We start from the raw sequence: 225,229 nt of genomic DNA, 5'->3' as shown, positions 1-225,229 counted from the left end.
TTTAAAAGAAGATAGAATAAACTCATGAAGCATAAGGCTATCCATGGCTATTGCCCATGATGGTTATGCTGCTTCCACGTTCGGAGGCAGTCAGAGGTGTAGCTAGGGGAGCAGGGCACACTGGGCGCCACACCGCAGGGGCGGCACTTACTGTGGGGCCTGCAGTGTGGGGCATGAGCCATGCAGTCTCCTGGGAAATGGCAGCTGAGAGGGAGGCAGTGGGCAGACTCCCTGCAAGCAACGCGGGCCTGGAGCGGCTCAGGCACTGGGATTCCACGCCCCCTGCCCCCCATGGGCGCCTTGTCCTGCCCGCCCAAGCGGCTAGCTACGCCACTGGATTCAGTAATGCTTCTGAATGCCAGTTGCTAGAAACCTCTGAAGGGAGATGGCTCTTGCGGGTTTCCTATAGGCATCTGGTTGACCACCGTGAGAACAGGATGCTGGACTAGATAAGACGACTGGCCTGATCCAGCAAGCTCTTACATTTTGGTAATTTACATCCCATTATTATTATTATTATTATTAGGACACAGGTGGCACTGTGGGTTAAACCACAGAGCCTAGGGCTTGCCGATCAGAAGGTCGGCGGTTCGAATCCCCGCAACGGGGTGAGCTCCCATTGCTTGTCCTTGCTCCTGCCAACCTAGCTGTTCGACAGCACGTCAAAGTTGAACGTAGATAAATAGGTACCGCTCCGGCGGGAAGGTAAACGGCATTTCCGTGTGCTGCTCTGCTTTGCCAGAAGCGGCTTAGTCATGCTAGCCACATGACCTGGAAGGTGTACGCCGGCTGCCTCGGCCACTAAAGCGAGATGAGCACCGCAACCCCAGAGTCGGGTCAGGGATCCCTTTACTACTACTACTACTACTATTATATTTTCACCAAGGCTGAGTCCTAGTATTTGTGTGAGCTTTGGGAAGCACATCCTTAATTTTTTTTTAAAAAAAACCACCAGAATTCTCTAGAATAGGTTTGCTACTTGTATATCTTGCCTTTGTCCCAATGTCATTACATTACTCTACAGGTCACATTGACACCATACATTTAAAGCCCTCTTATAATACTTTCAACTGTCATGGCTTTCCCACAAAGAATCACGGGAAGTAGGTTTTGTAACTCTGTGAGCAGTGCTTTAAACATATGGTGTGGATACAACCCCCACTCGTCTCCTGCCCCCTTTTGTCCTCACAACGACCATTTGAGGCTGGATTTTAAAACAAAATAGGAGAGAGAGAAGGGAAGATGTTGACGCCCTCCAGGCTGCAGTTAGCTGGAATGCAGGTGGCACATCCGGCAGACTTAATTAGATTAGACCCTGCTAGGAGCAAAACATACCAGGTTGCACACTAAGGGCTGCTTAGGGAGGAATAAACTAGAATAAATGGTCCTATTTTATATGAAAATGTGTGGGTGGTTGTTGCTCAAATCTATCCCCAGCTGTAAGCACAACACACTGTTCCCTCATAAGGCAGTGGCTAAACAAAAATGTTGCGCACTAGATTTTGGATAGATCACTCTGTCTTTATTTATATTTGGTCTCAACCAAGAAATGTCACACAAGTCTGCTACTGCCCCTCACATTTTGCCCTACTACCGGTATTAAGGGTGTTTAACAGAGAGAGAGAGAGAGAGAACATTGACAGCCACGGTTCAGTAATCCATTATCTAGAAGCCTCCAGGGTAGACGGCTGCAACATAAGAGTGTGGCAAAAGTGCAGTTAGTGCAGAACGTGGCTGCTAACTGGGTGGGACTGGGTGTTAACGACCCTATTATGCATGTGCTATGCCAGTTGCAGGGGATCCTAGTCAGCTTCCAATTCCCCTTCAAGTATGACCAGGGTGCTTGAAGACCTGGCTACCGGTATCTCCACATAATACCATCTGATACATCAAGATCTTCAGTGGAAGAACTCCTGCATGTGCCATACAAGATGACACTGTGGATATTGGAGAGGGAGACTTCTCAGTGGTAGTGCCTAGGGTTGCCATATTTCAAACAGTAAAAAGGAACACCCCCCCCCCTGCCCAATTGTCAAGCTTTTTCAAGGAAAACCCAAAAGTTGTTGCTTTTTTAGTCAAACCCCCCCTTTTTTTAGTAAAAGCTACAAGAATTTTTGAGTTTGGGAGCTTTTTAAGGCATTTTCCAGGACATTTGCCCAATTTCCGAAAAATAATCCAGGACGTCATTTTTGGAGGCAAATTCCAGGACATGTCCTGGAAAATCAGGATGTATGGCAGCCCTAGTAGTGCCAGAGCTGTGGAATGCTCCCCCCCCCCACTACCGTATAAAAGTCTGCCTTCTGTGTCATGGAAATGTATTTTTTATTTTATTTTCCTGAGCTTCATAGATGCATGTTTGATCCTGCTGACTGTTCTGTGCTGCTGGAACAAAAAAGAAGTTGTGGCTTTTATTTTATTTTTATTTTGCATTTACATCCTTTCTGTAAACCACCCTGTGAATGTGACACAAGGGCAGTATAAAAATTCATGTAAGAAATAAGCCTTGCATCTGAGGATGGGGGCTGTTGCTCACACACACAAAAAAGAAAAACATCTGCAAACAAAATAAAAATAAAAAAATTCCTTCAGTAGCACCTTAAAGACCAACTAAGTTTATATTTTGGTATGAGCTTTTGTGTGCATGCACACTTCTTCAGAAAGCTCATACCAAAATATAAACTTAGTTGGTCTTTAAGGTGCTACTGAAGGAATTTTTTTATTTTGCTTTGACTCAGACCAACACGGCTACCTACCTGTATCTGCAAACAAGATATCTTTCAGCAGGCCAGACACTAAGTTTGCAGGTGGTCCAAGCAAGGAGCCCTCGCCTATCCCCCCCCCAGGGCACTATGGCAGTCCCCCCCCCCCGACAAATTACCTGTGGGTAGGGAGCAGTGAGAGACTGCTACAGTCTCCCCACTCAGTGGTATAAAGAAAGTGGTTAGAGGTAAGTTTTTCTCCCTCGTAATGCTAGAACTTGTGGACGTCCAATGAAGCTGAATGTTGAAAGAAAGTACCATATTTTTCCATGTATAAGACTAGATCCCCCCCTTAAAAATAAAGTCAAAAATAGGGGGCATCTTATACATGGGGGCATCTTATAGACGGAAAAATATGGTACTTACTCAATGTGGGCTTCTCATGGGCATCTAGGTGGGCCTTTGGCCTGATCCAGCCAATTCTTCTGATTTCATTTCATTTTACTTTTAATTTGTATGCTGCCTTTCTATATTACTATTCACAAGGTGGTTTGCAAGCTGAAGAAACAACAAAATATACAACAAAGATCACATACCTTATAATAATCAGTCAGTAGTACGGCATGAGACTCAACTCAGGGTTGTGGGTTTGAGCCCCACACTGGGCAAAAGATTCCTGCATTGCAGAGGGTTGGACTAGATGACCCTCATGGTCCCTTCCAACTGCACAATTCTATGACTATTCTAATACAAAAAAGTCATAGTAAAACATAACTCTAAAATAAACAACTTATATCAAATAATGTTCAGTAATCTATTAGAATATTAATACACAACAAAATTAACTATCAGCAAATAATAATTAAACTGAAAGTCACTCTTAACAAATACACTAAATAATTACTAAACTGTGATCAATAAAAATAAAAGCAAGTTACAATGCATAAAATACCACAATACATACAAAACCATGTAACAGGATCAAACTGAGAAACAAAGGTGGAATCTAGACACATATAAAAAAACGCTATGAAAATGCTTTTTAAAAAAACACGTTTTGAAAAAAAAATATATCGAATTTTCCATAGCCCACCATCGCCATCTAGTGTCCCATTTGTATATTGCACTTCACAACACACTTTAAAAATGTTTTATTTGTAGTTATAGAATCATAGAGTTGGAAGGGACCCTGAGGATCATCTAGTCCAACTCCCTGCAATGTAGGAATATGCAGCTTTCCCTTTTGGGGATCAAACTTGCAACCGTGGCTTTATCAGCCTCATGCTCTAACCAGCTGAGCTGTCCATATGCAGTTGTATAGCTGAATACTTTGGACACACAATTTATAAAATTATATATATATATATATATATATATATATATATATATATATCCCTGAATCCTCTTTTCTCTTCCCAGCTCCTTTGCTGTTCTTAAAGTCGTGGTCTGGAAAAGGTTTCTAGGGCTGGAGGGTGGAGGTAGAGGCAGAGGTGGAAAAATCTATTGCCTGATGCCCTGCACAAAGTCTCTCTCCCTTTAGGTTCTTATGGGGAATGTTGTCAGATTAAATGGTTTCAAGGAAGATCTCTAACTGAGTTTTGTCCTGCCAGGCAGTTAGGAACGGCTCAGTCAGGTATTGTTGGGCAATAGGGGCGTGCCAGAAATTGTTTTACTACTATCTTTTTTTTGTTCATATTTAAACTACACTTTCATATAAATGACCAGAAGGGGGAATAAAGACTAAGAAACACAGTAGTACAGTGCCATTGTTAAATGCTGCCTTTAGGATTTAAGACTGGGTTTGATTTATTTAACAACTTTAACAGTGTGTGTGTTTGACTCCCAATATAGCACTGTTAATTGCCTTGAGGATTCATTACTGGCTGAGATGGGAGAGTAGAACGTTAATTAAATTAAACAAATAAAACTTCCAGGCATGATAAAACTCCTTGTTATAAGTTCAGCACTGGAAATGTGTTAAGTATGTGCATTCTGCCTTGTGCCCATAAAATACCTGGCTTACCTGTTTCTGTCAGAGGAGGGGTCAAGGCTTCATCACACCTTGACAAAGCACACACTAGCAAGGGAGGCTGGTAATTTTGCCAAATAGCAACCATCTCAGTGAGTTTGGTTCCCTTTGGAAGTCACTGGATGTTCATTGGTATTTTGTAACATTTGCATTCATTTACAAACGCAGGTGGCGCTGTGGGTTAAACCACTGAACCTAGGGCTTGCCGATCAGAAGGTCGGCGGTTTGAATCCCTGCGATCGGGTGAGCTCCCGTTGCTCGGTCCCAGCTCCTGCCAACCTAGCAGTTCGAAAGCACGTCAAACTTCAAATAGATAAATAGGTACCGCTTCAAGCGGGAAGGTAAATGGCGTTTCCGTGTGCTGCTCTGGTTCGCCAGAAGCGGATTTCTCATGCTGGCCACATGACCCGGAAGCTGTCTGCAGACAAACGCCGGCTCCCTCGGCCAATAATGCAAGATGAGCGCCGCAATCCCAGAGTCAGTCGAACTGGACCTAACTGTCAGGGGTCCCTTTATCTTTACCTTTTACAAATATACAGGTTGTGCTTAGGTGGAGGAACACAGCTTAATCGCTCTAACAGCTATTTCATATCAATCTCTAGGGCAAGGGTTGCTAACCTTTGGGGGCCTGTGATGCTTTTGGAATTTTGAGAAAGTGCTTTGGGGGGCATAACATAAGCACAACTAAAAGGGCAGGGGTGGGGAAAGGGAACTCATAGACCCAGTGTTTTTTTTCTGGGGGGATGCAGAGGTACACATACCCCTAAACATTTTGTGAATCTAAGTTTGGCCTCATTGAAGGGCAGTACGTATTTCAATATGAGTAGGAAAATGAGAGTACGCCTAAATATTTTTTAAAAGAAAAAAAAGCACTGCATAGACCCCAAATGTTCCGGGAAAAATGGGCCATCCCGTTTTCTCATGCAAGAGCACAGGGACCAGTGCTCCCCCCTAAAATAATTAGGGGTACCCTAATTTTCCTACTCATATTGAAATGCTGCCCCTCATTGAGGCCAAACTTAGATTCACAAAATGTTTAGGGGTATGCGTACCCCCAGGAAAAAAGCACTGACAAGGACTATTTTGGGTGATTTCACACAGCTTGCCAAAACACACATTTTGGGGTGCTGTGCAAGCATGACCCTGAAAAAGCACACCTTTGGGGTTCTGTGTTCTCACACAGGTCATGTGACTTGCATGAGTGGGATTTTGGGGTTTTGGGATTCAAGATGTTGGAGGGCAAAGGGAACTCAGTAGGGAAAATGGGGACAAAACTAAAATGAGTTGGCTCTGCCTCTCATTGAGCTCTGGCTGCACCTATTGTTGGCCTCTCTGCTTTCCTCCCGCCAGTGTCTATGACACCAGACAACCGCTGATGGGAAGCTAGGCAGGCCACCTGCTCACACAACTCAGCGCACAGCCGCAGCGACTTGTGAGGCAAGATCTTCACTTACCTTGAGATGCCCCAAAGCAGCATCTCACACAGGCCTGTCCAGGCTCCTGTGTGAAGCTGCACTGTTTCAGAAGGGCTGCCTCAGAAAATCCAAAAAAACATAGCTGCCCATGCTGCATTTCAGAGCTTCCACTACTTTCCAAAGCACCCTTGTGGAATAGCATCTGGCAGACGGAGAGGATGCTCACGTGTAACGAAGTCGATATTGTTTCTCTAGGCCACAACAACACTGGCCGCCTACGATTCTGTGCACTGGACTTTCCCAGCTGGTTTCATGGATGCCTGGGAACAAACAAAACATCACCAGCTGATTACCACTGCCGGCCATTTTGCAGCTGCCAGCAGCTGACCACGTCCAGATTGATTGTGAGGAGCAGCAGAGAAACAATCTCCATGCAGTGGGCGGTTTGTGTAGCAGTGATTTATACTCCCCCAACTCTCCTCTGTTTTCACCTCCCCTTATGCAGTTTTTTATGTGTTTTGGCCTCATCATTAGCTAAATATATCATCTCCCTGTTTACTTGGACAGCAGGTGCTTTGATTCTTTTCAAGCCGTCGCTTCTCTGTGAGCCTGCCTCTGCCTCTCTTTTTCCAGCTCCCCCTTTTCTCCTGTAGATGTTTGACAAAACTGGTCACTGGTCAGGAAGAATAGCAAGCGATGCCGCCTGCCACATCGATGGCACCCACCCAGAGCATCCAACAGCTCTTCGGGGCTCTTCTTGCTGCCAACTCACCTGTGACCTTTTAGCTCGCTTTAAGGTATGTGCCATGTACTTGATGCTTCAGAGCTTTCGTGTGGGTCTTTTCCACCCCCGCCTCCAGAGGATGAGCCTCAGCTGTGCTGTTTCTTCTCCTGCTGATACCCCCCCCCTGAAATGTACTGATGCTGCCACCATCAGTATTGTTTTTCATCCCCCCCTCCCTTGTATGGCACAAGTAGAAGGCTGCAGAAACAGATTTAATCCAAGCTCAGAAAATAACAACAGGTGAGCTCTAAGTAAAACTCCTCTGCTCTGCTTATTAAATGCAGGAGGCGGGGGAAGGTTTCCAGGGTAAGGGCCGCATTCCTTTCTGAACAACCTGCTGAGGGCCACATGCCAGGGGTGGGCAGCGCCAGAAGCAAAAGCTTTGGCTTGTTACCTTTGGACAATAGGCTGCTATCTATGCAGTCACACACCTCCCTCTATTCTCCATCCAGCCAAGCAGGCTGGCATTATTTGAGTTTAAGGATTATTCCAACCAGGAAAAAGCACCCCAGATGTGAAGCAGGACCAACGAAGGGCGTGGCCTGGGGAGAGTTCCAAGGGCCTCTGAAATTGCCCTGAAGAAGGGCCACCCTGAAACATTTCACTCTGAACTGCCTAACCTTCCAGATTTGGAAGAAATCCTGCTCCCTTGCCTTGTTGTGCCACATTGCTTTTGGGAGCATCCTTTCTCCCCTGGATGTTTACTTCTCTCCTGACCATATTGAATATGCCAGCTCAAGCGCTAATGGTGTGTGGGTGCAGCAGAACATATTTCTCCATCGTGTCATAGCAGTTTGAGGTTGGGAGACCGTGACAAAGACACGACAACAGGCCTGCAGAGAGCAGAAATCAATCAAGGCTGTCCCCCTCCAGCCTCTCCCCACGAGGACCGATTAGCATTTTAAAAAGCAACTATGTGAAGATATACAAGGGCTGGAGAAGGAGAATATTCTGAGCATATTAAGCTGGGAAGAGATGGTGCCCTATGATTTCTACATGTCGTGAGCCCTGCTGAGAGGGTGGTCAGATGAGGAGGAGGAGTGGGAGAAGTCTGACCCAGGGGAAGGTCCCAGCAGGTTGGGATTCGGGGATCAGGAACCCGAAGAGGAGTCTGATCCGGTGGTGGGCGGGCAGCAACCTGGGCAGTGGAGACATGGATCCCAGGAAAGGGCTGAGCAGGTTGCCAAGGAAACTGCCCACCTCTGTGTAATCAGATATGCCAAATGTTATGTCACTGTCAGATGCGGTGGCTCATGTGCCTCCCCTTGCCGATGAGGAGCCAACCTTATTGGGAGAGGTGCATGACAGTGAACTGGCCCCCACCGACTCTGACTCCAAGGGCACAGGTGCAACTGTGCCGACACACACAGGCTTTGCACACTCAGCCTACACAGAGGAGTGCCTGCTTGCTTGCCCGGGTCTGCGGCTTGGAATGTGTACCACTCAAATACTTTCAAAAGGAGAGCACAGGTGGCATGCCAATGGTTGGAACAGCGCCTTAGCTCATCCTTAGGCATGTATCTTAGAGCTCTGTGCTGTGACTCATGACTTTGTAGCCTGGGTGGGACACCCAGCTGAATTCTTAAATAAAACCTTTAAATCTAACCACTCTGGGGACACTTCAGGTTCCAAGTTTGACAGTGGAAGCTGGGAATCTCCCAATTATCCTAGGATAGCACCACACATCCCCACACTCAGCCAAAACACAACCATGGTGGGCAGGGGAGCTTGCCCTCATTGTGCTCTGAAGCTGCCATGGCTGTTTATAGCTCTAAGGCAGGCATCCCCAAACTGCAGCCCTCCATATGTTTTGGCCTACAACTCCCATGATCCCTAGCTAACAGGACCAGTGGTTGGGGAAGATGGGAATTGTGGTCCAAAACATCTGGAGGGCCGAAGTTTGGGGATGCCTGCTCTAAGGAGAGAAGTGGGAAATCCAGCAACCAGCAAGTCTAGCCCACATTCCAATTGCATGGACGAACCAAATGGTAGAGCCAGCACTACCCTAGAGGAGGGATGGAGAACCTTTGACTTTCTGGATATTGCTGGACTTCCAAGTCCCATCGGTCCCAGGCATCATGCCCGGGGATTGACGATGATAGGAATTGCAGTCCAACAGCATTTGGAGGGCCACATCCCCTGCCCCAGAAGACATTTTTTTCCAAATTCACGCCATATATCTAAAGTGCATGGCTTCCACCAAAGAATCCTGGGAATGGTAGTTTGGTAAGGGTGCTAGGAATTGTAGCTCTAGAGGTATAAACTACAGTTCCCAGCATTCTTTTCAGGGAAGCCATGGACTTAAATGTATGGTGTGGATTTGACTGTAGTATCAGGACTCGGTGGTAAGCAACTGCCAAGCAAAAGCTGGAAATCATCAACCTGGGAACATTGCTATTGCCCTGGCGCACATTCTAAGCAAGCCAGCATGGCTCCAGCACTATGCACAACTAAGACTTTCCCACACCAGGTGAAGATCTGGTGCCTAGGAAATTTAGCATTCTAAGTTTGTTCATGTTGGAGTTTATTTGTGTCTGACTTAATTCCCATTTCTGCTACCTTGTATTACTTTTACATTGTTAAAATTTGTTTTGTAATGGTCTAAGGCAGGCATCCCCAAACTGTGGCCCTCCAGATGTTTTGGCCTACAACTCCCATGATCCCTAGCTAACGGGACCAGGGGTCGGGGAAGATGGGAATTGTAGTCCAAAACATCTGCAGGGCCGAAGTTTGGGCATGCCTGGTCTAAGGACTGAAAACAAAGAAAGGAATCTGAATCTATTATTGAAAAGCAGGAACACCAGCCTCACATGGTATAGTCAGCCCTGGACCAAATCTCTTTGTTTAAACCACCCTGTTTCCCATTTTGTACTCTGGCTAGCTCAGGTATCGCCACCCGCCTGATCTTAGTTCTCCTCAAAACAGCTCATGCACTTCTGTTATAAGCCTGAGTGTGTTTTTTTTTTAAAATAAAAACACACCACACACCTTGATTTATTATTTCGCCCCCGTCCATTTAATGGCCTGCTGTTGTGACCCAATATAAAATCCAACTTCATAATCCTTCCATATATACTGCTTGACTCAGCTGGGGTTGAGAAACGGGTGGAAGGTTATATTTGCTATCACTACATAACAGTTTACAATTGAATTTCTTACTTTGGTCTCAGCTTTTTATATATTTCTGCCCACTGGGGAGCCTTTGTCTGAGCGCAAGCGGGCTGCGATAACAGCAAGAGATAATCATAGGAGGAACTGGTGCTGATGCAATCAACGTCCATCAGTATGGAGAGGATCCAGGAGGGGGGCACCAAGGAGAGGCAGGCAGGATTAGGCCCAGTTCAATTACTGTGGTCTGAGTGCATCCCAGCCAGGACGGCAGGGAGAGAGGCCACAAGAGCAACTATTACAAGGGGTGCCTTGGGATATGCAATGACTACAAGCCTCAGAGTTCAATTTTCTCAGACGAAGCTAAGTGGGAAGCTAAGTCTCAGGGAAAGCCTTCAATGAAGACTCAATCACACACTCCTTTGCTCTATTGGCAGCCATCTTCCGCACCAGCCAGCTTTATAAACACCAGCCCCACTCAGAAAAGCACCGAGAAAAACACTGCCGTGGGCTGGCTAAATCTGGGCATTGCAGATGGAGGGTTTGCTGAGGACCCAGTGAAGGGCTCAAGGGGGATGTGGGGGCCTCTGCCAGGATTGGGCCGGTCTCCATGATGAGAGTCACGTGCTCCACCTCCCTCTCTACATCTGTTGGAGCCTCCCTCGGACACTTCCATGGCTTAGGTCTAGAAAGAGTGGAAAGCGAGGAACAGATGGTTCGGTCTACTACGCATACCGAGAGATTGTAGAAACACTTACTGCCCTAAGTTGTGCCCACCCCTTTCCTATATTTAGAATACCAAGGAGGTGTGACAGTGTTGGATCAACGTCTAAAACTTCAGCAGTTAGAGAGCCTGCCTTTATTGCAGCTGTAATTACCAGGGAAGTGACAACGATTGCAGGTGAGTCCCGCCTTCCCACCTACAAATTCACCAAGGTAGCTTGAAGTTACAGAAGTCTGATTTGCCTTTTCTTTTACTGAACATAACAAAGGTTTAACCATCCTTCATTCCTATTTTTTAAATTTCTTATTTCATGAGACCCCCAAAGAGTAAGGAACGCATTTGTCACGTTCAACAGCTGCTTGCTTTCTCCAGGATATTTCGCAAATGGATTCCAGGTAGCAGAGCTTCCAGATGACCCGTTTATTTCCTCTCATAATTTTTTTTATAATGCAACAAGAGGGGGGGACCTAAATCTATATAAAAACAAAAACTGAAAGAGAGAGGGAGAAGCATGTATAAGGGGGAAGGAAAAGGAAGGGAAAGGAAGAAAAAAGCAAGAAAGAGAAAAGAAAAAGAGCTTCCGATTCTATGGCTGTCAGTTACACAAAGAAGAATTATTCAAAACATTTGCTCCACGATTACATCCAATGATTCTACTTTTACAAACCAGTATTTTTTCACTCTTCAAACCTAAATATCATGTGTCAGTTTTCCTTTTCGCACAAGAAGTCCGAAAGTGGTTCCCAATTAATAATATTGATAAATGTCAGCAATAGTTTTTCTCCAATTAAATGTATCAACTTTGCCTCCAACAATTTCTGCAACCATCCATTCATATTAAATAATGGTAAGCCTTTCCCTCATTGCACAAATAGGAGTTTCTTTGCTGTGATCATATATTGAGATAATATTCCATAATCCCTTTATGATGATGTATGCAGCGGTCCACACTTAATTCTGTATCTTCAGTTTAGACTTCCTGTTGTATTTGCCATGTTTTTCCAGCCTTTTCCAGTATTGACTCTTCGATTTGCGTTTCTTCCATTCTTTTTCCAAAAAGAATGCCAGATATTTAATAGCTTCATCCCCTGGGATTACTCCAAATCGTAAGTAGAACTCTTTCTCTCTCAGTTCCATCAGTGTCTGATTATCCATATATCTCTCCATCTCTCCATTTATAACTTCATTTTTGTCTTCCAAAATCTCAGCTTTATCATTTAGTTGCTTCATATCTCCATATACTGTACTTGCATAGTAGGCTCTCCCATTTCATCAGTTGTTGCTTCTAGGTTTGCCATAGTTTCATCTCTACGTCCTGCCAGTTCTTTGTCACCTCGAACCTCTGTGTCATTTCTGATTCCATTTTCTATTTCATTCATCTCTGATTCAATTTCATTCCTTATTTCATTCATCTCTGATTTGAAAGATTTTGTTTGTTCAGCGAATATCTGCTGAAGAATGCCAGCAGCAAGCAGGGTGTCCAAAGTTGCCTTTCTGTTTGTTGCGCATTCATCCCAATTTATTTGCAGAAAGGTTGTGGGGAAGTTTATTGCTGTTTATTGGGCATTTATTCTGATTTGTTGGCAGGGAAGTTAGACCATGCTGGATCAAGCAAATATTATCCAGCACTTTCTAGTTCATGTTCCCATCATTTTCCTTATTGCGAAAATACCAGATAAACTTTAATTTGTGCAGCTTGAACTTGCCAGGATGTGATTGAATCCCAACCCAAAATAGTGACACAGTCTGGAAACACCCTCCTGCAAACATGCCAGCTGTATTCTTTATTTATTTCTCTAATAAAAATTTATGCACCACTTGATTGTAAAAAATCTTCAAAGTAATTTACAAAATTTTGATTTCTTTGTTTCTCATTCTTCCAACCTTAACTTCAGTTGCTCACATTTCCATGTCAGTTTGCGATAGTGAAAAAAGTCACAATGAAAATTCATCTCATAATGAAAATTCATCAACATGTTTGTACAAATGTCTCCTAATATACATATTTACGTATGCAATTTTGCCAAATATACACATAATTACAAAGCAAATTCCATTAACAGAATGCACGTTTGCATGCTATTTTCACTAATATACACATTTTTATGTACACTTTGCCTTAGTACATGCACTGTTGTATACATTACTTGGCTGGAGAACTGAGTTGCAAAATTCAGAGAAGCATGAATGTTGAAGGACAGCCTGGTTCTGGTTAGCATATTACTTTGGAAAGTGTGAATTAGGTAAGTTTGCTTGTATATACAAACTAAGTCAAATTTCTCCCCTGCTGCTAGTAAAAAAGAGAGAGAGAGAAACAGAAATTGGGGGGCGGGGAGATCTGCCTGTCCCTACAAATTTTGCACAACTGTCTTCTTTCACTCTTCCACCATGAAAAATAACTTACAGCCAGTGACACAGTTAGGTAATTCTAGAGTCTGGACTATTAGTCTAACCAGTGTGTGCATGTGTATATGTGGACAAACGCTGGCTCCCTTGGCCTGAAGTGAGATGAGCGCCGTACCCTACAATCACCTTTGACTGGACTTAACCAGGGGTCCTTTACCTTTAACCTTTACTCTTTAGATAGCAGCATGTTTTCCTTCACTGACTTCAAAATGTGGTCAACCACCCCTGTCACTCTGGGGCCCTCTCTACCCATCCTGCTGAGTGGGGTTCCTGGTTTCTGCCCCCATCTTGCACTGATGCCGGAACCTCTTGCACCTTCCTAGACCATCACCTCCAAATCATGAATGAGACTCCTTTTTTTGGTTGCCTGCCAGCTGTCTCTCCTATGCTTTATGCTCTCTAATCCTTTTCTGTGGCGCAAACAATCAGTTCGTTCCGCCAGAAGTCAGCGAGTCACTTCACATTAACATCAACCACAACCTCAGGTGGAAGCTGTGATCTACTTCAGCCTGCCCCAGCCTGGTGCCCTCCTGATCAAGAAGCAAGTGAGACATGGGAGAGTGAGGAGATAATGCTAGACTACATGGATAAACAGTCTCACCCAGTATAAGCCAGCCCCCCTATATTCCTATTCCCCCATACCATATTCCTGTCCAATGCCAGATCCCACAGAGCCAGCCACAAGGCTGCAAGCACCACAGACAGCTCCATGCAACCAACTTGCTCCAACAAGGGCTGGGCACAGACTGAGGCGTTTTATGCCTCTGTCAGCAGACTCCCTCCTCAAGGCTCCACCCCCTTATAGAGAACATCAGAACCTTAAAGGGCCAATGCTCTGGCCTTGAAGACGAGCACTCCCCCTCTGTTCCATAGCCTCCCTCCTGGTATGCTTCCTAAACTACTGGATCGATCATGTGCCCATCTGGCTCCTCAGGAGAAGGTGCCTGAGGAAGTCCCGCCTGTGGCCCTTTAGGCCTTGGGGTCTAGGAGGTTATTCTGGGTGCTCCTTTCTGACAGCCTTAGTTCCAGTCAGCTCAGAGCCTTGAAGTGGACCCGGCTTGTTATCTGGAGCCTTTGCAGCTTCTGACTCAGTGGGATGTATCCAATTCTAATTCTACCCAGAGTAGACCCATTGAAATGACTCATTAGAAGGGGGAAGGCTGGTGGCGAAGAGACTGAGGACCTAAGATATGGGTGGTCTTAGGCAAGCCACTCTCTCTCAGCCTCAGTCCCTACCCAACTACAGTATCTCAATCCCCCTTCTGGGTAGATTATATTGATGTGCCTGCCTTGCAGGGCTGTTGTAAGAATTTCAGCTAGATAATGCACATCTCTTTCAACACCTGAAAGCAGTATACTAGGGTTGCACAACCTTTGGGGGCCTGGGGGCACATTCGGAAATCTAAGGAACTGTTGTGGGCACCCCAAAATATCCATTTCTCAGAAGAAAAACTGGTGATGCTCACCCCACCCCCCAAAAAAACCCAGGCAAAACCCACTGGGGCTGGTAGGGTAGAAGGCAGGGCACCCAACAGGTGGCACCAGAGCCAATGATAGGCAAAGCAGGTGAGAGCAGACTACGGTTGGTGGCGCAGTGCCCAATTTGCCCTAGTGGACGGGTCTCCACTCCTGCTGGGTCTACTCATACACCTATGTTCCCATCCACCTCCCTCCCTGTCTGACTCTCCCCCTTTTCCTTTCTAGTCTTAGATACTGTCCCTCCCTCTATCCCTCTCTAAAAGGTTGGCTGAGGAGCATAAAGTCCTGGCCAGATGAGAGGTGCTTCAGCAAATGGAGCTGGTAATGGAAGCACTGATGGAATTAATTCCAAGAGGAGAACAAGCCTTCTAATATTAGCAGCACTATAGTTCAGTTTCTGCAAGCTCTTAAAATCACAGCCATTTCTCAGAGCGGCTGCCACAGAAGATCCTGCCAAGAGGTCCCCCCGTCTATGTCTGCGCAACAGCCTCCATTCTTCCCTGGGCTCCGTTGGATCAGAGACCTTCCTCTCACACTTGGGTTTAAATTGCACATGTGATTTGTATGACGTGAGCTTGTAATTTATACGCCAGAAGGTGAATCGCGCACACCCAACAAACTGTTCAGGAATGACGAAGCTAGATGCGTACACCCTGCAACACCGATGGCTATACGTATGTTTTTTATTTTTGCAGCCGTTGTACTGACTGCTCGATTTGTTCTTAAGAATAGTGTTAACATTAACGACAAACCTTCTCCGCCAACACCTCACATTCACACACTTGCCAGCCTGGCCTGACATACACACTAATGCTGCTGATACAGCCCTATGTTGAGAAAATTGTGTTGTTTTTATTTTAAAGTCCAGGTTGTAACAGAACATTAAATTTCATGTGCAGCTGGCCTGCTCTCAACCTTTGAGGCCGCATGGATGTAAAACAACAGATGGACGTCAGCCGGCTGTTCTAGCTGGGAAGACTTTGAAGCTAATAATAATTGTAAACATCCCTTTTCATCTTCTTTTAATCCTCATAATCTCCTTTACTCAGAAGCCCAGATTGTTGTTTGCTCTCTGTACCAGGTTCCCTCCTTCCAGAGTGGCCAAACCCACATTAGCTCAGGAGATCTGCTTTGCTTGCTGCTGCTGAGCCCTGAATGTGGCTGTGATTCTATTTGCATGATATTTTGGTCAGCGTCAGAGTGGCATAAAGATTAGATCTCTGACCATTAAAAAAAAAGCAAGCAAGTTCCCAGCTCTCATTGATGTGGAGGGATCTGTAGAAGAATGTGCAGGATCTGAAATGGGTTCCAAAGAATTAGCACCCTTGCATGGCTTACTTTCATTTCAATGGGGTTGGGTTGAGCTGCATGTTAAGTAGTGGGGATATGATACAATCATTTGGATTTTCCCCCTCGCAAGCATCATAAATATATTTGGAAGGTGGAGCATTCAAGATAAACTGGTGGGAGAATCTGTCAGGAGGTTCAAAGAGCAGCACAGGGCTGTTTACAAAAGGGCTTTTAAACAGCCCTGCACCACTGTCTGAACCCCTTATGCAATGAAACAATCAGAAGGTCACTTTCAGTTCCCAGCTGTTCCTTGGAAGCCCTTACCTGCCACATAGATAGATATAGCTATAGGTATAGATTCATTAAAAATACATTTTTAAAAGCTTTTTTGTATAGGTGAAACTCGGAAAATTAGAAAATCATTGCATGTGAAAAGGATCTAGGAGTCTTGGTAGACCACAAACTTGACATGACTCAACAGTGTGATGCAGCAGCTAAAAAAGCCCATGCAATTCTGGGCTGCATCAATAGGAGTATAGCATCTAGATCAAGGGAAGTAATAGTACCACTGAATTCCGCTCTGGTCAGACCTCACCTGGAATACTGTGTCCAGTTCTGGGCACCACAGTTCAAGAAGGATACTGACAAGCTGGAACGTGTCCAGAGGAGGGCAACCAAAATGGTCAAAGGCCTGGAAACAATGCCTTATGAGGAACGGCTTAGGGAGCTGGGTATGTTTAGCCTGGAGAAGAGAAGGTTAAGGGGTGATATGATAGCCATGTTCAAATATATAAAAGGATGTCATATAGAAGAGAGTGAAAGGTTGTTTTCTGTTGCTCCAGAGAAGCAGACACAGAGCAATGGATTCAAGCTACAAGAAAGAAGATTCCACCTAAACATTAGGAAGAACTTCCTGACAGTAAGAGCTGTTCGACAGTGGAACTTGCTGCCAAGGAGTGTGGTGGAGTCTCCTTCTTTGGAGGTCTTTAAGCGGAGGCTTGACAGCCACCTGTCAGGAATGCTTTGATGGTGTTTCTTGCTTGGCAGGGGGTTGGACTGGATGGCCCTTGTGGTCTCTTTCAACTCTATGATTCTATGAAAAGTGCATTTATTTCAGTAATGCAACTTAAAAGGTGAAACCAATATATGAGATAGATGCATGACATGCAAAGCAAGATGTGTCAAGCCTTTATTTGTTGTAATTGTAATTATTTGTCGTTAGGCGGGTCAATTATAAATGGAATGTAATTAATTAAATGTAATAGCGATGTTTATTTTTGTATTATTGTAACTATTTGTTTTATTACTGTGGAATTTCCAAAAGAAAGCATTTGCGAAAAATAAAAAATAATAAGTTGCATTACTGAAATAAATGCACTTTTCGACGATATTCTAATTTTCTGAGTTTCACCTGTACTTTTGTAAAACTTCAGGGCTCCCCTATGCCTTCCTCTCATTTCTCATTAGCCCTGTTTTGGTGGAGAAAGCCAGGAGAAGTCTGAGGAGAAGTAAAACTGCATGAAGGAATCACATAGTGTGCTGTGTCTATGGCTATAGGCCTCTCATTATCCTACACTATGCTTAGAAAGTTCCTCGTGTTTTCCACCAGCCTGGTATTGCTCAGGACAAATCAGTCTAACTCTTTGGAAATCTATCTGCTTTCGACCCTCCAAGGAGATGTAACAGACCCTTGGCAGTGAGGTGGTATTGATAGCTTTGTCAAGTCAAAGATAACTGCTTTGAACAAACATTTAGGATAGAAAGAGCCATTATTTCCTCAACTCAAGGGCAGCCGGCTAGATAGATGTTATGTACAGAATTCGATAGCTCAACGTTTGTGAGGGCAAAATGTATACATTACTTGGAATTTTACCGAGAAAGGGATGGCGGGATCTGGAACCAGAAATGAGCCGGTGGTGTAAGGGTTGAGTATCCTGTTGCTTTTCTGCTCCTACTCACCCCTCCAGAAACAGTTTTGGTTTTTTTTTAAAATATTTTAAAAGGAGCATGGGGTAATGCTACACATTATTTTTATGTAATTTCTTGTTTCGTCCTGAGAGATCTTTCGGTAAGTCTCTTCAGATCTATCACCAGGCCTGGGGAGAAAAATAGCAAAGCACAAACGGATCAACTTTAATCTAAGGAAGCTGATGTAGGTTAGCATGTTTCCAGGGGCACTTCCCAACTGTTATTTTGTGGGTGGGATTCAGCTGCAAGCTGGCAAATTCAGGTTACTCAGTTCAAGTGGATTTGGCACCCTTGCACAACAGACCCGCTCCCCTCCCCCACACAATTAAGAACCATAAGAACCACAAAAGTAATGGGTAAATGACCCTCAGGTCCCTTTCCAACTCTGCAGTTCTATGAAATGCACTGGGAAGTGTGAGATAACAATTGCTTGGTGTGATGTTGTATAACCTCACTAGGCATTCAGAATTCTCTGTCTGACAATTGCCTTCCTCTTGAGCAGTGACGGGTGATTCTGTCCTGTCTAGTACTGTATCCTGTTCTCACGGCAGCCAACCAAATGCCTCTGGGAAGGCCACAAGGAGGACCTGAGCTCACCAGCACTCTGCAGTTTCCAGCAACTGGTAATCAGAAGCACACTGCCTCCAAGAGTGGAGGTAGAGCATTGTCATCATGGTTAGTAGCCATAGACAGAAACAGAAGCTAAGAGAAACTGAAATGGACAGAATCACCTGTCATTGCTCAAGAGGAAGGCAATTGTCAGACAGAGAATTCTGAATGCCTTCTGCTAAGCCAGTGAACATTACTTGGCACATGTAGGGGCTCCATATATACACCAGAGCTCCTGCCCACATGAGCACCTACACTAGTGAGGCAACAGGTTTTTAAAAGTGGGAGTGTGAATTGGCTGACTACTGACAAACCTGGCCACACAGCCTTTATCTCTCCTTTCTCCAGCAAGTGGAAAGAGATTGTTTGAGAATACCAACTGTTTGGGGCCTGTCACGGATGTTTTGAGGGTCATCCATATTTATGACACTGCAGAAGTGAGTAATAATTACAATAATCCAATCTGGCTAAAACACACGGCCATCTCTAGCAGCAAATGTGTTTTTGATTTGTGGCTTTAATTTGGGATTGGCTGGCTCCGGTTGTGTGCTGTTCATACATGGCGCTTAGTAAATCCATCACACACACACACACACACACACACACACACACACACCATCTCCACTTCACACTGAATCCAAACCTCTGAAGAAGTCTTTTCTAAGAACAACCACCTGCCCATCAACTCATCCTTGCTGTGTTGTCTGAGAGCTCCTTAATCTGTTGAAAGCAGATTATTTCTCTCGCACTGTCTGTGGGAGCTGGTGGTGTATTTATTAAAAAGGGGGGGAAAGCCTTTATTACTGCTGCTGGTAGTTCTATTTCCCATTTCTCCCTCTCCCCCTCCTCTCCCCTCCACTTCCCTTGTCTGCACCTGCAATTAATGGAACAAAAGAAGGTTAATAAAGAAAAGGGCTCCTGCAAAGGGCAAGCTCCCAGAAGTGGGAGGTTTTAATTAATCAGATGTAAATTGGGATATGTCTTAATGAAAGAAGCCCAATCAACCCTGCTGCTGGAGACACGCTGGGAGGTGGATTCCTTTTACGACTGGGTTTTGTCAAGAGAAGGAAGGGAACAAGAATGTGAGTTGCCCCAAGACTGCACAATAAAAGTGGATTAAAGCAACCTGCTGCCTGAATGCAACAAATCCACTTTAAAGAAGAAACGGACCTTGTTGCGATTAGGAAAGTGACAGGGAAATGCATTCAAAAGTGTGGGATAATAAACAGGAAGATGTGTCAACATCCCACAGGCAAACCAGGATGAATGTTTATTGATGTATAATCTTCCTGCCAAGGGACCCAGGTGGCGCTGTGGTCTAAACCACAGTGCCTAGGGCTTGCCAATCAGAAGGTCGGCGGTTCGAATCCCTGCGATGGAGTGAGCTCCCATTGCTCGGTTCCAGCTCCTGCCCACCTAGCAGTTCGAAAGCATGTCAAAGTGCAAGTAGATAAATAGGTACCGCTCCAGCAGGAAGGTAAACGGCGTTTCCGTACGCTGCTCTGGTTCGCCAGAAGCGGCTTAATCATGCTGCGCGCATGACCCGGAAGCTGTCTGCGGACAAACGCCAGCTCCCTCGGCCTATAGAGCAAGATGAGCATGCAACCCCAGAGTCATCTGCGACTGGACCTAACGGTCAGGGGTACCTTTACCTTTAATCTTCCTGCTAACAAATCTGTCAGGAGCAGGCCAGCAGTAAGTCATACCATGCAAGTTGGAGCGGTGTCTTTATTAGCAAAATCATGTTCTGCACAAGAGTGTCGGGCCTAATGAACACAGCAACTCATGTCTGATAGGTCTTGCCCCCATGGGAGCAGTCCATGCAGGGAAGCAGAGCATCATGAAGCCACGTGCCTACAAGGACACATTCCAGCCAGGCAAAAAATAATAATCTCAGGGTGTGATGCATAGCCAGTGAGAGGGGGAGGCCTGGGAAGAATTTTGAGGGCCATTCAGAGAGGCCTAGAGGACCACATTTGACCCCTGGTCCTGAGGTTCCCCAGACAAAGTGTTGAGGCTGACCTTTAAAGCCCTAAACGGCTTTAGCTCTGCATACCTGAAGGAGCCTCTCTACACCCATTGTTCAGCCCAGACACTGAGGTCCAGCTCTGAGGGCCTTCTGGTGGTTCCCTCCCTGTGAAAAATGAGGTGACAGGGAACCAGGTGGAGGGCCTTCTCAGAAGTTGTGTCCACCGTGTGGAATGCCCTCCCATCAGATGTCAAGGAGATAAACAATTATACGACCTTCCATGGACATCTGAAGGAGCACTTTATCAAGAAGCTTTCAACATCTGATTTTTTATTGTTGCTGGATCCCGAAGCGAGGGTCACATCTACACTATAAATCTCAAGCACTCTTATAACACTTTTAACAGATTGCTAGCTCCTGGTTCAGAATCAAGGTCCATACATGGGACCCTGCTGCTCCAAGACTCCCCAGGACTTGAAGGGGGACTCTTTTTTTTCCCTGAATCTGTGCCCTGGCTGGCTGAAGTTGGCATGGCCTTGTGTCTGGACTGAGGCCACCACCCTTAGCAAACTACAGTTCTTTCAACGTGCTTTAAATGTATGGAGTGTTTGCAGGCTGAATCTTTAGCTTTCCTCTTTCCCCGCCCTCCATCAGAACTGCTGATCAGGCTCCGGAAGACAGATTTAGGGGTCTGAGACAACGGGTGGTTTCTAAGTGCCCTGCGAGGTGTGAAGCAGGATCGGATAAAGTGCTCGTGCTCACCCAGTGCATTAACCCCTCTCTTGGAGCTCTTTGCAGTGAACAATTCACAGGCATCAATTACCTAATTGGTACTCTGCATCTAACCTTCGTTAAGAGGACCACCTCTGCTGCCTCACTCCCGCTGCAAGCTGTTCTCAGTTACCAATTTCCCCAGCTAAGCAAGAAGGACCAGCTTCAGGTCTGAGTGGGGCCCAAGCAAAGTGCCTTCTATTCGCTGCCAGTGTTGTTGCTATCAGTGCCAGTGATAGGGTTGCCATACGTCTGGAATTTCACAGACATATCTGGAATACTGCAGAATGAAGCAGTGGCTGGTCAGAAATCACTAACATGTCCGGGAAAATCCGGACATATGGCAACCCACATTGGCAGTGCTGTTTTTGGCGATTTTTCTTAAGACAAAACTAAAAAAAACGTTGGCAGAAGAAGAGAAATCTCAACAACTGTTCGAAACCCTAGCTACTGAGGTCCATCTAGGTCACTGTTGCCCACACCGACAGGCAACAGGTCTCCAGGGTTTGAGCAGGTCTCTACCTGGAGATCCTGGGGGTGCATGTGTTCTATCACTCAGCCACAACAGGAAAATTGTTTTCTTAGGAACATGGCATGGTGAACTCCATGGGGATGTCATGAAGTGGATGGGCAGATCCTGCGGAGAATTGGGAGGAGATAAAGGAGGTGGAGCTGGACGACCTGAGGAAGGGTCCCAGCAGGATGGGGGACGTGAAAACAGGGGCCCAAGAAATGTCTGAGCCTGCTCTCAGGACAGTCTTAAGCCTATCTGGCACCATGGTGCAGGGATCCCTTGGGCGCCCCCCCCACCCTTCCCTCCCTCCCACACACTCCTTGGAGAGCGCAAACGGGGCCACCGCGCCGCTCCTCCTCCCACGGCTCCGCCCCCCCGAAGATCACTGAGCCGGAGGCGGCAATGGCGGCAGCGGCAGAAAGGGAGGCAGGGACGCTGCCACCTGTGCTCCGCCTCTGCCTGCTCGGCCGAAGCGGCTGCGCCAACGAGAGGCTTGCGGCCGGCTTCCCCGCAACAGCGCCCGCAGCCTGAGAAGAAGCGGGTGAGAGCGGCGCTGCCGGCAGGGCTTTAGAGCGGCTCCTCCCACAGGGAGGAGGCTCTGGGCACGGCACGGCATGGCGGAGGTGCCCTCCAGGCTGTGGCGCCCTGGCACCTTGCGCCAGTAGCCTCTATGGCTAAGACGCCTCTGCCTGCTCTCCTTTCTTATGGTTCTTTATGTTATTGATTGATTGATTGATTGATTGATTCCTAGGTCACATTGTTTAATGTATTTTTAATCTTTTTGGAAGCCACCCAGAGTGGCTGGGGAAACCTAGCCAGATGGGCGGGGTACAAATAATAAATTTATTATTATTATTATTATTATTATTATTATTATTATTCATTCAATTTCTATACCGCCCTATACCTGGAGGTCTCAGAGCAGTTCACATATAAAATAAAAATAAAACCAGCTCTTTATTCTAGCTCTGAGTCCAGACTGAACAGTAGCTTAGCCAACTGGCTTATATAGTACTCAGTAACTTGCAACAGTAACAGACTTCCCCTAGCTACCCAATCCGTGAACAGCACTCTCAATCCTTCATTTGCATGTTGTGGACCTGAGTGAGAACTGCAGCCACAGTGGGCAGGGTAAGAACTGCAGCCACGGTGGCCAGAGTGAGTACTGCAGTTAACTTAATACATAACACCCATGCCATGCATTTAAAGCACACAGCTTCCCTCAAAGAATTCTGGAAACTGTTGCCTGTGTGGGGTAAACTACAGTTCCCAGAATTCTTTGGGGTGGGGTGGGAACCGTGACTGTTAAAGTCATATGATGTGGCTATGACTAGAGTTAAGTCTGTAATATTTCTAGTCTCTCAGCAGGGCTTGTTTCCCAGCTCAAGGTTGTCCTCCCTGCCACCTCAACAGATTACTCCATCTGCTTTCTGCTATAATATTCACGTAGTCAGAAATTGCTGGTCTTTCACTATTTTAAAAGTGAAGAAGGTGTTTGTTCTTTAGGTTAAAGACATGCTAGGAAAAGCATAATTCTCCTGCAATCTGTTACCGGCAGTTTAAACAGCATCTTGCCAGCATGTGAAATTGAGGCACAGACAGATCAGCCTATTTTCCTTCTGGCACTTGCACACACATTCACCCCTGGAGTCTGTTCCAACCTATTTTCCACTGATATTTTTTAAAACCGCATCAAACTTCTGCATATAAATTGCATTTTTCCTAATTATACGCATTTTTGAATGCGTTTTTCCCTAAAATAGGCATTTTGCATACATTTCACCCCTCAAATGCATATTTGGGTATGCTTTCCTCTAAAATATACATTTTACTGTATATGCATTTCCTCATAAAACAGGAATTTCCCTATGCAGGAGAGAGAGAGAGAGAGGGAGGGAGGGGGGAGAGAGAGGAAGGGGAGAGAGGGAGAGAGAGAGAGAGAGAGAGAGGGAGGGAGAGAGAGAGAGAGAGAGAGAGCGCACCATAAAATTTGTAGTTATCAATCTGATTGATAACTGCACTGTGAGCCACATATAAATTCAGGAGCTGACCATCACTAAATAAACAACAACAACAATTACTCTTAAGGAAAGAGCTTTTAACAGTACTTGCTGTTTTTAATATCTGCATTTCAATGGATTTGTTTTTACATCATTTTCATTTTATTATATTTTAATTACTTTTAAACTACTCTTTTACCTTTTATGTTTTTAGGTACCTGTGGTTTTATCTATGCTTGTTTTATTTATTGTGAGTCCTCATGAGTTCTGGGAATAAAAGTGGGATATAAAATAAATAAACAAATTTATCACCAAACCCTTCTTATTTCAAGTACGCTAATATCAAAATGCCCCGTACCATTTATTACTGCTATTTATTTATTATTAATTGAATTTATATACCACCTTATACCCAGAGGTCTTAGGGCGGTTCACAGAATAAAATCAAAATATAAAACCACAAAATACATAATGAAAATAAAATCTACAGCCCAATAAAAAACAACAGCCACATTTTAAAAGGGCTTATTTTTAAAAAAGATATTTACACAAATTTATACTGTACAGTATTTCAGTTCTGAGCCTCTTGCATTAGCTCCTCACGTGTCCCCGCGTGACCACCACATCATGTTTCTGGCTATGGGCCTGAACTTGATAAATCTTTGGCTAGTGGCTGAATGACGGGCAGTCCTGCGAGTGGATTGATAAATGATGGATGCAGACCATTTGCAGGGAGGGGGAGCACATCATCCGGTCCCGCATGCCTGCTCTTCAGTCCTCCTTGAGTTTATAAGAAACCAACATTGTGTGGGGAATGATCTTAAGGCCTTCAGAAGAGGGAGGCCCGCTGAGAATGGAAGGCACATCAACACAGTTGTATCCCCACGGACATCTTAAGTGCCAGGAGGATAAACCAAGGGAGAGGGGAGGGCTGCTGCTACAAAGAGATCTCGACCAAGGGAGTCGGTTCTAACGGCCAAATGTTTGACAACACACAGCTAACTTCCTCCTCTCATCTTCCAAGCGCAGAGCCTCAGAACCGCCTCCAGTGCCTGGAAACATCCGCAAACCTCTCTTATCTGCAAACAAGCTGTGATGGGCACCCCCAGTTGAGCTGAGAGCACTTGTGGCTTTTTAGTTGAGCAACAAAACAAGTATCAGGAAATGTTAGAAATCCCAACAGGATGTGCGGGGCTGGGCTGTGGCGTTCTGGCACTGGAGGCAGACGGTCCAAATGGCATCCATAGCCGCATGCTAATTAACATGGGCCACAATCCACGGGGAAGGAGTCCTGCATGAGCCCCAATGAAATGAGCAGGAAAGGTAGAAGAGCAGGACACAGGAAGAGAACCTGTGGAATACTGTGGGACTTCAGTACCCATCAGTCCCCAGCCACAGGTTTAGTTTCAGATTTTAATGCGGACCTAATGAATTTGCACCATCTGAAACAATATGTGAAACACGGCTATTCTTGGAGATTTGCATGCCTCTGCATTTTTTTTAAAAAAATCTTTGTCTATTTTTTATCTTTGTCCAATGCAGTTGTCCAAAGAATGTGTGTGAAAATGCATGTATTGGGGAGAGGGAAGTGAGGAATAAAATGCATCTATTTCAAACAATAAATGCATTATGAGAAATTGCTTGCAAACGTGTATACAGTATTGTGTAAAACTGCATACAAGGTGCTGTTGAGAGGGAAGGTTTTATAGGTGCAGTACTAATGTAGCCACCGGTAGAGGGTGCTGGTTTGTAACCTGGTTCTTTTCCCAGCATGCACTTTTGGCTAAGTGGTGCGTTCTGGAACAGGGGTTTTTTGGGTTTTTTACCTGGCGGAGGTATGACATCTGTCTTAGCAAACTTTGCTATATCCTTTGGACATTCGCATGTGATGTTGTGTCAAAATTTCACCTTAATCGGTCAAGCGGTTTTGGTGAAAAGTGGAAACACACCCACATGTCCTTTTTACATTTTTATATATATAGATGATGCCCCAATGGAGAAATGTTGGAGGGTATGGTATCTATGCAATGTTGAGAGCCAGGTTCACACATGGCACTAAACCAGGAGTCAGCAAACTTTTTCAGCAGGGGGCTGGTCCACTGTCCCTTAGACCTTGTGGGGGGGCTGGACTATATTTTTTTGGGGGGGGGGGATGAATGAATTCCTATGCCCCACAAATAACCTAGAGATGCATTTTAAATAAAAGCACACATTCTACTCATGTAAAAGCACGCTGATTCCCAGACTGTCTGCAGGCCGGATTTAGAAGGCGATTGGGCTGGATCCGGCCCCCGGGCCTTAGTTTGCCTATCCATGTGCTAAGCCAGGCACCCCCAAACTTCGGCCCTCCAGATGTTTTGGACTACAATTCCCATCTTCCCAGACGACTGGTCCTGTTAGCTAGGGATCATGGGAGTTGTAGCCCAAAACATCTGGAGGGCCGCAGTTTGGGAATGCCTGTGCTAAGCCATGGTTCACATAGGAGCCCTTGAGGTCTTTCTCTGGAGCCCAGTAAGACTCTGAGACCTCCCTCTCACTGTCATGAGATGGAGACTGGCTACCTTTTTCTCCCTTCAACAGCATATAGTGCTGAAGAAGTTAGAAGAGTGACATGCTTTCCCACTTCCTCTTTCAGCTGGAAATGGAAGGGGCAACATTACATTTCAGCCACTGGCCGGTAGGTCAGGAAACATGCCGATAGGGGGGGGAAAGAAATCTTTTTTTTTTTTTTAAGGAAGCTGGTGTGAATCAGAGAGCTTTATTATACCAAGAACTCCTTGGCTTTTTATTTTTTTATTACAAACCTCATTATTTTTTAAAGAAAAAAAGATCCATCAAAAATGTACCAGGAAATCTGTATTGCCTGCTGTTCAGTTAAATGGTTCCCATCTTGTTGTTAGATGCTACGAGTCAATTTATCAGACAAACTATGTATCCGTGGAACAACTGCTTTCATGTCAGCTGCCCCCTGGGCTGCCAGGCAGAGAGGAGTGTGCTTTGTCAATTTGTGGCCATCTGTGCTCATTTTCTTTCTTTTTCTTTCATACTTTCTATTTTTTATTTATTTACTATTTTTATATCCTGCCTTTCTCCAAGCAGCATTCATAACTCCCCCCCCCCCGCCCACCTCCATTTTATCCTCACCACAACCCTGCAAAGTAGGCTAGGCTGAGGGATAGTGAGTGGCCCAAGGTCATCACCCACCAAGCTTTGTACACATTTGTACACCAGCCTTAGTCTAGCACTTGTCACAGTGTCCCGTTGCACCACATGCTGGCCACATAACCTGGAAAGCTGTCTGTGGACAAACGCCAGCTCCCTTGGCCTGAAAGCGAGAAGAACACTATACCTCACAGTCGGCTTTGACTGGGCTTAGCCATCCAGGAGTCCTTTATCTTTACCTTTTTACTTTAGTTTAAAAGTTGAGTAGATGTTTGTTAAAGATACACTAGAATATATATGTACTGTATATATTTGTTCCTCAATATGTTATCAACAGTTCAAAATAAATCTCATCTGCTGCAGCATATGGAACGGCCGGCTGTGCTCCAAATAAGGCCTTGTTGCTCATGTGGATGCATTTATACTGTATAGGCATGTGAATGACTGACAAGGTGCAGGTGCTTGTAATTCAGTGGTAAATTTCATTCAAAAGGTCCTCTGTTCTATCCCTGGCAACTCCAGCTAGTGCTGGTCAAGGTACTGAAACCTTGAAGCGCCCCTGACAGTCCGTGCAGATAAGAATTCCCCAACCTGGTGTCCTCCAGAAGCTGACAAGCTACAACTCCACGGCACCAAGCCATGATGCTTGGTCCACCAAACTCAGTGTTGTTTACAGGGTCTGGCAGCTGCTCCCCAGGATTTCAGACAGGGGCCTTCCCCAGGTGCATCAGGAAGTTGCTGGCGATTGAATCGGGGAACTTTCTCCATGCAGAGCACCTGTTCTGCACATGCATTATTATGTGACCTCCTTCCTTTCTAGGTTTTACACAGCTGAGACCCTGGGTCACTGGAGGCTTTGCCTGTTGTGAATGGAGAGAGAACATGAAATGATTTAAGACCAATCCCATTCCTTTCGCTGCTTCACAGCCTTGCAACTTAGCTGCCCTTAGGTGCCCAATATATCAGCGATTTCCAACCTGTGGGTTCATGACCCACAATGGGTCACGAGGCCTGTGCAAGTGGGTCACAGCTTATAAGTAAACACCAGATAATTGCTTTCAATCCTTAACAAGGAATACCACTTACAGCTTGCGATCGAATCTGTTACAAATTGCCACCAAACATCAGAAAGGCTCAAGTCTAACATTTGAACACTTGGGAGCTGCTCTCTGCTGGCTGATGGCAGGTGCAGTGATAGTTCATCACAAGGTGCTCATACAGGGAGTTGTTCTGAGTGACTATTACAGCTCCCCTCTGATACACAGGAATATCCTGCTGTCAGATGGCTGGTGTTGTTTCGTTCCCATAAATGAAACGGTGAATAGCTTCGTAAGTACTATAAATATTGCAACAAAATTCACATTAATCGGGGTGTTATGTAAATTTCGCTTAGATGCCTCAAGTAATGGTTATAAAATAGGCATTCTTTCAGTTAGAATGCATGAAACTGACAATTGTCGAAGACCCTAAGGTCCAACATTCATGTGACAAGAAATCGATGGGTTTCCAAAGAGGTTGGAAACTACTGCAATATATCACACAAGAGTATCATGCTTAATGCATTTTGTTTGCAGCAGTTTATAGCTATTGTTACCAGCATGCTATTATTCTTACAGGGGTTCTTGCTGTGTGTGCCCAAGGATTCCGTGAGAAATACATGGTGCTGCCTGTAAATGTGGCTGCTTGAGGCAAAACGGGAAGGAGCCCCCTGCCCAAAGCGACGCTTACCACTGGCATGCAATTGCTGCAAATCTTCCCAGAAGTTGCTGCAGCTGTGCAACCCTAGCAGCAGTAGTGACGGGCAGGGTGTCCCCTCCCACAGGATTGCACCACCCAAGATGGCTGCTTCAGTCTGCCTCATGGGCGGGCTGGCAAGCCCTGTTTGGAGAGATTTAGGCTCCCCATCCCTGTTGTATAAAATCAGATCTTTGGCTTAGTATTACCTCCTGACAGTGGCTCTTCAGGGTTATGCAACATCACATAACCTCCCCACAAACCAATCAGAATGAATGCTCCCTAAACAGTTGACGAAATAGAGCCAGTGTGGTGTAGTGGTTAAGAGAGGTAGACTCGTAATCTGGGGAACCGGGTTCGCATCTCTGCTCCTCCATATGCAGCTGCTGGGTGACCTTGGGCTAGTCACACTTCTTTGAAGTCTCTCAGCCCCACTCACTTCACAGAGTGTTTGTTGTGGGGGAGGAAGGGAAAGGAGAATGTTAGTCGCTTTGAGACTCCTTCGGGTAGTGATAAAGCGGGATATCAAATCCAAACTCTTCTTCTCTTCTTCTTCTTCATATAATAACCTCCCCAACAACTTTGTGCAAACAAATCAGGATGAAGGTGCAATAAACAGGCCATCTTAGCCCCCAAGTATAACAATATGATTTATATTACAACCTAGGATTGGTATTGTTATAGATTTTTTTTAAAGTGCTTTTGGTGCTGCGATTGTTTTTGCTTGTTTAATGTATAGGAAAACTGATCTGTACGTTTATAAAATATTTTAAAATGAGGAAGAAAAAATGACTGTCCGTAGAGTTCTTCCCTCCTCCTGTTTTTTGTTTTGGTGTTAGCCAATGTCAATCTGCCTCGTGTCTCTTTAAATTAGCACCCCATGCTGATCGCTCAGGAGGTGAGGATGCAAGACAGCGGGAGTGCAAAAGAGACGGATTGAGGTTAGCACCAGCTGCAGCAGCAAAAGAGATTGACGGCTGCTGTTAATAACTGCAAATGCTGTTCTTTGGGCTGATAGTTTAGCACTTAGAGTAAGATGGGGAGAGAATGATAATGAAGGAAAGAAAGTGCTTACTTTACCACTCTGGATTCAGGTGTAGAAAGGCTCCTCGCTCTTTACGCTGGCCCACATTCTGAGCCAATTTTTGTTTCCCTTTCAGGTTGGACAAATGGTGGCTTGCGCCCATTGGGGCTGGTAGGACAGAAGGCGAGGAGAAGGAGTCAGAGCCGGTAGCAGGGAAAGACAACTAATTCTAGGTTTGTTCCCATCCTTCTTCCCCCTGAGTTCTACTAGGACAGGCATCCCCAAACTGTGGCCCTCCAGATGTTTTGGCCTACAACTCCCATGATCCCTAGCTAATAAGACCAGTGGTCAGGGAAGATGGGAATTGTAGTCCAAAACATCTGGAGGGCCAAAGTTTGGGGATGCCTGTACTAGGACACTGACACTAAGAAAGAGGAGGAGGACAGGTTATAAGAAAGAAGGCAGGCAAGGGCAGGCTAGCTGAGGCTGGACTGAAGTTGGCGGGGCAGTGCCTCATTTGTTCTAAGGGACCATCCTCCCTAGTCCACCTAGAGTTCGGCTTGACCTCAAATAGATGAAAAAATTGTCTCAGTATCTCTGATAACCAGCAAAAGATGAGGTGCTGGTGGAGGACCTTCAGCAAATACCTGGCAAAGACTAGATGACCCTCTGGATCCCTTCCAATTCTACAATGTTATGATTCTTTGAAAATGTGGAAGAGCACTGGGTGTCCCGTCCCCTCCCCACAGGCCAACTTCACTGTTACGTGGTTCACTGTAACAGCCTCCACCTTCCTTGGTTCCTACCCTTTTGAGCTCCTTCCTTTGCTCCCTAGCTGATTAGGACTTTTTGTTAGCATATAATATCATTTATTATAAAGAGCGGTAATTTGTACTTGGAACATTTCAAGCATTTTTACAAATGAGGAGATATTGTCCCTGCCAGCGCTTCCATGGCAACCTCTGATTCCATTTGTTTCTGAGGGCTGCATCCTAATAATTAATATACAGGTTTCATTCATGCGATGTGTGCTCAGAACACATGTGGAGGCGGCCACTGCTGGGATTTACCTGGGTCGTATGAAATATTCATGGCTTAAGGAAGCTGGAAGCAAATTGTTCTCTCCCCTCTCCCCATCCCCCTCAGCTCAGGTAAGTTGTGGTAGATGTGCCAGAAAACATAGGAGTGAACCTATCAAGGCCTAATTTTATGAGCCGCTGCTACCCCTTTGGGTTCTTCAGATTGCTCCTTTCAGATGCAAATATGCTAGGGTTCCGTGTTACATTTTACAAAGGGAAAGTAATAAAGCAGGAACCAGGATATCAAGACTTAATGGTGGTCCATCATGAACTAAGTGATAAACTGCTTCTTGAAATGATGATTTGCTTGCACAAAGCTTACATGGAGAATATATAGGCATCAACCGTTTTAGGCCCATCCGATATGTGTGTGACTGTGACCACACGCATCGTGCTGAACCCAAAAAGTCACAAAAAAGGTGTGAGGCAGGGGCAGAACAGGATGTTTACAGGCTTTTAAAATGGTGTTTCAAATACAGTGGTACCTCGGTTTTCGAAAGTCTCGGAAATCATCCGTTTCGGTTTTTGAACGCCCCAAACCCGGAAGTAAGTGCTTTGGTTTTCGAACGCTTTTTGGAAGTAAAACGTGCCACACAGCTTCCATATTGAGTTTTCTGTAAGTAAATGCTTCGGTTTTCAAACGCTTCAGAACTCGAACAGTCTTCCAGAATGGATTACATTCAAAAACCGAGGTACCAGTGTATGCACAATTTCACTTAAATACGTGATGCCTTGGAACATAATCCCCATGGAAATGGGGAGTGGCCTGTACAATGTCTGGTCTTTATTGAGTCTTTGTTCTGATCTGTTTGTGGGGAGGTCATATGACAATTGGCATTCATCCTGATTTGCTTGCGCAGTGTTTACAGGCCTTCTCATACATACTTTTCGGTACATTTCCCCCATCAGCTTCCTAACCACAAATTGTTCTTTTAAAATAATAATAATAATAATAATAATAATAATAATAATAATAATAATAATTTGTTGCTTGGTGTTTAGAACACTTTAATTCACTTTAATCCACTTTTTGGGGGCAAACCTAAAGTTTCAGTATGTCTTTTGAATCCCTCACACAAAGTACTGAGAATCTGGAGGCAACCAAAATTAGCTGATGTCCAGGATAGAAACATCTGTATTATTATTATTGGTAGCAGTAGGCCAATCCAGTCCAGACTCTCTCAAGGCAAATCTAAAAAAATGTACTGTAGTATAAACACCAACAATTAGGAAACGCTGGCCTGTGAGTGCTCCAGTTGGAGAACAGACTTTACCAAAGGTGTCATGGACTTTGAAGATGCTCAAACTTAGGACGAAAGGGAGAAATAAGCTAAGAGGAAGGCATGTTTGGCAAACTCTCACCGTGATCAACTCCTGCCTGGAAACCTATGTCCCAACTGTGGAAGGATGTGTGGATCCAGAATTGGCCTCCACAGTCACCTACGGACACATGGAAGACAATCTTACTCGGCTACGAGTGATCACCAAGAAGAAGGTAGTAGTAGTAATAAATATTGGGGCCAGATTCAACTGAATTGGACTAGAGGGAGCCAGCACAATGTGTCCTGCTAGTGCAATGGTGCTTAACTCCTGCCCTCCTCCCCCCCACCCCCAGATCTGCTCTGGAGGGTCAGGAGAACCCCGAGAAACAGTGCATGGTGGGGGGCGAAATGCTTGTGCTGAAGGAACAATCATTTTAACATGACATTGAATTTCACCCATTTATTATTACAGTGGTGCCTTGCTAGACGAAATTAATTCGTTCCACGGGTCAATTCGTGTAACGAGTTTTTCGTCTAGCGAGTCCCAGTTTCCCATAGGAATGCATTGAAACTTAATCAATGCGTTCCCATGGGCTCTGGGCAACTGGTGGCGGCATGCGAAGGTCTCTGAAGCCCTGCCCGATGCCGGCTGTGTGCGAGGCTGCGGCGGGGAAGAGCTCTCTTCTCCCGGCCGCCGCCTCACCTGCCTTCCCCGGCATGGGGCGCAGCTTCGGAGACCTCCGAAGCTGCGCCCCATGCCGGCCGTGCACGGCGAGAGGCAGCGACAGGAGAAGAGCTTCTCCCGGCCGCCGCCTCCCGCCTGCCTTCCCCAGCATGGGGCGCAGCTTCGGAGGTCTCCGAAGCTGTGCCACATGCCGGCCATGCGCAGTGAGAGACGGCGGCGGGGGAAGCTCTTCTCCTCGCCGCCGCCTCCCACCTGGATCAGACAGGCGGCGGGGGAAGACCTTTGTCTTCTTCCCACGCTAGTGTTCCGCTGGTGTCTGCTGGTTGCCCCTCACTGCTTGCAGCAACCGGCAGAGACCAGTGGAACACAAAGGGGGACCAGCTGCAGGGAGGGAAGAAGGCAAAGGCCGTCAGCGCCTCTCAGCTGATCTTCCTTTGCCTTCTTCCCTTGCTACAGCTGGTTCCCCTTTCGCTAGACGAATGCCCCTTTCGCTAGGTTTTGTGATCGGAGGTTTTTATGGCCATGCTTTGCAAGACGAAGCGGTGGCCATAGAAAACCTCGTCGTCTTGCGAGGCAACCTCCGATCGCAAAACCTATTTGTTAAGCGAAAAAATTGTCTTACAGGGCATTCGTCTAGCGAGGCACCACTGTAATTTATATGCTGCTTATGTGCTAAAATGGCTTCTAAGCGCTTTACAAACATAGAATCAATCCATCATCAAAATGCACAGTACCATGAAAGCATCCTTAATTAAAATATACAATTAAACTATTAAAAAGAGATTTTAAAGAGTTTTTTATAAAAAAAAACCCCGGTGTTTTTTTTAAAAATAGTATTTTTTAAGAAGAGTTTGGTCTCCTGGCCTTCTGCCCTACCCGTCCCAACCACCACTGCTGTTAGCTGGGAGCCATCACTGTTAATTAAAGCAAACATCTTCCAGCTCTCAAAAGCCATTGACTAAGTCTCTTGAGCCATTGACTAAGTCTCTCAAAAGCCAATGACTAAGTCTCTTTTTGTTATAAAACCCCCCAGTAGCCTAACATCAGGTGCGATTAGTATGCAATCAAGCTTTACAAAAAGCAGCCATTGTTTCACTTGACACCAGAAGCTTCTACAGTGGTACCTCACAAGACAAATGCCCTGCAAGACGAATTTTTCACAAGATGAATGCGTCTTGCGATCTGATGGGGACTTGCAAGACGAATTCATTTTGTGAAAAATTCGTCTTGCGAATTGCGGTTTCTCATAGGAATGCATTGAAATTTAATTAATGCGTTCCTATGGGAAACCGCGATTTGCAAGATGAATTTTTCACAAAACGAATTGACTTGCAGAACGAATTAAATTCGTCTTGCGAGGCACCACTGTATTTCTGTTGCAGTATTTAGGTTTTCTTCGCCTCTCGTTTGGTTTAACCCAGTTGCTGCTGCTGCTGGTGCTGCTGCTGCTACAACCAGAAGCTGTAGATTTATTTGTAACAAACAACATCTGGAGAACGTGATGTTGCAGTTTCTGAGTCCCTTGACAGGCTTTGAAACAAACCTGAAGCAGTGGAATGTAGTTCATGTCTTTTAGCCTTTTGGCAAGACCTTAAATTAAAAAAAAACCATGAAGAAGCAAATAGTGCTTTGCGAACCATTAGGAAATTGGAGAAGAGCGGGAAGAAAAGGGTTTTGTCCAGGTATTACTGCAGAACATCTGTATTTTAGTGTGAATTTATCACAATATACACAGTTTTGTCTGCATTTTTACCTAATAGAGTGGCTTTCAACTGGATGGGACCCAGGACCCACCTCCAACTCGTAGGCTACAAAGTGGAACATACTTCACATTTTCACTTTTGATGTATACTTGATGCAGAAAATACACGTTGTTAATCCTAAAATGACAATCCACAGAGCAATATACACAGTGGTTACCTTAGCATGAATGCTAAATGACAACTGATCCTGTAATGTGGCAAGAGAAAGGCATGAGCATGTGGCTACCCAGAAATATGCATCGTATTAAAAAAACGACTCTGCAGCACTCTTGGAAACTGGTAATTCTAATCAGAGGAGCACTTCCTCATCCAGAAATGCCTCATCCTTTGGTCAGGTCAGCCTAAGCTGGAATCCAACCTGGTGGCACAGCTTTGCTGAGACCCACCTGGTATGGCCTTGTGACCCAGCTGTGGGTCCTGACCCACTGGTTGAAGATCTATGGCTAATATAACATATTTGCAACAAAATTGCCCCAAATATAATGCATTTTTCAGTGTTACCTTCACTAATACAGTATATGCATGTTAATGCACACACGACTATGCATTTTTGTATACATGACTTCGCTGGACAGCAAAATATGGAGAAGTGCAAATTTTGAAGGCTAGTTGTGTTGTGGTTCATATCTTGTTTCAGAAAGCGTGAATTGGTTGATAAGCTTTTAAATGCAAATGGAATTTAATATCTACCCCATTACTATGTTAGTGACTCAAGTTAACATCACAGAATCATAGACTTGTAGAACTGGAAGACATCCCAATGATAATCTATCTAGTCCAAGTCCCTGCAATGCAGGAATCTCAGCTAAAGCATCTCTGGCAGGTGGCTGTCTATCCTCTGCTTAAAAACCTATTGGGAAGGAGAGTCCACCACCTCCTGAGGGAGTCCATTGCACTATCGAACAGTTCTTTTTGTCAGAATGTTCTTCCTGACGTTGAGTCAAAATCTCCTTTCTTGTAACTTGAATCCATTGGTTTGGATCCTAGCCTCTGGAGCAGAATAAAACAAGCTTGCTCCATCTTCCATGTGGCAGTCCTTTAGATATTTGAAGATGGCTGGCATATCTCAGTCTCCTCTTTACCAGACTAAACACACCCAGCTCCTTCAACAGTTCCTCATGAGGCTTTAAGCAGCCTTGCAGTGGAGGACCTCCCTCTTTCTCAGAGTTTATTATGGAAAAGGGTGAATGAAAAAGCACCAAGCTGGAGATTGGAAAAGGGTCTCCTGCCTGCCTGCAATAATAAAAAAGGATATTTCTGCTTAAGCTTGCAAACGACCTTCTGCGTTTAAACATTAACTTTGCAGAAAAACAACCACCAGGGAGCATTTGCTGGGTTTTAATAATTGATGCTTTTATTAATCCACAGGCAACGTTTTGAATAACAAGTCTTTCAAAAATTAAATTCCACTGCCGTTTCAGGTCCATGGGGTGAAGCAATGAGCACTTGCCCCTGGAGGAGAGAGAAAGTGTGGATTTACGGCCCTGTGGCTTCTTGTCGAGGTAACGATCATCAACAGCTAGAGCCCAAAGCGTGTGACATTACTGGAAGCTTCAAATATATCTCCCCTTCTTTCTTTCTTTCTTTCTTTTTTAAAGGTGCACTGAGGGTTAGTAGCAGCGACATACTACAAATATCTACTGCAGAGGGTCCGCAATCTGCTTGTTTCTTTAGCAGCAAACGCAGCTAAGTTGGCCCATAAGAAAAGAAAAATCAAAACCAACATTAGGGCGATACTTTTATCAGACCAACCACAGGCTCACCAAATCATGTGCAAGCTTTCAAGTTTGCTAGAGCTCTTCATCAGACTAAAGTCGCCATGGAGATACCACAGGTCTTTCTGTCTGGCTCTTGGGACTCTTCCCCGGCCGGGTACTCCCTCTCCTGCCCTGCATTGCACACTCCTTGGGTGTTTTTGCCTTGCTGGAAGGTGTCCTTGAAATCTGATCATACCTTTTGCTCGCCTAGATCAGAGGTGGATCTGCTGCACTGGATGTCAAGCCTAATGGGTGCTGCAGGGCGTTGCAACTATGACGTACTGAATTAAGCAGAATGGAAGATGAGAGATTTGCTGGGGGGCAAATATTGCACATGGCGCCACTGAAATTTGAATGACTGGAGTCCACCGGGATGGAGGATATGCGGGGGGTGGGTGTAGAAACAAGCCTACTGTACATTTTCCATTCGTTTGCCTCTGGCAAATGCGGCCCCTGGAAAAATGCCCAGAACGCAATGCGGCCCTTGAGCTGCAAAGGATCTCCCACAACTGCGGTAAAGCAATGGGAGGAAGCATCTGCCCATTTTTTCCTCCCTCCTTTCCCTTCTCCTTGGCCAGGAGGTGAGGAAGATATAGATCACTGTGGCCAGATCTGCACACTCCAGGAAGGGGAGCAATTCGTGCACCAGCAGCTGAAGCTGGGCAAAAGCATGGCTGGCTGCAGAAGCCCACCTGGCATCCAAACACGCGGTTGGTTTCAGAAGCACTCCCAAATTGTGAACTGGATCTTTCAGATGGAGTGCAACCCTGTCCAGAACAGGCTGTACTCTCCATGCTGAATTCACCCATCGACTGGACAATGGTACCTCTGACTCGAGCCTCAGCCTGGTAACCCCCATCCATTCCTTCACCACATCCACCCAGGCAGTGATCCAGAATTTCCACAGCCTCCTTGGCATTAGTTGAAATGGAGATACCACTAAGGTTGCCTGAAGTCTCCAGGTTTGCGTTTGCCTGGCTCCCTCCAGGTGGCAGGTGGAGGGCTTGAATTTCCAGGTGAGGGAGAACGTCTTTAATTTTAAAAAAGAAGACTGTGCAGGCAGCTTGCAAGCTTCAGCCCAGCAGAAGTTGATTGCAAATTATAGCAATTTTGTGGGATTTGCCCTCCTCTGCTCTGCTGTCCCAATTAACCTCCATCTCCAGGGCCTGCCCTCATGACATCACCAGGGGCCACCCCTAGGTCTCAGGTTAGGCCTTGAAATCACAGGGCCTGGCACCCCTTGCTAGAGCTCTCAAGTACAGTATCTCATTGACATATATCAGTACTTTTTATCAACTGAAAAGGTAAGCCATCTCCACCTCCTTAACAAATTTGGAAGTCCTGTATGTCATATACCGTAATCTGTTCCAGCCAATGCGTGGTATTCAGGTAAGTTTTACTCAGAGTATATAAATTGGAACTAATGGGCCTATTTTTGTCAGGTTCCTTCATTTCAGTGGGTCTGCTGTGAGTAAAACTAACTGTGGGTCTACTGTGAGTAAAACCACACTGTGCCTAGAAAACATGAGTTCAAAAGGTTTTTCCCCTTGCTCCACTCTTTTCCCAGGGAAAACCCACTCTTTAGCTCTAAGTCAGAACACACAGCAAAACCCGATTGCCATTTGCTCCGACTGAGCACTAAAGAGCAGTTTTCCCCAGAGGAAAGCAGTGGGACAAGACAAGAGTAAGTATGGATATTTGGTAAGTTGAATATGACCCAGTATGAATAAAGTATTTACTTAAGAGAGAGATATTTCTGTTCTGGCTGGGCAATACCTGATCATGAGGACTATAACCTAGCCCCTTTGCAACTGAAAATTGCTGCAGAATTTTGGAGAACTAAATTTAAGTTTGGAAGAAGTAGAAATTGAGAGAACCAGAAAGGACAGGTCTGTCCATCCCTACTAGTGGTCCAGACCCGTCATGGCAGGTAGACTGCAACATGAACCTGCTAGTGGAATGTTCTGGCTTTGAGCAGGAAACATGACCAGGAACACATTCATTTACCAAAAGAAGAAAAGGAGCGGGGGCGGAGGAGAAGGGTCCTTCCCCAATGCGTAAGCTTTGCTTTTGTGTGAATGCTGCTTTGTGAAACGCTCAAAGTCCCACAGTGCGGCAGTGGAGAATCACAGCGTGAGAAGGAGGCTGGCTGCTGATGTCTTGCCACACGTTGTGGAGACGCATAGCAAAAAGACTGCCGAGGCTCCTTTTTCTAACCGCCTCCCTCATCAGTAGCTAATCTGGACTCCCGTTGCTCTCCTCCCATTTCTTTCCTTCCTCACACACGTCACTGGGACCACATAAACCCATCATTGTTCTAGCACAGCTCACAACAATATGATTCCGGGGGGGGGGGGAGAACAGTGTTGACACTAGTTCCATTAGGTAATTTTAGACAGGACTGAGGAACTTTCAAAGCACTATGGGTTTGGCAGGTGCCACCAGTGCAGCCCGCTTTAAGACCCAACCTCATCTTTACCTGTTCTACACCTGACATCATGTGGCATCAGACCACCATGACATTTGTGGCTGGCTGCTGTTCCAATACGATATAATAAGGTCCCACTGTCCTTCCTGGGAAATTGCCTCCACATTTCACATTTATTTGCTCCTATGAGGTGTGATGGCTTTTGACCAGATGTAAATTGAATTCCTTACAGTTGATGGAGCTGAAGGGACATTTTGGTGCTCGGTGGTTGGCTAGTTAGTCTTAGAATCATAGAATTATAGAATAGTAGAGTTGGAAGGGATGCAAAGGGGCATTGCAGTCATTGTCTAGTTAAATGCCTGAAGGGGGAGGACCTGGTAACTTTTTACTGGAATGCTAATTGTATTCAGACCTGAGGATCTAATGCCACTTGCCACTTGCCCATTATTGCTGGGATTAGAAATAACTCTCTAAGTAAATTTTTTTATTCATATTGACCAGCACAGACTGTTATATAACATATATAGGACTGCAAATCTTGTTAAATTGGCTTACAGGAAGCGGAAGTCACTTATGCTTTCAGATGGTAATAAATGTTGATGTATGTCAACAAGTTGCTGTAATGGTATACAGTGGTACCTCTGGTTACGAACTTAATTCATTCTGGAGGTCTGTTCTTAACCTGAAACCGTTCTTAACCTGAGGTACCACTTTAGCTAATGGGGCCTCCCGCTGCTAACACGCGATTTCTGTTCTCATCCTGAGGTAAAGTTCTTAACCTGAGGTACTACATCCGGGTTAGCGGAGTCTGTAACCCGAAGTGTTTGTAACCTGAGGTGTTTGTAACCCAAGGTACCACTGTAATTTTAATTCTCTTCTAGTATGGTTTAATGCTTCACAATTGTTTTTAGATGGGCTGCCTTCCCAGGTGGACAAGCCCCACCTGCCCCTCACTTCCCTCTGCTGCCATCTTGACCGTTGGACCCACTATTGGTTTCATTCGCATGGATGTCTTCGCATGCAGAAGAAGTCCCTAACTCCCCCAGAGTTAGAAACCCATTGGCTCCCCTCACCCAGAAGCTTGGGGGGGGGCTTTCTTGCTCCTTCTGTTGAGTGGGGCCCTGGACATTTGCCCCAAGGGGTCCTGCCTTGATGGCACCCCAGCATTACACCAGCCTTTCCAAAGTTGGGACCTTCCAAGCACACTTTTGGAGATCTACTTCTCAGACCATATATTTTTACATGAGGATAGGCCACTGGTCCACCAGCTGATGACCACGAGCGTGCTTCCCACAGCACGCAGGTAAAGCAGAGATATCATAAATTTGTATTCACACATCTTCCTTTGCTAGCCTTACCTCAATAAACTCTCCAAAATGCACAGGTGATGTCTAGATATTTAATGTTTGTTGTGGGAAATACTGGTAGGATAAAGCGATCAGGTTTGAAAACCAGGAATGCTGGATAGTAAAAGCCTGTTTTAGCTTACCATCACATTTATTTATTTGCTTTAGCAATAGCTGAAGATTCCAGGAAAACCTGCAGACCTGCATTCATTTGGAAAACGCTGGTGACAGAGGCAACTCTCCCTCTTTCTCTCCATTAAGCTACAGGCCTTATGCAGTTAAACTTGATGTGTGATTAAAACAAAAACAAAAACCAGAGAACCTAGGGGGACCGACACTCAATCACGTAGAAAATTATATAGGCTTAAGCTTGAACATTTATATATTTAGACATAGCCAATGTGTGTGCGTGTTTGTGAGTGTGCGCGTGCACACACACACACACACAATCATTATGGCTCTCACATGAGAATAAACCTGACCTAACTGCAGCAATTTTCAAAATTCATGTCACCTTTCCAAACACCCAGCACGCTTCCAAATACAGATTAAAACACACTTATCCAAGTATAGCTTACATTTCTTCTTGAGCCATCATTCATTGCCATCCCGCCTAAATTTAGAGGGGAAATAATTGCAATAATTATGCAAGAAGCTTCCTTTCAATCTGCAGAGGAGATGTCAAAAGCTGCTAAGTGGCGGAAAGGAAGATTTCCCCCCCCCCCTTCTGACAACACAGTCCTAAAACAATGCTTTGCTCAAACTGCCAGAGAGGAAATTTAGAAATAAAAAGAGGGAGTCAACTTCCCTTTCAACTTTATTGGATTAGTTTCTTTGGTCTCCCCCACTTTCTTATTAAAGATGATTTGCCGCAACGCTTCTGTGGCATTTATCAGGCAGCATATCAGAGAAAATGGGATTCAATTAAGGTACAAAGAATTTTCAGATTTGCTCTTTTTTTAAAAAAAAAAAGCAAACCCAATACTAATTAGTATTTTGAGCAAGCTATAACACTAGCTCAGCTGTCCCTTCAAAGAAAGGGAACCATCACAGCCTTTTTCTATTCATTCTGGTAAGGCTATTTATCTGCACTTTCTCTACTCTTTCTCCAAGGCATTCAAGGGTCTTCCTTCTCATTTTATCCTCACAACAACCCTGTAAGGTAGTCTTGGTGGTTGCTATTGCAATCATTATTATTTAGACTTATTAGTTGCTTGATACCTAAAAGGTCTCCAAGCAACGTACATTTAAAAACATAAACATGATTATACCACAGAAAAACACATTTTCATAGAACACCTGCAATTCATACACCCATTCGCACTACCCCCGAAGGAGCAGGTTTGCAGTTTGGGGGTTTGTCTGAATCCAGCTCTGTCACTGGAGGCCCAGAAATACCTTTTACCAACTGCACCTCAACTGCCACACCTCAACTGCCCTTCCTGCTGTCCATTCTCAGGTCTCTTTAGATTTTAGGAAGACTTTGACCAGGCCTGGACCATAATTCAAATAGGAGGATTGTGCTCTGAAAAGTAAGATATGTGGGGTTGTATCCCATACTAGTCTGACTCAGAGTGGACCCATTGAAATGGGCATGACTTAGGCCCATCAATTTCAATGGGTCTACCCTGCGCTTAGTTGGGTACAACTCAGAGACCCAATGGCCTGAGTGCAAGTGGATACCTACAGAACTTACTTCTCCCTCAGGAACCATTTTGGAGAGCCTGCTCTGGTTACCTTGCAGTTGAGGTATGGGGTGATGTGTGAATTATCCTTGAGAGGGCCTTCCCTACAATGGCACTGAGGCTGTGGGACCAGTTTCCAGCTCCTTCCACTCCTCTGCTTTTGACCTTCTGGTGACGAAAGCAACATGTTGTTGTTGTTGTTGTTGTTGTTGTTGTTGTTGTTGTTGTTGTTGTTGTTGTTGTTATTTTATAAAACAACAGCCATTACACCTATGAGCCACTATGGTGAATATTTCCTCTCCTGCTTCTTTCCTACTTTCCTATTTGATCTTCTGCTTTTGCTGCATTTCTGCATTTGTTTAAAAATGATGTTGGCTGCCTTGAAACATTTATATACATACTTTTTTTATTAAAAAAATACTTTTTTTCATAATTTAGATGCTTTCAGGCATGGACCTTTGGGTCAAGCAGGAAGAGCCTGGTGGCTTCTGACAACTTGCCCGGACTGAGGAACGAACCAGTACTAAAAGCTTTGTATCAGTGTTTCTCAACCTTTTTTGGACCACGGCACACTTGTTCTATGAAAAAAAATCCCGCGGCACACCAACTCTGTGCCGCCCTATATTTAGCAGCAGCCCTACCTTACAGGGTTGTTGTGAAGGTAAGTGGCGAAGGCATCCCCGCCCTCAAGACACTTGCAGCATGTCATGAGGGGAGAGGGGAGAGACTTCAAATGGAAAAGGTGTAAAGAGGGAAATACTCACCGCAGGAGGAGGCTGTGGAACCGAAGGAGCGACTCCTGCCTCCACCGGGAGCCCATCACCGGTTCTCCCGGGCCACTCCCGCACATGCGCAGCAGCTCCGGCCGCTTCCTATTGCTCAAGCGACAAACGAACTGCGCGCCAGAACTTCTTCCTTACAAATCGGCCTCGGACAGGGCTCGGGTAGGAATCCCTCCGCCGAAGTGAGGAGGTTTCCTCTCCGCCCGCCCCCCCAAATAATCCCTAGCATTTCTGAGGCGAACTCATGCAAAGAAAGGGAAGCGAAGACGCTCTTTCCTCAGTTAGTTTTCATCAAAGGAAGCAGCAGCGAGGAGATTTACGTCCAGGGAAGAAAAAAAAGAGGGCGCTGTGCACACGCGTCGAGAGTTGAATCTGCTGGAGGGGGTGGGGCTTCTCGTTTCTCTCCCTCTCCCAACCACCGCTCATTGGATTGAGTGACCTTAAGTCACGTTGGCTGGGAGACACGCCTTGCGTCGTGACCCGGCCGGCTTCCTTTCCGGCGGGTCAGCGACGTGACAATGCAAATCGCCCTTCTCGTCGCGGCACATCAGCCAGCGTCTCGCGGCACAGTAGTGTGCCGCGGAACACCGGTTGAGAAACGCTGCTTTATATAGCAGGCAGTGGCATGGGATTGGCTCCTTCATGTCACCAGATTTCCATCCCAGCCAAAGGGATTCCGGGCTGCCATGCAAGCGCCCGTTTAAATTGCTTCTGTGCAGTTCCTTTGTCCAATCAGTGCTTGGCATCCTGTGCCAGCAAGTTCATTGCTCAGGGTTGTTGTTTTTTACCGGATTCATTATAGGACTTCAGAAAAGGACTGGGAGGGGGAAATGTGCTTTTTTTTTTGCTTTTAAGTTGGATCTATGAATAGAACATTAATCCTTCAGAATTCACGGAAAAGGGGCTTAATTGAGATAAATCCATGGGTGCAAAATGAATGTGATAAGTAAAACTGATAGGGGCATTCTCTTCACGTGGATTCATTTCCAAGTAAGTCAATCATTTGGGGCGAACATTATACTTGCAAGCTCTTCTGTTAGAAGTCTATTATAAGCCAAATTTGTTATAATCCAACCTCCCTCCACCCCCTTTCTCTGCAGTCCTGGCTTCACAATTTGGCAAAACAGAAAATAAAAGTTGATGAGCCAATTGAAAGGATTTTCCTTTTCACTTCAAGCAGTTCATACAACGGTGTATCAAAGGCTGGCCAAGTGCAGTTCCCTCTGTCTGGAATGATTGCCTTCCATTCATTTCTCATTGCATATAAAAGATACACACGACACGCTTCACACAGTTTTCGCCTCTTCTAACTAATAATTTTAATTGGGACAATGTAATGTCTGTCCTAATCATCCAGGAAGGATAGCAGAGTTCACAAACTGCATTGCACTTCGATTTAAGAATGCTTTGAGCATTTGGCATGCTTTAGGAGGAAAGTAAAGGTGTTGGTAGGAAATAAATAAAAACAATGTCATTTTTCAGACCTTCGGTCCATTTCTTTTACCCCTCACAGATTTGGTTTAAGTAAACAGATACCCAGAGCTAATTTTGTCATGTGTTGAAGGAAAAATGTAGGGTTCAATGTCCATCAGGTAGCACTATAGAGTCTAGCTAAATTTGGTTTGGATTTGAAGCACTCTCCAGGCACATGGAAAAAATGTATTGGTTAACTATGGTTTGTTTTCCTTAACCAGAGATTCATGTTATTTCTAAGACTATTGTTAAGGATTAGGCACAGTCAGGGCACACCAGTTGTCTTCATGCAAACATTCTCCAGGAAAAGGGCTTAACTTGGCAACCTAATACATTCGGGATCTTAATGAGGTTAAAGCACCAACCTATGGTTAGTGTAAATCATGGTTAAGCGCTTGCATAGAGCAGAACCTACCTGATCAACTGGTGGCAAATTTCTAGGTAAGATCAGACACATCAGATTTTACAAGTCAGGCAACTATTCCCTTTGGCAGGCAGCTGCTCTTGCTAAGGTCAATCTGTAACATTGGCTCCAACCTCATAAAGATGACAAGAAAAAAAATGAGCGTTTTAGCTGGTGGGAAAGAGCATGTTGTGGGTGGTCACTTACTCACCATGTAATGTGTGAATCAACCTATTCTAACATAACCCCCCCTCTAAAAACCACCAGTGTGCACTTTTCTTGAAAATTGCTTTGCCTCATAACCAAATATGCAGATTCTACTGATCAACCAAAAATTGTAAGATTAACAAGATGATAGACCCAGGTCACTTCCATATGACCCATTAATAGAAAATCCATCCAGATTTGTTTGCACAACATTTTCAGGAAGGTAAGACAGTCAGCTATTTAATGGGCATTCATTCTAATTGGGTTGCCAGGGTGGATTTATGAAGTTGTGTCAAGCAAGTGTTAGCCCGCACTTTCCAGTGTATTTTCCCATCAAGTTTCAGTTTGGGGGGAGAGCAGGCTTGTAGCACTAGAGCACCAAATCTACTGATCTTCAGGTTACAAGCAGCTAACAACAACTAATAATAATAATAATAATAATAATAATAATAATAATAATAGCAACACCAACTATAATTGACCAACATAAATTTGTTGGTATGTTATTGAATCGTACACCAAAATAGTGAGATAGTTCTGTTTTAAAAGCAAAATATGTCTATGAATCCCAATAATCGGAGCCCCGTTTCTTCTTTTAAAAAAGTAGGAAACTACTTTATCTGCAAGAAAATGTTTATTTTTTGTAAACCCCACAGAAAAAAAAAGAATGCAGCCAAGACCGAGTATTTCAACAGAGGTTGTGCCCGAAGGGCAGCAAAAAAATAAAAATAAAAAAATAAAAAATGGGGGAACCTCAACACAAAAAAGTCAGTGACAATAGTCCATGTTTTGCACAAAGATGAAAACCTATGACATTTCTGAGTAACACTTTCATGGTGACAATTACACAAGATGATTCAAAAATGCAAAATGACAGCAACATGCACACCTGGCTAAAGCTAGAAGTTTTTTTTTATCTCAAAAGAATCTGATTTAAAATGATGGATTTTAATACTATTTTTATTGACTTGCTTCTCCTACTTAATTTTTTAAAAAACAAGGCATACTTGCCAATTCATATGAAACTTTAAAAATTGCTGTTGTTTTTAAAGAACTTTGTCATTCCAGAGTCCACTGCATGTTGGCAAAATCATAATGGTTTGATTTTTGATTTTATAATTTTGCTAGTTACTAATACGATTTTGTACCCCTCCCACAATGTCCCCTCCCACCCACACCCAAACCTTAAACACTTTGAAAGTCGCCAGTGCAACACACTTTCCTACCAATGCACAATATACATTTAAACTTAAATCTTTGTGCAATTTTATGAGTTTCTTTTTAAAAAAAATTACTTTTTTTAAAAAAGCTCCTTGGCACAACTGCTGAGATTTTGTCAGCCCCATTGAAATTAAATTGTCAAACACAAGATGATATAAAGCGTAATCACAGTTGGCTTTTTTAAAAAAGAAAACCCTGCAAACTGCCGTGTTCTTGAGCCAACCTGACAGTCTCTTGTATATAGTACATTGCACAATTCCGCCTTCACCAAAACGCTCCCTCTGCTGCTACTGAGCCCTCTACAGCATTTCCTAATCAAGTGAACACTGTTGGATTTTGTACCCAAAACAAACAAACAAAAATGAGATGTAAACTAGGATTGCAACGGGCACCTAAATTACCATGTACGATCTGCAGTAGACTCTGTAAAACGAGCTCGGCATTACAAGCTAAATGATAGCGAAAGGGGAGAAAATTGTTTAAATGAACGAGTTTCCTCTTGAAATATCTTTTTTTTTCCCAAGGCACTGTTGAACAAGACTGTTAGCAGTTCTCAAGTGACTAAGTACAACGATGGGAAACTAAACACTTTACACAACCACCAATGTTACATTATCGTCTACACCCTTTCTCCAATCCTTATGCCCTCCCTTAAAACTGATGCCCCCTTAAATATGGTTTGGTCCTTAGAGGGGTAAGCTAATAGTTTTCTTGCACATGCACTTCCCTGTCCCTCTGCCCCACAATCCACTAACATCATCAAAAGCTTCACTTGAGCACTTAAACCCTTTTGCCCTCAAAAAAAACAAAACCCTAAGGAACTTCCATCATTATTCCTTTGAACTCTTAATTTGTAATTTTGGCTTCATTATGTTTTGTTTTGTGTTTTAAATGGGAAGAAAGGGTTTGTATCAAGCAGAGCTCTGTGTTAATTTATCCTTTCAAGAGGAAACGTTGCAAGAGGTGTTCTTTTTTTGGGGAAAAAGAGAGGCAGAATTTGCTATGTGAAAACCAAGAGTCATGGGTTCTTTTTCCCTTAATGCATTGGCCAAGAAAGAAACTGTATAAAGTTCTGTGAGGTTTTCTAAAAATTTACAAGAAAAAACTGATGGGCAGTTCTAGCCAAACCTTGATGTTCAGGTTCTTTCCCCCCCACTTCCCTCTTTTTTATTTTTTTATTTTAAACAATAAATCAATACAGTCTCACACAATACAAATTTCATCTTGACTGCAAGATATTTTTCTGTGTGATGCCTTCCGTGTGACAAACTGGAAGCGGGCCTTTACTTCTTCAGGGGTTGATAAACTGAGGCATTGGGATCAAGTCCAGAAGGGCTGGTCTCCACAAATTTGGAAGAGTAATGTGGGGAAACAGGACTCAGTGTGCTGGTGGCCGCAGTGTATGTTATGCTGGGCATGACTGCCATGACTTCTGCTATCTTCTGTTTTAGGTCCTTGATCTCCTGATCCTTTTGAATTATTTGCCCTGCAATATTAAAGAGGAAGAAAAAGAACTGTCACCAAATGCAAGGTTTTTATAGCAGACAAAAACTGTGGACAAACATGTTATGGGGTGGAGTCTGAGGGGATCAGAAGTGGCATGATCAGGCGATGCAAGTCACTGCAAAATAGCAAACACCTAAAACAAGATGCACGGCTTTTTTTTTTTAAAGAACTGCAAAGCTAAATTAAAACCTGAGTGTTCCACAGTAATCAATAGGTTTAGCTCTGGCAGATAATTCTCACATTCCCACTACAGCCAAGTGAAGGGGAAGGAAGATCTTTACAAGACACAATTTATTTTAACCCGTTCACTCAGATTTCCTTAATGCTGGAAACTCTTGCTTTACCTATTTCCAAGTTTTTGGGTAGAAGTTATACATCTGCTTTCTTTCCTTCAGTACTTATCTTCCTTATTTGGTGATGGAGTGGGGTGGATGGGGGTGGAATAGGTTTGTACTGGTGGTGAGCATGATTTAGGCAAAGTTGACCTGATGGGACTCTATCTTGAATAGGATATTCCATCCAAAAAAAGAGGGAGACGCTGTTCTTTTGTTAACTTTGTGCGCCCTCTGCTGGCTGAAGTGGACATTTACAGCCCAAAGCAAATCACAAGAAGAGCTGGGAAGGAGCAGGAAGGGGCAGAGTTTGGAAAGTATTTTCACAGCAAAGAGGTCGCCCTTTCCAGCAATATATTCTGGAGAGACAAAATATTTGCCTTTGTCGTACCCCTGCTGCCAAGGCCAATGCTCTTCATGTTGCCCTGCAGTGATGAAACCATCACAGCACAGTGAGACAGGAACAGGACAGCTGGGAGTTCTCCTACCGCCCCCACTTTAAAATGAGGGCAAAGGATGGGCCACTTGATGAACAAAAAAGCCCGGACAAATAAAAAGCGGTGCCAAAGCAGGAGCACAGGAAGGAATGAGAAGCTGTGAATTGAATCACTGCAAACAGTAAAGAAAGGTATTGTTATCAAGGTTGTCTGGGGGCACATACATCTGCTGGATTGCCTCAAAACTTGGAGGTGAAAAATTGATATCTCCTTCTTCCTGGAAGAGAACTCTAATGGCATTTTTATAGAGGCCTGTGCAAGAAGGTTATTTCCCCAAGGTTAGAAAATAAAGTAACAGCTAAGGAGGGAGAAGTACAAATTAAACTATTTAAGCAAATTGCCATTTATTATTTGCTCTTCCCACTTCCCTCAGCATTTTGTTTTCCTGGACAGAGTATACAAAATGAAGAATTCCAGCTGTGCCTGGGCTATTAATTTCCTACCACATTACATTTCTGCAGCATCCGCACTTGGAGTTGCACTCAGAGATCCAATAAAAACTGTTTTCTAGCAGTTTGCTTCTGCTCTCAAGAGAAACTAAACACTGTTGCTTTTTTTGGTGTGGAGTTTGCTGCATTTGATTAGGATTGTCGGACCAAGTCACTGCTGTTCAGGTGGGCCAAAGCAATTACTCTCACATTTCCAAACCAGTCCTCTGCACTCTCTTCAACCTGTTTCCACGGAGACTTTCAGAATTACTGTTGGACATCCAAGCAGTAGTTAACCTGACCGAACAAATGCTGGTTAAGGTTTGAGCCCTACAGCAGCATGGAGGAGCTACTGAAATGTTGCCTAAAGCAAAATTCAGTGTGTCACTTAGGGTCCTCCTCAGGCGAAAAAAACATCTGAGGAATCTCAAGGAAAGCCAAAATAATGCCAAAAAGGCATAGAAGTTTGCTGGGGGCAGTTTACTAAGACAGGACAAATTTATTGGGGGAGGGGGGATTTCCTATTCTTCTTCTTCTTCTTTATTCTTAGCAGGAACAATTTCCAAAACGTAGTTTCAGCTGTCAGCGGCCAAAATCCAAAGGGCTATGAGCAGAACAGGAAGTGTGTATTGGGGCTTTTCTGACTAACCCTTCCTAATGCAGTCCTTCATAGTCCTGTTGGCACACTGGGGCTGTGGAGCAGGCTTTGAAGTACAGTCATACCTCGGGTTATGGCCGCTTCAGGTTGCGTGTTTTTGGGTTGCGCACCGCGGCGAACCCGGAAGTCCTGGAATGGGTTACTTCTGGGTTTCGGCGCTTTGCACATATACACTGAATTGCGACCCACGCGTGCGCAGATGCAGCGCTGCAGGTTGCGAATGTGCCTCCCGCACGGATCACATTCGCAACCCGAGCGTCCACTGTAGTTGAAGAAAATGCAGCAAGGCATAAAAACCAGCAAGCACCTACACAGTCCCCAGTGTATGCACAGAAGTGCTTTTCACAGGAACACTGGATTCTTCGGCTCCTAACCCATGGTATCTCACTGGACAGTAGAGGGCACTACCTCATTTTCTATCACTCTGCCCAGCAGCATGGAGAATCCCACTTACCTTGAGCTATCTCTAGCTGTCTTTTTGCATCTCCTAATGCAGAGAACAGGTCCAACTTGATCCTCGTCTCCGCACTCAAGCTATTCTCTAAGTGCTGTGTCTTATCCTGCATGGCTGAAAGTGCTGACATTAACACCTCTGTATCCTTTTCGTTCTCTTTGTACTTCCGCAGTTCCTTGAGAGTAATTAAAGCAGGACTGTTACAAACAGAAACTTTATACTGAGATAAAGGGGAAAGAACAAGACTGAGGGTTGTGGCTGGGGAAGGGGAAAAATTGGGGTCAAATCTGCAGTATGTTGGGTTTAGGGCAACTTGGTTATATCCTTTGACCTCAAGTGTAGTATGCAAAATATACGTGCTCATACACCATTAAGGCAATTTAGCTCTGCAGAAGCCGCAGCTTGGAAATTGACATGTTCAGCTGTAGTAATACAGTTTTCTTCACCCACCCTCCCCAAGGGCTCAGAACAGATTACAGTGTATTCTTTTGGCTCATTCAACATGAACAATGTACCAATTGCAGAACACAAAGCTGGCTTGATGTGGGGGCTCTTCCAATCTGCTGCTGATTAAGACACACAAATTTCCAGTCTTGAAAACCACATATAACTAGGAAGTCAATGTAAATTGGTGAGATTATGTCAGAGCAAGCTGTATGGATGTTCCACCCCCAGGAAGTCACTCCAAGAGATATGGACACTCTAATGCAGGCATGGCCAAACTTGGCCCTCTAGCTGTTTGGGGACCACAATTCCCATTATCCCTGACCACTGGTCCTGTTAGCCAGGGATGATGGGAGTCATAGTCCCAAAACAGCTGGAGGGCCAAGTTTGGCCATGCCTGCTCTAATATTTATGCCAGTACAGTCTCTTCCTGACCCCACAACCAGTTTTAACCAGTTTTCCTGGGGTGGAATGAGAGTGGTGATGACAGATTTTACCCATAGCCTCTGGATTTTACCCATACCCAAAGCAGGTTGAGCAAAGGCAGAATCTGATATAAGCTAGTGGCAGCCAACCTTCAAGTCAACCTGCATGCCCTGCACTAAATGCAGGAGGACTATACTCCAGGCTGGGAAAGAGACTGTTCCAGTTGAAACAGTGAGATTCTAATGGTGGTGGTGGTCACTTCTAGTTTTCTGAGCTGGGAAGCATGCAATAGCAGTAGAGTAATTGACAGCTGGAGAGGACCATAAGCAGCACTCCACACATAGCTAAGCCCATGGGCTCAAGTTTCCACCACCAGAAGTTGGCCAGCCATGGTGTAAGACAGAAGTGGGGAACCTTAGGTGTGGGGGCCAAATGTGACATTCCAAGCTTCTCTATCTGGACTCAGGACTCTCCCAAGGCCACAAACCCCATCTGGTCTTGATCTGCACCCTGCTTGAGCATTGTTGCCTGCCTGGTTGCATTCTATAGCTCTGATAATGTCTCTTGCTCCCCTTGATGCTGGATAGAGGTGTGTGTAGAAACTAGCACACAGCTACAGCATAAAGGTGAACATTTCATTCCTCCCAATTCTCCCTCTGGTCTTCCACAGTATTGGCATGTGGCCCATGGAAGACTCCCCAGAAGGGAATATGGCCCTCAGACTGAAAAAACATGCTCCACTGTTGGCCTAAATCTATTAGGCCCACTTGGACCTCATTCAGAGAAATATCAACACATGATACTGCCTTATACTTCATCTAGCCCAGGATGAATGGTAGTTGCTCTGAAGAGTCTCAGGCAGAGAATCTTTCTTAGCCCTGCTACCTGAATGCACACACTTTGCTCAATTGGAATACCACAGTTTGAACCTGGGACCTCCTCAATGAAAAATATATTCTTTTCCGCTGCACTGCGGACTCTCCCTACAATAGGGAGAATGCAAATCAGGACTGGAAAACAGGTGGGGCCCCACAGGCAAAGTGAGTACAATAATGAAGTGCTAGAGAAAAGCTCAATAAATTCCAACTTCCTGATAAATGGGGGAGAATGTTATATAACATTCCCTCTCTGTAAATTAAAATGTTTGCTTAAGGGGTTTTGACAAGTTACTCAACCTGTCCAGTCTTTATTTTAAGGGTGGGGTACTCAAACTATTTTAGCCTCCAGAGTTACATGTACTTGAGAACGCTAATAAAAAAAAAAGGTTTTACTTAATATACCCGTTGAAACCACAAAGTCAAACTGTTTTTCACTTTAAAACACAAATGAGAAGCTTTTGATTATTACAAAAATATTCCTTGTACATTTCACAGCTCCTGTGTAGCAAAGCAAGGGCTACGCTACTTTTCCCTAGCCAGTTTGATTATGTGGGCCTGCGGAAGAGGAAACATTTCACTGCAAATTTATGGGGGAAACCATGAACAGGTTCAGAAACAGGTGTAAAACTTGAACCCATGTTTTACACGGTTTTTAAAAATGCATGTTTCTATTTAAAACTGACACTTTTCCTAAAAACTTTAATCAAAGCTTGCTTTTCTAACAATGGAGCAAGAGTGTTATACAAACAAACATATATAGTCTGTTTTAGGTTGGGACTACACTTTTTGGAGGGCAAGTGATTAACCCTTTCTCTGTCCACTGATTATCCCCTGCAAATACCATTCCCTCACTATTTTAATATAATCACATAATCAAACTGGCTAGGGAAAAGTAGCACTCCAAGAGGGCTCCAAAACTACTTTAAATATGTAGTTTATTTAAAGTATTATATTTTAACCTCAAGGCACCTAACATTATAAATGTATTATGAGGATAAACAAGATGATTATCCTACTAAGGCAGAATATAAAAATCTATCAATTCCTACTTAATACTGAACAGTGCCAATCACTTTGAGAAGGAAAAAAAACAAGGCAATCTGCAAATAGATCAAAGTTTTCAGCATACCTGTAGAAACATCAAGATATGCAGAAGTATATGACAGATGAAACTTGGCCTCCAGAAGCGAGTCAAGTCATGAAACACTAGTTACTGATAACTGTGTGTGCATGTCAGGAGCTTCCTTGACTATTTGTGTTTTCTCAGCTCTAGGCTTGTACATCCTATGGGGCTGGCCATCCATGGCCCACCTTCAAACGTAATGTGTAAAAAAAAGCCTAAAGTGGTGTTTGGCAAAGCTCAAGTAGGCAAGTTTCCTTCAAGGAAAGAGGGAGGCATGGCAAACAAAAAGTAGCTTTTAGACCAAGTCAGGCCTATTTAGGATAACAGAAAGAAACACAACCCTGTGCAATCTTCTCTCACAGAAAACGTGGTAGGCATTCTGAAGGGTCAGGTTCAGGTTGTGAAGGAGGCATGCAATGTTGTGGTGCACTCTCATTACCTGCACTTTCATTTCTAGATCTCGTATCTGATCTTCTTTCAGCTTTATGTCAATCGTTAACTTCTTGCACTCTGTCTCCAGGTCTCTGATGCGATTTCGTAAAGTTTCAGTACATTCCCCTCTGCCAAACAAAACAAGAACCAAGGGGGTGGGGAGAGAGAGACTTTCAATGTGTGCCACTTTTTTTTTTTTTAGTGTTGTTACAATCAGGCAGTCACACTTCCATGTCTGCTTATCTTTGGCCAAGTGATGGTGTCACGCGCCTTCATACCTTTTGCTGTTTCTATAAAACAGCTTGGTGATCATCAAGCAAAAGAGAATGCAAAAATGTGGTCCCTCCCTGCAACATGAAACACTGTAAGACTATAATAAAAGCCTGCTGGATCAGGCCAGTGGCATCTTGTTCTAACAGTGTCCAATCAGATGCCTGTGGGAAACCAGCACACAGGATCCAAGCACTCTGCCCTCCTGTGGTTTCCAACAATTGGTACAGTTAAACCTCGGTTCTCGAATGGCTCCGTTTTCGAATGTTTCGGTTCCCAAACGCAGAAAACCCAGAAGTTTTGAACGTTTTGAACGTTTTTTGGAACCCAAATGTCCAACATGGCTTCTGCTTATTATTCTATCCTATTTGTAAAAGCCATCTGAAGGCAACCCTATTTGGGAAAGTTTTTAATATTTAATGCTGTATTGTTTTTAACACTCGATTGGGAGCCACCCAGAGTGGCTGAGGAAACTCAGCCAGATAAGCAGGGTATAAATAATAAATTATTATTATTATTGAGTACAAGAATCTCTTGCAACCAATCAGAAGCCGCACCTCGGTTGTCGAACATTTCAGAAGTTGAACAGTCTTCAGGAACAGATTATGTTCGACAACCAAGGTTTGACTGTATTCAAAAGCACTACTGCCTCCAACTGTGGTGATAGAGAATAACCATCATGGCGATTAGACATCAATGACCCTCTCCTCCATGAATTTGTCAAATCCTCTTTCAAAGCCATCCAAGTTAGTGGCCATGCACTGTGCGAAGTACTTTCTTTTCCTTTTTATGGTATAGACCAGCGTTTCTCAACCTAGTGTGCCGCGAGACGCTGGCTGGTGTGCCGCGACGTGCCGCGACGAGAAGGGCGATTTGCTGCCTTGTCACGTGCCTAGTCACTGCCGCGACGAGAAGGCGGCCGCCATTAGGGGGCGCTGACCCGCCGTAAAGGAAGCCGGCCGGGGGGACTTCCGGGTTGCCGCGGACCGCTCCAGACGCTCCCTGACGAAGCTCCGGGGAGCGCTACTCTTTGCGGGGTGAAAACGGGCGGTTTTGAGGCTTCAAACCCCCGTGTGAGGAACAGGGGGGACCCCCTGCCTAAAGAGGGGTTGCAGGGCATTGGAGGGGTTCCCACAACGGACTGCGAGGTCCAGAAGGGGATCACAGACGCCGGCTGCAGCTCTCTCCCTCCCGCACTGAGAAAGCCTGGCTGCTGAAGCGCACAAGCGGCAAAACCTCCGAAATAAGAAAGAACCGCGACCTGCATAAAAGGTTGGTGCAACTCTACCCTACTGCAACTCTTCAGAATTAAAGAGACTATGTATCTGTAGAAGTGCAAAGAGATAAAAAAAAAGAGATACTTGAAAGGCATTCAGAAAGATACTTTTAAGAGGCGCTTAAAAGAAACATTCCAAACAGACTGAGAGAGGGCAGAAGGGAGCCTTGCTTGCCTTGGAAAGAGATTGCAAACAGTGGAGGAGTTTTAAGAAATAAAAATAAAGAGGGGGTCAACTCTGATGTATTTAGATAACTGCAATATAGGCACAGAGTTAAATTTTTTAACTTTTTTAATGGTGGTGTGCCTCGTGATTTTTTTCATGGAACAAGTGTGCCTTTGCCCAAAAAAGGTTGAAAAACACTGGTATAGACCAGGACATTTATTTCTATTATCTGACTCTGTTTTTTCATATGGTATAGACCAGGACATTTATTTTTATTATGTGAATCTGTTTTTTCATATTATACACTTAAGAAAAAATAACAAGCATATAATAAATTGTACTTTCTTTTGTTTGTCCTGAATCTTCCAATGTTCAGCTTCATTGGATGTCACCAAATTCTAGCATTATGAGAGAGGGAGCCTAGTACCTGGTAGCAGCAGCAAACGCAACAGCCCGTGCAGCAGTTGCTTCTTCCAACTTCTTCCTTTTCTTTTCTTCCATCAACTGCTTTTCTACAAAGGTCCGTGCCTCTTGCTCTGCTTTGAGCTTTTTCTCCAATTGGCCAATGGTCTGCTTATCTTTTTGTTTCATTTGCACAGCATTATGTAGTCTGAAAGAGGGAAGAAAAGGAGCATGATCCCTGCTGCCTTCTTTAGCATGAGAAGAAAATAAAGTACTGTTCTAGAAGTGTAACTTCTGCCTAAGTCTGCTATTAGGGTTCCAGATATCCCATTGTTCAATAAATATTCTTTGAACATCCTCCATTCCTCCTGTATTTTTTGTCTGAACCTGGTATAAACAGCAAGAAATGAAGCAACAAGCAGATACAGTATTCATAAATGTGCGATAAAATAAGAACAACATAAATTACAGAGAATAATTGGAAGAGTTGTTTTTTATGGTTATTCTTTGTTGTTTACACTTTTTTCTTTTGTTTTGTACATTTTGTGTGAATTTTTATATTCTATGTATTTTCTGTATTTTTGTAATTTCTGTATGTATTTTTCTTTTTCTTTACCATGTTTTTGTATTTTAAAATATTAAAATAATAAAGAATTTATATCAAAAAGACTGCTCTCTAGATTTCAGCAGAAGAGGGTAACACATGGGTAGCATTCAATGCTAGTCCTACTCATTAAAATTCGTGAAACTAAGTCATGACCAATGGGTTTGCTTTGTGTAGGACTAGCCCTGGATACAACCCCCAATCACTACCGGTACAAGTCAAAGCAGAACTTCTCATCTTAAGAGGAATTTGTATATGGATGCCTAAATTCCAATGAATTACCAGTATGGGTAAGAGTTCAGTGGATAATATGAATGATTTGGGTAGGGGGACACTATGTGCATCACTTTTTATTAGATTAGAGTGGAAGGAAATCAGCACTATAGCAGAGCTAAGGTGTGAATAACTTTTCTGTTAAGCCTGACCTTTAGCTGGTTTAAATCATGTGTCTCTTTGAACAAGAGATAAATGTCATTCTCCATATGCTCATATAGCATTTTACAGATCAGTAGGAAAGAGTTATAAATTTCTGCAGCACTGTAAGTACTAAAGGAGTTTGGTACTATAGCAAACAGTTCAGAGAGCAAAATTTAGGTCATTATCCGGGCATAGTCAAGAACTTTTAAATCCTAAATCTCTTTCCACTGAAATGATGAATGGAGCTCAAGAGAGATAAAGTTTGCCTGGCTTGGGCTTTGAGATTTCAAAAATCTGTATTTGTTTTTTAAAAAATCAGATTACAAGTACAAAAATCAGCTGGGAGGAAAAGGCCCACTATATTGTGAAGTGAGAACCAAACTTACTTATTCTGAAGCAGCTCATTTTCTTGTCGGAGCTGTCCAATTTCAGACCGAATCCCTCGCTCTGTGCTGGTCAGAGAACCAATCTGACTGCGCAGCTCTTGTTCAATCTGTCTGCTTGCCTGCAGGTCGGCCTTTAACTTCTTAATATCTTGTTCCAGCCTAGAATAAAGAGCAGCAGTTCCTTTTTAATTTATGTATTTTTAAAGAGAACACAGATAACTTCATTTATCTATTGCAGGGCTGTCCAACAGGTCAATCACAATCTACTGGTCAATCGTGGGTCACCCCTGGTCGATTGCGTGATCCTGAGCGATCCCCCCCTCCAAAAAAAGAACTTTGGTCAATCCAATGGGTAGATCATTCCAGTTTTTTTTATAGTGGGAGTAAATTGCAGTCTTTTGGGAGTTGGACATGCCTGTTCTATTGAATGCTCAAAGTTTGCCCCTGAGCTTCTCCTTTAAGAAAAGGCCATCAAGGGCCTTTAAGCGTTTCAACTTTCTCCACCCAGCCTTTTATCTCATTGCACCCATTACTGTGCAATCTTTTGGGTCAAGCTATACATGATTGGCAGAACTAAGTTGCAAGCTGGTGAGATAAGGGAGGCAATTTGAATTGCAAAAGTGATGTGTAGGTAGGATGATGAGCCTCCTTCCTCACACACCTGACATTTCTGCACCAACCCCCTCCCACTGCCCACAGGTCCTTTAAATCTCTTATCCAGTTACTTTTATCCCAGCTAGGCTCACTTCTGGTATTGAAGCTTGGCTGGGGGAAAGCTGATCATGAAATGGAAAGGGTAGAAGCAACAGGCTGAGAAGGACAGTACAATTCAGAATCAGAAGCTCATATGACTATTTTATGTTCCAAAATCACATATGCACCAGTTTCCTCGAACCACATTTGAAAACACAGATTTGCCACAGTCATATGTAGTTTGGCCTTTACTTGCGATATAAATAGGGATCTGTCAGTTGTACATGCAAGTACATTTCCCAGGGTAGAAGGAAACCCCCTTTTTTATTGACATTAGCTGTGATAAAGAGAAGACAACACAGAAAAATTTAGCATTAGAAAGCTTTCTCTTCAATTTTGTGTACTCGAATCTTAATAGTACAATTTCATGGTTTACCTAGCAAATATATATAAGTGACAGAGGATTTTGGCAAGCTCCTATCACCCTGCATCCACCCCATCTTGCCTCAATATAGAAACTAAAAATAAAAGTAACTGAAAGTTAACAACTATGTCATACATTCAAGTAAATTGATATTTTACCTTTCCTGCCAAGGTGGCTCATTTAGCTAATACTACACCACTTAAAAGTCTTGATTTAAATGACAGTTTCTTCTCACTCTGACAAACAGTCTGAATATAATAGCATTATTTTTTAAAAAAATCCATAAACCACTTGCATGGCAAGGCTCCAGGCCCCGCAGTTTGTCCAGAAATAAGACACGCATATGTTGGGTTAATGGAATAAATAGGGCCACAACTTTATCAGTTACAGATGTGAGTGGTTTGGCTTAGGCAATTGGGTGAAGCAAGACTATATCCTGACTCCTGCCCATCTGCAGGAAGTCTCAAAGGGTCAACCACCGATAGGGGGAGCCCCATGATCTACATCAATTAAGAGCACTCCCAGGGTCACTGATGGGGTCATGACATGGCTCTAGCCCACACCCAGGCTTCAGACAGGAACCACACCCCTGGATCCCTTTAACAGGATATCTTTAACGTGGAGGGGCAGGCCGAAGGCAACAACTGCCTAACCTTACAAAGTTGTGACAATTGCTACTAGGTAGGCGAAAACCAAATGGCTGGTCAAATGGCTGGTGCCAATTTGCCAAGTGGAAAAATTCCTACCTGGCCCCAACAACCAGGCGACCAACATTAGTCACAGCAAGTCAAGCAACACAAGCAAAGATGGTGGGTGGGCTGGGAGATCTGACGAAAGGAGACGAATGGAGGCTGCCCCAAAGTCCCACCACTGTTTAAATGGCAGATAGCCACACACCCCAGCTAAGCTGGTTGGTCAGCCAGGAGGCGTGACGCGGCTGGGCGTCCTACTGATGTGGGCAGCATCCCTCCGCCCACTGCCAGGTAACTGGGAGATCCTGGAACCCCTCCTGCAATGCAGCCCCCTGGAAATCTGAATCAGGAAATCAAAGTATATGCAAAGTAGCTCAGTGAACAATCCAGGACATGGGTGAGAGAACCTGTGGCCTTCCAGATGGTGTTGGACTGCAACAGCCACCATGACCAATTGTCAGAGAGGATGGGAGATGTAGTCTAGCAACATTTTGGAGGGTCCTAAATACCAAGTCACATTCATTTACACTACTCCCAAATATGACTGTACACAGAACCTTGTGTGCCAATACACACACGATAACTGAAAATGAAGGAAGATCAGTTCTCCCACTAAATGAGTGTTGCCAGTGCCAACCATCTGCTCAGTTGGCACATGCATTCCACTGAGTGATCCATAGAAACCTTGCCTTCATTGCACACATCCCTTGCTCTAATGGGGTAGTTGAATGCTGTCAGTCACCTTGTCTGTGGCTAGAAGAATGCAAGCAGAACCGTACTGTTACCACCACACACACATTGTGATAAAAATGTTTTACATGGTAAACAGAGAAGTGTATTTTAGATCCAAGATACACCATTGTTTATATTTCTCTCTTTTTCACACAGGCTCAGAGAGCTACACTGCAGGAGAGAAAATGCACAGCCGTTTAGAAGGTTTAGTTTTAATCGTTCCTGACCAGAGACCATCTGCCGTACATCTTATTTAGAAATAAAATGTCAGTTTGCACAGAATCTTTTAGCCTGGCGCTAAAACATTTTAACACAATGTATAGCATCTAAATATGAATGAGGATAGGCATTTAAAGCCAATTAGTTGTCTTAGTTAACAAGAGTCTAACAGTGTTTTAATCAAATACTTAACTATCGTGCCCCACTACTATACGAACAACAAAGTGACTCATTTTTCTGTCCACACATCCTAGAAAGTCAGGCAGCAGTCACATAAAGATGTACATTCCAGAAAATGGACATGTTTACATAATGTAAATATGGCAGCCTTGCCGAATGCTATATTCACATTGACACCCCAGGCATCAGTATGTGGATTATTCAGAGCAGTGTTCATAATCTGGGTATAATGCAAATGTATGTATTTGAATCATGGACCTTGTCTATTCCTGTTGTACAAAGCCTCACAACCTGTCTTTCAGGTCAAATGTTTAGTTAGTGACCAATTATAATAAAGTGCATTTGGGGTAAGAAAGGGATAGACTTTTAGGCTACATATTTCAGAGATGAAATGGTGATACCTTTGAAGAAGGGATGTACCTCTTTTAAACTTAACACTGTGGAGGAGGAGTGGGAAACAATGGGCAAAAGGGGACAGAGACAAGGTGAATAGGAAATTTAAGGGTGGCAGAACTTCTTGCTGGACTGTTTGTCACACTGAACTGTGCCTCATATTATTAACAGAGGGCATCAGTCCTGGAAATGGGTGGCTTCTTATTCTCATGTCTTCGGTACAGGTTAAATAAATAAATCCTACAAAAGTTATTGCGGTCAGATAATGGCTATGGAGGCTGCTTACTGAAAACCCTTTAGCCAAGGGTACACAAAATGTTACCAGGTTGCCAAATGTCGCCATACCTTTTATCCCCGCAAATGCTGCTTCTGCATCACTTCAAAGCCTAGCACAACAGCATATGTGAAAACTCACACCTTCCTGTGTTAGGCAGGGGGCAGCAGTGGTGGAGACCACCAATTTAAATGGCAGACAAAATCTGTGGAACTTGGACCTCAGCTCAAGTTGATGTATATTGAGTAGGATCTGACTTAGCTTTGGTTAGAGGGCAAAATTCGCACCCAGGAGGTTACTAAAGCCCAGTACTGCAGTTGGATTTATGATTACGTAGATCATTAGCAGCACTGCTGCCCCTCTAACCCTATACTGCATAATTAACTTACAGAATTCACTGCCACAGGATGCAGGGGTGGTCCCAAGGTTAGATGGCTTTTATAAAGGGTTAAAGAAATTAATCAAGAATCTATCATTTGCTGCTCAGTATGACAGGTAGACAAAACTCCAGGTTCAGATACAGCATACCTCAATGCCAGAAGCTGGGAGAAGGCCAACACTGTTTTTCCTGGGGGTACTCAAGGGTAGATAGTACCGGCACCTATTTCCCCCCGAAGAAAATCACTGGTTTAAAGTGTGGCACTTACTATAACAACTTCATGGTGAATACCAACACCCTTTTTCCCCAGAAGAAAAGCATTAGAGAAGGCTATTGCCTTCATGTTCTGTTTGCAGGTTTCCTTGAAATATTTGGTTGGCCGCCAGTGTAATCAGAGTACTGGGCTGATTGGACCAAAGTCTGAACCAACTGCGCACCCAAAACGACCCTGCAGTCCCCCATCACAGAATCCTGCTATCCTTGTGCCACAGCTAGCCCTCTAGTTGTGGCAAATCAGCATCTCCTCCCATCCATGAGCCACCCGTCATCCCTTTTTCCACTGACCAAAGGCTGCCATCACTACCACCATGCCTTCCACCCCCTTCCTTCTCGGCGCCAAACTGCAAATTCCACACTCCTTATATTGCTAAATGGAACAGGGGAGGAGCTGATGCTGAGTCCGGAAGGCAGTAGTAGCCAATGATGGGCCAGCCCCTGGACCTACTTATGGCATAGTGCTCCAAAGGTGAATCAAGAATGTGTGTGGCTTCTAGGTTTTAGTACAGGCATAGGCAAACCCGACCCTTCAGATGTTTTGGGACTACAACTCCCAGCATCCCTAGCTAACAGGTCCAGTTGTCAGGGATGATGGGAGTTGCAGTCTCAAAACATCTGGAGGGCCAAGTTTGCCTATGCCTGTTTTAGTACTTGACCATGCTTTGGCAGGTTCTTGCCTTGAAGGTTCAACAGGTAGAGCTATTAGCACCCCACTCTAACCAACTGGCAGGAGTCTCCCTTCGCTTTTTGGAAGAGAGGGAAAACTGAGCATTTTCACCATGGCTCAGATTAAGCAAGCTATTTTTGCTTCTGTTTTGTTTATTCTGGTGCTGTATTTTAATTGTCCTCCTGCTGCTATGATTTGACTGGCTTTTTGCCTGTTGTTCTCTGGATTTATTTTTAGAGTTGAATAGACCTGAATAGTTTTAACAGTGAATTGCTTTGATCTGTTATTGTATGGCTGAAAAGTGGTCTATAAATACAGCAGAAAAAATAAAGATGCTCTTCCCCAGTTCAAAAGTGATAATATTATCAGCTTGACATGGTTTCCATATGGGTAGTTTATTTTTATCTAACTCTGCATGGAGTTTAGGATGGGGCACGTGATTCTCCTTTCCTCCATCATTTTATCTTTACAACAAGCCTGTGGTTGGGTGGCAATTCAAATTTAGCTATAGTCCCACAATCTAATCTCTACATCATAGCACTGACTCTCACTCGCTCTTAACTAAAGCAGCCTACGAAAGAGTGTATTGGGATCAACTGGACAAAGTCTCAAACCAGATTCCAAAGGGGAATTAGCCCAAAAAGTCTGTCTCTGGGACCTACCCCATGAAGTTACTTCATCACTCTTCAAGTTCCTAATTTCTATAGATTTACAACTGCTTATCCCAGGGGTTTAGGGAAGCAACAGCAAATTTTTCTTAATGACAAGCCTTTGTTTTCAAAGCTTCCTGGCCTGAACCAATGGAAAATAAGCTCAATTCTTTTTCACATATTCATTTTCTTGTCCCCGTTGTGAAAATTTCCCTCCTTGGACCCAATCTCTATCTTCCGGTGCACCCCCTACCTATTTTGGGCAGTTTAAAAAGTTCTCTTTCACCCCTGTATGTCCTCAGAGATGAAACATAAGGATATATAAGAAAGAAAAACTGTTTCTCCAATATGCTTTATCCCTTTGGAAAGCATCAGAAGGATTAAAGTAAAACTAAAACATGCAAATATCCTTTTGTTATGCAAGAACACAAAAGCTAGAACTGATTCTTAAACAGTTTGCTTACTTTCCTAATACTTCAATCTCATTACAGTATGGGAAAACCCCCCAAAACAAATTAGATTACATTGTTAAAACAGCATTAATTCAAATGACAGCAGATTCTACCTGCTCATTGTGCCAAGGTAATGAGACTACCAGCAACTCAATAACCCACGCCCACAAAATGCCTGTGATCTGTTAATCTGCTTGTGATAAATCCTGGCTCCTAATCTGGAAATCATGCCTTAGAGTTATAAATAATATTCCAAGTTTCTAGGCATAACTACTCATATATTTTTAGATTTTGGCATCCATCTGTCTTGAGAGACAATGGAAGAGAACGCCTTCAGGGTCCTTGAACCAGGACTTGCCAGCTCATTTGCTCTCAATAACCTGAGCTCAATTTGATATGAAGGGCCACTAATAATCTACAAGACAAGCAGATATGAAGTTTTCTAGTTTACATACTAACATTCATCCTCACTAGGTTTCCTCCCTTTTTAAATGAGTATCTGGAACCTTGCAGGAGAAAAGCTAGTTTGGGCTAGAAGAAGGTTTAAATGTTTGTGTATAATTCATGCATAGGTTTGTCCCCATTTGATTTCCTCCTCCTGAAAATACAAATAGTAAAAATTGTTCAAAGGGAAAAACTGTTTTTAAAAACCACTTTAAGCATGGTTAAGGGAACAACAATCAGTTTATAATTGCTTCCTAAGACTATACTGTAGTCAGTTGAGAAGTTTCCTGATCTTGCTGTATTCACTTCTGCTATGTTTACTGTGGCTGCTTAGCAGGCACAAGTGTCTAAAAATAAACACACAACACATTACTAGATAAAAGTACATTACACGGGCCCTGGTCCATTATCTGCTAATAAGTACATAAAGGGAAATGTTTTGGTCAATGAATGGAGAACAAATAAATGTGAAAGATATTGTAAATCCTCAAGACTAGTTTTGTGATTATGGATCTTCTCACACTGCCTGAATTAATCCAGAAAACAAAAGCTGCGTTACTATGCACTTGGAAGTAAGCCCTGCTGAACGTAGCTGGGCTTACCTCTGAATGTACATGGGTCAGGTTGCACATTTCCACCATGTGAGTGAGTGCCCACATCATTTGCACAGGAATTCTGTACTGAAACTTTTAAAATGCATACTGTAATTCAAACATTTTTGTTGGGCTTGGTAGCCTCCCATTTTTTGCAGTTGTGACTGACTTTACTCCTTTGAAGGCTGTGACATGCACAGATGGTTTGAGGGGGGGGGGTGATTTCATACCATGACTGGACACAACCAGGAGTAAGATGCTCTCCTACTCCTAAATATCTCCAAAGTCTTCTGTGAAGTGAGAGACTTCCCTCACATTTCTCCAGAAAAACTGAGAGAGACACTGAGGCTTATTTTTTCCAAACAGCAAGGACTGAGAGACCCTTTCCCATATCTACATTTTCAGAATGCTTGATAAGTTAGGGGAGGGGAGGCCACTGCATTTGGCGACCCCCTGGTGAAATGAATGCCATGAAGGATCAACAGACCCAGAGCATCTAGAAATGCATTGTTGTCAGTTGGTAGTCAGCATTTTTTTCCCCAAAGGACATTCAGTGACTGCTTGTAGATATTTTAACATATCACTCACTGGCTCTTGTAACATATTTAAGCAGTAAGACAGTCAGAAGGCAGCTTCATGCAACATGTAATCCATATCCTGACATCATTCTGTCATACATTTCCCTGATCCACACCAGGGCAGAGAATTACACAATATGAACTTGCCTAGTCACCAAATTCTTAATCAGAAACCCTTTTGCAGATATCAGAGATTAAATGTGCACCAACCAGAGACTGGCTTCTTTGGTGGCAGAGCCCTGTTTATGGAACACTCACATCAGAGAGGCTTGTCTGACTCTTCCTTTTAGGAATCACAGTAAGATCCATTTAGACAAGAATTAACGTCCAGTAAATGTTTGGGTGAACAGCACTGTTTTTAATGGTCAGCAAAAACACAGAAGACGTTTACCAAGGTAGAATAGAGCAGTACTATCACTTCCCTTGAACAGGACACCATACTTCTGTTGATGCAGCCTAGAAGAGCATTATGGTAGCCTTTTTTTTTTTTTGCTGCTGCTGCTACTGCTGCTGCTGCTGCTGCTGCTGCTGCTGCTGCTGCATCACACTGTTGACTCATGTGAAGCTTGTGGTCTATTAAGACCCCTAGATCCAAATCGCATTGGCAAGTTCTAACAGCCCACTAGTTAGTACAGATGGCAGAGCAGAGGCTAAGAGGGAGTGGAATGATAAATAACACTCATATGTACAGGCCTATTAGTGTATGAACATCTGGTGCTACCATACAATACAGCAGACCTTTAGTCCACCTAGCCCAGCACTCTCTACCCCAGGCTTAACTGGAGAAAACACAGTTCCCAATTTTGCCTGTAAGGCCATTTCCCTCAAACCATGCCAACCTGACCCTCATCTGACATAATATGTAACATGAGGTGTGGGGAAGGTATGGCCGTAGCTACAAAGAAGTGTATATTTAACCTGTGCTTGATATTGGAGCTACCTTGAAAAAAATATTTTTCCGGCCTTAGCAAGGTGCACCAAATTATAAAGCCCTGGGTTTGCTTTTTTAAAATATTTGGGGGAGAAAGAACTGTTGTGTGACAACAAAAGCTTACAAATGTCCATTCTTTTGCCAACATTACTTGGCTAGGTAGGCCAACAGAATTGATGGTACAGCTCACACATTTGGCTTGTTCACAGTGGTATTATGATTCTCTCATTCACCCACCATAAAACAAGCACATCTATTATCCTGTCAAACAGGAGAGCAGAGCTACACATGCAAATAAGAACAAAAACCCGTCTGCCAAAGCAGCTTTGGGAAGGGGCAGTGGTTGTGGAGAAGCAACTAGAAGAAGAAAAGAGGTGCTTATCCTGTTCCCTAACAGCTTTATCCTCTGTGGGCCTCCATATAATGTTTGCATTATATCTTTGCAAATATGCAGCTGATGGGAGAAAACAGCTGAGGGAACTGCAGTGGAAGAACAGCTGAACACCCGTCTCCACAGCCATTTACTCCAAAATGCCCACTTCTGAAGCTTTTCTCTAGAAGCAGTAGGTATTAGGGTACTGGTACACACAATAGAATGTAACGTGTAGTTACAGTATGAGACCATACTCAGGTGGAAGGAGCACTGCATATATAAACCACATTTATATGGGTAATGAAGGGATTGAACTCTGGACTCAAATCACATGCAAAATGTAATTTTTCCTTTTGCAGAATTACAATATTGCAGATTGTAATGAAAATAGGAAACTGCAAAAGAGAACATTAGGAGTGTTTTCTCAGAGCCTTTCAAGTTCCTATGGAGCTACAAATTTTATTGTAGACACAAGAACCTGGGTATTAAAAAGAGACTGCATATAAGAAACATGACAAATCAGATTAACAGCAGAAAAATCTGACATAAAAACAATCAACTAGAGAAGTAAACTCGTAAGCCAATAAACTACAATACAATACTAGGAACAACTTCCTTGTTAAATCATTTTGATAAAAGGATATTGTAAATCTTAACTTCAATTGTAGATTACTGCATAACTCAAATACCCTATATTTTAAGCTAATAGCAGATATCACTTGCTTCATTAGTTGTAACAATGAAAGTCCACTGTGGGAGTCATTACAAAACATAACCAATTTCAACGTTTTAGCTGATTACTCAAGAGATAAATAACCTGGATTGCACAGTTCCTGAGATGTGCATCTCTTATAAATATAACATGAAAACAACCAGCAGTATAAGAATCATCTACCAGAAAAAGAAGATTTCTTCCTTTGAAACCAATATTGGCCTATAGGGCACAAAATGTTTGTAACTGAACTTTATTTCATAATATGGATATTAAATATTCTACTAGATGAAGAAAATAGGAAGAAAAAAATCCATTTTCAATGCAATTTTAAAGTACGGATATTGCTATCATTCCGTATTCTAAAGATACCTTATGAAGAGATATATGATGTGTACAGCACCACTAATGCATTTTGGCCTTTAAAAAATAAATGAAAAGGTGATAGTTCTTTGACCCAAAAAGCTTGCAGCTCAACAGTGGGAGCGAAAGTGTTATGGAATGGTGTTCCAAGAAAAGGAGAATGGGCAGAATTATTTAAGACATGGATGAGGAACGTCAGGCCCAAAGGCTAAATGAGGCCCTCTGGACTCTCCCCAGGCCCTGCTCTGACCCACTACTGTTTTTGCCGGGTTGGAACGTGTCATTCAACTTTGATAATGCCTTTCTCTTCCTTGGAACAGAGAGGAGTGTGAGAGTCTCAGTATACAGTAGAAACTAACCTACTATAGAAAGGTAATTTGTTGCTCCAGCCACTTCTGCCTCTGGTCCTCTCACAAGGGGCATGCAGTACAAAGAAAGCTGCACAGAAGGGAATGTGGCCTTTGGATGGAAAAAGCTTCCTTACTCCTGATTTAAGAGATCTAGAGACCCTTAGGTGGTTGTGGGTGGAGTAGTCAACAAAAGAGGGTAAAGGGAAAGAATATATTGGCTTATACACATACGTACCACTATCTGAACACAATGAGTTCCTCAGAGCCGTCTTTCCTATTGGGGCCACTGCCGCATTGCACCAGGGCGCTGGCGCCTCAGGGGCGCCCCAGCAAGTGGAGGAGCTTCACGGCTTTGCTGGCAGCCTCCCCTTTCCCTGCACGCTGGCTCGAGTCACGCCACCCCGCCGCCTACAGCCTGTGCCTGCCACTGCCCTACGCAGTGGGTGCACCCCTCTCCGATTGCGCGCTTTTGGCTGGTGCTCTCGCTTTCTTTCGGGAGGAGTTTTGACTACAGCGGCGACAGTAGCAGCAGCAAGACGGCGCTGACCATAGTGCAAAGGGCCGGAGCAAGACAAGCCGAACCGATCCCGGGTCTCAGGCAGCAACCTCCGCCACACCTCCCCCACGCCCCACACCCTGCACCCCTCTCTTCCTCCCAAGCAACAATCATGCAATTAGAACCATATAGCACTTGAACAAGCGGTGAACAAGAACTTTAATTCATTGCCAGATTGGGGAATTATTGAATACATGCAGCCAAGGAGAAAGGGACCCGACGGTTTATAGGCACGTGGAAAGGTTCTGTTGCTTCCCACAGCCTCGCAGCCACCGCTCCAAAGACAGCCCTTGGAAGCCGCGAGCCGGCGAGTCAGTGTGTACAGCCCACAGACCGGCAGACTTCCTCTCCAATGAGCGAGAGGCGCTGGCCCATAGCACACCGGCAGCACCGATCGCCCGACCAATGGGGATGTGGGAGGGGCGGGGCTTCGTCAGAGGCCCACCTGCTGTATTGCATGCCTTCCTCTCACTCGCTAGCTCTGTGTTTGGCTAGCGTGCGCTTAACACGAGGGCGTTTGCACGGTGGAAACTCCTGGCCAGGGGAGCCAACCTACAGCGCAGATTAAGCTAGGAGACTCCTACAACCCACCCACCCACCCACCCACCCACCGGGCCTGCTGAAGTTTTACCACCCTCACCGAATGTGAGAGGAAAAGGTTAATTCTATTTGTTTGGCTGGCTAGCTAGGTCAGATGAGTTAGCTAGGAATTTGTCTCAACCAGGGGAAATAACCACCCAGTATATCTTGCTCTTCAGACAAGTATTATCTCAGTTTTCTTCATTAAAAAGTGTGGGGGGGAGGCTGCCCTTAGTCCCAGTGCCAGCAGCCCGGAGGCTCCTGCGGAAAGCGACCGGCGGTTTTCCGGCTAGGAAAGGGGGGGGCGGGGCGCCGGAGAGATCTCTGAACCACGCGCTGGATAGGCTTAAGACGGCCCTGGAGTTCCTAACAAATCATTCGTTAGTTGAACATTTGTATAACGAGCTGATGATTTCCATTATTTCCTATGGGAACATTTCTAATCCATGATTTGTCCAATCTCCTTCCCTCCCTGGCTTCCGCCCTAAACTGCTGCAGCCAACCAGCAAAAGACAAACAAACAAGGAAGTGGTCAAACTCTGGCTGTTCAGATATCTGAATCAGCACTTATGCAGTTAGGTTTGAGTATAATTATTTTACTTTCAGATAGCTGGAATTTCAAATAACAAACATTACCATAGTGTGATCTATGACTTTCTTTAAAGAGAGAGATTGCTGAAATAGTAACTAATTTAGGGGAAATTGCTGGAGGTAGCTACATTCGTTTCCACTCTGCAACCAAGGACCTTGGAGAGGCACCTTGGGGTCAATTTATACAGGACACGGCCCCTGAGTAAAGCCATTATTCCTATAAGTATTCCACACACATCTGGTGTGCTGCTGGAGTGCGCATGCTACACACACAAGGGCCAGTGCCTGCGGCAAGTACAACTGAATGTGTCTGGGGTGTGTGACTCTACCCACTGGCCACCAACCAGATGGTACCCCTGTCAGATACAAGTCAGGTCTTAGTCTAACAATACTTTTAAATGAGTTAGGCAAATTGAGTTAGGGAGCAAATTGTCCATAGCCAGTCAGCAAGTATTACAATGGGAATTTGAACTTTCATTTTCCATGTCCAAAGCCAATTCTAAGCAACATTGCATTAAGTAAGCAAGGAAGCAAGCAACCAACTAACCAACCAACCAACAGCAGCTTTCCTCTTTCTGTTTTCCTAATCTATACCTGAGTTTCTCATCAAATTGAGGGGGATCTTAGGATTACATGTTTGGTTTTGATTAATGCCACTGAAATAAATGGTTGTATATTAACTCTTTTCCCTGTCTGCTAATTCTCATTGCAAATGGGTAATAATTTCCCCTCCCTTAGTCTATGAAACCAGAATCAAGCCTGACTGAGGGAAAGATTGCCAGAGAAGGATATCTGCCAGGAAGAACTGATGGGTGTTGAAGGAAATTTAGCACTACCCCTTCTGTCAATTTTCCCCTAACTCCCCCCCCCCACCTCCCCAATCACATGAACTCCATGAATGTGGATTTTGGAAAGTGAATGTGCCAGGTATTTTGTACCTGAAGTACAAGGTTATAAGCACAAAACTGTGCTTATGATTGAAGGGGATAATACTGTATATCCTTGAAACTACTTTTACCTATAGCCGAAAGATGGAAAGAGAGGGATGGGACAGAGAACAGGACCTCCAAGGACATTCTCAATAGATATCCTGCTGGTAATTGAGCTAATTAATCAGGGTTTTATTGATGACTTTATAGATGTGTGAACTGGTTTGAGAGCCTGGTATGTGCTATTAAGGGAGATACAAATAAAGAAAAACAGTAACATATGCACAACCAATTATGCATAGGTAATTGACTTTATTCATCAAGGCACTATCAATCATTAAAATAAAATGCAGCACTTACAAAAAATGTTTTCTTGCCATTTTGAGATAAAAAAGCTACTTAAACCCATCAAAATGTATGTTGCTTGCCAAGGGTTCTTGATTGAATATATTTTTTGGAACACAGTTCATCTTCAATAGCTCTTTATTAATTTACTGAAAACTCTATAAATTGGCTGTCAGAACTGCTCATACAACTGGATTTTAGCCTTAGCATAAAAGGTACTAGTTGCCTGCCCACATATGCTTACATTAGTAATTTGTGGCACACAGGTAGCCTGCAGCAGTTTAAGTACAAAAGTTCTTCAAGTCCTTTCTAAAAAACACGGAAAGGTGGGAAATTGCTGGTTTGAAATTACCCCATTTTATTAAAGGTCAGGTTTCCATGTAGCCCTTTACACATATGCAAGATTCTTACAAATACAGTCATACCTCGGGTTAAGTACACTTCAGGTTGCGTACTTTCAGGTTACGGTAAGTATGCGGCGGACCCAGAAGTGTTTACTTCTGGGTTCCACCCCACATGCATGCACAGAAGCTGTCTGCGCGCTTTGCGCATGTGCAGAAGTGCTCTATCGGCGCTTTGCGCACACGCGCTATTGCCACTCAGGTTAAGTACTTTTCAGGGTGCAAATGGCACCCCGGAACCAATTAAGCACTGTACTTAACCGAGGTACCACTGTATATGTATGAATGAAAGGTCAGCATTTTGTATCTTTCTCTGAGATACATTTACAAAGGTGAAATTCCCTGAGACAAGATGGTGACTTTGAGCAGATGGAAGAATGCCTGTCTCTCAACAATGAGAAATAAACCCCTTGCTCTATATTTCAAGGTCAAATTAGACATGATGGGGGCAGTTCAGTCTGTTTATTCATGTGTTGTTTCTGCTCATATATAGAAGGAGAACCGAAGTATTACACCAAAAAGGGCAAGCAAGAGAACATAGCTGGATGTTGCCCCATCATGAATCTAACCTCAAATACAATGTGTGTTGTAAAGCACCAGGATGCAACTGGGCCTTGTACAACTGTTCTTTTTTATAACAGTTCTACAAGCTCCAGTTGCGTCCTGGTGCTTTACAACACACATTGTATCACAAATGACCAAAAAAACTCATATATTTTAAACAAAATAAAAAAATTCCTTCCAGCAGCACCTTACAAGACCAACTAACTTAGTTGGTCTTTAAGGTGCTGCTGGAAGGAATTTATATATTTTAATGTAAGTTACTGCAAACTGACAAATAATAGACTCTTTTCACTGCTTCCCATTAGTCAGAAACATTGCTTTTACGGTGCCACAGGTGAACAAAAACAACTACAAATGCAGAAAAAGGAGGATGCTGTGACACATGCTCTCTACACCAAAGCAACCCAAACAGCAGTAATAATCAGAACAATGATGGTACACTGGTCACTGGATGATAATTGTTCTAGAGGCAAACTAATACAGTGTTTCACATTTCAGTGCTTTTCTTCCATGTTAATTGCTGAAAAATGCTAGGTCATGTGAATCTTCCCAGTCATTTAAGATCCTCAAAGCCTTCCTCTTGGTGCCCCCAACTTTGAAAGTTAGTACAGTATAGGGTGACTGGAATAATAATAATAATTGCATGGACTTTTAACAAACCACAAAGTCTGATGTCAGTACTGCTTTTCAGATTTTGTTATGCTAAAGGTAAAGGTAAAGGGACCCCTGACCATTAGGTCCAGTCGTGACCGACTCTGGGGTTGCGCGCTCATCTCGCATTATTGGCCGAGGGAGCCGGTGTACAGCTTCCAGGTCATGTGGCCAGCATGACAAAGCCGCTTCTGGCGAACCAGAGCAGTGCACGGAAACGCCGTTTACCTTCCCGCTGTAGCGGTTCCTATTTATCTACTTGCATTTTGACGTACTTTCGAACTGCTAGGTTGGCAGGAGCTGGGACCAAGCAACGGGAGCTCACCCCGTCACAGGGATTCGAACCGCCGACCTTCTGATCAGCAAGCCCTAGGCTCTGTGGTTAAACCACAGCGCCACCATTTAATGCTTTGTTCTTTTCTACTGGTTTTATTGAGTTTGTCTTTAGTAATTTTATGGTATTTTAAATTATGGTTTTGTTTTTTGGAAACTGTTTTGAATTTTATTTTTAAATGTTATTTACCTAAGTACATTTATATCCCACTTTTCTTCTATCATAGAAACCCCACGCTTGCTGCCCTGAGTTCCAGCGGTCTCCCACCCAGTCACTGAACAGACCCAAACCTGCTTAAGTTCAGCATGGAGTGGTTTATCATATATGCCACAGGTAAAATAATCTGGAAATGCCTATACTTCTGCTTTAATAATAGAGCAGAGTTGGGGACTGATGTCTCTGAAAATATGTTGCGAAACTTTGTTCTACTTTTCAATTCACTTGTCTCCGTTCTTGCATGGCACCACTTTAAGCCCAACTCCTCAGGAAGCTGGCTTGACTTCAATCCCCACATTTCAGAAATTATGGGGAGAACATGGCACCCAGGAATTTCCGGGGATCCTGGCTCCCTGCAAACCCATAACAGTATGCTCTTTGACACTATTATTCTATATCCTTAGAAGCAAGTCCCAGCTCTCATGGGATTCACTTCAAAATATGTATGTACAAGGTGAGGGAAAAGCCCCTACCACCGTCCCCAGCTCTGAGTTGGAGCTAAAGAGAGAAGAGTATTGCCCTCACAGTTGTGTCAGTCTACTGCAACCACGGGGATGATCTTTGTCCGCCTCTTCAGTTCTAAACTTGGACTCAGGCAGGGGATTGTTTTTGTGCTGGGCTGCCAAGGCACTCCAAGCTCCTACGCAGCCCAACACCCTAAACAAGAAGCCTCAGCCTTTTATTCCAGTTTGAATCTGGAGAGTGTGAGAATCTGTGTAGTTGCATGGTGCTTCTGAGAGCAGAGCAACGCAGTTACTGGAACAATCCCAGCTCAAAGCTGGAGAAAGGCTTGGACTCTGCTTGCCATACTCACCAGAAAGTGACATAATTGTCAACATGGTGAGTGGTATAGTAGTCAACTATGGTTTGGGGGATCTAGCATTTTTATTTTAGGTTTTGCATGAGTGTTGTTTTATCAACAGTTACAACTGCCCCCAGACCAAGCCTTTAACCTCAGATTAATCTTAGTAAACCAAGATGTAACTTCTGGTTTATTTTATGGCTAATAATGTTTACTCTCCATCACTCTTCCCACCCACAGGATGGATTTACCAGCAAGCATTTCTATGAAGTGCACTATATATGCATCATTTGCAATTCTACTCCAGGAAGAAACATTTAAACACACAAAACCAATAAATTATTTCATCTTGAAGACCATAGCATGTCCAAATCCTGATGTATTTGGAAGCAGAGTCTTTAATCCGGTTTTGAAAAAGTGATGGTATCATTTAATCCAGAATTATTCAGTTCTCCCATGTGAGTAATATTCAAGAAATAACATTAATTTTTTGTATACCTCAAGAAAGACACTATTAGAAAAAGTAAGAAGTATTTCCAGATACAAATGCATGCAAAGCACAGGCAAATGTAAGAAACTGTGCTCATTAGCCTGATCCCCAAAATTAATTATTCCTTCCTATGCAGACCACAGGAAAAAAATAGTTGTGTAATTCTGCACCAAGTAAGCTTATTGTAGTTAACACCATAACTAGGAACAGAACTCACAGATTCCTAGTTCATTTCTTTAGATATTGATCGCACAACAATACTGCAGGAATAGATTGCACCCAATCCAAACCATGCACAAGCCCAAATCCTTTAAAGGCATTTTAACTTACTGGGAAAAGAAACAGCAAGAAAGTAAGAGTCGAGAGGAAACTAGGTCACTAACATATCAACCTTACCTTACCAGTGCATCTGGTTTGCTTAGCTGGTTATTGGGAATACAATTTTCCATTAAGTCTTTATGCGTACTAGGGCTTTTGCTAGTGCATTTCTGTTTTTTATCATTTTTAGCTGATGCAGAAGGGATGCTCCCATTAGTTGCACTGTGGCTGCGAGGTGAGGAGTTCACAACTCCACTAGCATTTTTGTAATTTTTGGATGATGCAGTGCATGAGTCCTCTTTTAAGAGGTTTTCTGTACTTCCCACAAGATCATTATTCAATCTTTTACTGTTGATATGGTTCTCCATATATTCAATTTCTTGTATTTTAGAGTCTACAGGTTGCAAAATATTGTTATTTATTCCAAGGTTATGTTTTTTGGCATCCTTATCTTTTTCTTTTCCTTTTTCTCTATATTCAAGTTCCGGTAATGTTGAAGATAACTTTTTATTGGCTGGAATGCCTCCATTGTGTTGCAAAAGTATAGAGGAATCCATATCAGACAATCCTTTGGCTGCTGCAATACCAAAAAAAGGAGAAAGAAAAGAGGCAATATTTAAAACTTTAATAAGAAGTATCACATATTCTCAACCTCATGTCCTCCTCACCATTTATATTAAGGATCTGAAAACAAATAAACAAGCAGTTTCTTTCAACACATATAAAACTCATACAGGACATATAGGAAATATTGTATCACCAGTCTCACAATTTCCTATGTTTAGACTGCGAGTGCTGCTGCTTATCTAGTAAAACAACACTTTCTTCACACAAGGGTGGTGGGGTTCAGCCAAGCTTGCAGAAGTACAAAATTATTTGGAAAAAACATATAATTGTTTTTTGGGGGTGTGGTGTGGTGGAGAGAACCTAGACACAGCCCAGTGAAGTCTGAGTGTGCTCAGCAGTCACAGAATGCTAACTGACTTTTTTTTAAACAAAACTTTATTAAATTTATTGCACATTACATACTTACAATATATTGTTAAAAAGAAGATACAACTATAAAAGAAGATACAGTTGTTACAATTATCTCATTTTACAGGTCTTCTAGTTTACTAGAGGGGGGGAGGGAAGTAAACTAACTGACTGTTAAGAGGAAAACACAGAAAACAGAGTTGGGGGAGGGTATGAAATGGATTGGCTGTAATCCTAAACAACAGCACTCCACACTACAGCATTTTGTTGCAGATCCCTAGTCTAGTACATTTCTCCATTAAAGCACCCTGAAGAGCTGTCTGCAATATGACTGTTCTCATGATGCATAAACCCAAACAGTTCAATTAAAAACAACTGTAGGAATCAATACAGCAACTACTTTCATAAACTTCAAACATTCAGCAAGATTTAAAATACTAAGGGAAGCTCATTTAACCTGCTTCCCCAAAGGGAAAAAGTAGGGTGCCTAGCTAAATAAATCTTATTAATTGTATGATTTAGGGTTAATAAAATTTTCATATGAGTTAAAAATGATTGTTTTGAATCAAAATGCACTTTCCCATTATTTAATGTCCAACCTGTGTGTCATAGCAGAGGAGTCCCTCCTGTCTGAGGGAGGAGAGCTAAGGAGAGCTAAGGAGGTTAAGATTGTGCTTTTCATATGCAGTTTTTATAAATACTTGTATTTTTAAAATACTTTATAAATTCCACTGCCTGGTTAATTAGGTAATCCTTTTTTTAAAAAAATCAAAGAAGTTTTTTAAGTTGCTTAATTGAATTGACTGAGAAAATTCTAGAGTCCTAAACACACACACAAATATTCACCCTGCCCCAGGAAAAGTAATTCACTGATCTTATTGAAATCAATAATATAAAACAGCTAACAGCTTCAGAATCGCTTCTTAACATACAGAAGGTGGAGTCTTAATAAGCGAAATGAATAAATAAGAAAAGAGTTCCAAGGAAAGTCTCCAGCAATGCTGGTGGTCAGATGAAAACTGAATGGGAAAGCCCTCATCTCTCTTGGGGATGCTTAAATTGGCCAATGGTTGCCTCCAAAGGAGAGGAGACGAGCAGGGAAGTTTACAAAGACATCCTGCATAGGTGCAGAACCCAATAACATGATTGCACAGAGACAAGACCAATTGTTTATGCTAACAGTGGATTGTGTTGGTGCATCTGGATTGAGAACTCGTGGTTAATAAGAGCAGGGAGAGTGGGAAAAAGGCAGAGTAGAGGAACACATATTAACAAGGCTGGTTCTAGATTTGCAGTTACAGGTAGGTAGCCATGTTGGCCTGCCGTAGTCGAAACAAAATAAAAAAATTCCTTCCAGTAGCACCTTAGAGACCAACTAAGTTTGTTATTGGTATGAGCTTTTGTGTGCATGCACACTTCTTCAGATTCTAAATTTGCAAACCATTAGCACCAGGTCTGTGCTAAGCAAAAGCTTACCTTCCTCTGCTTCTCTCTCTTGCCTTTGTAGCATCTGTTGTTCTGGGGGCAAAGCTTGCTGAAGAAGCTGCATGTAAAATTCGTTCTCTTTCTGCACTTCCTTTTGTTTTCTTAATCGCATTTTATAGCTGACATAACTTTTGAAGCCGAAGCCCAGAGTCACAACAGGATAGCCAATACTAGAGAGAGAAAGAGAAGAGGGGACTTTGTTAACATAGACAATACAAGCAAACTAATAAAATGCCCAGCATGCCACAAAATATAGTATAATCAGGATTACATTCTTTATCAGAAACAGTTCTCTACAGAAAACAACGACATGGTCCTGCTATTCACTTATAAATAATCACACTTCAAATTGTAAGAAGAGAAATGTACTACTGGATTAGGACCATGAATAACTCCACTGCATGCTATCAAGAGAAATGACAGAGCAAAATCTTATATGTATCATTTATTGGTGGTGTTGGCAGCATTACTGGGTGATGAGATCAGAGCTAGACAAGATACAAGTTACATTAAACAGGTGAACACACATGGCAGCACAGCCTAAAAAATGTGAAACAAGGAACCGGGGTGGGGCGGGGGAAGAGATGTCCCTTGCCCAAGTCATCTGGCTCAAGTGCAGACTCTCCCAAAGTCAGGGCTGGGGACATTCAAGCTTGGGAGCCAAATGCAGCCCTCTAAGCCTCTCTATGCAGCCCCCGGACCCTTACAGGGCACACCACTCACTAGCACTCTCTGCACCTGCTCTCTGTACTTTTGCTTAGCTGAAATGTATTCTTGAACTGTAATAATGCTTCTCTGCTGCCTGGATGGAGAATGGAGAAATGTCTGTGTAGAAACCTCTGACATTTCCATGGCTGGAATTCCATTTTGCCAGAAGATTTCTTATTAGGGAATGCATCTCTTGGACGGAAAAGGGTCCCCAGTACCCCTTATCCAAGTGGTAGCTAGAATTACTGCTCAACCCTGCTGCTGGAAGCCTTCTGTGCAGCCAAGATGTTTAGCTTCAGCAGCTCCATAGTTTTCAGATCACAAGAGCACCATGGCAGCATTTGCACATTCAGTCTATCACCACATTTGACACTTAGCAGGAGCAGTGACGGCAATGCTTGTGGGGAGTGGGGTAGCTATTTTGCTCCAAGGATGGCAGAGCATTGTGCTATCCTTATGAAAAAATTGTTCCATGCATTGAAGTTATGACCCAGGTGGCCAAAAGCTCATGGGGAGACTGTGAGCCAGCACTCTCCCTCAGTCTAACACATATCACAGAGTTATTGTGAGGACAAAATGGCATTGGTGGGGGAAGACATGTATGCTGCACTGAGCTCCTTGAATGAATGTTGGGGTTAAAGATGAAAAGGCAACAATAAACTTTTCTCTAACAGAACAGCTAACAGAAAGTAGGAATCCAGAGCAGTCAGAACAGTTACATTTTCAGCTAGGAGGTGTCTGAAGGAATTTAAGTAAACTTTTTTTAAAATTGCATTTGGCATTCACTGTGTTAGACCACATACATTATATTAAAACAGTACATTAATTTTCTACATTTAATTACATTAATTACCCAAATTAATTATAGTTTTACAACCCACTAATTTTAATAAAAGGTGTGGTCCATGGCTTCATTCCATCAACTGAACCATGTTGACTTCAGAAGAACTTCACTAGCAATTAATGCAATTAGCAGGTGGCGCTGTGGGTTCAACCAGAGCCTAGGGCTTGTTGATCAGAAGGTCGGTGGTTCGTAACCCTGCGATGGGGTAAGCTCCTGTTGCTTGGTCCCAGCTCCTGCCAACCTAGCAGTTCAAAAGCACCTCAAAGTATGTAAATATGTACCACTACAGTGGGAAGGTAAACGGCGTTTCCATGTGCTGCTCTGGTTCACCAGAAGCGGCTTTGTCATGCTGGCCACATGACCTGGAAGCTGTATGCCGGCTCCCTCGGCCAATAACTCGAGATGAACGCCGCAACCCCAGAGTCGGTCACGACTGGACCTAATGGTCAGGGGTCCCTTTACCTTTACCTTTAGCCTCTATGAAAGTGACAAATAAATTCAGTAACCAAGTTTTTAAAATTGTAACTGTAAAGAAGGTAAGCTGTTGGGTAATGGGCAGCAATTTTAAAAGGAAATTATATATTGGGTAAAAAAGCCAAATTAAATATGTAAAAGTACCCCAATACACAGCACAAACTGGCCATGTAAAATTGCAAGGAGAAATCACAAGCAGGACTAGTACAATGGCCTGGTTCACAAATCATGCTAAGCAATGGTGTTTTTTAAACTAATTCTCTTATCCCCACTTTATTAAAGAAAGAACAAACAAAAAAGGGGGCAAAAACAAAGAAACAAAGAAACCCAACACAACAAAAACATTAAACTTAATTTGCACACACAGATCAATATATGTCATCCAAATATCTGAACAGGTATCCAAGCAAAGCTGATAGTACATTTATAAAAAGTACATTCAAATGTAGTAAAGGCATTAAGGTCTTCAGACCATTATATAATAGATCATGGGTAGGCAAATTAAGGCCTGGGGGCCGGATCCAGCCCAATCACCTTCTAAATTCGGCCCGTGGACAGTCCAGAAATCAGTGTGTTTTTAAATGAGTAGAATGCGTCCTTTTATTTAAAATGCATCTCTGGGTTATCTGTGGGGCCATCCTGGTGTTTTTACATGAGCAGAATGTGTGCTTTTATTTAAAATGCATCTCTGGGTTACTTGTGGGGAATAGGAATGTGTTCATTCCCCCCAAAAAAATATAGTCTGCCCCCCCCCCCAAGTTCTGAGGGACAGTGGACCAGCTCCCTGTTGAAAAAGTTTGCTGACCCCTGTAATAAATGGTGAATATTTATCCTTCCACACTAAGTCAGGGTTAAAGTTAACCATAATTATCAGGTGTTTGGAGGATGGATCACTTCATAGAAGGAATCCCAAGGATCATCTAGTCTAACCCCCTGCAATGCAGGGGGATCAAACATGCAACCTTGCCATTACCACGCTCTAACTAACTGAGCTATCCAGGGGATAGGGTTAGGGCTTAAACCAAGGGTAGGGAACCTCCAGCCTATGTGTCAATCTTGGCCTGCAAGGGGACAAATTTGGCTCATGAGGCCCACTCACTAATCAGCTGACGTCATTCTGATGAGAGGATTGTACTGTCACGAAAAATCTGGGTGCCTGGGTGGCACAGCAGCCTCACACCCAGATTTTCCGTAACAGTACCAGCTGTTGCATAGGGCTTGATTTTACATTGGCTGTGTGCCCCAGCCACCCTGCTACAGTAGAGCAGGCAGCCAATGCAGCAGGATTTAACCTCCACTTAGCAGGATTTTACCCCTGATCATCAACTGGTAAGTTTTACTGTGTGTGTCTGCTCTGTTATTGGGAACAGGCATTGCTGTTTAAAAGTCCTTTTGCAAATAGCCCATGAATAAACCACAAGTTTAAAAAGCAACACATTGCTATATCTATAGAAAGTGCTTATGAGGGTTCAGCATGAATGTCTGGGAAGCTCCCCCACCTGGCCACACTGACACAGAGAAATCTACCTCTGTTATGACATACAACTCAGTTCAAAGAACTCTGAAAAATTAAATTTTCACAAATGCAGCTGTAACATGCTTGACACCTTTGATGGTTAAAGTACAGTCTGCTTAGGAATAACAGATGAGATCATAAATCTGAGAGAATACTACAAAGAAAAACAGTGACAGCGGAGGAAAACTTACCAGTGTGCAGCGAAAGGTCGACAAAGGTCTACATGAAAGTTTTTGAGATCCTTAAATCTAATTGCTGCTTCAATATAAACAAATAGTATCCACAGCGATACTGTTGGTAAGCACACGCCCCTCTCTGTTGGAGACAGACAGGCAGAAATCAAGCATCATTAACATCCAAAAGGAAGTCAGAAATCTTAAGACATGGCTTTTATAAACTAAGAAAAAGAAAATAAAAAGCTTTGTTATGCTAGATCTAGAACTAAAATGCATTTCCCTTTTGAAACCAGCTGGCTATGGAGATGTGTTCTGTAAGCAGTTTGAAGGTGGTTAGAAATTAAATGAAAACAATACATTGGAAAGAAAAGGTGAAGTCCTAGGAAAATAAGGAAATTAGTACTCCCTTAACAAATATATATATGACTTTAAGGTCAGAACCTTTCATTTAGTGGTTGGGGGAAGTTAGCTTCCATAAATTAGAGAACAGCACTTTGTCTATTTTATTCTGATTATCTAATTGACTGAGTAAACTTCTTATTGCTATTTAGAAGGAGAATTAAATACATTGTTGATTATCCATTGCAGCTGGACAAATGTCAATTCCCACCTTGTTTTTCTCAAGTTTTTCATAGCTAGATTACATTTGTGAATGTGAGAGTACAGAGTAGCAGAATGAAATTCCTCAGGTGATGGTTGCAGACTGGTATTACCTGCAGTAGACCTCTCACAGGTTACGGTATCATAGTATTTTATTATTTATTTATTTACTTCATATAATCTATACATTGCTTGATTGTAAAAAATCTTCAAAGTAGTTTATATAAAGAATAAAGCAATAATATTATTAGTAAAAAAAATTAAAACTACTTACAACATTCAAAAAATGAAAACCATCAATCAACTAAAAACACATCAGCATTCTAGACATCTGGATAGCCTTGTCTAAACAAAATGTTTTCAGCAGTCACTGAAGACAGTACAGTGAAGATTCTGCCTGGACACTGAGGTGCAGTGCCAAGGGTCTTCTGGTGGTTCCCTCACTGCGAGAAGCGAAGTTACAGGGAACCAGGCAGAGGGCCTTCTCGATAGTGGCGCCCGCCCTGTGGAATGCCCTCCCACCAGATATCAAAGAAATAAACAACTATCTGAATTTTAGAAGACACCTGAATGCAGTCCTGTTTAGGGAAGCTTATAATATTTGATAAATATTTTAATATTTTGCTGGAAGCCGCCCAGAGTGGTTGGGGAAACCCAGCCAGATGGGCAGGCTATGTTTGTATGTATGTATGTATGTATGTATGTATAAATAATTATTATCATCATCATTTTGTCTGATACAAATAGTATGTTTAAGAGCAGGCACCCCCAAACTTCGGCCCTCCATATGTTTTGGACTACAATTCCAAAATTAGCTAGGGATTATGGGAGTTGTAGGCCGAAACATCTGGAGGCCCGCAGTTTGGGGGTGCCTGCTCTAGAGGTTAACTCTGTGGCTGCTCACCAGCAGCATCGGCTGCATAAAAATATGCAGGGGGACTTCCGGTCTATCGCCATTGTCGATCGGCGGGGGATTTCTCGGTCTCCGAGGTCCCCAGCGCCACGGGGGGGGGGAGGCTGCAGGTGCACCGCAGCCTCCTGGAGAACCCCTAGATTGTGCTTTCCAGGGACGTGGGGTACCCAGCTGAGCTCACCAAGCCCCGCTTGCTGCCCGGCAAGCTCTTTTTTTGGGAGCGCCGTGAGTGGAAAGAGCGGGACGGAGCCGTGGGTCAATTCGCTACCTCTGAGGCGCAAAGCTCCGTGCCGGCGACTAAATGAGCGATGGATACCTCCAATACATATAAAATGGACATGTGAGTAATCATTTCTTGGATTTGGACTTTAAAAGAATTTGGCCTTGGGAGGGAAATTTAAAGAGGAAACGGTGGTCATCCGTCCCCCCCCCCACCGAGAAAATCACAACGCAGCTACCGAGCCTGCAGCCATAGAGCTGGAACGGGACTCTGACTTTCTTTAAAAATTAAGCTGGAACCCTTTCCTGTGGCAGTGGAGCCAAGGGAAGGAGAATTTATTTTTTGTTGAAATCCGCAAAAGTTTATAAGGTGTATTAACGAGCCCTTTGGTACCCTGGGGGCAGAAAACTGGAAACTGATTATCCGCCATTGTGACTTCGCCAGTCGAGGAAGCTTCCTATTAAATGAACTTTTGAACTTGGAAAAAAAGAGAGATTTAATTGGGTGAATTTTAGAGGGACTTGATTTTCTATGATTGCGAAATTGGAAAGAAAGATTGGATTTTAAAATTGGGACAAAGGAATTACATTAGAGTACAGATTGAAGGGAACTTGGTGGACAAAAAGGAAAGGGCACTGTCTCTGGCACATCAGCCCAAGCTCCATATTGTAACATGAGAAGATAAAGGACGTAGCCAGTCAAAACATCAAGTCACAAGATGGAAAAGAACTGGCTACAATGTATTTTGGAACAAGCTCAAGAAGTGTTGGGAGAATTGCAGATATATAGAAGAAACACACAGATCTTCACTGAAACACTACAACAACTTATTCCCAAAGACAATCAGGAGCCACATGCAGAGGTTTTGGAATTTAAAAATATTAAAGTTTTAATAGAGGATGGACAAGAAGAGTGACAAAATGTGGAAACAGTGCAACTAGTGAGAGAAGTTGCACAAAGTATTGACTACAACCAGGATGCTCTAAAAGAAGAAAAAATCCAGGATGCGGATCCCTCAGTGAGAGAGAGGGACCAGGTTCCTGGTAAAATCAACCAGGCAGTGGTAAAGGATCAAGACGTGTCCTGGGTCTGAACCTTCCTAGTGAGAGGAGGGAGGCGAGCACCAGGCAAAAGCCAAGACACATGGGAGGATAAGAAAGGGAAAAGATGGAGGTGGGAGGGGGTTAAGAAAGTGGAACAACAGAAGAAGGGGTGGGGAGGAGGTGGGTTGAAGTGGATTAGAGATGGTGTGGGTTGGAAGCGAAGAGGCATTTTGAATGGGACAGTTTACATGGTATGAAATTGGACTGTATGAAGGATTGTCAATCAGGGAATTGCTAACCAGGGGATAGAGGGGGGTAGTGGGAATTGTAATGGGTCAGAAATAGGTTTTAGATTCAGCAAGATAGAGTATTTTTAAAGAAAAATAATAGGCTAAGGGGAGACAGTAGAGGGTTGGTAAAATATGAAAGATAGGTATAATGATATATTAGAATATGGTCTTAATCTGAAAGAGGTGTATACCGGTATTGGAAGTGAGATTTGGTTAAAGTTAGTTGAATAATTTTTATTTATTTTTTTCTTAAAAAATAAGTGATCAGTATAAATGAATAGTAAAGTATAATGACTGTGTGTAATATGGTTATAATTTGAAAGCTGTGTAAATTGGGATAATACAAAGGCTCGGAAAGGGAGGGGCGGGGAAGTCGAAGTTGAGTTATGAAATGAGTTTATATAATGATAGCTTCTTTTTTATTGTTTTGTTTTTCTGTATTTTTTCTATTTTTTTTCTATTTTGGTGTGTCAGTTTTGTGTATGTCAGAAACAAACCAATAAATACATTTTTTTAAAAAGAAAACAAAACATCTGGAGGGCCGCAGTTTGGGGATGCCTGTTTAAGAGAAAGCACATGCTCTCTCTCTCCATCTTTCACGCCTGCAAGAAGGAGACTGAAAGCTGTTGCTTTCTGTTTTAAACTAAGCTAGTGCTCCTGTGACATCAGGGAACTGTGGTTTGCTGAAACTAGGGCTCGTGAGAACAAACCACATTCAAACCATGGTTATGTTCTAGCACACCATAGTTTAAAGAAATGAGAGTTCCATAACAAATGTGACAGGGAATGATGGTTCATTTAAAATTGAAAGTGTCTCTTCCTTGCAGGCATGAAAGAAGAGACAACATCACTATTCATTCTTGTAGTGGAAAACAATGGTTTCTCACTGCATCTAAGCAAAGCCTGAAAGTCTTTTTCAGACCATATTAAATAAATATATGTGAAGTTATTTGTGGCACACCAACAGCTTTAAAGAACCAACACACTTCCAGTTGTCCAAAGCTGCTCCGTATGGTTGCCTGGAGACAATTCACATTGACCACAGGCAGCCAAACAATTGGCTATTTAAAAAGTCACCTACATGGTTTCTGCATCCAATTGTTATCAACACAGCACTGGAAGAAGTTATGGGGAAAGGGTACCTGTGCTGCTAGTAGCATATGAATCGTTCCCTTAAGTATGTTTATGAAACAATTTTGTATCTTCTTCCAGGAGATCTCCTTATGTTTGCAAACTATCTATCAGAAATCTAAGATTCTTATGTAAGAAAAAAAATCAGTAATAGTAGCAAACATCCCTGAAAGACAACTTGCCAATTAGTAGAAGTTTCCCCTAGAATGTGTTCTAAGACACAGTTCAGTTTTTTTGCAGATTGTCAGGAGATTCAACAGGCAGAGCAGTGTCCTGCATGATCTGAGCATGTACCTTAGAATATGCCCTAGAATCCTATGCAATGCATAAGTTCTACAGCATGCAAGTAAATGTGGAAAGTATGCCCTGAAAGAAAGAAGAAAATGCATACCCTGAAAGGCCAAGATCCCTAATGCTAAAAATGCTCTAGTGCAGTTCACAATACTGTACACTGAGTGCCAGGCCTCAGACTCCAGAGTTCATTCTCATATAAGCAAGCTTGTTTATTTTATTATATTACTAGCTGGCCCAGCCACGCGTTGCTGTGGGTCATCCCTGTGATTCCCCCCCACCCTGTCCCGATCCATGACGTATCCCACGCCTCCTCCCACTAACCCCCTGGCTCATCCCTGTGTTTCGATAGGACACCCTTCCCTCTGTTTTCCCCAGGGGGTGTTGTCCCCTCCCCCCTGTATCGCCATACATTGCGCACACATCGTGAACATTTATATATATTTAGATTAAAAAAAATTGAAATAAGAACATGAGAAGCAGGAGTTATTATTGTTTTATTTTATTTTTGGGGTTGTCATTTATTTTGGTGGGTATTGTATGATTTGGACGTTGTTGTGTGTTTTGGTTTTGGTTTTGTTATTTAGATTTTCTAATTTTGGAGTAGGTGACCCAAGGAACCTAGAGAAGTACTTTAATAAGCCCAACTGGGGGGGGGATTCAAATAGCGAAGACCCACAGCCCCGTAGCAACAGAAGGCGAGCTCCGAAGCACCTGAGCTGTTCGGTTCCATAAAAAACCCAGGAAGTGGCAAGGGGAAGGTAGGAGATTGTAAATGGGGGGGTGGGGGTTGGCCACTGCAAATATCTGAGGACTTAAACTGGGGAGAGAAAGTGCATGGTTGTTGTTTTTAAAGACGCAGAGGCTTGCAATCATAGTATAAAGCGTAGGTTAAAAGGGGCATGACTGCCCTTACTTAAAATGGCCGCCGGAGCCTCGCATGTGACACAACGCCCGCTAAATTTTAAAGTAAAAACCCCTTTCCGTGCCCCCAAGTGCGTTGCTGTGGGTTATTCCCTCCCCGGGCCTAGTGGGGGCCTGGCGGCCTGGCAGGGGCCTACATAAAACAAAGGCGGTGCTGCGACCTGCGATCCGGGCGCTCGTCCTCCCCCCCCCAGGCCTAGTGGGGGCCAGGCAGCCTGGCAGGGGCCTAGGGGTCTGGTAATGGCCGCCTTGGTGGTTTCAGTTGCTTGGTTGATGATGTCATTATTTGGTTTGTGGGTGTGGTGTAGATTTCACAGGAAGGGAGGGGGTGTACTGTGGGAGGAAATCCACTTGAGGGTGCCATTTTACTTTGTTGAAAAACAGGTTGTTACCTGCGGAGGTGTGAGATGTGTGGGGGTTTTTTTCTAACAACACTCGGGGAGTGGCCTGGATCGTTGTGTCAAAATTTCAGGACGATCGGTCAAGCGGAGAAAAGTGGATCCCACACTTTCATGATTTTTACATTTTTATATATATCAGGCATCCCCAAACTGCGACACTCCAGATGTTTTGGCCTACAACTCCCATGATCCCTAGCTAACAGGACCAGTGGTCGGGGAAGATGGGAATTGTAGTCCAAAACATCTGGAGGGCCGAAGTTTGGGGATGCCTGATATATATAGATCTCTATCCCATCCTACCTCTCAAAAGAGCAAATGGCAGCAAACATATAAAACATATCCAATATTGATGAGGACTAAGAAATGTTAAACCTGAAGGCTACAATGTATATTTGAAGACTAAATTCAAATATACAGTATAGACAATTTGAATTCAGTACTACCAAATTAAGCAACAGGAGGCTGATCTAACTGTGACTACATGTGACTTTTGAGAAAATAACCAGTAACCATTATTTTGCATCATGCTCTAAGATTTACATTTAACATTTAGTGTAATGAATGTGACTTACCTGTGTGCCAGACATACTGTACCCAAACATAGGTGCTGGCAGCAAAAAACAACCACTGTATTGGTATGAAGAGCAGACATATGATATTTGATGTAAATGCTACACAGACGAAAAATACTGAAAAGGCCTAAAGAAAAAGAGGAGGGGCAGAAGAAAGAGTATGTTAAAATTTTAAAATAATTGCACTGAACAGTCTTCAAACAATGCATTGCAATGGTTTCTTATTTTTTATTATTTTTATATGAATCTTTTATATGAATCGCAAGTCTTTTATTATCAATATTTTCCTGTTACCATTGTTTCTGATTACTACTGCATTGTAAATGGGCATTTCTTTTACCATAGATTCATATCTGTCACTCCTCAACTTATCACACAAACCAGATACACACAATTGAAAAAAAACCACATGCTTTTTGTCATGTGTTGTTTGGCCCTATGTCACCACAGTGATCTTTCTGACACCATATCCAGAGGACTACCTGTAGCAGCAAAGATGGCAGCTTGAGCAAAAACATACTTATCAGAAGTCTTTGTATCCCTGCAGTGTGCAAGCCTGCTGCTCCATCAATAGCATTAGTGAAGAAAAATCATGCCAACCATTGTGAAATTGCTTGCTTGATTGATTGCATTTTTGTCCCAGGAGCTCAAGGCAATTATGACAAACTACAGTTTACTAGGAAAGAGCTGCAGCAAGACTTGGTCTTAGACCTCCCAGCTGGGAGGGAATGCGCAGAAGCTTTCATTTTTGCTTTTGCTTAACCACAGCATGCCATGTCATCCAGATTTGGAACTGTGGTTAATAATAACTACAGTTACTTTTTAAAAGCCAGCTTTATTTATTTATTTATTTATTTATTTATTTAAATAATAATAATAATAATAATAATAATAATAATAATAATAATAATAATAATAATATACCACCGTCTCGCATAACATCAGGGCAATGGACAGCAATGTTAAAAAACCTTTAAAAACAGTACAGTACAATAATTAAAATGACTGGATTCATAGTTAATAACTATTGTTTGACCTTGATGACACAAACCAACCATAGTTAAGAAAAAGCTTCTGAATTCCTCATCTTAGCAGTACAGGAGGAAGAAAAGTAAACTACACAATCCTGAGGTTTGCTGCAGCTCGTCATATCTCACTAAACTAGGGTTTAATGTGAAAGTGACCAAAAGCTGGTACACACACACACACACACACACACACTTTTTTGTTATACATACCAATCCCTGGTATCTGAAGGAATCATAAACACTCCTGATGAAAAGCCAGAATGGCCACAGATATTCAAATCTGAATTCCAAAACAAAATCAGCCAGCAGCACAAGGGCCCAAACTACCAGGAATTTCAGGTACAGAAATGTACTGAGAAAGAGAAAAAAAAAGCAAAGCATTAATTTAGCATACATAGGCAGTACCAAAACAGTCAAAGGAACATGTTTTTCTTGTTGAAAATAAATACATTTGAGGAAACACTATTATTACATGAAGATGTAATGTTCAGGGAAAGAGGCAGTGTGTGTTGAAAATTGCACTACTTAACTGAAAACATTTTTAAAAACTTGTTTACTTAAGTTTTAGAGCTTTATAGATCTTTGGCACTATTGTTTTCTGTTGCCAGTTTTCTGTTGATGCTGGTTTAAATTTGGTTGTGATATGTCCATGCTGCATTTCATGTTTTACGGTTGTTGTTGTTGTTGTTGTTGTTTAAAAAAAACACCTGTACTTTTTGTTAATGGACAGATAAAATGTTGTAAATAAATAAAAGTTACAAACATGCTGATTGCTTTCACACAGCATGATACTGCTAAGCCAAAAAGCTTTGCTGCACATCATGGCTTGTTTGGAGCAAAACAAACTACAGTTGCTAGTTTGGATGCTACACCAGGAATATAGTTTGTTGCTCTCAGAGGGAAGTGAAGCAGGACCTATCTTCACAATTAAAGTACTGTAAACCATTAACTATGGTTTATCATGCCATGGGCAAGATCTCATGAGAGCCCTGTGATACCACATGGAGGCCTCCAGAGGGTACATGCAACCTTCCTGAGACCCTGGGTAAGTGAGGCAGATTTCACTGGAACCGGGAAGATGCACAACCCCTGGTAAGCGAGGCTTCAATGGGGACAGAAAGTTGGGGGGCCAGACGGTGTGCCCCTAGGTATAGATGTATATTTATGCAGTGGCCAAAGCAAAATTTCTACTCCTTTTTAAAAAGGCATATTGCACTACTCTAGAAAATAGCTTCAGCTAGCAGCTCTTTTCATAATTAGAAAGAAAGCATATCTGTCACTGTTGTTAATTTTGGTTTATAGTTTTGGGGCATAAGTTTGCAATGCTCATATAATCTGTAATTTGTACAAGGATGCGGAAGTCTTGTATTTTGCCCCAAACTGAATTTCACATAAAAATCAGAGGGTGGCAATGCCAAAGTCTCTTTGCAGCAACTTGGAATCCATAGCTGTCACATGCGTATAAGAGTAGTACAAAAACTTCAGTTCTCATAAAAGTTCAGAGAATTAAGTTGGAAGTGAAGAATAAAACTGTTTGCAGCTGCACTGCATAGCAGCACTGCAGAGAGTGTGAAAAACTATGAAGCTAAGTACTAACAATAGGCTTATTTCATTAAAACATAGCAAGATGCCCCATCTCAGAGTAAAGTATCTCAGAAAATAGTCACTGTTTACCAATTAACGACAATGATTATTTCCTAATGCAAGGTGCTATCTTTGCTGGATTAACATTTGAAACAGCATCTGATCGCAATTGTTCAGAGAACCACAAATTGTCTCACATACATACAAGCAAGCAGGCATGGGTTATTTATCCAAAGCTTGGTTTGTTTTCCAGATGCTGTTGCCTCATGCCTCTGTAGCTTGGCAAGCATCAGGGATGGGGGGGGTGGTGGTGTCCAAACAAATGATAGTTAAGTAAGGCTGTTAGGTTCAGGAATAATGCCAAGCCATAGTTTAAACAGGCCATGGTTCATAAACCAAAATATATGGTTTCACATTGTGGGCTGTTGCCAGAAAACAAACTATGGTTACTCCACTGGGCTTCAATGTTCAAACAAACCACACTTCAGCTAAACTGTAACTTGGTGTTATGTGCAAACCACATCACTGATGAAGGCTCACCTCAGCTTTCTAGATTCATTTACACCACAATTACCTGCATTTCACAGATTTTAAAAGGTAGGGCCCTGCTTTTTAGTTAATATTTTGATATTCCAAAATAAATGGCATAAAACAGGTTAGCAATAGTTGAAACTAAACTTTGTAGCTGCTCCCATGCCCCTTATCTCTCCTTCTGCATCCAGGATGAAAGTGCAAAATAGGAACAATTTTTAAAAATCAAATAAAAACTTACAGCAGCTAATCACAGCATCAATAGCAGTCATGATTTACCTTTGGTGAACAACAGGTTTATTTCTGTACAGAACTACGTAAAGTGGACGCTCGGGTTGCAAATGTGATCCGTGTGGGAGGCACGCTCGCAACCTGCAGCGTTCGCAACCCGCGTCTGAGCACATGCAGGTTGTAACTCGGCGCTTCTGTGCATGCACAAAGTGCAATTTAGTGCTTCTGCCGTGTGCGCACACCAAAACCTGGAAGTATGGTAACCTGAAGCGGCTGTAACCCGAAATATCACTGTACTACAATGTTGCCTGTGAAAGGCTTGCTGATAACAGGCACTCTATCCAAACTGAAATAAAGAGGATAACAGATGGACTGGGCCACTATGGCTTGGCATTGCGTGAATGAACTTCAGGCTCACTTGCTTCCTTCTCTGCCTCTTCCCCCACAATCATATTGTAGTTTCCAATTCTGGTTTGGAGGGCAAGCACAAATTATTGTTTACTAGTCTGGATGCAATGGCAAGCTGCAGTTTGCCACAAAAATAAAACATGGGGCAATGAGAGGGAAGGAGAGAGGACACAAGCCTAAGGCTCACTCAGGCAGTGTGAAATAATTGTTTGGCATTATGTCTGACTTTGGCAAGTAAGCCAAGTATTACTCTTCTATGCTTTTCCAGTGGCCCTACTAGAAGTAAACAGAGAGACCTTCAGTGCATCGATCTCAGGAAGAACTCTGCATAACAAACTTAAAAAATTAATGCATACATTGACAATGTCAGAACCTGAAGCGTTGTCCAGTGTTATCAAGTTGCCTTGAAATTTATTTTCTTTCATAAAATTTATACACTGATTAAAAATGAAAACCTCAAAGCAGTTTACAAAAGATAAAATAATATATTATCAAAAAATAACAACTATAATTTTTGTTTGGGGGGGACACAATTACAGTCAACTAAAAACAAATAAAAACTCACATTAACTTAATTTATTTGTGTAACTGCTGCTATAATGTGCCCCCCCCGCCCACTCCAAGTAATCAAGTCAGGTTGCATGGGATACAAAAAGTTAATTCATAAACTTGAACAACCCTCTAGGATCATTTAACTGCCCGAGCACAACAGAAAGTACCCTTCCCATCTGATGACATCTCACAATCTTTCACCAGAATAATTACTCCATCCAGTTCCTGCGAATAGTTTGAAGAAATTATTTTGAGGGAATGAAATACACATTACACAATAAAGGAAGAGCCAGTTTGGTCATTACAACAGCAAATTAAAACTGAGATATTTTCAAGCAGTTAGCCAACACCCACCTATTACTGAGAGCCTTCCCTAGCTTTCAAGCACTGGCAACCCCTGAACAATATGCACAATGCTATTTTGCTTTTCAAGGGTTTGCTCTCTTATTTCCAAGACAATGTCTAAAAGCCACCATACGTGCTGGAAGCCTGTACAACAGAATGGAAACAACTTTATCTGCATAGTTTATAACACCTTATACAATTGCTGGAGAATGATCTTGTAATAAGATATTGTTGTACAAATGTAACCCACCTCCTGGGCTCCGGTTTCATGTGCATACTTCAATGATTTGTCCTGCTCCACCAAAATAACTGTAGCCATAATAAGAGTTCTTAGCTGCTTATATGAAGTCTAGTGCAGACTTGGCATTCTCAATCTCTTAACTGCTATAAAGAGATTGGGAATGTGTCACAGGACTCATGAACTCCTTTGCCCTCTCCTTCCATAGTAGGTTTTAAATATGGCATAGTGCTACATCTTTAATAATGGCTATTTATTTAAAGCACCTGCACTGGCATTCAGCAGGATAAGAGGAAGTGTAGATAAGCCCACGGTCACTAGCTCTTGTTACAAAGTGCTCTTTTGGGCAAGGTGAGCTGCCCTTTCTCTGGCTGAAGGATGGGGCCAGACTAATCTCCCTCTTGCCATGATGTTCTTCCTTGGAGGGGGGAGAAGCAGCTTACCACTAGCTCTGGGGTAAAATCCTTTAAAAAGCTCAACAAGTTCAATCCTAAAAAAAGCTCAACAACTGTGGCCGGCCCCCATGCATGTTCACTTCATCAAATCTGGCCCTCTTTTGGGCACCCCTGCCCTAGGTCATCTGGCCCATTGTTTTTAATACAGTATTAGTACAGTCGTACCTCGGGTTACGAACCGCTCGGGTTACCAACAGTTCGGGTTACGAACTCCGCAAACCCGGAAGTGTTTTCGGCGCGCGCGCGCTCCGCGCATGCGCAGAAGCGGGGGGGGGGCACTTTGCACATGCACAAAAATGGCGCTCGGTTTGCGACCTTTTCGGGTTACAAACTGCGACCCGGAACGGATCGTGTTCGTAACCCGAGGTACGACTGTAATGCTAAGCAGTTTACAACTCTGCACTGACACAACACAATACTATAAAAGTGCTAATTAATGCAAAAAGAGAGGGAATTTGGACAAGAGACAGGCGGTGGAAGGACCAATATGCAGCAACATGCTCCCTGATATTCTCAGGTCAGTAGATCAGGAATATTATATCTGCATACGGGCTCTAGGCATAATTTCGAGTCAAGGCCCTTTATACATCCAACAGCAGCAGGAACATGTCTAGCAGGATAAAGAAACTGCAATACCTCAAAGACCGCCTCTCCACATATGAAACAGTCCAGACCCTGCAGTCACCATCTAAGGCCCTTTATCATGTGCCCCCTTCACAAAAGGTCCAGAGTGTGGCAACAAGAGAACAGGCCTTTTCTGGTCTTAATGTATCTATGTGGGGAGGAGGCTTGCCTGTTTGTTTGGTCTTTAGTAGCTTTGTGCTCCCTGGGCATGACTAAAAAATTCAATGAAGAAGAAGAAGAAGAAGAAGAAGAAGAAGAAGAAGAAGAAGAAGAAGAAGAAGAAGAAGAAGAAGAAGAAGAAGAAGAAGAAGAAGAAGAAGAGGAGGAGGAGGAGGAGGAGGAGGAGGAGGAGGAGGAGGAAGAAGAAGAAGAAGAAAGCTTCCTACCTCTTGAAGAAATTTGATACGGTATGAGCAAGGCTGCCAGAGGAAGTAAAAAAGGAAGCCCTGCAAGTAAACCTGAATAGCAATGCAGAACAAAGTTTTTTGAATATCACTTCAGAGCAAACAAGCAATTCTAGAATCGTAGAGTTGTAAGGGACCCTGAAGGTCATCAAGTCCAAGTCCAAGCCCCTGCAATGCAGGAATCTCAACTGAAGCATCCATCCTCTGCCTAAAAACCTTCAAGGAAGGGGAGTCCACTACCTCCTAAGGGAGTTTGTTCCGCTGTCAAACAACTCTTTCTGCCAGAAAGTTCCTCCTGATGTTTAGTCAGAATCTCCTTTCTTGTAACTTGAATCCGTTGATTCAGGTCCTACCCTCCAGAGAAGGAAAAAAACAAACAAGCTTGCTCCACCCTCCATGTGACAGCCCTTTCAATATCTGAAGATGACTATCATATCTCCTCACAGTCACCTCTTTGCCAGGATAAACTTATCCTATTCCCTCAAGTTAAGAAGAAAAAGCCACTAAATTAGGAACTGTCTCCACTGGGCCTGAGAACAAAAGATTGATTTGCCTGACTTCTAGATTTGTTTGATTTGCAGATTCTGCATAATGTTATTACACATTTTGATCACAAGCTTTGCTGAATAAATGAGGAGAATCTTCCCCTTTTCAGCAGGTAGCAGTTTCTCTTACCTAAATCATCCACACTCCTCTGAAAACCAGCCCTGCAGGCTCTGTGTGGGCACCCTGAACAGCAGCACTTTCTACTGCATGCTGCTGGGGCTTACAGCAATTCTCTGGAGCTAATAATAATAATAATAATAATAATAATAATAATAATAATATACCATAATAATACCCTTATTGTCAATGTACAACCTGTGTACAATGAAATTAACCGAGCCTCTCAGATTCCTCCTCCATTCTCTTTTCTATGCTCATCTCATTTCTCCCTTCTTTTGTTGCACTCCCCACTCTTCTCTGTCTTTATGTGCCATTTTATTCCATTGCAACAACTATGTAAGATGCTGCTGTGCAAGAGCTGAATGAAGTATATCCTTAATACAAGCATCAAATTTTCAGAAAGTGATTTTCCCCAGTCCTGTTGTGTACCACAAAGCTATCCCCACGAAGTCAGTGTGCTAGGAACCTGTTGCCTACATCACTGAAGTCACAAACGTGTAATAGGAAGGGGCAATGTTCATGCAGTTACTTCTAATTCCTTAATGCTTTGTAACCTTCTGTCATATGCTGAGAGTGAAAGAAGGAGGTAGAAGGGCTATGTCTTCAATTCTGGCACTGTTTGCCCACATCGACCATTGCCCTAACCAAGGGCCCACTGTTCACAGCAGAGAGTAGCCTGTAGTTCTCTATGGTCCACTTGATAGGCAAACTGCCAGAAGAAGGGCATTCGTCACTCCACAGGCTTAACTATTTCTTAGTATATGTTCATTCATTGCTGCCCAGTAAAGGCAGGATAATTCCACACTGATATCTGTGGATATGCCTGCTTTAAGCCCACAGCAAAACATCTTGCTTGGCAATGTAATGATCATTCTGTTAGGACTTATAGCAAAGAATTACAGCATGCAAGGTGCTTGCAGACTGTCACTATTTTCAGGTGGGATTCAGTCACATCTCAGCAAATTCAAGCTGCACAATTAAAGCTGATTCACAGCTCTTGTGAAACAAACCCGCTTCCCTAGAATATCAGACTGCATAAGGAAAGTAACAGGGAAATGCACAGAAAAGTGTGGAATAACACTAGATGCAATGTCATCTAATCTCCCCACAAACAAATCAGGCTGAATGTTCATTAATCAAGTCATCTGTAAGTTGTTTGCATTATCACCCTCCCACCCAGCATGTTCTCCTTTGACTGACCTCTCTCAAGTTTTTGTTGTTACTCTCAATGCATTATCATGAACATGCGGCTAGCTAACCTGTGGCACTTGTAGATGCTGAGATTATGACCCACCAATCGAACAGTTCATGATGATGGGTCCGAAAACAGGGCCTCAGACATTGATCTTAATGCATAGGCAGGCTATGACAGCTACAGCCTGGATGAGCAAACTGTGACCCTCCAGACACTGGTGGACTGCAATTCCTATTACCCCTGACCCAACTATTGCCAAGCTGGCTGGGGCTGATGACAGCAGGAGTCCAGAAGCAACTGGAAGGACACAGGTTATCTATTCCTGGTGCACCTAGACCTTGTTATCTGGTACATTCTTCTATTGCACCTTACTCTGTCTTATATGATCTAACTGAGATCCCTGCATTGCAGGGGATTAGACTATATGGCCCCCAGGGTCTACAATTCACACAATGGGAGTTCTTTCAGCTTTTATCAGCAGTGATTTGCTATTCTCAGACCTAACATGCCATTGATCTATCTAGGCATTGTGATGTGATAGTTGTGACAACAGCTTTATTAATGGAGGCTATTCACCACACAGAAGCTCCCTTACTATTCTGTTTGGGAAGTTTCCAAAACATATGAACTACCCTTGAGGAATTAAAGAAAAGGTCCATCTACTTCAAAGCAGTCAGTATTCACAGCGGTGGATCATATGCCTGCACTACCTGGGATGGGCATGTGGGGCACACCCTGAGGGGGGTAGAGTGTGGAGGGCACCCTCCCATGCCCACAGTCCAGGGGAGGAGAGGGGCGGGGATGTTGCTGTCCATTCTCCCCGCTCTCCACCACGGGTCAGGCCTCACCCCGTGGCCAAGGTGGGATGCTCTCCGCCAGCCGGACCAGATGTGACCTGGAGCCACTACAGCCATGGAGCACTGCTCTCCGCTGCTGGGTGAAGTGACCCAATGACAGAGCTGCTGTCGCTGGACGCGAGGCGTGCTGCAGCCAAGGAGGATGGGCAGCAGTGCTGTCGCCCAGTGCTGTCGCCCACTTGCCTGCTCTCGTCAGGCCTGACCCAGGGGGTAGAGCTGCAACAGGCACAAGTGCTACGGCCAAAGCGCAGCTCCTTCTGGCGCACAGCCAGGCTCCAATAAAGGAACCTGCTGTGGAGGTGCCTGTTTGTGCCCCCTCTCAAAATTGTGCCTGGGGCCACAGCCCCCACATGCTACGCCTGAGTATTCAGTCCCTCTAGAACAGGCATGTCAAACCTGCAGCCCTCCAGATGTTTTGGCCTACAACTCCCATGATCCCTAGCTAGCAGGACCAGTGGTTGGGGAAGATGGGAATTGTAGTCCAAAACATCTGGAGGGCCGCAGGTTTGACATGCCTGCTCTAGAAGCTTACAAGCACAGCATAGGTGTTATACGCATATCCCCTTTATCTCTAATAACTGGAGTTCACAGATATACTATACCATTATCAGCTTTCATGGCTAATAACCACTGATAGGTGAATTTTTAAGGGGTTGGATATATTCTTAGAGGAATGGCCTAAGTCAGTAGTCTGTGCTGTATCTTGTAGTAGTTAATTTCCTAAGTTAATTATTTGCTGCATGATGAAGTACTTCTGTTTAGCCTGTCCTCAACCTAAGGCCAAATCAATACCATTGGTTCCAAGTTCTATTATGCACCCAGAGTTCTATAATTAGAGAGGGGGGAAAAAGGTGTCTGTGTCTACTCTCGCTACACAGGGAGTTCTCAAACTTTATACCGCCGGGGCCCACTTATACAGCTGAAAATTACAGAGGCTCACTAGTCACAAAATGGTGGCAGGTACAAGTCAGGGTCCTAAACAGTTTGCCATTACCAACATAATTTTCTACAGATATCTTATTCATCTTTGGAAATAGCTAAACTATTTGCTACAATGTTTTCCTTGTGGTAAAGAGCTGCATTGCTCAGCCTTCCTCAAGCCAAGTACAGGCACCTGCTGTTGATGTATTGCGACTCAATCTCCACATTTAAGGTAGAATTTGCTCTAAGCAGAGGAGGCTTCATTTTTTTATATTTTTCCTTTCTCATTCCCAGCATGCCCCTCAAACATTTTTTTATCAATTCTCTGTAATTTCTTCTCCCATTCTCCTTCCACACTCAACTTCTACCTTATACCTCCAACAAAAAGCTGCCAGTTTCTTTCATTCCTTCCTCCTACAAGCTGGTCCTTTTATAGCAGGGGTCCCCAGACTTACCTGGCTCTGGGCCGGAGAGCAGGGGAGTGCGCGCCCATGCACATGCGCACACACACACTTACTGGCGCGGTGGCACACTTCTAGGTCAGAAAAATCGTCGAAAATTGTTTGTGCGCATGTGTATGGGCCCCCCCCCGACCCGGAAGTGCTCTGGAAATGACCTCTTCTGGGTCGGGAGAGGCCCATACGCATGCGCACAAACGATTTTCGACGATTTTTCCGATCTGGAAGTGCGCCGCTGCGCGCCGCAAGAGCGGGCGGCGGCAGTGGGTGTCGTCGTGGGCCGGATTGGGAGGCCAATTGGGCCGCATCTGGCCCGCGGGCCGTAGTTTGGGGACCCCTGTTTTATAGTCACTTCTTACTCCTATAACAGCTTTCCTCTCTAATCCCCCTTCCTTTCTATTCCCAGTTTATTTATTTGTTGTTGTTGATAATAAATATTAGCCCTTTATCTCACTTTCTAATTTCCTTCAGGAAAGAGATGTTCCTCCGCTCCTGCTCCCTGAACTTCTGTCTCCTGGCCACCTTTACTTAGCATACAAGGAGTTCCTGTTGCTGGTACTGATCCAGTCAAAAGGTTAGGGGCTTGACTGAGGCAGGAAGAGGAGGCGGCGGCACTGGGCAAGCTGTTGAACTGAGACCCACTTAAAGTTGCCCAAGGGCAGACCCACTATTTGAGTTACACTGTTCTATGCTGTACACCAGGGGTCCTCAGACTTACCGCGCGGCGGGCCGGAGGCCAGGGGAGTGCACGCGCAGCAGGCCGGAGGGTGGGGGAGTGCGCGCCCGTGCGCATGCACACACGCACACGGTCGGGGGAAAATCGCCGAAAATCGCTTGTGCGCATGCATATGGGCCTCCCCCGACCCGGAAGTGCATAGGAAATGACCTCTTCTGGGTCAGGAGAGGCCCATACGCATGCGCACAAAGGATTTTCGACGATTTTTTGCCGATTTTTAAGATCGTCGCCGTTTTTCGAACTTTTTTCGGAAGCCGAACGTGTTCCGTTTTGAGTCCCCCTGTGTTTCCTGTTGCGCTGCTAATTTTCGCCCCTCTGTTTCCTGTTGTGCTGCTAATTTGTGTCCCCCATTGTAATTCAAGCCTTCCGTTTTCGATTGTAGTGTTCTGAGGATATTTGGAGCTTATATTTGGTGCTTTTGTTTTTGCTATTTATTTTGAGTTTTTTGTTTTGTGGCTTTTTCAGTTAATTTGTTTTTGTGACTGTGTGGATCCCAGTTCAGCTACTGATTGATTGTGTGACTGCGAAAATGGATAAAAGCCCCCCATCCAAACAATGACTATCATCAGTGCAGGTAAGAAACATTTTTAATTTTAATTTTATCATCTACAATACTGTTTTATTAATTTTATAGTACAGTATATTGTTTATTGCTTTCATTTTATGGAGCAATGGTCTCATAAGATAGTAAAATTCATGCTAAATTGCTGTTTTAGGGGTTGTTTTTAAAAGTCTGCAACAGATTAATCTGCTTTGCATTACTTTCTATGGGAAATTGCACCTTGGTTTTGGAATGCTTTGGTTTAGGAACAGACTTCCGGAACGGATTAAGTTTGAGAACCAAGGTACCACTGCATAAGAAAAGGCAAAATGAGGCATAACAAAGTAAAAGCTACCCTGGAATTACAGGGAAGTATAAGTTTAAATAAACAACTATATTCCTTATCTTGAGGCTCCTTTGGCAAGGTGTAGCATTCCTCCTACACTCTGTTTTATTGCTAAGTTATAGAGCTGGATGTTGTAGGTTGTATGTAACCAATTATATAAGCCAATTTGCTAGGAACAGCAGTATGTAAGATACTCTTTCAGAGTAATGGGATTCAACCAAGTGGATTTTATATCAAACCTTTCTCCTCTAAAGGCCTATTCATAATTTCTTTTTAAAAGTTACGTTATCTTTCTGCAGGAATGTATTGAACCTGCTATAATCACTTGGTTCTTAGTTTGTCTTTTATAATTGGTTTTATTTAGGCTGTGATTTTGTATTTTACACATTGCATTTCATCTTATTGGGCAGTTGAATAGGATAAACATCTGGCAGACTGACAGAGATGCAACACATTATCTTACTGTACTAACACCAGATGGCAAATGCATATACAGTGGTGTGTGTATGTGTGTATTGATAGACACACATGAAGCAGTCATTAAAAATATATGCTACAGAGCCCATCCCATTCCAGTTTAGCCCTACCACTCACAACTAAGAACATGCAGGAAATTACTGCAACAGTTCCAAAAAATGATCAGGAGAGGGCACAAAGTTCCACAATTGTGTTAGAAATATTTTTCCAACTTTGTAATGAGGTGTTAGAATAGAAGCAATTTATTTACAACAAGCAAATGTTCCTGAACAGCAGGTCTGATGAGATAAAACTGCAACTCAGCTGAAAAACACAAGAGGTCAGAAAAGATAAAAAGACTCAGGAAGCAGTAAAGCAGAATATAAGGAATATTACTCACAATGCCAGGGTTAACACGGTTTTCACATTGTAGTGAATTTCATTTCTGGTTAAACTAAGGCCAGGTGATTCAGAAACGTTGAAGGTTAAAAAGGAAGCTTGCAAAAACAGGGGGGGGGGGAGGACATCTGGCTGCTTTGCAAAAGGGTTATGCTACACAGAAGCTGCATTACAGCACATTCATCTAGCTCAGTATTGCCCAATCTAACTGGCAGGGGGTTCCTGAGGGTAACCCAGAACTTCTGAATATAAAGTACTGTATGTGTTCTATCAATGAGTTATTGTTCCCTGTTCAGAAAAAAAGTAAGATAGTTTTAAAAATGCAACATAAACCCCACTTCTACTTTGTTACCAGAAAAAGGTGACTATGGATCATAATTTCCTCTGTATGTGCACTGCAGTATTACTGACAGGGGTGTAGACCCTGGGTGTTAATTCACTGCACTACTTGTGCATCATGTTTCTATAAATAAATAGAATATATACACCTACATTAGCTGCTAGAGACATTCTACCTTTTAGATGGGTACCTGCTCCTGCTGTATTGTGTGAAGTGGTCACTATAGTTCTTCAGTTGTATCTATTTTAATATTTTATTAATCCATCAATGCGGCCAATACACCTTTTAAATAAGGTGTATTTGTCTTTGCTTAGCTTTAAAAGAGACTAAATCATCACATGTCATTACTGAGAAGCTGATCTTGCCCACTATGAAAACTGAGCAGCAGCCAAACAAGCAAGAATTTAAGTTTCAGCGCCTTCAGTTGAACACACACACACACACAGCATGCTAATTGTTCAAAGTACTTCATATACATACTTGCTGGTAGGAAAAGCAAGGTAGATCAGACTCCTCCATACTGCAGAGGAGGTTCAGAGAATATTAAGTTGTCCTGCATTTAACTAGCTTGGTGGCCAAAGGCAAAAAAAAGAACAGCTACATACGTACATGCATTTGAAAGGGTTGGTGCAGGAAGGAACTAGAATTCTGTTCTTCCTCCACACCCAACATAGAAATCAAGCCGGTGGCTACAGGAGAGAAGCCCCCTCCTCCATACCCATCACACAAATGCAGCTAGCTCTTGCAAGACAGATTGAGCCTCCTCTGCAAGCCCCCACTCCCCACAAAGTAATAAACATAGTTGTTCTTAAAGTTTTTAAATGCTCTTATTTTATTTTTAAAACTGTTTTGCTGTGCTGCTTTGTCATTTTCTGCACTGGACTTCTTTTGAAGGATAGGTGGGATAAAGTTGTAATAAGCAACAACAACCAGTTGCCCATTTGAAACAACAAGCAGGGCATGAGCACCATACAGTACATCAGAAAGTGATAAGCATATGCTTAATAATCCCATAGAAATTGATGAGAGCACTCAACTTGATTGGACTTTGCCTCGCACATTTATTTTGAAATAAGTCAACTATAAAACATTGTAATAGAAATGAATTCCTATGCCTCATGTGAAAAGGGAGAAGAGGGGAAGAATCAAGTTCTGCCCCCCCCCCCACTTTTAAAGAGCACCTTGGGTAAGAGAATCAAGATCATTTAATCAAAAAAAGTAAAACAGGAAGAAAGCATAAGACTTTGATCATCATATTGCTTTCACTATCTGTGGGAGTTCATTAAATATCTATGCTATTCCTCCATATGGAATAGGATAAACTCACAGCATCTGAGAGTACGGTTTGTATAAAGCAAGGGTTGTCAATGTGGTACTCACCAGATGTTTTTGGATTACACTGCTCAGCATCCTAAACTGGCATGGTCGACAGCCAGGGATTGCAGGAGCAATAATCCAAAAATCTGGAGGGCTCCATGTTGGCAACCGCAGTATAAAGAAATCATTGCAGATGGATATGACAACAGGAATAACTGTTTTGTTAAAAATTGGGAAAGGAGTACGACAAGGCTGTATATTGTCTCCCTGCTTATTTACCGTAACTTATATGCAGAATTCATCATGCGAAAGGCTGGACTGGATGAATCCCAAGCCAGAATTAAGATTGTCGGAAGAATTATCAACAACCTCAGATATGCAGATGACACAACCTTGATGGCAGAAAGTGAGGAGGAATTAAAGAACCTTTTAATGAAGGTGAAAGAAGAGAGTGCAAAATATGGTCTGAAGCTCAACATCAAAAAAACTAAGATCATGGTCACTGGTCCCATCACCTCCTGGCAAATAGAAGGGGAAGAAATGAAGACAGTAAGAGATTTTACTTTCTTGGGTTCCATGATCACTGCCAATGGTGACAACAGTCACAAAATTAAAAGACGCCTGCTTCTTGGGAGAAAAGCAATGACAAACCTAGACAGCATCTTAAAAAGCAGAGACATTACCTAGCTGACAAAGGTCTGTATAGTTAAAGCTATGGTTTTCCCAGTAGTGATGTATGGAAGGGAGAGCTGGATCATAAAGAAGGCTGATCACTGAAGAATTGATGCTTTTGAATTATGGTCATGGAGGAGACTCTTGAGAATCCCATGGACTGCAAAAAGATCAAACCTATCCATTCTTAAGGAAATCAGCCCTGAGTGCTCACTGGAAGGACAGACCCTGAAGCTGAGGCTCCAATACTTCCACCTGAGGCTCCATACTTTTCCACCTCATGAGAAGAGAAGACTCGCTGGAAAAGACCCTGATGTTGGCACAAGGAGAAGGGGGTGACAGAGGACGAGATGGTTGGACAGTGTGCTCGAAGCTACCGTACCAACATGAGTCTGACCAAACTGTGGAAGGCAGTGGAAGATAGGAGTGCCTGGCGTGGTCTGGTCCATGGGGTCACGAAGAGTCGGACACGACTAAACGACAATGACAACAGCATGGAATCCCATGGTGTATTAAAAAGCAAGCATGGAATGTCAGGGTACACTATGATGAAAGTGACTCTGTATGTGACCTTAGTGGCCATTCTGGAATAAAGCAACATTAAACAATGCTAAATTACTATACACCAACAGATTCATTTGTGGACTGAACAGAGACAAATAATATTTAGCACATTATATGTGTTAATTGGTATTCCAATGCCAGAATGTCTTTGTTACGAACAACCATTTTGTTAATTACCATCTTTAATTAGCAACTTGTCACTGTACTTTTCTCTATTTCATTTCCCTCTGACCCCATTCTTTCATGTATTCATTCACTGTTTACAATCCCCAGCCTCCAAACAAATGTGTAGACAGACAGACAGACAGACACCTGCAACTCAGGGTAACAGTTCCTGCAACTGATGAAGTGGACTGTAGCCCACAAAAGCTTATGCCATAATAAATTTGTCTTTAAATTTCCAAAAAACTCTTTTGATGTTTTTAATAGAGGAAGAATACATAAAAATGGAAATCAAAATCTACCAGATTAATTTCAAACTCCTCTCAAAACTAAACCTGCAGAAGATTGGCATTAAGTGCAATCAAAGCTATGCAATGTTACAAAGAGCTGCATCAACAATGAAATGAAGGCTTTATTACAGGTGGTGTCAAGAAATAGAGACGTCAAAGGCTATTTTTAACAAAAAAATAAGCAGCTACAAATTAAGAGTGCAAAGAATAAAAGAAGAGAACATATCAAATTGAAGAATGTCACTTTGAGATAAAGACTTTTAATACAGGCAAACGAGAAGGAGAAAAAACAGAAAAGCCCAATCAACTCAAGATGACTGAAAGATTGTACACACACAGTTTTGGCAGCAAGCACCACTCTTTACATATGAGAGATATGACAACAAGCGATTAGAAAGTAACACGTGCCAAATTCTTAACTAACTAGATGGGGAAATGGGCCTAGGGAAGTTCCAGCAAAAATGCCAGAGGGAAATAATTAATATTTGGCAACCCCAAATATCTAGAGAAATACTGAAGTAAAAAAGAAAAGGCAGTTACCTCATATCAGAGCAAAATGATGTCACAGTCTGAGTATTTAGTTAAAATTCCTCCTTATATTTACTAGTCTGTGCCTAAGAAAAGGGGAGCAGAAGCTAAGTAAGTTATTGTAAAGGTTCTCTTCCTGACCTTACTGAGGGGCAATTCTTTATCATCCTAAGTTCAATGCAAGCCTACACAGGAACACAACTGTACATCATACTGGGAAAGCAGGATCAATAATACTAGTCTGTTTTCAGGCAACCATTCCAAAATTATCTATCATCTGCTCAGAAAGGAGATTTAGTGCAGTAATGGTGGCATTTGTACATTTTAGAGTTCATGTAGGTAAAGAACTGCAAGTTTTGAAAACTCAAATACAGAGAAGACTAGCATCAGAGAGAGGCAGCTAGGTTCAAACTCTTCTTGCTGGGTTATTCATCCACGCACTTCAAATGTTTGCATTCTGAAACAGTGCAGAGAATTATATTACTGTATTGGCCTGAATATAAGACTCACCCCCTAATTCTGACCGTGAAAAGTTAAAGTGTGGCTTAAATTCGCAACCTTACAAAAATTGGCTTTTACAATATCGCTGCTGAAGCAGACATACGGTAAAACAGAATGGATTTGAGTTCTTGCAGAATGTTAAGGGAGCGGCTTTTATTCGGGTATTGTCTTTTTTGCCTTCCCCCACTTGAATTTTAAAGTTGCAGCTTATATTCGGTTGCGGCTTATATTCGGGCTAATAAGGTAAACCCCTCCTAATGGGTGCTGAATGGTGCTTTTAGCAATGTTGCTGGAAGATAACTCTTTAGACAAGGAGACACCACAGAGGCCCACACAAGTGTGTTTTAAGCAACCATGGGCAGGTTACACCAGAAGATGGCCTCCCAGCCTTCCACACTACAGCAACACTGAAACAGTAAGATGGAATATAATGCAGGCTTCTAGGACAAGGCCTTGTAAACTTCAACTCTATAAGAAATCAGCTCATTTATAGTTGGTTTACACCACTGGTCTTCAACTGGTGGTTCACAACTCACTAGTAGGACCCACAAGCAGGTGAACTAAGGTGGGTCACAACAGGAGCACTACCACCATGCAAATAACTAGATCCCCAACTGCATGTTTGGGTTAAAAGTGAGTGCTCGTCTCAAAAAAGTTGAAGAAACCTGCTTTAGAGCACCCACTGAAAATATACACAGCATCCATCTTCATCCTCTTAAAAAAGAGAGAGAGAATTATAAGCACTAACTTCATCACCATTCCAGGCTATCCCTTTGAAAGACTCCATAATATAAGCTTTATCTATTGGCTTTTTATTTTTGTTTTGTTCTGTTTTGAATTTAGCTTCAATTCTATTCCAAAATTTGAATATTATATACCATAAACCAGCAGAGCCCTTAGAAAGGGAGGGGGCTGTTGTTATTTATGGCGGCAGCAACAGCATCACAGTGTGTCTTGATACTTCAGACGTTTTCAAGAAAAGAATGTCTCCATCAAAGGGGGTTCAACCCTGGGAGCAGTTATTTAATGGACAAGGAAAAGGGAATTAAGTATATGTCTTTAATACAAGTAAATCAAACTAACTGTAAATATCACTGTAAAAATGGTTCTTTACTGAAGTCCTGAGCATCAGCGACAGAGCATATGCTCGCACTGCCCAGGGCGGGCGCACTCCCAAGGGGGGTGTGTGTGGCGTGGAAGGTGCCCTCCCAGGCACGGGATAGCCACTCAGGTGGCCAGAGCGGCATGCGGGCCCTGCAGCCAGGGACAGAGCGAGCCACCCATGGAGGTGGACCAAGCCGCCCATGGCGGACATTCAGTGCGCCACCCACCCACCCACGACTTACAAGTCTCCCCCAAGCTGTCAAAATGGAGGGGGAAGGGGGGAATCCACCGGCAAAGCGGTGCAGCTTCCCCCCTTACCCTGACAGCTTGGGAGTCGTGGGTGCACAGCGCGCTGAATGTCACCCCCCTCAGTGAGGGCACCCAGGGCGGACCGCCCCCCTTCCTACGCCCCTGCTGAGCACTGATGTTTTCAGTGCCTTGCCACTGAAGCCAGAAACACCATTAGGTCCATTAATGTCAATGGGTTTACTCTACTCTGAATAAAGCTTAGTTGGCTACAACCCAGAGTTTTTACTTGCCTTTCTATTACCATTATGTCTGAATACAAGTTGAAGAGAAATATAGGAACATGTTGTTGTTTTTCTGTTGGGAAATTGTTGTGAATCTTGGTCAGCTCTCTCCCAGCCAGTCCTATGATCCACTGTACTAATACCCCTTGTTCACTGTGCTGTGACTGAAGTGGTCCCTTAGGACTGAGCTGTCCAAAGAATTAGATAAAGACTCTTATAGGCATGAATCCAGTTGTAACGAGGAAGAAAAACATCCCCTTCTCTCTTTTACCACACAGTTCAGCATAGTAGCTCCCCTACTGTGCAGTCCGCATTTTATGTACAACTATGATGTTACTATATAAAAATTGTTGCTACTTTAAGGCAGATCAAGAAAATACCCTAACTTGAAAGTGTGCAGACCATGACTAATGTGATTACATGCAGCATTCCTCTCATATCATGACCTACTGATTATAGAGTCACGTTAGGTGATATAAGATAAGAAAGGACAGAAGAGAAAGAGCATTTTAAAAAGAAAAAGAAAAAGCATCTTTGATATGCATCAAAGAGGCTAATCCTCATTAGCACAAGCTTCTTCTTTTACGGCATTTACAGTCTGCCAAGGAGGCATGCTTGCAGAAACTGTCACTAAGAAATGAAATGACAAATAGGAAATAAAAGTTACAGTCCAGGTAAAACAATACCTAAAATCAGCATGATTCATCCGTACTAGGGACATACATAGAGCTGGCACATTGGGAAATGACAAGAAGTATAAAACTTCTGCCATTCCATTACAATCCCTTCCTGAAACAGAAAACTTAAGATGAAACTCGTGATTTGTAAGGGTCTTTTAAAAACTGATCAGACATTTCAGTGGCTATGCAAATAGAATATTTTGCAATTTCTGAAGTGTTTCACTTCTCAACTAAAATACTCTCAAAATGTTTGTGCTATCCAAAAAGGAAAAGGAACTGAGTATTTTAGAAGGAGTAGAAAAATGAATTTTTAAACGCTAAAGGTAAAACACGTCAAGAACAGGAGCCCATTTTACACAATGGCTCCAACAACGAATCTGCAGACAAATGTGAGTTTCTAAATAGGATTTAGATAAGAGATGGCCAACAGTACTGCATCCCGCCCTCCAGCATATGCCAAGTCACAGATGGGCAATGTGATACTGCCCAGGCCAGCAGCAATATGTGAGGTGCCAATAGCTGCACACAAGGCTCTAAGCTGGTCAGGCACACATTAGTCTCCCAAGCACTGAATGGAGGTCTCCATTTTGTGTCACAGAAGCAACTAGGGCACCCCTCCCTTAGAACTCAGAAGACTGAGGGGTGGCCTGGTTCCGAAATGACACCATACTCTTAATGTGTGCTGTATTGAGCTTAGACAGTGCTGGGGCCTGAGAATGGATCCAGGCTGCCCCGATTTAGACAAAGATATTCAGGCAAGTACAGAAAGAAGATTCCTAAGCACAAAATGCCCATTAATGAACTGTAATCCACACACTGCACTGAAGAAACCCATGCAGGAATTTCAGTAAATTAGTGTTCACCATAAAAATAAATATCTGTCTTATATGTATTTGCTCCTACCTACTGCATCTACAGATCCCAAGTGTACTATAAATAGAACCAACATATTATCATGGCCCATGATTTTCAACAATCTGCTTTTCAGCTCTTTCTGAACATCTAAAATTCCCCTTCAATAATGTTTTAGTCATACAACTGTATTCAATATCCCTTTACTTTGCTTTTGCTAAGGAACTCCAAGTCCACCATCACCACCAGCAGAACTCCATTTTGACCAGCAGGCTCAAGAATGCCTAAGAAATCACTTAATGATCCACCACTTAAGGAAGAATTGAAAATTCAATTCTTAAAATAGAAAACTTGGATTTAAATACTCTTGATACAGCATGATCAATGCCACGTTATATTGCTATTTCAGAACACAACGCGTCTCTGACATCTAGAATGCAATTTTGAAACACTAATAAAATGTTATTTAAAATATGTAATAAAAACCTGACAGTAAATCTGGATTATTGTTTTCAATTTCTAAATACTGTACATTGCCTTGGAGCACAGAGTCAACTTATACAGTCATACCTCGGTTTAAGTACGCCTCGGTTTGAGTACTTCCAGTTTAAGTACTCCGCGGACCCATCTGGAACGGATTAATCCACTTTCCATTACTTTCAATGGGGAAGTTCGCTTCAGGTTAAATACACTTCAGGTTAAGTACGGACTTTCAGAACCAATTACACTCATAATTCGGGTTAAGTCATACCTGCCAAGTCTCCCGCTGAAAAATGCGGGATCAGCAGTGGCGTAAAGCAACTTCCGGGGCCGCTCTGACCATGTGTGGGCACCGGAAATAGGGAAGAGTGGCACCGGAAGTTGCTTCTACGCATGCCCGGTGGCCATCTTGGTGGTGGCCGCATGGTGACGGTGTCCACACATGGTCAGAGCAGCACCCAAAATGGAGGCTCCCTGGCATGTAGGAAATCTGGGGGATTTCCAGGATTTTTCTCCATTCGGGAGAACAGCGGGAAACGGATTAAAATCCGGGGGTTTCCCGCGAAAAACGGGGTACTTGGCAGCTAAGGGTTAAGTACGCTTCAGGTTGAGTACTCCACGGACCCGTCTGGAATGGATTAATCCACTTTCCATTACTGTACTTTCAATGGGAAAGTTCGCTTCAGGTTAAGTACGCTTCAGGTTAAGTACAGACTTCCAGAACCAGTTGTGTACTTAAACCGAGGTACCACTGTAACTACATAATCATTTTAGACCAAGTTTGGTAAAAGCTATACAATATGGTAGGGATTGCTTGCTAAAAGGATATCCCACACCTCAAAAAAATGAATAGTGTACTACCTTCCCACTTTCGTACTGCAAGTCTCACCCACACATGCTTCTTGACGCAAAAAGCGATCAAATGAATGTACAGTGTATTCAAAGTAAAGAACACTTGGAAGACAGTACCATTTCTTTCTTTAAATATCACCTGCACACGATTCAACCCCCACCCGTTTCTTTTGCAACCTCTTGCATTTTTGTTGCTTTGCTTTCCCAAAAGGAGCAATGTTGCAGAAAAATATTTCAGATGAAAACCTGCACAACTAGTCCCATGAGACCATGGGATTTGTTTGGACTTGTTTTTCTTGAGCAGCAGACCCACCCCCATCCTTCTGGGCAGACCACATAGCAGACTATTTTGGAAGTTGAGAGGAGTTGGTGAAACTCTTAAGAAAGGGAGGGTATCAGCTATTTAACTCAAAAATTATACTGGGCGCATTTATATAGTTGCAGTAGAAGGCCAGATGAGAAGGCACAGGGCACTTCATCAGCTTGGCTTGGAGCAATTACACTACCACTTGACTCTTCCCCTCCCCAAACAATGACCATCCCATCCAGCCATTTTATCAATTATGTAAGAACAGGTGCCTACTTTCCTTATTTTTGTTATCCCGCCCTATCATTTCCCCTTCTGCATTGTGTCTATTATGTTGCAAACATGTGGGCAGGGACTTTGTGTGTGTGTGTGTGTACAGTATAAACAACACGTAGAAAATGTTTGACATTTTTTAAATGAAAAAAAGTCTTCTGATGAACCTAAATAGTTCCTTGGATCCCAGACTTTAAATGAATATGCACCAGCTCAGCGTAGATGTCTAAACTTTTCAATTTCATGGGTACCAGCACAATACTAGATAATAAATAAATAAATAAATAAAATCCAGCTCTAGAACTGGCTGTTGTAGAAATAATATTTTTAGCAATGATACTTAGCATTTATGTAATGTTTTAAAAGCATTCAAAGTCCTCCACACATGAAGCTTTACAACAGCTCTTTAAAGCATGTCAGTATATCCCCTACTGCAGCTGAGAAGAGCAGCTTGCCTACAGCCACCCTTTCAGTTTCTATCTGAAGTAACATTTGAACTGGGAACTTTGTAAGATATACAGGTGGTTAGAGAATTGGTTATGGCCAGCAAGATCAAAGTTCAAAACTCAACTTTACCATAAAACTCACTGTATAACCTTGGGGCAGTCATTCTCGCCCAGCCTAATCTACTTCACAGCACTGCTTTGAGGATAAGATGAATTACCCACAGACTCTGTACACCCCCTTGAGTTCAATGAATCACAGAATCATAGAATTGTAGAGTTGGAAGGGACCCCAAGGTCCAGCAGCAGGAGCACAACAGAAACATCCTCTGGATAGAAAGCTCAATCCTGTTAAATTTTAGATTTTGGGTGTTCTAGAAACACCACCAATCTTTCACTCCCCCCGAAATCAAGCAAGAGCTTTTGTTAAAAGCAAAACACAAATAAATAAAAAATAAAAAACCACCATTTCTAGAAATGAAAAAGTCAACTAGCAACAAGCATTCAAATTTACAGGGCTGTGGACATTAATAATTATAATAATTGGAAAAGGGTAATTATTTTTGGAAATCCTTACAGAATCATGTTTCTCTTTCACAACCTGAAATACTGTAAGTGAATATATCTCCTAATTGGTAGTTACTAATAAGCAACCACTTCTCACAATCCCTTAGCTGCTTTATACCAAACCTCATACAGGCAGAGATATTATGCATCCACCTCAGCTGAAAGCCAGTGCAATCTACTCTAGAAATATGACGACAGATAAAGTTGATAGCTTATTCAACATGCTACTGTTTATCACAAACATCAATGTGAACAGGCAAGTCTGACAATGTAATACAGACCCGCAACACTTTCCTCAAGTGACCTACTAATCAACAGCATTTTGTCTTTCTGACACACTTTATCAGATCCTCTTTGGGCCTGGGAGTCTTTTCCTTTCACCCTCAGGCAACTGTGCTGTGTTCATCCACCCCCAACATCTCTGCAGGAATATTCAAAATAAAGCCAACAAACCTATTTTGCTATTGGCAGGGAAGAATAAAACACAAGGAATACCTTCTGCTGCATTACGATTTAAGAAATGCAGGAAAAAGGCTAAAGTCACAAATTAATCTGCTTAATAAATTAACCAAATGTCTGTAGCACATGTTGACCATTACACATACATGTTCAACAGGCAACTTGACTGTATTAGCCTCATATTTGCAGAAAGGGCATAACTGCTAAATTAAAATAAACTGCTGTGACCTTGCAAAGCAGGTTACACAAAGCTGAACCCACACCACAACACATTGAGAGCAGGGGCCATGTTCCTATGGCTTACACAACCCTCTATAGTACATATGTGATTAGCACTGGCTTTTGCTGTGATATTCCCTGGCATGTGCAAAGGACAAAGTCTCCTTGGTCTTTTCCTTCCATTATTTTTAAAACATGTAACCATCTTCCACTGCCATCCCCTCCAGATGTTTTGAGACACCAACTTCCATCAGTTGAAGATAGCATAACAATGTTTTGTAGCCCAAAACTTCTGGAGGGCATAAAGTTGAGGAAAGCTGATCTACAGAAGCATGAGCTCAAATGGGACAGCTTGTAATACTCATAGCTAACAAAGAGAATTTACACTAGTTCTACACACAGGTAGATTAACATTAAGTTGTTGGGAGGGCCAAACCCCACCTCTGATAAGATCCTGCCGCTTGCTGTACAGTAAGAAAAGTAACAGAGCAGCACTGTTCTGGTGTTTGTGTGTAAAGTTGTATACACATGCACTAAATTAATGTTCTTAGGCAATCACCTATGCTATCTTTTTATAACAAAATTGTGACTTCAATTGGGCAGTCTTTGAGGAAAACCAATTTCTCATGGTTTAGTCTTGTCCCAATTTATGGTATTCTTTAAGATGGCCGTTTATGGGTGTAGCCAGTATTTTTGTATGGGGGAGTAGGCCTTTTGTTAGGGGGCCAGAACCTTAGTTTGTTATTTATTTTAATTTATTTTTATTGATTTGAGGGAACAGCTACGCCCATGTGGTTAAGTCAGTGGCTACTGTGAAGGCAGAAGTCATAAACTGCATAGCATTGAGTATTAAGCTGAAGCTTTTGCTTGGTCTCTTTTCCAAATCTCAATAAAAACATAGTTTCTTAGGCTTTGTCAATGACAACTGCAATTTTGTCTGCCAAAATTTCACATCTATTAGGCCCCTTGTAATTGTACAAACTGACAGCATCACAGCACTTCTGCAAGTTGTGCATAATTTTAACACCTGATGAACCAGAAACTAAGTCCCGGCTGTAAGAAGTAAATAGAGCAAGGTAAATAGAGATGGCTCTAGCTAACAGTCATTTCTCTAACTTAAAAAAGAAGTCTATGCATACAGCTCCCCAAAACCTATTTAATAGCAGATGTGAAATAGCCATGGAAAATCCTGAGACCCACTCACCAGAGAATATGAACAATATCTTTATCATTGCCTTTCACTCTGACACAGCTTTAAAAATAAGTCACCATACAAAAACGGAAGACACAAAAAGAAAGTGAAATAACACAACTTGGGAAGGAGGTGTGAATCAGAGCATCTCCTGAATAGACATGAGTATTTGCAAGGAAGGCAAGAACATATCAGGCAAACTTTTCATTAATGAAGATATATAATATAGCATAGCGTGACGGGGCTGAAAGGTTAAGTGAAAAGGGGATAGTGGCCTAAGAAGAGACATCACAAGGAGAAGTCAGTCATTTGAAAGAATGTATGAAAGTCCTAAGGGGCAGAAAGGGGCTTCAATGTTAAAAAACATATTTTGATCACATACTTGTGGGAATATTCAGCATATATTCAATAAGAGGGCACAATGGGAAGGTAGTTAGGGACATGGGAAGAAATTGTGGCAATAAAAACAAATGCAAGGGAGAATCTGAGAGCCCATCTGGTGTGGGGTAAAAGAGGACTGCCAATTTCTCGAGGGCCTTCCTCATTGCTGTGAAAGGTGTGTTAGAGGAAGATATGTGGAGGGGGGTCTCTCTGGAGCACATGGGGAATCTGTGGCCCTCCAGATGTTGTTGGACTACAGCTCATGTCATCCCTGACCATTGGACACACTGGCTTGGTCTGGATGGGGGAAGCATAATGAATGGGGAAGTTGTAGGTCTGTCATGGCAGAAAAGGTGGAGAACTCTTAAGGGCAGGACTATCAATGTGTAAGTGCATAGCCAGTGGAATGGGGACTTCAGCAGAATTTGCGGGGGCAGGGTTTGAGAGTCAGGCTCAAATGAGTAAAAGTGGCTCAAATGAGTATGGGTAAGTGGGATCTCTGTCAGTGCAGAGGACAAGGACATAGTAGGTGGATGACTCTTAACAGCAAGAATTGTCAGTATGTGTCTGGGATACAGTGCATTGTGTGAGGGGATCCTAGGGAAAGGTATATCAATGTGTGTGGGGTAGACTCTTAAGAGGAGGTCTGTCAATGCAGGGCAAGGTTGAGCACTGTGGTAGGAAGTTTGATTGGATGGGACAAGCAGGAATAGAAGCATGACAATCACTGAAGAGGATGACAAATGAACTGCAGTCTGATAAATATATCAAAAGAAATACAAAGGAGGGAATAATAGTGAAAGTCTAAAGGACCTTTGAGTTAGGGGCAGCGGTAGTTGAAGGGTGGGTGGAAGGCCACACAACTGAAGTGAGGGGGGGCTTCAGAATACAGTACCAATCTAAAGTAGCATGAGTGATAAAACTGAGAGCAAACAGGACTACTACTCTATGGAAAGTGTGACTTCAAAGTAAAATATAAATGAGGAAACTCTTAAGGGCAAGAATAGTCAGGGTTGTGGGTGCCCAACTGATGGGTGTGATTGCACTCTACGGAAAGGTATTCATCTATGTGGAGAAAAACAGTGAATGGAGGCCACTAAGTGTAGGGCAGTCAATGTAACTGAAACCACAACTGGGGTGAGGACATAAAATGAAGGTTGTATGGAATGGGTTAAGAGAAAGGGATTAGGGGGGACGATCTGTCTGGTACTGTACTGTATCTAGAAACACTTAAATTGCAAGAGTTGTGGGGCGGGGAGGAAATGGCAACTAAAGAGGAGGTGTGGTTTCAGGGAAGAGGGGGGGGGATATTTCAATAGAATGCAGAGCATCATTCACTTAAGCCTCTTAAAAAGAGAAAGGGTATGTGTGTTGTTAGAGAAATCATAGAGGAAAGCTTCCCACAATTGGGAGAAGGGGAACCAAGTTCTAAAGACAGCTATCTTGGGGGAGGTGGAAATTGAGCCAGAAGTGAAGCCTCTGAGGCCACAAAGCATTGGTGTGTGTGTGTTACTAAATAGTTTGTCCTGTCTTTGTTGCAGCATTAAAAATATGTACAATACTTATCAGCAATGATTTGGAGACATTCTAATAGATACATGGGAAGATAAAGTGTAAGAACAAGGAGACTGTGTGTGTGTTTGCCCACACATTGGGGTGGGGGCTAAGCTGTGGCTTCACAAGAGAGTAATGGGATGGGAAATCTGTCAACAGAGATTGTCCCTGTGAAAGCCTCAAAGCAAGAGTAGTCAGTGTAGATGTGAGTATAGACCAAGTGTGAGGAATTTTTGGCCCAGCAAGCTTGGCCAATGGTCAGGGAAGATGCAAGTTGTAGGGCTCACCACATCTGGTATAGAGGGAAAGAGAGGTTTCTAGAGGAAAGGTTCCCAATGTGAGGCATGGGGGGGGGGGCGGGGAGAGAGAGAGAGAGAGAGAGAGAGAGAGAGAGAGAGAGAGAGAGAGAGAGAGAGAGAGAGAGAGAAGGCTCCTAAGCATCAGGCTTCTACTTGTGGGTCACATCCCACTATTGTGCTGCAGCCTGATTTAAGAGCAGCAGGGCTCTTACAGAAGCAGTAAAATAAAAAAAGGTGTCCCCCAATGCATGTCTGCAGGATCAGTGGCAACCCCAACTCTGGGCGGACTTTGTGGGGGACAGAAACGTGGGAGATAGACGTTGCTTCAGAGACGAATGGGGAGGGATCCGAGGTAACTATTAAGGGAGGAAGAGAGAGAAAATACCGGTAAGGCCCACTCAGGGCTACCCCTGAAGCGTTTTGAGGGAAGGTGGTGGGAGGAGAGAGAAGTGTCGGGCGTCGTGGGAGGGGGCTACTTTTGCTTCTTCTGAAGACAATGGCCCAGAGCGCCAAAGACCAAAGAAGCGGGGCCCTGAGGGGAGCCTGAGGGCGGACAAAGGGCGGGAAGTGGCTGCATGTGAGAAGCAACTGGGGTGTGTGGAGGAGATAATGAGGTAGGTGCCGGGGGGGGGCGTGTGAAAGTGATGCGCGTGTGCGTTTCTGTGGGGATGAGGGGAGTCCCGCCAAGCTCGCCTGTCCTTCTTCGCGTGAGGAGGAAGAGGAGGAGGAAGCCCCGTCGGGGGCTGAGGCGGCGAAGGCGCCCCCTCCCCTGCTTCACCTCAAAGCCAAGAGAAGGAAGGAGGGGAGGAGGGACCGGAGAGGCTCCCTCGATGCCACTGACAGGCCGGGGCGGGGCGAGGCAGGTGCGGGCCATACCTGCCGTAGATGCCCTCAGTGATGCGGTTCCGCTTCAGCGGCCGCCGGAGTTTGCTGCAGTCGGCGCTCCGGCGCTTCATCCTCCCGTCTGGCCCGGCGAGACCCAACCCGGCCTGGCCCGGGGGTGGTGGTGGCGCCTGCTGCTGCTGCTGCTGCCGCCGCTGCCCCCCGCCGCCGCCTCCTTCTCCGCTCCTGCCCCGCCCGGGTCACAGCGACAACATCCAAGCCTGTCCGAGGGACCCGCCGGAGGGAGTCTCAGCGGGTCTCCGAGTATGGTTTTGGGGGGGGCTCGCCTTTTCCCCCCGTCCCCGTTTTCTTTCTCCCTCCTTTTTTTCTCCCCCCGCCCGACTAGGAAACAAAGAAATAAAAAATAATTTCAGATCTGTCCCTCCCCGCCGCCGCGTCCCCGCGCGCAGCCTCCGCGCCCTGCCCCGCCTCCTTTCAGACACAAGCCAATCGGCGGGAGGCATAACATGAGGTCGACGGACGAGCGAATCAATCAACATGGGGCTAGAGGGCAGAGAGGCGGGCGGCAGAACCAATGAGGAGATCGACGCTTGTGGTCCCGCCCCTTTCTAGGATGACGAGTCCCGCCCAGCAGGGAGAACGGCGTCCAGAGCAGCCCGTGAAAGTAAGGATTTGTTAAATTGATGGCGAAACTACCCAATCGTTGAATAGTTGGTACCAAATTAGGAGGAGCAGCCTAGCTATCCCCCAATGAAAGATAGGAGCTTTTTTGTATCCCGCCTTTAGCTTTGACATTTAGATACGGGCCCCTATGGTTTGATTGGCGGGGCTATTGGCCAATAAAACCCCGACTAAAAGGCTCGCGTAATCCAAGGACCAAAGGTAAAAAGAGGCAAAGAATGGTGATCCCGCTGCATTCTAACACAGCTCGCTCACAGTCCCGCCCTCCGTCTTGACTGACAGGCTATGTATCGAATAAACTTCTGACTTGAATAAATGGTGTTAAGGAGGACCAATAAAGAATGCGAGAGGTGAGACTGGGTGTAACGGCTAAGTAAAGTGACACGGGAAACTGAGTCTTGGCCAATCTAAGAAAACCTTTCTTCCCTGATAGGCATTTGTTAAGGTAGCAGCAATAGCTGCTGTTCTCTGCCAAGGGAGGAGCTGGGTGTATTCCTAGTTACCAGCCAGGTTTTGCTATGTGGGTAAATATTTTGCCAGTTGACAAAATGCTGTTATGCCCCAGGCCCTGAGCGTTTTTTGCTTTGAAGTAAGTCCCATGGAACTTGCCTCGCGTGTGAAAGCGATTATAAAGCGTCGCAGCTTGACAGCCCGATCCTATTCTGTGCATGTCTACTCAGGGGCAAGGCTGCATGTCTATTCATGCTTTTCTGGAGGTAAGTAAGTCCCATTAAATACAGCAGTGCTCGCCTCTGAGTAGACATGGCTAGGACGTGGCAGCGTCTTTGAAAGAAGAGAAGAACTGCATCATGGGATGGCACCTTGTTTAATCTTTTTAATGAGTTTTTATGTTCCTCTTTCCTCCTGAAAATGGAGCTGCCCCAAGTGGTCAACAACAATCGTTAGAGCACTAATAGGTCAACAGTAAAACCATGAAGTTCATAGCCTGCTGAGCTCCAGACTAAGACTGCAACCCTCAACGCATTTATAAGGAAAGTAAATCCCATTGAATTAAATGGAGCTTATTCCCAGGTGAATGGGGCTAGGATTGCATCCTGTAAGAATGTGCTAAACACTTGGGGAGAATAATACAGTCTGATTTCCCTGTGGAAGGGACTGCCACTTGCTGATTATGGCAGTGTCTGTACAGAAAAGGCCTTTAAAAACTGTAATGATATAGCAGCTTTAAGGGAACTCAGCAGGTCTGAATCTAGCCAGGCCTAGATAAGAGGCTGCCTTGGGTTCCATGACAGAAGAAGTCTGAAATACAGTACAAAAAAAGTAAACAATAAGTAACCCATGTATGGACAAAATAGAAACCAGCTAATTATCATGAAAATATTTAGTAGCCGGGAGGCTTTTCTCGTGGTCTGTAGGTGGCTTACAGTCAATAACACAAATGGAAATGTTTCTGCTTCAAACAAGGATACTGTTATGAGTTTGCAGAGGGTAGGCTGTATGCTTGAGCCCCCTTACAAGTCTTAGATCCAGCATGGATTCAGTTCCTGGAATAGCCAGGCTAGCTCCCTGGTGAGGTAATGACCTATTAAGTATGGGCCATTAAGGTAACAAAGGAAGTGGCTCTGTGTCAGATAAAGAATGTACCTCAACTCTCTGGTTGTTAGAAATGCAACTGCAGAGTTGAAGTTTGTACTGTAGAAGCCATCAGGCTGTGCAGCTGGGAGACAGAGCTATCCCAGATTGCTGCTAGAATCCAAGGCTGTGGCCATGGGAGAAGCAAGACCTGGTATGAACCCCTCCACTGTAGGCTCAGGTGGTATATATGTGTAAATAAACAACACGTATATACACTATACACATATAATCAATGGTTTTCCCTGTAGTGATGTATGGATGTGAGAGCTGGATCATAAAGAAGGCTGATCGCCAAAGAATTGATGCTTTTGAATTATGGTGCTGGAGGAGACTCTTGAGAGTCCCGTGGACTGCAAGAAGATCAAACCTATCCATTCTTAAGGAAATCAGCCCTGAGTGCTCACTGGAAGGACAGATCATGAAGCTGAGGCTCCAATACTTTGGCCACCTCATGAGAAGAGAAGACTCCCTGGAAAAGACCCTGATGTTGGGAAAGATTGAGGGCACTAGGAGAAGGGGACGACAGAGGACGAGATGGTTGGACAGTGTTCTCGAAGCTACGAACATGAGTTTGACCAAACTGCGGGAGGCAGTGGAAGACAGGAATGCCTGGCATGCTCTGGTTCATGGGGTCACGAAGAGTCGGAAACGACTAAACAAAACAAAACAAAACAAAATCCCAAAGACACCACAGTCTCTGCTTTCCCTCATTCAAAAGGAAGCATGAACCCTGTACAGGTGCCTGGAACCCCTGGAATCTCGCACCACTCAGGAGATTGGGATGGTGTGCAACAATACTTTTCCTCCATTGGGGATGGGAGAATTTTGGTTTCTCTTTTTCTCATTTTTCCAAACTCAAGTTTAGTTCTCCACGGCCTCGGCCCGATATATCTGAAGGAGCGTCTCCATCCCCATCATTCAGCCCGGACACTGAGATCCTTCTGGAAGTTTCCTCACCGCGAGAAGTGAGGTTACAGGGAACCTGGGCAGAGGGCCTTCTCGGTAATGTCACCTGCCTTCTGGAATGCCCTTCCATCAGATGTCAAGGAAATAAACAACTACTGTATCTGACTTTTAGAAGACATCTGAAGGCAGCCCTGTTTAGGGAAGCTTTTAATGTTTGATGTTTTATTGTGTTTTTAATATTCTGTTGGGAGCCAGCCAGGTGGGTGGGGTATTAATAATAATAATAATAATAATAATAATAATAATAATAATAATAATTTATTATTTATACCCCACCCACCTGGCCGGGCCTCCCCAGCCACTCTGGGCGGCTTCCAACAGAAATATTAAAATACAATAATTTATTAAACATTAAAAGCTTCCCTAAACAGGGCTGCCTTCAGATGCCCTCTAAAATGTATTTGTTTTTCTCTTTGACATCTGGTGGGAGGGCATTCCACAGGGCGGGTGCCACTACCGAGAAGGCCCTCTGCCTGGTTCCCTGTAACTTGGCTTCTCACAGCGAGGGAACCGCTAGAAGGCCCTGGGCACTGGACCCCAGTGTCCAGGCAGAACGATTGAGGTGGAGACGCTCCTTCAGGCATACTGGACCGAGGCCGTTTAGGGCTTTAAAGGTCAGCACCAACACTTTGAATTGTGCTGAGTTATCATTATCATTATTTCCACATCAATTTTTAATTATTTGTAAAATCCTTGTGAAAACTCAGCATGTTAGTATGAATTTCTAATATGCATATTTTTGTATGCAATTTTGCCTTACATACACATTTTTGCAAGCGATTCTCCATTGTATGCTGCAATTGTGTATGTTATTTTCACTAACATGCATTTTAATGCACATTTTACCCTAGTACATTTTTGGTGCACTTTACTTGGCTGGATAGCAGCATTGCAAAATTATGAGAAGTGCGAATTTCGAAGGGTGATTATGTTGTGGTTTCCATATTGTTTTGGAAAGTGCATATTAGGTAAGATTGCCTTTCCGTGTGAACTGAATCAAAATTTCTCCCCCGATACCTAATTGAAATAAATAAATTAGTGAATGAAAGCGGTCCATACCAAGGCCTGTGGCAGCACGCAGCACCCTCAGAAAGCAGAGCCCACTGATAGTGCCAGTCCCCACCCATCCAGCTGGTTTCTTGGCCCAGGCTTATGGCAGTAGCAGATGGGAAGCTGCCCATTTCAATTTTCCCATTATTGCTCCAGAGAACATCTCACTGGATTGTGCCCCTGTTACTTCACCTTTCTATTATATTCACTTCAGTCTCAATAGAGACAATGGTTTCTAGTCTCAATACAGGTATTAATTTGTTTAGGGATGCTAAAATGATTCTACTGACATCATTCACTGCTGTTATCAATGGTTAGGATGCTCATCTTGCATGTGCCTACACTCTTAATTGAATTGTCACTTCACTCAGCAATACTAAGATGATTGTGCTGTCAACAATTGCAGCTGCTGTGAAAGCTCATTTTGTGCACATGAAAGGTCTAGTTCAATTACCACATACTGTATTGTGGGTGGTATCTAATGCCCTCATTCCATTAGCACAAGTATTTGTACAATGGAATTCCCTCCTCTCTTCTCCCCGCATGCGTTCAGCATCTTCCCCAAACCTGCTTCAAAGGGTTGGGGAAACACCCAGAGGAGGTTTTAGGGGCTTATTGGGGGGGGGTGTTCTGCTACACAAGCAGAAATCCTTGCACCAACCTTTAAAAAATTTATATATATATTGCCCTTCATCAAAAGATCTCAGAGCGGTTCACAAATGACTGACAAGGCAATTTTGATGCAAGCTTGTGCTTTTAGACTCCCATCAGATTTCAAAGAGATAAACAATTGTACGACTTTCTGAAGGCATCTGAAGGAAGCCCTGCATTGGGAAGTTTTTAATATCTGATGTTTTGTTATGTTTTTTTACCGGTATATTCTTTTGGAAGCTGCCAAAAGCGGCTAGGCCGCTAGGGCAACCCAATCAGATGTTGTTATTATTACAGTATTATTATTCCATTATAATTTAACACCAGCTTTACACACACAAACCTTTTCCCTTTACAGTGGTACCTTAGTTTAAGAACAGCTTAGTTTATGAACAATTTGGATTAAGAATGCTGCAAACCCGGAAGTAGGTGTTTTGGTTTGTGAACTTTGCCTTGCAATCAGAACATGTTCTGCTTCCTGATGAGTGTGTTCCATTTGCAAACTGAGTCCCCCGCTGCTATGGTAAAGCACGCCTTGGTTTAAGAACGGACCTCTGGAATGGATTAAGTTCGTAAACCAAGGTACCACTGTACAGTACTGGAAAACTGAAAACCACACTCCATGCATCTGGGCCATGAGAGTTTTTTCCATACAAAATAGTTATTTGGGTTGTATCCAGTGCTAGCCCTGCTCAGACTCACTTAAATTAATGAACCTAAGTTAGTCGTTAATTCCTCCGGAAAAATTCTGACCACCCAAAAGAGCCCTCATTCTAGCGCAGCCTTATCCCAGAACCTCAGATCACAAGGCAACTCCACAGCAGTCAAAATACCCCGCAACAGCAGATTGGCCTGTTCTGCCAGGCAGCATTAGATAAGGCTTAATGCCTTCTGGCTATCACATTCAGACTTTCTCAGCTACTTTCTCTCTTTTAACTCAAGGAATTAACACCCGCTTCCCATTTTAAATGCTTTAGTTCTTGAACACATGATGCCTTCTTTGTATCCTCCAAGTCTTCGGATTCGTCTGCCTGGGCTCATTTTCTTTTTGGAAGCTGCTTTCATCCTTATATTTTTCTTTTTCTTTTCATATGACCATCAAAGTGTTCAAAAAGACCTTGCGATCTACCCAGGTAAGCCTGCTTATTCATTGAAATTAGGGTTGCAGGTGTTATTATTTTAATATATATTTTAATAATTTTATTTCAGCAACGATTTATACATCGTAAAATTACATTTAAAAAATCATACAGTATTTACATTACAAATACATTACAAATAATATAAATGTAAATAATATAACTATATATGAAGTAATAAATAAAGAATATATACACTTTAAAGAATTGAAATATAGAATGGTAAACATAAAGAAAAAGAAATAAGAAAAACAATAAAAAAGAGAAATAAAGAAAAAAGATGAAAATACAACAAAGAATACAGCAAAAGAATCCACTGCAAGATACACTTCCACCGCTTTCCACACAGTAATCTACAGTTCACTTTAAAAAAAATCCCTGACTTGGATTATATAATATATTTCACATATAACAATTAATCTGTAAACATGATCTTCTTACTTTCCATATCCTTCAAGGTCAATCTAAACATAACCATATTCTGTTCCCTATTTCCGTCTTCTTTAAATAGTCATTAAGACATTCCCATTGTTTTTTGATCCTCTCTTTTGGTTTTTGTCTTATTATATCTGTAAGTTTCACCAACTCTAGGTATTCACATACTTTGCTTAACCATTCCCCTTTTGTTGGTGTAGATGCATCTTTCCAGATTTTGGCAATTGTTATTCTAGCGGCCGTTGATGCGTATAAAAAGATGTTAACTTTATCACATGGAATATCACCGCCTATAATTCCTAAGAGATATGACTCTGCTTTTTAAACAAATGATACTTTTATAAATTTTCTGAATTTCTGCATGCACCATTTCCCAAAACTTTTGAATTACTGGGCAGGTCCACCACATGTGGAACAGTGTACCAATCGTGTTCTGGCACCTCCAACATTTGTTATTCGAGTCTTTATTTATTTTAGCTAACCTGTCTGGGACCAGGTACCAGCGATAATGAAGTTTCATATAATTCTCTCTTAAGCTGTAACAGGCTGTAAAATTTATATTCTTCTCTCAGAATTCTTTCCAATCGCCTATATCTATTTCATATCCCAGATCATGTTCCCGTTTGCGCATGTACTTATTTTTACTATCCTGTTCTGTTTCAGATTTACCTAGAAGCCTATACATTTTTGAAAGTATTCTCCAGGGTTGCAGGTGTTATTCTGTTTAATTAGTAGGTTAATTGAACTTAAGTGGCTGGGGAGATTCTCCAAGGTTGAGGCTCGATTTCCCCCAAATGAGAGTAAGTTGATTGCATTATTTCAGGTAGTGTTAGTATTTGAGGCATTACATCTGGAGTGTGTGTATGTCCGCATGTAAAAAGTGACAAACAAATGTAAATAACAAATGAATAATGGCCTCTGTTGCACGCAGCATTTCAAGATGTCAACATCATGGTGGTCTTGGGCTTCGCCTTCCTCCTGGCCTTCCTGAGAAGATATGGCTTCAGCAGCGCTGGATTCAGCCTTTTCCTTGCAGCCTTTGGAGTGCAGTGGGCTTTGATCGTGAATGGCTTCATTTTCCATTTCTCAGACGGGCAAGTGAAGATAAATCTGCAAAGGTAGTTAACACGCTTTACAGGGCCCTGCCTTGATCAGTGGTTGATATGTCTGAGGTTTTGTGGTTTTAGTTTAGCATGTTTCTTTGAAACATGGGCAGTTGGAGACCAAGAAATATTGCTCTTCTCTCTCATTCCCTCTCTCTCTCCCTCCCCCCTCTCATTCACAGAGCAAACAAACTGTGCCCACTTCTAGCCGAATAATGCTAGGCTTCCCATCCTCATAGCTGTTTATTATGAGGGCAACCAAAATGGCCAAGGGGCTGAACTCAAAATGAATGAGCCTGTTCCCTTTCTTAATGATGTGCTTCATCTTCATTCCTGGTTTGCTCCAAACACAGACACACACCTACCTGCATTTATTAGCTAGAGCAGCCTTTGTGAGCCTGGTACTCTCCAGATGTTTGGGGCTGGGGTTGATGGGTCTTGGAGCCCAAAATATCTGGAGGGTGCCAGTTTGGCAAAGTCTGAGCTAGAAAATAAGTGTTTGAGTGAGTGAATGAGTGGATTAGTGAATGTATTATACCTTATTGTCAGGGCATCTACAGCTCTTTTCACCGCACCTGTATCATAAATCTCTAATGGTGTTTTTCTTTTCTTTAAATGAAATGATTCTTCAACATTCAGGCCAACGCAAGCAACACATAAAAACCAGTTATGCAGGGGCATTGTTTGGTACTTGCAAGATTTGCAGTATAGACTCATAGATGCACATTTGTGAAAAATTTGCACATGCCAATTTACATGTAAAGATGCAAATTTTTAAATTTTAATGTCGCAGAAGGCAAGATAATGAGTTTTCCATCCAAATCACCTCAGATACATTTGTCAATGAGTCAACCCAGCAGATCAACCCAAATCATTTCCTCTTCAGTTCATTACCCAACAGAGCTTGCTCCAAATCAATTAATTTTTCCTTCGAGTACGTGATTCTTTATCCCCAAATCATATCCAGATGAAGTCATCTAAAATTAATTTATTCCTTCAAATTAATATCTAGCCAATAATGCAGATCATCCTTCAATTCAATTTCCCCTGAATCCATTGCTGACTCTGGTGCGCCCGAGGCATTTAGGAAAAGATTTGGCACCACCCCTAGCAACACCCTCGGCAGTATCTGGATACCCAGAATTTTTTCAGCCTATTGAAACTCCTCAAAATTTACTGTGGACCATCTGCAGCCTGATGGAAAAAGTTAGTTGGCTATATCCACTCTGTCTGCACATCCTATTTGTGGATACCACCCAGTCTCCTAATCTGGAGGAGGGGGCTTCTTCAGCACTCTAAAATGATGCTACGGACAATACTGCTTTCTCCTTTTTCTTTTCCCAAAGCATCTTGGTGGCCATTATGAGTATTACAGCAGTGCTGATTTCAGCTGGCGCGATCCTCGGCAAAGCCAACCTGATGCAGTTAATCTGCATGGCTATGGTGGAGGTGGCTGTTTTCGCTGGGAACAGATGGGTCATTGTGGATGTTCTGGGGGTACGTATAGAAACCTCTTTGCTACTGAGACAAGGCATAGGGTGGGTGGGTGATTCTGCGACAGCTTCCCATTTCCAGAGGCCTTTCCCCTTCAGGAATGGTCCCTTTGTGGTATCTGAAGGTCAAACACAGCTGCTCTGTTTTGCAATCTTCCCTAATTGGCATTAGTTGCCAAGGCAGCCTTTGTAGAGAGCGGCTTTCTGTGTCTTAAGGCAGTGTTTCCCAACCTTGTGCCTCCAGCTGTTTTCGGACTCCAATTCCCATCATTCCTGACCACTGGTCTTGCTAGCTAGGGATGATGATGGGAATTGTAGTCTCAAAACATCTGGAGGCACAAGGTTGGGAAACACTGTCTTAAGGTTTAAGGTTGCTGGCCTCTAGTAGCTTTGATTACCAATCCTTAGTGCTGGATCAGACCAAAGGCCCATCTAGTCCAGCATCCTGTACCCCACCAGCAGCCAGCAAGGAGCTCCCGTGGGAAGCCCTCAGCAACAAGTGGCTTGTTTCTCCGGAACTGGAAGTCGGGAACTTTATCTGGCTCTGCCCCATAGACCAACTTTGACAGGTGGGCAGGGGCAACCCACATGTCCATCACATGATGTCATTATGGCACCACATGATTGATAAGTGGGTCGTCCTGCTCACCTGTCGAAATCCCTTGCGCAGGGTTCCCAAAGAACCAAGTATGGGGTTGGCAAGGGCTTCTTTCTCCTCTCCCCATCATGAGCAGGCCCTCCCACAGTTGATGCTTTCCAAAAACAACCAGGGTTGCTTGCCTTGGATGTGTGTCCAGTTCCCAGCAGAATTGAACCCTGCATTTTCACCCATCACCTGAAGTTAGGAGAGATGTTAGCTGATTGACAGGGGTGTGCCTTTGGGGAAATGGCCTCATGGGCCAAATTGGACCCCCTGGTGGGCCAAGATTGGCCCGTGAGCCAGAGATTCCTGACCCCTGCTCTGAACTATGGAGATTTTGATTAACTATTGTGCCACTGATAGATACACCCTCTTCCACACCGTTGTCTAATCCTGTATATTAATTTCAAGCTCAGTTCCCTGAGTGGGTAGGCAAAATAGCACAGCCCATGCAGATTTGCCAGGGTGGGGGACCCAGAGTTTGCAAAATAGCTTTAGAGGGGGAATACCCTGCAAAGTGAGGGTGGAGCAGCCTCAATGGGTATGTTGGGCTGGAAAACAGAAAACCAGAGAGAGGAATAGGATATGGAAGAGGGCAAAGATGGCTGGCTGGCAGGTACATGGAGCAGCAGGAGCAGGCTGCAACATTTTTATTGCAGTTCCCACATAATATATATTAATGGAAGAGCTGTGCAGAATCAGATTAAAGTCCTGTCCATTCCAGCATCCAGTTCCCCACAAAATACATCCCACCCTGGCTCTCTATGAAATGGTGACTGGGTTTTTTGTGGTCTACAGATTAGGAGCCACATCAGCTTGATGCATGTTCATTTATTTGGGACATCTTTTGGCTCCACTGTCTCCTGGTTCCTCTACAATTCCTCGCTGCACCCAAAAGTTGAGAAAGAAAGATCAAAGCCTGCCTCTGATGTGTTTGCAATGCTGGGTAAGCTGTTTTCATCAGTGTCCTAAGGCAGGGGTGGGAGGTCAAACAAATCTTTTTACTGGAGCTTGAAACAAATATGTTTTGAGAAGTTCTCCCCAGTGGATGTTGATGTTGAAATGTGGCATTTGACATAGTAGGATACATTATTCAGCAGCTGACTTTTGACTTCTGAGTTTGATTTCAACAAAGATCTGACAATATTTGGTGTGTGTATAGTTCTGGTGACTCAACTTCAAGTGTTCTTAAATGAAACTCAGGCTGCATACACACTATAGATCTCAAGCGCATTCAAAGCACATCCCAACTCCCCCAAAGAATCCTGAGAACTGTAGTTTATTTTTATTTTTTTCAAATAATATTTATTCATTTTCAAACACTACAAAATACACAAAATCACAAAAAGCAAAAACAAAAAGACAAAAAGCAAAAATAATACATAGAAAACAACAACAACAACAACAACAACAACAACAAAAGAAAGAAAGAAAAACATATCATTTCTAACATTTTTTCTTAACATTGTAGACTTCCTCGATTCCCCCCACACTGGGTCCATATTTAAATCCAAATTAAGCAATGTTCATATTATATCTTATATCATTTTACACATTTTTATCATTATCTCTCAATTATTTTTATTCTAAAAATATCAATTATCCTAAACCTAAAATACTCCAATAAATCCAAATCTAACTTTATTTTTCCAACCATCTATCTTCTTATTCCCCCCTTAGCCTAAAATTTATTCCCAAAAATTCTCCATAAATTCAAATATTACTTCTTCTAACCTAGTAACATTTAAACACTTAAATCTAATTCAGCCCCCACTCCCCTGGACTCAGGGTCTCCCAGATGAATCAGCCAGCTCCATAAGTCGTTCCAGTTTCAGACCATCTTAATCAGTCAAAAAATAACTGAGAACTGTAGTTTGAAGGTGTTGCAGTTCTCAGGATTCGGGGGGAGGGCGGTGCGTTAAATGTATGGCATGTACATAGCTGTGACTATTTGGAATCTGGGTTCAGGCCCAGTTCTGGAACTGTGATTGTCTTGGCGGATGACTTTTGCCATGCACTAAGCCACGGGTGTCAAACACAAGGCCCGGGGGCCAAATCCGGCCTGCCAGACCTCATCATGTGGCCCGCCGAGCGCCCCAGCCAGCGGGACCCAGCAGTGGGACCTTGCTGCTGAAGCGCCGCGCCAACAAAGCGCCGACAAACAGCTGGGGCCGGGAAAATGCTTTTTGCCCCTGGGTCCCTTCGCGCTCTTTTCTGGCGCTGAATCAAGGCGGCGACCCACCCCCCTTCCCTTTCTTTCTTCCTCTCTCTCGTTCTTATTCTTTCTTTCCCTCTCCTTCCTTCCTTCTTTATCTCTGTCTTCTCTCCCTCTTTCTCTTTCCTTCTTTATTCCTTCTTTCCTACTCTTCTTTCTCTCACCTCTTTCCTTCCTCTCTCCCTCCTGCTCCCTCTTTTCTTTCTTCCTTTCTTCCTTCCTTTCTTCCTTCCATCCTTACCAACTTTCTTCCTCTCCCTCATTCTTATTCTTTCTTTCCCTCTCTACTTCCTTCCTTCTTTCTCCCTTTCCGTCTTTTCTCCCTCTTTCTTTTTCTTTCCTTCTTTATTCCCTTCCTTATTTCCTACTCTTCTTTCTCTCCCCTCTTTCCTTCCTTCCTTCCCCTCTCCCTCCCACTCCCTCTTTCCTTCCTTCCTTCCTTCCTTCCTTCCTTCCTTCCTTCCTTCCTTCCTTCCTTCCTTCCTTCCTTCCCTCTCCCTCTCCCTCTCCCTCTCCCTCTCCCTCTCCCTCTCCCTCTCCCTCTCCCTCTCCCTCTCCCTCTCCCTCTCCCTCTCCCTCTCCCTCTCCCTCTCCCTCTCCTCAGAAACATAGGATGCTGCTTTATACTTCTGGCCCTTAAACCCTGGAACCAGGAGAGCAGCTTCAGTGAGTCAACCTCAGCCAATCCATTTGGTGAAGGGTGGTGGCTCACTGGCAGAACATCTGTCCTGCATGCAGAAGGATCCCCAACATTTCATGCAGGACCTTTGCAGGGCTGCTTGCAAGCTCTGCAAAGGTCCTGCATGAAACCCTAGCGAGCCTCCACCACCCAGTGCAGTTACCAAAAATCATTTTTCAATAAATTGTACAATAATTGTACATTTGAATATCTACTTGCCATTATTCTGACTATGTTTCTGCTTTCAGAGCTAGTTATTACTTACATTATTACAAAAACAGTAATAATTGAATGCAGTGACAATAATTTATGTTAATAAAGAGTGGACACATAGTCCTACATATACATCCGGCCCTTTGAGGGTGACCAAACTGCTGATGCGGCCCCCGATGAATTTGAGTTTGACACCCCTGCACTAAGCCTATCTCTTGGTTCTGCTGGATCTCTCAACAGCTTTTGATATCATGGATATCTTTCTGGGGCATCTGCCTAGGGGGTAAAGTGACCATGTGTCCTGCTTTTACAGCCATCTGTTTGAAGGAGTCCTTTGTTTGAAGGGCTGCCTAGTCCAAGTCTGGTTTAAAGAGAAAGAAACCTACGGGGGGCCTTGAAGTTGCCCATCGGCAGCACCTGTGCAGCGAACTGAGCAGGAACGCTTGCCACCTGGTCACAGTCTTCTTCACCATTAGGAATGTCAATAATTGTTAGGAGACCCCTATTCCCTTCATAGAACTGCAGCCCCTAGAGTTTCCTGGGAAGAGGGGTTAAACCACTCTGGGGGTTATAGCTCTTTGAGGACAATGGGGGTCACTTAACTCCTAGCGCCCTTAACAAACTACAGTTCCCAGGATTCTTTGGGAGAATCCATGGCTGTTTAAAGTTCCAGATTCAGTGTAATCATTACAAACACGTTTGTATGTGCTCTTCAGGCTGAATCTTCATGGAAACAGTCTTATAGAATGACACAGAGAGACGAGAATGAACAGAGGTGTTTTTTAAATCAGCAGAAGTGACATGCTCCACTAATTGAGCTGTAAAGTGCAGTTCCAGCCTCCCCGTATTTCTCCGCTTGCCAGAGAGTCATGGCTTGATTGGTGCTACAACGTTAATGGGTGGCGCATGTGTTAGAGTGAGGTTGGGCCTCAAAGACGTTTCCTTCTGCTAATACAGATAAGCATGCCTTTTTCATAGCAGAACAGTGTTTGGTGTAGGGAACCGCCCATCCCACTGGCCCAGGTTGCCCAAAGACGTGTCTGTAACTTGTGATTAGCTGTAAATTTCCCTCTCCAAAAAACAATTGGAGCAGAATAATTAAGGGCCATGTTGCTGAAATATTCAGTCATCACTTGTGTTAGGCTGTTTTACGATATCCTGGAAAATGAATGCACATGGCAATGAAGATGATGATGATGGCGGCTTTTTTCTTTTTGTAAAAATGAGGTGTCAGTATTCACATATTGATAAAAGTGCCACGAGCACAGTACTCGCTTGTGGAACCAGCATCTCTTCTTTTGCTACCCATGGCAGTCATTTTGTGCTTGCCCAGAGGGGTGGAGCTGCAGGAATAGCCTCCCAGCAACAGCATTGCAGCCTCAAGCTGAGAGGGGTAAAGTCAGGGCTGCATGGCCCACCAGTGGAGGCAATCTTGGTGCTCCTGTTACTGTGTGGCACAGCCCCAACCCCTCCATGGGGATGCAAGAAGGCAACATCTCCCATTCCACCCTGTATCCACCACATGCAACTTTGTAGTGTTCAAAACTCCCATTGTTCTAGGCGCATTTTGTGACAGGGAATTTCATTAGCGTGAGCAGTTTCTGAGCTCAAGGCACAGTACTGCACCTAAGATTAGGATTAAAACTGCAGAGTGGAAGGAAAGGAGGACCTTTTTCTGCCTCCCCACTTCCAGCTACTCTCTGAAGACTGGAGAAGAGACCCTCTCAAGAATATTAGGGGGGTGGGCAGAGGAAGGATTAGAGAGCATGTGAAAAACGAACATAATATTTTTAGCTGCAGTTCATTCATTTTCTGCTTTGTATTCTTGTTATTAAAAAGTGTGTCTAGACATTCTGTTGTTGTGCCCATAACCTAGGATTAAGGTGTCATTTAGCTCCTAGCTTTCATATCTCAGTTTCTAACACGGCAGCACTGTTTCTGTTCTGCTGCAGTTTACCTCCTGCCCAAAATTACGTGATTTGTCTCATGTTCTGCTGTGGCGAAATTGCAAAACTTAGGTAATTAATTATGTAGGTTATGTTATTCCACCCTATTCATTTCAATGCAAGGAAAGCACCATGCAAATTAATTAGTTACATATTTTTGATGGGCTGAAAGCAAAAACAGTAGATATCAATCATGTTTACTTGATTGATTTCCGTTCCAGACATGGGATGAATAGGCAAACATTTCCACTCCTGTTTCATTTTTTAAACATCTTTATCTCACCCGTCCCTCTCCTGGTAAACAGCAGTGACACTACTGCTGGAAAGCTTTTGTGGCGACTCCACCCACTTCTGCCCAGGTGGGAATGCTGCCATGAGTTTGAAAAAGGTTCTGCATCCCTGGGTTACATAGCTGCCAAGTTTTCCCTTTTCTCGCGAGGAAGCCTATTCAGCATAAGGGAAAATCCCTTAAAAAAAGGGATAACTTGGCAGCTATGCTGGGTTAGAGGAGTAGCTTGACAGAGGAAGAACACGGGAGATTCTGTTGCTAGTACTTTAAGCTGCAGCTTCTGATCCTGACACTTGTCCCTTGAACTTGCTGATAAGCATGGAAGTTCCATGGTGGCCAACTCTTCACTGCGGTTATTGCAGACAGATCCCCGCTTGCCTCCCATGGCTGCAATAAATTACAAGCAACACACACCTGTTGTTTCCTTGCAAACATAATATCTCAGTGGGAGATCCAGTTACATATCTTCTTGGCTCAGTGTTTGTTTTGCCATGCGCGCAGGGTGATTGATAGGCTGTATCTTGAATACTGTATAGGTTTTTCCGTTTTTTGTTTAAGGTAGTGCCCAAAGCAGTAGTGGTAAACAAATTGTTGCAAATTGCTTGCTCCACTCCTAGGGTGTTGGGAAGGACTGCTGGACCAAAGGCAACATAGTGTCTCTGGGGATGGTCACATGAGACCACTACCTTGTTGAAGCTAAGTTGGTCTAGGCATGGTCTGTGCTTGTATGGGTGACTTTCTGGGAACTTTGTTTACACTGCCTTGGGCTCCATTAAGGAAAACAACATGGAAAATAAATGTAAAAAATAATAAATCCAGGAAGTCTTCCTTCAGATTGTGCAGTTGTTTCTGAGAAAGAGGAATTCTGCAGCTGCTCTTTTTTAAATTCAAATTTCCACATACATGTGGAGAACTGAATTTAAGTTCAGAAAAACAAGAAGCCGAGAGAAACTGCAACGGACAGATTCACCCATCCATTGGTACAAGGCCAAGGGTATGGCTGGATGTAAAGCTCAAGCTGCTCTGTAGGAGAGCAGCACTCTGATGTTGCTTCAGCAGCCATCAAATGGAGACTGAGCTGAAAATAGCCACAGCAGGTGCATCTATATTGCAGCCCTGTAAAGCAACTTATCAGTTAAAGGGCCCTAGGCAGCTCCACCAGTCTTTTGCTCCAGCAGAGCAGGGAAGACTCTGGTCTCACAAGGGCCTTTGTGATGGAGGCCTCTGAGTCCGAGAATGGCAATGCTACATCTTCAGGCTGGAGGGACATTGGCAGCACAAGTTAATGTAGTTGAAGCTGTCCTGGCTAGCAGCCAATACATGCAAACAGATGCACGAATGTGTAGGTATGGAAGGGATCTTTATTCAAGCACATAATGTTACAGGTTCAACAGCAGACCCAGAGTTCAAGAGCCATGATTCAGGAGTGCAGGAATCGGGCAGTAAGGTCAGAACTGGATGGAAGCAATGAAGATGTCCCAATAGTTGCCACTCTCCCACCTGCCAAGCTTTTGAAGATGAGGTGCGGTGCACTCACTGATGGGGCTCGCTCGCTTTGCAGAAATGTTGGGATTGCCACCGCAAGCTGCTTTGGGGTTGGTGGGTCTGCTCCCATCTGTGGAGGCAGCTCCTCGTTCTAGGCAACAATACAGCACCCTCTCCTGTTCAGGTTCCTGATCAATTGCAGCTGCCTCCTCCTTTGGCTGCCCACTGTCTCCACAGAGGCATTCTGCTCTGCTGGAAGGTCCGGGGGGGGGGGGGAGTCAGCATTCCTTCTCTCCCTTCCAAAGTGGCTGAAGTCAAGGCACAGACAGCCCCCTTCACTAACCCCAGTTCCCATCGTACAGGCTTCCCCTTCTCTTTTGCTTCCTCCTCTTGACTTGGGGCCTGCCAATCCAAGCCCAAGCCTTCCTGGTTCTAGATTCAGGTCCAGCTGCCCAGTCTGTGAGCATTTGGAGTTGAATGCTTAGCAGAGTCTTAACTGAACACGGAATGCCGGTTGGAGGAGCTCTCTTGGTACACTGGACACAATCTCACTGGGACTCCAGGTTTACGAAAGTAACAAAGCTAATGTTTATTGTTGGAAATATGTGTTTGATAGGAAAGATCCTAGTTCTCCCTGGCTAATTGAGCCACGCTTGCTTTGGCATCTCAACAGGAGAAATCTCAAAATAAATCTGTTCTCATATGGGGTCCTGGAGAAGAAGGGGGAAGGTGAGGAGGAAGTGAGGCCTGCAATCATAAGATTACCTGCAGGAAAATCAACAGGTCAGGCACAAGCAGGACAATCTAGGAAGTTTGGAGGTTCCTCTCTCTATCTACCCTTTCTCATGCAGATACATCAGCCGATACAGTGCAAGCTGAGTTGCACCCTGTCACTTCCAACAAAAGCAAGTATCTAATGAGTTCAAGAGGGTACTGATTGTTCTTTTTGTGGGTGGGTGTTCACTAGGTGCTCTCTTCCTCTGGACATTCTGGCCCAGCTTCAATTCAGTGTTGGTAGAGAATGAAGATGAAAAACAGGCTGCCATTTACAACACCTATTTTGCAATGGCTACAAGTGCTGTTGCTGCATTTGCGTTCTCGAAGGCTACCAGTAGTGATGGGACGTTCCACATGGTAAGTCAGAAGTTCCTGTTCTCTAACTTTCTAGAGGGACTTTCTCTTAACTAGAGAGATGGCCATGAAGAGAAATGCTCGCACTTCCAAGCAACCTACCCGTATTTATTGAAAAATCATCCCAATTTGCTTGCGTATTTGCTTGCATTGGTTATTTTATGAGCATTCCCTCTCATTTGTTTGCGCGGAGACTGGAGAATGCATGCATCAAAGTAAGTGCCCATCTCACACTTCCAGTGCAGGTCCCCATCACTATCCCTATCGCAGAAAGTCTGATCTTCTGGGGAAACTGGCATGTTGCACAAGACCTAATGGTCAGCTAGAACTGCGCAACCTGAATTTGCTGGTATGTGGTGGACAAGCTGGCTCTGCAGCCTAACTGGTGCCTGGCTGCTGGAAATCCTGGTTCAAGACATGCACCCACGAACCCAAACAAACATCTACACACCCACCAGAGTTTTTCACCAGTAAAACGTTTCCAGCCAACTTTTTTCATTCCTCTCTCTCTTCTTTTGCTTGTTCTACAGGCCCACATCCAGAATGCCACTCTGGCCGGTGGGGTTGCTGTTGGCTTCTCAGTTCCCATCATCCGATACCCTTGGATTGCGATGACTTTAGGTCTGGTGGCCGGGGCAGGCTCTGTACTTGGCTTTGCCTTTTTACAGGTAACAGTTCCCATTTTGAACCATCCCATCTTGGATTGTGGGCAAGGAGGAGCAGGCATTTTGCTGCCTGAGGCAAAGGGCGTCTTCCCCCATTCCTTGTGCAAAAGCCAGTCAGGTTGACCGTTGACTCTCATTTCAGCTGTGGTGATAACTAGACCGAGTCTCATCTTCATCTGAGAGCAGGAGGCAGGTTTAGTGGGATGGTGCTTAAAGTTGTTTCTGGTCTCTGAAGCATCTGTTGTTGGAGGCAGCTTCCTCACATTGCCTAATGGTAGGGCCAGCCCCAGGAAGGAGACCTGCACATGTCATCTTACAGAGCAGCTGGGGAATGCTTGACTCTTTTGGTTAATGAAACTCTATCCATTTATTTATTATTACATTTATACCCTACCTTTCCTCTGAGGAGGTCAAAGTGGCATAAATGGTACTCCTCCCTCCCCATTTTATACTCACACCAATGCTGTGAGGTAGGATAGGCTGAGGGACTGTGGCTGTCCCAGTGAGCTTCATGGCTGACTGAGGATTTGAACCTTGGTCTTCCTGGTCCTGGTCTGGCTGCAAACCACTATGCCACACAGGCTCTCCTGGGTCTTTTTCAACATACAGTATGTTATAAGCTCCTTAATGCCAGAAATTGAACCTTCCTGATCTTATTGCAAAGCAGTGTCCCCCTCTCTGTGCTTCCATGGCATTGTGGCAGACAAGACAGTCCTGTTTATAGCCAGCCCACAAGCCCTTCAACAGCTACCTTCTGATTTGCAGTGTTAAGGGTTATTCACATGACTCTTTGGCTGCACACATCCCATACATTTAAACTACTCCCTGCCCAAGATTCTTGGGAACTGAAGTTTATTGAAGGTGCTGGGAATTGCAGCTCCGTGAAATTAAATTAGTTCCTTATGGGGGAGTTGCATGATTGAAATGTGCTTTGAATTTATGGTGTTTACACAGTATTTGTGTTTTTCACATGTACCCTTCCCATCAAACTCAAAAGCGCCTGGAACCGGCACTCAGAATTCATGATACCTGTGGAGTTCTTTACACGTTTGGCCTGCCCAGTTTGATTGGAGGGATCACCCGCATTATTCTAATCCTAATAGACAGCCAGGATGACCTAGAAGGGTAGGTGGAACCTGACTCTCAAATGTTATCTCCTCTGAACTTTTCAATAGATAGTTATTGGGCCCCACCAGGAAGTGTGTAGAAAGAAAGCTGTAGAGAGAAACCTTGCACCACCTTGAGGGTTTTTAAAAAGCTTTAAAGGCAAGGGAGGGGGAAAAGGAAATACTACTCACTGTAGTACTGGGCATTATCTAGCAAAAATTCAATTCAAACAAGTGAGTGGAAAGCTCTTGGGTCAGTAGTAACACACTTTAAGTGTGTGCCTTCCAATTTCTCTGTAGTGTCCTGTGATTCAATGGCAATTGTGAAGGAGCTCTTCGTAAGATCAGCTGGTGTGAAAAGGGCTCTCTAAAGAGAGAAAGTTTTAAAACAGCAAAGATTGTAAGGAAGGATTTATCTTCTAAATTTTGTTCCTTTAATTTTCTCCTCTGTCCAGGTGGCTGCATTTCTGTTGCAGTTTGTGATAGTCTTCCCAAAAAAACTGCCAGCATCATATTGCACATTGCCCCTTACATATTTTTGTATGCGATTTTGCCTAATGTAACATGTTTGCAAACCACTTTCTCTAATGTGTTGCATTTTTGTATATACATTTTTAGGCACACTCACTCCTTATATAGTTTTTAGCACATTTTTGCTGGGATAACAGCATAGCAAAATTCAGAGAAGTGCAAATGCCAAAGAATGGTTATGTTCTGATTCCTGCAAATGTTTTTGGAAATGCAAATTAGATAACTTCATATTATGAATTGTGGATCACACGGAATTCTCCCCCATCAATAACAGAGTGTAAGGCCTATGGAAAAACACCAAGATGGTAGTACTGAATAAGTGGTAAAGTATTTACTGGTTTGTGAATGGTTTTTTGTTGTTGTAATTTTCAGAATGGGTTATTTGGCTTTGATTGAACTTGGTGCACCCTGCATGATCATTTCCCTCGGTCTGATAGCTGGACTCATTACAGGTCTGTTATTGCAAACACTCTTCGTGATTTTCTACGGAGCTAAAGCCTCTCCCTTCCTTGACTGCTACTGGTGTCTGATTGCTCAATGGGCACACATTGTACCAAGCAAGGGGTGAGACTAGATGATCCACAGGATATGTGGAGTAGTAGAGGAGGAAGGAAGCAAAGATAAAGCAAAAACTTCAAGAATGCTTGATAATGTCAGTAGATGTAGAAACTAACAAAGAAGCAGGAGAATTTGCCCTGGATCAAATTGAGTGATAATATACCCCATCAAGCACCACCCACTAGTGTAGATGGGAAAATAATTTAACTGAAAGCACTCATGTGTGGGTGAATGTGTGCTAAAGTGCCACATGGTAAACTCGGATCTGTGTGACCTATGTGCATGTTAATGCTCTGGTGTGTACACAGCCCATGCCACACTTTAGGCTTAAGAGAGACATCACTTACCTGCCTCATTGATTTCAATGGGTCTAGGGGATGCAATCCTATAATTTTAAAGTTGTAATTCCTCCATATATGTTCATCAAGTGAAAAACTAGTGTTACAACAGTCAAATAGCTATGGTTGGAAGATGTGTTTCAGTAGTGAACTTAGGCCCTATCTATGTGTTTAGTGGTATCATACCACTTTAAACAATAATTGCTTTCTCCAAATAATTCTCATAACTCTAGGTTCTTAAGGATGCTGACACCCTTATTCCCCTCACAAAGTTACAATTCCGAGAGTTCCATGGGAGGAGGGATTGACTGTTAAACTGCTCCGAGAGTTGGAACTCTGAGGTGAACAGGGGTCTCCTAGCAACTCTCAACACCCTTACCAAACTACAGTTCCCGGGATTCTTTGGGGGAAGCAATTACTATTTAAAGTTGTAAGATACTGCTTTCAGTGTATAGTGCATGTTGGGCCTGTAAGTGCATGTTGGGCCTTACAGGGTACAGTGAAAGGTATTCTGGGAAAGGTTTGTCGCTTTTCAGTACATGTTTTGCATTCTTTTCCCAATGTCTTAGGTTTCTTACTGACTTTTGAATTCTGGAAAGCACCTCCTATAACAAAGTATTTTGATGATCAAGCTTTTTGGGAGGTAGGTTTTTAAATTTCACACCAGCTGTTAGTCACTGTGCTAACTTTTCTCTATCCACTTGCCGTTCTTAATTTTATAAACCCTCCACCATGCCCCCTCTTACCCACCTTTTCTCTAAACTTAAAAGCCTTAGATGTTAAAACCTTTCCTCATAGGGGAATTCAATAATGTCTCTTTCTTTTTAGTTTCCACATTTAGCTGCTGGATATTGAATACAGGCATCAAGACTGCAGTAAACTAGTCAAGGAAGATTTTGTCGATCTGCCATTAAAGCCACCAGAGGTTTTGTAACCTTTTCGTAGGAACCATTTGTTTGCAAGACTGAATGAACTACATTACTGCTTCATTAAGGAGGCTGCCAACCACCTTCTTTTCTCTAAGGCATACTATTTACTGCTGAACCTGCAAAATGCTGGGGATTTGGGGGTTTTTTTGGAGGGGGTATTAAAATGTGGATTTTACCTCACTTGACCCCCTCCTGCCAGCACCTTAAATGCAGTGGTTTTAAAAACTTTCCACACTGAGTTTTCTGTTGTAAAATTCTTGCCACCTTGCAGAGGATTCTGGGGGCATTTTCTAGGTGGTGCACTTTCAGTTGTTGCACTTTGCAAGGGAGTGATTGGTAATGTGGAAAAGTTGTCCAAGTGTACAGTGTGATATATGGAGCTAAGTATTTTACAATATGCTATGCTTCCACAGTTGTGTAATTTTAATCCCCATATACCTACCATCTTTCTTACTGCTACCGCTGCCTTTAATGTCCCAATTAACCCTGTGCATAAATGGCTTGAATGATGACTCCAGATGAAAATTACAGTGGTACCTCGGGTTACAAACGCTTCAGGTTACAAACTCCGCTAACCCAGAAATAGTACCTCAGATTAAGAACTTTGCTTCAGGATGAGAACAGAAATTGTGTTCTGGTGGCGCGGCGGCAGCAGGAGGCCCCGTTAGCTAAAGTGGTGCTTCAGGTTAAGAACAGTTTCAGGTTAAGAACGGACTTCCAGAACAAATTAAGTTCTTAACCAGAGGTACCACTGTACTAAAGGAATAAAGTCAGCATGGGAAATGAACTGCTGCTTACTATCACAAACTGAATGTTAGAACATTGCCTCTACAGCACCACCAGTGATAAGAGCCATCATGCTTGGAAGTCACAGGCCCAACAGAAACTTCAGAAGCATGGTAACGTTTCAGGAAACCTTTGGCCTTCCAGATGTTGAGAAACTACAGCTCCCATCAGTCTTAGCAAGCATGGCCAATGGCTAGGAATGGTGGGAGCTGTAGTTTAGCAACATCTGGAAGGCCCAAAGTTCCTCACACCTGGGATAGCTGGTATTTGGTCTCCCTCAGAAAAAAACAGCCTAATAATTGGTTGTTATGATGCAAATAAGCCTGTCATGCACTGGATAACCTTGCAAGGTACAAAAGAAGAAGCTCAGATCCAGGCAGAAAATGTATAAGAGCTCCAGCAAGAGGGACCCATTTGTTGGAAAGACCTCTGCACTCCCAGGATCAGTGGAAGCTTCCATCTTGCTTAGCTCCACCTGCCCATCATTCTGCTTTCTAGGCTGGCCATCAGAGAGAGCATCCATTCCCGATAAATATCCCAGTGGCAATTGTGTGAATGAGTGTGACCTCTCTAACTTTGATTTCTGAATTGCATTCAATAAATGTGTTGTTTTGCCTCCCCCCCACCCAAGACTCACCAAATTACTTCAGCTTCAGTACAGATCAACTGTATGCATAACAAAGGAACCCCAAACACAGCTGGAAAGCCAGCCTTAATGAATCTAGAGAACAAATATGATGTTAGTACATTTGTATTACATTTTAATGCACTGAATTAACATCTTTCATTTGAAAACCTTCCAAAGCCAGTCATAATCCCATTTTCAAAAATAAGTTATACTGTGAGGACACACACACACACACACCCCACATATATATGATCTGTAAAAGAAGCATTTACATTGTTTAATATTCGTTTATAAAAACAGTCAGGAAGGGGACTTCATAAGTGTTATCTCTTTCTCAGTTTTACATTTTAGTTCACATGCTACATATTTAATGTCAGAAGCCAAGAGTAGAAAACAGTCTCAAAGAGAATGAAAAACAAACAAATTTCATGATTTCAAGCGCCGTCAGTTTTCATCCTCACTGATACCAGAGCACAAATGCTTACAAAAGGGAGAGGGAAATTAAAAATAGGACACATTCTGTTGCTTATTGCCACAAATCTTCAGTGCGACCAAACTTAAAGACCAGGCCTCTGTTAACAAAAGAGACAGGATTAACTGCATAGAATGTTGGAATTGTCACATCAAACAACGCAAAGCAGTATCTTGAAAATATTTTATGGAAAGCCAAGATAAAAATATTTTAAATAGTCTTCTACAGGACAGCCCTATGCATCTTTCATCACAACAAAGTCCCACAAAGATCAACCAGACTTACTCTCAGGGAAGTGTGATTAGGATTCAGGTAGTAAGGCTGCATTGGGGGGAAAAGATGCTTTCATGCGTCTCTGTGTTAGCTCTGTGATGTTTTGGTGCAACAGTGCTTGTGCCAGTCCTGCTCACCCATTTGAAATCTACTTATTTTTTATTATTCCGTGACCTAAACATGTAGGTTTGGTATGAATGACAGTGGTCCAAGCTACTAAACTTCCATGCATGTGAGATTTAAACACAGAATAACAAATCCATTGAATGGAAGAATATGCTTACCCAAAGAATATAAAAGCATTTTGGAAGAAGACTGCTATCCCAGGGTAAACAGAGATCTTTTCTTTGTCTGGGAAGGGGGAAAAAAGAATGTCTTTTATCTGAAGTCCATGAGTTTATTTGTAGCCTCCCCCAACCCCTCAAAAAAGCACAATGACCAGCTCATTGATTTGTTAAGTTTTGCAGGGCTTGCCTAATACAGTTGGGACTGCAACTTGCTTAATCTCTTGATTGCTGGCTACACTAACTGCAGCTGATGGAAGCTGTAGTCAAACAACATCTGGAAGGACAAAGGCTCCCCATCCATCCCTCACTGCATTTATACCAGCCTTTCTTTAACAGAGAAGAAGGTACCATACATAGGATTCTCAGCAATCTCCCAACCTAATCAGACTCAATTATGCATCAATCATTATGCCAGGCTGCAAACTCACAAGCCTTCTAAGTGTAGCCCACTATTAACAAATTCTTTCAGAAAAAAGAAGACAGTGCCACAGGCAGCAACAGTTCAGTCTCCAAAAGAGAGAGAAAACAGAAGCCGCCTCCCCCCCTTTTTTAGGTAGGATAGTGACATAAGAGACACTTTCATTATTATAGGGCAGGCTTCCTCAAACTCTGCCCTCTAGATGTTTTGAGACTACAATTCCCATCATCCATGAGAACGGTCCTGCTAGTTAGAGATCATGGGAGTTGTAGGCCAAAAACATCTGGAGGGCTGAGGTTTAGGCAGCCTGTTATAGGGTATAGGTAGTGTTCATAATGCAAGAGACAAGGTCTCTGCACTTAACCTGATTGCAATTTAAAATGTATATGCACAAGCTAAAGTGCTAATTTTAAAGGTTGCCTTTAACAGATACTCTACCTTGAATAACATAGCCTCCAAAGAGGACCCACATAGATGCAATCAGAGATCCAAATGCCAACATAAATCCGATGAACAGCCAGATGCGAGCACCTGCAAAAGAAAAAACAAACCCACACCAATTGCTTTAAAAACAAGCTGCTCCATTGTTCATAACATATTATTATTTAAATAATGGGCAATATGTGACATGAAGAGGACAGATTAACAGTCCCTTCAGAACTACCTAAAGCCTATGTGCATTAGGAAACATCTGCATGCTCTCCATGTGTCATGGCTATGAAAGTGCAACACTTCGAAATGTACAAACTTCGTACACCATTTTTCATTGCTGTCCCCCAAAGTAGCCCTTCTGAGAGCCTGGTGCAGTGGAGTGGGGGCAAGGGAGATCTGGGTTCAAATCCCTGCTTAACCAGAAAGGCTGCATTAAGATATACATAATCATACATAATTTGTTGAGAAATTGCACTCATGGCAATTGCGATGCACATCTATTTTGGGATGTGCTTTACAGCAAAACATATCACTTAGTTGAAGTTAGTTGAAAATATCTTAAATATATTATATGGATGGTTATTTAATATTTTTATTAAATCTACTACTTCCTTACATTTTAAGGCCCGCCACAGGGAGCCTCATCAAGGCCCTCTGCTGCTGCAGATATATATCTTGATAAAGGTAAAGGTAAAGGGACCCCTGACCATTAGGTCCAGTCGTGACCGACTCTGGGGTTGCGCGCTCATCTCGCATTATTGGCCGAGGGAGCCGGCGTATAGCTTCCAGGTCATGTGGCCAGCATGACAAAGCCGCTTCTGGAACCAGAGCAGCACATGGAAACGCCGTTTACCTTCCCGCTGTAGCAGTTCCTATTTATCTACTTGCACTTTTACGTGCTTTCGAACTGCTAGGTTGGCAGGAGCTGGGACCAAGCAACGGGAGCTCACCCCGTCACAGGGATTCGAACCGCCGACCTTCTGATCAGCAAGCCCTAGGCTCAGTGGTTTAACCACAGCGCCACCTGGGTCCTAGTTGAAAATATCTTAAATATATTATATGGATGGTTATTTAATATTTTTATTAAATCTACTACTTCCTTACATTTTAAGGCCCGCCACAGGGAGCCTCATCAAGGCCCTCTGCTGCTGCAGATATATATCTTGATATCTTGAGATATTGTTATATTTAGCTGGTGATATATTGTGATGTTGAAAACCAGATATTGCCCACCCCTAGCCAAGCACTCGCTCTCTCATACACCCACACACTTTGCTATAATTTTTGTTAAGATTACCTGTTTGCCCAAGGCAACCTTCACTGTAACTGTCCCCACGCACTTGTCCATTGGATACTGCATTGATCCTTCATTAATAAGAACATAACGTATCACATTCAGGTACTTGGCATTTGTATAGAACTGTTTAGCATTACAATCTGCTTCACATGCATTATCCTTTAGCATACCTACAGCAACACAGCAAGGGTGGCAGTATTATATCCATACTACAGTGTGGGTCTTGCCTAATGTGACCTCATGACATACTCAAGGTAGAATTCATGTGAATTCATGACATACTCAAGATAGAGTCTTCTTGCTCTGTAACTCAGACTCTTACCTGCTATGCTATACCAGCCTTCTATGAAGTAATGACAGTAATTCTCCATATAACTCAATACTACCTTGCATTTGGGAATCAGCTGTTTTGAAGAACAATTCAAGCAGCTCAAAACAGATTAGTCAAGTACTAAGTGGGAATCTTATCACTGAAGTAGGAATCACATCTGCAAATCAATTGCCTACAAGCCTGCAGTTATTCTCAAAATTTCAATGTGTACAATCAAACACAGAAGACTAAAGCTTCACAGCTCAGGAATCTTAACACAATTGACCACCCCCTCCTAGGACCGATTGATATGCTGCTTTTGCACAATGTGCTGTGCCCAAAGCAGCTCACAAGAGAGATCCAAAACCTTGAAATACAGAGCATTAGAAATGAAACCCCTTCATGGATCAATGCCTTGTCGTGGCGAAGGGGCTTGAATAACTCAGAGAAGCTATGAGCTATGCCATGCAGGGCCACCCAAGATGAAAGCATTGCTAATAACAAGGCCAGTGGAAGTGATGATATTCCAGCTGAACTATTTAAAATTTTAAAAGATGATGCTGTTAAGGTGCTACACCCAATATGCCAGCAAGTTTGGAAAACTCAGCAATGGCCAGAGGATTGGAGAAGATCAGTCTACATCCCAATTCCAAAGAAGGGCAGTGCCAAAGAATGCTCCAACTACCACACAATTGCGCTCATTTCACACGCTAGCAAGGTTATGCTTAAAATTCTACAAGGCAGGCTTAGGCAGTATGTGGACCGAGAACTCCCAGAAGTGCAAGCTGGATTTCGAAGGGGCAGAGGAACCAGAGACCAAATAGCAAACATGCGCTGGATTATGGAGAAAGCTAGAGAGTTCCAGAAAAATGTCTACTTCTGCTTCATTGACTATGCAAAAGCCTTTGACTGTGTCAACCACAGCAAACTATGGCAAGTTCTTAAAGAAATGGGAGTGCCTGATCACCTCATCTGTCTCTTGAGAAATCTCTATGTGGGACAAGAAGCTAAAGTTAGAACTGGATATGGAACAACTGATTGGTTCAAAATTGGGAAAGGAGTGCGACAAGGTTGTATATTGTCTCCCTGCTTATTTAACTTATATGCAGAATTCATCATGCGAAAGGCTGGACTAGATGAATCCCAAGCCGGAATTAAGATTGCCGGAAGAAATATCAACAACCTCAGATATGCAGATGACACAACCTTGATGGCAGAAAGCGAGGAGGAATTAAAGAACCTTTTAATAAGGGTGAAAGAGGAGAGCGCAAAATATGGTCTGAAGCTCAACATCAAAAAAACCAAGATCGTGGCCACTGGTCCCATCACCTCCTGGCAAATAGAAGGGGAAGAAATGGAGGCAGTGAGAGATTTTACTTTCTTGGGCTCCTTGATCACTGCAGATGGTGACAGCAGTCACGAAATTAAAAGACGCCTGCTTCTTGAGAGAAAAGCAATGACAAACCTAGACAGCATCTTAAAAAGCAGAGACATCACCTTGCCGACAAAGGTCCGTATAGTTAAAGCTATGGTTTTCCCAGTAGTGATGTATGGAAGTGAGAGCTGGACCATAAAGAAGGCTGATCGCTGAAGAATTGATGCTTTTGAATTATGGTGCTGGAGGAGACTCTTGAGAGTCCCATGGACTGCTAGAAGATCAAACCTCTCCATTCTGAAGGAAATCAGCCCTGAGTGCTCCCTGGAAGGACAGATCGTGAAGCTGAGGCTCCAATACTTTGGCCGCCTCATGAGAAGAGAAGAATCCTTGGAAAAGACCCTGATGTTGGGAAAGATTGAGGGCACTACCGGTAGGAGAAGGGGACGACAGAGGACAAGATGGTTGGACAGTGTTCTCGAAGCTACGAACATGAGTTTGACCAAACTGCGGGAGGCAGTGCAAGACAGGAGTGCCTGGCGTGCTATGGTCCATGGGGTCACGAAGAGTCGGACACGACTAAACAACAACAGAAATGCAAATATATAAAATACAGAACATGTCAGTAAATTAAAAAATGATAAAAATCAACAATTTAGCAAACGCAATAAACTCAATCTTCCTAAACAAAAAAACACAACACAATCTATCTTAAGTACATAAATAATAAGCAAAACCAGTGTTAACTGACAATGAAATTTCTGGTACTGGTCTTGCTGCACCCAAAGGAGCCTGGCTTAAATACAGTTTAGAGGTTGGGAGGAGGGTAGATGACATACAGCTGGCTCTCCCATCCCTCCTCCAGAGGAGACCTAATTCATTCACACACACCCCTCCATAGTCAAGCAAGCAGTCTTGGAGTTTCTTACTCAAGATTGCATAATGCCAGTATAGAGACAATGCAGATCACACTACATTCTGATATAATCAAGACAGACACTATGGGTCACCATGGAACCTCATTAAGCTATAAAGTGGAAGGTAAAGCTGTGCTGTTCTAGGATAAAACAAAACATAAACCACCCCTGTTGCATGCTTGTAAGTGACAAAGGCTTCAATGGAACCTATATCCCATAATCTATATCAACAAGTAATGGGTTCATTTTATAAGTCAAAGCAAGTATTAATAATTAATTAAGTATAAGAAATCCAGCTGGCATTTTTACAATATGCATTCTTATTCAAATCCTGTAAGAATATTAGTAGTACCTACATTAGGAATGCAACTGTAGCTATTACTCCACAAGCATGGTATGAATGGTTGAAGTCATCTGAATGTGGATATTTAACAGCTGCATCTATGATAATCCACCAACCTGTAAAGAACTATTTGAACACAAAAGTTTCCAACATGACCTTCAATACAATGTTGCTGTAAAGCTACTATCAGACATCAATAATGGCAACAATCAGAAACCGGTGGCAAAACATTTCAGTTGCCCAGGACGTTCTGATGCTCAGTCAACCACAAAGTAAAATTCAATAAAAAGATCCTAGAACAGGGATCAGCAAACTTTTTCAGCAGGGGGCCAGTCCACTGTCCCTCAGACCTTGTGGGGGGCCGAACTCTATTTTGGAAAAAATATGAACGAATTCCTATGCCCCACAAATAACCCAGAGATGCATTTTAAATAAAAGGACACATTCTACTCATGTAAAAACATGCTGATTTCCGGACCGTCTGCGGGCCGGATTTAGAAGGCGATTGGGCTGCATCCAGCCCCCGGGCCTTAGTTTGGGGACCCCTGTCCTAGAAGCTCTAGTATGGAACTGGTGAACTAGAAATATCAGATTTGATTCTTTTTAGTTTCAGTTTAACTGAAGCTGGTTTCTTTTTTGCTACAGGTGTTAAATTTCCACAGAGACAGTCATCACCAATTACTACTGTGAGAATGGGTTTCTAGTCTTACCCTGTACACATTTAGGCTTCTTCTAATGTTGTCACATACGGTTCCTCTTGTATACTATGGCAGGCATCCCAAAACTGCGGCCCTCCAGATGTTTTGGCCTACAACTCCCATGATCCCTAGCTAAGAAGACCAGTGGTCAGGGATGATGGGAATTGTAGTCCAAAACATCTGGAGGGCCGAAGTTTGGGGATGCCTGTACTATGCCCTTTCTGTCTCTTTTGTACACATGTATGTAACTTTATATCTGCCAACAAAACCACTTACTGCATTTGACAAAACAGGTTCTAGTCACCATAGAAGTGGTACACTTTAAGGTACAATATGCTTTCTTGTTTTTAATATAGTACAGTATGCCAACAGAGCTACCTATTTGTAATGTATCACTCTATATGCACAACTTTATTCAATTAAACTAAAGTGGGCTTTTAACATGCACAAATTTACAAATGAGGAGGATCCAACACAGCAAGACTTAAGAAAAACAGAAATACAAACAAGAGATTTAAGTATACATACCAGCACTCCAGCAGCAATAGAAGCTATTGTATTTCGTTTTTCTCCCCAGTCAACACACTCAGAACATCTCATGTTTTCAAGGAACCCAGACATATTGGAGTTTTGGAAAACCTAGGAGAGAAAATGAAATTTGTTTCTCAACTTCTGTTTAGGTGTGTGGCTTTAAATGTAATAATTGCATTTGAAGTGAGAAGAATTTATTTAAACTTATTTTATATCACTTACCATTTACAAATAAATCTCAAAGACATTTCTAAAAATACATTAAACCATTTTTAAAAACAACAACACAATGTTACAAATATCAGTAAGAGAATAAAAGATAAAATCAGACACATAAGGAAATAGACACAAAAGCAGCACACAAATGTAGCTGAAATACTGCTAGGGATGTGAGAAATGCAATGTTCAAATGTTCCAAAGGAAGTTAATACTTCACTTGCAATCAAGGATAGCCAGAAAACCAAGCAAGACAGCCTCACATCTAGAAAGCTGAATTCCAAAGAGGTATCCTTTCAACAAGGGATGGGGAAATATACTAGTTGTTTAAAGAAGAAGTGAGAAGGATTCTACTGTACTGCACTGCACACAGGAGCAGGGGATGGATGAAAGGACCTGGATCTGTACAGGCAAGACACAGCTACCTTGCCCTGTGCTTGTCTGGCAATTCTTAGTTATATTACATTAATAATCAGGCTGCTCTGGTCCATGGGGTCACGAAGAGTCAGACACGACTAAATGACTAAACATCCACCACCCAGACACCATAACTGAGAATTAACCTCATCAAAGCAATTTTTGTTGTTGTATAGTCGTTTAGTCATGTCCGACTCTTCGTGACCCCATGGAGCTATCAAAGCAATAGTTTGTAGTAAGTTCAGCCTTCCCTAATTGGATGCTCTCCAGATAGTGCTGAGATTCCAATTCCCACCATCTATGGGCGTAGCCAAGGAGGGGCAGCTCCCCTCGCCCCACCAAGTAAAACTATGGAAATACTTAGCTGACCCATCATGCCAGTTCTGCCCCCCCCCCCCGAAAAAATCCTGGCAACACCCATGCCACCATCCCTGTGTTGAAGGAAGCTTCCTCCCAAGAAAGTGTGTGCAGGGCAGTTCTGTGCACACCTTCTTAAAATTCAATAACCTTGAACATACTGGAGCAAATTTACCAAGATTTAACCTGCAGGTCAGCCAGAGAACCTACTAGAGGTGTATACAAATCTCTAGAATTAGATGGAGCTGGATATCTTCTGCCACACACCCTCTTGCAGGGGAAGTGCTTTCATCCTGGTAGTCCCTGTGCCATCCAAATCCCAGAGATCATATTATGGGTCAGAGGTGGCAAACAGAAAGTCATCCAAAATAGATGAAACTGGCTAATTGATGGGTGGCAGATCAATCCAAACAAAGGCTCTATTAAGGCTGGGAAACAAATCCCATTCAACTGAAAGGGATCTATTTCTCAGAGTAAAGAGGATGGTACTGGCCAAATGATGGCTAGATACCCAATCCAAGTCTCTAAGCTGCTGCTCTAAATCCACTTCCTGAGGAGCACATCCCACTGATTTTAATGGGGCTTGTGAGTAAAACTGACAGGAAGGCTACTGCCATAAATGTACTTTTTGAGGAACAGACCCCACTGAATTCAGTGCAAAAGAGATGGGGATGGCTAATTTGGAAGGCTGGACAGACCAGCTCCAGGAAGGCTGCTATGGAAAACGCATTTCCTCACGAGTAAACCCCACTGAATTAAGTGAGGCTTTCCTCTAAGTAAAGTGGATGGCAACGGCCAGTTTGGAGGCTGGGTGGCCCAGCTCTGGGAAGGATGCGGTCTAAAATGCGCTTCCTCGGGAGCAAATCCCACGGAATCGACTTCCTAATGAAACAGAAGGCGAGGGGGAAACTGATGGAAGGCCGTCGCCCGAAACACACTTCCCGAGGATGGAGTCCCATTGAACTTATTGAGGCTTGGAATAAAGAAGCTGAGCCTCAGCGCTGCACGGTGGCGCTCCCCGCCCGATCCCCAGCCCGACACACCCCTGTGGGCCCAGCGGCTGCCCGCGAGAGACGCAGCTACCGTCTCCCTCCTGGCCGCCCCACCCGCCCCAGCGACGGGATGGGGCGGGTGGGTGCCCCGTCCGCACTTACTTCGCCGCAGAAGCGCTCTCGAGACAACCGGCTCGAAGGAAAAAGCCGCCGCCGCAGATGCCCTGCCTCAGCTGACCGACTCGCCTCCAGCGGAGAGAAAGCCGAACCGCCCCTTTCCGTACCAAGTAAACAAAGACACGGGCTTAGGACCCGGATGCTGAAAAGGCCGAAGCTACGGAAAAGGCGTCTATACTGCGCAGGCGCTGCGACGGTAATGGCTGAGCTCGTACAAAAAAAGGGAGCAGCTAAGTCCGCTCATGCGCATTGGTGCTCTTTCATGATCGCAAATGTTACTGCCTCGGAGCTGGTTGCGCTTGATTCCAAATGGGAAGGCGGCATTGCTTTTTAAAAAAGAAGGAAGTGTATATTTATTAACGTTTTACTTTTCAAAACTCGCAATCATGCAGATAAATGAGCAACCTTGCTTTATCGGGGTTTTAGCGTGGTGAAACGTTGACCGCGCAGCGAAGGCTTGCTCGTGCGCTTATATAAACCGGGGACAAGACTGGTGTCTGGTGAAGGTGGGTGGGCGCGCTTGCGCCTTGTTCTTTCGGAGTAAAGCCAGGGCTTTATCGCGGCACGATTTGGTACCAGCATCTCTTTCCCCAACCCAAGGGGTATAAATAAAAGTTCACGCTCTTTCAAACATAGGTCTTCCAACTAAAAAAGCAGCGTTATGCCGGTAAAATATGAAAATAATATCTGAATCGAGCCAGAATAGTAATCATGTAGATGCACAGGAGGAGCGGGTATACATTCATGCCTAGGTTTGCTCCCCTTGTGTGTTTGCTGAATTTTTAAGTGTGAAAATAGCACTTCGGACAAGTTTGCTCTGGGTCGCGGAAGGATGCAGTTAACCACTAAAATGATAAAAAAAATCCTTCAGTAGCACCTTAAAGACCAACTAAGTTTTTATTTTGGTATGAGCTTTCGTGTGCACTAAAATGATGTATTTATTACATTGACTAACTTCGCAAAACAAAACGTAGCTTTTGTCTTGTCCCACTACATCAATAAGCTAACATCAGGAGAAGAGCCTGTTGGATCAGGCCAACGGCCCATCTAGTCCAAAATCCTGTTCAGCAACTGGTATTCCGAAGCATTACTTTCCCCGATCGTGGAGACAGAGCATCGGCATCCTGGCTAGCAGCCATGGATAGCCGCCTCCTTCATGAGTCTAATTCTCATATGAAGACGAGCCATCCGAGCTAGGAATTTATAACCTGAAACACACAATTTCGATATGTATACTATAGGGCAGTGATGGGCAACCTTTTGAGCTTGGTGTGTCAAAATTCGCCAAAAAAACAGAGCATAACTCTGGTGGTGTGTCACTTTGAGGAAAAAAAACACAATTTTGCGATATTTATAGTTTAAATAACAAAAATGTATACTTGTAATATATAACTGTATTTAATAAACCAAAAACTAATTATTTAACCAAACCAAACCAAAAAACCCTTATTTATCACAAAGTGCCCAGAGTTCTTGAGCTTTTTGGGGGGAGCTGCTGACCAAAGTTTTGGAGGTTTTTTTGGGGGGGGATGCAAAAGTTGCTTTGCTTCTGGGGGGGATGCCCCAAAGCTGCTGTGCTTTTTTTGGGGGGGGAAGAGAACAGAAATAAATGACGAATAATACCTTCGCTGGAACTAACACGCAGCATTGACATAGTCTGCCAAAGTGCCAAAAAACCCAGCACAGAACGGGTTAAAAAATCAATCTCTGGCTACCAGCAACAACAACAACAAAAGGATCTAGGTTTTAAGAGCAGAGACAAGCTCTAGTGGAGACAAGCTGTAGGAGGAGTGGGAGAACAAATGGGGGGGGGACAACAACAACAGCATGAATGGGCCGATGGGGCACGTGCCAGCAGTGAGGGCTCTGCGTGTCACGTCTGACACGCGTGTCATAGGTTCGCCATCACTGCTATAGGGGGTGGAAACTGAAGCGTGCGAGTACACGGTTAGTCGGAGGTAAGGCCCAAACTGTTCGATATGGCTTCTGTCCAGGATGTACAACCAAAGTAAAGCGCGCAGATCGGAGATGAGGCTGAAGGCGCCTTACAACCCTGCCATATTGCCCAGTTAAAGCTCACTGTACCATGGAAGATTCGGGCGGAGGAGCCGCCTCCCGGTCTCTATGGCTACCGCCCAGTGTTCTATGCCCCACCCTCAATCCCGAACTACGCCTGCGCACTAGCGCCAATGTCGCGTTACAAACACATCCCTCCTCCTTCTGTCCCCTCCCTTCGTCGGTTGAGGATCTGGAAGCTTCTGCGCCATTTCATTTGGTCTTGGGCGCCATAACAGGCCGGTGGACCTGGCGGCGGCTGTTGACTGTGGAGCGATTTTAACGCGGTTTGTTGTTCGGGGGGTGGCTCTGTGATTTTTTTGATTATTAAAAAACGCGTCTGACGACATATTTGAGAGAAAACCGAGCGAGCTTTATTACCAGCCCCGGCTTTTTGTGGAGATTTCCAAGCATATTTTTGTTCTTTCGGCGCCTTCCCTTCCTTTTCTTCTTCCGGTCATGGCGGTTACCAACGAAGGTGGGCTCTCCCCTCAGGCACCACCACAAAGCCAGGGCCCATCCGCCTGGTACCAGTGAGTCTGAAACGATTTTTTTCTCTCTCTTTTCGCGTGGGGAGGGGAAGGCTGCGAGGCGAAGCGGGGCTAATTGAAGGAGATTCTGGAGGCAGTCGGCTGCTAACACGAGTTTTGCCATCCAGAGCTACTTGAAGGGCGGGGGGGGGGGAGGTGAAAAACCCGTAACAAATAAAGCTATTATTGGTGGGAGGAAGGCTAAGGGTGATATGGCTCACGACAACCGATAGGTAAAAAACCCCAACAACTTTAAAGTGAAGCTTCTGTAGGTATACGAAGAGTATCCTCGTCGGATTGTGGTGCCAGCCCTCTTTGCTTCAAAACTCACTTTTGTGGTGTAGCATTTCTTTAACTTTTTCGGAATTGTAACCGAACAAAACCAAGGAAGTAATTGTAGTTGATCAGGGTCATTCCTTCCTGCCCTTGGCGTCCCCCCCCCTCCGTTTGTTGCTTCCTTTTCCCATAATCCGTTTTGAGACTCTAAAATCCTTGTATGCAAGCAATGCAGTCGTGCCCATAATTATTCAGAATTAAGCAAAACCCTGTTTCCTTCAGTAGGGCTCACACCTACGGGTGTGGCACTTTGCGAAAGATAATAAAGGGCTTGGGAAAAGGCTGCCAGCTTTAAGTGGAATTGGGGGGGGAGTGCACACGTTGGATTACAGCTAATAACTAATTTGTAAGCTGCCCTAGTCTACTGCATGAAGCAATGTAGTAATTTATGCTGTCAAGCATGTTTTTGGACAAACGTGTCTTCTGTGTAAACTACCATGAGAGCTCACAAGGGCAGTCTAGTTTTTCCATATCCCCCCAAAATTAGAACAATAAGCTGTCAGAAACAGCCGAATCCCATGTATGTTTCCCAAAAATAAATGTCCAAACTGGTCTTGAGAATGTTCTTGAATGCTTCCTTTGAAATCAACAGGGTTCAGTGGTGGTTGGCATTGGCAGGATTGTGCTATTTTTTAGGCACTTGCATACTGTGTGCACCATGAGTCCTTTTTTTTGAAAAGTCCAGTAAAATCTGGTTTCTGTTAAGGAGGCTTTTTGAGAAAGTAAAATTCTACAGTGTGTGATTAAAAATAAGTAAGCACTGTTGAAGGTGGGAGTAAAAATGCTTAGAGAAAGACTAGTAACTTGATCCTAACACTTTCTGAGTGTGTTGAAAGTGCATCACATTCACAGTAGTCGCTCAATATTATGCCCATATTGCAGGGGAAGGACCTCAGAAAATAATAATTTTTCTGTAGAACGGACTGAAAGATAATCTTGTAGCTCTTCTTAATTCTAATAAAATTTATTTTAAAAAAGAACTGACTGAATGGTTGCAACTCTTTTTCATAGGAATCCACAGCAGAACCATGGAAGTCCTGAGCAGAATGGGAGTTTTTCAGCACCCATTGGTATGTTGTTTATGGGAATGTATGCGTAGTGTTTGGCTGATTATGTTTTATATCTAAAATGTTTTCACCCCATTTAATTAGTTGTCTGCAATTCAAAGGTACTTGCTGAATTAGGTGATTCAAGGCTCCAGACAGAACCTCTTTCCTCTATGGTTTGCTAGTGATAAATATTCCTCTATTTAAGGCATTAGAATATTTTTCATATTTTGTGGTAGTAATACAGTACAGTCAATATTTTTGCTTTGATTATTAATAAACACAAATTAATAAATCAAACTCTTAATGAAGAGAGCAGGATCATAGAACAAAAGCGGTTTGGAAACAGGAGTGATTATACCCTACTATGATAGATCCAGTGTATTGTAACTAAAATGGCTGCTGTTATATAACAGCAGCCATCTTGATTGTTAAATACTTTATATTGCATACAGTTGAATGCCTCCAGCTCCATAGTGGCTCAGAATACTAATTTGACCGTTCTGTGATGTGAGTGGAGCATTAATTTCTAGGATTCGAGCATTTTTGTTTGAAAGGAGGTTCTATGGCTGTCAAATGAAAGATCTGAGCCACTTAAAATCTTTGAGGCATAAGGTTTTTAATAATGCTTCTGAGTTGACTTGGAAGAAACATTATGCAGTTATGACATTGTTATAGTTCACAATAGCAGAAGTTTTAAATCAAAACTTCCATCTATCCCTCCCTCCCCTAAACAAAGGAACGGGAACTGGGCAACAGAAAGTAGAAGGCGCAAGTTTGAAAAATACCGAAAAGCAGAGATCTAGCAAGAAGACAGATGAGATGACAGTCTTTATGGATGACTTGACTTTGAGTTCACCAAAAGAAAGGTCTCGTTCAAGGTCAAGGAGCAGCTGTAGCAGAAGATCTTCTTCAAGATCATCTAGCAGGTCATCTTACTCCACAAGATCAAGTTCGAGTACTTCCTCTTCCTCCAGAAGCTGGAGTAGTTCAAGAAGCAGATCAAGATTACGTGCTAAAAGGAATTGTTCTTGGAGGTGCAGAAGGTATTCAAGATCTTATTCCAGAAGCCGGTCAAGATCACGTAGCTACAAATACCGAGAAAGATACCATCCTAGATACCATAGGCGATACCGTCGCTCTCCTCCAAGATACAGATCACGGAGTAGGTCTCCTGGAAGACCATGCTATAGAAGATCTTACTCTAGAAGCAGGTCAAGAAGCAGAAGATACTATGGATTTGGAAGAACCATATATCCTGAGGCTTATAGAAGCTGGAGAAGCCGTTCTCGATCAAGATCTCGCAGTAGAACCCCTCTTCGCTTGACTGAAAAAGGTATTGGCAGGTCATCAATCTATATTGGTGCAGAAACATACTAAGATATTTTCAAACTTTGCTATAGAAAAAATATATCACATCTTAGTTTAAAAAGTCCTGCCTAGAAACTTTTGCTGTACTTTCATTAACTGATAGAAGTAGAGATTTCTTCTCCAAGAATAGCTGTACATTGAAGTTACTGTGATTCGGTTCGGTTCAGTTCAGTTCCTGTGTTCATATTTAGTTGGTTGTAGAATCACTTGATGTGTTTGGGAAGTCACTGTCTCAATTCTTCAGTGTACCGTCTTTGAAAATTACCCCTACCCCCAAGTATAAATTCCGCTTTTCTGCTCAATCATCACTAACTTTCCTTTATCTTGCACTGTGGAACTTGCCTGAATTCCTTTTTTGTGTGCTTTCAGTTAGTTTTCTATTGCATTTTAAACCCATATCACCTAGAGTGCTGAGTACCTGCTGTTCTATATTTGTTTTAGAAAAAAGAGAGCTACTGGAAATCGCAAAGGCCAATGCAGCAAAAACTTTGGGGACAGACAATGTGGTCCTGCCAGCCAGCTTGAAAATTGGTACAAAATCAAAAGAAAGTGAAAGCAGAAAGCCAGATGAGGAGAGTGTAAAATGGTAAGTGAAATGGTTATTCAGATGCCAAAACTAAATGCTTTGAAAAACTACATCAAAAAATAGAGTTAGCCTTGTTTCATCATTTGAAAATAAATATTTGAAAATATTTTCAAAATGTAGTTAGTATTTTTCAAGTTTGGAAACCAAATGGCAGATGTCAAATCTTCGCCTGTTGAGGTAAAGTTACCAAGTAATCCTAAACATCTGGGCTCTTTGAAAACGTTCTGAGATTTCCTAATGATTAAATAATAAAATGAATTATGTATTTTACTAGCTCTTCAATTTACTGGATGGGGTTCTTTTTCATACGTTTTGCTGACCCAGATAAGGCTAATTTATATGGATGTTAAATTTCAAATGGTGTTCTAATACCTGTCAAATTGTGATGCAACAAAAAGTTTCCAGAAATTCTTTATCTGGACACGCAGCGCATTTTACATGCTTTATTTCTGTCTTATAGAAATCATGAATATGGTCTCCAGCACTGATGAAGAAAATCTGGTGGTAACTAAGTGATTATGGGCTGTAGCTGAGCTAACTTAGGGGAGGGAAATAAAAGCCAAGTTAGCAAAAGCTGTATTGTATTACGCATTTCCCAGAAGATTAGAAAGTTTTTACACAAATGAAAACCTGTGGTACTCACTGTGAAATATCAGGGGCTTGTTCCATTTCTAAGTTAAGCAAGAATTCAGACAACTATAAAATGGTATTGGCAGCTCTCCCAAATGTGAAGGGGGAGATCAGAAGAATAGGGTCTTCACTTGCAAACAAGATCTTCTAATCTCTATGAAGCTGATATGTAGGAGTTAATGATGTAACAATTATTTTGATAAAAAATATTACACTTCATCAATTCATCTTCCAAATTATCTAGTGAACACAGCATTAAGGAATGGACAAGGTTATACACAATATTTTCTGAAAACAGCAAAGATGAAGTCCCCTCTTTAGTAGGCATTCATGCTTCACATTGAAGGAAAGAGCAGGGGAAAGCCTGTTAGTCCCACACTTTTTGTTGCACTCTCTGTTGTTTCATCATTGCTTTCCAAGTAATGTGAAGAGAACTTGTAGCGGCGAGCCTTCTCTTCATGTGTTTGCTCCCCACACGCCCTGGAAAATTGTAATGGGGAGGGGGTGCGCCTAGATACAAATCAACCAAAGGTGTATACTTTGAGTGATCCTAACCATGTTTATTTTAAAGCCTGATAGCTTTATTGTAGGTTATTTTCAGATACGCAAATTTAGGATTACAGCTGTAGTGTATTAGAACATATTTTGTTCTTTACTATGAGCTATGTGATCAGCCATTGGTTTAAAATAGACCTTCCCTTTGAACAATCCAGAAAAAATAACAAAAAGGGGATCTGAGACTAGTACTACAGTGTGGGACATGGCCTTTCTTGTACCCCTGAGATCAAGAAATTGAATGTGTATATATATATATATAGAGAGAGAGAGAGAGAGAGAGAGAGAGAGAGAGTGTGTAGTTTACAGTTCTATTCAGAAGCAAGTACACGTGAGTTAAGTGGTTCTTCCTTCAAAATAAAAACATGCTTCCAACCTTTCATGTGAAAGCTTAAATATATTAACAAAAGACAGAATTGGTATGGGGTCTGGAAAAATAAATCCTACATCTCTACTAATAAGGTGCACATTGTGATAAAGGATTTTTGTGGAGATTTTATTTCTGATATATGATCTATGTTTAGATGTTTTAATATGGATTGTGTAAAACATCACAAACATTAAGAGTGGGGCTAGAGAAACTGACCCTCCAGATACTGTTTAATTCCATATTCAGTCTCAGCCAGTGAACAGGGATTATGCAGGTTATAATCTTCACATCTGGAGGACTACTTGTTCCCTATCCCAGTTACAGATAATTCAGCTTTAAATCTGCTTAGAACAGGCATAGGCAAACTTCGGCCCTCCAGATGTTTGGGACTACAATTCCCATCATCCCTGACCACTGGTCCTGTTAGCTAGGGATGATGGGCATTGTAGTGGGAGGGACATCTGGAGGGACAGAATTTGTCTATGCCTGGCTTAGAAGCATAGGACAGGTAGCAATAGGGAGAGTGCTCTAATAGGAATTGAACTTTTTAGTCCTTACCTATGAGCTTTAAAGATTCAAGTATGGAAGTTTGCACAGGAGTTGATCTTTAAGCAGCTCTGTGTGTCTTCATACATTGTTCTAATTAGATTACATCTTACAATTTATGTTAATTTTATTTTTCAGAATGCATTGTGGCAGGGTCACTGGCCCTAAAACCAGCAACTGTTCCTTTTAAAGACGCCACACTGTCCCCAAGAAAAGACAAGAAAAAAGAGACCCCATCTGGTCAATGGATTCCTGTTGGGAATGAGGAAAATGTTATGTTCCATAACATTTCACCTAAAAGTACATCCTCTAGAGCATGCCAGTACCCATGTTCTGTTTGAGCTGTTCAGGCATTATGGGGTTTGAAATCCTCTCAAAATTCAGGGTTTAAATACAAAATGCTTAAAACTGTATTAATTTGAGATTTGGTTTATTTTCCAGATATACTATGGGAGTTATATAGAGGTCCAGAAATTACAGGTTGGAATCTTACATTTTTGTAAATAACTTTTCATGTGGCTGTAATAGACTAAATTACAGGTGGGTAACTTTTCTCCTTGTGAGTCATGTAGCAACTTCTAGTGTTTAATGTGAGTGTAGCTTAATTACTGTACTACATATAAAATCATTTTTTCTACACTTTAATACTTTTTAAGTCAACACTTTAAAAAGTGTGATTTATGGCTCCTGGTGGTAATTCATTTAGCTTGTGTAGCTTCCCACATTCCTACTTAACCTGAACACCACCATATTTTGCAAGTGGCAGAAGGATAAGCAAAGAAAATTCTACTTGTGCTCTTTAAGTGGCAAAATGTTGAATTTTCGGTTGCACAAGGTTAAAATATTTTTTGTCTGCTGTCTTGTTATGGAACCAGCATAATTGCTCTCATGCCTGCACTTTTAGTTAGAAGTAAAACATTTGCAATGTCAGCTATGACCTTCTGAGCTTGTGCATGTTAACTGCTAATTGGTAAGAGCCTAGTGCTAGATAAATAAATTCAGGTTTTTTTGTAGTTTGCCCCAAAGGCTTATAATGCAAACTTAAGGTAGAATTTAAGTAGACTGCCTTTCAAGCAGAAAGGGCTGGTTGGGGCAAAGTTGATGTCAAATGAAAGTAGGTATTAGGTAATCCCTATATTGTATGGATGTGTTGCTATTGCTAAATGTGATTAGTTCGTATGACATTTAAGGAGAAAGCTAGATTTTGTGACTTGACCTAAAAGCTAGAGATAAGATCACTTGCACAAGCAGCACCTTTCATTTAATATGCATAAAACTGGACTACATGTATAAAATAAAAACTTTTAAATAAACCTTTCCTGAATAATTGTGTGCTATTTCTGAGCATTTATACTTAACAAAAGTGAATGGGATGTTCCAGGCCAAAGAAGCATGAGCATGTTGCACTTTTCCTCATAATTTTGGTACCTGAAAATGAGGCAGATTGTTCTGTAAATTTTGTCAACAAAATACAAAACAACCAACCTAACATCCACTGCAGCTAAGGTAATGGTCAAGGGCTGAGATTGTGTAATGCTAGCACCATCTACTGGAAGCTTTGAGGGTTTTGCTGTGAGTTACAGTGTTTATTTCCAGGCCTCTACTGTAGCCAGCATTGCCTGAATTGTACGACATCCAGGCTGAATCACCTGCTGTCTTGGAAAGTAAGTCCCTTTATTAAAAGCAAAGACATAACAGAGCAGGTGAACTTTTGTACTACCACTTCAAATAAAAATTGCTTTGGAACTTGAAAGCAAAATTACTGGTATTTGCAAGGTGGAGAACTATGCCCTCTTAACTGAGTTTGACACTGGTGCCTAAGGCATTTTGAATGTTAACATTTATTCAAAATTCTGCTATGAAGCTGAATCTGCAAATATTGTGAAGATGTCTTATGTCATTACTTCATCAAAACCAACCTGGAAAAGAAATTTGTTATGGTTGGCTGCTAAAAACAATCCTTTGGTCTATATTCTGTCTTGTAAAAGCACATCCGAAGAAAATCAAATGGTTTTTCCCCACAGTACCTAGCAGCCCATGGTTTTTTTCTGCCTGCTCCACCAGCACCTTGCCCAATTGACCTCTCGCCTCCCACCCTCCCCAGGCTCCCCATTATTTACATTGGAGATAAGCAATGCAGCCAAAGCACCCAGCTCCATGAGCTGTCTTGTGAGGGCGCTTTGCAGTGCCCAACTGCACTCCTGTGTCAGTTCACTATTTGCTGCCCCAAGCCCAGCTGACGCCCATCCTCTTGGTGCCGGGTGGCTCCTGCAGTAGCTGCTTGCTGTCTCAGGACCACCCATGCTTACACCACTACTCCAGAGCCCTGGCAGCCTGCGGCCCACGTGTTGGACCACACTGATCTAGAGAGTTTTCAGTTCACTTTGTCCTGAAGATAAAGGAACCCAGGTTGTTGGCAACCCATCCCCCATTGAGGCACTGAATTTGTCACCTGGAACAGTACCATTTGAAGTATGACTGTCCATCTCGAAGTAATCCTTTTGGGTAGTTTTTGCAAAGATAGGGTCTGAGTTGACTGAATGATCATGGGTGGCGAGGCCAGATCTTTAGTTTATTCCTAAAGCCAATTCAGCCTTGGAGCTCATTCTTCCTTGTTAGTGACATGGCATGCACCGTACATCTCTGGCAGCTATTACAAAATTAAATTAACTAGGAACTGTGCCCCTGTTCACACTGCTCTACAACCCTTCTGACATTCCCTCCATTAAAGCCCCATGAGCTTCCCCTTCCCCCCCAAGCAACTGCCAAGCTTGCTTTCCCCTGTCGCAGCCCCATGTTTGAAGCCACTTCTATAACCCTGCTTTACACCTGCCTGCTTTCACCCACATCCATGCCTTTTTTGTGAAACCCCTTCCTTGCACACAACACATCCCCATGCTAACCTGCATCTTTGCCGTCCACACATTGCAACTACTAAACCTTTTAATCTGCCCAATTACAAAGTCACCACTCCCTATTCTTCAGTCCCTTTCATACACCTGCTTTCATCTTCACCCACTTTACCTTCTCTCCTTTTCCCTCTGCCATTTTCTCAACCCTTGCACACCATTTTCATGCCTTATTCCCTCTCAAGCCCCTTTGCCCACACCCAGTTATTACATTCACCCCTTTTCCATTTTTTAACTCCTGTATGCACCCCAGCTGATACATCACTTTATGATGCATACATAGTATCTCAAGACCAAACCTGTCAGCTTGTTCAGTTAGGGAAGATTAAGTTCAGTTGATGGCTGCTGTACATATATGGGTTTTTGCTTGTTAATAAAATACCTCATTTTAATCTACATTGAATCTGGAACTTCATGTTAACATGGGAACAGGGTTGAAATATATTTGGGAAGGTGCTATGTATTTGAGGGTTCTGCATCCTTTGTGGCAATTTTCTTAGGTATAGACTAGAGGGTATTTTGGGCAGGGACAGCAAATTTTGCCACTTTAATTAGGCGAGCCACCCTTCCTAATTGGTTCAGGTTAGATTCATCCGGCTCTCTTCTGGCTTCTTTCTGCACCCTCAGGAAAGGAATATTTATAGTATGCGCCTACTGTTCTGGTAATCACTTTCCAGTATCTTGTAGCCACACTGATAACTGTTAAGAAAACTATAAACTATTTTTATTTCAAATACGAGAACTGTGTGTGTAGAAGAGGAGGAGTTTGGATTTGATATCCCGCTTTATCACTACCCGAAGGAGTCTCAAAGCGGCTAAGAATCTCCTTTCCCCTCCTCCCCCACAACAGACACCCTGTGAGGTGGGTGGGGCTGAGAGACTTCGGAGAAGTGTGACTAGCCCAAGGTCACCCAGCAGCTGCATGTGGAGGAGCGGAGACGCGAACCCGGTTCCCCAGATTTCGAGTCTACCGCTCTTAACCACTACACGACACTGACAGTTATCAAAATCCATCAATAGGTGCCACTGGCCAGACTGCTGAGTACCAAGGATGTGATGCCAGGTTTCCTTCTCTAGCCTTTTCCTGTACAATAGTAGGAATTCTAAAACTGAACAAAGCACCGTGTGTGTTTCTCCAAGTCAGCTATAAGGAAGGTATCTTCTGGCAATTCATGTGTGACAAATACATGCTGCAACCTTCATGAGTACATGGCCACCTCCAAGAGCCCTATTAGGCATTGTGAGCTTGGGCAACTCTTGTTATATTTGGAAGTCCTCCTGCATTCATACCAGGGAATAAAATAAATCTGGGTGGGCGTGCAGCAGGGCCTCCAGTCCATTTTTTTCCAGGTGCCATTTTCCCCTTATGACTTGTATCACATGATCCTCCTCAATGATTTTGCTAGTCCCTTCTGAGGCACAGGATAGCAGCCACAAAACACTATTTCCAACCACTCCCAAGTTCATTCATTGCTTAGGCTTCCCCTTTCTCTTTCTGATCCTTCTAAACTGCTCTTTGGTTAACATGGAAGCTGGAGGGAGTTGCCAGTTACTGTAGGTTTAATCACATGTCTCTGCCGCTCCTGGGCATTGGGAGGTATTACGGTAAGCCATTTGTCTTCTATGGGCCTCCTGCTTATCCACTTGAAAGAACATTCTGGTAAATAACCAATGTTCAACTTTTTCCAACAAAAGCAATATTGGAGAATGGGTACATATGCAAAAAATTGCATTTCTAAAAGCATAAACCCCATATTGTTAAATCATGCTTTGGTTCCTACTAACCATGTCTGGCTATTCAGGATTAAGTTACTCCCACTTGCTTCAAAGGCAAGGCTATGGAAATGATTTCCCTGCTTTGGAAATAACAGCCCTAACTCTTAATATTTTTCCTTGTACCACCATTTGGCTCCTTTACCACCACCAAATATTTCCATTAGTCAGAAAACCAGGCAAAGTTCTGCACTACCTGTTTTACCATACGAACAGGAGTGAGGATCCTTTTCCGGCCAGTGGCCAAGGTTTTCATCTCCCCACCCCCGAAGGGCCAAATTTGACAGGTGGGCCACACTAGTTGGAACATCAAAGTGCAGGAAGAGGTTTGTAGTGGAATCCTGTTAAAAGGGGAAACCTTTTAGCTGGGATTCTCTGCAAACCCCATCCTGAATCCTGACAGAGAAAGGGCAGAACTCCTCAATGCCTTCTTTGCCTCAGTCTTCTCCAAGAAAGAAAAAAACGCCCGACCTGAAGAATATGGAGCAGATGATTCAGCAGGGGAAACACAGCCCAGGATAAGTAAGGAGGTAGTACAAGAATACTTGGCTAGTTTAGATGTATTCAAGTCTCCAGGGCCAGATGAACTACATCCAAGAGTATTAAAAGAACTGGCAGAGGTGATTTCAGAACCACTGGCAATAATCTTTGAAAATTCCTGGAGAACAGGCGAAGTTCCAGCAGACTGGAGGAGGGCAAATGTTGTCCCTATTTTCAAAAAGGGGAAAAGAGAGGACCCAAACAATTACCGCCCAGTCAGCCTGACATCAATACCAGGAAAGATTCTAGAGCAGATCATTAAGCAAACAGTCTGTGAGCACCTAGAAAGAAACTCTGTGATCACTAAAAGTCAGCATGGGTTTCTGAAAAATAAGTCATGTCAGACTAATCTGATCTCATTTTTTGACAGAATTACAAGCCTGGTAGATGAAGGGAACGCTGTGGATGTAGCCTATCTTGATTTCAGCAAGGCCTTTGACAAGGTGCCCCATGATATTCTTGTAAAGAAGCTGGTAAAATGTGGGCTAGACAATGCTACCATTCAGTGGATTTGTAGCTGGCTTACTGACCGAACCCAAAGGGTGCTCATCAATGGCTCCTCCTCATCCTGGAGAGTAGTGACTAGTGGGGTGCCACAGGGTTCTGTCTTGGGCCCAGTCTTGTTCAACATCTTTATCAATGACTTGGATGATGGGCTTGAGGGAATCCTGAGCAAGTTTGCAGATGACACCAAATTGGGAGGGGTGGCTAACACCCCAGAGGACAGGATCACACTTCAGAATGACCTTAACAGATTAGACAACTGGGCCAAAGCAAACAAGATGAATTTTAACAAGGAGAAATGTAAAGTACTACACTTGGGCAAAAAAAATGAAAGGCACAAATACAGGATGGGAGACACCTGGCTTGAGAGCAGTACATGTGAAAAGGATCTAGGAGTTTTGGTTGACCACAAACTTGACATGAGTCAGCAGTGTGATGCAGCAGCTAAAAAAGCCAATGCAATTCTGGGCTGCATCAATAGGAGTATAGCATCTAGATCAAGGGAAGTAATAGTACCACTGTATTCTGCTCTGGTCAGACCTCACCTGGAGTATTGTGTCCAGTTCTGGGCACCACAGTTCAAGAAGGATACTGATAAGCTGGAACGTGTCCAGAAGAGGGCAACCAAAATGGTCAAAGGCCTGGAAACGATGCCTTATGAGGAACGGCTTAGGGAGCTGGGTATGTTTAGCCTGGAGAAGAGAAGGTTAAGGGGTGATATGATAACCATGTTCAAATATATAAAAGGATGTCATATAGAGGAGGGAGAAAGGTTGTTTTCTGCTGCTCCAGAGAAGCGGACACGGAGCAACGGATTCAAACTACAAGAAAGAAAATTCCACCTAAACATTAGGAAGAACTTCCTGACAGTAAGAGCTGTTCGGCAGTGGAATTTGCTGCCAAGGAGTGTGGTGGAGTCTCCTTCTTTGGAGGTCCTTAAGCAGAGGCTTGACAGCCATCTGTCAGGAATGCTTTGATGGTGTTTCCTGCTTGGCAGGGGGTTGGACTGGATGGCCCTTGTGGTCTCTTCCAACTCTATGATTCTATGATTCTATGATTCTAAGGTGATGGCAAGCTGAGCAGGATTTGACCCCTGCTCATTAGCTTTCTGTCTTGGCTGCAGACACCTGTTCCCTGCTGGGAGTGTGTGTGCATAGCCAAGGGAGGATTTAATTCAGCTCTCTTGCCCATCGACTAAAATCATAACTGTTGACAGGCAGGTGGGTATGGCTTGGAGACTTCACAGGCCAAACAGAAACCTCTGGTGAGTCAAAATTAATCAATCTTTTTAAAGTTTTACATAGTTGGATAACTAATTTAATCAAACCAACATACAACTTACAAGTTTACATTTGAGCTTGAGTAAAAATGCAGCCTTTTACCATATACAAAGGCAGTGGTTTTCATAGAAACCTCAGATACATTAAAAAAAAATGTGAAACAAATTTGCTTTAGCTGGAACCTAGACTTAAGATATGAAAAGGAACAGAAAAGGGGTTCTCTGCCAAAATTCAAATGATTTGTTTTCAATGGTTACATACCTACAGTATTTCTGTTCAAGACAAATTTGTTCTTGAGGAGCAATACTTCTTGGACAAGCTTAATATTCGTACTACCTTGGTTTACAGTTTAAGGTGCTTTTGCAAAACAGGTTTTACACTTAGGGAATTTCTGAAAAAGCAGGCAGCTACAATGCTGAATCTGCCTCTGGAACTTTCTAGCTTAGACAGCTGTTCCTCTTTCCAAATTCTGTTTAATCTCTGCAGTATATTTCCCATAGAACCTCTCAGCCTTCTTGTTGAACTTGGCATTTCTCTCATTAATGTAGTCAATATCTGCATCATCATTGTATGATCGTCTCCGGCTGTATTTTTCACGTTTTTGGATTCTGGAAGGAAAATGAATACAGTGAGACTTTGCCTAATGCAAACATCTGCTCAAGGACGATTTTTCTTTTTTTGAGCCACTACTTTTTCAGCTCCAAATGCTCGAAGAAGATTAAATAAGAATTAAAGTCAACAGAATTAAATAACAGAATTAAAGTCAATTAAGAGTCAAATTGTCAAAAAAACCAAATAGCAGGAGACTATTTAAAAGACCTGACTATTTAAAAGACTATGTAAAAATGCTTTTACTTGTCTTTGAAAAAAAGCAGAACAGAGAGATGGAGTTTCAATGGAACGGCCTCCCAGGTTTTGAGGCTATGACTGGAAAAGCTTTGCTACTCATAAGGATGAACCTTATGTGTGCGGTGGGTGGGTGGGGCTGTCATACAGGACAAGATGCTCAAAAAGTTCTTTTAAGAAGCTCTGACATTGTAATTAGTCAATGTTTCATTTGCTTTTGTACTTACTGTTTTTCAAGATCCGAAACCATTCTATCAACCCCTTCTTTACATGGCACATGAGTCCCGTGGAGAAGGCTATTTGAAGTCGGAAATAAATCTTCGCCACTGAATGAGGGGGAGGAAACCCAGACACTTTAACCAGTCCATTACTGACAGTATTAAAATACATGTCTTCTAGATTTCATACCCAGCAAGTCTCTAATCAGATAATGGGGGAAGAGATTTTCCTACTGATACAAGTACAGTATTACCTCCCCGAACATCCATTGTCTAGCATCCATTCCAGCGAACGTCTGCGGCAAACCTGGAAGTACTGGAACGGGTTACTTCTGGGTTTGCCGCTTGCGCGGAAGTGCAAACCGCTTCGTGTGTGTGCACAGATTCAGCGCTTTGCCCTGCGTCCTTTTCGGCTAGTGGCTGGGGCAAAACGAGGTATGACTGTAGCCAGACATTGTGTATAGATGGGCTTTGAAGACACTCAAACTCGGGACGCAAGGGAGAAACGTGCTAAGAGGAAGGCACGCTGGGCATATCCACACCGTAATCAACTCCCACCTGGAAACAAATGTCCCCACTGTGGAAGGATGTGTGGATCCAGAATTGGCCTCCACAGTCACTTACGGACTCATTGTTAAAACATTGTTTTTGGAAGACAATCTTACTCGGCTACGAGTGATCACCAAAGAAGAATAGACAGTTGCCTTGACCTTCTGAGGCTTAGCTGGGATCTGTCCATTTATTCCTGCAACAGCAGGTTCTCTCACAAGGGTCCAGTTGATACAATCTCCCAAATGCAGATGGTCCTGCTGCTCTTCCTCACAGAGCAGTTGCAACCGATTACCATTTTGCGAGAAGTGGAGGTGCACAGCATGCATGGCAGCAGCAGCAGCGAGTGGAAATGGCAATTCTTTGCTGCCTGCTGCTGCTGCTGCACCTCTACCTCTCAAGGCATTTGGAACCGATGGCCTCTGTGAAGGACAAGGAGGAACCCAGCTCCTTCAAGTTATTCTCCAAGGTACCAGAACACTTATGTCTTTTCTTAAGGTGCTGTGTCAATTTTTGCATTTGTATGCTTTTTAGAATGGTAAGTCACTCTGACACACTTGATGTAAGTGACAAATAAATGTTAATAATGCTAATACTAATAATACGGGGCAGACAAAATAAGACTTACCTTTCTTCTCTGAGTTTTTCATATTTCTCCAGGTCAGGTTTGATCTGCCTGGTCAACCTCTGGTACTGGCGTAACTGGGCTGCTGCATAATCTATGAAGTAAAAAAAAAAGTCTATTGTACTACTAAACATAATCACTTGTTAATAAAAGCTCTTGATTTTATTCACACTCAATGGCTGGAACAGATGGGGCCAAACACCTTCTTACCAGAAAATCCAAGATCAGGATTTTTCTTCTTCCTCTTCCTCTCAAAACGTTCAGCATCCTCTGCACTGATTTCTAACAGCTTCACTCTCTCATAATCTTCTCCTTTTGCCACACACTCCTAGGACACAGCAAGAACATTTTGATATTTTGAAACAGGGGTTCTCTTTCAGCACAGTGAACTTTTCCAAGGCTAATTGAGTTCTGCCTGTCAAAATATAACCAAGACTGTACTCCCATGCACAGTTACTGGGGGATGTACTCTGGCTCCTGCCATTGTTAAGAGGACCTGGGACCACTAGGAGACTGCCCCCTGCCTCCCTAGAATATCATCAAGGGGGAGACCAACCTGACCACATCCATTGGCCAGGGAAGGGGCAACTGTTTGCTTACCTTTTTCTTTTCCTCCACTTTTAGTTCCCATTCTAAACGTGCCTTTTTTGCTTCCCAGTTTGTTGGCAATTTCAGCCTTTTATCTTCCTCCACAACCTCCTGATGATTTAACTTGCGGGCTTCATTCTTTTTAAAAGGAGAAGAAACCAGAAAGATGTTTAGAAAACAGAGTTTACTACCGTACAAGTAAAACATGCTAAAGAAGATCAGCCTCTAGGGCAGGTCTCTACGTCATAAATCTTTGATCCACCATATGTTGCTGATCTAAAACTTTCATCGGCTGCAGCCAGCATGGTCAATGACCAGGGATGCTGGAAATTGTAGTTTACCAACATCTGGAGGGCTAAAGGTTGCCCACACCTGATTTAAGGCGTCAGAAAATTTCCCAAAGCAAACTGAAATTTTTTCGACTCAAACCTGCATTTTAAAAACCCATTTTAGTGAAGCCCCTAAGCAAGTGTTAGGATGTAAATTCTCATGCTGGCTTATTGTTACATATACACTCCCTCCAAGCTAACAAGCAGGAACCAGAACTGTTAGCACCAACACCATAATGAGAGATCTCACCCTTTTCAAATGAAGCTCTCTGAATTTCCTAAGTCGCTCCTCTCTCTTCTGTGCAGCCATTTCTTCTGTTGTAATGGAAGCAGGTTCTTCTGATGTGTCAGAAGTAGCCTGAAAAGTCACCCACACATGTTATAAAAGAAAGATCTGCTTTTGAGATTAAGTGTTTAGTATATGAATATAAGGAACAGTTATAATCTCAGTACCATGGAAAAGTTATATTAAGACATCCAAAAAGCATTAAGCATGCACATTTCCACAAGAACAATGTAGGACCACAGAAGCTTTCAAGCTATGTCCTTAGTAAGCCTTCCTCAGCAGTAACAATAACAAAAGAGGAAGCTCAATGATTATATTTATAGCACACCTCACCTATCGTGTTAGGAGGAATTGAGAAAGTGATCAAGACCCCCAAACACGAGAAAAAGCAAAATCCATAAAAATAGCCCCCAGTGCTGGCAATGCATATTCAGTTGCAACAAGGCAGCTGAACTACTTGGAATGGTTATGATGCCACATACATTATAGTGTTCCCAACAGAGACCTCCTTCTACTGTCTGCATTAAGGCAGCTATGGAAAAGCTTTTAGAGAAGCTGCGGAAAAGATCACACTGGAATTCTCTACAACATTATTTCACACGGCTCTATTTAGGGTGACATTGCAATTTTAATTAGTTTAAGTTACCCTGAGTAATTTGTATGAATCAGAAGCGTAGGCTATAAACTCTTATATAAGGAAATCAATAAACGTCCCCTCCCTGACAATGCCAGAGCCATTTCCCGTCCATGCTGCAGCAGTGACAGAAGATTAAAATAAAAAGAGATTAAAAGAACCGGCTTTCCCCACCCCCCCAAAACATCCCTTCGCCATCAGCTCCTGCCTCGGGGTTCCTCAGCACTTCCTCACCTCCATGTCCATCCCTTTATCCACCATCCCCTCCTCTCAAACCTCTCCCTTCCCCGCCTCCCCCAGTTCAGAGGCGCCCTCAGCCTTCTCCTTTCCTGGTCGGTCATTTCCTCCCCAACACTCTCCTCTCCTCTTCTCTCACCATCCCAGGCGAAGAAACACCATGATCCTCTACCGCCGCCATCTTCCTCTTGCCGTAGTCGTAAACACTGAAACTACTTCCTGCCTTTTCCCTCTCCCGATTCCGCCTCTCCTAATGACGTAGACGCCTCCTAATGACGTTTAGACTGTAAAAGAACAAACAGTAAAGGAGGAGGGGACAGCACACGTATTAAGGAAACGCATGCGCAATCTATGTCGGCCTCGTGAGCGGCCGCCGCTCGTTGCACTTGCGCTGCAGCGCCGCTACAAGACTGAGGAAGGAACTGCATAGCATAGCAAAAAAGAAAAAAGGCGTAAGAGAGTACAGACTGTACTGTATTAGGAAAGGTATGTTAAACTTAAAAGTCAGGGACAGGGTTACCAAATAGGCACAGCAGACCCACTTCCTGTACTGTAATTCAAAACAAGAGCACCTATTTCATGAATTTTAAATCCCACTCAAAAGTGAGATTTAAAATCCATTCCTTCCCTCGCCCGCCAAGCTATGCTTACAAATGAACATGGGATGGCAGTATAGTTCTAAATATTCATCCACAGATGTTAATGGAATAGAATTTGATCATTAAGTAGGCTGGTCACCTTTTCTTTTCAGCTCTTCTGTGACCAAGGGCACAGCACCTCAGAGGAGATGCAGACTGCCTTTTCTCATGAAAATCTTTCTTTCTTTTTTAATGGACATTGGCCTTTGGTCATGTGCAGTGCTTCCCCCAGAAACCTGCTCTGATTTTGAGCAAACGTAAAGTGGTTTGTCGCTCTGAGAATACACACCGGAACGTATAAGATCATATGCAACTAAGTTCTCCTCAGAGTAGACCTACTGAAATTAATGGACCTAAGTTAGCCAAGTCCATTCATTTCAGGGGGTATAGGGTATAGAGATGCAGGTAGCGCTGTGGGTTAAACCACAGAGCCTAGGGCTTGCCGATTGGAAGGTCGGTGGTTTGAATCACCACGACGGGGTGAGCTCCTGTTGTTCGGTCCCAGCTCCTGCCAACCTAGCAGTTCGAAAGCATGTTAAAAGTGCAAGTAGATAAATAGGTAGTGCTCCGGCGGGAAGGTAAACAGCGTTTCTGTGTGCTGCTCTGGTTCACCAGAAGCGGCTTAGTCATGGTGGCCACATGACCTGGAAGCTGTACGCCAGCCCCCTCGGCCAGTAAAGCGAGATGAGCGCCGCAACCCCAGTGTCGTTTCCCCTAACGGTCAGGGGTCCCTTCACCTTTTTACTCTGAGTATGCTGGATACAAGTCATTCTAAACATTTACTTAACCCAGGGGTCAGCAAACATTTTCAGCAGGGGGCCAGTCCACTGTCCCTCAGACCTTGTGGGGGGCCGGACTATATTTTGAAAAATAATATGAACGAATTCCTATGCCCCACAAATAAGCCAGAGATGCATTTTAAATAAAAGGACACATTCTACTCATATAAAAACACCAGGTAGGCCCCACAAATAACCCAGAGATGCATTTTAAATAAAAGGACACATTCTACTCATGTAAAAACATGCTGATTCCCGGACTGTCTGCAGGCCGGATTTAGAAGGCAATTGGGCTGCATCCGGCCCCCGGGCCTTAGTTTGGGGACCCCTGACTTAACCAGTAGACTACTTTTCTTTATCTATATGTTGTTCTAAACCTTTAGTTTCCATCAGAGAAATGTCTTTAAGCTCTTCTGTGTAAAGGAAGAAATTGTGCCACAAGTAATATTTATTAGAAAAAACAGTAGGGGGAGAACAACGGCCTCCTTATTCTTGTCACCCCATAAGAACAGCAAGAAAAGAGATAGATAATCCACACAATAACACTTGACAACATGGTGCTGTATTCCTGCCTCAGTTCAGCACTCTTAGTAATCAATTGTTTAGCAAGTGCAAATTGTTCAGCGCAATGTTAATTTATTGATCAATCAATCAATCAATCAATCAACCTAGAGATAGAAAATGAATACAAGTCAACCAAGGAGAAATGTTTAAAGACTTTGGGGGGTGGTGGTATCCAATGTTAGCCTCATTGAAATCAGTCTCACACTTTACTAACCTGTTGTTCTTGAGGGTGGGCATCAGGATATAAGCGTGGTATTCTGCCCCGGCAGGTAGATTTATGTCTACATGGCAATCTTATCAACAAGGTGAAACCGGCACCTGAGTGACAGGGAGGGAGAATCTGTGGCCCTCCAGATATTGTTGAACTCCAGGTTGCATCAATCCCAACCAGCATGGCCAAAAGGGATGATGGTAATTGTAGTTCAAAAACATCTGGAGAGTCACATCACTCCTGTATGAAATGCTGCAGTTGATGTTTCACCGCTGCCCTCTACTAGGTAATATGAGATATATTCCATTATTAAGTAATTTTATAGACACCTGTCAACAATATACTCTTCCTGGTCAGCAGCTAATTTCAAGGAAGGTTAGGAGAGGGAGACGTCACCCTCAAAGAGAGCTGCTCGCTGGTCTTGTTATATCAGTAACTGCATCCTTATACAGACTTTTCTTGTCTCTGGCTTTGAAACTGATGAGTCAGATTTGGCCTTAGGACTTCTATTTGCTGACGCACGTCAGCATCCATGGAAAACCATGACTTCTTTAGCGATTACTACTGGGGTGAAGAACCTCTGTGGCCCTCCAGATGTCATTGGACTCCAGCTCCCAAGCAGCACAGACAATGGTCAAGGATGATGGGAGTTGTAGCTCAGCAATGTCTGGAGGACCATAGGTTCCCCACTCCTGCTTTACAATTAAAATAAGATGAGAAGAAACAGAGGCGGCAGGGGCGGTGGGGGGTGGAACTGTTGGAGAAAGAGGTTTGGAAGAGAGATTCCTTACTCTCTCTTAGTAGAGTTACACAATTTTACACAATGGAGATTGTTCCAAGCACATTAAAACTTTGTTAGATTTATATCTGCCCTCATCCACCTTTAAACAAACGTTCCCCATCAAAATACTTAAACACTTAACTTTCCAAATAAGTGAATTCTTTACTCCCTAAGGTAAATCAAACAAGTCTCCATCTGCTGGCAGTGAAAGAAAGGTGGAAAAGGTTCCATACAACTCCCAATGAAAAGTACTTGGCTTCCTTACAAAAAGGATCATGCAATATTTTGGTTAGCAAAAATGCAGTCTATAAAATTTCCCTTTTGGAGAGATTAGTTCACTTGCAGGGAGCCATAGCCGCACGGCTCCTTCTTTGCTTGTTCCAGGAAGCACAAAGAGGAAAAAAAGCTGATAGCTTGCACACCCACTCTGGTAACTTGAGTTCAGGTCTCAGGTTAACCCTTTCATGCAGGCATGTATGAACTGTAAAGGTAAAGTTACCCCTGACCATTAGGTCCAGTCGCGGACGACTCTGGGCTTGCGCGGTCATCTCGCTCTATAGGCCAAGGGAGCCGGCGTTTGTCTGCAGACCGCTTCCAGGCCATGTGGCCAGCATGACTAAGCCGCTTCTGGCAAACCAGAGCAGTGCACGGAAATGCAATTTACCTTCCCACCGGAGCGGTACCTATTTATCTACTTGCACTTTGACGTGCTTTCGAACTGCTAGGTGGGTAGGAGCTGGGACTGAAAAATGGGAGCTCAACGCGTCGTGGGGATTTGAACTGCCGACCTTCTGATCGGCAAGCCCTAGGCTCTGTGGTTTAGACCACAGCGCCACCCGCGTCCCTTGTATGAACTGTAGTAACTGTATATTACAACGAAAACTTCTTAGCTATAAGCTTGGTTCAGCAGGGAAATAAAAGAATCAGAGTGAACTGGGGAACTTCGAAAGAAATTGCTTTGGAAATGTTTCATTTGCACACAGTGACTGCATTTTGATGTCACAGAATAGAATAGAATCATAGAATCATAGGGCCATCCAGTCCAAATCCAGTCACGATAAACTATGGTAGGGATGGGGAAGCTGTGGCCATCCAGATATTGCTGGATCAAAACTCTTATCCATCCTTGACCATTGGCTATGTTGACTGTGACTGATTAGGGTTGGAGTCCAACAAGATCTGAAGGACTCCAACAGGTTTAATATGACAGGAGTGAATCTCTGTGAGCCTCCTCCAGCATGGCTGTGAGGTGGAGCATGGAATCTTTCACCTCCATCTTTGTTTCACTGAGGCTTGTCATGTTCAAAGCTGACAAAGTGTGGTTAATTATAACTATGGTTCATTGAACCAATTCAGCTTTGTAAGCCTTATAAGCCATGCTTTGAAAATGGTTTGATTCAAGCAAACCATAGATATAGATTTAGGTATAACAGCCCCTGAGCCTAAGGGGCTGTTTATTGTCACAATAAACCACAGTTTGTCATAACGTCCAAATGCAGCTAATCTCAAAAGTAGCCTTGAGCTCCATGACTGAGCAAAGGTGAAAATCCCTGTGCCAAATGCACCACACAGCCTCCTTAAATCAAAGTTTTAATAAATGTTATGTTGAGTAGAAGTGCTTTTAAAGTGTGTGTAAAATGGTTTTGGTGCTGGTGAATTTTCATGAGGACTTAAGAAGAATTGCAAACTCATGTGGAAATGTGGAGAATTGAACTTAAATTTCGAAAAAATGAGAGCAGGAAATGGAAATTGGCAGATTTGTGTGTCTATAACCCTTTCCTCATTGTTTTACTCTTTCATTTAGGTTCAACAGGATAAAAGGGGCATTGAATTGCTTTCACTGGCTTTCTTAATCCTAAAGAACTTTGAGAAGAGAGCAAGTGAAAATTGTGAGTAGAAATAAATATCTACCTATTTTTGGGTGTGTGTGTGTGTCAATATCTCTTTTAAATTACATCCTGACTCTCTCCCCCCCCCCCCCGGTTGGACTGCAATTATAATCATTCAAAGCCCACAGACACATAATCGTTTGGCCGGGGAGCAAAAAGACCCTGACTGATGTGCTTAACAAAAATTAACCTGGTTACAGTGGTACTCTGTTGAAAATGAGAAAGTGCAGGGGATCAAAATCAATGCCTTCACAGCCAAATGACTGCAGGACTGGCTTTGAATTTCAGCTAAATGCCCTTAAAATGATGGTCTTAATTACATTATATTAAAGCCCCTGATCAGATAGTTCAGATGATGATAATCTATCATATTGGATGTGGATGGCAAAGGGAAAAGGGGAGATGATATCTCTTATGCAGAGGTTGGCTCAGGACCTCCACACGCTGCTCAGAGCTTCCCAAGCCTAGGTTACCCATGTCCATCTTGTTGGGCAACAGCTTTCATCATCCCTGATCATTGGTAGTCTTGGGTGTTGGGGTTGCTGGTAGCTGGGGTCCAACAACATCAGGAGGGCCCCGAGTTCTCCATCCCTGCATAGCCTCACACAGAGCTTGCAGGCATCCCACACACAAGAAACTTAGAGAAGACATTGTGCCTGGAACAGCTTTGGACCTGTTTATTAACGTGTAGCATTGTGTGATTATTTGCAATTGTGAATTTGCCATCTATAGATAGCTTATTACCAAGCTTTGATTGAAACACAGTGGGTTTTTCTAAGCAGTACAGAGGAACCTCGTGTTATGTACTGTGCTCCTTATGAATGCTTCAGGTTACGAGCTCCGCTAACCTGGAAGTAGATGCTCCCAGTTGCGAACTTTGCCCTGGGATGCGAGCGGAAGTCGTGTACTGGCGGCGCGGCAGCAGCGGGAGGCGCCATTAGCAAAAGTGCGCCTCATGTTAAGAACGGTTTCGGGTTACAAACGGACCTCCGGAACAAAGTAAGTTCGTAACCGGAGGTACCACTGTACTGTTAGGATTTTTATGCAGCTGATGCTGCTGGTGAGCAGCCACAGAGTTAATCTAGAGTAGGCACCCCCAAACTGCGGCCCTCCAGATGTTTTGGCCCACAACTCCCATGATCCCTAGCTAACAGGACCAGTGGTTAGGGATGATGGGAATTGTAGTCTAAAACATCTGGAGGGGCGAAGTTTGGGGGTGCCTGCTCTAGAGCCACAACTCCTGCACGCTATGGGGGAAATGTATTTCTTCTTAAATTACAGCCAGCATTATAATTTAATTCCCAAACATAATTTCCAAGTTTGAACCTATCTGTATAAATCAGGGTCCTTGCGGGGGCTTGATGTGTAGTAAGTGGCCCCTCTAAGAAGAGTCCTGGGTTGATCAGGCCAAAAGCCCATCTCATCCAGCACCGTGGGAGGATTTCATTGTAGCTCTAACTTAAAGGATCTCAGTTGTGTACCAGTTGCACTAGCAGAATGGCTTGCACAAGACAAGGCACAGGAAGAGGAGGTGCAGGCCCCTCTAGCTCAGTGTTGCCTACATTGACTGGCAGTGGCTCTGCAGGATTTCAGACTGAGTTCCCTCCCAGCCTTACCTGGAGATGCCGAGGATTTATCCTAGGACCTTTTGCATGCAAAAGAGATGCCCTACTACTGAACTAGAGCCCTTTCCCAAATGTGAGCCACTGATGCATTTTCATTCCATGTTTGTGGGGCTATGCCTGCATTTCACACATTGTGTGCAGCGAGAACCTCTGCACAGAAACTACACAGATTCCTGCGTGAATTCCCCGGAGCAATTATTTGCATTGCTAGCAAATCTGCTTCTTGCAACCCACCCTTTCTCCCTTCTTAGCCAATATTTGATCATCTCCCCATCGCTGCTGATAAATTACTATGATATTTAAAGATCTTCTTGAGCTTTGCTGAGCGATGCCTCTAAGTGGCTTGAGAGTGGAGATTTTGCTTTGCAGTACCACTCGTCATCTTCTGGTGGGCAAAACTCTTTTCCTTTTTAAAAGCCGGAACCTTGCAGAGTTTCCTGCAGAAGAGGGGCAAAAGGCATTAGCTCTGAATTTAAAATGAAGCAGATTTACAGTATATATCATAGAAATATAGAATGTCAGTAGCAACCAGCAAGGACTCAACTGCCCATAATCTCTCTCGCTCTCTTCTTTCCGAAGTTTAGGGCTCTATGATGCAATCCAAGCAGAGAGTTAAATCCTAAAACATTTTGGTGCTGCTCTAATTTGGGTTCATCATTATGTCAAAAATGGTTCAATTCCTGTATATTGTTATGAGTTTTGGCAGGGGGAAGGGCTAGGCTGAATGCCTGGGCATCCTTCTAATCTAATTCCTAGATCCAACACTGAGTCATTTGCAGGAATAGCCAGGCCAGCCTGGGTGATGGGTCGCTAAGAGACTGACGGAAAGGGGGCTCTATGCCAGATGACAAATGGATGGAGCCCCTCCAGCTCTTAGATAGTTACCGTAGACGGATAAAGCCTAAGTTTGAGGGCAGAGTTTGCTGTGCTGTGACCTAGAGGAAAAAGCTGCAGGCTAGAGACAAAATCTAGAACAGATTTAGGGGGTGCACAATGGGTGTTCTGTTGTGGCAAGCAGGAATCCTTGTGTTGACTGAAGAGGGGAGTTAGCACTACTTTGGACTTACTTAATAATAGAGAGGAAGAAACACAGACCAAACTGGACATGATGAAGGTAATGCGGCCACTGGACTCCTCTGTCTGGCCCCTGGGACCCTTCATTGGTGCTGCTTCACTCCTTCCTCTAGCTCATTTGCCTGATTGAAATGTGTCCTTGAACTGTGACAATACCTTTTGTTTGCCTGGATGCTGTGATGTGTCGGGTGTGTGTTTAGAACCCTCTGATTTAGTGTGGATGGAGTGTGGCCTTCTGCACAAAAGTAAGAGTCACATCTAGAATGCCTTCCCTTGGGTAATTTGTGAGGTGGAGACAGTAATGGCCTTTAAGAACTTCTTAAAAATGTGTGTTTAGCCAAGAAGCCTGTTCTTGCACCCTACCTAATTCTCCATTTTATACACGTCTCTGCTTTATGAACGACATAGTTTTTAGCTGTTTTTAAGGAAGTTTTACTGATTGCCATTGTTGTATTCTTTTTTAAAAAAAAATGTAGACTGCTTAGAGTTTTTCAAAAAATATTATTCTCATTTATATTATCCAAAAAGAAAAGTCCCAAAGAGACTTAGCTAGAGATGGGAAGGCCTGGGAAAAATCCAGAAAAATAAGGGGGGGGGACCCAGTTTTTTTTCCAGAAAAATTGGTGGGGAAAGTATGTGGAATACTCAGACTATATCAAACTGTCCCAGAAAAAAAGGCATTGGGGAAAAAAGCTGGTTCCCCTCCCCAATTTTTCAGTCCCCCCCCAGGCCTTCCCATCTTTAGACTTAACACAATAAAATACGAAAAGGTAAAATCAGTTAAAAGTCATTTTTAAAAAAATTGTGAAAATGTCTAGTACAAAATCCCTCAAAAGCTGATTGAACTTTACAATAAGAACAAGTCCTAAAATGTTAAGCAGCACACATATTTTCAAATAAGTAAAAAAGAACCTGGTTGCTCTGCCCCCCTGCCTTTAGCTCCACCTACTTTTGCCTTTGGCTCCACCTATCACTGTCATGTGACCCCTGGAAGGATTTCCATGAAGGGATGCGGCTCTTGGGCTGAAAATGGTCTCCCCACCCCTGGTATTATGACGTAGGTAGTAACTCTTGGCACCATAATAATGGTGTAAAGATTGTATTCCTGTTTTCATTCATGGAGGAGATGAGTGACAGCTGATGGAAATTGAATGCAGGAGATGGCGGACCTTTGGCCTGATCCAACATGGCTGTTCATTCAGAAGACCCTCTTGTCCACAGTGCCTGGGGTGGGATAACAACAACAACAACAACAACAACAACAACAACAACAACAACAACAACAACAACAACAACAACAACATAGCACTTGGTTGCACGAAACTGTTTCTTTGTCACTCAGAATTCCAGGCACAAATATTTTTCATGCGTCTGCTATGTTCCTGCAGAACAGTAACACAGATTGGGCCCTCCCCACCCTCATGTTGGGGGCATTGTGTCACAGGAAATGAGCGAAAGGAGAGTAAACTCTCCAGGCACCAAGGGGAGGATAATGTAATGCTTCCCTCAGATCAATGTGGATTTTGGTTTGCGAGTTATTAGGCCAAGGTCATAAACAACCCCTGTGACCACAAAAGTAAAATAAAACAATAAATCTCGGTTTTATCTCCTGTGCTGCCTTTTCACTACTACTTCTTATTTTTCACGCACACACACACACACACACACACTGAACCAAAAAAATACCTGTAAGCATCTATTAAATATTGCAGAGGCCACACTTGTATGTGTGAATATAGAGTCTGGAGGATTTGGACTATGAATGAGGATTGGGGTGACCATGTGCCCTCCTTTACAGAGGATAGTCCTCTCTTTGAAGTAGTCCTCTACTTAAAGAGCTGCATGGTCCAAGTCCTATTTATAAAGAACCATAAGAAGGGAGTGTGGAGTGGGACAAAGTTTGCAGCACCTGGACAGCAGATTGAGCAGGAACACAAAGGCCACCAGGTCAGTCATCTTCACTATGTATTGTATATACAGGATGTATTGTCCTTCTATTTAAATAATTGTAATTATTGATAAAACTGCACTCACACTACACACACACACACACACACACACACACACACACACACACACACACAAGCACATGGGTCTGCCACCCCTGCTTACTCCATTTGCCAACCCTACTTGCCCCTTTGCCAACCTCCTTTCTCCTCACCTGGCCAACTGCAACGTGACAACAGCCTTACATTTGTGTGTGTGTGTGTGTGTGTGTGTGTGTGTTTGTGTGTGTGTGTGTGTGTGTGTATGTGTGTATATATATATATATATATATATATATATATATATATATGCATACACACACACACACACACATACGGAAGACACCAATTTTATACAAACAAATACCCTCTGTGGTCCACTCTTTTGGCAGTCTAAGTGGCCACACTAAGGAGCTTTGAGCATTTGCTTTCAAGCATCTCCTTTAAATATAGAAAGTTGTTTCAGAGTAAATGGACCAAAGGCTCCATTCAAAGGAGGCTTGCTCTTTGCACTGGATCATTTACCGAGCTCTGGGATCAGGGTCACCATCCTGATTCCTCTTCATTTAGGGCAAGGACCCAGGCCACCCCCTCAAGCCACACTTTCCTTAGAGTGTTTTTGCCTGGCTGGAAGTTGCCCTTAAACTCTGAAAATGCTTCTTGCTTGACTGAATGGAGGATACTAAGGTGTGTGTGTGTTAGAAACTAGCTTACAGTCCTAAGGTAAAATTCACATTTGTTTATCTGACCTCTTTTGCATTTGGCCCCACCTACTATGAGGATAAGGGACATGGGTGGTGCTGTGGTCTAAACCACAGAGCTTAGGGCTTGCTGATCAGAAGGTTGGCGGTTCTAATCCCCGCGACGGGGTGAGCTCCTGTTGCTCGGTCCCTGCTCCTGCTAATCTAGCAGTTTGAAAGCACGTCAAAGTGTAAGTAGATAAATAGGTAAGCTCCAGCAGGAAGGTAAACGGCATTTCCGTGCGCTGCTCTGGTTCGCCAGAAGCGGCTTAGTCATGCTGGCCACATGACCCAGAAGCTGTACGCCGGCTCCCTTGGCTAGTAAAGCAAGATGAGCTCCGCAACCCCAGAGTCGTCTGCGACTGGACCTAACGGTCAGGGGTCTCTTTACCTTTACTATGAGGATATCGCCCCCAGAAGGTTGCCCAATAGAGAATATGGCCCCCAGGCTGAAAAAGATCTTAATTCTGAGTAGACATGCATGGGATTGCATTTTAAGTGTGTCTGAATAAAGGAGGCGAGAGTGGGAGAGAAATGAATGTTGTGTTTATACACACTGTTTGTATGGAGTGTTAGGGGAGAGATAGTACCACTGGTCGGGGACGCGTCATGTTCCTTCTGGGGTAGTTTGGCCACTTTTGGTCCCCACCCTGCAGTCAGCTCTCACTTGTGGCTCCTAGAAGCTGTCAGCATGCAACAGTGGCCACACCTGGGAAATGGCTATCTGTCTGGCTAAGCCAGGTGAGGGTAGCCGATGGGTCTGAAACCCTTGGTGAATTAGGGATTTCCCCTGCATGTGAAGACAGGCTCTGGTAGATTGAGCAGATGAGACCCAACAGTATTCAAGAAGGTGGTTTATGCACATGCTGTAGAGGGAAGTGACGCGTCAGCACGAGAAGGTAGTCCATCTAGGAAAAGAAAGACTCTGATCCTAAACCTCTGCTGCCTTGTGGGATATCTTTGGGAAAAGAAAAGACTAAGGAGTAAACCCTACACAAATCTGGAGTGGAGTCCCTAAGACAGCTGGGTGGAGCCTTGTATGCCTTCTTCTGTCAACTCATGCTGTAGCCAAGCCGGTGCCAAATGTATTGCTCTGCTTTCCTTTGGTCCACATCAGGAAGGCCAGGTCTTGTCATCTGGGCTTTCCAGGCTTGCAACCTGGGGAGGTCACTTCAGTGCTGCTATCACAGCGCTTTGACTCCCCCCCCCAAGAGGCGCACTCCATTGTCTCTCAAAACAGACGGATGCCAACAGCAACATGAGACATACTGTTTTGTGAACTCAGCCTTTCTGTGCCACCTGTTAATGTGTAGCTACTACTCTTGGCATAGCACATTCCAGAAACTGACAGCAATCATTTGTTTGTGCCAAATGAAAACTTACTCTAATGGATCACTAGAGATGGGAATCCACACGCTGTCCAATGGGCCACCTCCCCCTGCCTGTTCTAATGGCATATAAGAGCTAGTTTGTGAACTTCTCTCTCCTGCCCCCTACCTTGCCCTGCCCCTTTTCTTGAAAATATGACCACATCATTTACTTTCCTGCTTGGGCACAAGGCAGCTTTGACAAAAACGATTGAGAGCGAGCGGAATGCAGCATTAAAACAACAACAACATGCATTTTAGTTGCCACAAAACTGAACTGAAAAAACAAAGACAAAGCAGCACCTAATGATTGCTCTCTTTGCATTTGTTTTCTACCAATATCTATGTCAAAAACTCACTCTAGTTGTCAATAAATATTAAAAAGACAGCTGGGGGCCTGCCACTAGCTTCCATGCAGCTTCTTTAAAAATGGGAATTGACTATGATCGATCATGTTTGCTGAAAGAGGAGGGGGCCCTTCTTGTGGCCCAGTCTGGGTACCTGAAATTCATGATGACTGAAAGCAACATTTCACTTCCATGAAGCAGCTTTTGAATTTCCTGATCTTTTGGGGGTCAGTGTGCTACAGGTCACATGTGAAGAGCAATTGGACCTTTGTAAATACACTCCAGTTCCCCCTGTTTCACAGCAACAACCTCCTATTTCCTTGCACTTGTCCCTGGTAAAATACTGTTCATTTTTTGCTTTTGGGAGAGGTGTTGGGTACCTCTGCTTTTGCATCTTGATTAGGGACTGGCAAATCTGTCACAGGTAGTAGACCGAGGACCCTGAATGGGACTGGACACCAGGTTTCTCCATTGTAGCCAATCTGTGGTAGATAAGGACCCTCTGCTGCACTCAGATGGCCTTCAAGTCTACCCACTGAAACCAATGAGTGCATAGCACTTAAGTTCCTTTGGCGGGATGAAAATAAGCGTGCCTGCAATGGTGTGAGTTGGTACAACTGCATGTCTTTGGAAGCTGCAATTTGGAGTGGCTGTTTTTAAACGCCATCCCTATGCAACACAGAGCCTCCAGATTTCAGTTCTTGTATGCCTCTTTGCAAGTGATGACATGTGCCGGTGCTAAGGTGGGAAGAAGATGGGGAAGTCTGTCCCATTCAAGCAACAGCCTTTCAATTAAATGAAGCCCCCTGCCCTGGATGCTTTTGACTGAGTTCATTAAAATAAAATGAGTCTTGCTGGATTTGCTGCTCATTTGCTAACATTGATTCCTTAATCACATTTGACCCTCTACCCTAGACTCTCCATTTCCTTTAACAGACATACATGGTTACGATTCTTGTTCTGGTGAAGTAATACTCTGATAGATCACCTGATAGCCAGAGCAGGGAAGCAGCTGAAAGGGAAAGTAGCCTTTCCCAAATGATACAAACATCCATGCAAATTTATTGGCATCTGATGGCGATACCAAATGTTTGTTTGGCAGAGAAACTGACTCTGCATGCGGAGATCTTTGCACGCAGATATCCTTCTGCATCAGCCTTCACCGACCTGACAGCTGGAGGTGTTCCATCAGGGAAAATGGGGCACTGCTTCACCAATCTCATTATCAATTCATCCAAGCTTACCTGCCTGTCTTCTTAGAATCATAGAATCACAGAGTTGGAAGAGACCACAAGGGCCATCCAGTCCAACCCCCTGCCAAGCAAGAAACACCATCAAAGCATTCCTGACAAATGGCTGTCAAGCCTCCGCTTAAAGACCTCCAAAGAAGGAGACTCCACCACACTCCTTGGTAGCAAATGCCACTGCCGAACAGCTCTTACTGTCAGGAAGTTCTTCCTAATGTTTAGGTGGAATCTTCTTTCTTGTAGTTTGAATCCATTGCTCCGTGTCCAAGTGTTTCCCAGTTGTTAAACTGGGGAAATTGCATGTGGCTGGAGGAGAATTTTGCAATGAAAAAACCCCACCCTGCTTTTCTCCTGAACTTTCCAGCCCCCATTCTACTTCACCACTGTTCCAACCCATGGATTATTTCTCTGAAAATAAAAAGAAATGGCAATCCTGTGACTTCAAAAGGTTAGGGGTCTTTGAAGAGTTGGATCTTCGTGAGTTTCTGCATGAAATAATCTGATCTGCAACTCTTGGACTAATGTGTGCTTCCCATTTTAGCTGCTTACCAGGAATGCGCTTCTTGGAATGTTGTGTCATCATCCTCAGCAGCTTAAGCATATGAGAATACAGGTTTAGATTGTTATCTTGAGAGAAGACACACATTTAAATAATATTTCAATACATATTAGGTACATACACAAACACATATTTAAATACATATTGTGGAAGGGGTGTAGCTCAGTGCTAGACTGTTTGAGGAACAAGGACATGTGAGCATAATACACATTTCAAGGAAGCTCAGTGGCAGAGCATCTGATTTGCATGCTGAAGGTCTTGGTGCAAATCCTGGCATCTCCAGGCATGGCTAGGAGAAACCCCTATCAGAAACTTCAGATCCACACCATACGTTCAAAGTATATTTGCATCACTATAACAGTCACAGCTTCCCCCTGGACCCTCACAGATACGTTTGCCTGGGCCTGAAGAACCAGATGCCTCCTGCACCTGTCCAGTAGTGCTGGGGGCATACCAGGATGGAGGCTATGGAATGGAGGAAGAGTGTCCATCTTCAGGCCAAAAGCTTGGCCCTGGAAGGCTCTGAAGTTCTCTCAAGAGGGTAGACCTGGACGTGGGAGCTTGGAGACAACATTTGTTGGAGCAAGTTGCTCATTTGGAGCTGTCTGTGGTCCAGCCTTCTCTTTGGGTTCTAGCATCAACATGACAGCTGGCCTTGCATGCAATGCACGTTGACTTGAGAGGGTTCTGAGTTGTTTCTTGCTTCATACTGGGCCTCTAGATGTCTCCCTAATGGGAGGAGACGGCTTTTGAAAAGTAACAGTCAATAAGATTACTTTTGGAGTATATCAGAGATAGCCAAACAAATCCAGGACTACAGTCCACCAATAAATCAAATGCACACCAAAGCTATGAGTTGATCACTTATTTATTTCATGTATTAAAATATTTATAACCTGCCCCATAGCACTTGGTCTCAAAGCAGAGTCCATAATTCATTTAAAAATGTCAATTCATTATATGAAATAAAGCACATAAAATGAGATGAATAACCAACCAGCACTGTTCTTAAATCAATCAGCAGATCACAGGATTAGGCATAAAGTTAACAACGATCACTACTTCTATTGTCTATTGGCACATAATGCACACTTTTAATGGAGGGGGAGCAGGTCCCAGGTGAGAGGTGATATGGTACCAGAATGTGTATGAGGCAGGACCTGTCAGTGGGGGATGCCTGGCTTACTAGCAGTACATGTGAAAATGATCTAGGGAACTTAGTAGAACACAAATGAGTCAACAGTGTGATGGAGCAGCAAAAAAGTTAATGCTATTCTAGGCTACATCAACAGAAGTATAGTGTCCAGGTCAAGACCACACTTGGAGAACTGTGTCCAAATGGTGTGATGACAATCTAGTGCAAATATAGCATACAGAGTTATAATAACAATGTTCCCAATAGCGTGGATGGTTCAGTAATACTGACTTCCATCTTGTAGCATCAGTACATAATGACTCTCAATTTTTCAGTGAAACGATTACCGGTATTAAGTTGCCTTCCTTCCCTTACCCTGACTATGTTGCTTAATTATTTTGATAATTTCAACCACTTCTCATTGTCTTGCTAGGCAAGTTTCCAGTGATAGTGCATTGATTTCCCAACCCCCATTGTAGCTGATTGCAATCTGGGCAAATCATTTCCCTGTCTTCCAGCAAGACAGAAATTTTCAAAACAGAAGTTGGGAACCTTTTTCAGCCTTACAGCCACGTGTCCTCCTGGGAACCTTCCAAGGGCCCATGTCAGCGGTCGGCAGAGACAGTGAGGGGGGAGGCAGCCTGAGGGGAGTTCCAAGGGCCAGAGAGACATGCCTGGAGGGCCATATTCAGTCTCCTGGCCTGTGGTTGCCCCCCCCCACTTCAACATAGCAGAAGAGTCTTAATAGAGGGTATGCTGGTAACTCTACCCACTGTGAACAGTGCTGCTTTCTAAATCCCCATCTCTTTAACTCATTGGGTCTGCAAACAGGAGAAACAAAAGTTTGACCAAAATCTGAGTGGTTAAGGAAGGGGGGGTGTTTATAAGAGAGAGAGAGAGAGAGAGAGAGAGAGAGAGAGAGAGAGAGAGAGAAATAGAAGCCAACCCATCCCCACCTTCACCCCTGTGCTTCAGAGGCAGAAATGTTGATGCATATTTCTTAGAAATGTTTGGTGCTGTTCGCAGAAATAGGAGGAAGTTGAGCAGGCGTCTCACAACACTCGCTTCCTTCCTGGGCAAGGGTAAGGAGGGGCCATCCGAAATTGGGGGGTGGGGAGAACTCAGCCAGGAACAAAAAGCCCCTTCAGAGTCTGATGGAATCTGACATGAGCTTTTGAGCTCCCCAAGTGGCGTTTATGGCTAAAGATCTGGAAAAGAAAATAAATCTTCCAGGCCTGGCATCTTGCTTTAATTAATAACATAATCAAGCTCTTGGCCAAGTGGAATGGAACTGTGTTTCGCCACTTGACGTAGGCCTTGTGAGCCAGGCGAGGGTCGGCCGGCCCTGCACTGGATAGAGTAACGCGGGAAGTGGCGCAATGACACTGGAGCGGCTTCTGTGCGGATGCCAGAGTAAATCTGAGCTGGGATTGTTTCATGCCTCCTCTCCCCTGTGAGAATCGCAACCAAATTCCTTCGTCGGAGCAGAGCGGGGCCATCTGGAAAGCTGGAGAAAGGTCTAATTGCTGAAGGGGAGAGAGAAAGTCGTGGTTTGGCTTACGGCAGCACTTTTAAATTTACAGTTTTCCTTTATGTCTTGTAAATGGCACAGTTCTCTGGATATATTAAATAGCACATGCAGTGTGTATAAGTGTTTTGCTGAGTGTGCCATCTGCATTATCTCAATAGGCCTTACAACAACCCTGTGAGGCAGGCAGGCCTGGCAACAGCTGCAGAATGGCTGCTTATGAGGTCCCAAGAGAGGGGGAACATTCTGCATAGCATTTGCTAATGCTAATTTATATAGAATCATAGAATTGTAGAGTAGGAAGGGATCCCAAGGATCATCTAGTTCAACTCTCTGCAATGCAGGAATCTCAAGTAAAGCATCCATGGCACATGGTCATCCAACCTCTGCTTAAAAACTTCCAAGGAAAGAGAGAATACCACCTCATATGAGAGAGTCTGTTCCACTGTCAAAAAGCTGCTATCGTCACAAAACTTCTTCTGGTGTTTAGTTGAAATCTTCTTTCTTGTAACTTGTAAGCCATTGGTTTGGGTCCCAGCTTCCAGAGCAGCTTGTTTCATCTTCCATGTGACTGCCATTTAGATATATGAAGAAGCCTATCGTATCTCCTCTCAGTCTCCTCTTTTCCAAGTTACACATACCCAATTCTCCCAACTGTTCCTCATAAGATCATCTTCGTCGCCCTCCCCTGCACATGTTTCAGCTAGTCAGTAACCTTCTTAAACTGCGGAGCCCAGAACTGGACGCTGTATTACAGGTGTGTTCTAACCAAAGCAGAATAGAGTGGTACTATGGCTTCCCTTGATGCAATATGTTAAAATAAAGACTATATTCCAACTCGAAATACAATCCATCTGACCATAGTGGGGAAGCCTGTGGCCTCTGTGCCTGCGCAGACTGTTGTCCATATGCTGCTGTTAATGGGCAACTACTTCGAGTCCCCTCCTGCTCTCCCTTTTTAGGGTTATTTATCTTTAAACGGTACTTGGATGGGACAGCTGTTCAAGTAGAGGATTCCTTTAAATAGAGAAATGCCCTCTCTAAACTAGGACACATGTCCACCCTAGTAAGCGGTGGCATCCATGGGTAGCTGGCTGCTGATGTATGCCCTGGGCATTTAAACCCCCACCTCCAATTCTCCTAGTAGGGTTATGAGCAGCTCATGGTCACCATCAAGACCCTAGAAGTCAAGTATTCTGGGGCATGATATACACGTGTGTGGGAAGTGACTGCTACCACAAAAGCATAGCAATGTGCCCAAACTGGAATTTTTTTGCATTGTGGGTGTAAACCCAACCAACCAACCCGAGGGGAATTGCCAGAAAATAAATGGTAGCTGCCATGTTTTGTTTTTTACCCACAATGCGCTGGAACCAGAACTTCTGGCATTTCAGGGAAATAAAGATGGTGGCTGTAACCACAGCAACTGAGGGCCCAAACCACCCACTCAGATATTGAGATAGTAGGGAACCTAGGAACACACCCTGTCATGACCCCCTGCAAAGCCTCTTGATTACATCCCTCTGTGGCTTTTCTATTTATTTATTTTATAATTATTTTTATTAAGGATTTTCTTGGGTTACAAAGGTAGTGCAATGTCTCATTTTTTCCTCTCTCTTCTTCTCCCATGTATCATTTTTACACATCAATTTTACTTGTTGAGAATAAAGAAAACTTTTAGACAACAATGCGCTGTTTGGCCTGAAGAAATCTCTAACCCTAATAGGGTTAACGCTGTGCTTTGTGTAAGCAAAGGCTGGAGAATAAACTACTGTTGTTTCCCCGACCTGACTGACACATTTATTGATCATTTTTTCCAGCAGTTCATTCATAAAGGCCAATTGAGCTGGGCTCTTGGGATAGAATAGCCTTTTAACAAAATCCTCAAGAGGGGCAGTGCAGGGGCTGGGGCATGCGTGACTGGCTCTTGGTAATTTGCTTCTGAAAAGTGACAGACTGGTAGCAGGGAAAAACAGGTCCGGCTCTAGCACGGAATTCACTGGACTGTAGACATGAAGTGCTGGATGGATAAATGGTTGCATGTGTTCTGCAAACTGGGAAGGTTTACTGGAAGATGAAAAGCTTTGCATGCAGAATATCATCTAAGCATCTCCAGGTCGGGTTTGGAGAGACTCTCTGAGTCCCTGGAGAGCTGCTGCCAGTCAATGTCTACACTGCTGATGGCCTGTTAGTCTGACATTGCATAAGGCAGCTTCCTATCCTGTAAAAAAATAGCATCTTCTCCGGTAATGGAGAGTGGGCAGGACTAGGGCTCAGTGGTGGAACATCTGCTTTTTGTGCAGGAAGTCCCAGATTCAATCCCGGACAACTGCAGGTAGGGCACCTTTCTGAAAGGTGATAAAGGTCTGTCCAGTCCACAATGGGCTTAACATTAAAGAACCCTTAGAATGAAAAGACAGAAGCTGCCCATCAAACATTTGTATCACTTGGACAGCAGAATGAGGATGCACAAAATGTCTTGTTCTCCCTACTATGGTGAAATCTTTTGTATTTCTATTTAAATTAGAGTAGCAGCTCTAAAATAGCACCTCAACATTTTTCATGCCAACCCATGCCCCCATTTGTCTTCTTTTTGGGGGCCATGATCTTCTCTCTCTCATATATCATTTTCAGCTCCCTTGAAAAACTGCTGCCCATCTCCAAGTTGAAACGCCAGCCCTCAAAATTTGGCTGGCTGAAACTTACATTTCAGAAACCCCTCATCAAAAAACAAAACAAGAAACATTTCTTTAAAACCCCAAACAGGCTCTAATCCCTTTCCGCTTGGCACCTGAGCCTAGCTTGGTTGTTGATTTTATCCTGCCGCCCCGCATGCTTTGGCGTCCGGCAATGACGGGATTGGAAGAAATCAAGGTTTAATGAGTTGCAGCTGGTGCAATAGATCCCAAGCAAGGGCTTCTTATAATCATGGCTTCCCGTGAAATAAGCCAGCGCTGTCCTTTCCTGCACATTCACCACCTCCAGGAGCCAGAAAGCATAGGGTTGGTCTGCAGCCAGAGCACACAGGCTGCACATTAAAGTCTCCTTTTCCCTTCACCTCTTGTGCCCCCATTGGAACAGGGCAATGAGAGAAGTGCTTTTGAATTATGGTGCTTTTGAATTATGGTGCTGGAGGAGACTCTTGAGAGTCCCATGGACTGCAAGAAGATCAAACCTATCCATTCTTAAGGAAATCAGCCCTGAGTGCTCCCTGGAAGGACAGATCGTGAAGCTGAGGCTCCAATACTTTGGCCACCTCATGAGAAGAGAAGAATCCTTGGAAAAGACCCTGATGTTGGGAAAGATTGAGGGCACTAGGAGAAGGGGACGACAGAGGACGAGATGGTTGGACAGTGTTCTCGAAGCTACGAACATGAGTTTGACCAAACTGCGGGAGGCAGTGCAAGACAGGAGTGCCTGGCGTGCTCTGGTCCATGGGGTCACGAAGAGTCGGACACGACTAAACGACTAAAACAACAACAATGAGAGAAGAGTAAGCCCTTAAATGCCAGGCTTGGGTGCTTGTGCGCACACACGCACACGCTCTGTCTGAGGGTACAAGTAAAGTTATTTATTTATTTCAGTTATGAATTCCTTCCTAATAGGGATGCATGAAGGCATCGTTTCTCCATTCCACGGCCTGCAGCACTGTTTCCATTCCACTGCAGTTATGTAAGTTATGTGGTTGTTAGGTTATTCCATTACATTAATTTCAACACAAATGAAACACAATGCAAACAGGAGTGGGTGGAAACAATCAATTATGTAACCTCGCGAGCCCCCACCTATGGTACCTTCCTTCTTATGTGCCACCAGCCCAAGGGGTGGCACTGCCTGTCAGTTTCCTCTTTCTTGGTCTCAATGTTGCCCCTTGTAAAACTCAGTGGCGAGGTGGATGGTGGCAATATTAGAATTAGTTGGCTCTGCCTCTCTTTGGCTCTGGCTCCATCTGCTATTGGTCTCCCAGTCTTTTGCCCTATCATTCCCCATGGTCATCAATCACCACTGGGAGTAGTTACACAAGACAGGACCTTCACAGTGGTGGCCCCCAGACTTTAGAACTGCCTCCTTGGGGACATAAAATTGCTGCTCTTATTGCTGCCCTTCAGACACCAGCTAAATCCTTATTTTCTCAGCCAGGCTTTGGGAAATTTAATTGTCCAGAGACCCGGTAGTTATATGGGTGGGACTGGAGCATCATGAGAATATTTCTTGAATTTGAATGGTGTTATGGGTTTAATTTGATAATTTACTCTGTGAGGATCTTTCAGTTTATGTTACGCACTGCCCTGGACTCCCAACTGGGTGGAAGAGCACTATAAGAAAGGAATTAATTCATTAATTGGGGTGAGCAAATTGACGTCTAATCAAGTAGTGACAGGATCGATCAATTAATCTTTTGGTCAAAGCATTTTCAGAGCAATGTTGAGTGTTTGGTTAAAACCCTCAACTAGTGTGGTTCCCCACTCTTCCCCGCCCCCTCGCCCAAGACACTTCATTTAATAAAACCCACAATGGTTTCCACAAAGCGCATCTTTGACTATCAGGACTTCAAAGCCAAAAGCCGCCAAAGTAGAGGGTCAAAAGAGTTAACGCGTATTATTTGCGTAGGGGAGGGGGCTGTCTTCCACCCATCTCTACCCTTTCTCTTGAGCAAAATAATTAGCAGTGCTGTAAGAAGCCTGATCTCTTTTATTGGCACAATCATTATATAAAATATATCTGGAAGACTATTTACAAACTTCCCCATAATCATCAATCATGCCCTTTCAGAAGTTATCTAACCTCAAGAAACTGCTAATGCAACAAAGCTATTTAATGGTGGCATTGTGCGGAGGGGGAAGGGAAAGAAGGGTTTGTTTCTTTCACTCTCCCCCACTTCCATTACTATGGAATTCATAATAACATCAATAATTAAATATAAATTGGATTTAATATTTTATGCTGGCGACATGCAATTTACACTCTACCCGAGAAATCAAAAGGTCATGTCTGATGTAAATGAGTGCGCTCTCTCTCTCTCTCTCTCTCTCTCTCTCTCTCTCTCTCTCTCTCTCTGTGTGTGTGTGTGTGTGTGTGTGAGAGAGAGAGAGAGAGAGAGAGAGAGAGAGAGAGAGAGAGAGAGAGACTTGCTAAGAAAGTAGACACTGGAAACCGAGTCACAGCTCTTCCACAGTCCCGTTCTGAGTGTTATTAGCTCCTGGATGCTAAGTAGCCCTATCTCAAATATTATTAGTATTAGTGTTTTCTGCTGCTCCATGCTTTAAATTACAAGGATGGAGATTCCAACTAAACATTAGGAATAACTTTCTGGTGGCCAGAGCAGTTTAACAGTGCAACAGACTCCCTCAGCAGGTGGTGGACTCCCCTTCATTGGAAGTTTATAAGCAGAGGTTATGTGGCCATCCACCAGGGGTTTTTTTTTAGCTGTAATTCCTACATTGTAGGGGGTTGGACCAGACAGCCCTTGGGGGTACCTTACAACTCTACAGTTCTACGATTCTGTTATGATGATTCTATGATTCCATTAGGATGCATAACCTACCCTTCAATTTCTGCTGTGGTGCACAAACAATTTGAAATAATTGAATTGAATAATTGAAATTCAACACAGCCTGGATGAGAGCATGCTGACTGGTCTCTCTCTCTCTCTCTCTCTCTGTCTGTGTGTTTGTGCAGGGGTGTTGTGTCCCATTTTGCTGCTTGAGGTGAAATGGAAAGTGCACTATTCCCTCAGGCAGGAAAGCCTGGACATTGTCTAACCTCTGCAAAAGCTTTGTGTAAGCAAAGCGTGATGAATGCTCAGTAAACAGGTCCTCTGGATGAACACTGAGGCTCCTGTCACATGGAAAATACCGTAGGGGTGTTGTTAGTACATGAGCGCATATCCACTTTTATCTGTGAAGCTGTGCACTTCTGCTTATTATTCTTAATAGCTTGTGGAACTGAGTCATGCATTTCTCTTTTTTCTCACTCCCTCTTCCCCCCGTGGTGCACTTCCATTTTTTTGTCTTGCTGCTCCCAGGACTTTATTCTTTTTTTCTGCACAAAACTCAGATGAGGAAGTGGGTCAAAAGATTGTGGCCATTTCCCCCCAGAGACTTATCTCTTGGCACGCACTCTGCCAGGTGGCTGGATGGAGTGTGTCAGGACAGGAGGCATGTGTGGGGGTGGGGGTGGAAGAGAAGACCATTTTCATTTTGATTTGGCTGGCTATGTGCTTTCTGTCCCTTGCTTTACAGCTGCAGGAAATTGGGTTTGGGATGGAAACGTTTCTCTCCTTCCCAGGCTTAAAATAGAAAGTGTGTTTGTTTGTGAGTATGTGTGTCGGGTTCAGGGGAGCCCATGAAAGAGAAAGGAGGTGAAACATTTATTTAGAAGAGGAAAATGCCATGGACAAGAGTGGTTCAAAGGTGCTTGGAGGCTCAGGGCCAAACTATACAGGTTCCAAATTTTGGGTTCCTTTAAGTGTGTTGTTAAAACAACCCCAAATACAAGTGCTAGTGATTGGGGGATGATTATGACAACAGCATGGAGTGGGACGTTATTTAAAGTATTTAGTTACTGTGAAATATATATTGTGAAATATCAAGCTGGTGTATAATAAATATAAGAAATTGCAGTGTAAACAATGCAAATACTGTACTAGTTAAAAATGACTGTTTTTAACTCTTTTGCCCCACTAGAGTCCTGATCAAGGACAGGCCTCACCCATGCCTACAACTTGGGAGTTCTCCACCCCCCAATTTGAATTGCATTACCAGGCACCCCAGGGACCACTAAAGAGTAAAGAGTTAGAGCCACTCTACCCCTATGTTAGGGACACGGGTGGCGCTGTGGGTTAAACCACAGAGCCTAGGGCTTGCCGATCAGAAGGTCAGCGGTTCGAATCCCTGCAACGGGGTGAGCTCCCGTTGCTCGGTCCCTGCTCCTACCACCCTAGCAGTTTGAAAGCACGTCAAAGTGCAAGTAGATAAATAGGTACCGCTCCGGCGGGAAGATAAACGGCGTTTCCATGTGCTGCTCTGGTTTGCCAGAAGCGGCTTTGTCATGCTGGCCACATGACCTGGAAGCTGTGCGCAGGCTCCCTCAGCCAATAATGTGAGATGAGCACCGCAACTCCAGAGTCGGTCACGACTGGACCTAATGGTCAGAGGTCCCTTTACCTTTACCCCTATGTTAAACTCCTGATCCAGACTGAACTCTTCTGCTGCCAATATGCATAGAACAACCACCCTGTAAGTAAAGACATACCTGTAGTTATGTAGCCAACACAGCATGTAATTTGGTCTAATGTAGTGGTGTCCAAAGAGGGCCAGATTTGATGAAGGGCTCATCAAAGTTGTTGAGCTTTTTTTAGGATTGAGCTTCTTTTTTAGGATTTAAGTTGTTGAGGTAAACCAACCAGCGGGCAGAATTAGGCCCCCCAAATGGACTTTGGACATGCCTGGTCTAATGGCACGATGTCTGAGCAATCACTGGGTACCTGAAACCTGAATATCCACACTAGCCATAAGGCGAAGACTATGCCACTTTATTGCTGTTCAACAGAACACCACCAACACTTGACATCTGTTGACTGAGTCTCAGCAAGTGTACCCTGCCTTTCAAACAGTTATGGATGCTTGAGGAAATTGGTTCCTGTGAATTCCTGAAGCAAACTGACCTGAACTGCATCTCCCAGACTAATGTGCAGGACATAATTATCCTTTGGATTTCATACTTCTTCAAATTTTGCAATTCAGTTCTTGGCCAAAAAAATGAGTGAATGTTTTGAATAATTATTTTTATGTTACTGACGGACGGAGAATCGGAAGCCCTTTTCTTTTCTTTTTCTCCTTTTTTCTTTCCTTTTTTCTTTTCTTTCTTCTTTCTTTCTTCCCCCCTTTTTTCCTATACATGATCACTTCTCTCTCTCATTTCTTTTTCTGCTTTTGTTTTTACGTTGTTTAGTTTCTTTTATCTCGTATCATTAAAAAAGCTTTAATAAATGAATTATGAAGGGAAAAATAAAATTTTCTAGGCTCTGCACAGAGTGTCTGGTGCGAGCCAGTTGATTCGTGTGAGTGCAAGACCAAAAAATGGGACATTCCAGGATCTAGTCAGAAGCTGGGATGGCTTCTGCAATTCCGGGATGTCCTGCTCAAATCGGGATGGTTGAGAGGTATGGAATATGTCCTTGAATTCTGGTAATGACTCTTGTTCGCCTAGGTAGTGGATAGAGAGGGTTGTGTAGAAACTAGCCTACTGCATAAAGGTAACATTAACATTTACTGGCCCAGCCACTTTTGCCTCTGACCCTGTCCACCACTGACCTGTGGCCCTTGGAGTTTTACCCAGAAAGTAATGTGGTCCTCAGGTTGATAACCATTTCCTACTTCTAGTTTTAGTCCAGATTACTAGATGTTCTGGATTTAAGAGAGTTTAGAAGCATACAGCAAGGAGACTAGCATGTAAAAATCAACTTCCTGCTTGTGTTGCCTTTAAAAGCATGTAACCAAAAAGCCCCCCCCCCCATCATCAAAACACCTGCAACCAGCTGGGCCCCAACTCAGTTCCCTTTTCTGATGTTTCCCTTCCAGATTTGTATCAATAATAAAAGGGACTGAATGAAGCCCCACACCCAAATTTAGATGGCATTCAGACAGCCTTTTATTCCATTCCTGACATTTCCTTACCTGATAATTTTCGTATTTTCAACACAAAGTAAAAGCTATTTCTGGAAATCTGGTGGAAGTTTAGCATTCATTTGTGTGCTGTTCCCACCCCTCCAACAACGACAAAAATGTTGGCAGCCCTCTTAACCTGGAAAATTGTGGAAGTTTTGTGCTATAATTTGCCTGCTGTTTTCATGGCCATAGCCACTCACATGATGAGTTTTGAGGTGGTATTGCAGCACACAGTTTCCCACCATTCTCATGGGTTAATCCTGGGTGAGCAGAAGCACAAATGGTGGTGGTGACACTCAATGACTTCCTCTGTAGTGTCACACCATGTACTCTGGTGTGAATGGAGTTCAATGCAACATGGTGGTGTATCAATCAAAAGGGCACAGACAGTTCCAAGGGAATGTTAGAAGCCGGAGCAAAAGTGCTAGGATTGTAACCAAGAAAACAAACACAACCATCTCCAAGTCTGAATACACCCACAACAAGGCACTTTTACTTCTCAAACTGAAATATATAGAATCATAGAATTGTAGAGTTGGGAGGGACCTCTAGGGTCTAGTCCAACTCCCTGCATTGCTATAAATAACACGATAGTGTTCAGATTAAATTACAGTCATATATCAGGATACATCCACTTCATGTTGCGTCTTTTCAGGTTACGGACACGCCAAACCCAGAAGTCCTGGAACGGGTTACTTCCGGGTTTGGCGTGCCCGTGACCTGCGCACATGCGCAGAAGTGCTAAATCACACTTTGCACATGCTCAGAAGTGCCACATTGCGTCACGTGCATGCGCAGATGCGGCACTTCATGTTGTGGCCTTTTCATGTTGCAAATGGGCCGCCGGAACGGATCCCATTCGCAACATTAGGTATCACTGTATTTTGGCATCTAATCACCACTGCAATCAGTTTCCATGAACAATTAGGTGAATATTATTGCTTGCTAGGCACGTTTTGACACTCTTCTTCAGTGCCATAGCTAAAATTTCAAGGATGCTGCTTTAGAATAGATCCATATTGTAAAATATCCAAGCTTGTATCTGTCAATTAATATGCCTACCCCTCCCAAATACTGTCAAGTATATCTCTTCTCAGATGTGAAGCATCTGGGTATGGTAGGCAGGGTGGCCAGATTCAAAAGAGGGCAGGGCTTCTGTAATTGTGTTTTGTTTTTTGTTTTTTTTTAAAAGGATTTTCAGTAGGTGCAGCTTGTCATGCAACTATTAAAGGTGTAGGAACATTGCCTGCTTCTTCTTCTTTTTTCATCTGGCCACCCTAACAGTAGGTGTATGTACGTAGGTTTCATAGGCCCTTCAGCTCTGGCATTATCTGGCATCCACAGACACAAGAGGAGGAGGAGGGAAGTTAGGAGCAGATGCAGGGGGTTGGAAGGTAGGCGTGCAGGGATGGAAGAGAGAGGTTTGACATGTTGGTTCCCCACCCCTCCTGAGGAATGCAGAGCCACATCCGGGTGGGGCAGGACTTCAGTCAGCCAGGGCTGAACAGGAGGAGATGGAGGCAGAGGGGTAGCACATAGTCCTGTCACCAAGAACAAGGTGGCACTTCTGCAGGTACGATCAGATGCACCTGCACGGTGGAACACACATGCAGGGCTGAACCAAAGGGAGAGTCCCATGAGCAGGCCCCCCGCCATCTTGACAAACTTGGTTGGAGGGATGTGTCAGCTGTGTGTCATCTTCCTGGCTTCTCTTTATTATGAACATCTTGCCTTGCCTGTGTACAGTGGTGCCTTGTTAGACGAATTTAATTCGTTCCACGGGTCTTTTCTTATATCGAAAAATTCGTCTAGCGAATCCCATAGGAATGCATTGAATTTTTTTTCAAAATTTTTTTTGCCCATAGGAACGCATTAATTGAATTTCAATGCATTGCTATGGGAAACCACGATTCACTAGACAAATTTTTCATAAAACGAATTCGTCTAGCGAGGCAACCTCCGCTAGAAAAAACCTTTCGTTAAGCAGAAATTTCGTTAAGCAGGGCATTCGTTAAGCGAGGCACCACTGTACTTTGGAATTCTGAGCCTTGTTCTTCCTGCTGAGCCTGCACCACTTTTAGCTTGAATAAAGAGCTCTTCCTTACTTTCGAGTAAGAGCCGCTGTCATGTTTTTCGACAGGAACCTGACAGGGAGAAAGAATAATCCATCTCATGGCAACAGGTTTTTCTTTTTGCCTTTTAAAAAAAGAAAATCACACCCGTGCAAACTTATTGTTTATGGGGAAATGTACAACTCGGAGGTGGAAAACTTCTCATTCGCAGTTCGTTAATTGAATAGACGTCTCATTTCTTTTAGTCCAATATGGCCAAGCTAAATAGGACCCCAGAGGAGGTTAACGTCCTGTGTACCTCCAGAGGTCATGAACCCGCATGTGGTAGCTCAGAAAGGGCAGCCGCCACCATGTTTAGCCTGGCAAGCGGTGGAAAGTGCAAAGCTCTTAGAAGTCTGGCTTTGAATGGTCTGAAGCTTGAAGCGAGGGAGGGAGAGACAGAAGTGCAAGTGCGCTGAGGTTCCTGGAGTTCTGGCAGAACATAGAGGGGAAAACTTGGAGAATGGAAATGAACATTAAAATGAAATCCTGCTGCTGTTCCATTAAAATGACACAAACTCTTTCCTTTTCATATGGCAGATTTTGCCAACCTGGCACTCTCCAGATGATTTGGACTACTACTCCCATCAGCCCCAGCCAGCATGGCAATGTTCTCCTACACATGATCACAGGGATCAAGCTGGAATATAAGGGTTCAGATGGTTGCTGACTTACCCTGGACCTAAGTTGTTCGGGGCTTTGTAAATTAATACAAGGACCTTGAACCTTTGCCAAAACTGCAGTAAAACTGTCTCTGTTAGGAGACATGAGCACTTAATGAATGAGTGCTTTAAGAAAGTACAAACTGCTGCAGAAATGTCAGGGACAGGATTTCAGACTGGGAAAACGAGAAACCTGAGAGGAACCAAAACTGACAGATTCGTCCAGCTGAGCTTGATGATGCTTACGCCAAAGTAAGTTGACATTCGGGTGGAAGAAAATGCGATATACAAGGCCAGGCCAGCCATTTGGCGGAGTGAATCAGTCGCTTCAGATGGCAAATGCTGAGTGTCAGTGGCAGCTGCAATGCCAGCTTCCTCTGTTTATTAGGAGTCACTTTAAAATGCTGATGAATTTTCATGAGGATTTTAAAGCTCTCCCTCCCCGTCCCTGCAAGTTGTTGCAGAAATGCAGGGAACTGAATTTAAGATTGGAAAAATGAGAAGCGGAGAGAAGCAAAATGGACAATTCCCTCTATTCCAACATTTGAGTGAATCTTTGGTTTTGATTGGGGTATTAGTTCCCTCTCCCTACTTGCATCATAGGAGGGTGGGTGATAAAATAGGTAGTGAAAAAGATCTCCCACCTCTTTGTATTTTTCAAAGTATGGAAAAAGTACATAAATGCCTTATTGGTACAGATGATGGTGCACTTTAAAGCAAAGCCACCTGGTTTCAAAGAGCATTCCAAGTCTTAATTGCTCTTAATAGCTTAGGTCTCCCTCCGCCCCCAGTGGAACCAATCACTCTACACGGTCCCTTGTTTAGAGAGCAAAACTACTTACAATCCAGTATTCACTCAGGTACACACACACACACACAAAAATTAAAAAGCACACACAGCAAGGCAGGAAAGGGCTTGGAGCTCAGTGGTGTACATAGCTGCCAAGTCTCCCGTTTTTCACGGGAAACCCCCGTATTTTGTTACCATTTCCCACTGTTATCCCGAATTGATTATATCCCGTAAATATCCCGTAAAGCTCCTGCGCATTTCTGGTGCCCAGACATGTATACATGGGCAGAGCGGCACCGGAAGTCGCTTCTACGCATGTCTGGACATGCGTAGAAGCAACTTCCGGTGTTGCTCTGCCCATGTCTGGGCACCGGAAATCGGGCGACTTCCGGTGCCGTGTCGCTGCTGATCCCGGATTTTTCAATCCGGGAGTTGGAGCGTATGGTGGTGTGCCATCTGCTCACATGCAGAAGGCCACTGGTTCAAACCCTGGGATAGAATCTTGCCAGAGTTGGAAGGGACTCCAAAGCTCATCAAGTCTAATCAGCTAAAGCATCCAAGACAACAGAGAGATTATTGCAGCGGAAAAACACCAGCAGGAGCGCTGGATTGGTTCTGTCTGTGTGTTGGCTCCACTGGGCATTTGCACCACACTCACCTCCCTGCCACCTCGCCTTTCTCCCTCCAAGTAAGTGACGGTGACCCACCTGCCAGAAAGATGGCAGAACGGTTCCACTGCTCCCAGCAAGCCACTTCTGGCAGCTTCCAGTGGAAAGGCTTTGCACCCATTTTATGGGGACAGGCTGTAAGCCAGGACTGTAGCAGATGCTTTCAAGGTGGCCACTTACACATCACCAGAAAGGAGAACAAGTGAGGACACAGATTTGCAGAAGATTCTCTCTATATATGCATGGATGCAAGTTTTGCTATGTGCTATACCTGGGGCTGCTCTTGAAGACAACTCAGAAACTTCAGCTGGTCCAAAACGCAGTAGCCAGATTACTGTCTGGGATTCCATTTAGAACTCATATCGCTCATGTTTTAAAACAGCTGCATTGGCTTCCAGTTCATTCCCGGCCCAATTCAAGAGGCCCATGTTAAAGCCCTAAATGACCCAGACCCCGAATATCTAAGAGACGGCATTCCCTACATTTGCTTTGCATGCAGAAGGTCCCAGGTTCAATTCTCGAATATCCAGGTAGGCCTTGGAAATAGTTTCTTGCCTGAAACCCTGAAGAGCCACAGCCAGTCAATACAGTGGAACCTCAGTTAACACCTACCTCTGTTCATGAACGCCTCTGTTTACGAACGCTGCTGACCCGGAAGTGTTTACATCTGGGTTCCGTGGCATCGGATGCACAGATCGCTTCTGCGCAGCTCATGCATGCGCAGAAGCGCTCTGTCAGTGCTTCGTGCAGGCGCAGAAGCGTGCCTTCGGGGAGCGAATGCCTCCATTTACGAATGCCTCCGTGGAACGGATTGTGTTCGTAAACCGAGGTTCCACTGTATAGACAATACTGAGTTAATGTCCAAAACTTGTACATACATAATTTTATTTGTATGCCTCCTTTCCACAGTTCAAACTATGCTCAAGGCGGTTTGCAACATGAAAAAATACCGTACATAAATGCAACATAACAGAAGTAGTCGTGAACAAAAAAGAAAACATTAACAAATGCACAACCAAACAGCAATTTCCACATAAATCACAACAAGATCTAAAATAAAAGTGAAAATAAAAAAAAATCCTTCCAGTAGCACCTTAGAGACCAACTATGTCAGACCAACATGGCTACCTACCTTTATAAAATAAAAGTGTAAGGCAGCTTCCTATGGTCACCAGCTTATTTGTACAAAAATAACGTTTTCAAAAGTAAGGGATCCCTTGCATTTTGTTGCTTGCAGGACCTAAAACTTTGCAATATAATGCATGCCTTCTGCTTCAATTTTCTCTTTTGATCAAAAACGTTATTTATGTTTTTGCTGTTTTTGATTTGATTTGATCTTGCTGATACAAATTTGTGGGGTGTTTTTGTCTCTGGCAGATTCCAAGAGAAAAGGAGTATGATTGAATTGTAATACTTTTTACCCAATGAAGATGGGCAATAATTGCATTTTCAAGCTCCTAAATGTAATCTTTTGTCTATCTAATCTTGGAGAACAAGTGGGATGAGGTATGTCCCTATGTGCCGAGAGAGAAGGTAAGTTGCAATACTATTGATATGCTATTATTTTCCATCTTTATTTATCCCTAGATGCACTAGGAATCACTCCCTCCAGACCATTCATAATTGAGAAATGCTTTTAAGACCTTTAAGAGATGAATACTGCATTTTGCAAGGTGCCTATTTGATTGTCTCCAGGAGTCATGTTGATGGACGACTCGGTTCGTATCTTCTTAAGGAACCTAGCAGCAAAGTGAATGGATAAGGAACAAGGATTTGAGCTTCTCACTTGGCAATCATGACTGTCCCAATCAATTTGAAATGGGGAGATCTTAAGAACTAGAGAGACATAGAGGCATTACAAGGCTCTCTATTATAATAGGAGAATTCAGAGGGCCAGTGTGATGTGTCTGGTAATTTTTACAGCAGCCTTTGCCAGCGTGATGTTCTCAATATGTTTTTATTTTTTACTACAGCTCCCATCAGCCATGTTGGATGGTTGATGGGAGTTGTAGTCTTGCAAAACATCTGGAGGGCACAAAGTTGAGGAAAGCTGCTTTAGAGCAATTAGGTTCTGTGTTGGGTACGTACAGTGTGTTCCCCTACTGACTAATCTGAATCTATGCATAAAAGTGTTAAATTAGGACTTTGGAGACCTGGGTTTGAATCTCTACTTGGCCATGAATCTTACTGGTGACCTTGTGACTCTCAGCCTCACCTACCTCACAGGGTTGTTGTGAGGACAAATTGAATAGGAGGAGAGCCAATTAGAAGAAGAAGAAGAGTTTGGATTTGATATCCCGCTTTATCGCTACCCGAAGGAGTCTCAAAGCGGCTAACAGTCGCCTTTCCCCTCCCCCCCCCACAACAGACACCCTGTGAGGTGGGTGGGGCTGAGAGACTTCAGAGAAGTGTGACTAGCCCAAGGGCACCCAGCAGCTGCATGTGGAGGAGCGGAGATGCGAACCCGGTTCCCCAGATTAGGAGTCTACCGCTCTTAACCACTACACCACACTGCAATAATACACGCAACCAGTGTGGTTTTTTCCTAGAGAAAATGGTGCCAGAATGCACCTCTCTCGGAAGACCCACCCTAGAGCCCAAAGAGGATCTCTCTGGGGTCGGTGTTTGTGTGTCTCCTTACCAGCCAGAAGCTTGTTGAGCCTGCTCCGCTGAGGTTCCTGTGCCTAAGCAGAGCAGCTGAATGAGGCTCCACTCAAGCCCTCTCCGGCTCCTGTGAGCCAGAACAGCTGGGGTCTTGCTCAGCTGAGGTGCAGCTTTCCCGCGCGTCATCTGTTAGTTGGGAAACTGAAGAGCCTCAGCAAAGCCCTGCTGTGCCTCTGGCTCATGAGGAGACCTTCTCTGGACCACATAGAGGATGTTTACTGGCTGGTCATGTCTCTCCCCACACTACCAGGGCTCAGTTGAGGTGTGCTGGAACACCATTCTGGAGAGTTGCGGCTGGGGAAAAAAGCCCTGCACGCAACAACCAATTTACATGCTTCCCATTGACACATGATCGTGCACATGCGCATCACACTGAACCAGGAGGTGACCTTCCAAATGGCAAAAACGGCCCTAAAATGGCCCAGAAAGGGCAAAAAGGTGCGAAAACAGTGCCTAGCAATCCTACAAGACTTTGCAAGTGAAATCCCAGGAACCCTTGACCAACAGTTGAGGCCTGTGGAGAGTACAGGTTTGAGCAAGGAAGTTTGGAAGGAACAGCTGTAGTGGAATTTGGTGTTTGTAAATGCTGCTCGGTTTTTAAAGGGTTTTGCAAAGGTTTCCAGTAGTTTAGAGAGTGCTTTCAGGCTTTTTTTAAAATGGTGTTTCAAATATACATAAACACGCAGTGCCTTGGAACATAACCCCTGTGTAAACTGGGAGTTGTCTGTAGCAGCAGCAATAATAATAATAATAATAATAATAATAATAATAATAATAATAATAATAATCCATCCTTCACCCAGTATGCCTCTGAATGTCAATTGCTGGGCAGAGTGCTATTACATCCTCATTTGCGGGCTTCCAAGAGGCATCTGGTTGGCCACTGTGAGAACAAAATGTTGGGCTAGATGGGTCTTTGGCCTGATCTTAGAATTTTGAAGTGTCAGGCATAGCTCTAGTGGCTTTAGCCCAAACGTAGCAGAGTTTTCCTGCACAGCGCAGAAGCTAGTTGAGGTGGAAACCAACTTTGCTGCCACATACACCCGGAAAACACCATTACTGGCCCCAACAACATCAAACATACCATCTCGGGACTATTTAACTGCTCATCTTCTAACATTGTGTATGCCATCAAATGCCAACAGTGCCCTTCAGCTCTCTATATTGGACAAACAGGCCAAACCCTACACCAAAGGATAAATGGACATAAATCTGACATCAGGAATCACAAGACAGAGAAACCAGTAGAAGAACACTTCAGTCTCCCAGACATTCTATACAAGATCTCAAAATAGCTGTCTTATTACAGAAAAAAATTCAGAAACAGACTGGAAAGAGAAGTTGCTGAATTGCAACTCATTACCAAGCTTAAAGCCATGGAGAGACCTGGTCTGAATAAGGACATTGGATTCTTATCTCATTATACTCGATAAAGCTTTCTTTAGCCATCTCACCCCTTGCTTTTTCCTGCAAGACCAATTGCAGTCGTTAACAGTCCGTCAACAGGTTTACCACTCTTATCAGCCAATCACCCATTCCCACCACCCTTCTGAGTAGTACCCCTCCCTACCCTCTGACTATACATAAGGGTCGAGTGACTTCTGTTTCAGTGTATCCAAAGAAGTGTGCATGCACACGAAAGCTCATACCTATGACAAGCTTAGTTGGTCTCTAAGGTGCTACTGGAAGGAATTTTTTAAATTATTTTTTTGTTTTGTCTGGGCCAGAGTGAGAGGTGAGCAGACAAGCAAGCAGGTTGGAAGCGTGAAGAGGTGGAGCAGGTCCAGGGGGGCTCTGCTCAATGTGTACAGCCAGCTAGTGCCCATCAGTGCCAGCTTGTGGTGCCAGCCCTGGTGCTGGAAGACTGCTACCCCTTTGGCCTATGGAAGGGGTGGAGAACGCTTTTCAGCCAGAGCACCACATTCTATTCAGGGCTATCTTCTGATGGCCGCATGCCATTGGTTGGCAGAGCCAGAGGCAAAAGTAGGCAGGGCAGCAAATATAAACATCACCACTGTAGAGTGGTCTAGCTTCTGCAGACACATACTCAACCATCCCTCTCTATCTTCCATGCAGGCAAGCAAAAAAATTACTGGAGGTCAAGGACACATTTTGCCAGGGATAAGCATTCAATGAAGCAGGATCAGTGAAGGGTGTGACCTGTTCTGAAGGCCAGATAGACAAGCTTGGAGGGCTGCATTCCTCCGATAAAAATAGGGATGTCCTAAGGAAAAGTATTTCATTCTAGGGTCAAATCAGAAACCAGGACGGCTTCTGTAAATCTGGGATTCTCCCTGGAAAATAGGGACACTTGGAGGGTCTGGCAAAAAAAAGCTTCACCTGCTGGTTTCTCGCCTGTCCTGTTGGGGATCCTGGCTTGCGCCATTCCTGTTAAACAGCTCCAGTGTATCGTTGGCACAGTCTTTTGCAACAGAAAGCAATTACAGCTAACGGCTCCAAAGCTCTACCTACTGAACCTGATCTGCCTTGTCATGTCCCATTAACTTCGCCTTCAACTCTAATCCTTGCCCCTGTAGTATATAATGAAAGACATTCAAATGTATGTATCAAAATGGCATCCGTATTGATTTATTAATGCTAGGGAATGCTGTCCTAATTGAATTGAGATCCAGGAAGCAAGTTAATGTAGCTAACAGTGATACAGGAATTCAATCTCCCCAGTGCCTAGAATTATGACTTTTTTTTGGCCGTCTTTGTTTGCAGTTAGATAAATAACAAATCGATGTAGATTTCAATGAGCTTTCTTAAAAGGCAGAGACAGAGCTGGACAAACAAGCCTGGCATTTAGCAACCGAGGAAAAGTTTAAAGAGTTTTCTAAAGGGAATAAAGGAAATCACTGGGGGTTTCCCCCCGAAGGGGGTTGCAGTGTTGTATCTTCGAAAGAAACGGGCTGTGTTCACTAGGTCTGGGACTTGCTAACAGAAGGGTGGTGAAGGTTAAAGCAGCCTGAAGCCCACATGGGTTGGCTTGAGGAGGAGGAGAGGGTTTTGCATATGCTCAGAGGCACTCTCACCCACAGTCAGCCTGTAAATATATACGGCTGCCTTATAAGTATGCCAGATAGCTGAAAACTGGGAGAGCTAGTGAAATGCAGTGATTAAGAGGCTGAACTATAAAGCAGGAAATCTTGTCTGAATCTTGCCCCTGTGAACTCACTAGTTGATCTTAAGCAATTGGTCCCATCCTTCCACCTTGGAGGGCTGTTATGAGCATCAGTGAGCTAATGAAACCCTTTGAAAACTCCAAAGTGTTTATAATTGCCAAATATTACTGAGATGTTGAGAGAGAGGGGGATCTCTAACAGAATGCTCAGTATCATCACCAAACAACGGCTCCTAGGTGGAGACTATCATTCTTTGGTGGAGGCTATAATTTAGCATTCTTCCTAAGTCATGGTTTGGCTTAGCATTACGTGCAAACAAGCCTATGAATTGAGAGTGAATGCATTCTTGTCTCTAGCACACATTCATGTAAAAAGCATGCATGTAAACACTAGGATACCACAGAATGCATAGCTAGGGTTGCCAGACTCAATAGAGGACAGGACTTCTGTGCCTTTAATTGCCCTGCTCTCTTTTGAGTTTGGAAACCTTAAAGAGGAACCAGCAGACCCTTTGCTTGGAAATTAAACAAAGGGTCTGCTGGTTTCTCTTTAAGGTTTCCAGACTCAAAAGAGAACAGGGCAATTAAAGGCACAGAAGTCCTGTCCTCTATTGGGTCTGGCAACCCTATGCATAGCCTGCCATTTTATTTGCTCATTGTGAACCATTTCATAATAGATTTTTGGACGGATATGTTTCTCCAGCAAATCTTGCCAATACAGTTCTGTTTTCAGAACAAGAAGCCCTAAATAGCATGAACATCATGGGTGCTAGTCAATGGGCACTCTTCACTGTTGCTTTCCCCCGGATTCCAACTGAACCATGCTGAAAATGTGCAGAACCCAAGCTTGCCCTGCAACTGACAAAGATACACACTGAGATTGCTATACATTCATAGCACATTTAAAGCATATTAACTGTGCTCGTATCTGCCTTCCTTTAAATAATCTAGGGGGAACTGATGTTTATCCCTTACAGAGTCGCAGTTCCCAGCACCCTTAACGAACTACAGTTCTCAGGATCTTTAGGAGAAGTCATGGGTTTAAAAGACCCATGGCTTCACCCAAAGAATCCCGGGAACTGTACTTGTATGGTCCATGGATATGACCAGAAAGTCAGTTCTTGAAATGTTACATCTCTGCACTTGCAGCCCAAATGATTTTTCTCTGTGCATATATAATATTGAGGATTGTAGATACTATATTTTATAGCTTTGTCCACATGAAAATATGCAAACACATATGTCCCCACCCTCTAGTGTCCTTCTGGAATATTCTGTCAGTGATAAATCCATTTTGTGCCTGGAATCATTTCGCCCCGCTGGAGCTGATATGGTCAAGCAGCTGAGAAGCCTGAGTTAATTAAATCAACAGCTAAGAGTGCAGGTTACCCACAAAAGTGAACTTTGGTGCCCCTAAAACCACTTGCCCAGAGAAGGGCTGGGGGAAAAAACAGAGAAGAAAGTAACCACAGTTGAAGTAAAATGGAAAAAGAAATCATCAGCTCCATACCACTTTGGCTGGCCAGCCTCAGTTATCAGGATATTAATTGCTCTTTGATTTGATTTTGTTGTGGGATTAAGGGCACATTGTGGCTTCTGTAGGTATCTCAGATGCTGTAAGGATGGAAGCGAAATCCCTCCACAGCAGAGCTTCTTGTCACCTGATGGAATTCACAATGTTGCTTCTCCGGGTACAATCAACATCCTTCATTCTTGTCTTCAATCCAGTGTTTTCCAGTATTTTTATCTGCGTAGAAGAAAGGAGTTGGGGCGTATGGAAAAGCATTTCAAAGCATATGGTTGCATGGTGGAGGGCAGGGGGACAGTAAACTGCATCATTGGTGGGAAGGGCACTTCTCCTGTTAGGTATTTCTGTCCTATCTTTCCCCCAAGGATCCCAGTATGGCCCATACCGTTCTCTTCCCCCTCCCCTCCCCCCTCCCCTCCCCCCTCCACATTTTATTCTCACAACAACCCTGTGGGGTAGGTTGGGTTGAGTTTAAGGCCCAAGGTGAGCTTTGTGGCTGAGTGGAGATTTGAACCCTGGGCTCCCAGGTCCTAGTCCAACACTCTAGCCACTACACCACACTGGCTTGCCTTTGGGATAGAGTGTGCACGTGTCCTGCTTTACAGAGGGCATTTTTCATTTGAAGAGCTGTCTTGTCCAAGTGTGGTTTAAAAGTAAAGTGCCCTTTGAAGGGAGAGCAGGAGGGCCATAAAATGTCCCATCAACACTGAGCATCTGGACAGCAGGCTGAGAAGGCACATAGGTCATCTGGTCACTATGGCAAAATCTTCTGTATTTTTATTTAAATCAGGGTCATTATTTCTACATATTTGCCAATGCATGTAAATAGGTGCATGTCAATTTTATGCAAATTGGTGTTCTCTTCAATCCTCCTTTTCTGGTGACATGAAAGTGGCCACCCTGCTTCACAAATGCATGGACTACTTTTAAAATTGCAGAACAGGGTAACAGGAGGCCCCTGTTTGCTGAACTGTGCATCTCCCTTGCTATATACCGTAAATGCAAAGACTGTTGGTGGAATTCCTGCTGGAAGCAGACCAGCCATTAGAGGAGTCCTTCTTCACCAGAGCAACCAAGAGATAGGCTGCCCTCCCTTGCCTCTTGGCAAACTCCCTTGTCAGGGAGAAAGGAACCCTGCTGACAACACAGTCCTAAACACCGAGGTTGCAGGTTCGATCCCCATATAGGGCAGCTGCATATTCCTACATTGCAGAGGGTTGGACTAGATGATCCTCAGGGTCCCATCCAACTCTACAATTTTATGATTCCATGCATGCTTGCTCACTTCCAAACCTCCTTAGCGCTGGGCAGGGGTGCTAACTTGAATAAAATATGGGGGGGCCAGTTAAGCCCTGCCCCATAATTGATCACATGATATGGGACACACACACCATTTGAATGGCAATGCCCATCAACTTGGGGAGGGGGCTGGCCCCCAAAATATGTTATTGGTGGGGACGAAGGGACCTTAGCCCCTAGGAGTTGACTCCTATGCCGCTGGGCTGAGCAGGGGAGGGTGAAGATTGGATTGGGCAGAAGTGTCCTTGCCAGCCTTCACCAGAGGTCTCACTTTGGGTGGGCAGAAGTTCTGGAAGGATCCTTATACTGGCAGCAGCCAAGACAGAGCCCTGAAACAGAACTTTCCGGGGTGAGGTGGGGGGGATGAGCCAGCCTGGGATCCACTGGATCCCCAGCCAACTCCACTGCCATAACATAATGGCATTGGGCCTGATTTAGGTCCAGGCTGGCCTAATGATCTGCCTGCCCCTCATCTTCCATCCCAGCTACTGGGAGGGCTATGGATGCTGGGCTCTGGGAGAAGTCAGGATTGCTCTCTCAAGTGTATGTCGGGTTGCAGCATCACAGAGTCCCTTTTCTCTGCTCCCCAGACCCGGAGCTGCACTGGCTATTGGCCTGTCAACTTGTCTAGAGAGACAGCAGCTTTTAGCAGAGGGAAGCCCCTAAAATGCCAATCTGAGAGTCATCTCGGTGCAGATGTAGCTCTTAAGACCAAGAAGACGCTTAAAGTCCAGGAGAAAATAACTGCCCTGTCCCATAAGTCATGAGATGTCAAATGCAGCCACAGACATTAAAACTTCACTGCAGTGAGCGGTTTAATTTCCGGGGATATAACTGCCACTTTGACTCTAATGGTAGATGAAAGTTAAGATTTCCTGGTCATTCTAACCTCAGCCTGGATGGCAGAAACTCCAGGAGTTGCTGTTGCAAACAATGCACCTTTTATCCAAGGGACCGAAATCCCATTAGCCCTAAAGACGTTAATTATAACAGAAATTGCCAATGGTGGCTTACTCAGGAACTGGAGCATACAAGGAGAGTAATAACTTTGCCCCGTAATGCTGGTGCCATCTGGATGTGGGTTTCCCCCTGTCTCTTCATTTTTTGTTTTGTTTTTTAAATTCTCCTTAACTACTGTAATAATTAACAATGTTTGTCTGGCTGTAGGCAGCCAACATGCTTTGTCCTGAACAAAGGAGCTTCTGGGGAAAGTTGAGAGTTGCTCAATCTACTGCTTGTGAAAACAGTAGGTCAATTTGTGGGGAAGACATTTTATTCAGTTCTCATTTAAAGGCACTTTACATAATTTGCACCGTCCAAAATAATACACACGAAAGGAAACACAATTCGCATTTCTCTGAATCTTGCAGTATGGTTCTACAGCCAAATATATGCATGTACTGGTGAAAATAACATGCAAGGATGCATTATAATAGGTACTAGGGTAAGTCACTTTCAAAAAAAATGTGTGTTAGGCAAGATTGCATACAAAAATGTGTATATTAGGAGAAATTCACACTAAAATGGTGATGAATTTTTCACAAAAGGTTTTTAAAAAGTCACAAGAAGATGCGAAAATGTGGACAGATGGGCAAAGAGCCAGTCTCAGTAGAAGTCATCTTCATATGCTTGAAATCTCTTTTATTGTCTTACCTGATGCATTCAGCCACAATACTGCCAATTGCATCTAGGTGGCGCTGTTGTTTTCCTGTTCTTTCCGTCAAACTCTGTACATATACAAACCATGGTGACAGCTTCTGCCCTTGAAGCCACTGAAAAATAGGACCTTGATATTGGGGGGGGGGACATGGCTGTTAAAGTGGCATAATGCTGCTTTAAATGGAAAGTGTAGGCATGACCTATGTCTGCTCAGAAGTCCTGCTGAATTCCATGAGGCTTACTCCCAGACATAAGTGTGGTTAGGGTTGTAGTCTTAGTTAGATGCAACCGTCAGTCAGAGCCCAAAGCTTGGAGTTGATGCACTTCCTAGCAAACCTGGATTTCTTGCTGCAAAATGGTGAAATGCCCTTTCTCTGGTATTTCCCTCCCCATCCTGGCTAGGACCAAAGGAGACCGCTGCCCTTGCTACCTGCCTATAACTCTGCATAGAGGAACTCCAAACAACAGCTCTGTCTTTGTTCTCATTTACCAACCATGCGGTGAGACAGGATTTCGGAAACAGTTTGCAACGTCTGCCTCAGGTCCTGTGGCTGTGCACTTTGGTTTTCCTTCCCTTTGACGATGTTGGGTCCCCCCCCCCACCTGCGGTTGGCCACCAGCATCTTGCGCGTGTAAGTTCACATTGTCTCAACTTCCCTGTTAGCTTCTGGGATCCGTGGGATCCACACCTGACAATGATCCTGTCCACTGCTTCTGCTACGTGAGGTCCCCTCCCCACAAGTTCCCTTTCTATTTTCAGGTAAAAAAATAGCAGTGGCTTACTTAATACCCAAATGGCTTCTCAGCAATTTAAAACTCTTAAAAAAAATAGAGATAGAGATAGATGATAGATGATGATAGATCATCTATCCCTGCGGGATAGATCTATCCCTGCGGGAACAACAAAATTACTAGGCTGCTCTATCCACTCAGATAAGGCACTCCACATAAATTTAAAATAACTACAAAACATTAATTAAACAATACAATACAAAATGGCAAGTAAAAATAAGATGACTTCAAAGTCCAGACTTTCCATTTAAGGCCGATATGCTCTAGGGAAGAAACTGTTCTAGAGGTGGCTCGTCTAGCATGAAATCAATCCATAATTGATATCAAATTAAAAACCAATTAAAAACCCATAACAAAACAGTTAAAGCAATAAAATTGTGCTACTTTTAATACTTTTTCTTTCTTTGTTTCTTAGAAAAATATTTTCTTCTTTGAAAGTCATAAGCCCCCCAAGTAAAAGGCCACATCTGCGCCTTGCACCTTAGATTCAAAGCTCTAAACAACCATGGCTTTCCCCCAAAATGTGGCCCCCAACGGCTGCTCAAACTGCGATGGAGGGGAAGACCCAGGCAGGCCTGGAGAGGCTGCAGAGCCACCTGCGTCCACTCTGGTCCAGTTTGAGTAGCCACTGGGGGCTACTGGGGGCCACTTGGAGGCCAAGGTCCTGAGAGGGAGAGGTGGCTCTGTAGCAGAGCCTGCTCAGCAGCTCAGCAGCCCCAGCACTGGCAAGCAGGAGCCTCATGCAAACAGGGTTACAGCAAACCGTGCAGCCAGAGCGGGACAACAGTGGGAGAAAAATCCTCTGCTTGGCTGCAGCCTCCACATTAAAGGTAGTTCTGTCCGGGAAGGCCGTTTTAAAAAATATGGCAACCCTACATGAATGTGATCTTCCATATTTACTGAAAAATTTGGAAAATATATTTTTTATGTGTAAATTGAGAAATTGGAGACAGTATCTTTGCTCGAATTATTTAAAATTGAAACATTTTCTGAGGACAAATGACCACATTTACTTACGGTACTTCCTTCCTTACTTACTTCAAATTATTCATGGCTATAAGCAAATGTCACCCCTTCTCAGACATTCCCCATTTATCCCTGTCCCCCCCGGGAACTCAGGGGCAGAAAATACCTTGTCCCTCGTCCCTCACAAATCCTTCTTAATGAACACATTAAAATGAGACTGTTTGTTTATATCTTTTTCAAAATCTCCAAAGACATTCCTATATATAAGTCGTGCTTTGGATCCCCGTCCCTGTAATGGGTCATTAATGTATTTTAAGTGAGAGAGAAAACTTGGCATTGGCAGCAGAAGATTGCTTTAATAGCAAAGTGACCCAGAGTACCTTTTGATTGCTTTTAAATTCCCCATGAATAATAGATATTGGGCCTTATAATGCAATGCTAACAGGCCACCCTCTGCAAGAGCAAGAATGCTTGGTTAACGGAGCCAATTGGAAAACTCAATAGAGGAAGTTTAAAGGGGATGATGATAATAAAAAGTCCTTTAGAAAAGTGGAAGGAAAGCCATCTATTGATGGTTTTTAAAAAAGATTCCTGCTCATTACTTCATTCTAGATGGCTTGCAGGAGGTAGAACTCAATAGGACACACCATTGTCTTCAAGGGCAGCCCCGTGTAAAGCCCATTACAGTAGTCCAGATGGGAGGTCATTACAGCATGAACTACAGGGACCAGGCTATCCTAGCTTCGTAATGGTCAAAGCTGGCAAACCCACCTAAAAGCCCTCTTAGCCACAAGGGCCATCAGGATACCAGTGACTTCTTGTTCCTTCAGGGGAGAGTGCAACCTCTCTGAGAGTTTCCACCTAATTCCAAGCTGCTGGGGCTGCTGGGAGCTGTAGTCCAAAACATCTGGAGGAGGGCACCATGTTGGTAAAGGCTGTTGTCGTACCTCCGCTTGTGCATCCCTCTGGTTACGTAAACTTCGGGATACATAAGCGGCAAACCCAGAAATATATTTCCGGGTTTTTGCCACATTCGCATGCGCAGAAATGCTCTACCGCCACGTGCGCATGCAAGAAGTGGTCTCTCTGGTTGCAGAAACCTCGGGATCCAGCCGGACCTGGATCCCGTCCACAACCGGAGGTACCACTGTAACCATAACTCTAGAAAAGATGATGTGATCTGAAAAATTCAATATATTGGGTTGTAGCCAATGGTGGCAGGGTGTTGGACCCCAGTTTCACCAATCACCTGTGAGTTATATCGCATACTGTTCTGCAGGTCCCCCAGGACCTCAGCAGCAGCTTTTCAGGAGATGCAAAGGTCTGCAGTCAGGCTGGAATTGGCAAGAAAGCAGGGTGTCTTTACCAGGCATGAGCAGGAACACTTTCTACAATGTCATTATTTCTTCTTTGTGTTTGTGTTTTGTTTTGCTCTTGTTTTTATTAGAATGAGAACTAAAGTAGTATGAATGAACTGGCTGATAACTCTTCAAACAGATACAGGGTTGTGTTCTGATAACCTTAGGGATGCTTGAGGAATTAGATTTCAGTGAATTTTGATGAGGACTGAACTGATCTGCACTACCTGGACTCATGTGCAAATTGGAATGGAGTGATCCTTCAGATTTCACACTGCTCATTTTCAATATTTTTCTTGGCTCAAAAATTGTGCCAACATGCATTAAAAATGCAGGTTTTAGGGGAAAGTATATTTACAAGTGCATTGAGAAGGTCGGCGGTTCGAATCCCTGTGAGCTCCCGTTGCTTGGTCCCAGCTCCTGCCAACCTAGCAGTTCGAAAGCACGTCAAAATGCAAGTAGATAAATAAGAACCGCTACAGCGGGAAGGTAAACAGCGTTTACCATGTGCTGCTCTGGTTCGCCAGAAGCAGCTTTGTCATGCTGGCCACATGACCCGGAAGCTGTCTGCAGACAAACGCCGGCTCCCTCGGCCTATAGAGCGAGATGAGCGCCGCAACCCCAGAGTCGGACACGACTGGACCTGATGGTCAGGGGGCCCTTTACCTTTACCTTTATGCACCTCAATACAAGTGCATTGAGGTCAAATATATATTTTGTGATAAAATCCATATTTAAATAAGTATTTTTAAACATGAATTCTTGTGCTGATTCCCCCTCCCCAAAATATAATAGATCCCTGCATAGACAGAACAGACTTCTGTCTGAACATGCACAAAATACAGACCTGAAAAAGGCTGATCCATCTAACTCTATTTCAAGCAGAGGACCGTCCCTTGTAAAGCGGGGTACACGGCCGCCCTAGACTTTGCATGCATAGATCATTGTCCTCCTTTGCTTCCCTGTGGTGTTGGCTACAAGTGGGCAATTGTTCTCTATCTGGGGCCCCTGACAGGCAAACCTGCTGCAATTGCAACCAATGAGGTGAACCACCATGGGTACCAAGGGGCAGACACCTGACACCCTGCCACTTGGTGGATCAATAGGCATTAAGACTCCTGGGTCCAGGAGCGAAGAGGCATTAGTGGCTTCCCTGTCTGAACCACACTAGCCAGGGAGGGATTGGTGCATCCAGACCACTGAGCCCATCGTGGGAAGTGTGGTCATGGAGGCTTCTCAATTTGGTGTCCTTTGGCTGGGCAGAACAGAGATTGCGGCTAGGATGCAGTTTGGGATAGACTAATCTTCCTTCTTGTGGAATTGGGGGGGGGGGGCTTCTTTCAGATTTAGGTGTTTCTTTCCATTCTGTTCACATTTTTGCAGCCGTCTGCAAACTCCCCCCCCCTTATCCTCATGAAAATCCATCAGCATTTGTGTATGAATTTCTCCTGGTATACACATTTGTGTATAAAGTTTTAGGTAATATACAGTTTTGTATATTACTTAAATGTATATTACATTGCTTCGTCATGTCCACAGAATGGAAGATGCCAGGATCCCCCAAGGATATGCTCTATGGAGAGCTAGCTTCAGGCACCGGACCCATTGGCAGATCAACTCTGCGCTACGAATATGTCTGCAAGTGTGATGTGAAGGCTGGCGACATCAACCCCGCCATGTGGGAATCCCTTGCAGATGACCACAGTACCTGGAGACAGACAGTCAGGTGACGAGAGGAGAAATGACTGTGGGGAGAAGCGAAGAGCGAAGAGAAGAGAAAACACCATGATGCATCTGCTGCAGCACAACCAGACACCTTTGACTGACTCTTAGCATCAGAAAAATATTCCTGATGTTGAGTCAGAATCTACTTTCTTGTAACTTGAATCCATTGGTATGGGTCCTACCCTCCAGAGCAGGAGAAACAAACTTGTTCTATTTTCCATGTGACAACCCTTGAGATATTTGAAGATGGCTATCATATCTCATCTCAAGTCTCCTCTCATCCAGGCTCAACATACCCAACTCCCTCATAAGGCTTAGTTTCCAGACCCTTTATAATCCTGATCGTCCTCTACACACATTTCAGCTTGTCAAGATCCTTCTTAGACTATTACCATCATAATTATCTCTTGGAACACCAAGTGGTCACCAGTGTCTGTTAAGCAACTCATTAAGATCTATATAATCCAGGGTAGAACATCTGCTTTGCAAGCAGACCAGGTGGCCTGTACGTCTGCTTGGTCTCCAATCCAGGTGATAAACATTGAAGGGCAAGCTCAACATTTAGCTTAGGGGTAGAGCTTCTGCTTTGTATGCAGTCTCAAACCCCAGCATCTGAACTCCAAGTAGAGGTGGGAGAGACCTTTCTTCAAAACTGCCGGTTGGTGTAGATAGAACTGAACGAGATGGAGCAGTGTTGTAACTTTGTGTATAAGGCAGCCTCACGCGTTGCATGCCTGTCAGAATATTCTCACACCAGCACCTTTTCTTCTTCTTTTGTAATTCTTCCCCGCTTGCCGTGTAGGTTTGCCATCAATAGGGCAGGTGGCAAACGCCGTTCTGCATAGTCAGGAAACACTAGGTGCTACTGCTTCATGCCTCTCAGAAGCACAGAGCTTAAGAGGCTTGGAAATACATGGCAGAAATTGCGTCTTCCAACAGGGATGTGTTTGAGCTCCATCTGTTGTGCATTAAAACATTTCTAAGAATGGCCACAGATCTTGGCAGCTTAAAATGTCTTAAATATGCGCATGTGTCCAAAGCTTTAGCCGAGAGAATTCGGCTTAGTGCCATTAACAGCAGCAGAGCGAGGCTGACTCCAATCAGCTGTAGATTTGGCTTGAAGAGACCATTTTTGAAACAATGCTCGCCACGTGTTTGGCTAGAAAAGTAGCAAAGTGATTCATTTGGTGATGCATTTTGAAAAGGACTTCCAGTTCCGATGGGACATATAGAGGTGATCATTCTATCAGTATTTGAAGGCACATCAAAGTTAGCTAAGGTTTGGATGAGGGATGGATGACAAATGGATTTGTTCCTGGTTTTTTAAGGCTCTGATCTGATTCAGCTTTGCTTGCACTGAACTGCTTATTGCATCAAGCGCTCTCTCACATCTGAACCACTCATGCATTGCCAGGTGTTTTTTTATTTAATAATAATAATAATAATAATAATAATAATAATAATAATAATAATTTATTATTTATACCCCGCCCATCTGGCCGGGTTCCCCCAGCCACTCTGGGCGGCTTCCAACAAAACAGAAATTCTAAAATACAGAAATCCATCAAACATTAAAATAAAGAAATCCATTTTATATAACCCCAGTTAATTATTTACAAAATTAGATGGAAAAGTGTGTATAAAACATATAAAAGAATCAAACCCCATGCTTTATTTTTGCAGCATATTTTTATAAAGTATATTCATTGCACACTATTTTTATACAGTTCTGTGTGCTGATGTATGCACATGTTTATGGGTCAATTGCTTTTGTGTATATCTGTATACTATGCGTGTAGTATTATGCCTATAATAATGCATGTACAGTAATATGTGCATGTTGTAAACTGTTTAGAGATTTTTCATTATACTATATTTCTACTAGATTGTCATAATGCATAATGGGTAGACTTGTCTGACAGCAGTGACAGTCAATAGGTACAAAGTTGAGATCAAGGAGGTGTGCACCCAATAGGCATTGCTGCTGTGTGAGGATAATGGAATGACAATGTAGTAAGTAAATAAAAGTATAATATGCTCTTCCCTGTGACTGCAGGCAGGCAGCATAATTTTCACATTAGCCTTCGTGTCTGTGCCTTCTCATTTGACTGTCTTTAATAATATTCAGAAATCTGCCTTTGAGGCAGCCTCTTTGGCTTAACTTTCCAGTGTAAGAGCAATTTTCAAAGCTGCTCACAATTTCAGTTGTTTTCAATTTTGGGGCTGATAATGGAAATTGGAGGGTGAGAATTGAGCCCCCCCCCCGGCAAAATGCTTTGTGAGACTGCACACTGGTTCTCTTGAGTGGCATTTCCTTGAGCTGCTGTTTCAGCCATAGTGTGTGTGTGTGTGTGTGTGTGTGTGTGTGTGTGTGTGTGTGTGTTTATCTTAGTTACTGCTCCATTCTTTCTCCTTCCTGTATTAGCCACATGGTGATCCTATGCCACCAGGAAGCACATCATAAACAGGATGGCATCACTGCTGCACTACGTACCCCATTGGATTAAACTACACAATGGCACCATGAAAATCAGATGAAATCAGTTCAGAGAAGGGAGCAAGGAAGAGCGAGCAAACACTGATGAAAAATTACAGGAAAAGGCAGGTGTTTTTTTTTGATATGGCAGAAGGAATTTGGGCCTTTTCAGTCGTACCTTGGTTGTCAAACGCCTTGGTACTCGTATGTTTCGGCTCCTGAACGATCGAAACCCAGAAGTGAGTGTTCGGGTTTTCTAACTCATTTTGGAAGCCGAATGTCCGATGCGGCTTCCGCTATTGTTTCCGGCCCACCTGTGCAACCGGAAGCCATGCCTTGGTTTCTGAATGTGTCGGAAGTCGAACAGACATCTGGAATGCATTCTGTTTGAAAACCAAGGTACGACTGTGACTGTATAGTGTTAATAAAGGCTAAGGTTGCCATACATCCGGGAAATTCCAGATATGTCCTCTTTTGGAGGGCCAGCATGCCCATCCAAGGGGATTTTTACATTTTAAAGGAAATGTCCAGATTTGTGGTTTTTAAATTTTATTTATTTATTTAGGGGTTTTTTAGTTAGGTGCTGGCGACTCAGGCAGCTTGGGCTCAGGCTTGGCCATGGGCCACTGCCAGCCTGAGTCGGGGAAAGAAGGGTGCAGCGGCCCTGAGCGCCCACGCGCCTCTTTCCCCAGCTCAGGCTGGCAGCAGCTCAGGCTGTCCTCTCTTTTGCTCTTCAAGATATGGCAACCCTATAGATGCAAGAGAGTAGTTAGAGTAAATAACTACAGTTGTGAGTAGTACATTAACTACAGAGAAAGGAACGAGCAGATGGGGAAAGGTTTTAAGATATTTTGATCAACCAATGTAATTATACCAGATTCTTTTCTTGTTAACCCAAATAAACGGGGGGCATGCAGAAGCCAATTGTGTGATCACTGCTAGACTGAGGCAGCTATTATGCTGGTGCCCCTCCCTCACTCCTAGAGCTTGTTGATGAAGCTAATTCAGCTCGTACTAATGTAGGAAATCATTAAAGATCAATAACAAAATCATTAGCAGTGTGACGCTCTTTCTGGACTGTCTGATCGACAGATATGCCACTTAATCCGGCCATAAAATCGGCACCATGAGCTCATTTTAATGGGTGTCAGCAAGATTGATTGGCAGAGGTCTAAGGGTTAGAGCAGCAATGCGCAAGCCAGACCACTAATGCACTTGCAAACTCTTTGGAGCACTTTGAGGCAAGTTAAACAGAAAGTGCCCTGCAAACCGCACGGAGCCCCATTTTGCTCAAGCCACTTAAAAAAGACTCTAAAGCTAATGCAAGGCTTTGCAAAAGAGCAGAACATTACAATGATGGAGGCGTCTTACTTTGTTAAATTAAAATCAACAAGCAAAGATGCATATGCTCTGAATATCTCTTAGTATCTATCCAGGTGTTCCAGAAGCTGCTGGGAACATCTTAGGAAGAAGACACTGACCTCTGGGCTTAGAAAATGTAGGTTTTCAGTGACCATTTGTTTTTCGATGTCTGCCAGGCCCAGCCTCAGACACGTTGGTGCCTGAGACATAGCATTTCAGTGGCACACGCCCATATATTTATGGGACATAATCAGGGATGGGGGTGAAATTTGTTCAGATGGCATTTTAATGCAAACATACCTAATTGGCCCTTCCCAAACCAATACATGAATTGAAATGCCAGACTGCTCCTTTAAAATGTGCAGGTCTCAGAATTTTTGCAATGCATTTCTCCAACCCTGTCTATAGATAGATAGATAGATAGATAGATAGATAGATAGATAGATAGATAGATAGATAGATAGGTTAGGGGAAAGAGCGCACATAAATGCCTATGTTAGTAAAAATAAGAAACAAAAATGTTTTATACTGGGGAAGATTGCAAAAATGTGTATCTTAGGAGAAATATGAAAGAAAATGCATATGAAGTTTCAAACTTATTCAGAAACGGGGGTAACTGGATTTAAGATTGGAAAAATAAGAATCAGAGCAAAACCAAAACTAATTCCTCCACCCCCAAGGACAACCCACTGGGAAGTTCTCCTGCACAAGGCCTGTTGAAGTGAACTGGGGCTGTAAAAGAGCACCTTTGCACAGTTCCTGTTCATTCAAAGGAGCTTCGTGATGGATTGTGGGTCGGATCTGTCTGTCTTGCAGACACCCCGTACATGCTTTGGCTGTGTGTTCAGAGAGGGTGAGAAGGGGCCTATGTACATATCAACTTATACACACAGAGTGCTGGTCTTGAGCTGACTGACTGTGTGGCTGGCGGGAGGCATAGTTAGCTCCCATTGCTGTACAGTCCCTATTGCATATTTATTTTACCTCCTTTAAACATGTGAGGGAGTTCAGAAGCCCACTACATATTGCCTTATACACTTTAAACAGTATTTAAAGCAGTGTTTCCAGAGTGATTTAGCAACCAATCCTTCTTCACAGGGAACTCTAGAAATAGTATGCTCTGTGAAAGGAACAGGGGTCTCCTAACAACTCTCAGCACCCGTAGCAAGCTACAAGTCCCATGATTCTTGGGGGGGGCAGTGGCGTTCCTAGCCCAGTTGGTACCGGGGGCAGCACCTGTGTGGCACCCCAAACAGACTGTGCACGTGCCTGATCCAGCATGTGCGCAGTCAGCACGGGATGCTCCTGGCGTGCGGTGGCTCCAAGGGGCGCCGCTCATGCACGGTGGCCCGCTGACGCCCATCCCTGGCCCACCCCTCGCCCAGGAACAAGCAAAGTGCACGCCGAGCAACATCAGGGCCTCTCCATGACGGCGGTCGTGGCAGTGGCGGCCGTCGTAGGTGGAGGTGGGGAGGGGGCGCTGCCCCCCCAAGTGGAGCCTGGGGCGCCCCACCCCATCCCCCCTTACTACGCCCCTGTTGGGGGGAAGCCATGGCTGTTTAAAGTGTGTTAAATGCCTTGTGTAGATGGGGCCTTATATCAAGACCATTCATTGCTCAGGAAGGTATCATGGATACCACAAAGGTGTCCATGGATTCATGGATTTAATGGATTAATAACTCTTGATGGTGGGGTACATTTTAGTGATGCTCATCTCAAACAGTAATGTCTGTTCACATTGCCTGTGCTACACGAGTGGAAATTGATGGGATTTTTTTCTTTGGCCCCTATTGGATTGCTTTCATCCAACCGAATTGTTTTTCTGTACACAGTTATTGGTGGTTATTACTGCTAACAGCAGTTTGACTTCACCCCCAAAGGCACACTCCACTGTCTCTCAAGCCAGATGGATGCCAACATTTATATTTATATGCCACTTTTTCACATATGTGTGCCCAAAGCAGCTCACAGCACAACAACAAGATAACAGCAAAAATCCGTATCAGTACATCTGGGGCACTGCTAACAGTATAACATTTTAAGTTCATTATAAAATAGGTCTGTTGTCTTTGTCCATGGAGTTTTCTTGGCAGGGATACTGGAGTGGCTTGCCAGTTCCTTCTCCAGGTGGATCTGTGTTAAGATGCTGTTAAGGTGCTACACTCAATATGCCAGCAAATTTGGAAAACTCAGCAGTGGCTAGAGGATTGGAGAAGATCAGTCTACATCCCAATCCCAAAGAAGGGCAGTGCCAAAGAATGCTCCAACTACCGCACAATTGCGCTCATTTCACACGTTAGCAAGGTTATGCTTAAAATTCTACAAGGCAGGCTTAAGCAGTATGTGGACCGAGAACTCCCAGAAGTGCAAGCTGGATTTCGAAGGGGCAGAGGAACCAGAGACCAAATTGCAAACATGTGCTAGAGAGTTCCAGAAAAACGTCTACTTCTGCTTCATTGACTATGCAAAAGCCTTTGACTGTGTCGACCACAGCAAACTATGGCAAGTTCTTAAAGAAATGGGAGTGCCTGATCACCTCATCTGTCTCCTGAGAAATCTCTATGTGGGACAAGAAGCTACAGTTAGAACTGGATATGGAACAACTGATTGGTTCAAAATTGGGAAAGGAGTACGACAAGGCTGTATATTGTCTCCCTGCTTATTTAACTTATATGCAGAATTCATCATGTGAAAGGCTGGACTGGATGAATCCTAAGCCGAAATTAAGATTGCCGGAAGAAATATCAACAACCTCAGATATGCTGATGACACAACCTTGATGGCAGAAAGTGAGGAGGAATTAAAGAACCTTTTAATGAGGGTGAAAGAGGAGAGCGCAAAATATGGTCTGAAGCTCAACATCAAAAAAACCAAGATCATGGCCACTGGTCCCATCACCTCCTGGCAAATAGAAGGGGAAGAAATGGAGGCAGTGAGAGATTTTACTTTCTTGGGTTCCATGATCACTGCAGATGGTGACAGCAGTCACAAAATTAAAAGACGCCTGCTTCTTGGGAGAAAAGCAATGACAAACCTAGACAGCATCTTAAAAAGCAGAGACACCACCTTGCCGACAAAGTTCCGTATAGTTAAAGCTATGGTTTTCCCAGTAGTGATGTATAGAAGTGAGAGCTGGACCATAAAAAAGGCTGATCGCCGAAGAATTGATGCTTTTGAATTATGGTGCTGGAGGAGACTCTTGAGAGTCCCATGGACTGCAAGAAGATCAAACCTATCCATTCTTAAGGAAATCACACCTGAGTGCTCACTGGAAGGACAGATCCTGAAGTTGAGGCTCCAATACTTTGGCCACCTCATGAGAAGAGAAGACTCTCTGGAAAAGACCCTGATGTTGGGAAAGACTGAGGGCACAAGGAGAAGGGGACGACAGAGGATGAGATGGTTGGACAGTGTTCTCAAAGCTACCAACATGAGTTTGACCAAACTGCGGGAGGCAGTGGAAGACAGGAGTGCCTGGTGTGCTATGGTCCATGGGGTCACGAAGAGTCGGACACGACTAAACGACTAAACAACAACAACATAAAATAGGCCAGCAGAACAGCTGAATGTTTTGTTCCAGTGAGAACTGGGTGAACGAAATGATATTGTGGGTGTAAGGAGTGGTGTGATTGTTGAGTGATTATGTTATGTGTGGGTGGTTTAGATTCATTTTGTTATTGCGAATGTGTACTGTATGTTTGGGTGGTTTGGGGTGAATGTATTCTTTTATTCTTTTCTTTTTTTGTAATTTTCATGAGATTTCCATGATGATAGATACTATAGCAATGTCACAGTTTGCTGTTGCAGCCATTGGTCTGCCCAGTTTTGCCTCCGGCCCCACCTAACAATGGCACACAGCCCCCGAATGGTTGCGTATGCGGCCTCTGGGCTGCAAAACTTGCCCACTCTGGTACATTTGAGCCTGACTATACTCCTATACTTCTTTACTGGAAGAGAAAGGAAACTCTAGCGGGTGGATCTAGGTGTGGCCAGACAGGAGGGCAGAGGTAAAGATGAGACGCTGTGGCAGCTGACACCAGCAAACAGTGCCTCCTTTTGGTTCAGGCCATGACTTGGGAATCATTTAGTCGGAGGGCCAAGCCTTGTCACATGACCAGCCATCTGGTCTACTGATATTTGACAGGTGTCTCATAGCTCTGTTCAGCCATTCTGTATTTCTCTTGAAGACCCTGTGAGTAGCGGTGCTGCAGCACAGGCTGTATCCCTGTCTGACAGGGTCCAGGATCAGGGCCCTCCTCAAGTTCCAACAAGCTGTTGGGTTAAGATAGCTACCGCAAGGCCCTTGCGGAGAGACCCACATCCCCGGACACCAATGTAGCTCCCGTGGTTAGCCAGTGGCTAATGATCTAGCCCTTGAAGTCACCATTTTTTCAGTGTTTCTTCTGTAATTAGAGATTTTGGTCTGGCCCACCAATAGGCTGAGAGATCACTCTGTGAGCTTTATAAGCCTCTGAGGTTAAATGGCTGAAGAGGCCACAAAGACTCAATAAATTAAAAAACAACACGGCAGCAGCATCAACCCCAGTGTTTTTATCTAACGAGGGAGCCTTGCGTCTTCATTTAATCCTGATGAAGACCGTTGGATTAAGTGGAGAAATCCTGGTATCGACGAGGGGAAATTGTGGTGATACCATAAAACACACACTAAAGCAATTAGTGGGCAGTTCTGCTGGCCTACAGGCTGTTTAATTCTGTGGTCATTCCCATCTAATGAAAACCCCACACAAAAGGAAGACACATTGGCTGTGACCTCCTCATACTTCACGCAGGCCACATGCGCACCACAGCGGTATCGAGAGTGATTTGAGGCATTGAGGGGAAAATTACTTATTGTGGGAGAGTAGGCTAATGAAACAGGGGGAAGAAGAAGAGTGGGGGGGGGACTGACCAAACTTAGTACAGTATGTCTGAAATAATGGGAATGTGGTTTCTGTCCCACCCAGCCTGCCCTTGCTTGTCATGGTTAAATTATTGCAATTGGACATCCCTCCCCCACCACTCCCCTCTAGCTAGCCTGTTAATTATAATAAACCAGCTATTTCTTTGTAGGAGAAGCTGAGGAAAGCCTGCAGTTTGGACCACAAGGGGGCAGTTTTCAACACAGAGTTTTCCAAGGATCACTCCATGTGGATTGGTTACTGCTTGACTCCCTCCAGCTGAATTGTGGTCACCTCCTGGGTGTTTAGAAGAGTCAGGATGCTTGAGGAATCCTGTCTTTGTGAATTCTGATCTGATCTGAACTGAACCTCAGTCAGATTTCTCGCTAATGTGTAGATTCAAAGTTATCCAACAGGTCTCCCACTTCCTGAAAGTTCCAGCACCCTTCTCTGCTCAGAAAATGTATCAAAACACATTTTAAAATGTGCATTTTTAGAGAAAATAAGTTGAGAAATACACATTTTGACACTGAATACATGCACAATGCAACTCCATACTTGATGCATTTAGATAATTGAAAATTCACTGATATCCCCAAGTAAGAACACAACCACACCCCTTACATTTAAAGCACATGGCTTCCCCCAAAGAATCCTGGGAACTATAGTTTATCTCCGATAGGTAAACTTTAATACATACATAACACAGAAAGTGGGGGGGGGGAGAACAAACAAAATTTGCATACACACAATACATTTAAAGCACAAATCCTGGGTATTATAATTTACCTCTTAAAGGTAAAGTAAAGGGACCCCTGACCATTAGGTCCAGTCGTGACCGACTCTGGGGTTGCGCACTCATCTCGCATTATTGGCCAAGGGAGCCGGCGTATAGCTTCCAGGTCATGTGGCCAGCATGACAAAGCCGCTTCTGGCAAACCAGAGCAGCACATGAAAATGCCGTTTACCTTCCCGCTGTAGCGGTTCCTATTTATCTACTTGCATTTTGACGTGCTTTCGAACTGCTAGGTTGGCAGGAGCCGGGACCAAGCAATGGGAGCTCACCCCGTCACAGGGATTCGAACCGCCGACCTTCTGATCAGCAAGCCCTAGGCTCAGTGGTTTAACCACAGCGCCACCTGGGTCCCTTTTTTACCCCTTACAGAGCTACAATTCCCAGCACCCTTCCTAGGATTCTTTAGGGGAAGCGTGTGCTTTAAATATGCATTGAATGTGCTTTAGATGTAAGATGTAGATGTGACCTATAAATGAATATAGGATTGTAGCCCTAGAAAACTTATTTAAATACACAGATTTTTTTTTAAAAAAATGATATTCGTGTTGCTGCCTTGAAGGTTCCTGCTACGGCTGCACTGGGTGAAGCAGTTCCTTTTTCATATCTCAGGTTCTGATGGTCCTTTTGTTTGTAGCAAAGTGTATTCATTGGGATATAATTGGAATTGTGCAAATGTGGCATGTATTGAGAAAAAAATGGAATGAACTCTGATCCTGATGTTTTCAGCACGCAGAAGCACGTATTTATAGGAAATCCATGCAGGTTAGTACCCAGATAGTAAGGGACAAGTGGAATGCAATAATGGGCTGATATATGTTTAAAATATATCTTGGTGTATACCAATTAAACCATGGGTAGGCAAACTAAGGCCCAGGGGCCGGATCTTGCCCAATTGCCTTCTAAATCTGGCCTGCAGATGGTCCAGGAATCGGCGTGTTTTTACATGAGTAGAATGTGTGCTTTTATTTAAAATGCATCTCTGAGTTATTTGTGGGGCATAGGAATTCGTTCATTTAATTTTATTTTATTTTCAAAATATAGTCCGGCCCCCCACCGGCCCCCTGCTGAAAAAGTTTGCTGTCCCCTGAATTAAATCATGGCTTCACCCAAAGAATCCTGGGAATGGTAGTTTGATGAAGACCCTGAGAAATTCTCTGTTAGAAATCCTCACCAGAACTATTCTTCCAAAGCAGTGGTGCAGTTAGGTAATTTTCAGACTCCGGGACAGAATGGTTCTCTCCCTGCCCCCTCCTCTTCTGTTTAGATGGTAAATTGAATTACTTGTGTTATGTACTGAGCTGAATCCTAGAACAATAGGATTCAGAATCAGCGGGAGCTACCCAATCCAACTCCAGGTGGAAGTGAATCCGCAACCTGATTGGCCTGCTGGAGCAGCCAATCAGGCGGCTGGCAGAAGTGAATCTGCTACCTGATTGGCCTGTAGGAGCAGCCAATCAGGCTGCAGGCAGAAGTCAATCCACAATATAATTGGCCCACAGGTGTAGCCCTGAAGTAGCCAATCACGCAAGGCCCATTGTGTAAATAATGTATATAAGCAGATGGTTTTGGGAAAAGAGCCATTCGTCTTCTCTTCTTCTCCTTGATGAATATGAGCTGAATAAAGAGCATGAAATTCACTCTCGACTCCGAGTATATTTCACTGGCGACGAGGATGGGATCCTGCTGAGCTGACCGCCACCACGCACTGCACCGCAGCACCGCCACCTGCTGCACCGCTGCATCGCACCGTGCATCCAGGCTTCAGCTCCAGGACCCAAGGAACCCAGAATGGCAACCGACAGCAGCTTCTTGCCATTCAAACCAGCATCAGGAGACTGGGAAGGGTACGCCGCCCGTTTCAACTTCCTCCTGCAAGCGAAAGAAGTCACCAACGATGCCATGAAGAGGGCGACATTCTTCAGCGTCTGTGGAGAGGAGACGTTTGAAATCGCCCGGGCTCTCCTTGCACCTAGAGATGTCGCTACCGTCTCTTACAAAACAATAATGGAACGGCTGAAGGAGCACTTTTCACCACAGCCCTCGGTGGTAGCTTGCCGAAATGCCTTCTATGCAAAGCGGCAAGCCCCGGGGGAAACCATAACTGGGTTTGTGACCTCCCTCCGCCAAGCCGCCCGGTTATGCAACTTCTCAGAGTTGGAGAACATGCTTCGTGACCGCCTCGTCGGTGGCCTGAGGGACGAGATGTTGCAACGACGCCTCTACGCCAAAAAAGACCTCACGTTCCAGATTGCTCTGGAGGAAGCCCTGGCAACCGAAGCCGCCGAGAGGTCAACGCAAGAGGCACGACCGGCCCCGCCATCCCAACCGAGGGTCTACCACGAAGACCTCACCGACGAATCCGAATCTGACAGGGAGGAAGTACACCGAGTACAGCGGCGCACTCAAGCAGCACACACACCACAGCAGCCTCGACGAGAAGGAGGGAACTGTGCAAGCTGCGGGGAGAACCACGAGAGGAGGACCTGTCGTTTCCGCAACGCAGAGTGCAGGCAGTGCAGAAAATTGGGACACATCGCCCGGGTGTGTCGGGCTCGACTCACCCGTCGACAAGCATCAGATGACCGACCCAGGAGCCCCAGGTCACACGGCACCATGCACCAAGGCAACTCGACGGAGATCACGGACTACCAGGTATTCCAGTTGCCCCATCCCAGCACAGAGAAAATTTATATAGAGGTACAGATAGAGGGAGCCCCATGCCGCATGGAGCTGGACACGGGTTCAACTCTATCCATAATCTCGGCCCGAACATTAAGGGAACTGTGCCCTAATGGGGGTCCCAAACTAAGGCCGGCCCCATTCACCCTCCGGGACTTCCAGAAACGTAAGGTCCCTACAATGGGGGTGGGGACCTTCAGGGTGCAATATCGAGGGCGAAAGCAACAATTGGACTTGCTGGTAGTTAAGGGCCCCTACGTTAGCTTACTGGGACTGGCATGGTTTGGACCTCTGGGGCTAGCCGTTACCGGGGTGAACCGCACTAGCTTACAAGTGGACGTGGACGCCCTATGCAAAGAGTTTCCAGGGGTTTTCGATGGGGCATTGGGACGATATACAGGACCCCCCATTGCCCTACAGCTAGACCCCGCTGTACGACCCATCAGGCACAAGGCCCGCCGGGTCCCGTTCGCCCTGAAACCCCGCATAGACGAGGAATTGGACCGGCTCGTGGAGCAAGGAGTGCTGGAGCCGGTGCCCAACGCCCCCTGGGAAACTCCAATTGTCACACCCGTCAAGCCTAATGGTTCGGTCCGCATCTGTGCAGACTACAAATGCACCATAAACAAGGCTCTCACGGCCCATGCATACCCAGTGCCAGTGGTCAGCCATGTCCTCGCCACCCTGGCTGGGTCAAAAATCTTTGGCAAACTGGACTTGGCCCAAGCGTATCAACAGTTGCCTGTGGACGAAGCCACAGCAGAGGCTCAGACGATTGTGACGCACAGAGGGGCATTCAGAGTAAAGCGGCTGCAATTTGGCGTTAGCGTGGCACCAGGCATATTCCAGAATCTAATGGACTCTCTCCTTAAAGGGATTCCTGGCGTCACCCCCTTCTTCGATGATGTACTGATCGCCGGGCCCACACCAGAGGAATTTGAGGACCGCCTCCGCTCCGTCCTGCACCGTTTCCAGACGGCGGGCCTCAAGGTGAAGCGGGAAAAGTGTTTACTGGGAGTGCCGCAGGTGGACTTTCTGGGATTTAAGGTGGACGCAGACGGGGTCCATCCAACCGGTGACAAGGTACGGGCCATTTGTGAGGCCCCAGCGCCCAAGAGCAAGCCCGAACTTCAGTCATTCTTGGGACTATTGAACTTTTACCATGCCTTCCTTCCCCATAAGGCAGCGGTAGCGGAGCCCCTACACAGACTCCTAGATAAAAGGGCCCCTTGGGTGTGGGGCCAGCGACAAAGGGCCGCATTCCAGGCAGTCAAGGACTTGCTCGTCTCAAACTCGGTCTTGGCACACTTCGACGAGAGGCTGCCAGTGGTGCTGGCATGCGACGCCTCTCCCTATGGCATCGGCGCTGTCCTGGGACACCAACTCCCGGATGGAAGAGAGGTGCCGGTGGCATACTTCTCCCAGACGCTTGCTGCAGCCGAACGAAACTACTCACAGATTGACAAGGAAGGTCTGGCAATCGTGAAGGGCGTAAAAAAATTCCATGATTTCTTGTACGGGCGGCCCTTTACCATAGTGACTGACCACAAGCCGTTGCTTGGCCTGTTTGCCCCCGAGAAGCAGACCCCCCAAGTGTTGTCTCCACGTGTCCTCAGGTGGTCAATTTTCCTTGCCGGCTACCAGTATGCACTAATCCACCGCCCTGGGAAGGCGATGGGCCACGCAGACGCACTCAGCAGGCTACCACTACCAGAAACAGGCCCCGACCCAGCGCCTGCGCAAGAGGTTATGACCCTGGAGCTGCTTCCCGACCGACCCATTCAGGCACAAGAAGTTGCGCACCATTCCACAAAAGATAGGGTCATCTCCCGGGTCCTGGACTGGGTGTGGCG

At 43.7% G+C, this 225,229-nt stretch overlaps 5 protein-coding genes and 1 long non-coding RNA gene across 13 annotated transcripts; 3 read left to right on the top strand and 3 right to left on the bottom strand.

The window, feature by feature from the left end:
• Positions 1-45,170: 45,170 nt before the first annotated feature.
• Positions 45,171-115,055, bottom strand: MACO1 (macoilin 1). The gene is made up of 11 exons (XM_035118281.3): positions 114,607-115,055; positions 87,428-87,569; positions 86,190-86,316; positions 79,820-79,943; positions 76,078-76,256; positions 73,705-74,203; positions 56,476-56,634; positions 55,094-55,276; positions 52,962-53,082; positions 49,652-49,826; positions 45,171-47,262 (listed from the first exon to the last, which is right to left on the bottom strand). Exons 1-11 carry the CDS (start codon positions 114,684-114,686, stop codon positions 47,060-47,062), a joined length of 1,992 nt encoding a protein of 663 aa, XP_034974172.1. The 5' UTR covers positions 114,687-115,055; the 3' UTR covers positions 45,171-47,059.
• Positions 115,056-115,422: 367 nt separating this feature from the next.
• On the top strand, positions 115,423-137,823 carry RHCE (Rh blood group CcEe antigens). Of its 6 annotated transcripts, XM_088672317.1 has the most exons (11): positions 115,942-115,970; positions 120,622-120,650; positions 122,023-122,209; positions 123,541-123,691; positions 125,126-125,273; positions 132,122-132,288; positions 132,816-132,953; positions 133,948-134,075; positions 134,960-135,039; positions 136,053-136,126; positions 136,312-137,823. In XM_088672317.1, exons 1-11 carry the CDS (start codon positions 115,957-115,959, stop codon positions 136,336-136,338), a joined length of 1,143 nt encoding a protein of 380 aa, XP_088528443.1. In that variant the 5' UTR covers positions 115,942-115,956; the 3' UTR covers positions 136,339-137,823. The 6 variants fall into 6 exon arrangements, with proteins under 6 accessions (XP_088528444.1, XP_088528442.1, XP_088528446.1 ...); XM_088672318.1 differs by lacking the exons at positions 115,942-115,970; positions 120,622-120,650 and adding an exon at positions 115,423-115,604; XM_088672316.1 differs by lacking the exon at positions 120,622-120,650 and having other exon boundaries at positions 115,602-115,970.
• Positions 137,824-137,933: 110 nt separating this feature from the next.
• On the bottom strand, positions 137,934-147,445 carry TMEM50A (transmembrane protein 50A). The gene is made up of 7 exons (XM_035118304.3): positions 147,324-147,445; positions 145,177-145,287; positions 143,964-144,076; positions 141,006-141,073; positions 139,715-139,807; positions 138,856-138,922; positions 137,934-138,398 (listed from the first exon to the last, which is right to left on the bottom strand). The coding sequence occupies exons 2-7, from the start codon at positions 145,267-145,269 to the stop codon at positions 138,353-138,355; spliced, it is 480 nt and encodes a 159-aa protein (XP_034974195.1). The 5' UTR covers positions 145,270-145,287; positions 147,324-147,445; the 3' UTR covers positions 137,934-138,352.
• Positions 147,446-149,612: 2,167 nt separating this feature from the next.
• On the top strand, positions 149,613-156,676 carry RSRP1 (arginine and serine rich protein 1). Of its 2 annotated transcripts, XM_035118294.3 has the most exons (6): positions 149,613-149,926; positions 151,271-151,329; positions 152,045-152,641; positions 153,118-153,262; positions 153,723-153,766; positions 155,502-156,676. In XM_035118294.3, coding segments are annotated over exons 1-5 (876 nt in total). In that variant the 5' UTR covers positions 149,613-149,852; the 3' UTR covers positions 153,724-153,766; positions 155,502-156,676. The 2 variants fall into 2 exon arrangements, with proteins under 2 accessions (XP_034974185.1, XP_034974186.1); XM_035118295.3 differs by lacking the exon at positions 153,723-153,766.
• A 5,698-nt stretch (positions 156,677-162,374) lies between these two features.
• On the bottom strand, positions 162,375-166,895 carry SYF2 (SYF2 pre-mRNA splicing factor). The gene is made up of 7 exons (XM_035120940.3): positions 166,821-166,895; positions 165,775-165,882; positions 165,208-165,333; positions 164,818-164,935; positions 164,611-164,701; positions 163,443-163,541; positions 162,375-162,977 (listed from the first exon to the last, which is right to left on the bottom strand). Exons 1-7 carry the CDS (start codon positions 166,860-166,862, stop codon positions 162,812-162,814), a joined length of 750 nt encoding a protein of 249 aa, XP_034976831.1. The 5' UTR covers positions 166,863-166,895; the 3' UTR covers positions 162,375-162,811.
• A 26,357-nt stretch (positions 166,896-193,252) lies between these two features.
• Positions 193,253-212,591, top strand: LOC148685364 (uncharacterized). Of its 2 annotated transcripts, none has more exons than XR_015950611.1 (3): positions 193,253-194,844; positions 197,428-197,583; positions 210,980-212,591. It is a non-coding gene; the product is annotated as an uncharacterized LOC148685364 (long non-coding RNA). The 2 variants fall into 2 exon arrangements; XR_015950612.1 differs by lacking the exon at positions 210,980-212,591 and adding an exon at positions 206,727-206,935.
• Positions 212,592-225,229: the final 12,638 nt, after the last annotated feature.

Source organism: Zootoca vivipara, chromosome 6 (assembly GCF_965207765.1).
Source record: "Zootoca vivipara chromosome 6, rZooViv2.hap1.1, whole genome shotgun sequence".
Lineage (NCBI taxonomy): Eukaryota > Metazoa > Chordata > Lepidosauria > Squamata > Lacertidae > Zootoca > Zootoca vivipara.
This window is presented reverse-complemented; position numbering and strand designations above follow the sequence as displayed.

Coding starts and splice junctions, on each gene's coding strand:
- RHCE (XM_088672316.1), top strand. CDS start 115,811: ATGCCCCAGGCCCTGAGCGTTTTTTGCTTTGAAGTAAGTCCCATGGAA. Junction 135,040..136,052: donor GATAGCTGGACTCATTACAG/GTCTGTTATTGC, acceptor CCAATGTCTTAG/GTTTCTTACTGACTTTTGAA. Junction 136,127..136,311: donor ATGATCAAGCTTTTTGGGAG/GTAGGTTTTTAA, acceptor CTTTCTTTTTAG/TTTCCACATTTAGCTGCTGG.
- TMEM50A (XM_035118304.3), bottom strand. CDS start 145,269: ATGTCTGGGTTCCTTGAAAACATGAGATGTTCTGAGTGTGTTGACTGG. Junction 141,074..143,963: donor GCTACAGTTGCATTCCTAAT/GTAGGTACTACT, acceptor TTATTAATGAAG/GATCAATGCAGTATCCAATG. Junction 139,808..141,005: donor AGGTTGCCTTGGGCAAACAG/GTAATCTTAACA, acceptor TTTCTTTTGCAG/GTGCTCGCATCTGGCTGTTC.
- MACO1 (XM_035118281.3), bottom strand. CDS start 114,686: ATGAAGCGCCGGAGCGCCGACTGCAGCAAACTCCGGCGGCCGCTGAAG. Junction 74,204..76,077: donor AGAGAGAGAAGCAGAGGAAG/GTAAGCTTTTGC, acceptor TTGGTATTGCAG/CAGCCAAAGGATTGTCTGAT. Junction 56,635..73,704: donor AAACCAGATGCACTGGTAAG/GTAAGGTTGATA, acceptor TCTTTATTCTAG/GCTGGAACAAGATATTAAGA.
- SYF2 (XM_035120940.3), bottom strand. CDS start 166,862: ATGGCGGCGGTAGAGGATCATGGTGTTTCTTCGCCTGGGATG. Junction 164,936..165,207: donor AAGTGGAGGAAAAGAAAAAG/GTAAGCAAACAG, acceptor GCTGTGTCCTAG/GAGTGTGTGGCAAAAGGAGA. Junction 163,542..164,610: donor GAAAAACTCAGAGAAGAAAG/GTAAGTCTTATT, acceptor CCCCTCATTCAG/TGGCGAAGATTTATTTCCGA.
- RSRP1 (XM_035118295.3), top strand. CDS start 149,853: ATGGCGGTTACCAACGAAGGTGGGCTCTCCCCTCAGGCACCACCACAA. Junction 151,330..152,044: donor GAGTTTTTCAGCACCCATTG/GTATGTTGTTTA, acceptor CCCTAAACAAAG/GAACGGGAACTGGGCAACAG. Junction 152,642..153,117: donor TCTTCGCTTGACTGAAAAAG/GTATTGGCAGGT, acceptor TATTTGTTTTAG/AAAAAAGAGAGCTACTGGAA.